At 44.0% G+C, this 288358-nt stretch overlaps 1 protein-coding gene across 1 annotated transcript; it reads right to left on the reverse strand.

The window, feature by feature from the left end:
- Window positions 1–10676: 10676 nt before the first annotated feature.
- On the reverse strand, window positions 10677–117297 carry LOC144766745 (N-formyl peptide receptor 3-like). Its single transcript, XM_078650493.1, has 2 exons — window positions 117216–117297; window positions 10677–12653 (listed from the first exon to the last, which is right to left on the reverse strand). Exons 1-2 carry the CDS (start codon window positions 117231–117233, stop codon window positions 11271–11273), a joined length of 1401 nt encoding a protein of 466 aa, XP_078506619.1. The 5' UTR covers window positions 117234–117297; the 3' UTR covers window positions 10677–11270.
- Between the last annotated feature and the right edge of the window lie 171061 nt (window positions 117298–288358).

The following is a 288358-nucleotide window of genomic DNA, read 5'->3' on the forward strand; positions in this document are numbered from 1 at the left end:
CCAGTGACAGGACTTGTGTTGTTGCTTCAGTGGGATTCTCCGCCTGTGTCACCTCCGCCCGCTGCACTGCTGTTTTCAGAGCCCCTAGGTGCTCCCTGTGTTCTCGTGTGTGTTGGGTAATGGTTGAGATGGCGTGACCTCGGATCACAGACTTATAGGCCTCCCACAGAATGCTCGGAGAATCCACTGAATGTGTATTCTCTGCAAAGTATTGTTCAGTGGATTTCGTTAGGGCCTTAGCTATTTTAGGATTCTGGAGGTATCCCGGATAGAGCGGATACATCCTCCGCCTACCAGGCAACTGCGTTGTATAAGTGAGTTGTACAGGGGAGTGGTCAGAGATGCCTCGCGGCAGATGTTCTACCGCGCTCACACGCTCCGGGGTGATAGCTAGCATCAGCAAATAATTTATGCGGGAGAGACTATTGTGTGCCCCTGAGTGAAAGGTGTACTGGCGATCTGTAGGGTGCTTAAGCCGCCAGAGGTCAGTCAGTCCCAGCGCATCTAGAAATTCCCTTAGGGCCAGATTGTGTCTGTTTGTGTCCCTAGGCGGCTGTCGATCTATAGAAGCGTCTACCACTGCGTTGAAATCCCCTCCCGTAATCAGCTCTCCCTCTGGAGGGTCAAGTAGAAATGTACCCAGGTCCCTAAAGGCCGCCTGGTGAAGCGCCGGGGGGATGTATACCGAGACCATGTTGTATCTGCGCCCCTCCCATTAACAGGACATGGCGGTGAAGCGGCTCTGGTCGTCAGACCAGGTTTTCTGCACTCTCAGTGGGGAGTATTTGTGGTCCAGTATACCGACCCCACGGGATCCAGATGTAAACTCCGCATGGGCGACCATTCTGAACCTCCAGCGGTCCAGGGCTTTGCATGCCCTGCCCATTAAGTGTGTTTCTTGTAGTAAGTTTAAATTTGAATTTAAATTTTATTGTTCAGTTAATTAAAACCATAACAAAATTTCCATTGTCGGTCTCAAACATGAAATAAAATTTTGATCATTGAGTAAGGTCAACCGCAACAAAATTTCCATTATTTTCTTAACCTTAAATTAAAATTTGATCATTGAGTATAGTCATCTATTTAAAGACCTAATAATTATAGTGAACAACTGACTGAAATTAATAAAAGAGTAAAACAAAAACAAGTATTTAAATTGCCTTCACAAGTTTTTCGAAAGTCAGCAAGAACTTTACAATCTTACAGTTTGTTTGTGGTGACGTTGCGTCCAGGCATCCAATTACTGCAGTCCTGCAAGTGCGTAGTTTCCTTACCAGGAATTTATTCCTTAGAAAGAGCCTTCGCTCCATTGTCAACTGTTTGCAGTGACATATTATGTGAATAAGATCTTCTTTTGCATACCCACAAAGGCGGCAAGAGACGGATTCTGTATGTTTCCAGGCTGGCTCGTCGGCCAAGGTTGGAAATTTTCTGAACCTCAGGGCCATCAGCTTTCTTTTGATGAAGACAGAGTATGTTGCATCCAGGTAAGCCGCTGGGGTTAGAGTTCTATAACTATTGATCAGGGCCCAGGAATGTGAGCGGGGTGCAAAGATGTCTTTGTCCATGATCAGAGAATGAAATTTGGCGGCCTTGTTTAGTACCTGTTTGAATGATGAAATTGGCAAATTTTTGTCCCAAAGATTAACGGTGCATGTTATCTCCAATGCACTAGACAGGTATTTATTTGCTTCTGATTTCTTTTGAGTTTCTAGTTCCTGCCATAGGTATTTGTTCAGATTGTTATCCGCGGCTCTCTGTTTGATCCGATACCACTCCTTTAGGCATGAGTAAAGCCGTCCCAAGCTTTCATTCTTTAATCCAAATTCTAGACGAATTTGCGCTGGTGAAGCAGAGTTCGGCAGTTGTAATACCTTTTTATAAATTTTGGTGATTAAACTGTTTAGGAGAACAGAGTCCTTGCCGTTATTGCTACACTGGCATAGGCTAGGGTTGGAAGAGCTTTGTTGGCGATCACCGTAAGTAGAGGTTTTAAAGAAGGACCTTCCAGCTTTTTCGATAGAGTGATAAGTGCAAATGTTAATGCTTTTGATCTGTGAGTTAAATAAGTTTCTGGGCCTTTAAGGTGAGCTTGTCATTGATGTGGTATCCCAAGTATTTATAACTTGTCACCCTTTCCAGCTGTTGTCCTTCTAGCCAGACATTATGTGATGTTATGTGCCGATTGGTAATTAACATTGTTTTAGATTTTGAGAAGTTAAGAACCAAATTGTTTGCCGACAAAAAAGCTGATAGGACCGATAGCAGTCTTGACAGGCCAACCTTTGTCTGACTCATGAGGACGATATCGTCAGCGTATGCCAGATGTGTCAATTGTAAGTCGCCTAATTTTGGCAGGTGGGCGTTGCATCCCTTTAACTTTCCTGAGAGGTCCGAAATGAACAAATTAAACAGGTGAGGAGCCAGGACGCATCCCTGTTTTAAGCCAGATGTTGTGCAAACTTTTCTCGATAATCGCGACCCGTCCCCTAACTTTACTTGCGTCCAGGTGTCAGAGTAGAATAACAGCAGACCCCTTAGTATGCTCTCTGGAATCGCCCAAGCTCTCAATTTAGCCCATAATAGGTTCCGGTCCACGCTGTCAAATGCTGCTTGGAAGTCAATAAAGCACAAGTTCAGGTCCTGTTTGATGCGCTTGCATTTTTCCGCAATCATTGAGATGGATAAAATGTTTGATATGTTTCTTGTAGTAGTGCGACCGTGGGGCCTTTTCGTTTTAGATATTGTAGAACTAGCCCTCTTTTTATCTTGTGTCCTAACCCGTTTACATTCCAGGATATAACTGATAGTGACGGGCACGACAATCTCGGGGTTTGGGAGCCGGCGTCCCCATCTTCATGGTGTGACATTGTGTTCAGTATGTAACTCTATCAGGTGAGTAGTATTCCTCGTAGCGCCTGGGCTGAAACATGTGTCCCGTGTGCATATACATGTCCAAGTTACTAATGACAGGCCTGTTTGAGTGCTTGTGTTCCATCTAGTCAACAGTAAGCATACATGGAGAGATTGATAATTAGTCAACTTAGAACAGAACCAAAGTAAACTTACAACGTCTAAAACCCTTGCCCCCCACCCTGCCTCCCTGTCCGGCGGACCCTGAACCGTCCACCACCCCAACAGAGCAGAGTGCTTGCTACCCCAAACCAACTGCATTGTTCGTGAGGGTGAGACTGCTGTGACTTTTATAACCCCCCCCCCCCGAGAATGTCTATGCCGTGCTGCGTCAATGTAATAGGTCCTACCTGCGGGAGTCCCTGTTCCTTGTCTTAATATCTCGCCTCATATCATCCCTCCAAGACTGTGGTCAATGTGTCATCCCGCCCCCCGCTCTAACCGCCAAACTGTGGGCAGTGTCCAGAATATCAGCGTCCCAGTATGGTGGCGTGGAACGCGCGGCATGTTGTAGTCCTTGATCCGTAAATGTCCGTATTACAGTGTCTTGTCGCAGAGTCATTTTGCTGTGGACACCGCTTGCCTCTTCATCTGTTGTTCCGCTTCGCGTCCCGGTTCTTGGGTCCTCCCGCAGGTCTCCAGCCCTCCAGCCAGTTTTGCGCTTCCCTGGGGGATTAGAAAAACCACGTCTTCCCCTCCGATTCCATGCGCAGCTTCGCTGGGAAAATCATTGAATATTTCAATTCCCTGGCTCGGAGTTCCCGCTTTATCTCCGTGAAATTGCGCCTTTGCTGTGCCACCGCCGCTGTGTAGTCAGGATAGAAAGTGACTTCCGAGTTATTGATTTTTAGCGGCGGGACAACACGTGCGGCCTGCAGAATGGCATCACGGTCCCGGAAATTAAAGATCCTCACTAAAATTAGCCGCGGTGGCGCTCCCGGTCGTGGCTTCCCTCCAGGCACCCGGTGGGCCCGTTCCACCGAGAAGTAGTTGGACAGTCCTTTCGGTTGGAGCTGATTTTGGATGAGGTCACCTGCGGACTCCGGCACACCCACCAGGCGCATGTTATTACGCCTTGAGCGGCCTTCTTGTTCATCGAGTTTGGCCTTCAGAATGATGTTATCGTCTTCCAACTTCTGTACTTTTTGTTTTAGTTCAGCTGTGAGCCCTGTCGTCATCTTTTCAACCTCTATCAAGCGATCTGACAGCTTTGCGAAGTCCTTCCTTATTAGGGAGATATCCGTGGAGATTGTACCCATCGAGGATTGCATCATTTTCAATGCCGCCATGACATCCTGTAGGGTGACTTTTTCGGCGTCATCAGGTTGGCCGTTTGGTCGGGGCGGCGTGCGCGGTGTTTCCCTCCTTGGGTTGTCCGGGGGCTCTTTGGTGTACGCATATTTGTCCAGTCTCGGAGGCTGCTGTATTCTGGGCCCCCTGCCACTCATCTTGCCTTGTCCTGAGTTATGCCCCGTAGGTGCGCCGCATTTAGATAGGAGCTATATCACGTCTGCCGGTGGGCCCTCTCGAGTTCTTCGGACTCCCCTCTCGGTGAATGAGGTGGCGCTCTACTGCAATAGATCCGCGTGGGCAGGGCCCACGCTGTTGCTTCTGCGGCGGCGCCCACCAGAGCCCTTGTAGCACACGTCCTACTGGCTGGCCTGCCGTGTCACGGGTCCCGCACCGTCACTCATTAGTCCTGTTGTGCATGATGAATATCTTTGCCGCCCCTGAACGTTGGTAAGATACCCCGCCTTTACCGGGCGTCCGGTGTCACCTATGGCCCCCAGGGGCCCGCACTCCCTCCTCGGCACTGTCGCGCTACGCGGGTGCCGATAGCGCTATGCCTCCTTACTTGCGCCGAACGGGGTTCCAGTTGCTCAGCGAAGGCCGTCTCTAACGGTTTCAATGGCGCAAAAGTTCCCGCCGCCGGGCTCCAACCGCCACCCTATGTGCACTGGCCAGGGCTCTCCGTTGCTGCTTTGGGTGGGAGCCGTCTCCTTTCCGTCTCAGGCAACACCTCTCAGTGCAGGACCCGGAGCGCCGCCCCTCGGCCGCCGCCTCTCGCGGCCGGTAATTACACATCCGTTCAGGTCGCCTCGCCGCCGGGCCGCTTTTCTACTTTAGTCCCTGGCTCCGGCGCCGAGACTAGGCCGCAATCTTCCCCTCAGCAGTGCGTCGCGAGGCTTGAGAGGCCGGCAAAACGGAACAGTGGGGTGTGTACCGGAGTTCTTCCCGCTTCAGGTGATGCGTTGCAGCTCCGACTGTTTTCAGGAGAAGTGCACGGATTTTGTGGGGAAGGGCTCTTCAGTCACAGAGCGCTGCTATTCTGCAGCCATCTTGTTCGGTCACTAGCCACGCCCCCCGGAAGTTAACTTTTTGATGGCAACAATTGATGTCACATCTCTTTATACATCAATTCTCCATTCTGATGATGTAGCTGCTGTGAAACAATGTTTACAGACCAGATCGATCAGCTATCTTGAACATTCAAAAATGTTAATTGAAATGCTCAAATACTGCCTGACACATAGTATCTTTTTGTTTCAAGGTGACATCTGCCTACAAAAACAAGGGACTGCCATGGGTACATCTTTTGCACCGACTTATGCAAATTTACTGATGGCAGTCTGGGAGACACAAATATTGGAGAATCGGAAATTTCAGAACATCAAATTTTGTTCAAGATTCATCGATGACCTCTGCATAGTCTGGGAGGATGACCGCATTGATCTCCAAAACTTTTTTGAATCACTGGACACAAATAAGTACAACCTATCCTTCTCATCAACAATAAGCTCCACAAGCATCATCTTTTTAGATGTGGAAGTGTTCATTGAAAACCAGAGGATATGCACCAGAATGCACAAGAAACCAATTTCATGCAACAGTATTCTGCACGCCAACAGTGGGCATCCAAAGAATTTAAAACGGTCCATACCCTATAGGGAAATGTTGCGGGCAAAAAAGAACTGCTCCGAAACCACAGACATCAACTCCCAAATTAAAGAAATGAGTAACTGCTTCTCAGAACGAGGCTACCAACAAGATATAATTGAAACAGCGAAAGCAAGAGTTGCCCTTAAAGCAAGGACAGAACTGTTACAACCAAAACAAGGGATGGCAGGAAGATGCAAAGACGAAAACAACACCATTCGACTTACAATGGATCTCAATAACCAGAGCGGAGATCTTAAGAGAATTGCTTGATATATCTGGAGCATTCTGATTCTGGATTTATTTATTTATTTATTTATTTAAACTTATAAGGCGCACAGCTACCCGCAGTGGGTTTCCCGGCACCAAGGGATAGACTGGAGAAGAAAGAACTACAAGGCTTCAATGAGTGGAGCTACTAGAAAAACTGTTCTGAAAAATGATTGCTGGAAAAGCCAAGTTTTTAAACCCTTGCGAAACATAACAAGATCGGTTTCCAACTTCAGCCTCACAGGCAGAGCATTCCAAGATTTGGTATCTAAGTGGGAAAATGAGCGACCGCCCATCTTCACCAGCCTAAATCTAGTAACAACAAAATCTCCTTTTCCTGCAGATCTCAAAGTACGGCTAGGTATGTAAACATGGATGAGATTGTTAAGGTACCTAGGGGCAGAGCCCTGTTTTATCTTGAAGATATAACATAGAGCCTTAAATTTAATTCTGTTCTTAATTTCTAGCCAGTGCAAGTCGCGATGGGCTAGAGAGGCGGATGTTTTCCGGGGAACATTGCGTAACAACCGTGCGGCCGCATTTTGGACAACCTGAAGTTTTTTCACAGTTGTCAAATCGGCACCAAGATACAGGACATTCCCATAGTCCAGGCGAGAAGTTATCAAAGCCTGGACCACCGTCCTTTGTGTGGAGAAAGGAAGCATCCACAAGATTTTTTGGAGCCATTTTAATGTGGCAAAGCAAATGGCAGCCACCTTGACGGCCTGTTGTCGCATTGTGAGCTTTTCATCGATTAAAAATCCGAGATTGCGAACCTGGTTCACGGGCTTCGGGGTAGGACCCATACTCTCGGGCCAATGTTGGGGGCCCCAGAGATCTTTATCCTTACCCAGGATCACAATCTCGGTTTTGTCGCCATTTAACTTAAGGAAATTTACCCGCATCCATCTTGCCACTTGGGACAGACCCAATTTGAGAGCCGAAGTATTGTTGCCTTCCCTATTAGATAGGGAGAAAATAATTTGTGTGTCATCAGCGTACGAAAATAAAGTTAAGCCAGCTTCTTCCACAATGCTGGCCAGGGGTCTAACATAGATGTTAAAAAGTAATGGGCTAAGAATAGACCCCTGGGGAACGCTGTACGCCGATGCACAAATTTTGGAAGATGCTTTGGCCGAGAAAACCTGGAAGGTACGTCCACTCAAAAAAGAGGCTATCCAAGTCAGGGCAGAACCCCCAACTCTTGAAACATTGCAAAATACATTGTCCCCATATCCTAACATCACATAAAGAAAAACTGCATCTCTAGGGGACATTCTCACACAAATTCATCTTGAAACTCCGAAACCAACAACGTCATCCAAGCTGAATTCTGCAGGATTCTGAAAATGCTCTAAATGTAAAGCGTGCAAATATGATAATAATGTTTCATCATATCAACTGCACGATGGCCAAATTGAAAATATAAGGGACCACATAACATGCGAATCAAAATTTGTGGTATGCCTACTGGAATGCTCCTGCAAAAAACAATATGTAGGAAGCACTATCAACAAGTTAAAACTGAGAGTTTTACAGCACTTACCTGTCACCAGGAATAAAGATTTCACGTATCCCATGGCTAAACATTCTCATGCGTTCCATTCACTTTAAATACTGTGGGATTAAAATTGTGAAAGCTAAAGAAAGAGTTGGCGATAGAACTTTGGACTTGCGAAAAGCAGAATCTAGATTCATTCTAGCAATTTGCACTGAGAAACCATTTAGCCACAATCTGGATTCAGAACTACACATCCATCTGCAACAACACCACATGGATTAAGACATGCAAATTGATCAAGAAAACTGCACAAGCATTAAAACTGTAATATCCACACTCTCCGTCAAGGAATTTACAGACCTGATTGTACACTTTTCTCAAATTTGCAGAACTCTCTAAAATTGATCATGGGTCTCCTTTGAAAAACCAATAAAAAAAATATAATAGCTTAAATGTAATGGTAGTTGCATCATCAAGGCAGTCAAGAAGAGACAAGAAGTGAATAATTGGGATATTGCCATATCCCAATGGAACATTGTGTCATTATTGTGTTCTTCAAAATTGAGTGCAGAAACTGTGTTGCCTTTTTTATCATGGAAAACATAGTAAGAAATGAACTAAAGAAACGAGGTAGCATGGAGACTATCATATCAGAATTACTTCCAGTAAAAATTATCACCATATGATATGCACTAGTTACTTTAAAATTTGAAAATTGAGAATTAGTTGTTCTTCCTCTCCCCTTTTTCTTCTAAAATTGATATTTAGGGTAGAGGAATGTATTTATAGAAAAACTTGACCTCATCGTTCTTACTTCTCATCTCTTATACTTTTTAGTATTGACAATAGGAATTCTGCACTTTAAATTCTATGATACCAAGAGTAATTTATTAAACATGAACTGAGCAGGTACAGCGATCAGAATGGAGAAAGAAGAATGTACTTTACAAATCACTGTTTGCATTAATCAACAACAGAATATATGCACTAGTCACTTTATTAATTGGACCTCTTGGCTATTGTTTTAAGCACATAAAAACAATAATGTACTTTACGCTCCATGACATGTGTTCTTATAATGATAATGACAACTATAACTTTTGATGTTTTACAAAGTATCTAAAAATCTTGTACTCCCTTTTAAAAACTTCCGCATCACTTGCACATTGATATATGAACTTGTATGTAACCACTTCAGCCTGAATAGAAATTGTTTGTAAATATTTGTACTTTTTAATCAGGATTTATGTAAGCCTAGTCTTTCTTTTAATAGAAAGAAATTAAAGAAAATACACTGAGCACTTTAAAAGATTAAAAGAGACATTCTAGGCACCAGTACTCTATGGTCCAGTGGAAGGCTCGGAGCCGAAACGCCGTTTTGTAATTGCACTATAGTTGAATAAAATAGCACGTAAAGAAACCTTCTGAGCGTGGTGCTGTGATCCTTCACTGAATTTAACTATTTAACTGGAATGGATGAATTTGGAGTATATATATATATATATATATATATATATATATATATATATATATATATATATATATATATATATATATATATATATATTCATATATATATATATATATATACATAGATATATATATATATATCATCAAGGTAATTATATTTGCATTTAGATATGGAAGATCTAGTCTCACTTTTCAATATAATATTTTGGTAGGTACCAGGATAATTTCTATTCAACATTCAGGATCAAAACCATACAGTTAAAATTGCTGATTATGTATGAAGCGAGTGGTAAAAAACGGTCATATTCAAGATACCACTGATTTTTACAACAAGGTCTCTACCATGTCCACCACATCCTCCTTCTTAAAGTGAGTTTTGTGTGATGGACATGGAGCAAGCAGAAATGGAGCAGGCAAAGCAGTGGGGAGGGAGGCGGGCAGATCGTCATCATACACAGCATCCTGCATTGTTAATCAAGCTAGATGGTGGTTTGTTTCAAAATATGAAGCTCTCTAAAAAGGTGTGTACTCCATGCATAATAAAAACATAATTATTCCAAAACAATTTTCAAACATGAATGCAAATTCAAACACTGCTCATCATAAAGGGCATACAAATCTTGCATGCTACATGTGATTACAGAACATGCAGGAGTGTGGTCAGAGGATACACATGGTCTAATTTAGAGTTTGGCAGACAGGGTACTCCATCACATATGTGATGGAGTACCCATTCCACCAAACTCTTGGTCTGTCTCATCTCATTTATAGATGGGTGAACCCTTAGATTTCTGTCAACAAGTCCCTCTTAGGTTCACTATTGGAAAGCTTCTGTCAACAGTTCGACAGAGTATGGGCTGTCGGTGAAAGAGTATTACAGTGCTGGTCCTATTTTGGGTAGAAGGTCAGATGTCCTTTTTATTCTGTCTGACAGACAAAAAATAATAATGACCCTCTCATACACTCGAAGAAAACTCACAGGGTGCAGGATCAATAGTTCTTTCTTTTTCAGACATAAACTCTCATTTTGGGAGTTTGTTTTTTCAATAAACTGTTAAAAGTTTGGTTGAAGTCCATCAAAATCAAGAGCGGTGATCCACCAAACTTTCAGGACCTTGAAGAGAACTGCCATAATGGCAGTTCTATTTAGCAAACTAAGATCACCATTTTGCTGACAGTCACCTCTAAATAAGGCAGAAAGTAGTCCATCAGGGTGGCAGAGTTAATGCAATCCACCACCCTGACAGATGGTACTTCATCCACCAAGGTCTTAGTCAGGCCCACAGTTCTCAAAACACCGCTGAGCACGTGAACTATATCTTTCTATGTGCATGCACTTCCTCAAGTCCTAAGAGGAAAACATGTTTCTCTGAGGATGAAGCATTTCACATCCCCACGAACCCTGGGCATGATCCAGTCCCCTGCCCATCCTAAAATAAGTTGCAGACCATTTCAAGAGTAGGTAGGGGTGTTATAGGGGGTTGTGAATGTCCACAAAGGAAAGCTTTGTGGGCATTCTTAAATTTACAAGGCATACCAAACTTTGAAAAGCCCACTTTCCACCTAATTCACAGATTTAGACCAGCAAATATCTAAGAAATAGTGGTGGAGATCTCTGCAGTAGTAAATCCATATACACCTGCCAGGAATCTATGTGTGAACCGCTGGCAGACATAGATAGAGTTTTAAGTTTATAACTGAAATGACTTTGCAATTTGAGCTCTCATTCTTTATTACATGTAGGATGGAAAAAATACTAAACAAGTAGGGTGCAAATATCATTGTAATTCTTATGTTAGCATGACATGATAAATTGAAAGAATGAAAGACATGCATTCATGATTTTCAGTTTAAGACTTCTATTGGGCAATCGGAAGCCATTGCTGTTGATAACTTTATCTTAGAAATAGTTTATAATAACCATTAGAGAGAAAGCATTTTAACTCTATATCAAGAACACTAAAAATCAACCTATCCTACTTTTCCCATTTTCCACAAACATATCTGAAGATATTAAATAATGTCAGCTCGTCTCAAATAAAGTGTATAGATTGGCTGGTAATACATCCTCCTCTACTGGCCCTTTACAATATGTTTTGACACTCCACTTTTGGAAATCAGGCGTTAGCTGCTATTCTTTAAGTTTGACACTGATAAAAAAGGATCAACTTTTAAAATACTAATTTGCCTGATCCCGCTGTAATTGGGACTGAGAATTATCTGTAATACTTTGCCACATGCTAGTAAGTGACTCCTTCAACTTATCCTTCACCTTCTGGCCAATCAACACATAAAGAATGGGGTTTAGGCAGCTGTTGAAGGATGCTATGCAAGAGACCAGAGGCATAACGGAAATCAGGCTGTGCATCTGCTGAAGATCCATTTGTTGTGCAGCTTTCATTATCATAATCTGGGCCACCGTCATGGGCATCCATGAGAGAAAGTATGCCGCCACCATTGTTAGAATGACCACATAAAGTCTAGTGAATCTCCCTGCCTTCCCTGATTGAGACTCTTGAACTTTGAAGATGACAAGGATGTTAGAAGAGACAATAATGGCCAATGGGACGAAGATGCCAATAACAAGCAATGGAATAAGAATTATCTCCATTGATGAAAGCATCTGATGCCACTTGACTGCCTCGCTGGCATTGGTGCAGTTCTGCAGGGACTTTTGCCAGTCGTCATTCTGGCAGTCTTGTTGGTTAAAAGGAAGCTCCGGAAAGATCAACTCAGCATTACTTGAAACCAGTGAAGTAAAAACTGTCTGAACAATGGAAAATATATCCTCAACAACTAGGATACCATCACTTTTGTTGCCATGGATCTTCCCCTCAAATGCACTGTAATTTCTGTCCTCTGTTGTGACTTCTAAGTAAAAAGAGCTTAGGTGATCTTTATTAGATTCTGAAAGGTTTGACATGTCAAGAGTACTTGATATAGTTATCTCTGTTCTACACTTTGAAGAATTTATTAAGAGATTGTTAGCATTAAACATCTCCTCTCCATAGAAGGCCAGGTCACACTGCTGCCCATCAGGGTGTTGTGTCACCTTGCTATGCAGCAGTATAGGCACACTCAGCACCACAGTGATTATCCAGAGGGCTGTACAGATGTAGAAGTAAAGGTGCCTAGAAGCGTGCTCACGATGCCAGAGAGGCAATACCACAGAGATGCACCGGTCAATACTGAGAGCTGTCAGAATGAAAATGCTGGCATACATGTTCACAGTGGATACAAAGTGATGGGTCTTGCACAGGAAGGTACCGAAAGGCCATTTCTCCAAGAACAGGGAGGTCAGCCAAAGGGGTAAACAGAGGAGAAAGCCAAAATCAGCCACTGCCAAGTTTAAGAACCATAAGTTGCTTTTCACGTTCTTCATTCTGAATGCAGTCAACCAAATCACAAGTCCATTACCAAACAGGCCAATAGCGCAGGTGACAGTGGAAAGGATGACGCTGGTGAACCATATTCCTTCATGGATGCCAGTCCTTTGTTTCAGAATATCACTTTTGGAAAAGTTCCTTAAATTCCATAAATATCTGCAGAGTAGTTCTAGCACCTGTAACAAAACCGTAAATCAATAGAAAAGTGCATGAGATAAAACCTGAGTGAAGTTTAAATCTCCAGTCTCTTATAACTGTTAACCACACATTGGTAAAGATTTGCCAATTATCTTAAGCTCTTATACAAATTTATTTTTGGCACCACACATTTTTCGTCATAGAGATATTCAATGTATCATTGTGCGCATAGAAATATCACAATTTATATTCCTGATCACTCTTAACAAATGCAGGGGCATATTAAAGCCCCAATCGCCACAGGAATGTCACTTTTAACAACGTTCCTCTGGTAATAGCAGCTTCGCCTTATTTAGTAGGCAGCGTTAAGCCACATAACATGGCTTAATGCTGCCTTGTAAATAAGGCATCCTTTCTTGCTATAATTAGTGTTAAAAGAGTGGGCAATGGGTGTTGCGGTGGGCGTTCTGCCACAACACCCATTGATTTTGATGCTGCTACCTATTTACAAGGGTGGCGTAAATAGGAGCCAGCATCAAAATTAAGATCAGGGAATACCTGGTCTTAAAATGACGAAATGAGGAGAAATACTCCTAATTGTTGCTGTTTCTATGTGTGCTGCATTGTACAGCACCCATAGAAATAGCAAAACGCAATTAATTATTGTTTATGTGTAAAACAATGTCCCTTCCTACACATAAACAATAATTAAAAAAATTGACGATTTGCAATATCTAGTGTGCTGCACAATACAGCACACATAGAAATTTCAAATCGACATTTGTGATTGTTTATGTGCAGTAAGGGACACCTTCCAGCACATAAACAATCATTCCTGTAACATCGGCACCCTTGCACAAGGGTGCCTGCACTGGCATTAGTTAGCTTAATTTAGCACCAAAGCTAGGGAAAATGCAGGGATGTGCCGTACCTTTGCAACATTTTCGGAATTTCAGTGCGTGGCGTTATAATTTTGTGCTATGCGCCACGCTCCGCCATTCCCTTGTAAATATGTCCCGCAGTATCTCCACAGCCCGCTATGATTCCATGTGGGTTTGTGGCTTCTTGATAATATTTCAAGCTGTTCCAGAAAGAATATTGTGCTTTTGAACAAAACTAAACATATCTAACTAACACTGTGCTAATTACACGAGTGTTAAACAAATAGTTCTCTCCAAAACGTATATAGATGAGAAAAAGCCAAAACACTGATCATGTAATTCTCGTCAGCAATTACAAAAACAACTCTTAGGGTTTTAAATAGAAGCTTTAGGTAACATCTGTCTCAAATAAATTCAGCTTTAGTGCAGTATTCCTTGTGTACTGATGAATTATCTATACACATTAGCGATTTGAAAGTAAAGAAATTGAGCTGAGGTCCATGTGGGTTTTCATCAATTGAAGGATACAGTGCATCTAAGGCAAACATGTTACATGCCAAATTCTATACGCCATAAACTTCCATGTGCATAAGAATATTGTCTTGCACAGCGTAGTTTTCATGATATCTACAGGTACATGACGGGGTGGGAATATCTTTGGGCAGTTATGACTCAATTTGGCCTGAAGGGACGATATCTGAGAAGTATACAGGCTCTGTATAGGGATCCAACGCAAAAATAGGCTATGCAGGTATGATGTCTCCTAATTTCCCAATTTTAAGAGGTACACGGCAAGGGTGTCCGTTATCACCTTTATTGTTTGCTCTCTCAATGGAGCCATTTATAAATGCTCTCCAGACACAATCTAATATTATTCCCTTCAAATATGGGGCAAATGTCCTTAAAATCACAGCATACGCTGATGATCTAGCGGTGTTTACAACAAATGTGGCAGATTCCATAGAAGGGATTACTGAGGAAGCTGAACATTTTGGAGCCATCTCTGGCTATAAATTAAACTTAAATAAAACTCAAGTCATAATGAACTATAAATCTCCTTCTCCAGTGCATGGAATGTGTCAGGCCGCCACGTATCTAGGGGTGAAAATATCGTCTAAAATAGGGGACATAAACTCACTTAATTATGATATTCTATTAAAGGAGGTGGCAGTCCTTCTGAAGAAGTGGCACAAGATCCCACTTAATCTTTAAGGGCGGATTAACCTAATCAAGATGAAGATCTTACCGAAATTTCTATATCTTTTCAGATCCATTCCCTTATGTGTTTATAATTCTTTCTTTAAAAAACTGGATGGCATTCTCAGCAGTTTTATATGGGGATATAGAAAGTCTCGAAGGTAGATTTCTATATTAAAACTCCCACTTGATAAAGGCGGCCTTAACTTCCCAGACTTTAGAACATATTTTTTTGCCACCTTCTTGGGACGTCTTCGTAGTCTTTTTGTTACCAATAACCAATGTTATTATCACCAGTTTATGTTAGGTAGCAATGTGAATCAATTTTTGGCAAGAGTGCATGACCCGAATTATTTTAAACGGGTAAAATTTAAGACTGCTAAGGATGCGGTACGAATTTGGAACCTAATGTTGACTATTTGCAGAACTTCTTTTTTCCACTCTAAATTGCCACTATGGGACAATCCAGGGTTTCCGGGAATTTTTCGTGATAAAATAGGGCGTGTTTGGGCCAATTTTGGAATAAATTCTTTAGGAGATCTATATGGTAAAGTGGGTTTGTTAGATTTTGAAACACTTAAACTTTTGTATAAACTGCCAGAATTGATCCGTTTTAAATATATGCAAATAAGAGATTTTTTCATACGTAAGATGAATTAGAGAGAAGTAAGTGATTCCGACATTTGGTCATGCTTATACCCGGAAAACAAGAAATCGTTAATTAGTGCAGGGTATAGGTGCCTCAGTCATTGCAAAGTTAATGATTGTCCTAAATTGGCTTTAAAATGGACTATTAGATTAGGTTTAAATGTAACCGCTCAGAACATATCTTCTTCATGCTGTAACATAAATAGAGTGGTACAATCTTCAAGCTTAAGGCTTCAATTATATAAAACCGTATGTCTCTTATACTACACTCCAAGAAGAATTTCCAAATGGTCGCAAAATAATATAGCTAGTGATCGTACTAAATGCCCTAAATGCGGTCTGGTGGCAGCAGACCTTGAACCTATGCTCTACTCATGCCCATCATTAACTGAGTATTGGTTGGGAATTGAAAATATGTTATCTCAAAACAAGTGATCGGTGCTGCCTTGTCAGCAGCTTCTGTTTTACTGGGCATACACTCACCTAATACTCTAAACAAAGATCTGTTAAATATTTTATTGTCCTGTGCAAGATTGGTTATAGCTAGAGCATCGATATCTGTAAATCCACCTCATATGATGGAATGGTGGGCTCTTGTCAATGAAATCCATACTATGGAATTGTCATTAGCCAAGATTAGAGGAACTAGATCAAGGGGAAAAGTTGGCAAAATTTGGGGCAACTTTCTTTAAGACTTATTATTGGTCTAGGTTATTGATGGTCTGGGGGTACTCAGATGTGACGCTTATTTATGTGTTATTATTTTTGGATATGATCTTGGTCAAACATAGACTTCAGGAAATGTGCTGGGTCATTTTCATTGTATAATTTTCTGTTCTGCTTTTCTGTTTGGTTTTGTATTTAAGAGAGAAAATTTACATTGTATACTGCCCTGGCTTGTTTGTCAATAAAAAACGTTTAAAAAAAAGATATCTACAGGTACATAAAAGCAGTGAGGAATTCAGCAAAACATGTCATGTAAACAGAGAGCAGTATGGTTATTATTAAACTGTAAACTGACACGGAGTCACCAGTAAAATGCTTAGATTGCATTTTAAGAACAAATTACTGTTTATTTCACATGCGTACTATTTATCAAGTCTATCTATTGTTGTAGTAGAACTTTAATATCCATGAAATGATGTTACAGACATTGTGATAGATCCTCACACCCCTTTCTGTATAAGTCTCACCCGTTCTGATAAATGCTCACCCTTCCTGATTTCACACCCTTACACTGAGGCCAGCATGCTAGAGGGAATTAGCACTCTTCCCCAACATTGCCATTTTTAGAAGAGTGTCTACTCACCCGCAACTAGCATTTTGTCCAAGATTTACTAAGATTTTGCATTGTCCTTGCATCATGCAAGGAAGCCAAGACAATACAAAGACTTAAGTAAGGCACTTTTCGCTGCCTTGCATGTCTTGTAAATGCTGTGGTTTGTGCTGCATTACATTTGATAGAGCTAGTCATTCCATGGGTAGATCATGGCCATTTCCCGGGCATCCACCCATGGAATTGAGCTCAATCCAAAAGTTACTAAAATCAGTAAACCTGGGATTGAGGCACAAGGGTATGTCACTGCAACCATGGCATACACAGAGAAAAATGTTAATTTATCCTTATTTCCTCCTTCTATGGATTCTGCATCACACATTGAGAGGAAAACGCCTCTTAGGATTGTTTTTAGTGCAGGAAGGTCTCCTCTTCTGCACTACAACAAGGCTGCCTGTAACTCGGGCAAACGTGCTGAATGGTGCAAGGGTGTCTGCAATGAAACTGGGCAGCCTGAAGAGAGCTGAAAATCATCATATCTTAGCAGATATGGCACTGTTTAGCTCTTCGAATCACACAATGTAGGGCAGCAACTTTGCTTGCTACCCACCACTGCATGAACTTTTAGGAAATATGTCCCTTTGTTTCTAGATTACAACAAATTACTGTATACAAGTAAGAGTTTTTATCGGAGGCCAAGCTCTACCTGACAATCTGCCTCTCTATGGAAAATATTTGTGAGTTAAGCCTATGTTGCTGAGGGAAACAAATATAATTGAAGTCACTGGGTTTTCTAGGGTCCTGAGGTCGAGCAGCTTATGTGCCTTTAGCCCAGCACTGTATCTTGCAAAAAGGGCACTGGGGGACCACTCAAAGGGTTCAGCCTTCCCCAATACAGCACTTCATTACACAATTGAGGTAGCACCAGGGACAAAGGGTGCTCTCCAATCCCCCACTTTCCTGTAGATCAACCCACAATGTACTGCTGATGATGGAATACCATCTTCCATAGGGGGGCCATAAAGAATTAAACTTTTTGTAGAGAAAAAGCTCATATGTTGTTCCTACCTACCTTCCATGGGCTCTTAAGAGAAAAGGGCCAGATGTAAGTAGAACTGGTTGCAAAATACTGTTCGTAATTTGTGACCAGAATCTTTGTGACCATTTTTTGATTTTGCTAATCAACCTATATATTTATAGGTCGGTTCACAAAAATAGATTCCTAGTTCGTCTAAATTTGACCTACATCAACTAACATTTTTTAAGCGTAGGCAGTCGTCCTTGGGATGACTGCCTGCTATTAAAATATATTTTTTTCAACATTCTAAAAGGGGAAGTAGTCCCTTATGGAACCATTCCCATTTGTGAATGTCTTACCACTGCCTTTGAGTAGTCTGTAAAAAATGAATGTTTTGTGATCAGAATTTGAATGCAAAAAAACATTAATGCATACAAATGCAAATCGCTATTCTGAAAGGATGCCCTAAATAAGCCCCTTCCAAATACCTATTCTGCACATTGTTGCAACCTCAAATTGTGATTTGGTAATGTGTTGCAGAATCACAGTTTTAGTTTCATACATAGTAAAGCAGTGGCGGCTGGTCTTCTTAGCAGGAAGGGGAGCAGGAAGTCCACACATGCACACATATATACTAAGCATGAGCAGTAATTCCCGTGACAGAATCAGTTATTAAACTACATCAAATAATGCTTTAATAAACCAATTTTACATGCTTAAAATCATATAACCAATTCACAAAAATTAACTATGGTAATGATAAACATCAGACAATGAGAGAGGTGATGATTTTGGGGTCCCCTCTAACCTAGGGGGAGGACAGAGCAGATGCCATGGGCACATAGAGCATATCATTCTGAACAATTCAGTGGTGGTCCCATTCTCGTAGAACCACCCCAAGCACAGTTATGGGCAAAAATACAACTAAAAGCATAATGGCATAATGCAAAGCATTATGGGATAAGATTAGCATCATTATTAGCATTCATGAAAGGGTTTCAATGTTTTTGAATTTTACTCATCAGGGACATCTTGGGACGACGAGGTGAACTGCAGCTTGATGTATAATATTTTAAATGCTATTGCATTTGCCTCATCGGGGACATCTAGGGACGACGAGGTGAACTGCATCTTGATGTATAATATTTTAAATGCTATTGCATTTGCCTTATCAGGGACATCTAGGGACGATGAGGTGAACTGCAGCTTGATGTATAATATTTTAAATGCTCTGGGCCCGATTCACAAAATGAACTTAAGACTCAATCCTAAACTACCTACTATTTTGGTATTCACAGAATGCACTTACAACTTTTGGCATTCACAGAATGCACTTACTACTTTTGGTATTCACAGAATGAACTTACTACTTTTGGTATTCACAGAAGTTAGGATTTTGTCTTAAGTTTGTCTTAAGACAAACTTAAGACAGACTTAAGACAGACTTAAGACAGACTTAAGTTAGGATTTTGTCTTAAGTCTGTCTTAAGTCTGTCTCAAGTCTGTCTTAAGTGTGTCTTAAGTCGGTCTTAAGACAAACTTAAAACAAAATCCTAACTTCTGTGAATACCAAAAGTAGTAAGTTCATTCTGTGAATGCCAAAAGTAGTAAGTGCATTCTGTGAATACCAAAATAGTAGTATGTTTAGGATTGAGTCTTAAGTTCATTCTGTGAATCGGGCCCTCTTGCATTTGCCTCATCAGGGACATCTAGGGACGACGAGGTGAACTGCAGCTTGATGTATAATATTTTTAATGCTATTGCATTTGCCTCATCAGGGACATCTAGGGATGACAAGGTGAACTGCAGCTTGATGTATAATATTTTAAATTTTATTGCATTTGCCTCATCAGGTACATCTGGGGATGATGAGGTGAACTGCAGCTCTTTGTAGAATTATTTGGATACTATAATATTCACTTCCCACTGCTAATCTCGTCCCATAATGCTTTGCAGGGGCTTTTAATTGGGACTGTATTTGTGCCCATAACTGTGCTTGTGGTAGTCCTAAGAGGATGGGACCACCACCGATTCGAATCGTTCAGCAAGATGTGCTCTTTGTTTTGAAGGCATCTTCTTGGTTCTCCCCCTAGGTTAGGGAGGATCTCAAAATCATCACCTCTCTTACTGCTTGCTAGAAGATTAATTTCACTTTTGTGAAATGACTATATGCATTCTAGCATGTAGAAATACTTGTTATTTTATCTTGAATATATGAGGTTTCTGTTTTAATAATTGGAAATCTGACGGAATCGTGAAATCCGCCCACCCTTAATATATACACACTCACTCACTCACACCCATGCATTCACATATCAGGGATACACCCACACCCCCATTCATAACACTCACAACAAATGTGTACTTTTATACATACATGTATGCATGCAACAAACATTGAAAAACATAAAACTTACCTATACTGCAGCTCCCAGAGCAGAAAGCCTCGAAGGTCCCAGGAGGGCTTGGACTGCTGCCTTCCTTCACTGGATAACCTTAGGCAGCAGTCCTTCACTCATCACAGAGTGAGATAGGGTCAGTGAGACTGCTGACCCCACCCCACTCTGTGATGAAGTGTCACTGATTGACACTAGGCCCTGGGGACTTCAGGGCTTAAAACTGAAGCACCCATGTCTGAGGCAATCAGTGATAGTCCCCCTTGTCATGAGGGGGAGGGCTTTGAGCACATTTGCCAGGTTGAGGAGGTCACACCCACAGGGCTGTGAAATCCTTAGCCTGCCAAAGTTCAGGTCAGGCAGCCAGGAGCCGGCGCATCTAGTGTATGTCTAGCTCAGGGATGTTCCAACGCTAGTCTCAGGAAAAGTCAGCTTCAGAAATAGACAAACAGAGAGGGCGACATGAGCATTAAGCTAGGAACAGCCAGGTTTTCAGGGCTTTCCTGAATGGCCGATGGTTCTGAATGATCCTAAAAGATAGAGGAAGTGTGTTCCAGAGAGCAGGTGCTTTGGCGTGGAAAGTGCATCCTCCAGCTCTTACTCTTTTAACATGTGGGACACAGGCCATCTTAAGGTTAGCTGAGCGCAGGGCCCGAGGGGGTAGGTATGGAAGAAGCAAATTGGACAGAATGGGATCCCTGGGAAACTAGGATTTTATAGGCTGTGCAAGGAACCCTAAAGTGGACACGCTTGTCCACAGGGAGTCAATGCAATCTGCGGATGAGGATAGAGACCGGGCAAAACTATGGAATAGAGAATAGCAGCCTTATGGCAGCATGTTGGGCCTGTTGGAGTCTTCTGATCACAGTCTTCTTAGACCCAAGATATAGGATAATACAGCCTGGGCTTCGAAAGTCAAAGCATTATCTACTCAGACATCTAGATTTTTTACCACCAACTTGGGCTGCGGAAGGAGCCCAGAAGAAGGAGGCCACCAATGGTCAATGATAGAGATACAACTAGTAGTGCTACAGTGCTAAAGCCCCTGTCAAGCCGAGTATAATTCCGATTAAGAGACCATTTCCAGCACTTCAAATTGCACCTCCACCTGTTGAAGTGGCTCATACTGTAATAACTCCATGTGTTACTGCTTTGATTTAGACTGTTTGGTACCAGTATCACAAGTTGTGACAGTACAGACATAGGCAATGCCAGTTGCGACTGCCCCATTAAATATTGTTCTAAATCTTGCAGCTCAAGGAGTTGTGAGGGAGTGGCTGCAATAGGGTTCATCCCGACATCGCAGAATTCACAAATTGTTGTCTGGATGCCACTGCAAAATGTTCAATCATTGAGAGAAGGAAGGGGGATTGTCTTTACGACACCCATTGCACAGGGAGAGATGGGACAAGATAAGGATGGGACTTTTCCCACTGAGAGTGAGTGGAGAGATCAGCTAGACTCCTTGCTAGTCAAGAATGGGCAAGACTTTTAGATGTGCTGAAATTAAAAGTTAGAATTAGAAGAGATTCTTAGAGTTTGTCCAGATAATTTGTATTTGGATCATTATCAGGAAAACAAACTGATATATTTGAGTCAAGAAATCACGAGATGTGCAGTTGCCACACATGACAGGTTAGCTGAATTGGCAGGGAAATATGAAGCCAATCTTTCAAAGAGTGTCCCACTACCAAGAAGCTTTAGAGCAAAATTAGATGATGAAGCTATTGTGACAATGCGATCTTTAGGGATGAGGTAAATATTGTGGAATTGGTCAAATGCATCTGCAAATTGAATCATTTTGACAGATTAGAGAGCAAATGGGAAAAGAAGCAGAAAAATAAACCATCAGACGTAGCAGCGGCAAGTAGGAAGCCACCACCAGCACCTCCAGATACTTTTCCAATGAGGGAAATACCAGGTAGAAGTTATGTTCATGTGCCATGGAGTAGAGGTGATCTTGCAACATTTAGGAATAATTTTTTGAAAACGAGAGAGAATCCGGTACAATGGTATACACAAGTCAACAGATTTGTTAGAATTTGAAATGTTTTGTAGACAGATTTGAATACGTACTTTGACATTGTAGTGCCACATTCTGAAACATCGAGAGAAGCGAGCACACGTGCACACTTACCTGTGGTAATCATAAGATACAATGAGGTGATTACATTTTTGAAAGGGAAAGTTCTGGCAAGAGACATTGATTGGCTGGAAATTAATATAAATATACAAGAGACACAAGAGTATGTGCATGCTTACTAAGAATGATTGTTACAGGAGTTTAAACAACACAGTGGACCAGAAAATCCAGAGAAACGTGACATGGGGAGATTCATGTCACAGTTTGTTCTTGGGTTCATCCAGTGATCATTATGCACATACAGAAAAACGTGATTTTTTGGTAGACAAACCAATTAGATGAGACCCTGAGGTATGCAAAAACTGTATTAATGAGGAAGAATTTAAGCAGAAAAGATTGAAGGAGACATTTATGCTAGCAAGGACGGCGCTCCTGGAAGTCTCGGAGATCGTTAAGGAGGTGCTGGACACGGAAGGCAGGGTGATGTTAGTCATGTTAGACCTGTCGGCGGCGTTTGACACCGTCCCCCATGAGGATCTCCTCACTAGACTTCATGACATCGGACTAGGGGGGACGGTGCTCAACTGGTTCTGTTCCTTTCTGGCCAACCGCCGGCAGACGGTCTGGGTCCCACCTGGGTCCGCCGAGATGCCGCCATTGGGAGTCGGAGTGCCTCAGGGCTCTGTATTGAGCCCTACTCTATTTAACATCTTTATGACCCCTCTGGCGACATTGGCGGAGTCCTACGGGGCCCGGATCGTCTCTTATGCTGACGACACCCAGCTCCTTTTCACCTGTTGTAAGAGCGAAGAGTTCGATGGAGAAAGGATCCGTGAGTGCCTTGGGGCTGTTTTTAGCTGGTTTTCACACAACAGCCTTAAGTGCAACTCGGACAAATCCGAAATACTATTCTTCGGATGCCCATCGGAACCAGATTGGCAGGGATGGTGGCCTGTTGACATGTTCCCTCCCGCTCAGTCCTCTAAGTGGGCTAAGAACCTGGGAGTTAAAATTGACAACGAGCTTTCGCTCAAATCCCAGGTTTCTACTCTTACGGGAACATGCTTTGGGATCCTTAAAATGCTACGCAAGTTCTTTCCCCTTCTCTCGGTGGAACATCGGAGGATCACTGTCCAGGCACTCATAGGGTCCAGATTGGACTATGTAAATGTCCTATATCTGGGTCTGCCTGAATACCTCCTCCAGCGCTTGCAGGTCACCCAGAACGCTGCTGCGCGTGCAATTTTTGGCCTACACCGTCGCACCAGTGCCTCTAATCTCCTTGTATCCCTTCACTGGCTTCCGGTGCGGAAGAGGATACTGTTCAAGGCCATGACGCTTGCCCATAAGGCCTTGCATGGCAATGGTGCCAAATATCTTCAGAGGAGGCTGGACTTCTATCGACCTGCACGATCCCTCAGGTCAGAAGCCTTGGCTCTTGCTCGGGTGCCACGCGTCAAAAGGGCTCGGCTAGGCGGCCGGTCCTTCAGATTCCTTGCCCCTCAGCTATGGAATACTCTACCGGTGTCTTTGCGAAACACCGCAAACCTGCTTGCCTTCAGGAAAGACTTAAAAACGTGGCTATTCGCTGGATAATCTGTCCCATCTTCTAGGCCCCTGCTCTTTCACTTTTATTGTTATGTTTTTTCAGCTCTTTTTCTTTGGTCAGGAGCTCAAAGCGCCGGGACACTCCTTTGGAGTAGCCGTTGCGCTATAAAAGTTCCATTTTAACATAACATAACATTAACATAACATAACAATATCAACAAGGCGACGATAAAAAATGTATCGCCGCTTTTGCGGCCGTTTGCGTCCGAAAAGCAGAAATTGAGTCAACAAGAGGCGTTACTAATCATGAAATTTAATACAGCAACACATGGATTGAATGAAATATCAGACATTTTTAAACAGTGATTTGCCCTTATTTGGGGTGAATGCAGTGTTGCCAGGGCATCTCCATGGTGTTTGACCCTGATTAGTTTTCTCGCCCAGATGCAAAATATTCTCGTCCAGATGCCGGCCCAAAGAATGCACATGCCAGTACAGTCGCAAGTTCCTATAATGCAGGTTCCACAAGTTCCATTGGCCCCACAGAACATGGGAAATCTTAGATTTAATGTGAATCAGGTACCAAGGGCAAATCCAAAGCCATTTCAAAATCAAAACCCATTCCAACAGATACCTACTTTGGAAAATGAAGATTTTGACTCTGACAATTCCCAATGAAGGTGTCTGAGGGGGGAGGAAGTCTGCGTACTTGGCGCAGTCATGGAGGTAGACAAAAGTGGACCATCCGCAGAAGGAGAAGTTAATGGCCTCCTAATGTAATTTCTTATTGACACCGAAGCTACCTGATCCACTGTTAGGACAAGGGACATCCCAAAACTACCCCTCTTGGAAAAGAAGATCCTAGCTGTAGGAGTTACAAATAAACAAATAGCAAACCCAGTTTTTAGAGAAAGTGTCTGTAAAAAATAGGTTAATTTGAAGAAAACCATACGTTTGTAATATGTGATTCTAGTCCTGTAAATCAATTAGGAAGAGATCTTTTGTGCAAATTAAATTGCACAATTTACTGCACAATGGAGGGTGTGGAGTTCAACCTCACGATGAAGATGTTGAATTTAAAATGTCCTGACAAGGAACAGCTGTAGGATTGCACCCTGTAAGAAGAGTTGAAGATTTACCTCCAGATTTAAAAGATACAGGGGCATATTACCAACGTTAAGCGATATTTATCGCTAACGATGCTTAACAACGAATTTTTTAACGCTAAGCATCGTCAGAAATTATCGCAGATAAACCTTGCTATTATCAAGGTTTATCGCAAATGCGATAAAAAACGGCCCCAATGCATGAATATCGCTGAAAAGTCAGCGATATTCATGCATTACCGAGCTAATGCTCTTAGCCATATTATCCACCTCCCATTGGATAACATGGCTAAGAACTGCTCAGGGCAGGTGTTAGTTTTTGGAGATATTCGCGCTTAGCGCGAATATCTCCAAAAGTTGGTAATAGGAGATAGCGATGTTAGCGACTGTTTCCAGTCGCTAACATCTTGGCACGCCCACTTTGCATGTCATTAGTGATAAATATCACTGACATGCAAAGTGGGGCCCAAGATGGTCGCTATCTCCTACTAGCGGTCGCTAACTGGTGTTAGCGACAGCTAGGTAATAGGGAGATAATTTTATCTCCGCTTTCTTGGCTTTTTTTCCAGTTTCTCCAGAGTCAGACCGAGGGACTCATTATAATAATGAAGTCCTTAGAATGGTGTGTGTGGCTCTTCAAGTAGAACAGAGATTACACTGTAGCTATCGTCCTGAGGCTTCAGGAATAGTGGAACAAGTAAACGGAACCTTGAGGTCCCACTTGGCTAAAGTTTGTGCTTCCACCTGTTTGAAATGGGCAAATGCATCGCCACTGGTACTGATGAGTATTCAAAGTACTCATGTCAGGAGAACAGGATTATCGCCTCATGAAATCCTAATGGGGCGCACAATGAGATTGCCTGGTATATCTGCAAGCGCACTTGTGAACATCACAGGTGACATGATTCTCGATTACTGCACAGGACTAGCTGACGTGATGCATTCTGTTTCTCACCAGGTTTGAGTTGCCACTGCCAATCCACATCAGGAGAAGTGACATGACCTTAATGGTGGTGACTTGATGTTGGTGAAGAAACATGTGCAGAAGTCCTGTTTGGAGCCAAGGTAGAAAGCCCCCTACCAAGGTATTCTGATCACAAGCACTGCTGTCAAATGTGCTGGGATACCTTTACACAATCAGACAGTATGGTGTCCACAGGAAGAATTCCTTTTCTTGAACCAGGTTAGAAAGCACCGGCAAAAGCACAATCAGAAGAACAAGAAAGGAGAGAAGAGATACAAAACCTCACATCAGTGCAAGTTCCTGAAATATCGCAGAGTGGTGTGGAAGTACACTTTGAAGAAGCTGTTGGAGTTTCACAAAGGCAGATGAATAAACAAGTGTGAAACAAGAAGGACGAATCTGGAGATTCGAATGGCCATGTAGTTAAAATCAATTGACATCAAGTGTATCAATCAAACACACACCGCCTACAATAACCATAGAAACAGAATCTATTGGTATAAGTAACTTTGTCGAAGGTATTCAAGACCTGAATGGACCTACTACTTGAGAAATGTGTTTTTGGAGCAAGGAGGATGGCGGAACCTTGAAACTGATGCACCTGATACAAAAATTTAACCAATTATGTAAAAGAATTCCCCTTATCTGTACCCTTGGGTGGGGATCATGTGCACACTGATACGACACCCGCCAACACAATGCCAGTTCAGATAGAACTATAACATGAGTTAATAAAAGCACAGGTGCACCATGAAATAAACAGTTTTGCAACAATCACTTGATAAGTATAAATGTCCAGAAAGTCCGTTTTGTTTAGATGATTTATTTTTCACAAATTGCAAAATAGGACAGCCGACGCGTTTCGTCCCTGCCGGGACTTCTTCAGGGCTGTATTTACAAAAACAAGAAATATAAACATACAATTAAAAGATGGTCCACTGCAACATCCAGCCGAGTATACAATGGTCCCATACATTAAAAAAGTGAGTCTACACTAAACAGTGAATCCACACTTACAAGCCAGATAACCCAACATTGCTACATTCCTGGAGTTTAACCAGTAATCGATACCCCAAGTTGACATAGTATAAATAAGACATACATTGTTTTATATATTTTTACAAAAATCATTTAGGCAATCTTAGTTGCAGGTTGGAAATATACAATTATAACCTATGATGGTATGCAGTATGTTTACAGGTGAGGCCTCGACCTCTCCTCACTTATCAGAAGAGAATACAGCTTCTGGTGATCTAAGTACCTCTAGGCACCTAAGGTCAATGGGGCCCAGGGTCAAAGATGTACACCTACCATAGGAAAAAATTCAAAATCCAGATAAAGGTGCTGAAACCAGATAGGTGGCAGTCCGCTCTGTCAATCTCTACTTCCACAACTGTAAGCTAAATGAATAAAAAAATAAAAAAATAATAATAAATGAATATAGTGGGAAAGTCCATAAAGTATGTTAAAAACCAATTTATGCAAGAAGAACAAAAATGAACGCAGGAAATGGCAATCAAGGATGGAAAGAGCTGGGCATGCATATGAGCTATTCTATCATCCCAATGGTATCCATAACCACTGAGTTGCATCAACAAAAACCAATATGCCACTTACAACAAGGTAAGTATCCACGTGGATGTTCGAGCGATAGTCCAGTCACGAAGTATCATGTATACAAGGGTTCTTGGTAACAAGTACTGTGATAAAGAACAGAGATTAGGCGAAACTTATTATATTGTATACTTGTTATTATTAAGGATCATCAGATTGGTGGTGTCCTTACCAACATTCATTTATAGATAATACATGGTCAATACACCAGTATATAATTTAAACTGGGTTGAGAGTGCTAGGCACAGGCAAGGAAACACAAGCTAGTACCCTATTTCCTTTCAAATAACTAAGTTATTTTGAATCCGTGTATGTCATGGAATAGTTCCTGCTACTAATGTTGCCATTACACCAAGATCCTTTGACTAGGTCAAGATGGCGGCCATACAATGCCGACATTCTTTAGTCTGCTTGTCCCGACTTTCACGCAGGTGATTCTTGTTACACAATTAAGGCTGGTATATATACCGGTGCAGTTATGGCTGGTCACCATCAGGCGTTATACAAACTGAGGGACCTTTCGTTGGGGCGGCTATCTCCCGCTTTTTTCATCTACTCCGAGGTAAGTGCTGTCCATTCCGTTTCCCTAGTGGCTTAGGATAAGTTTAATTTTTATTTTTGAAGTACATAGTGCCTAGAGGGTTTTCCCTTACTTCCCCCTTTGTTTCTTGGTTATTTATTGTTTGACATAAGGATCTTTTGTAATGAACAATGGTGGGGCTATGATTGGGGTCACTAAGTTTGACCAGAGGGATAGAGGGTAGCTAATATTACTCCCCATTTATCAAGCACAACTTTGACTGTTTAGATATACACTGTTGTGAGTATACATTATTGCTCACATAATGGATAGCTTTTATCCATCTTTTTTCTTTTTTTTTCCGGTTTCGCCCTGTTTTTCTAGGACTACGGAGGTGGAACCATGACTATATTTCTTTGATGGCAGGATATCCGCTATAAGGGGCACTTGGTCAAATCATAGGTACATGTCGTTATTTAAAGTTATCTTCTATTGTCGAACGCATCACATACAACAGGACCCACAATAAAAAGTGTCTTGTTCTTTTTGTTTGTAGATTATAGTGCACATCGCATTGTTGGTGCACAATATATTTATTCTCGCGTGGAAAACTTGGATCTCTAAGCATTTCATCTACGATCCTTGGAAATTATATTTATAGGCAAGTTGGGTCGACTCTTCTCTGTACCTTAGCTTGTGTTTCCTTGCCTGTGCCTAGCACTCTCAACCCAGTTTAAATTATATACTGGTGTATTGACCATGTATTATCTATAAATGAATGTTGGTAAGGACACCACCAATCTGATGATCCTTAATAATAACAAGTATACAATATAATAAGTTTCGCCTAATCTCTGTTCTTTATCACAGTACTTGTTACCAAGAACCCTTGTATACATGATACTTCGTGACTGGACTATCGCTCGAACATCCACGTGGATACTTACCTTGTTGTAAGTGGCATATTGGTTTTTGTTGATGCAACTCAGTGGTTATGGATACCATTGGGATGATAGAATAGCTCATATGCATGCCCAGCTCTTTCCATCCTTGATTGCCATTTCCTGCGTTCATTTTTGTTCTTCTTGCATAAATTGGTTTTTAACATACTTTATGGACTTTCCCACTATATTCATTTATTATTATTTTTTTATTTTTTTATTCATTTAGCTTACAGTTGTGGAAGTAGAGATTGACAGAGCGGACTGCCACCTATCTGGTTTCAGCACCTTTATCTGGATTTTGAATTTTTTCCTATGGTAGGTGTACATCTTTGACCCTGGGCCCCATTGACCTTAGGTGCCTAGAGGTACTTAGATCACCAGAAGCTGTATTCTCTTCTGATAAGTGAGGAGAGGTCGAGGCCTCACCTGTAAACATACTGCATACCATCATAGGTTATAATTGTATATTTCCAACCTGCAACTAAGATTGCCTAAATGATTTTTGTAAAAATATATAAAACAATGTATGTCTTATTTATACTATGTCAACTTGGGGTATCGATTACTGGTTAAACTCCAGGAATGTAGCAATGTTGGGTTATCTGGCTTGTAAGTGTGGATTCACTGTTTAGTGTAGACTCACTTTTTTAATGTATGGGACCATTGTATACTCGGCTGGATGTTGCAGTGGACCATCTTTTAATTGTATGTTTATATTTCTTGTTTTTGTAAATACAGCCCTGAAGAAGTCCCGGCAGGGACGAAACGCGTCGGCTGTCCTATTTTGCAATTTGTGAAAAATAAATCATCTAAACAAAACGGACTTTCTGGACATTTATACTTATCAAGTGATTGTTGCAAAACTGTTTATTTCATGGTGCACCTGTGCTTTTATTAACTACTTGAGAAATGTGCTAAGTGGGACACAACACACTTCAGATTAACTAATTTCTGAGTTACTTAAGCCTCCATGATATGCCACACTGACAAGCAACATTAATTAAAACAAATATCTGAAGCAATTATTGCAATGAAGAACTTGATTAACATTATCTTAACTTAAGACTGAAAACAGCTTCAATGGAGAGTGATTAACTATATTTAAAGTCAGGAAGCAAAAAGAGACTGAAATAATAAAAAAAAAAACGAATACAAAATAAATTAATTAAATAAATAAAAACAAAACAAATTCCCTACTTCCAAGGTTGCAGTAGAAGCGTAGGGATAACATAATTAGTAAAAGACGGAGTATTGTTAGGGATGACTCACTAAGATTATTGAATATAAGCTGAAAGAAATAACCGTTAGTCAACTTTCGAAAGAAAGAAAAGTTCTGCTTTTTGAAAGAAAAGTTCTGCTTTTTGAAGAACAAGTTCTGCTTAGAAGTTAAGGCAGAGAATTGAATCTGCTTGCTGTTATATTCTACTCAAAGGTTTGACTGTAGACAAACATATGTTTCCTTACCAAAGCTAGATATAGGATCATTTTAGGGGTTGTATTATTTGTGATCATAACATTTTCAGTGGGATAAAATGTTACCCAAGAGATAGAGATGCCTGTATCTATGCCTGCAACTACAATACCTGCACACACAATAGATGAAACAAACTTAATGGTTTTCAAAAGATGAATTTTCTACTAACGTTTATTCTAGAATAGTTCAAGAATATACACAAGCTTTTGATGCCAAAGATTGTTATGTCATGTCTGTGCTCATTTACCTTCTTCAGCCTCAGACGAGGTGACATCACCACATCCCGCTGTCATATGCAATCACATGCAGCATATTGCTTAGCTTTTTTAATAGACAGGAACGTTTTGAATATTATTTCGCCAATTCCAACCTGATTCTTACAAAAGAACCTCTTCAGAAAAGCATGAATTTACATCCAGAGGCAAAAGATCAAGACACTGCATGGTATTTCTTTAAACCACCGACAGTTACAGACACTATTAAGGCATACAAAACAATTTGACCTATCTGATGAGACCATTTGAACAAACATACATTATGCCATTAGAAAAAAGAGATCTCATATCTTCTATATTAAAGACAAAGATGACATTCATAAAAATGTTTGGAAGAAAGAAGATGAATGCAAAAAGAAAATTCTCTATCCAAAATTAAAATTGGACAGACAAAAAAAAAGTAATTATGATTTTACAAAAGAGGAAATCAGTTTAGAAAGAGACACATTGGGATTAGTAGTTGTGAACACACATTTGAAGTTTTGGAGGACCTGTTCAAATTCTTGCTGGGGAAGAAACAGTTATCCCAGTGGTTTATTTTGTTTGTAGACAAGATACTTATTTCCATTTGCCAGCTGATTGGCAGGGTATTTACTATTTAGCTTTGCTGTTTCCTAAAATGTACCATGTAAATTGTATAGATGCTGTAACCATGACTACATCTCAGACATAAATGTAGTGTTTATGAGACGGGGAATATCCATGACAACGCGGTCAAAACACCGCGCTGCCATTACCACGCGTCTTTTACAATGCGAGTCGTTACCACGACTTGCGCTGGAGGGCGCTCTAGACTAAGGAATATTAGATTTACTATTACAACACCTTCACTACTGTACGTAGGCTGGTGTTGGAATAGTAAATCTAACTATTCCTAAGTCCAGCACCCTACAGCGCAAGTCGTGGTAACAACTTGCATTGTAAAACCTGCGTTGTGATGTACCGCGATCTAAAAGATCGCGTTGTAACATCATACACCCTTATGAGACACAGTTAGTAGAAGACATTTTTGCAGCAATCATACCATGTTTAGAAGTTGTTTTAAATTACAAAAAGATTACAAAGCTGTCAACACTAGTGGATAAATTAGCAACTAGTACATCTGGTGCTTTACTGGCTGTTAATACAGAATTAGCGGCTATCAGAACAAGCATTTGCAATGCAATAGGTCTCGCATTTACGACAGTTTGAGCTATTGGCATTGTAAATGACAATGCCTTTTTTTATGTGTTGATTTTTAAAACATAAATAAAAGGCATTGCCTTTTACTATGCCAATAGCTTAAACTCCCGCAAACGCGAGACCTATTGCATTGCTGGCTGGCACACCAGAGCAGAAGCATTCCAAGACCACAGCTTTCTATATGTTGGGGCAAAGGAAACCACCAGCAGCTCTGCTCGCTTTAGAGCAGTCAAAAGGGGGAAGGCACAAATAAAACAACTATAGCTATCAAATAACAAAATTAAAGTACAGGTTGTGCAGTCAAACACCAAAGGAGGACAAGACTGAAGAACAGAAGCCGTGGGGTGGGAGTGCCTGGTACGGATAAGGATTAGAATGAGGCAACCTGTTCGCATCAGCCCGGCAACACCACAAGGTTACAAAACAATGACAGCACAAACGTTAAAAGGGTGACTGACAGCAGCATGACGGAGTGACTGAGAAAGCAACTTGTCCGCTCTCGTAAATGTGGGCTTACAAGGCCCCAGGGTCTGCTGTGCACCAGCGAGGTGGGGGGGATACATTGGTTTGGAATTACTAATAGGGGAAGCGCAAATTAGGCAGCAGAGATGACAAAATTATGCCGTGTAAGGCGCTGAAAGGGGTTGTAAAACAAGGTTTGTAGAGATAGACAAATTGTTCCTCAAAGATTCCTTATTACAGCTTAGCACACTAGCTTAACTCACACTAATCTTGCTTACAGTCTGGCCGCTTTGACTTTAGTCAGTTCGTGCAGACTGCTCATGTCTGTCCAGAAAGTCCAGACACCGTAAATCATGAGATCCAGCCAGGTGTGCTGCTGCCTCAAAGGAGGCCGCCGAGCCCCTGTGTCCCAGCAGCGGAAGCACATAGCTCACCGCCACACTGACCTGTAAGGCGCTGTACCGCGAGGAGCCAGGCACTGCATTTTTAATGACACATTCACATGTGTACTGTTAACTGCTTATGGAACACTGGGGCTGCTTCTCGGAGTTAGGAAGAGCCAGAGAAAGGACCAGGGCAGAGGAAGTTACATGCCTTCATGGGCATTTCCGGGCATCACATTCACGCGCCCACGCTGTGCCTGTCTATATTAATGTGTTTTGTTCTTCCTATATCTGATGTCGAAAACCTACTAAAATAATCAGGAACATAATGGATGCTCTTCTTTGTGTGTTTGGATCCGATTTCGAGTAGTCACGTGGATTTTGGAGAAGTTTAAGCTATAAGAGCGCCGAGCTTGGCATAGGTGGCACAAACGGGTGCATTGTGAGTGAACTCCGGGTCACAGCTTTGCATCAATGTACAGATGGAGTCAGGCGGATCATGAATAGGGCACTCTATTCCCAATAAAAACATTAATAAAATATGAATGCGTAGTAGCGGTAGGGTATGTCATCTCTATTTACACACCGCGGATACGTCCACTATTTTGAGAAACGTGCCCTGAATATTCAACTGTGTGTAGGTACTTTACTGAATCCATGTGGGTAAAGGTATACTGCACAATTATTGCCTCAGCCTTAGAAACTTTGTGGGCGATCAAATAGGATAGTGAAGTTCCACGGGTTGCTAAAAGTGCCCATAAAATAAGTGGTTACATAGAAGTACGTATGCTAATTTAGAACATCGAGAATATTTGAATAGCGCCCTGGATGACCTCTATAGGAGCTATACATATATAAGGATAACTTAAAATGCAAGCATAAAGGTGCTATAAAAACACACAAAGAACGGTTCAGCAACATGCAAACTCATAGGGGCGGATTTATGAAGGCCTTGCGCCGCCGGTGCTTCATTTTTAACATGGGAAAAAGTGACGCACCGGCGGCGCAAGGCCTTCATAAATCTGCCCCATAGTGTCTTTGCATTGCCTGCTAATATCGGACACTTATAGTGCTACCTGTGTGTGCTTTCCGAACCTGTTAGGTGTTTTGAACCCACCAACATACTTGGAAGAAAGCTGTAAAGGGGGCTTTTTATGTCATTATTAGAAGTCCCAGAGGGCATTATCAATAGATAACTGCCCAGACATTTTATGTACAGGCCCAAAGGCACTAGCGCTTAACGATGATGACAGGCGATTGTGAAAGTCATTGCCCGTTAGAACGTTTGCTGTTATAATATGTTACAATGGTAGGAGCAGCACGGGTTCGGAACCATCCTTATGTATTGTATTGTATTGTATTGTATTTGCATTTATATGGCTATTAGTACCCCTGTGCAATTTTATAGGACTTGTTACCCCTGATTTGTACGTAGTTTAAAAACAATTCTGTGAGTTTGTGTCAAATGCACTTTTGTAATGCGATTAGCAGCAGCAACTAGTGGAATGGAATCACACTCTGACTGGGTAATGGAGTAATGGTCCATGATTCAACGTTGTGCAAAGCGGGCTTTTACTGGTTATTTATGCCCTTTTAATAACAAACGGCTGGTCGGCGCAGCCTGCACATTTCATTGCAATTTCTAATGAAAAACAGCATCTCCTCTTCAGCAGATATGACATTATCACATGCCCACGTGCCATTCAGAAAGCTCCTCGCCTCCCTGCGAGCCCACTGACAATGCAGCATTTTTGCATTAAACGCCACGTGTGTTTTGACAGCAATCGGTGGGTTGTGGACTTCCCTCATTATATCCTGTCTGATCCGCTCACCCACCGGCAGATGTACTGTTCCTTGCCATTCCCCACTCCACTAGCCCCTCACCTGTTTTGAACCTCAGCTGCTTGTCGTCCTGGGAGCATAGCGGCAGTCTGTCTCTTGGGAAAATGCACGTTTGTAACTCGGACACGTTTTTCACAAAGTAAAATGTCGAAGATGAGGAAGTGGTACGGGTTCTGCAAACTAAGAATACACACTGAATTCATCATTATTTTTCGGTTATCTAGGGAACTATAACTCTGTAATGTAACAGGTACGAACTAAATAATAACCGGCGGCTTCCTCCTGTGGGCGAAAACCGGAAGTTCGGGAGCGTCACGCCTGACGAGGGGCGGGACTTCCGCCTGCTGCGGAAAGCCCGCGCCCACGGAATGGCTGCCCCAGAGGAGCATTGGTGACTCTTGGCTCGCATGCCTGAGGGAGAGCCCCGCGTGTGCCAGTAGACATAAGAAACAGAAGTGGTGGCTGAGGCCGCCGATGCAAGTACGGGGCTCCCTTGAGTGAGGGAAGCCCCGCGTGTGCCAGGCGATGCGGTGGAGATAACATCAGGGAGGTCCTGAGCGTGATGGAGCCTGTAGCAGCGCAGCGAGAAAAGAGCCTGGTGAGTGGGGTGGGGTGGGTGGGTGTGTTTGTGTTTGTGTGTGTGTGTGTGTGTGTGTGTGCGCGCGCGCTCTCTCTCTCTCTCTCTATTGCAGGAGGCTGACTTGCCTCAGAAGCTGGACAAAAGATGAGTACAGCGCGTGGGTGTACGTGCATGTACACATGCTCAAATCGCAATGCGCGTGCCCATCTCCTGTCCCACTTCCAAAGCAAGTCCCTAACAATAGAGCTTGCTGGAGACAGCAGCGCTTCACGCTGCTTACACCAGCTCGACCTAAAAATGGGTTTACAAGATCGATTAGCTTTAGATATTTTACTGGCAATGAAAGGTAGTGTTTTCAACATGCTGATAGCTCAGCATTGCTGTTCATATATACCAGATGAGAGTAAAAAGATAGAAGAATTTGCAAAGAACCAATCTGATTTACAACCTGAACTAGAACCATTAGAAACTGTTAGTATATTAGACACTTTTGGTAAAGGAGCTTCTACTATTGAAAATTGGTTTGCAACAGTAGGAGGAGGAGTTTTTATGGTTGTATTGAACCTGTACTTATTATAGGTGCTTGCTTGATAACCTTATATCCTGTATATAAAACGTTAGATGTTGCTTAAACAGAAGGAAGAATAGATTAAGAAACAGAGAATTGAGGAGAGAATTGACAATTGAAGAAAACAAGAATAGAGAATACCAAAAACTGTGATTTATTTGTGAAGAAATTGTGATGTTTTTTCAACCACCAGATGGAGGACACTGATAATGCGAAATTAATATTTAAAAAAATGCTTTATTAAAAATACAATATGCGTAAAAAATGCTTTATTAAAAATACAATATGCGTAATTTACATTTGATAATGAAGTATGTTTAATGCAGCAATTGTAGTAGGCACCCATATGTAGGGACCTATAGGCCTGTAACTTAGTAATAAGGCCTGGATTCATCTTAAGTTGACATATGTATTGACCCCATGTTTTAAAATGATGGCCCATTAATACTGAAATGCTTATTTTCCACTTGCTCACTTTCAGTTTTGCAAGTTGCTTTTCTTCTCTTAGCTGCAGACGTTGCAACTTTCAAAGCTACTGTTTATTAATGAATGAATAGACATTTGTTGTATTAGATGATGTATAGTGAGGTTCATACTACAGAACATGTACAAGACAGGAAGGATGATTCATGCTGAAGATGATATGACAAACAAGAAAAGATGTGCCTGCAACATTCAAGGACACATGGTTGAAAGACGATTGCACTCTAGTGAGAAGATGGGGAGTAGACCTGTTTTCAGGCGCGTGCTGAAATCCGATTGGTCAACATAAAGAACATTTATGTTACAAACAGAGAAAACGACCGCTTTTTAATCAAGCTCTTACTTGTTGGGGGCTTTCTGGCTGGAGGAGGACTTGCCCGTTTCTGCACCGGATCCCGGACCTTGCCGCACCCGCTTCGCGGGTGCCGCATCGCCAGGAGTGAGAGGGGCTGCACGCTAGACTTTGAGGGAGCAGTTCTGGTACTGGGCTGAGGCAGACAGCGGGGCTGCGAGCGTTGCGGGGACTCCATATCCCAGGAGTCCCTGCGTGACCGAGTGACACCTTCCGGTCCGCTCTCCCCGTTGTCCCGCCCCCCGCCCATTACGTTCCCTTTATCTAAGATCTATCCTCCCGCAGCGCGGGACGCAGCTCGGGGCGAAGACCGGGCAAAGAGCGGGCCGTTTGAGGCCGTTCGAGTACGGAGAGGACTTGACTGGGCTAGCGCCCTTGCCTTTTTATATTGTATTATTTTCCTTTTTTTTTTGTTTGTTTTTAAAAAAAAAGGTAAATTATGTGCACACGGAGTAGTCGTAGTAAAACTGCAAAGGGAGGGCAAAAACTCAATGGGACCCTTGATGACTTCATCATTAAGACCAATACGGCTATTGACCTTGAAATCAGTAAAATGCAACATAGAGTATCAATAGAGTTAGAAGCAGCACGTAGATTATCCCAGGACTTAGCCCTCTCTAAAAAATCATCCTTAGGTAATATTGCCTCCGCAAAAACGCCCGAGCGTTTGTCTGGTCCCCGTTCATTGATTATTAATGTGGATATTCATCACCTCCCATTAATTCCCCCCTCTGAGCAGCCTATTTTCCCGATATTGGCATCCCCAAAGCCCACCCAGATGTTGTTGTCAAATACCCCTGGAGTGGCCGTAGGTATACCCAAACAGTTTGAGATGTCCAAACCATCTGTAAGTGGCAATAAAAGAGATGTTATACACAAAAGGAAACGTCTTACTAAATTAGCTTTTGCCCGCAAAAAGGCTAAAATGCTAGGGCACATTTTTTTAATAACCGTCGACACCCAGCGTTAAATAGGGTAGGTATTGAGGTTCCCCAAGTAAGCATCTGCTTGAAGGGAGAGGACACTGCTACCAGTATGGACAGTGTAGAATTAGACCCAACCGTAGGGGACTCTGTTCCAGAATTAGTCGAGGGGGCTATAGAGGGTCCATTAGGTGAGCCCGGTGAGCAACAGGAGGGTGATGAAAATGTCCTTAAAATTGTATGGGAGTCATTGAAAAAGCTTTTATCCCCATTGGAACTCAGACTCTCACGTATAGAAAATAACCTGTTAGAAATGGACAAGACAATTGTTACTTTAGCTAGTCTTAGTCTAAAACAAATGAAACCAAACATATTACAGGGCGATGAGAGCACACCACAGGCCCTAGTTGCAGCCACACTGGTTCAGCCCCCCCCTAATCCTAAACCCATACCCAAACCCCGGACAAAGGACTGCAACCCTACAGTTCCCACCCCACAAATTACCGCCCCAATCCAACGCCCTGCACTAGGCACACTATCTACAAAACCTGGGTCACGGGTCGTGGGCCAGCAACCAAATAAGTCAGCAAACCCACGTACACACTCCCAGGGACCTAGAAATGGTAATATACATAACTTTCGGGGGGGGGTTTTATTGATCTACCACCTGATGCTAGGCCATATGTTGTAGTGTTAGCCGGTGTACCTGTTTTGGAGTCACAATCTCAATAGAACCACTGGTCGTTAAAAAATAAGGTTTTCATTGGCTTAACGCTAATAGACAGTTACCTGGTCATCTACGAAGTAACATTCTAATGGTACGTTGGGTTCCATGGGTTGGTCCTACTGTAAAGTCCATCCCAGGTGACTGCATTGTTGTCTCCTTTGCAAATGCATGTACAGCACAACATCTATGTTCATGGGACGCACGAGGAGACAATTCTACTATTGTTGTTAGGCCACTTACCTTTTTTTACCCTCCTCGGCACAATGTAAACATAGAGGGGAACTGGTCAACAGTCCAAAATACTATGCGAGGTGGGCAAAGGGTAGGTTGGCAAGGTCAAAATGGTTGGTGGGAAGGGGCTCCTACTTCTAATATGTTCGGATGCTTGGATGAGGTTGATTGACTTCGGGGGGGAAATGATCCAACTTACGATCCTGAACTTTCTTCTATTGATTCTGTCTCAAGCCCGCTAGAAGTAGACATGGATAGTGCTGCTTCTGCAGAATGTCCATGTCCGGACCTAACCCTTGTAATTAGGCCTGATGAAGACGTAAGATCACCAGACATTATTCCTACCTGTAGTCAAGTGGGATTGCTCAAAGTGATTTCTTGGAATATAGCAGGGTTAAGGGGTCGTTTGGATAATGACGATTGGGCAGATTTTATCGACACCTATGACATCGTTGTATTCCAGGAAAGCTGGGCAACTGTCCCTTTATTTAGAGCAGGGTATTTGAACCATTATAAACCTGCTATCCAGGGCCTAAAGGGAAGAGCTTCCGGAGGTTTGGTAGTGTGGATCAGAGATTCCTGGGGTATCAATCATCGGAAATCATGGTAGACAATACTGATCTCCTATGTATTAACCTCAGGAAGGGTACTCATGAGAGCATAGTATTAATTAATATCTATGCCCGAGGCAGTCAAGGTGGCCGCACGCATCCGAATTTGAATTATCTAAACTTCCTGTTGAGGAAATTAAGTCGTGATTGTTGTATCCTACTGGCAGGGGACCTGAACTGCTCATTTGAACCCATCCTTAGTCTACCTGAGGATGTGGGTGCAGATGAGGACACTGTTTGGAATATCCCTCCACTAACCATAGGTAGGGGTGTTAGGGGAACTGAGGCAGCCCTGCATTGGTTAGGATTTTGTATGGATTGGGGGTTGCGGGCAGTTAATGGCCGAACACCCTCAGATAAGTACGGCCAACCAACTTTCGACAATGGAATCAGCAGGAGTCGAATCGACTATATATTAGTCAAAGTTGATTTTTGGTCATTCGTGATAGACATGGAGGTAGAGGTAAGGCCAGAGAGTGACCATAATCCCCTCTCATCGGGCCTCAGGGTACCCGGTCTGGGTGAAGGTCCCCCTGTTACAACTTGCCCGACGTCTGATATTATTTTGTGCAACGATAGAAGACGGGTAAAATGGCCTAGGGTCATAGCGGAGCCTCTGCTTATCAAAGATATAGAGGAGGTGGTCTTGAGAACTATGGTTAAAATGGTGGATCTACCTCCGTCTAGTGGGGTTGATACTCCAATCATTAATCTACATGAGAAGTGCTTCATGGAACTGAAAAATCTGCTCACAAAGCCATCAAGGCCCAAGAAAGTTAATGGTCGTAAAAGGTGGTACAATAAGAGTTGCAGGGAAGCACATAGTAAACTAATAGCTGCAGTTAAATCAAGGATTTCTAATGACATCAAGAATGATAGGCTAATCTATAAACAGGTCTTATGGATTGCCAAGAGGGAATGGGATGACCTTTATTGGTCAGAACTACTCTTGGCTTGTAATTCATCTAATCAAATGAAGTTCTGGAAGACAGTCAAGTGGGGGAGGGACCCGGACTCCCAAACACCTGTTAACTATGTCTCTGCATCGGACTGGGTGGGCTTTTTTACCGCTCAATTTGAAGACTCAAGTGTGGTGCCTGATATACAAAATAAGCCAGCATCGGACATAATTCTCCACAATGTTGGGGCTGTCCCCATCTTCTCTTTCATTGAAACGGAGCATGCCCTTGGTTCTGTCCAGTCAGGAAAAGCCCCGGGATTGGGTGCAATCCCTGCAGATCTCTTCAAATCAAACCTCGAAGTATGGGTCCCGTATATAACCATGTTGGCCAATGCAATCGCTGCAGGGGCCAGGATCCCCCAATCATGGAAAGGGGCTGAGATTCTGCCAATTTTTAAAAAAGGCGATCGCTCATCGCCAAGTAATTATCGCCCCATAAGTCTGATAGACTCACTCCAAAAAATAGTCTCCAGAATGGTTCTTGTAAGAATACAGGGCTGGATAGAGCAGGAAAATATATTATCCCCCATGCAAGCCGGGTTTAGACCGGGCACAAGTACTTTAGACCAGGTGTTTAGACTCACTATGCTCTATTGGAAGGTGGGTTTTTTGGGTGGAGGGGTTATTTATGCCGCATTTGTTGACCTTAAGTCGGCTTTTGATTTGGTCCTTAGAGCTAAACTATGGGATTCACTGAGACTCATGGGCCTACCCGACGAACTCTTGGAAATAGTCATGAGACTACACGAGGACAACTTTGCTCGAGTGAGGAGGGGTAAGCAGGGACAGGTGACCGACAGCTTCCCGGTAAAATGTGGGGTGCGTCAGGGATGCGTGCTGGCCCCCACCCTGTTTCTCCTCTTCATCAACCAGGTTGTCAAATTCTTCACTAATTCTCAGACTGATGCACCATCTTTGGGTGGGTCTAAATACCCGATGTTAATCTTTGCTGACGACACCCTGCTTCTCTCTAAAACCCGTAGTGGGTTGCAAACATCCCTGAATAGGTTTGCAGAGTTTTGCAGGGTAAATGATCTACAGATTAATGTAGACAAAACCAAATTTATGGTCTTCAGCAAAAAAAAAACGATTTCATGTTCTGTTAGTTTGAATGGTGCTCTAATCGAACAGGTGAAGGCGATGACTTATCTGGGTGTGACCCTGGATTACCAACTAACATGGAAACCCCAGATTGAGGCATTAAACCTTAAATTTGTTCGTCTTACGGGTTGTCTATTGCAGGAACAGAAGAAATCCTTGACAAAACGTATTGCCCCAGTTTTAAAGATATATGAGGCTAAGATCAATACAGCTACCTTGTATGGTGCTGATATTTGGGGTTACAAGGATTTTTCTACCTTGGTTACAGCCCAGAATAGGTTCTTGCGAAATCTGGTAGGGCTTCCCCAGTCTACACCCACCAAACCTTTGCTGCTAGACTTAGGCTGCAAACCCCTAAATGAGATGGCCCGGTATCGCCTGGTGGCACTATGGCGACGGCTTTGGACGACTCCAGAGCTTAGCCTTTTTTCCAATGAATTAGAGGAGGTAAAATCGTTGTGGGGTGCTCATAGAATCCCCTGGCTTAGGGAAGTTAAACACATCTTGTTTACAATGGGTCTTCCCGAGCTGTGGTCCAACCCGGGGGGTTCTCTCTTCCCCTCTAAACAAGATTTTAAAGACCAATTCTGGGCATCTGTTAAATCAAAAGTAGTCATTCAATCATCAGATACCAATATTACAGGGCTATTTTTAACCCACAAACTGACACCTTTTTTAGAGCCTTATTGGGACTTGATATGTAAAACCCTCGACCGGAAATTGTATCACCAATTCCGAGTCGGGACACTTCCCATTAATTCCTTTACTGTAAAGTGGGCGGGGAATGTAAACAATAAATGTCCCTGTTGCCCGGATCATGTGGAAAGTATTGGTCATTTGTTTTTCGAATGTCCAGCTTATCGAGCCCCACGCCTAAAATGGCTGAAACCCCTATGTAGTAGATTGGATTGTAGGGGCCACCTCGAAGCCCTACGGAAGTTTCGAAATATTAGATCTGAGTCTGTTGTGGTTTGTGTGGCCAAGTTTCTAGGAGGGGCCTGGTTGATTCGTATTAGGAATTTGAACACTTTCTTATAATGATAATGTATGTAGGTCCTTTTTCTTGTTAAGTCTTTTTGTAAAGATGCTTCGAATGTTTAATAACTTTAAAAAAAAAACTTTTATATAAACATGGTGGGATTTATGAATGTTGTTCTTATTAATATTTGATGTATTGTATGCTGTCTTTTATGAATTTTATTTCGAAATAATGTATGTATGTATGTATAGGCATTTATATAGCGCACTACTTACCCGTAGGGTCCCAAGGCGCTTCGACCGCTGCGAAACCCTTCCTGGCTTCCCTGAGAGACGGTCCCTTAATGGGAATCTCCAGGGTGAGACCAGGCATCCCCGGCGGTCTGGTGGGGCCGTTAGTGAAGATGAGGCAAGCTAATGCCCAGAGTTGCCGAGTGTGAACGCTGATCAGAGTGGGCACCAAGGCGAGAGAATTATCGAGTCCGCTGACCCTGGTCCAGAAACCTGCCGCGCCGGGAATCGAACCCTGGTCCCGGGCCGTCCTCTGCTCTCGGGTCTGCCGCCTCTAACCAGTGAGCCACACTACTTCAATAAAGACTTAATGACCTGAGAGAAAACGTGTTTATATTAGTGCATGATCCTAGACTAGTTTGACGGATTCGAACAGATTTGATGAGACTTTCATGGCTTCCTTTTGCACAGCACACTAGTTTGTGGGGTTCTTGGTGAGGAGTGAGTGACGGCGGACCCCATTCTACAGTAGCAGTCAAGAAAACAGAGGAGCTGTGAAGCCTTTTGTTTTGAGAAATGTTTGTAATTTCTGGATTGACACAATGATCAAACAAAATCAAAGAACTGAAATTTGGTTGACAGGAATTACCAGTAGTGGAGACTAATTTAAGCATTCCATTGATGATTTTTCCCTACCATGTTTTGGCATAAAGCACGTGCACTGGGAAATAACAAGCAGCTCATAGGGTGCATAGGTTCATAGTTGGACTGTAATTTAGTCAAATGTTAGCAAAACATTCTGGGAGGCCAATCAAAAAGCTTAATTTGTCTACAATTAGATGGCTTTTTTTCCTAGTTCATGTGCGATCCTTGAACAAAACAGTTCATGAACTGATTTTGAATCCAGGTGTGAAATTATACGAAACATTAATCCAAGCCAACACAACACATCTGTGTAACACAATTATCACAAACACTACAACTTGGTCCCACCTTGACTGATCTGCCCACAATGTAATATGAAGAATACGAGTTAACTACATAAACTCTCTTCTAGATACTGAACAAATCCTACAAACAGCAACAAAGCTATAACAAATAAAGAAATAAATGAATTTCCTATGGAAATTACTTCTCAGCTGCAACTACAAATTTGTTTAAGCAATTTCATCTGCCACTATAGCAAAAATGCCCTGTTGGATTTGCTAGTAACTTAAGTGCTAGATTTGGCAACTACATAACGTGTCCAGATTAGCTTCTTCATTTCAAACGTCATACAGATTGGTCAAATAAAGTAGTATTTTCCATTTCAAATTGCCTAAGATTTTTTTTTACACAATAGCAAAGACTGATGATTAGAATTATACCAATTTAGGATGAAGGTAAAATGTAACACGGAATACGTAATTTTGTGGTTCAGTTTATATCTGTTCAGTTGCTTTTAAACTATTTTATTTACAAATATGTTTAGGGTAGAACTGATTTTGAATTTTGAATTTAAATCTACGTACGATCATTGTTGGTGGTCATCGCTGATGGCAGTCTTGGAGCAAACTGGCCTGTTTGTAGTCACTAGGAGCCAAACTTCAGGATGTTCGCCTTTTCTTTCGTTTGGAGCTTCCACTGATGAAAGCCAAGGGTCCATGACCTGGAAGGCACCCCTTGGAGATCATGACTCACTCCTGCAGAGGCCAGCAACAGGGGTCAAGCAGGCCTAGCTGCAGGACTTGGCAGGTCCAGTTTCAACATGTGATCTGGTCAGTTGCAGGGAGGCCTCTGAAGCTTGTTTTGTCCCTGCAGCTCACAGAGGTCTGCCAACGGACTCTTGGTAACTGTGATGTAGGAAAGCAAGTCCATTCTTCCTTTCTCAGTCAGCAATAATGTCCCTCGAGCAGCAGGGCAGGCCTCTGGCAGCAGGGCAGTCTTTCCTCTGAATCTTCCACAGTGGTTCTGGTCCAATATTTATACCTGGTGTCAGCCTTTGTGTGGGGGACTCCAGACAACTGAGTCTATAAAGTTCTTACCCTTCTCCTGGTCAAGGCTCCAAACAGTCTGGGGGTGGGAAAAGGCAAGACAGGCCTTAAGTTAGGTTCCATTGTGTGTGCAGGAAGAAACACACTTTAAAATCTAAGTGGGGTTGGGTAGAGTCCCTCCCCAGTCATCCTACCAGTATGGCCTGTGCTGTCCACTCCTAAGTATCCTTTGTGTTACTGTCTAGAAGCACTACACAAACACCAACAGCAGAGCCACTCATAGTCAGGTGATCCAGGAAACTGGCAGAAGGCACTGGTGATTGGGACAAGAAAATGCCAACTTTCTTAAAGTGTCTTTTGCAGAATTGTAATTTTAAACCTGACTTCACCAACAAAGAGGATTTTAAATTACAATTCACTTGATTGCAAATAGGATGTCTGTATCTGCTCCCAATCCATAGTTAGCACTTTAACCTTTAAGCCTTGCAAAATGTATTTTACCAGGTAGAAATGGTAGTTTAAAACCTGTTCTAGAGGCTGCAGTGGCAGGCTTGAGATATGTTTTAAAAGACTAGTAGGCGGCACAGTGAGTGCTGCTGCCTTCTAGCATCATTCAATTTACTTGCCCCGGGTACATGTAGCACCATTCACGAGGGATGTATTTGTAAATGAAATTGTCAATTGTACCATATTTCAGGGAGAGTGCAAAATCACTTTACCACCGGTTAGCAGGGTCCTTAGAGTCCTAATGGCAACAGAAATAGGTTTAGTTACAGAAGGCAAAAAGCTGGGCATGAACATGCTATGGTCAGGTTCAATGAGAGGCCTTTATGTATTAGTCGTGAAGCATTTACTGTGCTTCCAGTACAAACTGTCTCTTGACAGGCATCACAGGTTGACAAAGTGCTGCTGATTCTTTTAACATGGACAGTTGTGTTTACTATTCCTTTGTCTGACTGCATGTTTCCGGTATTTTGAAATTTGTAATAGTGGTACTTTCACTGAGGAATATGTGGAAGAAGAAGGCTGCAGAATACCAAAGGCTTTCTAGCAAATATATAAAGAAGACACATGCTTGATTTTGAAATGAAAACACAAATATCTCAAAATATATACCACCAGCATTGAAAGAGCAATCAGGGCACTTAAGTCAGGTGATGTATCTGGCCAGCATCCCTCTTATGAAAATTGTTCGGGCACCATTGCAGTCACATTGCTGTTGGTATATATAGAGCCCTGCCTGCAACCGTAACAATCAGTATATCAGGAATGCAGGTCCTGAGAAACAGAAAACAAAATGATCGCTCTTGATAGAATTTAGGTATAAAGTCAGACAGTGTATGACATTGCAGTTTAAAGGGGATGAGATATGTAGTGGAGGAATGATGCTATGAATAAAGGACTTAAGATATGTGGCAAGAGACAACTAAGACCCAATTCGGAGCCAGGTAGAGCTAAATTAAGGCACAGAATTTTGCTCCAGCTAATTTTCAGTTGGTTGGTTTTTCCATACCTATTTCGTCTGGGTATTGAGAACCAGACCAGATTTTTCAGCTAGAAAAAACAGCAGGAGCATACAGTGCATACAATGCTCCCCATGCCAGAAATCTTCTCACCTTCCCCTTTCACACTCCCCACAGTCTACTCCCACATGGCTACCTCACCTCAGAGCAGGTGGTAAATGTGTAGCAATTCTGTGAGGTTTCAAGACCAGACAAATCGGTCCCACATGGCTACGTGGAACACGATTTTTCAGCAAAAATGATTTTGCTATAATGTTTCAGTCTGGGTCTGACAATCTAAAACCTGATACTTTAATCAGACAGGAACCATCAGTCAAGAAACATGAGGTTATTAGACCTAGCATTGAACCACATCATAACATTAATGTCTTAGATTCCAGCATTTTTCCTGAAACTATTTGTTGGTCCTGTTCACCAACCTAAATGTTAAAACTGGATATGCTCATGAGAAGATTGTCTGCTGAAACAAGAACTTCCTGTGCACTGATCCCGCCTGTTTCTTCCAACAAATGCATTGCATCGAACGACAATTCATCGGTGTCATGGCACAGCTACTGCAGACCATTTTGGAACTGAAAAAACTATAGACGCGGTCTTGAGGAAATTTTGATGACCTTCACTAACAAAAGATATGGAAAAGGCTGTTAAAGATTGTAGTATCTGTTTTTGGGCCAAAACAGATGAAACCTTGTGTACACATATCCATTGATTATACTGTAGCTTTACCCACTGGCAAAGGAATTAATTCCATGTTGTTATAGTAGGCAGTTTTATTGGATGACTCATTTTATTGGCTGAAAAAATATTCCCTCAACTTTTAAATTAGCCCCTATGCCATTGATACATGCAGTTCAACATTATGAAATACCCCATGTCATGATTTCAAACAGAGGCCTGCCAAGTAAGTCTTGATTCTGGCTAGAATGATGTGTAGCATTGCAAATATCAACCGCCATTTTACTAGTCATCATTCCCAGTCTGAAGGCCAGACTGAAGGGGCTAATCAGACTTTGAAACAACATTTACTATGCTTCATGAAAGACACCAGCAGTTTTACCTCCCCTTTATACTGTGGTGTGTAGCACAGTTGCGTGTTTCAGCATGGCACGGGTAGATTTTTTTTTGTTTTAAATTTTTTTTTATTGAGTTTTTGTCTTCATAGTACAACATAGTGCATATGCAAGTTAGCCGTTATGTCAGGTACATACAGACAAGCAAATGATATAGACACATTATATACCCGCCATCCAATTATACATCGCCCACATCGACTGAGAGTTATCCCATTGGTCAACTATATTTCTCTGTTAGAAAGACTGCGTGGGATGTAGTGGGGTGGCTGCCACTGTGTGCCTGGCTGAGTGGGTTCCGCGGTGGTGCGGGTTGGTATGTAGTCCCCTACTCCATATTAGTGTCCCTCCTTGTTTAATGACCAGTTGTGTGCTTTCAGTGTGTTAGTTTCCACTCTGCAGTGTCAAAAACGTGAACACGAAACTGTGAACAAATAATGGGAATTGGGGGGGGTTTCGGGGTCTGGGGGGAATCCGGGGAATTTGCTGCATAAAGGGGACGAGAAGCACAAAGAAAAGGGGGGGATATGATGTGCCCGTGTTTATTCTGCGGTAGGTACCAGTACATCGGTGAGATGGTTACAGTGCCAGAATCGGGACGGGGGGATATCTACAGTGAGGCTATGTTTCCCTGCAGTAGCCTGTGAGCCTATCGTGCGGGCTCCCGATACATGAGCGGCTTTTAATATGGATCACCTATTACGCTGTGGCATGTGCTATTTCTATCGGGTGCAGGGGTGGGGTTTGGGACTGGGCTGGCGTGTCACTGGGTGAATTGATTTGTGTGGTCTCTTGTGTGAACTGGAACAGGAGTTGCGCCCACTCCATCGAGATGGGGTGTTTGCGAATCCCCCTCACCTCCTCCTTTCTCAATATAGCTTCTTCTGCTGACCCCCATTTTTTAACCCCTCCAATCCAGGCTGCCTCTGGGGGACCTGCTGGTGCCCTCCAGTACATGGCTATCCCTCGCTTTGCCAGGAGTAGGGCTAGGGACGCAAAGCGACACTGCACTTTTTCCGTCTTCCGCCTGCAGAAGATCCCCAGAGCACAGGCCTCCCATGAGGTGATATGCATCAGATGGACCGTCGCCTCTAGAACCCGGTGTATACAGCCCCAGTATGATTGAAGCACGGGACAATCCCAGAACATGTGCTTGAAGTTTGCAGCAGGCGTTTGGCACCTGGGAAATTCAAAATGTGTGTCTGGGTAAAAACGGTGAAGCTTAGGTAGGCTCGGTGTAAAATGTTAAATTGTATGTTTTTGAATTGCGCATTCGGCAACACTTTCTTTGGGTATTCTAGGGCCTTTTCCCATTCCTTATCATTAAGTACTCGACCTATCTCATCTTCCCATTTCTGACGTAGGGCCTGTAATGGGGCCACTATCATTTCCCTTATTGCTTTATAGTGCCAGGTGACTAAGTGTCTGACTCTGCCCATTCAGAGGATGGTGTGCAGCACTGGGTGTGTCGGTGGTTCCCCCTCAGTAAAGTCCCAATATTGCTGCGCACTACCTACTATCCGTCTGTGTAGCAGAAATTGTCCCGGGGAAGATCATAGCTGTGGCACATTTGAGCATAAGTTTTCAGTTGCCCGTCCTCAAACAAAGCCCCTATCTCCGTCACCTCTCGTTCCGTCCACACCCGAAGGGCACCAGATGTGTAGTAGTTATCATTTTGTGGGAATCCCATTAATCTGGTTCCCGGCATCAGCAGTCTCTGGATGGCCGGGAGAGGTATCCGGCCGTCATTAGTAAATGTTTCCTCTATGTGGCGTTCTGCCGTCCAATGGGACAGCCACTGGATCTGAGCCGCCAGAAAATAGGCCTCGAAGGATGGAGCTCCCAGGCCCCCCTGTGTTGTGGGCAGGTAGAGGGTTCGTAAGGCCACTCTAGGTCTGCTGCCCCCGATATCAATGTCGTGAGTAATGTGTCTAGTTAGTGGAAAAAGGCTCGGGCGGTATCACCGAGATATTGGTAAAGACGTAGAGTAGCCTGGGAACCATTATCATCTTCGCCAATGCTACTCGACCTATAGGGGCCAAGGCAAGGGTCTTCCAGAAGGCTACTGCCGCTCGAAGTCCTGCCAACGTCTTACGGTGGTTCCCCTCGTAGAGGTCTTCCGGCGAGTGATACAGTCTCACCCCGAGGTATCTGGGTGCCGCAGCGCTCCACTCAAGTGTCTGTGGTCCTATCATGATCTCCGAGGGGGCAAGGTGAGCGCTGAGCGGAAAGACCGTCGATTTCCCCCAATTAACTTTAAGGCCGGAGACCTCCGCAAAGGTATGTAGTATTGTCCAGATTGATGTGAGATCACTTGTGATATCTCGCACATAAATCAACAGGTCATCAGCATATAACGATACGCAAAGTATCATATCTGCAATTGCGATACCCCAGTCTTAACCCTCCTGACGCAAACGAATGGCCAAGGGTTCCACTGCCAAGGTGAAAAGCAGGTGGGATAAGGGGCACCCCTGTCTCGTACCCCTCTCCACCGCAAGCCGGGTCGAAATGTACTTTCCCACTTTCACCCTAGTGATGAGGTTCTTATAGAGAAGTTGTGTATATGCCATTAGAGTCGGGCCAACACCTGTCTTGCGAAGGGTCACAAATAAATAGGGCCACGTGAGCGTATCGAAGGCTTTTTCGAGGTCTTAAATAAGGCATGCGGCTCGCGGGAAGTGGTCCCTTGCCCTGTCCTGTATATGGAAGAGCCTACGTATGTTCTGGGATACATTACGCCTGGGAAGAAAGCCATTTTGGTTTGGGTGGATCAGCTACGGGAGGACCTGGATGTAGCGGTCTACTAGTGGCGGGGCACTGTAAATGTCTATGTAATAGTCGTGGAAGATGCAAAGTATATCTGCTTGTGATTGTTTAAGAGTACCAGTCCCGTCCCGTAGTGCTGTGATAGGTGGCATGTCCGTGTTTTGTCTCGCAAGCCAGGCTCTATTCCCCTCTCTATGTGTCCTGGCAGCATATTCTCTGAAATCGTATTTGCGAAGGTCACCTACGGTTTCCGCATATGTAGTTTTCGCAGTCACCACCTGTCCAGGGGTAGCCACCCCGGCATCTAGCTTTTTGGTAGAATCCGCTAATCGTAGTTCTGCGGTCCGTAGTGCCTGCTCTAATACCTGCTGAACCTCTACTATGTGTTGAATACAGTGTCTCCTTGCCTCGACTTTGAATGCGTCCCATTCCACCGACCTAGATGAGGCCGTGTTCGCGTTCAGTAAGAAATATTCCTGAATATGTTCACCGTGTGTGTGACTGAAAGCCTGATCTGTGAGGCATTCCCGGGGCAGTTGCCACGTGGGCACCGGGGGATGTAGTGGCCTCCATCTAAGGACCACGGTGTGTGCATCTTGATCTGACAAAATTCTGCCTAGGTATTCAGTGTGTCGTATTTAATTGAGTAATGCCTCCAAGCAGAGGAATCTGTCAAGTCGTACCCTAAGGTTGTGTGGGACGGAGTGGAATGAGTATATCTTAGCGTTCGGATTCCTGGCTCGCCAGGCATCTACTAGTGACCACTGGGTAACACAAGTTTTAAAAAGCTCTGTCTGTTTCCATGCAGGGGAGTGTGTCGGAGGGGGATGCGATCTGTCCAGCCCAATGTCTAGGGTGCAATTATAGTCTCCACCCAGTAACCACGGTACTGTAGTATATTGTGCTAATACCTCAGTGAGGCGGGCCCAGTACAGCTCCTGCTCCACATTGGGAGCGGATATGCTTCCTATCAGTATCTCTTTGCCCTCGAGGTGCCCTGCTATTAGGGAGTATTAGCCTTCCTTGTCGACTACCCTGGATTGTTCTTTAAAGGGGATCCTAGGCCTAATCCAAATTAGGGTTCCTCTTGCAAACGCCAAGTATGTTGTGGCGCATATTATACCACGCCATTTTTTGCATAGGCGGTCCACCTCCGTTTTTGTAAGGTGTGTCTCCTGGAGGAGTACTATCTGGGCCTGCTGTCTTTTCATATATGCATAAATTGCATATCACTTTTTTGCTGTATGCATGCCCCTGAAATTTAACGTTACCACTTTCAGGTCTGTGTTAGGGAGCCTAGCTGTCATAGTACCTGATGTCTATGTGAAGTTTTATATAGTGGGGCACCCCCTTCTGCGCTCGTGTCCTCCTCCCTCCCATGTGACGACCTCTATGACTCCTACCGGTATCTTGCGTGTCGTGTATTTGGTTCCCCGGGGACATGTATGGGTAATGAACCAGGGAGAAAGTAACATAAACAAACGGGAGACTATCCCAACTAAAAGGGCCTATCACTCGGGCCGATACGTCCAAACTGCACAACATGTGCTAACTTTAGTTCGCAGCACAGGGTGCATGGTCTTTAGCCTCCTCCAGCTGCTGTCGCTACAGCAGCCCGATCGGTGTCAATGTTGTCCTGGTGCCCAACTGAGTCTACCACAATCAGGGTTGTGTGGTGTAGTCTGCTGCTGCTGTGGATTGTCCAGCCGTCCCAATGCGGGACCACCTGCCATAGTCCTGATGTGGTGACCCTACAGGAGTGGCTAGTTCATGGATCTCGAACGGTTCCCTACATTTTCTTCAGAGTAGGCACTGGCGGCCCTGAAAGTTCAAATCAAAGTGTCTGCCATTTGGGGGGTCACTATTGGCGGAGTCATGGAACCATCCCCCTGTGTTTCACTTTGCTCCCCTCTTATTCTGACGGTAATATATGTGGGCACCTTTCGCCATCCGAGCTGTCCCCCGGGAGCCTTACCTCTGCAGCCGCTTGGAGTGCTTTCCGGCGTTCTGCGATGATCTGGGCAAGATCTGGAGAGTTTTTATTGGAGGAATCTGAGTTTGAGTTGAGTTGGGTGAGTGTGACTCTTTTATGCTGGCGCCGTTGGCGGCCCGGAGGGCGATTGGTTTGTGATGGTCTGGGCCTCCTCACATTTGACAGGTGTTGTTCAATCCAGTCATTGGCCAACACGGGATCTGTGAAGAAATGCATGGTTCCGTCGTGGATGACCTTAAGTCTGGCCGGGAACAGGAGCGCATATTGGATGTTAGGACACGTTTGACCGCTAGGAAGGTGGACCTTTGTTGTTGTACTGCCCTTGAGTAGTCCGGGAACAGCATGACCTGTTTGTCCTCCACTCTGATCATGCCTTGTTTCCTAGCCGCCCGGAGGATGGTATCTCTATCCTGATAATGGAGCAGTTTCAGGAGGAACGGTCTTGGTGATGACCCCGGTGGCGGTTTTCGGGCCGGAACCCTTTGTGCTCGCTCAATAGAGAAGAAAGGGGTCAATTCCCCTGCTGGGGTGAATGTCGTAATCCACTTCGGGATGTAGCGGAGAGGATTGTTTCTCTCCACTCCTTCCGGTAAATTGATAATACTGATATTGCTTCTCCGGTAACGTCCTTACAAATCATCCGTTCTTCCTTCCAGAGTCTTCATCCGTGCTTGCAGGTTTTTCAGGACATCTTGTTGTTGTTGCACTTGCGGTTCTAGGGTTTTCAGTGTTGATTCCCCTTGTTTTACCTTGTCCGCCAGTTTTCTGTGGTCGTCCCTGAGCAGGTTGAGATCCGTGGCCAGCTCCTCGAACTTGTGCTCCATGGACTCCCTTGATTGTTCAATCACCGCCAGGACTTTGTCTAATTTAGACGACATCAAGTCTGAACTAGTCAAGTCCCCTCCTTGTCGTGAGGTTTGCAGCGTCGGGGATGGCCCTCTTGGGGGTCTTGTGACCTGTGCAGTGGTCGTCGCCTGTTGGCGTCCCATTCTGGTTGTGTCCTCCTTGGATCACCGCCGGTGAACCCCCTCTGCACGCCAGACCCGTTGGCGCTGTCCGGGTGCCTGTCACCACCACCACGATGTGCCAGGGGGGTCCCCCTCCCAAGGCTCAGCCGCTGCCTGCCCCTCCAACCCGGATCCCTCGCAGTCCCACCCGGGGTGGCCCTAGAGCCTCGCCTCTGGGTCTCTCGAGGACGGCCGCTTGTGGATATAGCAGCTATATCGCGCCCCATGGGCCATGCACTGAGGCTACTTACAGATGGGGTGTCACTGTGGTCCAGGAGATGTTATAGGTTGTTGAGGGGGGTTGAAACCACCAGCTCCTGTTGTTACCTGTATGTAAGCCTTCCCCCAAATGGGTTATTTCCTCGCGTGTCACAGGGAGGGGGCCCCCCACCTCCCCACAGAGAAGGGTGTTACTGCAGCGGTCCATAAGACTGGTGTGACATCAGCACTGTGGCCCTGGGTGGCGCAGCAACGGTACGCAGAGTTGTATAAGCTCTGAATGGCTCGGGGTTCCATAGATAGGCACTGGGACACTCTCAGGTCGGCTGCTGGCACCGCTCCCATCCAGAGTGCCTCCAATAGTGTGTCGCAGGGCTCTTCTGGGCAGATCACCGGCAGGACTTGTGATTAAATTATTTCCCCCAGTCTACCAGGAGCATCCACTTCACCTAGGAGGACCCGCTACATCTATATGCCCCCTCGGATGTTCCAGAGAGTCCCGGCACATCTGTAGTGTAGTTCCTATTATCTCAATAGGCTCTGCGCATTGGAATAATACCTTCAATAGTATAGGCCTAGACCAGACGTTAACTAGGTCTACTACTGTCGATATTAGACTTAAAGTTTTGGGTTTGCCAGCTAGTTCAGAGTTCACTAGAAACTTTCTCGAGTAGGCAAGGAGGAGTTGAACCTCCCTGGATAGACAAGAAGGGATTTAGTTTCTGACAACCATAGAACATGACAACTTTGCTCTCCCCTAATCAAGAGTGTATCTCGAGAGTCGTGTGAAAACAAAAGGCAATTTATTTTACTCAGTCAGTACGTGCATTCTTAGTCTCATCAGATTGTAGAGAAAAGGAAGAGACAGGCGTGTTCAATAAAAGATGTTATTTATTGATCAGTCTCTTTTCTCATACAAAAGAAATGGATCGATATTATTGCAATACTTATGGTTAAGTAAAGTGCATACATTAAAAGCAGAAGTATAAAATAATACTGTAAAAACATTGATATGGTTTCTAGGCCATATGAAGGTTTAAAATGAATAAGATATATTACATACACATATACATTTGACTAATCGTACTCAACTGGTGTTTCTAACTACGCCTACCCCGTGTACCTGACCTAAGTCTAATGCGTGGGCGGGAATAGAAAGTTACAGTTTAAGTTAAGTTTGTTTTGCCAAGTGACTGACTAAAGAATTCTCTGCGAGGGGTTATTCAGTTCTGTACCTGGAATCTAGGATGGATGAGGGATGGTATCTCTCGTCTCTGGTCTCGATATTCCAGGCTGCCTGCGAGGGCTACCCGGAAGCGCCGGAGCTGGATTTCTCGGCAGGAGAAAAACGGCTTCTCGTTCTCAGCGCGTCAGGAAGGCGGGGCTGCGCCAGCGGGGTCTGCTCTGCTCTGGGCTTCGGCAAGTCTGGCTGCTCCGTCCTCGTCACCACCGCGTGTGTTTGCATAGGGCAATATCGGTAATATTTATACCTTTAAGGTGCCGAGATTGACGTAAGGATGGACATAGATACGTCAATAAGGATGTCATACGACCAGGTCGTTAGCACATTCTTTTGCTGAAGTTCTCGGTGAAATCAAAACAATGGCCGCAGGGTTTTTCCCAAGGTGTCATAGGTTTGATTTGTTTTGAGAACTCCGTATGCCTTATCAGGGGCTGGAGGAATATCGCTTGTCTAATTAGATGGCAAGCGTTATGACCTAATCAGATAACACGCTCCTGTGCCGTAGTGTGGCTTTATCAGATAACGGTTCCTGCATCATGGGGGTTTTCTGCCTCATGGGATGGCTGCTAGTTAACTTGTTAGTTTGTTAACCAGAATAGGGTCAGGAATAGGGGGATCGATACAGAACCTATAGGAATACATCACACCCACTCCACGCTAACTATGGACATATTTACTAATCTATGCATAGTAAAACATACTGTAGAGTATCGTGTATACCTTACCACCTCAAAATACATAAATGCATTTTGAAATTATCAAATATACGGGAAAAAAAGCATTTACATGTATTGTATGCACTCAAGCTGTGAAATAATGCTAAAGTAATCACGCATTTGTATACATTATTGCTAAATGGTATATGAGAATTTACACATGAAATGGCTCTTAATACAGAAAAAAGTTTCGAGACCATTCCATCACATAATAAAATAATTATGAACATACCAGCGGGCAGCTAATGTCTATAAGCTATCTAAAAGTAGAAATCTTAGTTCTCTAAGAATAGTTCTTACTTTAAGCAGAAGATAGTGTCCCGAAAAATATGCAAAAATATTTTGGGGCTGCTGAAAAAAATTGCTGTCCGTGAACTGGAGGGAAAATTGTTCATGGTATTTTGCTTTTCTTGTTGAAGGTCAAATTCAGGGAACGCCGTGTACGAGCTTGCTCAAAAGTCTCTATTTCTGCTCTGGTGAGAACATCATATCATTTAGACTCTCGAAAAAGTTGTCAACAGCTTCCTGGGAGAGTTCCACTAACTCGGAAATAGGTGTAACCATGCATTCGTGCGCATGATTGTCTCCATTGACATTTCGATTTGGATTGCTGACAGAAGGTCGTACCTGATCGATGCTGCTTTCATTTTAAACCTCACTACCCCTTAATCGTAGTGGTGAAGCTTCCACGAATGCCGTCATCAGGATTGGTAGCCGTTGAGGGCAGCACAAAGCATGAGCCTTTGTTGGACTCAACAATGTTTCTGCATCCATTGGCGCATCCGATTGTAGCGTCAGACAGGTGTCTAACACGCATTCTTCTCCGCATAGCAGGCACCTTAATACAGGTAAAACACATCGTTGCCACATTGGTCGAAATGATAGAAACCAAGTCATGTTCAGGTCTCTAAGCCGGGATAGTCCCAGGATTTTTGATATCCGGTCCCGGTATCCAATGGCTAGGATTGTTTCTTCCCTTGTCGCAGGTGTTTTGTCTGTGACATGGTTTGCCATAACGAAATATAAGGACTAAGAATAGGATTCCTGCAATTAGTCCTAAAATGAGGGGAAGTCCGCCAAAAATCGAATGGACGAAATCTGGAAAAATACCCAGTATGGCTTTGAATGGTGTTAATGCCATCGAAAATACTGTCTTAAATACTTTTGAGACTCCACTGGTATCAGAAATATTTAAGGTTTCATTCAGGATTTCTGCGAAATGTATGGGGGAATTAGTCGATAACAATGAATGTATCTCTGCAGTCGTCCTTGCGACTAGGAGATCATACGTTTCTTTTGATGACGTGAGCCTTGTCGGCGTCTGAAGAAGCACTGTTTTCATTCTGCTTAAAGTATCTATTCGAATAGAAGTAATTTTCAAGTTGGGCCATGCCCTTGCCTCCCTGTCTGGAAAGGAGCTGGGGAACAATAAGCATCCACAGCACTTGACCTTCGCAGTCGTAGTTACTAGATAAGGAGTCCCGGGCATAAGACTACAGCATCTGCGGTCTACAATTAGAATGTAACTCCCATTATAGAGTCTTTGAAAGAATGGTTCTATCTCTGTAGCAGGTGTGCCTAGCTGGTGACATGAAAGGTTATTTGAGTTCCCTTCACAGGCTCCATGCAAACTAATTCCGTTACACATAAGTGTACCGCTTAGTGACATCGCACAATTATTGCCACTAAGAAACACTTTCTGTCCTTTATTACTGACACATGCATGTGAATAGGGCAGGTTCCATGTTGTTTTAATGTACCCTTTTCCCAATTTTTCGTACATGCCAGCCTGTATATATTTTTGGCAGTATTGAAACCTGAAGGTTGAGATTGGAATATTAATTATCCCATGTATTATCCATTCACTGACAGGTCGTTCTGACATTGTCACTGGTAATCTTTCGAGTTTCTCAATGCTCAGGATTGTATAATCAGCACCCTTCTGGGCCATACTGATTTGTTTATCAGTAAGGTTAAAGATATTGAAAAGTGACGTTGTGTTAATTAAACGCCAAGGCACATAGCCTGAACGCAGATTTTGTAACGTCCAGCCAAGCTGTACAATAGAACGCAATTGAGACTGACCGTGTTGTAACAACAGTAAGTCTTGCGATATTATGTTGATTGCTGAAGACACAATGCTGTCCAGAGAAAAAATTCTGGAGGACAGAGTCATTAACCCATTGTCCACTACAGAAAGTGATTTTTCCAAATTAATACGGTCAATTTCCCGTATTCTTTCTGCTGTCTCAATTTGAGTAACCTTCCAGGCCTCGTTGTATGCTGCATATACAGAGGCTGCTATGAAACGTTTCTGACGCTGTTTGCGCGGTCCCATAATGAAATCACGCAAGTCAGCACCATCAGTAAATAAAGTTAGGTGTTGCTTAATTTCTACCAGTGTGGAAGTCTGTAGCCATTGAAGGCATAATTTGCCCACACTGTAGGTGGTTATTATTCCTGGGTGTTGTCTTTGGGAATATCTAGGGTCTGGCCTGGTCATTTTGAACCCCTGTGTTTTGTTCAGGATTCTGTCTTGACAGTTATTAGTATCTGTGGGCCAGATCAACCACTGTTTCCAATCAGGATGTGTTCTGTTTTGGTTTAATACATAATTTACGTCTATCTCTTCATCTGTGGAGCTATTGCTGTTCAATGTTGGTTTTGGAATAGACGGTTTGTTTAAATCTTTGATTTTGGCTAAGCCAAGACAGGTAGTTTGTTGAACAGTGTCATTTAAAAATATAATTTGTTCTGGGATCATGCAGGCTCTAAACAAAGATTCTATACCCTGTACTTGCCATTCTTTTGTGCCCCAAACACTTTTCAATTCAACATTTTTGTCCCAATAATCAAAACCAAAAGTATTCATTTGTTCAAAGAAAGAGTCTGAATATATCAATTTTGTGTTGGTTATCATGGTCTTTGTCCCTGTCTTATTTGACAATTTGAAATAAAATGTTTCAGCATTACTTATGTTAAAACCTGAAAAGTATGAATATTTGTCGTAAACGGTTCTTGAGCTTCCTTTTGGAGGGGTTGCACAATGTTCCCATTGATTATAATTTAAAACATTTCTAGGTTGTGCAGATCTATGTAGAAAAATGGTTACCATAGTGGTTATAACAGTACATACTATCCTAATTTGTCGAACCCTGCAAATAATCATGTTTGGTAAATTTAGCAGACATCACTAAGTCAGACATCATATTGTTTATACTTTCAAAGTCCCAATCATCAGCAAATGTGCTTGGTTTTACGAAGTCACTCAATGAGATTTTAATTTGGTGTGGATATTTCAGGATTTCAACCGGACCATAGATTTCGTAGTCAGTGTTGTCCCATGCTACCCCACCCGGTATAGGATTGGCTGTGAAGTTGACTGAAGAAAGTTCTCTTTTCTCGACGTGTGAAGATGTGTGTGGTTTGAGGATCAAGTTGATTTTCTGACTTGCTGTGTCCATTTTAGCATATTTTCCCTCAATGAAGCGTCCCAATGTTAGTATCATGATGAGCCAAAGTATGAGGATAAATGCACCAAAACCCACCCAAAATTCAATCCATGGAGAAATTAGATATGTTTCTTTCAGTTGTTTCAAAAGTACTTTAACTTTATCTTTAAAGGTTTTTGTTGATGGCTGTGTCTTTGATTCAGTGAAGCCTTCAGAGGAATCATCGAAGTTTATGAAGTAGCCGGATGCAGTTCTGTCTATTGTTCCAATTGTTTCAGGATTACTGTTTCTTACATAGTCGTTTGTTACTTCATTATAGGTTGGTGTGTCTCTGCTAAATGTTTTTATTTGGGTGTTCAGAGGTCTAAGTTCCATTGCATTGTTGCATAGTCCTTGTTGTTCTTCTGTAGGCGTTTCGAATGTGATTAGCCTCTTTGTTAGGACCTCTGTACTGGTAGCAAACCTTGGTGTTCTGCTACTCATGGGGAGTCCACTTGGCCTACTGTTTGTTATCGGCCACATGATTGTGGTTTTACCAGGTCGATGGATACAACTCGGTTCTCCTTTTTACCAGCAAGCGGCGGTAGTACAACTGATCTTGTCCCGTTGATAGACAAGACAGGAACTGCTTTTCTGTAAGAAGGCCCAAATTCCTTCTTTACCGCGATCTTTTCTCTGACTAGATCCCCGACTTTTGGAATCCAGACAGGTCTTGCTGGGACAGGTGGTGGTTCTTCAGTGGTTGTTGGCTGTTGTTTCAACTTTATGTTGCTCAGGTCTTTTCTTGTTTCGTTTAAGTCCTGTAAAATAGCCAAACGATCTTTGATATCAAAGTTTTTTTCCTTTACCACTGAAGTCTGACTGTCAAGGTCAGAGATTAGCATCCTAGTTCCAAATAATAATTCGTACGGACTGAATCCCTTCAGAGAATTTCTTGGCAGGTTATTTAGACTACGTTGGACACTTATTAGATGTTTGACCCACCCAGCTCCCAACCTAATATCCTTTCCGTGATAGATTGCTTTATGTCACGGTTTTTTCTTTCAACAATTCCGTTCCCCTCAGGGTGAAATGGACAAGAGTACCGCAATGTCACGCCCATGCTGACCATGGCCTCCTTATAAGCTCTGGAGCTAAAAGCAGGACCGTGGTCCGAATGCAGCATGCCAATTGCGTATGTGCCGATAAAGACTCGCAAATCTTTTATAACAGTTCTGGCGTCAGCCGTTCGCTGGGGCCACATCCATATGAATCTCGTGCATGAGTCCACTGCAACCAAGATATATTTATAGTTACCATCCCTTTGTAAGGGACCACAGTGGTCTAGGTAAACACAGGCTAATGGTTTATCCGAGATTAGAAGGGGCGTCTGTGCTGGACGTCTCACCGTTGATACTTTCATTTTTTGACATATTTCACATTCTAAAACATAGTTCCTTGTTTGTCTTCTCATTTGTGGCCACCAGTATCTCTGTTTTAATAATGATACTGTGGCTGAGACGCCAGCATGTATAGAAGCAAGCCCTTCGTGTGCCGCTATTATTAGTCCTAACCTATGTTCCATGTTTGGAATTGCCCTATCCCCCACTCCAGGGATTCGAGCAAAAGGAACATTGTTTGCATCAGTTATGTATGAGTATTTTACTGGAAAGCCTTTCGGGAGTGTTTCTATCGAATCCTTTTCTGTAGCGCTGACAGCCTGTAATATTTCGCTGTCTATTTTTGTTTTTGACCGAGTGATGGCAGCTACGGAAGCCGTTTGCACAGCAGCCTTCGCGGCCTCATCAGCCAATGAATTCCCTGCAACGTGAACGCCATCACGTTGATGACTCAGTGTATGTATCACGTGAGTCTTTGGTAGTTCTTTCTGTAAAAGAACTACTTGTTCCCAGAGCATTTTATGCTTGATTGTGCCACCTTTCGGAACCTTGAAACCATTCTGAAAGCCAGATCTGCAAGTACTCATTGTAAGATTGAACGCAATAATACGAATCGCACACTATGAGTGTGAGGAATTCTCGATCGGTATTTTCAAGCGCCATCTTGAACGCCAGTAATTCAGCTCGCTGAGCTGTACAATCTCCTAGAGATTGTGTTTTAGTGATAGCTGGCTTAAATTTCCCTTCGTGCCAGCGACCTTTAACGATCGCGCACGCAGCACTGTAGGCTTGCTTACCCCCTACTGCGGGTTGTGCTGATCCGTCTGTGCATATTATACAGCCGTAATGGTCTAGAGGCAGAATTTCGGTCGGCGGAGGACATTCAAATTCATATTGGAGAAATTCTTGTGTTTTTAAGTTAGGATCAAATTCGTATGCCACGTCTGTTGCAGCAAGAGAATTAGCCCATTGTATCCATCTCGGATGGAGCGCTTTAGCATTTGGAATGCTTGCCTTTGTTACCGCCTCTAGGGCTGGTATCGGTGTCACGATTATTATTCGTTTACCTTGTGCCAGGGCTCGTTCTTTTGCTATAGCTGTCTGTGTTGCAGTTAGAATTTTTTCCATTGGGCTGAATTTCATTTCAGCCTTAGTGTACAAGTGTGATTTGAATGCAATTGGTACCTTTTCTCCCTCATTAGAGGTCAGGTATGTGAATCCGCATCTTCCTGGGATGACTCGAATCACAAGATTGCGTGTGTTATCACGTGTTTCTAATTTTGTTTTAATTAACATGTCTGTTTGTAAGGATCTCAGAATTTCTGTGTGTGTTTGAGTCCAATTGGTTCTTTTAAAATCTGGTTTATTAGATCATAAAGGGGTTTGACCCTTTCTGCGTAATTTGCAATGTATGTTCTTCCGAAATTTAGGAAGCCTAGAATTGAATGTAGGTTTTTTAGTGTTCTAGGTGCTTGGAGTACGGCACATTTCTCTAGGAAATTGTCAGCCAGGCTTTTGCCTTCACTTGATAATTCATATCCTAAGAACAGGACTGTCTGGATTTTTTAAAGTTGAATTTGTAACCCTCTGCTGCGAACCCAAGTATTATGGTGTTCACTCTCTTCAAGTGAGTCTCCAAGTCATCATCTGTTAAGTATATGTCGTCGACATATGATAATGCTTCGTCGTCATATGTTTGTAGTAATTCTGTTACTCTCGCTGAGAATACTCCCGGGCTGTTCTTGTACCCCTGGGCTAACCGACAGAATTGTTTTTGAGTGCCATTTATTGAGAATGCAGACAAATATCTGCTCTCTGGTGCTATGTTTTGACAAAAGAATCCATTAGAGATATCTAATGTTGTTTTGTAATTTTTGCGCACTATGTTATTCATTAATGCAGCACTATGCGAGTTTTGCACTGCAAAAGTTTTGCAACATGAGTTACGGTGTCGGTAATCCAAAACTAGACGATATGAATTGTCTGGTTTGGAGACCGGAAACAAAGGGTTGTTCATTTGTGAGGTGCAAGTTTCAATCACCCCCTGGTATTCTAGCTGATCTAGGATTTCTTTTACCTGTTTTTTAGCTTCTTGCTTAATTGGGTACTGCCTCTGTGCAGTAGGTTGTGATTTTAACTGGATTTTGTGAGGAGGAGAGTCCTCATCCCATCCTACGTGATTTTTATATAAAGCAGGAGCTAGGGCTACTGCCCACTTTCTAGCAAGTGTGTATTTTTTATGAATTGGGATGTGATTTGAGAAGGCAGGCATAATTATTTCTTCGCCATGAGGGCACTCCCTGACAAACTCTGGTGGCCAGTCTTTTTCAGCTAGAAGGATGTCATAACCCTTGGAGAGATTATCCCAAAATAGTCCCCTTATTTTTCTAGTCTTATCCCCCTCTATACGTAAAGTTATTTCATATATTTTGCGAGGTTTGCTAACTCTGGTGTCTGCAGTTTCCACTTGAAGATATTCATTCGTGTCCACTGTCTCCAGATGATTCATAAGGACTTTGCGAGCTATGCTCACTTCTGCTACGCTGTCTAGCATTGTCTGAGCCCATTCTCCGTTTTTCAGTTGTGTCCTCAGTATTCTCGGCATTGTTAACTACCTTGATACTGGCTACCTTCTTTTTTGGAAATTGTAATTTCTTTTTTAGCTGAGCAGGTTCCTTGTCTTTGGACTTGGTGTGCTCTTCTCTTCGTTCTGATCGTCCTCTTCTTTCCGATTTCTGCGAGGAAGTCTGAAAAGATTGAGAGGGACGTGTATCAATGTCTTGATATCTATCAGGCTTCTTTATATTATCCCTATTTCTAAGGTTATATCTTTTCCCAGATGGGTCACTTTGGGGTGACCTGTGTCTTTGGTTCGGAGATTTTTCTCTCCGCCGAGGAGACCTTCCTCTGGACTGGAATTTCTTTTCTTTAGGATTTGATTGTTTGTTTCCATCCCAGCTCTTTTTTTGTGATGTTGAATTATTATTAAAAAATATTTTTTCAGGACTTTCAATCAGTTGTGGTTTTACTGGTATTCCACCTAAACTATCTCTACCTAGTTCCTCATAGGATTTTTCTATGATTCTGGCAATTTCAGCTGGTTGGTCTGCTATATCTGTCTCCTTTAACCTCTGGCGGATCGCCACGTTTGCTGCTTCTCCCTTTATGTTGGCTAATAATATAGCCGAGACCTGCTTGAAGTCTTTTAGTAATTTCATACCAAGAGTTAAAGCGGGCTCTGGACCATATTCGTCTTGAATTTGTTTTAGCACATCTGGTATTACCGAAATGGATGGAACACCGTGCGTTTTTGTGTAGATGGAAGCAAAGACTGTACCCCAAGTGTCACAGTCCTCAATGTGTGGTGCGATTCCCATTGGAAGACAGATAGTCAGAATCCTGTGTTTTTCTAACGGGGTGGTGTCTGGAAACACCGCCTCTATTTGGGTGATTTTTTGTGCTAACCAGAATGGTATTTGTTCCCGTTTAGCTGGTACTTTACCTAGGTAGGATTGTATGTTCTGTGGTGTAATTTTATTTGTGTTCCCCTGGTGAGGGGTCAGCTGTGGAATTTTAATTGCTGGTTGAATTGTTGAAGTCCGCATCACATATTGGACTAATTGTCTATGTAATTTTATTAATTGTATTAGCTGTGTTAACAGCTCTGCTGCAGACATCCCATTGATGTCTGGATGTGGTGTGTATCCGGCTAGGACCGGCCACGTTGCTCCTGGGCTACCTAAAGGACCGAGCCTGGTGATGTGATTATTGTGTTTTAGGGCGCCATTAAATAAGAGCAAATGCTCTTGAAATTTAAGTGGTACTTCCACCTCCTCGAAAGGAGTGTACTCTCCAGGAGGTTCCTCTACTTTGTAATAGTGGAAGTACTTTGTTACAGCATTTGCTGCTGGAAAATGTATCCATGAATAGTATACCTCTGTCTGCCGATATTCGTGTGCCTCAATTACGAATATGACTGTACCACCTCTAGGTGTCAGTCCATTTTCTATAAGTTTTAAAGTTATAGATTTCCTCTTAATGACCGGGATGAGTAGTATATCCTGGTCTGCGTCTAGCAGTGCAGAGCATCAGCTGCTGCGAGTTCAGTTGCTAATCTAACTGCCTCTCTTTCTCCTTCACTGTCTGACATTGTACTGTCCAGAAGGTTATTTTGTTTGTTTGCAGATCAGGTTTCTTGTGGAAACAAAGATTAGATGCACAATATTTTGGAACGGTTTATCCTTCAACGTTGACTAGACCAAGTACCATACATAGGAGTTTCCTCCTGCGAGGTTTGGCGGATATTACCTTTCGCCCACTCCAGACGTCTTTGGAGTATTATGGGAAAAGGGGTCTGAGTGAGAAAGCACGACTGAGTTACTCTAAATGTCTTACGTTAGTTTTATCGCCCTTCCAAACGCGTTGGGCGCCATGTAGTGTAGTTCCTATTATCCCAATAGGCTCTGCGCATTGGAATAATACCTTCAATAGTATAGGCCTAGACCAGACGTTAACTAGGTCTACTACTGTCGATATTAGACTTAAAGTTTTGGGTTTGCCAGCTAGCTCAGAGTTCACTAGAAACTTTCTCGAGTAGGCAAGGAGGAGTTGAACCTCCCTGGATAGACAAGAAGGGATTTAGTTTCTGACAACCATAGAACATGACAACTTTGCTCTCCCCTAATCAAGAGTGTATCTCGAGAGTCGTGTGAAAACAAAAGGCAATTTATTTTACTCAGTCAGTACGTGCATTCTTAGTCTCATCAGATTGTAGAGAAAAGGAAGAGACGGGCGTGTTCAATAAAAGATGTTATTTATTGATCAGTCTCTTTTCTCATACAAGAGAAATGGATCGATATTATTGCAATACTTATGGTTAAGTAAAGTGCATACATTAAAAGCAGAAGTATAAAATAATACTGTAAAAACATTGATATGGTTTCTAGGCCATATGAAGGTTTAAAATGAATAAGATATATTACATACACATATACATTTGACTAATCGTACTCAACTGGTGTTTCTAACTACGTCTACCCCGTGTACCTGACCTAAGTCTAATGCGTGGGCGGGAATAGAAAGTTACAGTTTAAGTTAAGTTTGTTTTGCCAAGTGACTGACTAAAGAATTCTCTGCGAGGGGTTATTCAGTTCTGTACCTGGAATCTAGGATGGATGAGGGATGGTATCTCTCGTCTCTGGTCTCGATATTCCAGGCTGCCTGCGAGGGCTACCCGGAAGCGCCGAGCTGGATTTCTCGGCAGGAGAAAAACGGCTTCTCGTTCTCAGCGCGTCAGGAAGGCGGGGCTGCGCCAGCGGGGTCTGCTCTGCTCTGGGCTCCGGCAAGTCTGGCTGCTCCGTCCTCGTCACCACCGCGTGTGTTTGCATAGGGCAATATCGGTAATATTTATACCTTTAAGGTGCCGAGATTGACGTAAGGATGGACATAGATACGTCAATAAGGATGTCATACGACCAGGTCGTTAGCACATTCTTTTGCTGAAGTTCTCGGTGAAATCAAAACAATGGCCGCAGGGTTTTCCCCAAGGTGTCATAGGTTTGATTTGTTTTGAGAACTCCGTATGCCTTATCAGGGGCTGGAGGAATATCGCTTGTCTAATTAGATGGCAAGCGTTATGACCTAATCAGATAACACGCTCCTGTGCCGTAGTGTGGCTTTATCAGATAACGGTTCCTGCATCATGGGGGTTTTCTGCCTCATGGGGTGGCTGCTAGTTAACTTGTTAGTTTGTTAACCAGAATAGGGTCAGGAATAGGGGGATCGATACAGAACCTATAGGAATACATCACACATCGTCCCGTATGGGCATGCCTGCAGGGCCGGCCTGTTGTGCCCGTCACCTCCCACGCGCGCCTCGAGGCCCGGAGCCGTTGCGGGGGAGGGGTGCCGCTAGTACTTGGAAATTAGCACCCTTCAGGTGCGCCTGCCAGCCACCCGCCACTGCTACTCTCCCCGCTGTGCTGCTTGCTGCATTATGGGGGCTCCTGCCGCGCCGATCAGCGCAAGCGGGTCTCTCCCGCCTGGCAGGGCGGCTATCCGCACTGGAGATCTGGCGGCTCAGGGGCTCGTTGTCCACCGCAGCAGCGCTCTCAGCTGCCCTCCTCAGCTGGGTGGCTCCTCTCGGAAGGTCTTCGGATCCCCCATAGGGGTCCCCAGTAGATTTGGGGAGGAACCGCAGCCGGTGGGCCGCTCCCCCGCCCCTGTTCCGATCTCAGGAGCGCTCAGGCAATAACGGACGCTGCCATTTTGCAAGCTGGACTCCGAGCCACTCCGCGGGCTCCCACACGGTCATCCGAGGTTTCCCGGGCACCCCGATGGGACCGGCAGACTCTTCCTGTCATCATTTGAGATGTGCTGGGGCTTACTGTGCTGTATGGTAATTTTAGTTTACAACAAGGGGTGGTGATGGACAGAGTCTCTAAATTAAGCAGAAAACTCTCACCCAGTCAAGAGATCAGGGCTAGATCCAACACCGTTTTTTAGCTCACTGCATCATCCCAGTTTCAGAACCTGGCTGTATGCAAATTAGTCTGTTCCTGTCCCAGTGCATGATGGGAACAGGGCAAACCAAACTACAAAGCCAATTCTTACACTGGAAAGGAAACAAGCTACCGGGGACCGGTTTCTGCCATTTCAGGCGTCTTCGGCCCGGCTTGCTTGAATCCTGATGGTGCAGTGAGCAAGGGACTCATGTCTGAGCATACCCTTCCACGCTTAGGGTGGACAAAATAATTTACAACAAGGGGTGGTGATGGACAGAGTCTCTAAATTAAGCAGAAAACTCTCACCCAGTCAAGAGATCAGGGCTAGATCCAACACCGTTTTTTAGCTCACTGCATCATCCCAGTTTCAGAACCTGGCTGTATGCAAATTAGTCTGTTCCTGTCCCAGTGCATGATGGGAACAGGGCAAACCAAACTACAAAGCCAATTCTTACACTGGAAAGGAAACAAGCTACCGGGGACCGGTTTCTGCCATTTCAGGCGTCTTCGGCCCGGCTTGCTTGAATCCTGATGGTGCAGTGAGCAAGGGACTCATGTCGGAGCACTAAAGGAATGCTGCTGCCATCTTGGCCTGCTTTGCCACGCCCCCCGCATGGCACGGGTAGATATGTGTAGGCTTAAAATCTGCTCCAAATGAACTGTGCGGCAGGCGCTGGTAAACTCTTCTCCACAGGCAAATGGCGGAGATTTGTTGCTGAACTCCGTGCTCCAAGCAGACAGAGGATCAGAAAACCGCCTGTGGAGTGGAGTTCTCCACCAACCCCTAAAAAGGTAGGCACTATTCTAAATCAAGCTAACATAGCTTACAAATAACATGTGAATAAATATCATAATGATGGTCCAATATATCAACTTGAAACTAAATTTGGCTGACCACCAAAACCTTCAAGTTTGAACATCACCATACATTCCAACCATGTTTTGTTGGTCCCAGTAGATTAATGAAATGGATCAATCTTATTGCATTCAAGATTCCAGACTTAATTTAATTTTGGGTGGATGGCCTACCCCTTTCGCCAGGGAAGCAGCAGGTTATTACCTACACCAGACTAGGATCACCCTATTACAGATCACCCCTGGTCCAGCAGTGATCTCCATGCATTAGGAGGAACGGCTGTTATGGTGGTTCTTTTGAAGGCACTGCAAACTTGGTGTGCAGGTGCTATCTTTCAGGCCTCACACCAAACTTTGCTTGTTTTTCAAAAACAAACTCCTAAAGCGGGAGTTTGTTATTCATACACAAATAAACTAATGACCTCCACACCCCTTCCTTCTCTTATGTTGTGGGGAGTCATTTTTAGTTTTCTTCCATCGAGTAATGCCAGGTTTTTCCTTTCAGCAATGGACATGGGCCATATGATCTGATGTTCTTATAGAGTCAGTGGATGGCAAGTGGAGTTAGAAGTCCTTGTGTGAGCCCTTTTTTTCCAGCAAGAGTCAGGGGTCTTCTTCCGGAAGGGTATTCTTCCTCTGATGGAGTCATCCCAGGCCAAGGAATATTCTGAGTATGTGGTGGTGGAGGTGCCATATTTACCCTGTGCACAGCCAGTGATTTGAAAAATTCTACCACCAATTCCTAACTATTTTCTTACAGCCCCCTACCTCCTTTTGCAGTGATTCCCCGTTTACCTTGCTGTAAAATTACCCAGGAGCCGCAGTTTCAACATGGCTAAACAGAGCTGAGAACAGGCAGGCATGACTTAATATTATTATTATTAAAAAAGTCTTATAGAGCGTCCAGCTACTCACACAGAGTTTCTGGGTGGTACAGTGGCAGGTTGAGACTAACCAAGACCCACAGACCGAAAACACCCTGATCTTCAGCTAGTTTCAAAAGATGGTCAACGAGGTGCAGCTTCTCAAGGGTTCCAGTAAGGTATTCCACAGTTTAGGGCCCTGGTATGCAAAGGATTGGCTTCCCATGCATGTCCGTTTGATTCTAGGGACTGAGTTCAGGGATTGGTCACTCGAACATAGGGGATGAGCCGGCTGGTATGGCCTCACTATTCCATGAATGTAATAAGGTCTGACTCCTGATCTCTGTTAAAATGGTAGAAGGCTTTAAATTGAATCTGTTTCTCTACCGCGAGCCAATGAAGCTCCTAGAGGAGGGATAAGGACAAGGCACTTTTAGGGAGTTGACGGAGGATCTATTTTTTATCACAGGGTACTCCAGTCCAGGCCCGTTCGGCCCACACCTGCAGTATGAACCCCTACACAGGCCCTGCTAGCCTAATTTGTATGCCTTTTGTTAAATTGACCGGAGCTCTGCACCCATTTTTTCTGAACAGCAGGCTCTAGGCTTGTCTGACCAAGAATCACAGCCTGCCTCTCTCAGTGAGGCCTCTGCTCCAAACTAAAGAACCCCCACCCTACCCGTGCGCGAAGTTCACTTGCGCAGAGTTCACTGTCTCACTTTTCTGTTGAAATATGGCACATCACATCCTGGGTCTGTACATGAAAATAGGGAAGTTTCCCACCGCAGCCGCGTCAAGTTGGGGTGATGGATGTGGCAACTAGAACATATATCTATCTATATATATATATATATATATATATATATATATATATTCACTGAAAAAACCATAGGTTATAGACCATATATAGTTAGGAATTAGCATTTACAAAACCTTGAAAATTCACTGAAAAAACCATAGGTTATAGACCATATATAGTTAGGAATTAGCATTTAAAAAACCTTATTTTACTCACACAAAACCATTGAAATTCCATATATAGTTAGTTGTACTAACTATATATCGCGCACCCGCAATCCACTGCTGATCATGTCACATATTACATCATTCATGACATGGTCAGTGACATCACTGATGACATCACTGATGACATCTCAAATGACATCACTGATTACATCACTGATGACATCTCAAATGACATCACTGATGACATCACTGATGACATCTCAAATGACATCACTGATAACATCTCAAATGACATCACTGATGACATCTCAAATGACATCACTGATGACATCACTGATGACATCTCATTTGACATCAATGGTCACATCACTGATGATATCATTCATGTGACAATACAATGCATCTCCTCACAGTTTAATATAACCTCTGTTACACCCAGTGTTAAATACAGAATATAATTTTTTAAACCATTGACACACCAATACTAGTTACTACATACGCACTCACTGATTCCTACGTCTACACCCACATTCACTCATTCACCCATACAATCATTCATATATACAATCACTCATCTTTACAACACTATCATATGCACTCATACACCTATACAGACACTCACACTCTGCCACTCATCCATGGAGTTACTCACACACCTAGTCAGTCCTGTAAAGAATCAATCACACTTCCATTTTCTAATCTATACAGTTAAACATAGAGTACCTTACATTTTCAAACATATACTAACACATACTTACTCTCTTATACAATCATTGATACAAGAACACATTGATCTGCACAGAGTCACACATCTCCCAGCCAGCCACACACACACTCAGTCTCCCATACAAATACTTGGGCAACCAATCAATAACCCATATAGTTACTCATATAGCTACTGATCAACACATGCAGCAGTTTACAGAACAACAGACATAATGATGCACAAATTAAGACAGTTTAGTCACTAACCCATGCACTCAGTGACACACATTTATTCACTCACTCATACAGTCAGTCATGCACCTACTAAATCCTTCATCCAGACACTTCTACATCCACTCATTCTTCAATATGTAAGACATATTTTAACTTTACAGAAACATACAGTCACTGGATGTTGTCATCAGTGATGTCATTTGAGATGTCATCAGTGATGTCATCAGTGATGTCATTTGAGATGTCATCAGTGATGTCATCAGTGATGTCACTGACCATGTCATGAATGATGTAATATGTGACATGATCAGCAGTGGATTGCGGGTGCGCGATATATAGTTAGTACAACTAACTATATATGGAATTTCAATGGTTTTGTGTGAGTAAAATAAGGTTTTTTAAATGCTAATTCCTAACTATATATGGTCTATAACCTATGGTTTTTTCAGTGAATTTTCAAGGTTTTGTAAATGCTAATTCCTAACTATATATGGTCTATAACCTATGGTTTTTTCAGTGAATTTCATTGGTTTTTTAAAAGCTAATATCTGTAGCTGTAAAATGTATTCTTCTTTAAATCCAAAAATATATTTTATATGTTTATTAATAATTTTTTTTTAAATATTTTTTTTTGTTCGCTCCCGGTTCGCGAACCGGGAAGCTTCCCGTTAGCTCAATTTGATGCCGCGACCCGGTCCGCGAACCGGTAAACGTTCCGTTTGCGCAACTGCCGCTTTAGAAATCAACATCGTGACGCGTCGCGGAAGCGCGACGTATCACGTTGTCGCGTAATGCGTCTTATGACGCGCCGCGTTAGCGCACCCGGAAGTGCTCCGGTACGCGAACTGAGACGCGAAGCGCAGCTCCCCGGAAGCGATCCGGGGCGCGTCACGAAAGCGCGATGTATCGCGTTGCCGCGTAATGCGTCTTATGACGCGCCGCGTTAGCGCACCCGGAAGTGCTCCGGAGCGCGAACCGAGGCGCGAAGCGCAGCGACCCGGAAGCGATCCGGGGCGCGTTCCGCAGCGCGTAACATAAGCGTAACAGGTCATGTGACTTGTTAATAAAACTTTTCATTGGTTCATTTCACTTTTGGTTTCATAATGATGTAAGGCTAGGTCAGGTGACCTAAAAATAACTCTTTTCATTGGTTTAGAACTATTGTTTTTCCCAAATGATGAAAACCCCTCCTTCTTTCCTCACTCTGACTTTCATCTTTGTGAGAGGAAGACCTTTTTTGATATTTGAGCAATGGCTTCATTGGTAGCTTCAGCTGGTGGACCCCCACCACCACCACCACCTCCTCATGGGAAGAGAGGACCACCTCCACAGTTCATCAGCAACACAGAGGAGGAAGAGGATGAACAAGAGGAAGAGGAGACAGAAGGACAACAGTTTTTACAAGAGGAGCCCCGGGTTTCTCATCGTAAAACCAGTTTTATTTGGCAGTTTTTTTCAATCCCTGAAGGGCAGAAGAAAGTTAATGCTAGATATGTGACGTGCCTCATATGTAAAGAGGCCTTATCTAGAGGCACCTTAAAAAAGTATAGCTTCGGCAACTACACCATGCATCGTCACATGAGCAGGTGGCATCCATTAAACTACAGCCGGGCAGAGATGCGTGACCTGCAGGACAACCCAACAACTCCTGTGGCCACGACATCAACACAGGTATATTTGACAGGACCAGAGGCACGGGAAACCATGCCAAACATTCAGGACAACTTTGTCCATATGAAGTTTACCTGTTTGTATTGCGGTGCATTACTCTCATGTGGCAATATGAGCATTACCTTAATCAACCGAGCTTATGAAAATCACAAGTGCTCTAAACGCCCCAGAAAGTAAATTTTTTTTTTTGCTCCTGTTGAGCCCTTTCCAATGCCTGTTTTTTGTTGTTTCCCCTCCCAAAAAAACAAAAAAAACATAAAACTGTTCAAAAAATACAAAAAAAACAAAAAAAATTCAGAAAAATAAAAAAAATATAAAACAACAAAAACATTTTAAAAAAAGTTCTTTTCAGAACTACCTCCCCTTTCAAAAAAAATTGCTAGAATGTTTAGCACTCTGGCAAGCTGTATTTCTTTTGGTTCGCTTCCTGGTTCGCTCACCGGTACGCGAACCGGGAGCGAACCAAAAAATTTTTTTTTTTTAAAAAGAAGAGTAAGTATAAGGGAAGTAAACAGAGAGTAATGTTAAAACAAAGACAGCTATAGGGTCTAAACCAGAGATACTGTTTAATAGATTTATTTACCGAAGAAAAGAGGGAAGAGGATATAATTGTGAAAAACAAAATAGATAAGGAAGTGAAAGAAAAAAAAGAGAGTAGAACAATAACAAAGAAGAGTTTCTTAGAGAATATGAGTGAATGTTCAAAATAAGATTAAAACATGTGGAATAACAGAGAGAAAAAACAGAAAGCAGAAAAGAAGAAGTAACAGAAAAAGAATAATTGAAACAGCAGAGAAATGTAAATAACATAGGGCCATATTATCAACATAGGCAATAAAAGTTTTGCAGCTTTTATCGGCAGAAATGTGTCGCTTAAGCCGCTTTTGCGGCAGAAAACTGCCGCTAAAACCACTTTTGCAGCAGTTTTCTGCCGATAAAAACAGCAATAATTTTATTGGCTGTGTTCATAATATGCCCCTTAGTGTGCTTCAACTACACAGAAAAAGCATAATGAAAAAGTAGTGAAAGAGTGATCAGTCAAAGACACTAAGAGTAATAGAGACGGAGTGAGTGAACAAGAGTGAGGAACTATGAGAAGAGAGGGACTGAGAAAAGGAGTGGAAGGAGTAGAGTAAGTAGGTAATAGAGAAAGGAATGAGGGAAGTAGCAAAGGCAGCAAACTGAGGGTTAAAGAAATGAAGCTGTGGAACTAATAGTAGGTGAATGTGATAGAAATGTAACGAAAAGAGTACAAAACATTTACCTTATAATTGTCGTTAACTTACTCACTTGTAATTTTTATACTTTCAATCTGTGAAAGAGATAACAAACATTTGAAAAATATTAAAACATGTATTTAAAAATTAGAAAAGACAAGGGAAAAGATTGAAGGACAAACAGTTTTTCAACAACTTTGACACTTACAGAAGCTTCTGCTTCTCCAGGCCCCCTACACAGTCCTAAAGATATACATTTTAAACTAACAGTATCTTGATGCAGATGAAGTGAGGCCTATCTTGGAACATGGTGCATCTTTTGCACTGCTGTTGTCTCACAAAAGTGACGCAATGGCAGCGCAAAAGAGGTGCACAATCATCATAAAACTGTTCCTAACATTTTAAATGATTGTTTCAGGATGGCAATAAGGTGTGTCCTATCCAGACGTTTGTTTCAGGTGAGGCCTACTCAGGGTTGCAGATCAAATTTAGACTTGTTCAAGAGTACAGAGGAGATAATACATGTGCAGGCCAACCAATAAAGTTCAGACTTCCTCTGTTTCCCTGGACAGGCCTAAACTTCATCTGCACAATGTGATTCGTAATGTTAGGAAACACAGGTAATGTATTTGAAAAACGTGCAATTTCTTTTGCTCATTTCACAATCGCATCACTTGTGTTTCCTTTGGTTAGGTATCTCATTGTACAGATGTAGTCCAGCATATGAAAGAGTACGCACTGCATGCAACAACTTTGACACTTACTGAAGCCTCAGCTTCTCCATACCCCCTACACAGTCCTAATTATATACATTTTAAACTGACGGTATCTTGCTGGAAATGAACTGAGGCCTATCTTGCAACATGGTGCATCTTTTACACAAAAGTGACAAAAGAGGCACACAGCCTTCATAAAACTGCCCTTAACATTTTAATTAATTGTTTCTAGATGCTGATAAGGTGTAACCTATCCACAGATTTGTTTCAGGTAAGTCCTACTCAGGGTTGCAGATGAAATTTAGGATTGTTGAAGAGTATAGAGGAGATAATACATGTGAAGGCCTACCAATGAAGTAAGTCATGTCCACTTCACTCTTGAACAAAGGCCAGACCTCTTCTGTGTCCGTGGACAGACCTAAACTTCATCTGCACAATGTCATTCGTAAACTTAGGAAACACAGGTGATCTAATTGAAAAATGTGGAGTTTCTTTTCCTCATTTCACAATCACATCACCTGTGTTGCCTTTGCTTAGGTATCTCATAGTGCAGATGTAGTCCAGCATATGAAACAGTACCCAGAAATGCACACTGCATGCAACAACTTTGACACTTACAAAAGCTTCAGCTTCTGCATGCCCCCTACACAGTGCTAATTATATACATTTCAAACTGATGGTATCTTGCTGGAGATGAACTGAAACCTATCTTGCAACATGGTGCATCTTTTACACAAAACTGACCCACAGCGGCGCAAAAGAGGCGCACGGCCATCATAAATCTGATCCTAACATTTTAAATGATTGTTTCAAGATGCCGATAAGGTGTAACATATCCACAGATTTGTTTCAGGTAAGTCCTACTCAGGGTTGCAGATGAAATTTAGGTTTGTTGAAGAATACAGAGGAGATAATACATGTGCAGACCTACCAACGAAGTGAGTCATGTCCACTGCACTGTTGAACAAATGTCAGACCTCCTCTGTCTCCTGGAACAGGCCTAAACCTCATCTACACAATGTGATGCGTAATGTTAGGAAACACAGGTAATATAATTGAAAAACGTGCAATTTTTTTTGCTCATTCCACAATCATATCACCTGTGTTTCCTTTGCTTAAGTATCTCATTGTGGGAATGTAGTCTATCATATGAAAGACTACGTAGAATGTGAGCACTGTATGCAACAACTTTGACACTTACAGAAGCCTCTCCTTGTCCATGCCTCCTACACAGTTCTAAATGTACATCATAAATGCAAACAGTACAGAATTAATTATACATGTTAAATGGTTTATGTTTGCTGTTCTCAGAATGTATCAAATTTCACTAAAAACAGTGACTTGAAGGTATTCATCATATAACAGCGGGGAAAAAAAACCACAATCAAAATGATTGTGTTTAAAAAACCCATACAACATAACAAATCAGAATTCAGAACTCCTTAAAGTTAACTTACTTTCCATGACGTCGAAGGATGTCCTATGAACAGCTTACACTCTGTTGTGCTGTTATTACTTTCAGCCCGCCACTTTCTGAAAGAAAACCTCCATCGTTTTGAAAAATATGTTACATACAATAAATGACTTCTCGCTCTCTACCACACGTTTCCACAAGGCCAAATCATGTAAGAGCCATTTATAACTCTTGGAATTCTTGTAAGCCAATCCCGTCAATTTATATTTCCGCAACTTTCAGAATTAAAATGTTGAAGATCATTTTCACAATCCTGGACTACTAATATCTTACCCTTCTTGCTCACTCATGTTCTACATTTCCTATGACACTGATACTGCTTACTATGAAGCAGACTTACACTACCTCTATGACTACTACAATTATTTAATTCTCTACATCACTTTTAATCACAAAGCAATATAAAACAGTAGACAGCATTGCAGACTTACATTCCCTCGACTCCATGTTTTGATTGGCTGCTTGAATTAGCTTATAAAAAGAAATAGTTTTTCTGAACTCATTCAAAGTGCAGTTATTTTTCCATGACGTCCAGTGTTATGGTAAGAAGTTATGTCTCTGTACTACACTTATCCTCAAGGCCAAATTGTGTAGGAGCCATTAGAACTTCTTGAAATTCCTCAGAGCACATCCCGAGATTCTTTCCCTAAAATTTTGGTTTTAAAAACACCAGGTAAGAATTTTTAAGGTCATACGGCAATTTTTTTGTGAAAATTAAAACAGAATCGTTGCAGAATGACCAGACATTTCTAGACTTTAAATAAGCTGGGTAATGTCCTGATGTTATTGAAGGACCGTCATGATATATAATTGCTGCAGTTACAAAAGTCCTTCCTGATATTGACAACTGTGAAGCCACAAAATTTTTAATTAAAGTTGTCAATTTTGTTCCATCAGGCCTACATCGTTGGAACATTAAAATGACATACTGGCCATATGTTCGTATAAATAATGTTGACATCATTTCAGATTTACATTGGCTACACTCCATGTTGTGATCATCTGCTTTTACTAGCTTATTAAAAGAGACTGATTTACTGTCTGGCAAAGTTAAATATATAAATCTTTCTGAGTCTACACTAGTAGTACTTGATACCCTACAGTTCTCGCAGTCATGCTGCCATTGATAAGAAAGCCCAAACAGGTGATCTACATCTACACCTTCAGCATGCAATACATCAAGTATATACATAAAAAACTCCTGACAATCTTGCTGAATATTTTGAGAGAATTGTGTTTGACCTGAACATCTGTCTAACAGATTTCGAATTTCAGACACACTTTCTATTTTTGTTCTATCAGTGCTACATTTCTCTAACACAGAATTTAACAAACTGCAAAATCTTTGATCAGAATTGACCACAATCTCTTCTTTTACATTTTCTAGAGAAAACAAAACATTAACCACTACATTAGCATAGCAGTTGACACCAGAACTGTTTTCAAATTGAAAACCAACAACATCTTCAACAGAATCCTTTTTGTTTCTGCTTATAATTTCAGGTTCATCGACTTTTCGTCTTTTTGCTACAACCTCCCTAGTATTGGTCACATTTCTTCGTTTCCGGCCTACCACACGTTTCTCAAACAAAGGATATTGAGGTAAATGTGGCGCATACTCTCTTCTTAACCTATTGTATTCCTTAACACAATCTAGATCCGCACAAATGTTTGTGACATCACACTCAATCAAGTACAATCCCGATAAAGTTCTAACTCGTGACAATGCCACATATGCCATACCCTCCTTGAACACAGAACTGCCAATATTCACCAATGCACTGTCTACACTTAAACCTTGCGATTTATGGATTGTCACCGCATATGCCAAGCAAACAGGAAACTGCTTACGGCGAACATATAAGTCTTTTACAAGCAAAAATCTAGCAGAACAACGATCAATTAGCTGTACTTCCTCAATGCCATCAAATTTAATTTTTAAAAATTCAATTCCATCTCTATTTCTGTATTTCACAAAATCAACAACATTACCCATTGATCCATTTACCAGACCTCTTTCAACATGTAAATTCCTTCTTAAAATTATACGGCAGTTTAAGCACACATTCAGAGTCTTTTCAAAACCTGCAGTTTTAGATATAGTCTTCTCTAATGAATCCAATTTTGTTTTAAATTCTCAGACAAAATAATTGTTGATCCCATATGCTCTACTCTGTCAATAGCTTCCAGTTTCACAATCTCTTGCATTTCTAAATGTAACATTTTGTTGTTGAAGATGGCACATTCTGCAAGAGTTGGCATCAAACATATTCCAGATTTCTTCTCAGTAATTTTCTGAAAAATATTCTCAGGCACAACATCTTGTTCTGGATATAAATTTGACAGTAATCGTGCATGTAAAGCTTCTTTCCCATGCTCGGTCACTTTTCCAATTCTAACATCTTGTAGAATATTCTTGTAAACTTCATCCTTCGCCTGACGCATATTTTCATGCAGTTCAGCATAATTGAAGTTTAACCATATATTGACGTTGCCAATGCTCCCTAGGCACTTCCTGGTATCTTCATGCGTGAGCATTTTGAACACAGGTTGTCCTTTCACTGGTGTCAGCTGCAGAAGATCTCCGAAAACAATGATGTGTTTGCCACCAAATAACACATCATACTCTGTTTTGAGAACTTCTTGCATTCTCAAATGTACAAAGGCAAGCATGACATTGGAAACCATGCTTACTTCGTCAATGATAAGAAGTTTCATTTTCCTCAAGATTCTTGAAACTTCACAACAAGCATCTCCAGATAGCTTGTGATATTGTAATTTGTTGTCATGCTCCACTGGCAGCATCAGTAAACGATGTAAAGTAATCCCTTTAATGTTATGTGCTGCCAGTCCAGTTGGAGCGGTGACAGCACAAGACAGCGATGACTCAGTCCTTTCCTGCAAATAACATGAAATTGCTTTAATGAGGAAACTTTTTCCAGTTCCCGCTTCTCCACTCACGTACAGTCGGACAGGCTTCAACGACGTACATGAGCACTCTTTCTTCTCATGACTTAATCCATGATCAATTTGCTTGTTAACTTCGTCATATATTTTCCTCTGCTCAATGTTGAGTTGTCTTTCCAAGTCTTCTAAGTTAACTGCATCCTCCTGAGCATGTGCCATGGCTCTTTCCACTTCATTCATGGCAGTGGCAGCTTCATTTTCGATAAGAGGTCCTCCTAGTGGATCCTGACTCAATGAAGCAGAACTCTGACTGTCCTGAGAACTGTCTCTGGCAATCTCGGCTGCAATCGTTGCTTCCTGCTCGATTTCCGCATTCAACATTTCTACATATTTAGGAAAAGCAGGACATTCTATGGTCTCCTTGGTGGCAGTGAAAGAGTCTTCGTAACAGAGGAAATCTCCAAGCAGTTCCTCTTCTGCACGCCAAGGCTTGAAAAGTTGCAAAAGTGCTAAATAGAAAAACTCCTTTTTTTCAGGAGATTCGCCACTCAATTTTCGATGGTTTACCAAGTGGCATTTTCTTTGCTTGACCAGACATCCCTCACTTCCAATTACAGCATACACTCCTTTCTCAGTATCTTCTTTGATGTTCCTCTTGAATATGTAATTTTGTAGAACCTCATACAGACAAACATTCTCGAGGTGACTGCTTCGATTTGGATAATATGTATCCAACATGTTGGTCTTCAAAATGTCGGTACTGTTTGGCTCCTTTTCCGCCAAATACTCAATTTCCCGCACAGGTTTCAGAACTCGATTACGTGTTGCAGCAAGACCAAGACTCGCCCAAACGATACTCCTAGATTTGGCATAGAGACTTGCTGAAGACAACCGGTCAGAACATTCGTAAGCTCCGATTTCTCGATGCGACAACATCTTCAGACTGAAACTGTACAACTTCTTACTGAGGCTCTTTTCATGGGAAATGTCCTCCCACATATCCTTCAATTCTGTCTTTTCTTTTTTGGTGATGTAAGATGTCACATACCGAGCCACAGCCATACAGTTATCAGCCACAAACTGTATATCCATGTTAGCATTCCACATGGACAAAATCACTGGGTTGTAGTCGTTGATGTACTTGGACTCTTCGTTCCTCTTCAAATTGTATGTGTTTTTAGGTGATTTCTTCATCACATTATGTCGCAGCGAAGACATCAAACTGTTTACTCTTCCTTTAGAAATCACCGGTCGTGGAAAGCCGAAACGACATTTGGTGTAGAACTTGTCCTTGTTTCGGAATTTACGACAACAGTACTTTCCACAACGATGGCTTTGGAAACGTAGAACTTTTTCTCTTAGGCTTTTCTTCTCCTTTGCGTTTGGAACAGCACACGTAGAATACTGTTATATGAAACTCATCACTGAGTCTTCTGGATCTGTTCCAAATTTAGGTGCATCCTTGATCCACAACAGCATATGTATGTGAGGAGCACCTCTTGCTTGGTACTCCTTTCTCCAGAAGAAATCCAACACCTCTCTAAGAGGTGGATTCTTCTTATTCATGATGAAAGACATCATAGCTTCAAATCTATGATTGAAGTACCGGCACACATTGACTGGATCCAAAGAGCACAGTTCTCCGGGTGTCTTGAATTCGATGTTTTCGATGTTTCCATTTGCCTCTCGTAGAAATTCAAGTAAGTCTTCCCAGCCATACTCGGCACAGCTCAGAGTGAGGAACCATGTGGGAGTTCCTAAGTTCCTCAGCATACATTTTAAATCACCATGACGACGGTACCAGTACTCATTAGTACCACGCTGACACGCCATGAGATTAATCAGGTGAGAATCCAAAATACTGTCTTGGACATTGACTTTATCCATAAAGTCACTTGCCGAGATGTTTTGCATGTGTATACCACTTTTCAAGATGTGGTTCACTGCATATGACAGTCCAGACAGATCGCTTTCAAACAGGAGATGAAACAAATAGGGAATACATTGTCGAAACCTAGCATCTCCTGCATACAATCGCAAAGTCCGGTATTCAGAAGCAGGAATTTGATGAGGTCGCTCATCATATCTTCCTCCCTGACCTGTTGGAAAAAGCTGTGGGAAACACCGAGCTTCCAAACTTTCCTCCCAAACACTAATGGGACTCCCTTTGGCTTGTTTCATTTGAAACAACTCAATAGCATTCCCCATGACTTCCTTGGAATGCAAAGGATAAACACTATAATGTTCATATATTTCTTCACTAGTAGAGGGTTCTACTTTCTCAATTTGATCAGCACACAAATCGCTATCCTCTTCCTCACTTACTTCCTCTTCTGCAACATATATATTCTTATAGTACTTATTATTTTTTTCAAATACAATGTTGCCTTTTTGACTTTCCTAACATCCACTAAATCTTGCCATATTTTCTTATTCTTTGTCGGAACCCCATTAACTAAGATAACCAGAGGGTCCTCTTCCACTTTTTCTACTCCAATTGTGTTAATGTTTTTCTTCAAATCTAGAGGCAAATAAACAACTCTTCCCTTTAATCCCCTCTGTAAATCTGATGGAGGCAATTTCCCTGTCTTTGGCTCCATTCTTACAATAGCCTGAAAGGGATGGATACTTTGAATCAAAATAGATTCATAAGTATTTAAATCCTTCAATTCAGAAGGAATCTCAACCAATTCCAGATTATTATGAACTGCTCTAGCAGGCATCTGGTTTTGATTTAATTTGCTACAACAATAAGTACACACACGTTGATCCGATCCCAAATCAAAACAATTTTCTACCATCAAGTATGTTGTGAAATCCTTCCATTCACTATTATTTTCCCTTTCACTTTTTGCATATAAATCCACTAACTTAGTCTGATTCTTATAATAAGTGCGTCGACAACACACACAAGTGAAATTAGGCCTCTCACTTGATTTCACCTGAAACGTCGCAATTTCCCTCTGAAAATTATCTGTACTGGAAACCTGTACACTATCTTCCACATTACCCTCTTCTTCTTGGTCAATTTCAACATTCTCCTCTTTACTTCCAAAGTAACAAAACTCAATTTCTTCACAAATATTCTTCACATCTATTTCAGAACCATGCAAAAGAGCAGCGCATAATTGTTTAAGCATAATTGCTGGACTCTTAGCATAATACAACATTCTAACTAATTTCCTCACTTTATTATGATGCACTGCTAGCATCCTGAAATGATGAAAAACACCCTGGCATACTCTCCTGGAAAGACAAGCCAGTGAATGACCATGCAAACCTGTCACTTCTCTCACTCTGCAAGGATCTAATTCTTGCAACAACTTCATTTTCTGCTTCAAACTTTTCTTATTAAATGTCCGTACAAAATCACAAAGCAAATTGATGGAATCCTGTCGCACACTGCAAATACTACTACACTTCCAGGTGTACACAGGACCCTTAGGACGTCTTCCTAAAACCTCATTACCTAACACCTCTTCTGTCTCTGTTGTCACAAGTTTTTCTTTTTCAACTGGACAACCATCTTTCACTTCATAAGATCGACCACTGGTGTCAACTGCATGCACCAAATCATTATCCTGGAAATAACTCTCCTCATTAAAAAATGCCTCACAACTTGAACTATGCATCCATTCTCCGGAAAAAACTTCACAAAAATTACTACGATTAACTATTCTCTTCCATCTACTATTTCTTTTGAAATCATAAATTGCCTTGTTTAGCTTCCTAATTCTATTGTTTATCAAAATAAATAACTTACGTTTAATTTCAAATGCCTGATCAATAACTTTCACAACTTTTTTTTTCTCTTATAATAAACCACTTTCTGTTGACCTTTCTTAATATTTTTTAACAAATTGCCAATTATCCTGTTGCGGAACATTCGTTTACGAATGTCCCTAAACTGTTGTTTCCTTCTACTATCATGCACGGAGTTATCTCTTGCTCTAGCAGTAACATTTTTGATTGGCCTTTCCTTTCCGTTTAAATTGCTTCTCTTTTTCTGGACTGAAACATTTTCTGTAGTAATACTTTTTTTACTAAAAATATTTCTTATGAATGTTTTTGTGGTCTTACCCGGTGCTTTCTTGGTGACTTGACAAGTTTTTTTGGTAGAGGACTGCTGCATTATTTCATGGACCTGCTGTCTTTGACGTTTTGCAGCCTTTCTAAGTCTATCCTTGGTTGGCATGCTGAAATCTTGAAATGATCTGCAGTTGAATCTGTGGTAAAATATAATAAAAAATGTTATTAACCACTATTACCAAACAGTAAATCAATAACAGTCATCAAAAACTTAACACACTACTTCACATTTTTACATAGAATATTTTTTAGTGCTTGGCAAATGTAGAATACAGAAATAGCAGAAAAGAAATGGAATTCATATTCATTTTACCTGTGCTGTTTTATATGTGAATCTGATCTAATTTTATGAGCATATTTTAATATTTTATTGAAGACACTACACATAACCTGTTTTTGAAGGTGTGTTTAATTTAAAATTAAACAGTTTACATTTTTACTTTTCATTTATTGTAAATTTTAAAAATAAATGTTTATAGTTCCATAGGCTCAAGCAGGTCAGCTTCCCACCCTATGTCATACAATTCTGACAAATCTGCATCCTCATCATGTTCTTCTTCATCCTCAGGATTTAAATCATCCAAGGGATCTACTTCCACTGACGTTTCAATTACGAGTTCAATGATGAGGTCAAGATCAACTGATTGCTGATTGTCGCTCATGTTGATGTTGTCGTTATCTTTAAAGAAAGATAGCAACAATGAGATGTTGCAGAGTAAGAGACAAATCTCAGAGATTATAATAGTAAAATTGTTTAACAAGAGTAACATTTTGCAGCTATTATTTAGCCATGTCCAGCGATGCTGAGGAGGTGAGGCCTATATCCAAGTTTTCAGTGAACAGGACTCATCTCTTCTTAACATTGGATAAGCCTCACCGACTCTGTGTCCCCTGCTCATACTTAAATGTACAGGGGCAGATTTATGCTAAGTGGCGCATCCCCACGGATGCACCAGTTAATGTGCACCGCTGCTCTGCCACCCATAGTGTGCCGCATTTACAATGTGGAGCACCATTGAGCAAAAACAGCACAGATGCGTCACGCATCTGTGCCGCAAAAGCAGCACATTGCAGGAGTCACGTCATAAGCGCGACATGTCTACTGCAATGCACAGGAGGAACCCTCACATTGCATGGTGCATCACTTCTTATGCCTGTTTGAAACAGGCGTAAGGATTTGATTCAGCAATGCTATAAAGCTGACTCAGTGAAATCTTCTAAATTTCACTGTGTTAGTTTTACAGGGCTTTCTTGCAAATTAATGCATACCTTGCAACAAAACACCTATATGAAAACTGACGCAGGTTTCATGTGGCACAGGACTTTACAGCATGACACATCTGCCTAGATGCATCAATTTTTAAATATGTCGCCACATAGCAAATCTTTTGCACCACCGCTGCGTCACAAAAGTGACGCACAGCAGCGCAAAAGAGGCACACGGCTATCATAAATCTGTCCCTAACATGTTAAATGATTGATTCAGGATGACGATAAGGTGTGGCCTATCCAGAGGTTTGTTTAAGGTGAGGCCTACTCAGGGTTGCAGATCAAATTTACGCTTGTTGAAGAATACAGAGGAGATAATACATGTGAAGGCCTACTAATGAAGTAAGTCATGTGCACTTCACTCTTGAACAAAGGCCAGACCTCTTTTGTGTCCGTGGACAGACCTTAACTTCATCTGCACAATGTCATTCGTAAACTTAAGAAACACAAGTGATGTAATTGAAAAATGTGGAGTTTCTTTTCCTCATTTCACAATCACATCACCTATGTTTCCTTTGCTTAGGTATCTCATAGTGCAGATGGAGTCTAGCATATCAAAGACTACGCAGAAGGTTAGAACTGTATGGAACATGGCTATGTAAGTCAAATAATCAAAATCTAAATTTGCCAAGCACAGGTGGGAGCATATTTACAAGGAACTTGCCCCACGGAGAAAGGTCTTAAATTAAAATGGGAAAAATAACATCAGAGACACTCAAATGCCTTATAAAGAAGCAGACACCATTATGTCCTTGTCATAAATTTTAAAAGCATTCCTTTTCCTCAAAAACGATTTTCAAGTCATAATTTGAAAACACTGCACATGGGGAAATGACTGAAAATGTCCTTAAGACACATGAAAGCATTTTTTGATTGCCTTTGCAGCATTTTTGGGTCACTTTTAACATGGCTATGTAACTCAAAGACTCAAAATCTAAATTTGCCAAGCACAGGTGGGAGCATATTTCCAAGGAACTTGCCCCACGGAGAAAGGTCTTAAATTAAAATAGGAAAAATAACATCAGAGACACTCAAATGCCTTATAAAGAAGCAGACACCATTATGTCCTTGTCATAAATTTTAAAAGCATTCCTTTTCCTCAAAAACGATTTTCAAGTCATAATTTGAAAACACTGCACATGGGGAAATGACTGAAAATGTCCTTAAGATACATGAAAGCGTTTTTTGATTGCCTTTGCAGCATTTTTGGGTCACTTTTAACATGGCTATGTAACTCAAAGACTCAAAATCTAAATTTGCCAAGCACAGGTGGGAGCATATTTACAAGGAACTTGCCCCACGGAGAAAGGTCTTAAATTAAAATGGGAAAAATAACATCAGAGACACTCAAATGCCTTATAAAGAAGCAGACACCATTATGTCCTTGTCATAAATTTTAAAAGCATTCCTTTTCCTCAAAAACGATTTTCAAGTCATAATTTGAAAACACTGCACATGGGGAAATGACTTAAAATGTCCTTAAGACACATGAAAGCGTTTTTTGATTGCCTTTGCAGCATTTTTGGGTCACTTTTAACATGGCTATGTAACTCAAAGACTCAAAATCTAAATTTGCCAAGCACAGGTGCGAGCATATTTACAAGGAACTTGCTCCACGGAGAAAGGTCTTAAATTAAAATGGGAAAAATAACATCAGAGACACTCAAATGCCTTATAAAGAAGCAGACACCATTATGTCCTTGTCATAAATTTTAAAAGCATTCCTTTTCCTCAAAAACGATTTTCAAGTCATAATTTGAAAACACTGCACATGGGGAAATGACTTAAAATGTCCTTAAGACACATGAAAGCGTTTTTTGATTGTCTTTGCAGCATTTTTGGGTCACTTTTAACATGGCTATGTAACTCAAAGACTCAAAATCTAAATTTGCCAAGCACAGGTGCGAGCATATTTACAAGGAATTTGCCCCACGGAGAAAGGTCTTAAATTAAAATGGGAAAAATAACATCAGAGACACTCAAATGCCTTATAAAGAAGCAGACACCATTATTTCCTTGTCATAAATTTTAAAAGCATTCCTTTTCCTCAAAAACGATTTTCAAGTCATAATTTGAAAACACTGCACATGGGGAAATGACTTAAAATGTCCTTAAGACACATGAAAGCGTTTTTTGATTGCCTTTGCAGCATTTTTGGGTCACTTTTAACATGGCTATGTAACTCAAAGACTCAAAATCTAAATTTGCCAAGCACAGGTGCGAGCATATTTACAAGGAATTTGCACCACGGGGAAAGGTCTTAAATTAAAATGGGAAAAATAACATCAGAGACACTCAAATGCCTTATAAAGAAGCAGACACCATTATTTCCTTGTCATAAATTTTAAAAGCATTCCTTTTCCTCAAAAACGATTTTCAAGTCATAATTTGAAAACACTGCACATGGGGAAATGACTGAAAATGTCCTTAAGACACATGAAAGCGTTTTTTGATTGCCTTTGCAGCATTTTTGGGTCACTTTTAACATGGCTATGTAACTCAAAGACTCAAAATCTAAATTTGCCAAGCACAGGTGGGAGCATATTTCCAAGGAACTTGCCCCACGGAGAAAGGTCTTAAATTAAAATAGGAAAAATAACATCAGAGACACTCAAATGCCTTATAAAGAAGCAGACACCATTATGTCCTTGTCATAAATTTTAAAAGCATTCCTTTTCCTCAAAAACGATTTTCAAGTCATAATTTGAAAACACTGCACATGGGGAAATGACTGAAAATGTCCTTAAGACACATGAAAGCGTTTTTTGATTGCCTTTGCAGCATTTTTGGGTCACTTTTAACATGGCTATGTAACTCAAAGACTCAAAATCTAAATTTGCCAAGCACAGGTGGGAGCATATTTCCAAGGAACTTGCCCCACGGAGAAAGGTCTTAAATTAAAATAGGAAAAATAACATCAGAGACACTCAAATGCCTTATAAAGAAGCAGACACCATTATGTCCTTGTCATAAATTTTAAAAGCATTCCTTTTCCTCAAAAACGATTTTCAAGTCATAATTTGAAAACACTGCACATGGGGAAATGACTGAAAATGTCCTTAAGATACATGAAAGCGTTTTTTGATTGCCTTTGCAGCATTTTTGGGTCACTTTTAACATGGCTATGTAACTCAAAGACTCAAAATCTAAATTTGCCAAGCACAGGTGGGAGCATATTTACAAGGAACTTGCCCCACGGAGAAAGGTCTTAAATTAAAATGGGAAAAATAACATCAGAGACACTCAAATGCCTTATAAAGAAGCAGACACCATTATGTCCTAGTCATAAATTTTAAAAGCATTCCTTTTCCTCAAAAACGATTTTCAAGTCATAATTTGAAAACACTGCACATGGGGAAATGACTTAAAATGTCCTTAAGACACATGAAAGCGTTTTTTGATTGCCTTTGCAGCATTTTTGGGTCACTTTTAACATGGCTATGTAACTCAAAGACTCAAAATCTAAATTTGCCAAGCACAGGTGCGAGCATATTTACAAGGAATTTGCCCCACGGAGAAAGGTCTTAAATTAAAATGGGAAAAATAACATCAGAGACACTCAAATGCCTTATAAAGAAGCAGACACCATTATTTCCTTGTCATAAATTTTAAAAGCATTCCTTTTCCTCAAAAACGATTTTCAAGTCATAATTTGAAAACACTGCACATGGGGAAATGACTTAAAATGTCCTTAAGACACATGAAAGCGTTTTTTGATTGCCTTTGCAGCATTTTTGGGTCACTTTTAACATGGCTATGTAACTCAAAGACTCAAAATCTAAATTTGCCAAGCACAGGTGCGAGCATATTTACAAGGAATTTGCACCACGGGGAAAGGTCTTAAATTAAAATGGGAAAAATAACATCAGAGACACTCAAATGCCTTATAAAGAAGCAGACACCATTATTTCCTTGTCATAAATTTTAAAAGCATTCCTTTTCCTCAAAAACGATTTTCAAGTCATAATTTGAAAACACTGCACATGGGGAAATGACTGACAATGTCCTTAAGACACATGAAAGCGTTTTTTGATTGCCTTTGCAGCATTTTTGGGTCACTTTTAACATGGCTATGTAACTTAAAGACTCAAAATCTAAATTTGCCAAGCACAGGTGGGAGCATATTTCCAAGGAACTTGCCCCACGGAGAAAGGTCTTAAATTAAAATGGGAAAAATAACATCAGAGACACTCAAATGCCTTATAAAGAAGCAGACACCATTATTTCCTTGTCATAAATTTTAAAAGCATTCCTTTTCCTCAAAAACGATTTTCAAGTCATAATTCGAAAACACTGCACATGGGGAAATGACTGAAAATGTCCTTAAGACACATGAAAGCGTTTTTTGATTGCCTTTGCAGCATTTTTGGGTCACTTTTAACATGGCTATGTAACTTAAAGACTCAAAATCTAAATTTGCCAAGCACAGGTGGGAGCATATTTCCAAGGAACTTGCCCCACGGAGAAAGGTCCTAAATTAAAATGGGAAAAATAACATCAGAGACACTCAAATGCCTTATAAAGAAGCAGACACCATTATTTCCTTGTCATACATTTTAAAAGCATTCCTTTTCCTCAAAAACGATTTTCAAGTCATAATTTGAAAACACTGCACAGCTCCTATGCACAAAAACACCCTGTCAGTACTAATACTTCACATTTTCTCCAATTACAATTTCTCAAAGAAACATAATCTATTTGTAAAACACTTGAGACAAAGCAACATTTTAAAACCACAACTTTCTTCATAATTTTCTCCTTAAAACACACTATTCTCTATCTAAATTAAATAAATCTTTTCTCACCTTAGCAAATACTTTATGAGTTTCAAAACAGTCTCAGAAATACACCAATTTGTCTTCAGCAGAACAAAGGGTATGCACTCCAGAGGCTGCAGCTATAGAAAGCACAGAAATACTGTAATTCATCACACATATCTCTCATGTCACCCAATCAAAACTCTTCCCTCACTTTTTTCAAATCAAAACCCTTCCCCCCTCTGCCCTCCCAGCCTTTTTTACATAGCAACCACCTCCTGGAAGACCTCTGGTGTTTGCAAGTTCACACAACAATGTTTCAATTGAACTCTGAACTCTCAGTGCACCTGCGTATCCAGTGCAATCTTTCATTAAATGATTTTTTTTGACCATTCAAATTACATCTTTCAAAGAACTCATCCATGCACCCTAACTTTCTGTTTTCAGCAATCAAAATCCACCAATCACTGTTACTGCTTCATTAACACAGAAACTCCACAGTTTTTTTTCATTTTAAACTCTTATTTTTTCAACTGCCATTTCATTACCACACTTCATCTGACTGCAGCAGAACCTTCTCTCACCATGTTTTCTGTCTGGATTGTTGGACATAGTTACATCTATTGGGCTCAGAGGTATGCTGAGAACAGAAATTTACCTAACCTCAATTTACAAGATGTGGAAATTAAGTGGTTTGGCCACAGAGGATTAAAATGTCACCAATTGATACCATTGGTGAAAACCTTTATGCATTTGCCAAAACCTGACCTGTTAATTGTGCACTGTGGAGGTAATGATTTGGGCACTTTGACTGGAGTAGGTCTGGAAATGCTTTTAAAGGACACCTTTGAGCAATTAATGGCACTTTTTCCTCAAACTGCCTTGGTATATTCAAATATATGCCAAAGACAGAAATGGAGGTGGTCGAACCAATTTTGTCCACAAATTGAGAAGTCGAGGAAGCATGTAAACAAATCTGTTTCAGCTTACATGAGAGACCATGGAATGGGCTCCGTGTACAACAATAACTTGCGTTACTACATGCAAGATATCTACAGAGGAGATGGAGTTCACTTCTCAGATGAAGGGAACAGAGTTTTCATTCTGAATTTAAAAATGTGCATTGGTACCTACTTATAAGTACCTAAATGTACCATAAACCCAAAAGCTCTTCTCAGAGCTACCCTACATCTGATCACTCACAATTATTATTTTACTCTAACTTTTTTTACTAATTTTCAACAAAGTACGCTCCCCGGAGCGCTACCCGGTACGCTACCCGGTACGCGAACCGGAAGCTAACCGCGCGAAATTTTTAACAAAATTGTATTTTTTTCGCACATATGGGCCTCCTCAGCCATCCTCAGAAAACCTAGAGGGTCAAAATACGTCTACCGTGTCCCCTTCTACCCATTCTGAACATTATGTGCCCTCCATCTTGTATCTTAATTCGACCGAAACACAAAATGGTGGACTCCCATAACGCTTAAGGTTCGCGTACCGGGGCGCTCGCCAGTTCGCGTACCGGGGCGCTCCCCGGGAAGCGCTCCATTAAAAAAGGTGGGAAAGTAATTTACAGAAGAAACCCTTGAGACACTTTCACCAAATATAGATTTGCTCATACTACATACCAATCCCTACCATTTTCACAAATTTGGTTGAAATTCCATTTAGCCATTTAGCCTGTAGACCTCTCTAAATACCCTGAGGTAAATTACTTCACAAAACACATCTGAAGTGTTGGAATTGACAACCAATTAAAATGTTACTTTAATTTTCTATTTTTTTTTTACCTGACATTTGATTGGTTATGTACCTGAATATATATAAAGGAAGAGAAGGAAACACAGCCATTTTGACTACTACTTCCTGGTGTACATTTCAATTGGATTTTCACTAATCACTTCAACTTCTTTGTAAAGGTAAGTTGTTATTTTAAAAACTGAAGTATATTGTGCACTATAAGTTAATATGGTAAACTTTTTCTGATAGTTATATACTATCCCTCTGTAGTAGTTATAGATTTAGATAGACTTCTCTGTTATAGTTATGGATGGAGTTAGGTTTCTCTTGTATAATTATGAATTTACTTACGTTAAATCACATACACTTTTTTATATTCCTACTTCCACTTTGATACTATACACTGCCCAAAGATAAATTCACTGTTAAAAACTGCCTATCTAAAATTAATCCCAACAGTGCCCTATCTGTACTAATATATTTTTTTTTATCCAAATTTCAGGCAAAATGGAAGGCGAACAGAAAGTTTCATTTCAAATTGTCCTGCAAGAGAGCAACCAAGAAATAATTGATCCAAATTATATAGAATTTATGGATGAAACTTGGGACCAAGAACTACTGCAATGTGTGCAAGCAGTAGATGTCCTCCTTCAAAATGAGGACATTTTACACACTCAAACATTACAAGCTATGTTCAATGAAAATAACGACATTTCAGACAGTGAAATGTTAGACATTTTATTAAATTTTGAAACACAATCACAATAATAAATAATTGCTTAAAAAATAAAGAAATTAAAAAATAATCAACAAAACAAACAATCAATTAACATACAATATTAGAAAAGTCTATCATTCTTTTTTCCTTTTAGTACGCTTCCCAGAACGCTTCCCGGTTCGCGGACCGGGCGCTCCCCACGCAAAAAAACAAAAAAACATTTTTTTGCCCTGCGGGGCCCTTTTAAAGCCTCTACATCAAACCTAGGGCGTCAGGGAGGATCTACTATGCCCCCTTATGGTCATTTGCCCCTTCGCTTTGGCCTCCTCTTGTCTCTCGATCCTACCGAGAGACAAGATGGCGGCCGCTATGGACTGTTTGGAATGTTTACAGACACCGGAGAGCCAATCAGCTTCGCTACGCGAAGTTCCGTTACGCGTCAAGTACGCGAACCGGAGCGCTGCCCAGAGCGCGCTTACAGATATATATCTTTTTTTGAACGTTAATTTCTCAAAATCCACTGGAGCACATATATTGAGACCTAGAAAAGGCACATCGGGCTACCAATCCCTACAATTTTGCCAAGTTTCGTGCAAATCCATTCAGCCGTTCGGGCTAAAAGTGAGGCCAACCGCCCTATGGAAATTAACATGGGAAAAACGTGTTTTGGGACCCCCCTTTTTTCTCGGCCCCCCCTTGACGAACCCCCCCCAAATATCCAGGGGCTGCTCAGAAACAAAATGTTCCATTTTCCTGAAAATTTCAGCCAATTCCGTCCACAAACGCCAAAGTTATTAGACATAGAATTCTCAAAAATCCCATAGAGAAAAAATCATAACTATATATACCTACTGGCGACCGCCAGTAGGTAATATATATATATATATATATATATGTATATCTTATTTCTTTCCATTACATACTTTCTGCTTGCCCAATGTCATTTACGACCACCGCTTGGCCTGAGAATATAACCTTTGCCCTAGTCTACGTGCCACATTTAGTGGAAAAAGCACAACAATGTCTGATAAATGTGCAAACCATGCTATAAGTGATGAAGGTACAAGTGGCGTGAGATGACGTTACTGTAGGCGCCACTCATAGCCCTAGAGAGTATAAAAGGGGAGCCCCCATAGTTATCGTCGGATTACCCCACCCGTCTGTTGGTAGAAGGCAGGCTGGTGTGGGTGCTCCCCAAGAGCTCTTGTTTTTTGTTTTAAGATACAATTTAACTGGCCAATTTATTTGCTGTATATGCTATGTATGCTATTTTGTCTCCAAATTGGTGTGTTATTATTGAGAATTGTGGGGCATATTATCAAGGGGGTTTATCTCCGCTTTTTTGGCTTTAAAAGCCAAGAAAGCGGAGATAAAATTATCTCCCTATTACCTAGCTGTCGCTAACACCAGTTAGCGACAGCTAGTAGGAGATAGCGACCATCTTGGGCCCCACTTTGCATGTCAGTGATATTTATCACTAATGACATGCAAAGTGGGAGTGCCAAGATGTTAGCGACTGGAAACAGTCGCTAACATCGCTATCTCCTATTACCAACTTTTGGAGATATTCGCGCTAAGCGCGAATATCTCCAAAAGCTAACACCTGCCCTGAGCAGTTCTTAGCCATGTTATCCAATGGGAGGTGGATAACATGGCTAAGAGCATTAGCTCGGTAATGCATGAATATCACTGACATTTCAGCGATATTCATGCATTGCGGCCGTTTTTTTATCGCATTTGCGATAAACCTTTGTAATACCAAGGTTTATCTGCGATAAAAATCGCCGCAGCTCAGCGGTAAATTTTTGTCTCTAACCAAGGTAATATGCCCCTTAATGCTTATATTACACTTGCAAGGCTGATTTCTTTTAGGTTCAAACGTGAGTATGCTCAGCATTTTAGATCAAATGTATTTTGCATTCTGAGAACATTTTCCTTGATTTAAATCATGTTTCTTATGTTGCATTTATAAATGTGTCCTCAAGGTTTTTAATCTGCACATGTTATATTGCAATATCTGAGGCGTCTCTTTCTTCAATGGTTTCAATGCTTTGGTTTCAATGCTTCCATTTAAAAGTGCCTTCTGATCTGAGTCTGAGTCTGATCTCTGGGAATGCGAGGTCATTATATTTTATATTTTGAATTTTAAATGCCTTATTCTTGAAGTTGCACCTTCTAAATAAATCTGCTGAACCTTTTGACTTGGTTTCCATGACTCACACATCTGTTTCCTTAATTTTAGAATGAGCGTTCCTGTGCACCCCGCCTCAAATTAAGGTTCCCCTTTTGCCCTAAATTACTCCCTCGATAATTTGGTGAAGATCCCAAGTTCCCCCGTGCCCCCTAAAAAACGCTCCCTCGAACAGAGTATGTAAAGCATCCTAGCAGCCAAATTCTGGATCACTTGTAACCATTTAATGGAAGCTTTGTCCACTCCCAGATAGAGTATGTTACCATAATCCAATCTTGACAAAATGAGTGCCTAGATAACTGTCCTATGAGCTGGCAATGGGAGTAACCAGATGATTTTCTGCAGCCATTTCAGGATGGCGAAGAAGGTAGCAGTCACCTTCACCACCTGAAGCTTCATGGACAGCTTTTTGTCTACCAGAAAACCAAGGTTCTTAACCTTGGGTGCTGGATCCAGAAGAGCACCCACGGTTTCTGGCCAATGCTGTGAGACCCAGAAGGACGTGTTATTTCCAAGCACCAGTACCTCGGTCTTGTCTCTGTTGACTTTGATTGAATTATTGTTCCTCCACGTGGTAACCATACTCAAGCAGGAGTTCAAGGCCTCATGGTTGTGGTCCTGGCCAGATGACAGAGAGAAGATGATTTGTGTGTCATCTGCGCACAAGAATATTGTCAGGCCATAACTTTCCATGAAGTCAGCCAATGGGCGGACATAGATGTTAAATAGCACTGGGCTTAACAAGGCTGACCCTTGGGGTACTCCTGAGGTAACGGCATGCGCTTAGATGAGGTACTGACTGAGGAAACCTGGAAAATGTGATCCTTTAAGAAGGATTCCATCCAGGATAGGGCTGTTCCTTGGAGACCCAGATTAGCCAGCCTTTAAAAGAGTAGCATGAGACACAGTGTTGAAGGCAGTGCTGAGATTGAGTTAAATCAGTGCAGCCGTCTCGCCCTCATCCAGAAGCCACTTGACATGTTCTGAATAGGCTGTGTCAACAGGGTGCGGGGGAACATGGCGGCCTCTAGTTGAGCTGGCAGTTGCTGCCGGAGGCACTTACGTCCCGTGATTGGTGTGAGGAGAGGCTGAGACCCACAATGCTTTTCTTCATGTCCCTTGCTAGTGGACTTTAGAGGTTTTTTCTTCACTTGCCTTCTTTTTTGGCATCCTTGGGCTGAGGATCGCTTTCTTCCGCCTTCTCTCCTCCGGGGGATGTGTGTTGGCGTACTTGCCGACTTGCCACGCTGGGCGGCTGCCGCCCTTGAGCTGAGGAGGGGCCAAGAGCAGCGGTTCACAGGCTCCTCCGGGCTGATACTGGCAGAGGCAGCACAGGACAACTTTCTCCTGCATTACAGAGGGCTGCTCCTTCGAAGCGGTCGAGTCTGCTTTTGCCACCTGAAGACAGAGGATCCTGGCCATTCCTGTCACAGCCGCTGCTGCAATGACAACCACTGCAGCAAGAACAGGTGCAAGGGGGGCATGTAGGGGGGCTCACCCCACTGTAGTTTCAGCTAGCACTATGCTGACCACGGAGGGTGTTAAACTTGTGCGTATTCCCACACAGCCACAGTTGCAACCAAACCAATTGAAACAGGTACAGAAGGTGCAGGGGGAGGGAGTAAGCACTAGTAGAAATTTCAGTAACAACACTGCAACCATAGTGACAGTAGGATAGGTAAGAGACGTGGTGGTGGGACGCGGGGGCTGCAAAGGTAAAGTCTGATGGCAAAAATTATAAACATCTCCAGGTCGGAAAAGTTGGCATAAGCGACAGAACAATTTAGGGGAAGGAGAGGAAGGGTAACGTGACCCCAGACACAGTCGCTGATAGCAGCTATTCTACTTTTCAGCATTGCGAGGTTAAGGGTAGGAGTTTTAAATCAGGTAGAGCCAAAAGTTATTCTATGGTCTCAAGAACCAAGATTACACCTTCTCTCCGGTCTTACTTTAAAGTTCAACCATTAGTGTTGGACGTGGTTAAACAAGTGGAGGCTCTAAGGAGGCGCTCAAAGGGGCAATTGGAGTTAACCCCTTTTCTGGATAGGTAGAAGGCATCGGGCAGCCCCTCTGTGGCTTTACAGTCTTCTCCTGAAACTGTATTGGCAATTTCTGGACCGGACCAAATTACGGCTTCGGACACAAACAGTGTCTCCTTGCGAGAGGTAATCCGAGGCTGATTAACCACAGTGGACAACGACAGGATAGAGCGGGATAAAGTTCCTGAGTAGCAGGGAATTTCAAGGTCCACAGCAGCTTCTCTGGAGGCTCTCTTCTCCTCCCGATCCGTGGATTTTAGGACGGGTTTTTATGTCTCTGAGGCAAACCAAGGGGAGATCCTTTTTTTTGCGAGTCGTTGGAGAAGAAAATAGATCTCCTAAACTCCAGGACAATGGCTTTGGAAAATTCAGTGGGAGAAATCAGGGACAACTTGGGAGATGCTAGAACAGATTTCGCACTGCTCAAGAAAGAGGCGGTAATGCTCCAGGACAGGCTTGAGATGTTAGAAAATAATTCTCTGAGATATAATGTATGTCTTCTGAATGTCCCTGAAGGGAGAAAAGGGGAATATATCAAGTCCTTCATTGTTACTCTTATAAAAGAATCAATTTAGATCGAAGAATCAGAGGAGGACTTGAAGAAAGATATACAGAGGATCCACAGGGACCCCTTCAGGAAACATCCAAATTGGTCAAAGCCTTGAAACCAAGAGATTTTGCCTATGAAATTCGTTCTGACCTGACTCGTGCCACTCTAGACAGACAATGGGAGTTGGGCAGTAAAATGGACGATTTCAAGAAACTTGGGGGCATATTACCAAGCAATAGCGATAATTATCGCTATTGCTTGGTTAGCGGGAAAAAAATATCGCCGAGCACCGAGGATTTTTACCGCTGAGATACCTTGATATTATCAAGGTTTATCTCAAAAGCGGTAAAAATCCTGCGAAATGCATGAATATCGCTGAAAAATCTGCGATATTCATGCATTATCGTGACAATGCTCTTAGCCATGTTATCCATCTTCCATTAGATAACATGGCTAAGAACTGCTTTTAGCAGGCGTTAGCTTTTGGAGATATTCGCGCTTAGCGAGAATATTTCCAAAAGTTGTTCATAGGAGTTAGAGATGTTAGCGACTGTTTTCAGTCGCTAACATCTTGGCACGCCCACTTTGGTGTTAACGACAGCTTGGTAATAGGGCGATAAAATTATCGCCGCATTAGCGGGAAAAAGTCCCGCTAATGCGGCGATAATGCCCTTGGTAATATGCCCCTTGGTGCGGTTGCCCAGTTAACATTTCCTGCACTTATGAAAGTCATGCACAATAATAAGATGTACAACCTAAAATCAGTGCAAGAGGCAGATGAGCTTCTGGAAAGTCTCGGCAAAGCAGCAAAATAGCTTAGTTATGGTGCTACACACATGTCATTGTATTATTTTTATTTTATTTAAGCAATTTGTAGAGCACGCAAATACCTGAGCGCTGAGGACTGCAAAGAGGATGTAGTCATATTATATGGTGCTTATTGGTTGAAAAGCCAGGTTTTTATTAGTTACCTGAAAGCAGCTAGAGTTGGGCAGGATTTGATTTGCTGAGGGAGGGTGTTCCATAGTTTGGCGGTGGCGACAGTGAATCTTTTGTCACCCCAGGAGACCTTTTTTGTGCGGGGGAGCGTCAGGAGGTTGGCCGTTGAGGAACGTATGGCTTTCTTCAGAAAGTCAGGTCCAGTATTGTGAATGGCCTTGAAGGCAATACAGAGGGCTTTGAATTAGATGCGACATGTTATAGGTAGCCTGTGCAAATTCCGAACCACCAATGAGATTGATTTATACTTGGGGGTATCTGTTATTAATCTAGCGGCAGCATTCTGCACCATCTGTAGTTTGTTGGTAATCTTTTTCTGGGCGTTAATGAACAGGCCATTGCAGTAGTCAACTTTACACATTACAAGGATGCTGACCAGGGTTTTTCCTGCACTTGACGGGAGAAAGGGTAGGAGATTTTTAATCATTCTAAGAGTGTAGAAGGATGACGGGACGATGGTGTTGGTGTGTCTGTGAATGCCAGTTTGTCATAGAGCATGACCCCTAGATTTCATACTTTCTATACTGGGGGGGCAGTGGTCCCAGAGTGGTTGGCCACCAAGCAGGGGATCATACTGGGTTTAATTTGCCAAAAATCAGTACCTCCGTTTTGTTGGAGTTTAACTTTAAGCAGTTATTAGCCATCCATGAGCTGATGGCAAGCATTCCATCTTGGAAGCTGGCTGCAATTGCTCCTCCCTTGTTGTTTATTGCGAGCATCAGCTGTGTGTCATCGACGTATGATGTCAGTCCCATCCCATGGGCCTTGATGACCTTGGCCAGGTCCGACACATAGAAATGAAACAATGTCGGACTCAAGGATGATCCTTGTGGCACACCACACGGGAGGGTGAATGGAGAGGACTTTGTGTGCGGTTGGACAGAAACAAGACTAATAGTTCTTTGGCCTTTAGTTTGATGCCCCTGTTTGAGACACTATCGATTAGTGTGGCATGGTCGACCGTGTCAAAAGCCGCTGATAGGTCCAACAGTACTAAAACTGTGGCTCCACCTTGGTCTAGAATGGTTCTGATTTTGTCTGCTGCTTTGATGAGGGCCGTTTCTGTGCCATGGCCTTTCCTAAAACTGAATTGTGTCTCATCCAGGAGGTTGTTAGGCTCCTTAGGGGTCCTCAGGGGGAAGGTTCAATCTTATCTCAGGCCTTAAGATCCTGGTGATATTAGACATCAGATATATGCATGATATACTGACTGCCAGTTAATTTCAGCTAATTTTAAGTTCATGGGGTTGCACCTAGAGAAGTAGACGTTTAGGAAATTGGAGAAAGGATCTCTTGGGCCTCAGTTTCTCACCTTTCTGCAGCATTTTGAGTATAGAGGGACAGGGTAAGTTGCCCCGGTGGGCAGAATCTGGACTATTAGTCCAGTTAAATGGGGGCAGGGTTCTCCAGGGGGCAGTATGGGTAGAGGGGTTGGGGGAGCACGGGGTGGGGAACATTGGGGTTAAAAAGAAAAAAAATCCTCATTTGCCTTTTAGTTTGGTTTGCTCATGTCTGTTATGTTTGGTCTGGGATTGGTACTCCTGGAGACTCGGCACACTAAATTTTCTGGTGTTTTAACCGCATTGAGCATTATTCAGTTTCTTTCCTGGAATGTCAATGGCCTGCAAGTGAAAACCAGGAGGGCCAAAATCCTGCAGTATCTTAAAGATTCTTCTGAGCAGATCATTATTCTGCAGGAAACCTATCATTTAAAGGAGGAAATGTCTATAATTTGCCGAAAAGTAAAATGGGTGGAACATCTCATCAGCTCTAATCAGAGTGTTAATATCAGGGGTGTAGCTATTTTGATCAAAAAGCAGGCCAACGCTCGTTTATAAAATTCAATGGTAGACCCAGGTGGCAGGTGGGCCATTGCTAAATTGTCTATTAAAGATCTCTTGCTGACAGTAGTGGGTTATTATGGCCCTAACCAAGATGGACCCCTCTTCTCTGAAAACTATCTTTTCAAACCTTTTGGAATTCCCAGAACCAATTATTATGGCTGGTGACTTCAATATAGTTTATAATCCTTTGCTCGATAAGTCTCCAAGCAGTAGAGCAAATGTATTCTCTAAGTCCCGAATGTATCTTCAAATGATGATGGCACCGTTTGGACTATGCAACGTTAAGAGAGAAAGATTGGTTAGCCAACTAGGTGTTTCCTTTTAGAACAGAAAGTATGGCCACAAGTCAAGGATTGACTATATACTGGTTAGCCATGACTTTAGGGGTAAAATCAAGGATATGGGCTATTTGACTACCCATTTCTCAGACCATGCGGCTGTATGGGTGGACTTAGTTTTGGTAGTGAAAGAACATTCAAGGGTGTGGACGTTCAAGCGTTTTCTACTTCTTGATGAACTTGAAGCTAAGTATTTATCTCATGAAACACGAACGTTGGTTCGGCGGAGATTTCAGTGGTGTGGGATGCCTGGAAGGCTTTTCTAAGAGGTATGGTCACAAGTAGGGTATTCTATAAGAATAGGCAGTACAAGGAGGAGGTGGCGCATATGGAATCCGAGATGAAGGCAGTGGAGTTGAGTTTGAATAGGGAGACAGTCCCCTCAAAGCATCTAGAATATCTGGTGAAATTAGGTAGTCTGAAGGATCAGCTGGATATTATCATCCAGTCAAGGATCACAAAAAGATGGGAGGCTAGCAAGCTTGCCCATTTCGAATATGGAGAGGGGGCCAGTAAACTTTTGGCATGGAATGGCAAGTTTGATAGGACGCGAAATGTGATAAAGCAAATTGATAGTGAGGGCAATACTACCTCGGTATCCACCGATGAAGAGATTGGGGATGCCTTTTTCACTTTTCAGGGGCTATATGAAGAAGACAATGTAGTGGATAGAACCCTTGTCAGGGAATGGCTGGGTGGAAGTAAGCTTGCCTCCCTAAACTCCTCCCAGCGAGAAAATCTGGAGCAGCATATATCCCAGCAGGAGTTCAGCAAGTGCTATCTCTGCCTGCAAGGGAGGGAAGGCTGCAGGGCCCGATGGGCTCCCAGCGGAACTGTAGAGATCTCAGGGGGAGGCAATAATTCCGACTATGACAGAACTTTTTAATAAGATACTATCTGAAAGTGCTAGGCTTCCCGCTTCATGGGGAGAAGCCACTATCGCATTGATCCTGAAATCAGGGAAGAATCTGACACACTGTGGGTCTTACAGACCCATCTCCCTCTTAAATACGGATTACAAAGTCTTTGCAAGGATCCTGGCAGACAGGCTGGGAGCAGTGGCGGGCGGACTGCTGCATCCCGAGCAGAAGGGTTTGTGAGGGGCAGGAACCTATCTGATCTTACTTATGATTTTATTGGTGCTATCGATCTGGCTTCAACCTTCTCACTACCTCTCGCAGCTATGACACTAGATACTACCAAGGCGTTCAATAGGGTTAATTGGGTATATCTCTCTGCAGTAATGAAGAAGTTTAATTTTGGTGAGAAATTTTGTTGAGCTATTCAGCTTATATACTGTGATCCCTCGGCGAGTCTCTTAGTTAATAGCAAACTGACCAACCCTTTTAAGATCACCAGGGGAACCAGACAGGGCTGCGCCTCTACCCACTTCTCTTTGACCTGTACATTGAGCCTTTTGCTCAGCGTTTGAGAGATGAATCAGGTATTTCATCTTTCAAGTTTGGAGCGTGGGAGAGGAAGGTAGCTCTGTATGCAGATGACTTTCTGATCCTTTCATCTGACTTGGAGACGTCCTTTCCTCAGGTCATTAGGTTGGCACAAGACTTTGGGTAGGTTTTCGGCTATGAGGGTAATTCTGGAAAAACGGAAATCATGTTGTGGAACCTGCTGGAGTGCCGGCACCAGACCAAGAGTGAGATAAGGTATCTGGGGGTCAGGATTCTCCAGAATATAGATAAGATCTCAGGGACTAACCTTGCAAATGTTTCCAGGGAATGTCAAAAACTTATGAGGTCTTGGGCCCATCTCCCATTGACCATTCTGGGCAGGATTAATTTGATCAAAATGGTCATATTACCGAAAATCACTTTTCTTTTTAACACAATTCCACTACACTTTGATAAACAGGTGATTGACAAACTTCAGCAAGCAATCAACTCATTTGTATGGGCTTACAGGACCACAAGGATAGCCTAGAAGAAGCTTAAGCGCAGGAGGGAGAAAGGGGGTCTCACACTTCCTGATCTGCATTAGTACGCCTGGGCTTTTCAGTTATCGCACTCAAGAATGCTGTTAAAATCCCCATATCATACAGGGATGGGGGCCATGTTCTCAGCTACACTAAAAAGAGTGGGGCTGTCGCAGGAGGGTTTTCTTTTCAAATATAGTGACCAGAAGTTTTAAAGATAAGGGTGAAAGTTCTGCTGGGTTGGCTCGTACATGGCCTAGAATTAAACAGTGCACTGGCCTAAATTGCTTTTCCAGCTTGGCCCCCCTGTGGGATTCTCCAGGGCTTCCAGACTGTCTGAAAGACAAATTAGCTACACCGCTTAGAACAGCAAGACTGAAAGTATGGAGAGATTTGGCTTCTGATGGTTCACTTATATCATGGCCGTGGTAAACAACCTTTACAACGAAACTTTTACCACGCAGTGCCTTTACAACGCGGTATTTACAACGCAAACCATTACAACGCATTGCGCTGGGGGGCGCTCTAGGATAGGGAATAAGTTTAATTTACTATCCAACACCTTCCCTAGTGTCCACGGGGACTGGTGTTGGAATAGTAAATTAAACTTTTCACTATCCAGCACCCCAAAGCGCTATGCGTTGTAATGGATTGCGATGTAAAAACCGCGTTGTAAAGGCATGCGTGGTAAAAGCATGCGTTGTAATGTCATACATCCCATGGCCGTCACTGCACAACAGGCTGGAGGGGGGTATGTCTAGCTTTAAGTATCTACAGCTGCAGAGTTGGTCCCAGAATCTAAAAAAAACAATAGGAATACTCTGGAGGAACAACTAGTGTTGGGGCCAGTGGTGAGGAAAGAGGTCTCATTCTTTTACTGGTCCATAGAGGAAGCTATAGATGGAGATGTTAAATTAGCCGAAGAATTGTGCAGAGCTTTTATGTCAGACGAACATTGGCAAGACTTGTGGCAAACTTCCCTTAACACCTTGTTCATTACTGTAAAACCAGCCTGGCTTAGGAGGAATCATTACTTCACTACCCACAGGGCTTATTTATCTCCATCAAGACTGTCCAAAATAGCGAAGGGCCCCCGTCAGCTGCAATAAGTGTGATTTAGTAAATGCCTCAGATATCTACATGTTTAAAGATTGCCCTGTGGTGACTGAATACTTGGGGAAAGTAGGGGCAACTATAGCTGATATTCTGGGATTCGCAGTTCAATTCTCTCTCCTCTTGATCATCATTGGTATGGCTAGCGAAGTAACAGGCCCTGCTAGGGGGTTTCTCATCTATGCAATCCTGCTGGCTAGGAGAGAAAGATGTTAGAGATGATTAGAGGCTACACCCCCCACACACTCAGAATGGCTGCCTTCCTTGTATAAGACCTCTAAGACTGATGTGGGTAGATTGCAGCACAGTAAGAAGAAAGCACTATGAGATTGTTTATTAAATTTGGCTCAGTGCTAGTTTTCGAGGAAGTTTAACTGAGGGGTTTAAGTTATTATGTTAGCACGTTCAAAAATAATTTTTGGATCCTATGATTAAGCCTCTATGGAAACTCTCTGACTGTGTTAGGTCCCTTTCCTAGTTTCTGCACTCAGTTGGCCAACATAAATAGTCACCAGAAGAGAGTGAGACCACCCCTTCTCAAAAAGGGGCCAGCGACATTCTGTGGGATTGTTGCATACCGGTAGGCGGGCTTTGTCTCCTGGTTCCGTTTCGATGCTAACGTTTCCTTAAAATCGAGTAACGGTAATTGACATCCTGCTTTCTGTTAACTGGGGTCTGAGATGAATGAGGATATCATTTTTTCAAAAATATAATTTAAAAACTGAAAAGAAAAAAAGACATGTGCTGTGACTCCTAGAATGGCAGATTTGGTGCTGTGCCTTGCTCTGAACCCTGACTGAAAGGGAGGTAAGGAGGTATGGGACTCTACAAAGGTGGAGCGTTCTTTATTGACATGTTTCTCCATCATTTTGGACAGGATGGGAATCATAGAAATTGGTCTATAATTAGACCAGTGGGAGAGGTCCAAATTAGGCATCTTCAAGAGGGGCAGGATCATGCCATGCTTCCATGCCTGTGGAAACTGCCCCTCCTGTAAGGAAGAATTGAGGAGTCCTACCAGAAGCTGCATGATATCCGAGTCCAAGGTGCAGAGCTTGGCTCAGGTGAGAGGATCTCGGGGGGAGCCAGCCCCTTATTTATGGAAGCAACAACAGAAACAGAGGCAGATCCAAAGTGGCCCACAAATCTGATTTATGGTGAGCTGGTTTAGTTTGTACGATTTTCAGATCCTGTCAGACAGCCAACTGATTCTAGTCTGGAAGGCGTCCCTTCAGTTCGCCTTCAGTGACAGTTGGCTGTCCCACACCTTTTTAACAGAACAAATTGCCAATTCCTTGCACTGAGACTAGGATAATGCCAGTGCTGTGAGACTTTATTAGGGTTGAAGAGTTCCTTAACTACTCTAAAACGAGTTTTGGGAAAAGTTTGGGATGAAATAATTTGATCTGAGTAATAAGTGGCCTGGGTCCTCTATACAGACCATGACAATTACTTAGTACTGTTTTATCTTTGTGCTTACTGTCCTCATCATAAGAGAGCCTCCAGGAGCTCTCCAGGCCCATGCCTCTTGATTTCTCCACCCATAGCGCCTTGGTGAACCATGGGACAGGAGGTTGGGACCTGACTGGGCAACTAAGTTTGGTTGGCAGGAGTAAATCCAATGAGTCCCACAGCCAGTCCTAGGCTGATCTAGCACAGCACTTGTGCTCCTCAGCTGGTGGTTGAGGGCCAGGATGTCTAGTCTCAACCAGGCCCTGGTCTTAAACTGTGGTCCATGCCTCACTTTGGGGGAAGCAAGACAGACCCAGACAGAGAAAGGTAATGCATAGTGATCCAATCACAGTAACAGCGGGGGGGGGAGGGGGCAGTATCGAAATGTTTTATGTTGCAGAAGATCGGGCCTGCTTTGTAAGTTATTGCGGAATTGATTGGATCCAAATTCAGTGCCCTGAGATCCTCAATTAGAATCTGGCCAGGACTGCATAGACTATCCCCGAGATGGATATTCATATCCCCAAATCATATCAAATTGGCAGATCTGAGGATGTGAGGGGGGAGTAGGTCGGAAGCATGTATACCAGTTGCCAGCATGTCTCGGTGGTCATTATATTAATGCACCAGATACTATAAATGTGTATTTGAGTTCCAACGAAAAGGACGCAGCTTCGCAGCCTGATATAGATAGTTGGAGTATGTTGCATTTGTAATTTTCTGTAAACACAATGGCAATCCCACCGCCTGGTTTGTTAGACTTATCCGAATATATGATTATACCACGATTTCAATTACCACGCATGGCTTTACCACGCGAATTTTACATCGCAAGTGGCTTTACCACGCTGGTATTTACAACGTAGGATTTTACTACGCCTAGAAACGTCTTACCTGCACGTCTTTCTCTACGAGCCCTTACTTCCATCCTCCATTGAAACAAGCGTCAAAACACGTATACCAAAATAAAAAAAGGACTGTTTTTTTGACGTACACGGCACGTCTTTGGGGGAGGCTCTTTCCTTTTTCTTTTAAAATTATGTTCGTTTTTTTTTTTAAAGTAAACTGCTTGTTATTTTTTGGGGGGGAGACCCCCCCCAGCCCCCCTCTGCCCCCGCTTGTTATTTTTGGGGGGGGAGACCCCCCCCAGCCCCCCTCTGCCCCCCAAGCCCACGCAGAACGACTCGAAGGAATACCACATCTCCCCCCCAGCCCGTGGTAAAGACGTCGTGGAAGGCACCCTGCGTGGAAGGCACCCTGCGTGGTAAGTGTCACGTGGTAAATGTTAGTAGTGGTAATGCCTTCGTGGTAAATGATGTTTCCCGACTTATCCCTCCTCACCATAGAATACTTTTGTGGCAAGCCGCAATGACACCACGCATGGAGGCCTCATGAATCATGTTTCCATTAGAAGTATAGTATTGGGGCGTCGTCCACAAATAAATTGTAAAAGTGCTATTGATGGCTAAGTAAAGAACGAACATTATTGCTGTAGATGCAAAACATGCTTTCTAGCGCATTACATGGGGTGGAAGCCTCACTGCTCCCTGAAGTCGCTGCAAAGGTTGCATTGACCGTAGCAACTTGGGTTATCATATGGACTAAGTGAGAAATTGCAAGAAGTGGAGGTTTGTGGGCTCTTAAGTGGGTCAAATGAAGCTTGGCAAGCTTCTAAACAGGTAGGGTGGAGTGCTCTAATTTGCTCTGTGGAATAAATCTTTGAGTCTGACCCAAAAGGTGCAGGGTTCTTGGCCCCTAGATCCACTCAGGTGCAGACGGGTGAAGATGAGCTTGCTATTAGGAGCACCTTTGGAAAACCAGCCGCATGTCTGCTACATGTCCACGACAGGGTCATTCCTAAATAGTGGTGTGCAACCAAAGACTAGTCCACTAAACGAGCGGTGCACACGTCCCCACAATTGCCGCTTTCACAAAAGTACGAGCGGGCCCCTAAACCTTTGCACCCTGTGCCTAATGACTTCAGCTCCTACACCACTCCCCTATTCAAATGAGCTCTTCTCCTCCCTGAAAGGGTCAAAACAAAATTTCCCCTATACTGTTAGTGAAGCTTGGCTCCCTGGAGGTCCTCAGAGAAACCCTCTTTGGCATCTTTAGGTTAAAACAGGAACTGTTAAAGTGCCCTTTGTTCTGCCAACTGTTTCGATCCACTCCTAAAAAGATAATCCCTGCGGTGTGACAGCTACAGTTACCACAGATTAGTCCTATCTGGCCTCAGAGGCAGGCCTTTCTCCTCTAAGTCAAGGTTGTTACCTCTACCAGTCAAGGATGTTTATTCAAGCTCTGAATTAGTGGCAGAACTGTTCTAACCCAGTTATTGCTCAACAGCCAAAAGAACGTATATATGAACTTATTTTCCTGCCTAATTTTATCAGAAATGTGATTTCACCATTAAATATGATTTTAAAACCTAAGCAAGAAATTGCTCTGAAGCATTCTTTAAGCCTTTGCTTAAGTGCAAATAGGGAATTAAACGTACTCAGGGAAAATGTAGCAAAGCCTACACAGTGAAATAGCTTTTGTAGTCTATGTTTATATATTAGCACATTGCACTGTGGGCTTACAGGGCACTCATTAGGGTGATTTAGTAATACATTAGACTATGGTTTTCCTATATGGCAAAGGCATTTTTCCCTGTCACATCCCACTGCTGTAAACTGCAGGCTGATCAAAGCATAGTAAGTCTCCCAACATGCAAGTTGTCACATATGTGAGTGTGGTAAATACAGAGGGGCAGATTTATGATGACTGGCGCATCCCCAGGGATGCGCCAGTCATATTGCGCCGCTGCTCCGCCACCCATGGTGCGCCGCATTTACAATGCGGCGCACCATGGGGCAAAAACAGCACAGATGCGTGACGCATCTGTGCCGTAAAGGTGGCGCATTGCTGGAGTTGCATCGCAAGCGCGACGCAGCTCCAGCAAGGCTCGGGGGTGCCCTATCTGACCAATGCTGCGTCAAGACCTACGCCTGCTTCAAGCAGGCGCAGGGTTTTGACGCAGCATTGGCCTGAAAGTGACTGAGTGAAATCTTTTAGATTTCACTCAGCCACTTTTGCAAGGCGCACCTGCCCCAGAACGCCCACCCTGGGCCGGAACGCCCACAAGTGGCGCAGGGCTTTACAACGTGACGCATCTGCCTAGATGCGTCACGTTGTAAATGGGTCGTAGGGATGCGCCACGTTTACGCCGCAGTTGCGTGACGTAAACGTGTCGCATTACCATCATAAATCTGCCCCAATGTGCACCCACATATTAAATTAAGCTTTCCATGTCATAGGAGCATTATAGAGAAATAGGGAGTTTCAAATGACAGTGTGTGTTTGAGAGGGACAACAGGCACTTTCCTACTCTATAGCAGTGATAAAATGTAAAAAGTCCAAACGCCAACAAAAAGAGTGTCTAGAAAAAGGTGAAAAGCTTGATATGACTTTCGGAAATAGCTGATTTGTTAAAGAAGTCTGTTTACTGTTTTTACTTAATACTGTCCCTATATAGTCTCTACAAATGATGGCCTAAGTGTTGTACGCAATCTTGTGGAATGTATCAAGGCAGTACCAGTGCAGAAGCTTCTCAAACTCAGAGTATGATGGGGCTTGTCACACCATACTTATTTTACCAGGTGGAACCAGAAAGCAAATCTCCATACTGGGGTGCAGGTTAAAAGATCTGCCATCAAGAGTTACTACTTTTATGGCTTGTATCTACAGTAATCTATATTTAAAGGATATACTTTGTAGGTGTACTTGTACAGTCCAGTGGAGTTTAAAGCTCTGCTGGGGTGATTAAAATCAGTAATGGGACTGAATAGGTGAATCACCACAAGTAAGGCCTGGCGTAGAATTATACTGGTCGCAATTTACTAGCAGTCGAGAATTATGCGATCTGACCTATGCACTGGTAATTCACTTTTGATATTCTGAATCGGAAAAAGTGGAAATGAGACCTACCTAATTATTATTCATCAGGTAGGTTGCAAATTGTAACTCACACCCATTGGTTACAAGAACTGGGATGGTGGCCTGGAATAGTCAGGACATCACTATGTCTGTGATTGCTTTTAATTAAAGAAACCTTCTTTTAAAAAAATCAGCCAGAGTTCCTTAAAGTAAACAGGCCGGCTTTAAAAAAAAATTGGTTTATTTTTAAAAGTTTCTTTGAGAATAAGCAGTTGTCCCCTGGTCCACTGCCTACTCTCCTCGAAACCTTCTCCGTAATTACCAAAGAGGAAGTGGTGTAAATGAGAACCCTTCCCATTTGCAAATGTGTTACCATCCTAACTTGGTAGACGTTAACTTTTCAATGGTTTGCAAATGGAATTCCAGTCGCATATAATTGATAGACATGGTAGTAATTTGCAAATTGTAAAGGACACCTACAACACACCCCTTTCAAATCGCTTTTCAGTAACGATTTGGGATCCTATTTCAGCAATCGGTAAAAGTTTACTGACTCATAATTCTATTAGTACATGAAGAAAACCCTATCTTGAAAACCAGAGCATTTTTGACAGCACAATAGGCAATTAATAAGGCTAAGGCGAAACATTTTTCCACTCTGATCCTCAATGCTCCCAATAGCTCTAGAAGCATTTTTAACATCTTGAACAGTTTGACTAACCCTGAATGTGCCAAAAATGTGACACCCCGCTCCCAAGAACTATGCGAGAACCTGGCAAGGTTCTTCAATGATAACATCAAAAATATCATTGATGATTTGAGTGGGGTCCTTCCTCAACCTGAGACGGAAGACGTCATGAAGGTGGGCACTGTGGGAACTGTTGTGGAGGCGGCGCGGGGGTTAATTTAAGGGTTGGTCCGGATCACCACTTATCTGAATTTCCGCCCCTTGAAGCAGAAGACTTTTATGGACTAGCGTGTGGGATTCCCTCTGGATCTCCCTTAGATTCGCTGCCCTATACAATCTGGAAAGAGTTTAAGGCCGAGCTATTTCCTACACTCCACCAGATTTGTAATCAGTCGCTTACTGATGGAGTGGTTCCATCTCAATGGAACCAAGCTGTAGTGACACCCTTGCTAAAAAAGCCTTCCCTTGACCCGGACTGCCCTAAAAATTATAGGAACACGAAAAACCTTACAGGCGTAAGGTGTGGCTCTTAAGCACGCCAAAGGCAAACTTAACAAAGGTGTCAACAAATCTTTACTCCATATAGTGATGAGAGTTTATGTTGCCATACATTTATTCTGAATTTTCATTTATCAAAACAGAAGAAATAGGTAATTCCAATTTAATTCTTATCTAGGGAAACAAACAAACAGCAAAAAGCTGTATGTACATACAGCTTTTTCCTGTTTGTTTGTTTCCCTAGATATTTAACCCCTGAAGAAGAGCCAAGCTAGGCTCGAAATGCATTGGGGTCAATATGCACTGTATTGAAAGAGGATATCTTCAATTGATATGCTATGATTTCACGGCACATTAGTGCAACCAATAAATAGATTGGAATTACCTATTTCTTCTGTTTGGATAAATGAAAATTCAGAATAAATGTATGGCAACATAAACTCTCATCACTATATGGAGTAAAGATTTGTTGACACCTTTGTTAAGTTTGCATTTGGCGTGCTTAAGAGCCACACCTTACGCCTATAAGGTTTTTCGTGTTTCTATGTTTAGCACCTCTTGGACGGGAGGTGAACCTCTTGAGCACCCTTACCTTAATCACTTTGGAATATATACTTTTTGCTAACCTTCCTTGAACTTGTGAGTGCAGCGGACCCCCATTCTTGTGACTAAAAATTATAGGCCCATCTCTCTCTTGCCCTTTCCCGCTAAAATTGTGGAACGTGTAGTTAGCAGCACTCTCTCCAAATTTTTGGAACAACACAACTTATTGGAGGAGGTCCAGTTTGGTTTTCGGCCGTCCCATGGTAATGAAACGGCCTTGGTTACCATGATGGACAAACTTAGAAGTCGGTCAGACAGGGGTCAGCCAGCAGTACTTATTCTGCTTGACCCGTCGGCCGCCTTCGACACGGTCAACCATTGAATCTTGCTGAGAAGGTTGAGAGAGGTGGGGTAACAGGGTGTGCTATGAAATGGTTCCAGTCTTTTTTACTGGACAGACAGCAAGCAGTATCTCTCCCCCCTTTTCAATCTGCTTTTACCAAAATCACGCATGGTGTACCGCAGGGCTCGGCCATCAGTCCCATTTTATTTAATATCTACATGAAACCACTAATGACGTTCATCAAAAAGCATAATATCAACATCATAAACTATGCTGATGACACGCAGCTGATTTTCTCTCTTGAGGGAGATCAGTCAACTTCATTGGAAGTGTTACATAGTTGTTTGCGTGACACGGCGTTGTGGTTGAGGGACAATTTGCTGCAATGTAATGCTGATAAAACGGAGGTGCTTTACTGTACTACGGAAAGGCTTCCCTCCAGGCTGCCCAGTAACTTCTGGCCCATGGACACCCCAACTCCCATTCAGCCTGTACAGACGGTTCGTAACCTGGGCGTGACTTTTGACAGTAAACTAACTCTGAAAGTGCAGGTGACGAAAACAGTGGGCTGCTGTTTGGCCATTATTAGATCATTGAGGAAGGTTTTCCCTCTGCTTCCCCCTTTGGCTCGCACATTATTAGCACGCAGTACTATTCTCAGTAGATTAGAATACTGCAATGCCTTGTTGCTTGAGTCTTCTAACTTTTTATTTGATAGGCTGCAGAGGATCCATACAACGGCAGCCAAATTAGTGCTTGGCTGGCCTAGAAGGTCTTCTTCCTCCTTGGCTTTGACTGAATTGCATTGGCTCCCATTAAGACAAAGAGTCCAGTTCAAATCTCTCTGCCTAGTGTTCAAAGCCCTGAATGGGATAGGGCCTGTGTCCTTTCAAAATAAATTGGAATGGTATGTCCACATGAGAACTTTGCACTCGTCGGGGGCAAAGTTAGTAAAGGTACCCAGATCATTTGAGGTGTCAGCTGCGAAGCTCTGGAATGCCTTGCCTCTGGAATTCAGACAAGTAAGTGACCTCCTCCTTTTTAGAAAGAGGCTAAAAACTTGGCTGTTTCCGAAGATTTAGATGGTTGTCTGTAGTGCGTCCCTATACTTGCTATGTCTCTGAAAGTGTTAGCGCCAGGATGCCTGTCAGGTGACAGTGCGCTTAAGAAATACAATAAATAAATATAAATCTGTCCTATAGTCCTAAAACCTGAATGGAGCTCTTCTCACTTTCCCCTTAAAAATCCTCCTAGGACACTTTTTCCCAATCCTCTTTTGACTCTGGGTACCACTCTTGCATTTCTCCTATACTCAACATTACTCCACTACACTCGTTTCTTTCTGCCACCAGTTTTATCCTCACATTCTTACCATCACCACCAGTGCTTAATTTGAGCAGGTGATTACCAGTGGGGGTCACTGGAACATATTTTTGGGGGACAGCCACTTATTTTCTTGCATCAGACATTTACTAAGAGCAAGAGAGGGAAAACAGAAAAAGTAGAAAGACAGAGGAAGAGAAAGACATACAAAGGGAGAAAGCAGAAATATGCAAGAGTTAGATGAAAGGACAAGGAGTCCCTAGTATTGCGTTATAGAGGCATGAGGTATATTTAGAACTACCAATCTTGGTATTTGATGCTTCGATGTTAATTGAACTGGCCCGGGGTTTCTGAGCAGAGCTACGGACACCGACACTTTACAAATTAAGCACTGATGACCATCCTTCTTGTGCATCGGCACCCTGCTCCTTTTCCACTTTTGACCATCTTCTACAGAATTCAACCGTGCTGTCATCAGTTTGTATGGGCCCTTGAACTTTGACAAACCTTGTCCCATTCATCCTGATATTATTACCTTTACCCAGGATACTTCCTCAACTGAACCTTCAAAGCCTATCATGTTTCTTTCCCACTTGCTGCCCTTCTCTTCCCCTTTAAACATGTTTTTAAATGAACTATGGGGCATATTATCAACAAATAGCGATATTTATCGATATCTAGGCTTAGCGGCTATTTTTTTATCTCCGCGCATCACTCGAATTTATCGCTGAGATAAAGTGCTATTAGCAACGTTTATCTCAAAAGCGATAACATTCCAGGCGATAGCGTCAAAATCCGTGAATATCGCTGAGAATACAGCGATATTCAAGCATTATCGCTAACAGGGTCTTAGCCATTATATCCACCTCCCATTGGATATAATGGCTAAGAACTGGTCTGAGCAGGTGTTCGTTTTTGGAGATATTCGCGCTTAGCGCGAATATTTCCAACGCTACGCCTGTGTTGGTAATAGGCGATAGCGAGGTTAGCGACTGCTTTCAGTCGCTAACAGTTTGGGAACGCCCGCTTTGCATGTCATTAGCGATAAATATCGCTAACATGCAAAGCAGGCCCCAAACCGCTCGATATCGCCTACAAGCTGTCGCTAAAAGCAGTTAACGACAACTTGAAATTGGGCGATAGAATTATCGTCGCTTAGCAGCCGAAAACGGCCGCTAAAGCGGCGATAATTCCCTATCGCAATCCTTGATAATATGCCCCATAGAGTCAATCTTTTATTTGCCCCTCTAACCCTCATCAATTAGAAAGGTGAATGTGGCACCATTCACATAAATATGGTACAACAACACCAACTCTTTCACCGCTCTCTCTACTTGCAACCTACGCTTCCAAGCCATCTGAGCCACCATTTTAATCATGTGATTTGCAGTCTCTACAAAGTCATTAGATTGTTTTTATACACTATTGCCCTGCAGAGTTTTTCTTCCATTGTCATTGTAATTTCCTATGAACAAACTGTTTCCCTCTGTAGTTCGATAGCCCCATCTTACCTTCACCCTAACCTTTCATTTCTGTTATGGTTTATTTGTATTCTTTTATGGCCAGATTTCTGTAATTAGGTTGAAATTATTAAATTATCCTGAACTACTTATCGGTATAACATTGCTTAAGATAAACACCATCAAAAACGTCTTTATAGGAACTATGTGACACCAAACATATTAGACAAGACAGAACTCACTAAAGATCTGAATTGCATTGCATTATTGTGGTACTAGAATATTGTCTGAAATACATATTGTGCCCAAAGTAACTTCCATAAAAATATCACCCTATTGTAGGTATTAAAAAAATCTGAACTCAATAGGCCGATAATGTGAAAATAATATTTAGAACATGCTATTTATGTCAAACGATTTCTTGGTAAATGATATTGTGACGTACAAACCACTGAAACGCACAGAAGGTGATAGGAGGTATGCTTGCAAATTGTCCAACCACTGGCAATCACTCGGGTTAGCATACCGACCTATCTTCCTTTTGCTTACCATGCCACCTCAGCTTGCATTTAGCCATACGCAGATCAGTATTGACCATACACCTCATGGGAACAGTCCAGCCCGACCTGCTTGGTTCCTGTGACATAGTGAGCATGGGACTCACATCTGGGCATACCCATACCACTTAGGGCAGTGCATGAAACACACAACACGTAATGGGACAAATGCATGCAATTTGTTTAACCACTGGAAATCGCTCAGGGTAGCATCCGAAAACTGCCCTTAGTGGTATATGTATGCCCAGAAGTCAGTCCCATGCTCTCTGTGTCACTGGAACCAAGCTGCACCTGGCTGATAAACTGATAACTAGGACAAAACCAGTTCTGGGTCGCTTGTGTTGCCGTTCAAGGAGCACCTGGATTGGCAGTTCGGGCAGGACTGTTCCCATATGGTGCAGGGTCAAGACTGATTTGCATATGGCTGGATGTAAACTGAGGTGGAATGGTGAGCAAAAGAACGATGGGTTGGGATGCTACCCGAGCGATTACCAGTGGTTAGACAAATTGCAAATGTTTGTCCTATTACCTTTTGTGTATTCCATATTGCCACCCTAGAGGGTAAGGGTATGCGCAAACATCAGTCCCATGCTTACTGTGTCACTGGAACAAAGCTGTACCTGGCTTATGAGCCCACAACTGCGGCGAAACCAGTCCTGGGTTGATTGTATTCTGCTTCAGGAAGGACTTGGCTTGACAGTTTGGGCTGGACTGTTTCCATGAGGAGCAGTGTCAAGACTGATTTGCATATGGCTGTGTCCAAACTAAAGTGGCATGGTGAGCACAATAACATTGGGTTAGAGTGTTACCCTGAGTGATTACCAGTGGTTAGATGTATTGCAATCAGCCACCCATCACCTTTTTTGTGTTTCATGTACCACCTTATGCAGCATCGGTATGCCCAGATTTGGGTCCCATGCTTAGCATGTCACTAAACCGAGCTGTACCTGGCTGATGAACGCATAACTAGGGCAAAACTGGTCCTGGGTTCCTTGTATTCCAGTTCAGGGAGGGCCTGTCTTGACAGTTTGGGCTGGACTGTTCCTGTGAGGAGCAGGGTCAAGACTGATTGTGCAAGGGTGCCTGAGTTGCATGAAGGATTGATTTTGTGCAGGAAGGGGCAGTGTCCTGCACAAAAACAAACTTAAGAGGAGTTTTCCTCTTTCTATGTGTGTTGCAGAATGCTGCACACATAGAATAATGAAAAATCGAGGAGAAAAAGACATTATTCCTTGTTACACCTCACCTCACAGGGAATAAGAATTTGGTGCTCCCCAAGTTTACATAATTTTGTAAATCTGGGGCAGCATCAACGTTATTGGGTGTTGTGTGCAAAAACCCACCACAACGCCCATGGAATGCCTCCCAGGCACAGAGTAAGTTGACAAAGCCTTACTCAAGATTTATGAGGCCACTCCAAGCCTCAGAGGGTGGCTTTGCATTGCTTCATAAATCTGATTCAGAGCCCTGCATCATGCATGTACCACTTTATGTGGTGCAGAAGAGATGCAGGGCTCTGATTATAAAGCCTCCCCTTCCCCTTTTGTGTGCTTCATACAACCCATTGAACAAGGGTGGGTAGATGTTACTATGTGGCAACTCATCTTGGGTTGGCCATCTGGAAAAAGTATGAAGGATGTTTGGTATTTCAACTGTTCATCACTATGAAAATGTTGGTAAAGTGGGTGAGAAACTTTATCTCAAGCCATGATTGCTTTTGCCTAAGGGGCTTTGGATGATGGGAGAGTAACTAGATGCTATAGGGATTTTAATACAATGGTACATAGAAGTCCTTTTGCTTTATGTTTGTGTTCCTGGGAAAGACCTAAAGGCAACCTTGATGGTGTACATGGATTTGTGAAGGAACCTAGGATTAGAATTAGCTGGCAAACATGTGCTTGAAAACCGACACAGGGTTGCCAACAACACTAAATTAATCTCCAGATGTCAACACATATTCTGGGGTGCTTAGATCAAAAGGAAGCAATATTAAGAATTAAGGGCTTCATTTGTGGGGTTTTGGCGTAGGGCAGCACAGCAAGTCACCTTGCTGCGCTGCCCTAGATGAATGTGAACGTGCAGAAATGCACCGTATTTATCTAATAAGGGGCCTTCCTGCCCTATCCCCCCGTGTTGATGCCATTTCAGCAGCATAGCGCCAATGCAGGCACACTTGCACCATGGTGCAAGGGTGACTGTGTTGTCGGAAGGATTGTTTTTGGGCAGGAAGGGGCACTTTTCTGCACAAAAACAATCCTGGGAGGCGTTTTCCTCTTTCTATGTGTGCTGCAAAACGCAACACACATGGAAAACAGAAAAAACAAGAAGAAAGTTCTTTCTCCTCATTACTCCTGTCATGAGCAGGGGTATGGTTTTGGGTCATCCCCAGGTTTATATGATTTTGTAAATCTGGGGAAGCATCAAAATCCATGAGTGTTGCATGGGAACACCCACTGCAACGTCCATTTAATGCCTCCCTAGCGCTGATTAAGGCAACACAGCGATTTGCTCTGCCTTACCTTACCCCATATCTATGAGTCCATTCAAAGCCATACAAAGTGATTTTGCATGGCCTCATAGATATGATTTCAAGGTTTGCCCAACTTGAGCATCAGAAAAGAGATACTCTGGCGGCACAAGGGGGTCATGAATATGCCCCAAATGTTCCACACTTTTCTAAACAAACACAACTAGATGGAGATGTGCCCTCTGGTTTTGGTCTAATCCGTGAACAACCATGATAATTGTTGCAATGAGTTTCCGGAACAAACAAGAGAAAACAACCACTGGCAAAAGATATGGTCTTTGCAGGCTTACTTTTATATTTTGGCTAGCATATTCAATATGTAAAAAACATACAGTTATAAACAAATTGAAAGTAAAGGAATTGTCTTATAGCCCAGGCACCCGTGCCCTGGCACTGAGGTGAGCTCAAAATTAAAATCACTTGCAGTGAAAGACTGCCAATGGCTGACGTGATCTGACCCATTACCATATATTGTATGCGGGTGGGGGTAATGCTAAGCAAACTATGACTGACACTTGAGCAGACCAATGGATATAAAGGGTGACCAAAAGCCCCTGTATCAATGCATTTATTTTCTATTGTGATTGTTTTAATAAACATTAGGCTGGGGAGAGAGCTCTCTCTGCCTAGGTCAGACTTAAAACCTTGCTCAATGGCAGGTGACGTCTCTGGACTTTTCACTTCCTAACTGCGAAGAGAAATGCGAATTAGATACGGGGCTAATATGGTGAGAATGTATTGGTGTTTGTGCAGATAAAGAGTCATCTGATTGTCCTTGGAGTGAGATAGAGAATAGCTCCCTGTCTAGTGAATGTGAATAATTTCAAATGGAGCTGTGCTTTCTTGAGGACGTATGAAGTGTACTGTATATGTCCATGTCGAATTCCTATCTATATCATATAATATTAATTACATTATAAAACTTAGGAAAAATAGGCCTTTGCAAATGCTTTTAGTTCTCTACACATGTATTATAAAAAACAATGCTGATATGTCAAAGTCTGTTCCACCAGGCTCAGCTGCACGTTAACCGGCCATGGAATTCGCAGCCATTATGCTTTGCAAGTGCCACACATTAGAGAATTGCATCTAATCTGTTGGTAGGTTGTTAGGGCACTGATAAAGAGTTGGGAGAAGCAGGGTTGGATTGGGATCAAAAATCAGCCCGGGCACAACAAAAAAAAGTGCCCACATTTGCATATTGCCTTTCCGCAAAACACTGCTTCAGCGAAGTTTTATGAAAAGAAAGTGGGTGGGGGAATGTTTTATTAACTTCACTTTGTTAAAAAAAAATGCACAGATTAGTTCACACTGCTGAGCCACATATGAATGTAAGTGAGACCACTTCTGCTCAGTCCCCCTACCCCCGCTCAATCAGCATTACATTAATGGGCTGGCCCAGCAAGAGAAAGGGAGTGAAACCTCCGCCCATCTGCCTCTAGAAAGGCCACTCAGGCACGCACTGGGCCGCTGGCGGCATCTGAACAGCACAGGCAGCACCCAGGCTTCCCAAAAAAAACAGCCCACAGCTAGAGCTCGGCCCCTGGCCCTCCAGCCATTGCCCGAGTGCCCGCGTTACCAATCCGACCCTGGGGAGAAGTGGCATCCCCGGATGGAATACTGCTTTCCTTGATCCCAAGTGGCTGGTGTTCCTGCACCTGGATTTTGGGGGTACTGAAGCAGAAAGCCTTATTTTGCTGCTTAGTAAATTTGAATTAAGACCAGATAGGAACTGCGCACTCAAGCGCAGGGCCCATTCCCACCCTACCTAAAGGCATGGGCGGAGTAGACACCGCTCAGCCGGAAATTTTTAATTTCAGCCCCTTATATGCCGTCGCCTAAACCTGACTACTTTTTAGTCAGCCCCTATGTGTCACCACCAGGAAACCACGTTTAGAATTATTTCATTAGCTACACAAACAAACCATGAAGAATTGTTTTTGTTTTACTTCACAAAGTCCATAACAACAAACCTGTGCGGAAATCTTTGGTTTCTGGTAGTGGCAGAACCAACTTGCCTCAGAGGCGTCTTCACAATGCCCAGTGTAATTTGCCCTATTTATTTCACGCAATGGACGAAACAGCAGATTTGTCACTGCTGTCGATGAGATAACAACAGGAAAAGAAACTCCTCGCTACCGAAAAAGGCGGGGCAGTCGGTATGCCTAATTTTTTTAAAGAAAGTTACAAGTTTGTTTTTGCTTTCATTGTAGAGAAAGGGTCATATGCGGTTTTATTTGTAAAATATTTCACAGTGACAATGCCTCTTCCAGAGAATCTGCTTGGTATTGTTCAGGGCTATCAAAATTCTGACTAACAATGACTCTGACACGGGTAAAAATGTTTTTTTGTGCAAAACAGAAATTAATTATATTATAAGCGTGCAGAAAGAAACTGTAATTAACTGGGGAATGCAAAAATTACTTTAATTGGAGATGTGCATTTCGCTCTTTGGAGGATGGAAGATGCGACAGGACAAACGGAGTAGTGACCGCAAATCATCAAATGGAATTATCATTTAATTCAGGCACAATAAGAGACAAAATGAGTGATGCACGATGTTAGCTGCCCCAAAGGAAATGCCAACTCGGAGCAGTCGCAACAAGTTAGGTTCCTGAGGTAAGCCCGGAATTCCAGGTGCGTCTTTGGAGCGCCCCCCGCTCGTGGAACACACCCTGCCCATAAAGCTGGACTCACCTCAGGAGAGCTCTCCATCGTCGTCCTCGAAAAGCAGATATTCTGATGGTGCTGCTGCTTATCAGTTCTTCATCTGTGGCTGGTTTCAGGAAGGTTTTAAATAAAACCTCCCAGCACGTCTGTCTTCGGGGACTAATTCTTCTCATCTCTACGCCCTCCTTTAAGTGGGTTTTGCCATTAGGTCTCGCTGAAGACCGCATGTGCTCTCTGCCAGCGTGATCTGTGTACTCATGCAAATACCCCTGCAAATGGATGCTAGAGAGAATTATTCGGGGGTTTCTACTATATGTTTATTATTGAATTGCTAACATTGTGGCTCAGATAGTTGCCTTGGACGCCCATCATTAGAGCTTCATTTTAGAGATATCAGTAGTGCTGAGACTTATGAATGGGAATTTTATTTTTGTAACTGATAACACAGGGCTGCAGTTTCAGATGACATCATTCTAAAGACATAAACCCAGCGCCCGACCCGAGACAGCTAACCCACAATATTGCACCTTTTAGACACTAATGCAAACATCTGCATGGCATGGACTCAAACTACACTTTACTGTACCATGTGAAAATAACCACTACACAGTACTAGATCATATGGATTTAATATACCATCACTACCTGTCTGATGAATGAAACAAAAGTGAGTTGCTAACCAGTCGAAAATTAGTTAGCTACCACTAAATAAGTGGTTTTGATTTGCAAAGAATCGCTCATGGTGTATTTCCTACAGTAGCACACTGCAATGAATATTTAGTGATTCCTTATTTTTGTGATACAACATACTGAGGGGCAGATCTACAAGAAACTGCTGCAGGGTGGCACTGTAAGCCCTTTGGCTGCGCCAAGCTGCGCCACTTTCAGAGCACAGGAATGCAACATATTTACAAGAATATGTCGCATTCCTGTGCTCTCCCCTGCGCTGGTGCACAAAAAGCTGCCAAGTGCTAGTGCAGGCATCCTTGCACCATTGTGCAAGGATGCCTGCGCCATGGGGAGATTGTTTTTGTGCGGGAAGGGGCACCATCCTGAACAAAAGCAATCACTAAAGGCTTTTTCCTCTTTCAACACGTGCTGTAGAATGCAGCACGCATTGAAAGAGGAAAAAACGAGGAGAAATAAAAAAATTTCTCCTTGTTGCGCCTCGCTACTCCACCTCTAGGGTGGAGTAGCATTCAGACACATCTCCAGATTTAGGATGTCTCATAAATCTGGAGATGTGTCTTGTTCCATGAGTGTTGCGTGGGAACACCCACAGCAACACCCATGGAATGCCCCTTCCACGCACAGTGCTGCGTGTGAAGGGGCCTTATTTACAAGGAGAGGAAAAGTCACGCAGGGTGGCTTTTCCTCGCCTTGTAAATATGGAGGAGCCCCTGCGCCACCAGTACGTCACGAAAAGTGATGTACTGGTGGCGCAGGATGCTTGTAAATCTGCCCCTGAATTGCTAAATGCAATTACCTAGGAGATCTCTGTTTGCTTTATGCCCCAGATTTTTTTCCTACTCTCACAATGATGGACTGTGACTTGCTTCTTAACAATGATCTTGACCATATCTGTACCCTTTTCTGGATGTTCACTTATGGCTTTGAGCTGCTGTGCTCCCTAGTCCCAGGCACTACACACCACTGGAATCAAGCTAGCCGGGCTGAAGAGAGGTGCTACCTCGAAACCGGCCCGGTCCTCGGATGCTTGTTTCCGTTCTGGGAAGGACATGGCTTTTGTAGTTCGGACTGGACTGTTCCCATGGGGCACAGGGTCAGCGCTGATTTGCATATCGCCATTGTCTAACCCAGGGTGGTGTGGAGTGGAAAAATGATGGATTTGGGCCCAGATCTTTGGACTGGGGTGAATGTGTGACATTGATCCACATTCTGTCCATCATTGTTGTGTTTGCAGTTACCGCTCTAAGTGTACTGCGGATGCTCAGACGTGAGTCCCAGGCACTCCATACCACTGGAATCAAGCTAGCCGGGCTGAAGAGAGGTGTTACCTCGAAACCGGGCCGGTCCTCGAATGCTTGTTTCCGTTCTGGGAAGGACATGGCTTTTGTAGTTCGGACTGGACTGTTCCCATGGGGCACAGGGTCAGCGCTGATTTGCATATCGCCATTGTCTAACCCAGGGTGGTGTGGAGTGGAAAAACGATGGATTTGGGCCCAGATGTTTGGACTGGGGTGAATGTGTGACATTGATCCACATTCTGTCCATCATTGTTGTGTTTGCAGTTACCGCTCTAAGTGTACTGGGGATGCTCAGACGAGAGTCCCAGGCACTCCACACCACTGGAATCAAGCTAGCCGGGCTGAAGAGAGGTGTTACCTCGAAACCGGGCCGGTCCTCGGATGCTTGTTTCCGTTCTGGGAAGGACATGGCTTTTGTAGTTCGGACTGGACTGTTCCCATGGGGCACAGGGTCAGCGCTGATTTGCATATTGCCATTGTCTAACCCAGGGTGGTGTGGAGTGGAAAAACGATGGATTTGGGCCCAGATCTTTGGACTGGGGTGAATGTGTGACATTGATCCACATTCTGTCCATCATTGTTGTGTTTGCAGTTACCGCTCTAAGTGTACTGGGGATGCTCAGACGTGAGTCCCAGGCACTCCACACCACTGGAATCAAGCTAGCCGGGCTGAAGAGAGGTGTTACCTCGAAACCGGGCCGGTCCTCGGATGCTTGTTTCCGTTCTGGGAAGGACATGGCTTTTGTAGTTCGGACTGGACTGTTCCCATGGGGCACAGGGTCAGCGCTGATTTGCATATCGCCATTGTCTAACCCAGGGTGGTATGGAGTGGAAAAACGATGGATTTGGGCCCAGATCTTTGGACTGGGGTGAATGTGTGACATTGATCCACATTCTGTCCATCATTGTTGTGTTTGCTGTTACCGCTCTAAGTGTACTGGGGATGCTCAGACGTGAGTCCCAGGCACTCCACACCACTGGAATCAAGCTAGCCGGGCTGAAGAGAGGTGTTACCTCGAAACCGGGCCGGTCCTCGGATGCTTGTTTCCGTTCTGGGAAGGACATGGCTTTTGTAGTTCGGACTGGACTGTTCCCATGGGGCACAGGGTCAGCGCTGATTTGCATATCGCCATTGTCTAACCCAGGGTGGTGTGGAGTGGAAAAACGATGGATTTGGGCCCAGATCTTTGGACTGGGGTGAATGTGTGACATTGATCCACATTCTGTCCATCATTGTTGTGTTTGCAGTTACCGCTCTAAGTGTACTGGGGATGCTCAGACGTGAGTCCCAGGCACTCCACACCACTGGAATCAAGCTAGCCGGGCTGAAGAGAGGTGTTACCTCGAAACCGGGCTGGTCCTCGGATGCTTGTTTCCGTTCTGGGAAGGACATGGCTTTTGTAGTTCGGACTGGACTGTTCCCATGGGGCACAGGGTCAGCGCTGATTTGCATATTGCCATTGTCTAACCCAGGGTGGTGTGGAGTGGAAAAACGATGGATTTGGGCCCAGATCTTTGGACTGGGGTGAATGTGTGACATTGATCCACATTCTCTCCATCATTGTTGTGTTTGCAGTTACCGCTCTAAGTGTACTGGGGATGCTCAGACGTGAGTCCCAGGCACTCCACACCACTGGAATCAAGCTAGCCGGGCTGAAGAGAGGTGTTACCTCGAAACCGGGCCGGTCCTCGGATGCTTGTTTCCGTTCTGGGAAGGACATGGCTTTTGTAGTTCGGACTGGACTGTTCCCATGGGGCACAGGGTCAGCGCTGATTTGCATATCGCCATTGTCTAACCCAGGGTGGTGTGGAGTGGAAAAACGATGGATTTGGGCCCAGATCTTTGGACTGGGGTGAATGTGTGACATTGATCCACATTCTATCCATCATTGTTGTGTTTGCAGTTACCGCTCTAAGTGTACTGGGGATGCTCAGACGTGAGTCCCAGGCACTTCACACCACTGGAATCAAGCTAGCCGGGCTGAAGAGAGGTGTTACCTCGAAACCGGTCCGGTCCTCGGATGCTTGTTTCGGTTCTGGGAAGGACATGGCTTTTGTAGTTCGGACTGGACTGTTCCCATGGGGCACAGGGTCAGCGCTGATTTGCATATCGCCATTGTCTAACCCAGGGTGGTGTGGAGTGGAAAAACGATGGATTTGGGCCCAGATCTTTGGACTGGGGTGAATGTGTGACATTGATCCACATTCTGTCCATCATTGTTGTGTTTGCAGTTACCGCTCTAAGTGTACTGGGGATGCTCAGACGTGAGTCCCAGGCACTCCACACCACTGGAATCAAGCTAGCCGGGCTGAAGAGAGGTGTTACCTCGAAACCGGGCCGGTCCTCGGATGCTTGTTTCCGTTCTGGGAAGGACATGGCTTTTGTAGTTCGGACTGGACTGTTCCCATGGGGCACAGGGTCAGCGCTGATTTGCATATCGCCATTGTCTAACCCAGGGTGGTGTGGAGTGGAAAAACGATGGATTTGGGCCCAGATCTTTGGACTGGGGTGAATGTGTGACATTGATCCACATTCTGTCCATCATTGTTGTGTTTGCAGTTACCGCTCTAAGTGTACTGGGGATGCTCAGACGTGAGTCCCAGGCACTCCACACCACTGGAATCAAGCTAGCCGGGCTGAAGAGAGGTGTTACCTCGAAACCGGGCCGGTCCTCGGATGCTTGTTTCCGTTTTGGGAAGGACATGGCTTTTGTAGTTCGGACTGGACTGTTCCCATGGGGCACAGGGTCAGCGCTGATTTGCATATCGCCATTGTCTAACCCAGGGTGGTGTGGAGTGGAAAAACGATGGATTTGGGCCCAGATCTTTGGACTGGGGTGAATGTGTGACATTGATCCACATTCTGTCCATCATTGTTGTGTTTGCAGTTACCTATCTTAATAACAACAATAAGAAGGTCACAGTGCTCTCTAATATTCAGCTTATCCAGCTTATCAATGTTCTCATTGGTATGTTTTAATGCAGTCATTTATTTTATTAATTTAAACATTAAATGAGCTTTTAGGTCAAACTCGCTGGCAGTTTCTGGCACACCTTTAGAAATCTGTACTTCATGTAGACTACAAAGTACCAATTGTTGCTCGTGTTTCACATTAGAATTATAAGCTGCCTAATATGTAATCATTTCTTTAAGATAAACATTTCAGTAAATATTTCTTTTGATTTCAACATACCAAATCCATATTTCTTTGTGAAGTTTTGTGATATGTAAGAATTATTTTTTACATGTTTTTACTGTAAAAAATGAATGTTTCATTGAGGCAATGTGTTGCTTAGGAAGAATCAAGCAAATCAACCAACCTAATGCATTTCAAGTATAATGAGTGTTATATTTGGACAAAATATTGAGTTGTAAATATCAGGAAACAGAAATATTGGAAGAATATAGTTTGATACAAAAATATCGTAGTGCAAACATTTTGTTGTCGAGAATATTGTTTTTTCTGCAAAGTAATATCGTTGTTAAGAATATCATTGTTGTTAGTATCTTGTTGTAAAAAATAATTTCTTCATGTTTTTAGTTCATATATAAATGTTATTTATTATTATTGTTTGTATAATTGTTAATACTATTTTTAAATTTAGCTTGTAATTTAAATGATATATCATTTTTAATTTATTTGCTAATAAAAATGTATAGTGTTGAATCAGGCTGCTGTGTTTGTAAGGGTATAGGGTGGGAAGTTAATTGAAGTAATAATTATTTTACAGTTAATTATTATTGTTATGTTATGTTATGTTAGGTGCCATTTATAAAGCGCACTAACGCCGAAGCTTCCTGGCGCTGCTAGACAGGGTAGAAGAAAACGGAGTACAGAGCAACCTAACATAGGGGTGGGAAAAGATGGGTCTTTAAGTGTTTTCTGAATGAGAGGAGAGAGAGGGAAGATTTAATAGACAGAGGGAGGGAGTTCCAAAGAGTGGGGGCTAAGTGAGAGAAGCGGCGACCACCAAATTTCTTGGTTTTATTTTTTGGGGTAATTAGTAAGTCATTGCGGGCAGAACGAAGATTGCGTGTGGGGCGGTAGGGTCGGATGAGGGAGTTGAGAAACCCTGGACTGTAGCAGTGAAGACATTTAAAGGTGAGGCATGCCACCTTAAAGGCGACCCTTTGGTTCATTGGAAGCCAATGAAGGCTGTGAAGCAGGGGTTTAGCAGATTGCCATCTAGGTAATCCATGAATCAGGCGGGCTGCCTGATTTTGGACGACCTGAAGGCGGTTTAACAGATAGAGTGGGAGACCGTGATAAATGGAATTGGAAAAATCAAGACGAGAGAGTACAAGTGAGGTGACAGATTGAGTGAGTGCCGCGGGGGGGAGAAGGTGACGGACTTTACAAATCCTCCGAAGTTGGAACATGCATGATGAAATTACCGCTCCAACTTGGGCTTTGAGGGAAAGTTCAACGTCAATAATTACACCCAGACTTTTTATTGTTTTAGCTGGGGTAGGGGGGGAGCCAAGCTCCGGAGGCCAGAACTGAGGGCCCCAATGAGTGTGGCTTAGGCCGGGGAGAAGGAGCTCAGTTTTTCCTGGGTTCAGTTTTAGTTGGTTCTGGTCCATCCAGAGTTGTATGTGGATCATTACTGCGTGGAAGGTATTGATAGCTAGTTGGGAATTAAGTGAAAAAACGAGCTGCAAATCATCAGCATAATTGAAGATTGTGATGTCCCACTTGAGGAGGGATTGGATCAGTGGCCGGAGATACAAATTAAATAGAAGCGGAGAGAGGGAGGAGCCCTGGGGGACTCCACAGGACGTCGGAGATTTTTTCGCCGTATAAGGGCCCAGGCGAACTGCCTGTGTTCTTCCAGTAAGAAAGGATCTGACCCATTCAAGAGCAGGGCCCCGAATGCCAGCCTGCTCGACACGGTGGAGAAGGATGTTATGGTCCACCGTGTCGAACGCGGCGGACAGATCCAAAAGGACAAGGGCTTGGGGACTCCCGACGTCAGCATTGCTCCTGAGCGTGTCAAGAACCGCCAGAATGACTGCCTCGGTAGAGTGTTATTCAAAGACAATGGTCTCAGACAATTATTTCTACTCAGAGATTTTTATGAACACCTTCACTTAGTCATGGGGCATGTCCAATTACTCCGCCCAAACACATTCAATGATGATATGTATACAATCAAAATCAAGAGAAGCAACAGCAATAATTATAAATCCAGGGCAATTTTAATTCATTGCAATTATAGCTATCTCAGTGTACAAAAAGAGAAATTTGGTTGCCCAAACTAGGGTATGTGCAAAGAAACTGAATGTAGCGTGTTAGGATAGAAAGATATAAAGGAGCATAGAATGAAGAGTGCTTCAAATTCAGATACACAAACGATCAATTTATAAAAAAAACAATTTACAAATAGCCTGGCGTGTGATATTTTCAAAACAATTTCTTATGGAGACAATGCTTCCAAAATCATATTGCACACGAGAGAGTGTATAGCAACATCCAGGACAAAGATTCAAATGGCGTCGACGTTTCGACTCGTCTTTGAGGCCTTATGGAAAATTAAACCTTGGCCAGCGAGTCTTCATCAGGACTAATAGTGTGGGCAGCCAGAAGAGTAGCATTTTAGAAAATTGATGAAGCAGAGACTTATTGCCTGCAGGATTAGACCAAAACTTACAACCTAAATCCACCTTGTGAATAAGGCAGTAATTCCCTATCTCTGGGTATGAGATTGAAAACATCACTCTTCCCCTGCCACTTACACTGATTAGGGCCTTGCTACTCTTCTGGCTGCCCACACTATTAGTCCTGATGAAGACTCGCTGGCCAAGGTTTAATTTTCCATAAGGCCTCAAAGACGAGTCGAAACGTCGACGCCATTTGAATCTTTGTCCTGGATGTTGCTATACACTCTCTCGTGTGCAATATAATTTTGGAAGCATTGTCTCCATAAGAAATTGTTTTGAAAATATCACACGCCAGGCTATTTGTAAATTGTTTTTTGTATAAATTGATCGTTTGTGTATCTGAATTTGAAGCACTCTTCATTCTATGCTCCTTTATATCTTTCTATCCTAACACGCTACATTCAGTTTCTTTGCACATACCCTAGTTTGGGCAACCAAATTTCTCTTTTTGTACACTGAGATAGCTATAATTGCAATGAATTAAAATTGCTCTGGATTTATAATTATTGCTGTTGCTTCTCTTGATTTTGATTGTATACATATCATCATTGAATGTGCTTGGGCGGAGTAATTGGACATGCCCCATGACTAAGTGAAGGTGTTCATAAAAATCTCTGAGTAGAAATAATTGTCTGAGACCATTGTCTTTGAATAACATTTATTACCCAGGTCTCCTTGACGTTCTGGGTCACCCCATTGTCTTAATGGTTGCCTCGGTAGAGTGGGCAGGTCGGAAGCCAGCCTGGTTAGGTTCAAGGTACTGGGAAGATTCGATAAAATTTGATAGGCAGCGGGTGACATGGGCCTCCAAGATTTTAGAGAAATAGGGAAGGAGGGAGATGGGACGATAGTTCGATGGCTCAGCAGGGTCAGCACCCGGCTTCTTAAGAAGGGGCACCAGGATGGCCTCCTTAAAAGAGGTGGGGACGCTGCCACCGCTGAGCGATCTATTGAGTAAGTATAAAACGCTATCTGGCAGATTGAGGCAGATGCTACGCAGAACAGAGGAGGGGCAGCAATCATTAGGGGAGCCCGATTTCACACGGGTGGCCAGTTCCGCTGAAGAAGTCGAGTCTAAGACGGGAAAAGTAGTGAAGGTCAGGGTGTTATTGAGGGAAGGGTCCAGAAGAGGAAGCTGGGCGGGGGGAGGGATAGATTTTTTGATTTTGATGACTTTTTCCAAGAAAAAGGAGTTCAAAGTATCACAGGTGGCCTGAGTGGGAGTCTGAGCTGGAAGGGATCTTTCATCAGTAGTTAGCTCGTTTAGAACTCTGAACACTTCCTTGGATTTATTTGTAGCTGAAGCAATCCTATTGGAGAAGTGTTCCATTTTAGCTGACCTAATAGCAGATTTATAATTATTACGTGTGGCCAAGTAGGCCTGTCTGGCTGAGTCAGAATAGTCACGTCTCCAAGTGTGTTCTGACTGACGTGTTTTTAATTTCAGAGTCTTGAGGTCGTCGGAGAACCACCTGTGAGAGTACCGATGCCTAGTACGAGGGAAAGTGACAAGGGGGGCAAACTGGGGTCGCTAGTCAAATAACTTTATTTGGTTCGAATGGACCATAAAAGTATGACATACAAACAAAATACTTAAAGTTATTGTGTCCAATTTATACAATAATATAACTCATGACTCTAGTACTCCACAATTAAAAAACAAATTTAAAAAGGATTTGTTTTCAAAAACCACTTAAAAGACACCATTTTCATTTACATTTCATACCGTTTCCTTATTAAAAGTGCAGTTCTGATCAAATTTAGCACAGCAGTACAGATAACATCATTGGACAAAGAGCGTAAGAAGTTAAAGTCCTCCTAATGGTTACAGGGGAAAATTTCTCTTAGGATTGGGGTAAGAAAGTGTGCAAAATAGCATAAAGTGCAAGGTACTTTGCTGAACTGAATTATTACAGGGACAGGGAATAAGGTTCTCGCACCATCCAGCCTGTTAGGGAAAGGCCACATGAAAGTGTGACGTGCAAAGATAGAACTTAGTCATGAGAAATCGGAACTGTGCATTTGTGGTAAAAGACACATAAAATTGTTGATATGAAGGGGAACGATCTAAGTGAGATTGCAGTCCTGATTGCCAATGGCAATTATCCGACTCAGCCAAATATGCTTCTTTTATAATCAATTTCATATTTGTGTGCATACTAGCAGACTTTTTGTAATAATGCCCAGACCTATTTCATAAAATTTTCCTTTGACAAAACGGAGCCATGGAATAGCCAGGGCATTATCCAGGGTCATGCAGGGTCATGCAATCCTTAATAATTTCGCTTTTGAACTTTGGGTCTTCTGACAGCCAAATTTGAGCCCAAAGGATCAATGGGGCGATGTTAATTCGGTTCTCTATAAAATCCAGCCCTACCTCAGAATGACAGGAAGCTGTGGGAGCACTTTTTGGGGGCATCAGCAATCTTTTTATGAACTTGTTTTCTAGAGTTTGTAATTGAGTGCTTTTATGGTGACCCCATACTCCTGCCCCGTAGGTTGCAACAGTCAAGCATTTTGATTGGTATAAAGTGACTAATTCCGCTACCGGCTTGTGGCCCAGCTTACAAGCGAAGCGGAAAAGACCTTCTACCACCCAGCTAGTATGAAGAACTCTTGCTGGAATAAGATGGTCCCAATTCAATATATTGTTAAAAATGTTCCCCAAGAATGTAAAATTGAATTAGACACCTTGTCAATGGTCTTGCCCTCTACGGTAATCTTTCTTGTTTTAGTTTGACTTAGGCCACATACCATGGTGTAAGATTCGGTAAAATTTACTTTTAGGTCCAATGCTAACATAAAATCAGTAAAAACATTCAAGGACTTCTGTAAGTTATATGCAGTTAAGACTGTGTCATCTGCATATGACAACAAAGGGACCGGGTTGCCTCCAATTCTATGGAAGTCTAATGCCTACTCTATTAGAGATGACTCTAGGCCATTTGTGTACAAAAGGAAAAGGAAAGGGTCCAATTTGCACCCCTGGCGAACTCCCTCTGTAGAGACAATGGGCCCAGTCCTCTCTCCCGTGGGACCAAATCGTATGGCGACAGTGGTGGACGCGTGCAGCCTGTGTGGACGGGTGATGAGAGATTCCTCAAAACCCATTTTCCCCATCTGGGACCATAATTTCTCTCTATTGACCGTATCAAAAGCACTGGACAAGTCCATGAAGACAAGGTGGATTGACCCCTTCCTTGCCTTCATGTACTTGCCCATGATCAATGACAAGTTGAGGCACTGTTCATTCGTCCCCATACCCCTCCTGAAGTCATATTGTGTTTGGGAAATGGGCCCACAGGAATCTGCCCAGGTCTTGCGGCACGCTGCAATGACCCTCCCCAATACCTTGACGGTAGCGTCAACTAGGGTAATAGGCCCATGACAGGCTGGTTCATCCTTATTTCCTTTTTTGTACACAGGTACCACTATGGCCTATTTCCAAGATAGTGGGATGGGGCCAGTTATTGCTGCTCTGAAGACACTTGTCAGGAGGGGCTCCCAGAGTTGAGGATTGCTTTAAAACATATCAAGGGGTACCCCATCAGGCCCTGGGGCTTTCAGTCTATCGCCTTCGCAAGGGCGTCCTCAAACTCGCTCAAAGACAAAGAAGAGCTCAATTGATATGCAGTAATTGGGTCTAGTGGGACATATAGGCATGTCTCCTGATTAGTAATTTAATTTGGGTTAAATATGTTTTGGAAGTGGGAATCCCAGGCTTTCCCTGGTATCATTGAGTCCAATTCCCTTGCGTCCTTCAAAAATAGGGGGTGGTTCATTGCCTCCCAAAAACTCTTAGAGTGTTTAATTGCACTTGCTCTCTCTAAATCTGCCCAGGCTAACCTTCTCAGTTCTTCCTTCCTCTGATTGATTGTGCTTTTATAAGCCTGCCTCACATTTTTTATTTGAGTTTTATCTTGAGGGATTAAATGCAGTGCCTTCTTAAGATCCTTTTGGGCCCTTGTACACTCGGCGTAAACCATTTTGTCTCCTGGCCTTGGCGTCATCATATTGAATTAGTCAGGCTTTTGGATACGTACCTACAAATTAACTGGAAGCCCTGTATGACCATATCTGGGGGGGAGTTTGGATCTAAAAAATTCAGAATGGAGCTTAAAATAACAATATTCTCCTCAAATTAGGAGGGATTTCTTTTGCTCCATTTCAGTCTCACTGCTTGATTTGAACTGGCATCTTTTCTGTACAGGGAGCCAGTGGAGTTCCCTGAGGTAGGGGATGATGTGGGTTTATCCAGGGAGATCCAGGATAAGTCTGGTTGCGGCGTTCTGTATTGTGTTCAGTCATTGGAGGTAGTGAGCTGCGAACCCTGCGTAGAGAGCTTTGCCAGGCCAGTCTGCTGGAGATGAGGGCCTGGTTGATGGTGTGTCTTGAGGTTTGGGATAGCCATATGAATATCTCACGAAGCATGCATAGGATTAGAAGCAGGGGCAGGAGACACGGTTGACCTGATTCGTCATGGTTAGCTGGTTATCCAGAATGATGCCTAGGTTCCGAGATTGTTATCAACAACAGAGGCAGCCCTGAAAACCTGAACCAGGGGCAAACAATACTAGAATCCTAACAAGGGTTAAAGTTAACCCAATATGGGGCATATTTATGAGTTCTGTCGCATCTCTGCAAATCAGCAGGGATGCGCCAGAACAAATGCGTCACGCAAAACTACCCTTGCGTCATGGCAGATGCGCCACATTTACAATGCGGAGCACCGTGGCGCAAGGGTTAAAGTTAACCCAATATGGGGCATATTTATGAGTTCTGTCGCATCTCTGCAAATCAGCAGGGATGCGCCAGAACAAATGCGTCACGCAAAACTACCCTTGCGTCACGGCAGATGCGCCACATTTACAATGCGGAGCACCGTGGCGCAAGGGTAGGCAGATGCGTGACGCAGCTCGTAACGTAAGGGCGGCGCATCGCTGGAGTCGCGTCGAAAGCGCGACGCAACACCAGCAAAGCTCGGGTGTGCCCTATACTTAACGTGCTGCGTCAGTCCTTACTCCTGCTTCAAGCAGGCGTAAGGAATTGACGTAGCAGCGTCGCAGAAGTGCCCTGTGTGAAATCTTGTAGATTTCACGCAGGCACTTTTGCGAGGCGCACCTGCCCCGGAACGCCCACCCTGCGTGGGAACGCCCACATCTGGCGCAGGGCTTTACAACATGACGCATCTGCCTAGATGCGTCACGTTGTAAATGGGTCGCAGGGATGCGCCACGTTTACACCGCCATTGCGTCACGCAACGGTGCGTAAACGTGGCGCAAGTCCGACATAAATCTACCCCTATGTGTATCAAATTTTAAACAAAAAATCTAAAAACCTTCAGAAAACATTATAATATGAAAAATATGGAAAATGATACCAATGGAGACACAGAAAATGAAAAAGAAAAGAGAAAAAGGAGAAAAAATAGAAAACTTATGTATCAATATATACAATTCATAGATTTATTTTTATCAACAATGATAAATAATTAAATCTTAAAACATATAAGACAAAAGGCACTCAACACAATGCACAAAAATAAGACCAATAAACAGTGCAATGTGTAGACAGACAAGTGGCTGAGGAAAAAGGTTTTAAAAAATCAGAAGGTCAAGACAAAACTGAAACAACACAAAGCAAAAAATGCATTCTCTTCAATTTCGGCCACATATGTGCATCGACAGTGTTTCGACCATAGTAAATCTAAATGGTCCTCATCAGGACAACAGTAACTATATGAGCGTCTGTACCAGTTTCCATAAAACATCTATTGTTAAAAAAATGACTCTGTAGAATGAAGATCAAGAGGAAATGCTGGATTATAATCGCAGGAGCTTATGCATAAATTCAAAGGTTCCAAGATTAGGTGAAATAATGGAACGGCCTATTCCTTTAAATCATTTTAAGAAGCCACGGTCTTCAGTGTACCAGCTAGCCTGCTTGTTGGACCCTCTGTTGATGTTACTGCCAATGGGACTGACACAGTTGGCACAGTTGGTGATCCAATTGTTGTAGTTTCTGATGTTCTGGTCTAGGTTGCTGGAGGAGATGGGGTGGGTGGTGTTGAGGGTATTGATCCGTGTGTCCGTTGAAACTTTGCTCCAGCTGTGGTGGCGGGCTTTGGGCAGTTTCGGGCGGAGGTCTGTGAGCTGATGATGTTGATGTGAATTGTGGAGAGGTCAGTCTAGGTGAGTGTCAGGTCTCACACGAGAAAACACTGACGAGGCATAAACGTTCAGCAAAACGCCTCGGACGTTATCCGAACTACATTTTCCATGGTTCAATGTGGGACTGCGTTGATGACATCATTCCGTACCCGGAAGGAAGTATTTCACCTCCTCCGAGGAAGCAGAGGGTGCCAGTTACTCTTGCCGCTGAAACGCCGGAGTTCTTAGAGGTCTGGTAAGGGTGCATCTTGTACCGCTTTTCCTTCATTAATTTGTCCTTGTTGTGCTCAGCGGATGTGGCAAACTCTTGAGGATATTATTGGTACTTTAACCTGCCCCGTTGGCTGAACCCAGGTCCGGGTTCTTGCGGGAGCAAACGATCACCGCTTGTTGCAAGTTTGTGAACAAGCGGGTTGTTGTGTTTCCTGATTGTGTTCTTGTGACAGTATAGGGAGGCGGCTGCCTTCCCTACTTCCTTCTGCGTTCTCTCATGTTGGCGAGTTATAACTCATGCAGGGAGAATGCGTGGGCATGAGAAAACAAGCAGCATTCTGAAAGGCATGTTCTCATTGTTGCAAATACTTACGAGTGTACTATTGTGGATCTTCCTTTGAAACCCTTGCAAGAAGGAATTTAAGAGTGCGATATTATTGCTACTGTTGTGGGAAGTTCCATTCCAAACAATAGGAACTTATGACATGCCAACCTATCTAAATATACATGTTCTGAGACGTATCAGATACTGTGAGTACATTCTCCACTCCATAAAAGTTGGTTACAGTGGAGTAGTGTGATGAACCATTTCTGATTTAAAGGATCTTCATATTTACCACTGTTTATTTAAGTACCTATGCTTTTGGCCCTTCTTTTGTGTTATTTCACTACAGGGGAACCTGAACCTACCCAAGTCAGCACTGCACCCCTGTTCAGCCACGCACTGCATATCCTTGGGTAGGTGTTATCATGGGAGCAAAGGGAGGGGTTGGTTAGTCAGTGTGCACTTTAGTGTTAACGTGTTGTTTCATCCGTAGATATGTATGGAGCCCTGATAACTACTATATGCTGCCTAGAATACGGAGAAATTGTGCTTTACAGGTACCAAGAAAGAGCCATATGTATCTGTAGTCTTTGCAGTGTATTACCGTCTGCGTCTAATTATTTTGCATTACCTGGTTGTTATTCTTGTTACAGGTCTCCCTCCTCACTGTCCCCATCCTTCCCTTTACCCGCTTCATCACTCCATTGAGTCTGTACTACTAAAGCAGCCCGTGGTGGTACCAAGAGGTGGGCTATAAAGAGCAACATACGATTCTAAGGATTCAAGACTACGACAGTGAGTTCCGCGGTGTGGCTGTACCTGATGAGGTCCCTAGAGGTGAAGATGGGGTCTAGCGTGTTGCCTGAGGTGTGCACGGGGTTGTTAATGAGTTGGGTGAGCCCGATGTTGTTAATGCTGTTGAGTAGGTTGGTAGTGTGGTGTAATTGTGGTTGCCGAGATGGAAGTTGAGGTCGCAAAGTAAAATATAGTAGTTGGAGTTTATGGTGAGGTGTCTTGGCCTCTCCTAAATACAGGTGTAAATGCTCATATGCTTTCTTATAACTGCAATGAAAATACTCATCCTTTGCCAAAAATATCTTGTAATATTATGTTATGTGTATTTGTAATTCAGAAAAGGGGGTGGTGATGAACAGAGTGTCTGAATTAGGCAGACCACTCTTACCCAGTCCAAAGATCAGGGCTTGATCCATCACCGTTATTTAGCTCACTGCCCCATCCCAGCTCAGAGCCTGGCTATATGCTTGTTTCCTTTCCAGTAAAGAATTGGCTTGGTAGTTTGGTCTGCCCTGTTCCCATGATGCACTGGGCCAGGGACAGACTAATTTGCATGTAGCCAGGTTCTGAACTGGGATGGTGCAGTGAGCTAAAAAACGGTGATGGATCAAGCCCTGATCTGTTGACTGGGTAGGAGTGTTCTGATTAACTCAGATACTCTGTCCATCACCACCCCCTTTTTGAAATTATTTTGGCCACCATAAGTGTGGAAGGGTATGCTCAGATGTGAGTCCCTTGCTCACTGCACCATCAGGATTCAAGCAAGCCGGGCCGAAGACGGCTGTAATGCCAGAAACCGGTCCCCGGAAGCTTGTTTCCTTTCCAGTAAAGAATTGGCTTGGTAGTTTGGTCTGCCCTGTTCCCATGATGCACTGGGCCAGGGACAGACTAATTTGCATGTAGCCAGGTTCTGAACTGGGATGGTGCAGTGAGCTAAAAAACGGTGATGGATCAAGCCCTGATCTGTTGACTGGGTAGGAGTGTTCTGATTAACTCAGATACTCTGTCCATCACCACCCCCTTTTTGAAACTATTTTGGCCACCATAAGTGTGGAAGGGTATGCTCAGATGTGAGTCCCTTGCTCACTGCACCATCAGGATTCAAGCAAGCCGGGCCGAAGACGGCTGTAATGCCAGAAACCGGTCCCCGGAAGCTTGTTTCCTTTCCAGTAAAGAATTGGCTTGGTAGTTTGGTCTGCCCTGTTCCCATGATGCACTGGGCCAGGGACAGACTAATTTGCATGTAGCCAGGTTCTGAACTGGGATGGTGCAGTGAGCTAAAAAATGGTGATGGATCAAGCCCTGATCTGTTGACTGGGTAGGAGTGTTCTGATTAACTCAGATACTCTGTCCATCACCACCCCCTTTTTGAAACTATTTTGGCCACCATAAGTGTGGAAGGGTATGCTCAGATGTGAGTCCCTTGCTCACTGCACCATCAGGATTCAAGCAAGCCGGGCCGAAGACGGCTGTAATGCCAGAAACCGGTCCCCGGAAGCTTGTTTCCTTTCCAGTAAAGAATTGGCTTGGTAGTTTGGTCTCCCCTGTTCCCATGATGCACTGGGCCAGGGACAGACTAATTTGCATGTAGCCAGGTTCTGAACTGGGATGGTGCAGTGAGCTAAAAAACGGTGATGGATCAAGCCCTGATCTGTTGACTGGGTAGGAGTGTTCTGATTAACTCAGATACTCTGTCCATCACCACCCCCTTTTTGAAATTATGTGTATTTGTAAAGCACACTGTGACCTGCAATGGTACTTTGGCACTGAGCACTTGTGTGTGCCTAGCCTTGACTATTGTAAGTTGATTAATTGAAAAGCCAGGTCTTGAGCTTCTTTTGGATAACTGACAGAGTGTGGGAAGCACAAATATCATGTGGACAGAATATTGTGTCAAAAATATTGAGACTCAAAATATCGAGAAGGTAAGTGCAAATAAGTAAGTACTGATGTACTATTCATAACTCTTCTTCTGCGTATATATACATATGGAGTTTTATATAGTAAAACTTTGTTAACTTATAGAAACTTACCTTCACAATATTTTTGCCCTCGATATTTTTGACTCATAATTTTGTCCCTCGACATTTGTGTTTCTGATATGCTGCCTAAATTCTCCTTCTTGCGGAAATTCAAAAAGAGACAAGGAGGCTCTGAGGTGGAGTGGGAGGTTGTTCAACATTTTCGGAGCAATGTAAGAGAATGCTTGCCCTTTTGATCTGGCTCTGTGTATGTGTGGTAGGAGTCCTACAGAGCAGAGGTGTCTTTGTGGTTAGTTGAAGTAGATGCAACTGTTCAGGTAGATGGGGCTTGAGGTGTGTAGTGCCTTGAATGTGTGTGTGAAGAGTTTGAATTGACCATATCTGTCTATGAGGAGCCAGTGCAGTTCCCTGACATGTGGTGTGATGGGAGCTCTGCGTGGTAGGTTGAGGATGAGTCTTGCTGCCGAGTTCTAGATGGTCTATAGTCTTTTAGTGAGTTGCTTAGTGATCCTGGCATAGAGGATGTTCCGGAAGTCCAACTACCTGGTGTCTAGAGTGTGAGTGATAGTTTTTCTAGTGTCACCTGGGCACCGTTTGAAGACCTACCACAGCATCTTCAGGGCGTGAAAGCAGTATGATGATTATCCCGATATCTACCACACAATGTTATGCTGTGTAGACTTTTTAAGTTCATCACTTAGAATGCAAAGTTAATCTTTTGGCAACATTTAACACTGTTCTTTGAGGAAACAGCAGAACACTGCTAATACACTACGTCCTGCAAAGAGACCCTATGTCCAGTTTCCATATTGTAGCCCAATATTTTGCTTCATCATGGAATTTGTTTTCTAGGACCATCGGGGTGAAACACAAAGGGCCATATATCAAGAATGGCGATAACCTTATCGCCGCTTTAGTGGCAGGAAATTGCCACTAAAGCGGCGATGAGGGCCTTGATAACATGCCCTTGTGAATTCCCATAGAAACCCAGGTTCACACCAGAACCTGGGCTTCTATGGGAATTCACAAGGGTATATTATCAAGCCCATTTTCACCGCTTTAGCGGCAGTTACCTCCCGCTAAAACGGAGATAATGTTATCGGCGTTCTTGATAATATGGCCCAAAGTCACCCAAATACTACCAAAAACTTTGTCTAACAAAATGCCAGACGGATTGACTTTCGCAGTACTTGCCTTACATTATCTCCAAAAGTATTTAAAATATTACTGCCCTTCACAGTATTCATAAAGTTAAACCTATGCAGCATACAGGTGAGCTTATTTCTCAGACTGGGGATCAGCTCCAACCCGAGGACAGACTGCCACCCATTTTTTAAGCCTGAGCCAATTAGCCAGTATAAGAGTATTAGGGCCATATGTATCAAGCTAATTAGCATTCGCAAAGGCCGAAATTCTGCGAATTTCGGCCTTTGCGAATGCTAATTAGATAAATGGTATGTATCAAACATGTTTGATGCAAAATAAGGAATTGCAAAATTTGCTATTCCTTATTTTGCGATTGCACTTAAGGAATCGCAAATTTTGCGATTCCTTAAATGCAATGTATCAAACAAAAAATATTCAAAAATTGCCATTAAGGATTCGCAAATTACCACCAACTTCTAGTTGGTGGTAAGTTGCGAATTCCTTTCAAAAAACTTTTTTACAAAAAAACGAAGGTGCCATATGACGCCCATACATGCGCTCTAGTGCTCCCTCACCCCTACTATTTAATGGCAGTATGGAGGAAGCGCAGCGGACGAGCGCAGCGGGAGCGCTGACTTCGCGCCGAAGTCGCGCACAAGTCAAGCCCGTCTGCGCCCGTCCGCGGCCGACCAGGCCCAGGGCCCTGTCGTAATGCCCAATTATATTTTTACTCCTCCGCCGATCTCATGAGCCTTAACTTACCAGGACCTATTCCCGCTCGTGCAGTTAAAGCGGCCCTGTCATGAGGCATTCTCGTTCCATCAGACTTCCCGGCACTGGCTTCTGTCCCTGACCCCTCCCCTTCAGCTCCACTTTTCTCCACTTCCTTATTGATTTATTATCTTAACACCCGCTCTCTTATACGTCATCAGCTTGAGGTGTTCCAATTACTGATCCAAAGTTCTATCGATATTCTTCTCCTAGCAGAAACCTGGATCACTGAAGACTCAGCCCCTGACATCCTCGCTGCTATCCCTCCGGGATAATACATTTTGCATACTAACCGGCCTGCTGGGAAGATGGGTGGCGGAGTGGCGGCTATTATCCGCTCCGAACATGTCTTTTCTGAGATCACGGCCATTCCCATCCCTAAAACTGAATACCTGTCACTAAAATTCACCTCTCCTAAATCGTCCTTTGTCTGCGTCCTCGTATATAGACCCCCTGACTCTATGCCTCTCTTTCCTCAACTCTTCAGTGATGCAATCGCTCAACTTGCTATTAACCACGCTAATATCATGGTAATTGGTGACTTCAATTACTGGCCATCTGATGTTCATGAAAGTCAATCATCGGTAGAATTCACAGACCTTTTAAAAGGCATGAATCTCATTCAACACATCCACATCCCCACCCACCTGAAAGGTCATATTCTTGACCAAGTTTGGACATCAAATCTCGATATTTCACCTCCCTCAGTTGTCCCTTGTTCCTGGTCTGATCATTATTTCATTTCCTTTCACTTACATCTGCACACTCTGTGTCCTCCCCCCCGTACCATAAATATCATGGCCCGTAACTGGAAAAGGGCCAACCTTCCTGAATTTTTTGACTCACTGGCCTCTACTGCACCTCCGTCGACGACCTTATTAGAAAATCAGGCTGACAATCTTGAGGAATGGCTGCGTCAGGCTAGTGATAAAGCTGCCCCTTTTAAGAAAATTAAAACTAAGCGCCCCCACGACGCACAATGTTGGTTTTCTGACCAACTTAAAGAGGAGAAACTTACACTCCGGCAAACTGAACGCCGCTGGCGCCGCCATTATGACCCTCAGCTTAAACTTGCCTACATTGAGTCCTTGAAATCTTATAAACGCTCAATCCTGGCAGCCAAGACGGCATACTTCTCACAAAAAATTCTGAACTCCAATAACAAAACTAAAGATATTTTTTCAATTGTAAATGAGCTCTCCCTGCTAGATAGAGTCACCCCTCAACCCCAGCCGACCCAAACTCTTTGTGACTCGCTCAACTCTTACTTTACAGAAAAAATAACTACAATAAAAAATAATATTCCGTCGCCGGCATCCCCTACTTCTCCTCCTCTTCCCCCGACAAATACTACTATTTTGACAGAGTTCCCACCTATATCGCCAGAAGAGTTCATTACTCTCCTTCATAAAGTCAGTTTGGGATCCCCCAATGACTGCTGCCCCCTGCAGGTTCTGAAAGAAGCCTTTCTTGCTTGCCCAGGCCCCCCTTTAGCACTACTTAATAACTCCCTTGCTATCGGGGAGGTCCCATCTTCTTTCAAGCAAGCTGCAGTTCTACCTATATTAAAGAAACCTAATGCAGACCCCACAATCCTCAGTAATTACAGACCGATCTCCCTCTTGCCATACCTAGGAAAGATTATGGAGACCTATGTCACCCGCTCTCTGAGCTCTTTTATAGAGAAATCATCCTTCTTAGACCCCCAACAAGCGGGTTTCAGACCCCTCCACTCCACCGAGGCGGTCATAGTAGCTGTCATGGACACCCTTAGGAAAGGAGCAGACAAAAACATCTCTCAAGCCCTTGTCCTATTAGATCTTTCGGCGGCATTCGACACGGTCGATCACACCATCTTGATCGACCGTGTCCAAAACGCCGGCATTCAGGGAGTGGCCCTTGACTGGCTCAGATCTTTCCTCTACCAGCGTTCACAGTCTGTTCACCTTTCCACTTTCTCCGCCCCTTACACTTCCCTTCCCTGCGGTGTTCCACAGGGTTCAGCACTATCTCCTCTCCTTTTTAATTTGTACCTCCAACCACTTTTAGCTTCCCTCCGCAACTCCCCTGTCACAATTTATAATTATGCGGACGATCTTCAGTTAATTTTTCCCATAGATCCCCTCCCTTCCTCCCGGACCAATTTCCAGACCATCATGCTGACCATAGCGGAGTGGATGCACCACAGCCATTTAAAGCTGAACCCTACCAAAACTGAGCTTGTTTTGGTAGGAGGCCCCAATCATCCTTGGAATCCCACCTTTTGGCCAACATCCTTGGGGCTTGCACCCTCCCCCGTGAGTTCAGTCAAAAGCCTGGGGGTGATCATCTCTGAAGACCTATCTATGAGACCGCATATTAATGCGGTCACTTCTGCCTGTTTCTTCCACCTCAGGCGGATCCGTAAGATCAGCAGGTATCTTAGCAAAGAAGCCCTGACCCAAGTGGTTATTGCGCTCATCACCTCCAGGCTCGATTATGCGAACATTTTATATGTAGGTATTCCTGCATATCATCTCCAACGACTGCAGCTGGTGCAGAATCAGGCTGCCCGCCTGATTTTCCACCAGCCCAAACATCAGCACGTCACTCCCATCCTCCGTAGTCTGCACTGGCTTCCAGTTTCTAAACGCTGCACGTTTAAAATGGCATGTACTACCTTCAAGGCCCTGTCGGATGCAGCTCCTGCCTTCATTACTTCGGCCCTGTCCCGTCATATCCCGATCAGAACTCTTCGCTCAGCCTCATTAAACTTTCTCGAGATCCCTAGATTCAAAAGAAAAAAGCATGGCGGCCTGAGCTTCTCCTTTCTGGCCCCCTCCACTTGGAACTCCCTTCCACTCTCACTTCGTCTTTGCCCAAAGTACGATTGTTTCCGTAGACTTTTAAAAACCCTGCTCTTCCAAGCCGCATATGACTAACCCTTCAGCCTCTGGTCCACGCTACCTGTCAATGAGCGCCAAGAAACCGATGGTGATAGTGCGCGTTATAAATATTTTTAATAATAATAATAATAATAATATGCCCCCAAATGTCTTTTTCAGGGGTGCAGCAGGGTGTTCTTGAGACACCCCTGCACCCTTGAAAAAATTCCTAATTTGCGATTAGCAAATTGCTAATCGCAAATTGCACTTTCATTCCTATGGGCCTCCTGGCCCATGGAAATGAATGGGTAATTTGCGATTAGCAATTTGCTAATCGCAAATTAGGAATGCTAAGGAATCGCTATTGAAAAGCGATTTGTACATACATACCGTTTTGCTAATTCCAAATAGCGATTCCTTAAAATTCGCTATTTGGAATTCGCTAAACGGAAGTATGATACATATGGCCCTTTAGACAGGACTGTACTCAAAGAGAGGTCTCAGCCATGCTGAACCCAGACCACAGGTTGATTATTAAGGAAACATCTGCAGCCTCACACCATTAGTCAGAAATGTTCATTGACTGAGCGAGTCTTAACATTTTTCTTCAGTGACACAGTGTAGTATTGGGTAATCACACACAGATGAGACACCCTCAGTAAGATGGATCACAGAGGGTTTATTAAGTAATATTAATTACAATAAAGAACCACAGCCACCTCTGCCTGCCTGGATGAGTAGCCAGCTGACAACTGACCCTCACCCTAGCAACCAGAGATGGACATTCTACAAGACATAGAATGACCACATCACAGTATACCAATGCCATGACATGGTCACAGACACTATAATAGGTCTATGAATAAATATAGAAGAAATACAAAAACAGAGAGAGAAAACTAAATAGTAAACACTACCAGTACACTACACATAGTGGCCTCAGGTACTAGAATCAAGCCAGGTTGTCAAGGATAGCAGAATAACTGTTTAACAACCACATGCTATGTCCGACGCCTTCAGCCAGCTCTAGCATTTTAGCCAACAGCTGGTTGCATCCTGGGACTTGTAGTTTTGCTTTAAAGAGTACATGTATGAAAAGCGTTGCTGGCTAAAAATGCAGGACCAGCTTCAGGTGTCAAATATAGCTTATATCCATTGCTATGTAGTTTGTTGGGTAATGCAATAATCGCAGTGGAGTGATTGTTGGGTGATGGTCAGTTCTATCCTGTGTGATAGGCACATGTGCATTAGTTACTGGGTCGAAAACTATGAATCAAAGAGAGATTTTTGTAGCTCAATAGTTATATTATTAGGGTGGCCTTTCAACCTCACAGAGGAATTAGCGAAGGGCAAAAATCATCCAAGTTTTAGGCAGTAGACAGCAAAGAATGTAACATTTCCGAGAAAGAATCAAGAAAAGGAGGGCGTTCCAATGTTGTACGCTCATAATAAAGAAAAAAAGGACCTGCCACCAACTAGATCGTTAAATATGATGGGGAGGACAAGTAGGCCTGCCGCCAAATAATGCAAAGAACAAGCATGAATATAATGGAAGAAGCTCCGTTGAAGAAAGGAGGGGCAACTGCGGCCCCTGACTTGCACCTTACAACACTTGGCACTGTATTTGACAATGCGCTTCAGAGGTGGCAACATCACAGCAAAGGGCATTTCTCCCTTATGGACTTCGGTTGGGGCCCCACTTTTCTTCTTTTATCTCAATGTGTTTTATTACAGTAATAGTAATAGCGAATAGGAATAAAAAATGTAGTACAATTAGCTGGAATATGACCCTCCCCGACAACAGAGGTAAGTAAAACATTCTTTTAAATGTATGTTGTGTGAATGCTTGCAGTTGAGTGTGTGTTTACGTGAGAGAGAGTGTGCATATGTGTAATTGTGTGTGTATGTGTAAGCATGTGTGTACGAGTGAACGTAGATATCAAATGGAGTGTGATGTCACTTCCGCTACACTTAGCCTTTTGATGAATTGAGGTTCAAAGTTGTGGCATATACACAGAAATTTGAAAATACAGAGCTTGGCCATAGGAAGCCATATGTAAAGGGAACAGAAAGGCCTGTATGACATTTCGCCCCCCCCCCCTTCTATATGCTTGGAGCCCAGGCAGCAGCCAAGCACAGTACTGTCTTCTAAGCCCAAGGACAATTGAATTTTGCATAGTATTTTCCTCAGGGCCTAAAGACTACTCTCCAGGACACGCCAACTAATATTTACAATGCAAAACTGAAACATTTTCATATCAAACCTCACTGTGGCATTCGGCAGCCAAGCCATATTCAATGATGTGGGCAAATAATTTGAAAATGGAAATTAGCAGAACTCGTAGGCCCTCATTAGTCCCCTTGCATTTCCTTTTTAGAGAAGAGCTGGACCCACATAGAGCCTCCTTTTGAGATTGATAGAAAAGGGATATGTATTTCAAGCTTCTACACTTACTAGGCCACTACGTTAACTTCTGGAGCTGGTAAAAACACGTCATTCTGTGTTGGACTCTGAGGGTCAACTATGTAATAAAGAATAAACAGAATAATAGAAATTACCACATGAAATTCCTCTGGTTATTCCTTATTGCCAGCGGCATTTTTACACGGAGAATTTGCCTACTTTGAGCAGTCAGAGTCCCAGCAGTACTGCGAGGGACTCTGGTGTTCCCGCATTACTCATAATACTAATAGACCTGTAATTCCTCCTACCGGGCCCTTTGGGTATTAAAAGCAACTCATTATGAGGTCCTAAAAGATTTCAGCTCGGTGCAGGAAGGGAAGATCCTGACTTCCAGACTGGACAAAAAGTATATGGCTTTTAAGGGACATTTAAGAAGGCGTAAAACAATAAGGGGCAGATTTATGTTGGGAATGCGCCACGTTTGCGTCACGCAACTGCGGCGTGAACGTGGCGCATCCCTATGACCCATTTACAACGTGACGCATCTAGGCAGATGCGTCACGTTGTAAAGCCCTGCGCCACTTGTGGGCGTTCAGGCGCAGGGTGGCCGTTCCGGGGCAGATGCGCCTCGCAAAAGTGGCTGAGTGAAATCTATAAGATTTCACTCAGTCACTTTCAGGCCAATGCTGCGTCAAAACCCTGCGCCTGCTTGAAGCAAGCGTAGGTCTTGACGCAGCATTGTAAAGATGGGGCACCCCCGAGCCTTGCTGGAGCTGCGTCGCGCTTGCGACGCAACTCCAGCAATGCGCCACCTTTACGGCACAGATGCGTCACGCATCTGTGCCGTTTTTGCCCCATGGTGCGCCGCATTGTAAATGCGGCGCACCATGGGTGGCGGAACAGCGGCGCAAAATAACTGGCGCATCACTGGGGATGCGCCAGTTATCATAAATCTGCCCCTAAGAGTTGAAATCACAATAGTTCCATTATTTATCCAGCCTTGCAATTTAAAAAGCACCAATTGTGTGCAATGAAATGTGCTAGACAAGCCCCACTATGTTAATGGGCATATGGGAATAGAAAATAAATTGTTGTTCAGAAAATCAGGCGGAGTGCCTGGTGTAGACCTGGACACACAGCTTTACTACTTAGAGTACTAATTTCTTCCTTTTGAGAAAAACACTGCAGGATCAGTAAGCCCTCGAAGGCTTGGGACCTTTGAATTCGCTCAATGTAACACAAAAATGGAGTACTATTGTGGTGAAAAGGGAATCAAGCTGCGGAAACATCATCCTACTCCCCAATTTCACCAATCGAGTTTGAAAAACACATCTACGTAAAATAATTGTTTCACCCTTATGGTTACATTTGCCTACTTGTAACTGCATTAACTAGACAAGGCAGACATTGGATCGAAAATTCATCCCTGCTGGTCGCCTAAAGCTTGTGGAATGTGGAGCCCAACTGGAAAACCTCTACCTTGCAGCAATTGTAGGCCCTATACTTGTGCTAGCAGTCTAGGAGTAGTAGCACCGACCGACTACACCGCCAATTTTCTTTTTCCCTGAAAAAAGTCATAGTTTTCTTTTGGGGCTAAAGAAATCTTCCATAATTTGTGAGTAATTTGCCTTGACACCCAGGGTGTGTGACCTGGCCCCTGAGCGCCCTTGAAGGTCCAGAATCTCAAATATAAGTCACACATACAAATTTGCCTGAAGACATACGATGTATTTAATGCTCCTCCTCATAATAAAAAAGGAGACCCCTTGCCCAACTGAGATTTGTCAAGTTCTTAACAGTTACAAAAGATCTGCCCAAATTGCTAGTAATATTTTTGAGTCTTCGTATATACAAGCTACTTGCATTAATCCACAGACTGTAGCTGCTACAGTGGGGCGTCGTCCAGCTAAATGAAAAGAAAACATGCTCTAGGTAGAAAGATCTGTCAACTACAGGTGGTTAATCCCCACTCAACGCCAGACGATTCACACCTTAAAAAGAATATGCGCGCCTACAAAGGGGATGACTTTGTCTCCATATCAATTCCAGGCATGGGGAAGTATATTTGCAACCATATAAAAAGCAAAACATGGCGTTCCTTCGATAGCTGTTTTACCTAAGTATCTAAAAACAATTACAGAAAGAGCATGGTGCCTCCTCTGAAGTAGATCTAAGTATGAATATTGGTGCTGTAAGTGAAATAGGGCCATATTATCAAGAAAGGGCGATACATTATCGCCGCTTTTATCGGCAGGAAACTGCTGCTAAAGCGGCGATAATGGGCTTGATAATATGCCCTTGTGAATTCCCGTAGAAGCCCAGGTTAACCTGGGCTTCTATGGCTGGGCTTCTACGGGAAGCTATGCCCTTGTGAATTCCCGTAGAAGCCCTGGTTAACCTGGGCTTCTACGGGAAAGTCACAAGGGCATATTATCAATCACATTATCGCCGCTTTAGCGGCAGTTTCCTGCCGATAAAAGAGGCGATAATGTATCGCCCTTTCTTGATAATATGGCCCATAGTTCTTGGTAATGATAACAGCAAAGCAGCTCCATTGGCCATACACAAAGCTATGCTGTGCCTCCACAAGATCATAAATAAGTGGAGTTGCCAAGCGTATTGTCTCAAGTTTACGTCTATATAATGAGAGACACGCTGGATACAAAACCCCGATAAAAACTTAAATCTGAGAATGAAATGGGCCTAAAAGAGAAAAATAAATAAAAATTCATAGCAATCCCAAGAGAATGATGTGAATTTAGGATGACAAAATTCAATACTGTTAAAACGATGCGTACACCGTGAGAGATATCAAAGTAATAAGGCTCTATGGACATATCAGTTATTCTCGTTCTTTTTGCTATCATAGCACCGCAGTCAAGACACCAAGGGTCTTATTTATGAAAAGTGACGCATCGCTGCGTGAAAACAGCGATGCGTCACTTTTCACTGCGCACTCCTTGCGACACCAATGATGCGTCATATTTAATGTATGACGCATCATGTCGCAAGGAGTTACAGATACGTCAGTATTTCTGACGTATCTGTAAGCGCAAAAGTGACGCATTGCTGGAGTGTGTCACAAAAGTGACGCAACTCCAGCAATGCGTCCTTTCACATGGGGAAAGCCCCATGTGAAAGGGCTTGCGTCAGTCTTACGCCTGCTGTGAGGCAGGCGCAAGATTTTGACGCAACAGCGTCCTAAAAGTGACGCAGTGAAATCTCATAGATTTCACTGCGTCACTATTACGAGGCTTTTTGCGGGGGAACGCCCCCTCTGCATACATTATACCTGATGCAGGTAGAATGTGGCGCAGGGGTTTAAAAAGTGACGCATCTACCTAGATGCGTCACTTTTTAAATATGGCGCAACAAGGCGCATGTTTTACGCCGCCGATGCGTCACAAAAAGTGACGCATCAGCAGCGCAAAACTGACGCAAGGCCTCATAAATGAGGCCCCAACTCTATACAACGATGCGCTCTCGTCCCATGGACCTGAGATTGGACAGTCCTGTCAGCAGAGAGGAAGGTATCAGAATCGAAACAGCACTTTCAAAAGAACGAACTAGTTGCAACAATAACAAAGGATACGTCAACACACATGCTATGTCCGACGCATTCAGCCAGCTCTAGCATTTTATCCAACAGCTGGTTGCATACTGGGACTTGTAGTTTTGCTTTAACGAGTACATGTATAAAAAGCGTTGCTGGCTAAAAATGCAGGACCAGCTTCAGGTGTCAAATATAGCTTATATCCATTGTTATGTAGTTTGTTGGGTAATGCAATAATCACAGTGGAGTGATTGTTGGGTGAATGTCAGTTCTATGCTGTGTGATAGGCACATGTGCATTAGTTACTGGGACGAAAACTATGAATCAAAGAGAGATTTTTGTAGCTCAATAGTTATATTAATAGGGTGGCCTTGCAACCTCACAAAGGAATTAGCTAAGGGCAAACATCAGCCAAGTTTTAGGCAGTAGACAGCAAAGAATGTAACATTTCCGAGAAAGAATCAAGAAAGGGAGGGCGTTCCAATGGTGTACGCCCATAAAGAAGAAGGACCTGCCACCAACAAGATCTTTAAGTATGATGAGGAGAACAAGTAGGCCTGCCGCCAAATAATGCAAAGAACAAGCATTAATATAATGGAAGAAGCTCCGTTGAAGAAAGGAGGGGCAACTGCGGCCCTCCTTTGTGAGTATTTTAGTGTATTATATTGTATGACTGTGAGTCCTTACCATGGAATATACTCGCAAAGACTGTCTTGGGTCCAGTCAGTCAGACTCCTGACATCCTGGGAAGGTCTTGTCATCTTGAGATGGGACAGAATAGGGCACTCTGCGATTTCCTGATGCCAAACATCCAGAAAGTTGTCACCAATATGGGCTACTTCAGTTGTTCTGACCCAAGTGTGGGTTCCATGGGGTCGTGTCCACTGTTCTCTTGAACCATTTCTTTGGTCTGGGGCACACACCTTTCTTCAAGCCAGGAGCACAGGGACAGTCCACTCTTCGCTAGCCCTAAATGCAGCTGCTGCAGTCCAACAGATGGTGCAGACTCTCTTGTGCAGTCCATGGGGCAGCAGGGCAGTCCTTCTTCGAGTCCCAATGTGATTTGAGGGCCAGGGGTGCCATAGTTATTCTCAGAAAGTGCCCTGGGTGGATGATGTGGTCACTAGCCAATGGGATACCAGATCTCCTACTACTTGATGATGATTTTCCTACTATGTTTGGCATCTAGAAATACCAGAGTGCAATATTCTGCCCCCTCTCAATATGGCGGGATCTGTCCTTGGATGTCAGGAGCTTGGTAGCGAACCCTAGAGAGTGGCTAACTGGGAGCTACACGCTCACGGGAAAACCGGTTTGGGCACTGGTCTGCCCTCCCTGTGCTTGTCCCAAGGCCTGTCTTCCTGATCAAAGGGCACCACTTCAGAAGAGTGAATGCCATTGCCCACCAAATGCGGCTTCGTCTTTGACAGTCATCTTTTTGGCTAACAGCTTTAGTGGCTTCCTGCCAGGTAACACCTAGCCTTTCAGCAGGCTACTTTGTTCCTAAACCTATGATTCATTCACACAATTCTCCAGGTTTGCAGAATGCTGTCTGTTGGCCAGTGACCATGTAAGGCCTCTGGACATACTGGCTCACAGAGTGGCAACTTTCTAAAAGTTGCATTTCTTTAATAGTGACATTAATTTGACCTGGGTATCAATTCTGTTTAAAGCCATGATTAATTTGATACCTCACAGTACTCAGCTAGATAGTCCAATTTAGAAGTTAGCTGGGCTGAGGGGTCAGGGGAGCGACCCTTGACCGTTTTAAGCAGGCCGCTCCCCACGCCGCACATCGCCACCTGTGTGTCCGTGTCCCCCACTGCTGCAGCTTGCTGAAGTGCTGAAGGTCGAGGCCCTCCTCCACCCACAGGTTACCACCTGTGCCTCATCGCTGGTGGCCAGTAGTAGGCGGTAAGCTCTTGCGCTTGCTCTGCCCTTTTTCCTTATCAGCCCTGCTGTGATTGTGCGTCTGCTCCCCTAGTGTAATTAATTGTATTTCGCCTTATTCCTTTTTTGTACTGTTGTAGTGTTATTGTGCCTGCTTTTTGCCTTCTGTATCCCCCGCCCGCTCTACCCTCTCGTTTCCCAGCGCTGCGCCCCCTGCGGCCCCGCTTCCCTGTTCGCCCATTCGCTGCCCCGCTCCCACCTCCCAGCTGCTCCTGCCTCCCACCTCCCCTCATATGCCGGCCGTGCGCAGAGGGCACGCCGCTGGTGTGCCGTAGGTGCACCTGAAGCAAGCCCGTCTGCGACTGTCTGCGCCGGTCCGCGCCTGGACTGCGCCCAGCGCCAGACCCCTGGTCCCCGCGGACACCACACTGAACGCCGCCACAACACCGCCAGCACCCTCCACGCACTCAACACCGGAGGACAGCACACCTGCTTCCTAACCACCCGAAGCACACCAAAGGACCCTTCTCCTACTGGAGATGCAGCTTCACGAGCCTCCGAGCTGCCAAACTGCCCACTATGTCAGGACGCAACCACCTCAGATGCATACTACTGAACACCCGCTCCACACACAAACACGCCGTCAAGCTCTGGGACCTGCTCGACACATCCTCCCCAGTCATCGCCTTCCTGACCTAGACGTGGATGAATGCCTCCTCGGCACCCGACATCGCCATACCCATCCCGGACGGCTACAAGATCACCCGCAGGGACCACACCAACGGAGTAGGAGGTGGAATCGCCATCATCCACAAGAACACCCTCAGGGTCTCAACCAGCACCGGCGACACCCTCAGCAATGCTGAACACCTGCACTTCCAAATCCATACTGATCCCAACACCACCCTCAGAGGAACTCTCGTCTACAGACTCCGGCCTTAGTTCAGCGACTCCATCCCTGACTTCGTCAGCACGCATGCCATTGCCTCCACAGACTACATCCTCCTTGGAGACCTGAACTTCCACCTTGAGAACAACAACAACACCAACTCCACCACCCTGATTGACAACCTCGCCAACCTCGGTCTCCGACAGCTCGTCACAACACCCACCCACTCCGACAGCCACACACTTGACCCCTTCTTCTCCGCAAGCCCCCACGTCTCCTTCAGCCACACCACCAAACTCCACTGGACCGACCATCGATGCATCCACTTCACCTTCCAGAAACCCACCACGCACCACCGCACACAACAGATCCCCCGCTGCAGCTGGAGCAAAATCACAGAAGACCAGCTAAACACCAACCTTGTCCAAAGCCCACCCGCCGACCCCACCGACAATGACACCGCCACCCGCAACTTCAGGCGCTGGATTGACGACTCAGGAGACAGGTTGCAGTTGGCACACACAGCCGGTTTGCCAGCTGGAGCTGGAGGGAAGCAGGAAGAAGTGGGTGAAAGTAAGAGAAAGGGACTTCTGAGGCCAATGTGGGGACAGACGCCTGGTGCAGTGCAATGCTCGAGAAAAAACGCTGGAGAAAAGCGCAGCACAGGACAGGAGTGTAGCAGCATTGCACAAGGGGAGTGGAAAGGGAGAGTGAAAGGGGGGCTCGTGGTGCAACAGAGACTGCTTGTTGCCCCCCTCCCCATTGTCTGCCCCTTGCTCTCTTTGTCTGCACAGTTGGCAATACCTATAGAGAAGCAGACTAAAATTAGAGTCTCAACTGAAAGATAGAGATAAGGTAACTGTAACTGAACTCTAGTTGAACTAATTGGATTAGTCTAAAGGCACCTAAAAGGAATGAAAGGAACTCAAAGACAACAAGGAAGACAAGGGCAACAAGGTCACAGCTGTATTGCTACAAACTGCGGGAGGCAGTAATAACACATAAATACTATATCCATCTGGCCCCTTCTGACTAACACTTTGAAAAGTAAGAGCCCCACGTGTCAAACAAATTCTGAGAGAGGGGCTCCCAGCTAACTGATGTTGAAAAACCCACGATGAGTACCAGAAGTGCAGGAAACCCCACAAACCATCAGATGACAGGGAAGGATGCGAATACCCTGGACTCTTTCTTGGCAAGAGCGACAAATATCTTGAAGAATGAGGTAGCGATGACTGAGCGCCATCTTTCAGCTGAATTTTTATCCCAGAAAAGATCTTTGTTAGGAGTGCTTTTAAATAGCACTGGCGCAGATGGCCATGAGATTGTCGAAGTGGCCTCAGAGGCAGCAATAGCGGTGGCCCTGGAGGATGCGACATCGCAATTTCCGGAACTAGTAGCATCCAGTGAGAACACACAGAAGACCTCCACAAGGGCCCCAACCAGGAAAAAATCAGAGGACAGCAAACGGAACATGGGGGCAAAAAGAAAGCGGGGTGGGGAACCGCAAAGGGCTAATGCAGCAAAGGTTTCAAAACTAAATAAGAACAAAAGTATGTGTGAGGTAGAGGGAGATGTTGGAGGTGGGGAGTAGCCAGGGTGAGTTAAATATTTCAAACAGTGTAAACCCAGCTACAAATCTTGGACTTGACGAAACATCATGGCTCAGAATTGAAACCCTGGTTTCCTCATTGTTAAATCCTATTATAGAAAGACTGACCCAGATGGAGCAAAAATCAGTGGTCTCGGGTGCACGCATTGGAATTACACAATACAATGGGGTCACTGAGGAAAAACATACAGAGGCAGGATACCTCCACTTCGGCCCCGGAAGTGAGGCCAACCAATTCTAGATTAAGTAGATTAAGAGGATCTAACCTAGACTCAAATAACCTTGAAGACCCGAATGAAAGGACTCCAGGAGGCCTGCTAGACAAGGACCTAGCTAATAATAAAAATAGAGCCTCCAGTCTACTGGGAATGCGTGAAGCCTTGACGATAGCGGGTCAACGTGGGGAAACAGGTTTGACTAAGGGCCGGGAGGTGAGGATGGACCAAACTTTACATCTCCTAGCAGCAGCTGCACCTCTGGTCCTAGTGCTGGGAAACGTTCCTCAGTTAAGGAGGGATCAAGCTGAATCCACCCCTCAGTTGATATCGAAAGCCCTTCATTGGCTAAATCAAACCCAAAGTAAAATAGGAGCACCAGGAGGGATGGGAGCGAATCAAATATTTATGGCAAGAAGGGTTTCATGGGTGGGGCCCACAAGTAAGCACTGGGTGGGGGATTGTGTGTTTGTGAATTTTAGTAGTAGGCACGTAGCAGGTTCTATTTTAACACATTTAGGCCAGATGTCCCCAGGTATCTCTAATTTTGTTCCGTTACCCCTGGGTAACTTTTACAGGCCTCCCAGAACACAAAGAATGCAGCACCAGAGTCTGCATACTTCTGAACAGGGTATGAACCTGCACCGGGGAGATAGTACTAGGGGTATATTAGATATGAACCACCAGAATCGTTTTGCACCTCTATCTGACCTAGAGGAAGGTGATTGACTTCAAGCCAACCCCCCATATGCTGAAGATAAACTAGAGGGCCAGGCACTCCTAAGTGATAACAACTTTAACGATATCTTGTCTCAATCCCCACTGGGACTGAGGGCACAGAGGGACAATTTAAAAATTGCCTCATGGAATGCTACAGGATTATTACTTACACTGAGTGACAATGGGTGGTTGAAGGAGTGGCAGGATCATCAGGTAGTCTGCTTTCAAGAAACTTGGGCTACGGATTTTTGTAAATGGCTACAGATCCTTTCAAACCAAAGCAATTCCATCTTTCTCAGGGAGGGCAAAAGGGGGCTTATTAACCTTAATCCAAAATGACCTAGAAGTCAATGTGACAATGTGGAGTAATCATAACCCAAACTTTCATATATTACTGTTGGAAATACCGCAAGATGGGATATGGCTGCTAGTCTACTACTACAATAATAGATTTAGACCATTGAAGCATCAGCTGGTGGGGGAGGTTGAGAAAGAGATCTCTGAAATACTGCACAAGACCAAAAGGTTTATCAACAACATAATATGGCAGGGGGATTTTAATATACACCCCTGTAAAAATAAAGTACTCTCTACATGCGGCATGTTGGATGCAAGGGGTAACCCAACCCATCATTTTGCACATGACGAGTATGGGGATAGATTAAACCAGGCGGTCACAGAGCTAAACATGTACATGGCATGTCAGGATAGTGAAGGGACAGGAAGTATCACAAAAACATTTAGGAGGAACGGAGTGGAGACAACACTTGATTATATTCTGTTAACCCCTTCGTTAAGTCATAGGGGGTATAAGGTCAGCTATGCTTTCAACATCTATAGCGACCATGCCTTAGTTTCTTTAGAGCTGAACTCGGTCCGCAAAGTGAGACAGCATATTAGAAATGCTGGTAACCCCGCAGAGGTAAGAATAAACGGGGTCCAGTTAAAATGGGGGAAGATAAATAAATTCAAGGTTACCCATGAGATAATCTCTAACTCACAGGATGAAATTAACACGTGCTTGAAATCTGAAGCGACTCCTTCCGATGTAGCTCAGGCTTTTAGTGGAATCTTGTAAAACATCAAAAGAGCATTATCAGTAAGGTAAAGAAATTGCGCTGAAAATGGAAAGAAAGGGTGGTTTGAAGCTGCCTGTATAAAGGCAAGGGTTGCTCTCCATAGAGAGCTTAAGGTTAAACCTAAAAACCCGGTCCAAATAAATAGTCTGCGCGCCTCGTATAAAGAAGCTAGGAAAACCAGAGAAAGGGAGATCAGGCTAGAAGTATGGGCAGACCTAGGCAGAGCCGCCCAACTAGGGACAGCTTTGAGTTTTGGAGACTGATAAATGCCCCGTATTTTAAAACTGCAACTGACCCGTCGCTAGATATTAATGTGGGAAAGGATGATTGGGTCTGCCACTTTGAACACATTTTTTGTGGTTCAGATATTCAACCGGGTCATAAAAGGAAAGTAATGGAAACTCAAATTCAACCCCTAATGTTTTCCTTTGGAGTATGATGCAGTCAATGGGGGTGGACCTGGCTATATTAAACTTCATAAGGCAGCTTTATGTCAATGCAACAGCTTCAGTTCGCTACACAAAAAATGAAGACTACACACGCCCATTTAAAATTGGTAGGGGGCTGCAGCAGGGATGCTTGTTGGCTCCTTTACTCTTCTCTTTGAATACTAATGGAGTAGAGCAAGCACTTTTAGTGGTCACTGATGACTTCTCCAGATTTAAGAATCGTAGCACGCCCATACTTGCGTATGCAGATAACGCTGTTTTGATCACTAGAACGCGGTTGGGGCTACAGAGGCTGATTACGAAATATGTCTCTTTTATGGGCGCCCTCCAGATGAGAGTAAATCACACAAAGACGTTTGTAATTGTGGCAGGGGCGGGAAAAAGAGATAAAACCCCAAGTTTTCATGCAGAGGGGAATAAAATCGAAGTGGTAGAATCTTTCCCGTACATGGGTATCCTCTTTGATAAAGACCTCTCTTGGAAAAAACTAGTGGAAGGCAGAAAGCGGGTCATGGAGAGGGGCATCACCGCACTAAAATCCTTTGCTAAAAAATTAGGGGCCAAACCGCTCCCCAAGATTAAGAATATCTATCAGGCCTGTGTAAAAGCATCCGTATCTTATGTAGCAGGAGTAGGGGGAGTGGTAAACCCTACTGCATTGCAGACAGTTGAGAATAAATATTTTAAATCCGTAGTAGGTCTCCCCTCATCCTTCGCAAATTGTATACTACACATGGAGCTAGATATTTCTTAAATCGCTGAACAGATTAAAGTGGCTCTATTACTTTTGTGGTACTCAATATGGAGGAGGGAATCTGTACCACTCATGCAGGTAATAATTAAGAGCTGCCTAGACATGGACCACTGGAGGAGATCTAGGTGGTTGAGTTATGTGGAGCACATTTTCAAAGAAATTGGTCTCCCGGAACATTTTCATGATCGGCTTGCATGTAAGGGGTTATCCAAACAGAAGGTAATCAATGGGTTTTCCCAAATGGCCGAATGGCGGAATATAAGAGGTCTAAATCTGAGGTGGGGTAACACGCTCTGCAGTCATATCAAGGCAATACACCTGTGATAGAGGGAGGGTTCTCGTACCTAGCAATAGTAAATATCCCACAGCATAGATACATTTTGTTAAGGTTCAGAATTAAACTGATAGTGTGTATGCTAGGCTATCCGGAAAATTATTTTAGCATAAATGATTTTAACTTTTGCCTGTGTGACAATGTATCAACTCAATCTGAGATACACTTAGTCCTTTTCTGTACACTATTTAAAATGGAAAGGAAAGCCTACCTGATGCCGATTTTAAATAGGACGAGGTTTACACAATGTCGCGTGGCCTTTTACTTTTTTAAATCTTTACCAGACCAGTTTGTCTGTTTCTCAATGGCCTCTTTCTTATGGGCTTGTTTGAAGAAGAGAAAGGGGTTGATTACGTGGTCTGTGAGTTGTATTCTGAATAGTAATTGATCTTGTGTCCTTTCCATTTTTTATGTGTTAATATGATCCGATTGGATTTTAATGATGGTATTTTATGGAATTTTGATGTGTATGTATTTATTCTTTTATGATCATTTAAAATTTTGATCGAATAAACAGTTTTGATGATGATGATTGACGACTGCGCCAACACTCCCACCCGATCAAGAAATCCTCCAACAGACGCACTAACCAGAAAGCCAGCTGGTTCACCGTGGACCTCCAGGCCTCCAAGCAAAACTGACGAAAACTAGAGGAGAAGTGGTCCCGCGAACAGACACCCGACAGCTACGCAGCCACAAGAACACCATCCGCAGACACCATTGCCTCATCAGATCCGCCAAGAGGCCCTCCTTCAAGGACCGCCTCGACAACAAGGCACACAACAGCAATGAGCTCTTCAACATCGTGAAGGAACACTCCAGCGCTCCAACACCAACAACATCCCACCGTTCTTAAGACCTGTGCGACTCCCTTGCCACCTTCTTCCATTGCAAGATGGCAGACATACATGACTAAGCATAGGCTGAAAATCCGTTCCGCTCGCGGAATTTGCCAAATTTTGGCAATTTTGCGGTCCGCAAATCGCGCAAAATTGTCAAAGAATTCGCAATTCGCGAGTTGGCGGATTTTTTTCCTTGGTCGCGGTTCAAAAATACAATCTCACGCGTGCGGCGTTGACTTACCGTTGCTTTCCTCCCGGTTTGCGCGCGCTGCGCCATTTTTGATCTTGCTGCGTGATTGCGCAAGACTTTTCGACCACGAGTACTTCATGGCATGATCGGGCAAGACTTTTCGACCGCGAGTACGTCATAGCGTCCCGCCATCTTGCACTACAAGACTTTCAGAATGCGAATACGTCATAAGGGCCCGCGATCGCGCATCGCAAGAGTAAACAATTGCGAACACGTAGATGTGCCGCGCAGCTGACATCCGGCGGGAGATTTGAACATCTTGCTTTCCCGAAATAGCAAAAATTGCAATTCTGCACAAGAAATCTATCGCTGGAAGCATAAACCTTCTGAAATTGATGATTTGGATCAGAATAACTCCTCAGATTGACATTTGGCTGCACTTTTTTGTGCAAGGAGTGCATTTTTGGGGGGTTGGGAGGAAAGAAGTGCCCCAGAGTCTCCAACTTCCTGTTCCTGTCCAGCAGGCTCCTCCTACTGCTTTGTCCATGTCCTGGTCACTTTTCAGTTGGCTCTGGAGCTGGAATGATTACTCTTTGTGGCTGCTGCTGGATATTTGTATTAGAGGAGTTTTTGTTTGGATCACTTTTGGAGTTGAGATTTTACAAGTAAGTTGGTGTTGTTTGTTTGGGGCATTGCAGTTGCTGCAACTACAATTTATAAACTTTTTCACAACTTTTTAAAAAATAATTAAAATATATTGTGGGTAGCAACAGTATCTAGTAGGCCCAGGGTAAGTCATGGGTGCATGATACAACTGTTTCTGTGAGTTTTGTTGCACTTAAATATCATTTACGGCATGGATGGCATGGAATTGAATAGCTCACTGTTATTACATCTATGTGGATGTTTTTTGTAATTTTGGGGTGCATGTTAAAGCCACACTAGCCAGTAGGCCCAGGGGTAGTCAGTGGTGCATGGGCCAAGTCTTTCTGTGTGTTCTCTTGATTTTAAACATCATTTAGGGTTTGGATGCCATTTGATTGGGGTGAGTTTTATGTGTATTTCGATTTTTTGGGTGTTGTTGGGGCCTGGTCCAGGGCTTGGCCATGTGGGTGGGGGCCATTTTGATGTCTGGTCCAGGGCCTGGCCATGTGGGTGGGGGTGTAGGGGCCATTTTGAAGCCAGGCAGTGTGCTTTGTGCCATAGGCCTGCACCCAGTCTGCCTTGCTTTCATCCATTATGCCCAGGGGTACTCAGTGGTGCATGGACCAAGTCTTTTTGTGGGGCCTCTTGAATTTAAACATCATTTAGGGCATGGTTGGCATTGGATTAGGGTGATTTTTGTGTGTATTTCGATTTTTTGGGTGTTGTTGGGGCCTGGTCCAGGGCCTGGCCATGTGCGTGGGGGCCATTTTGAGGCCTGGTCCAGGGCCTGGCCATGTGGGTGGGGTCTAGGAGCCATTTTGAAGCCAGGCAGTGTGCTTTGTGCCATAGGCCTGCACCCAGTCTGCCTTGCTTTCATCCATTATGCCCAGGCGTACTCAGTGGTGCATGAAACAACTCTCTCTGTGTGGTCTCTCTTCTATTAATTTAAACATCCATTTTGGATTAGAATTGCAATTTCTATTTTGTGTCTTTCCATTTTTGGGTGTGTTGTGTTAATAATAATAAATGCCTAGTTGCAAATATTAATTGAAGCACGACATATGCAACATTTATTTAACTGATGTTCCTCTGGCTTCCTTTGCTTTAGGTGCACAAAGACTGACAACCAGGAATCATCCTCATCATCATCACTTGTTGTAGTGCCAGGAAGAAGTCCTGCTGCGGTGTGTGCACAACGTCACGTGTGGTGGCCACAGACAACTCTGTAACTCGTGCAACTACGTCCTGCTGTTCTGACACCTGAAGAAGATGGGCCCAAAGAAAGGTGGCCGTAGCTCCTCTACCAAGAAAGTTGCCAGTGCCACTGCTGTGTGCCGACAGACACTTTGTTTGGAGAAAGAAAAACTACACCTGCAGCAGCGGTGTCCGCCGGGGACCAAGCAGGGAGCAGCACCTCCGCTTCATTGGTCTCAGTGCCACCATGCCAAGTTAGGCCCAAGTCCATGAGTGCTGCAGAGGCAGCCTCTTTAATTGCTCTTTCACCATCGACCAGTGATGTTGACGTTGACTCATCACAAAGTAGCATCCAATCAACGCAGGGTGTAACTCATCTGACGAGTGTTCAACCGCAGCCGCAATGACAACCACAGGTGCAACAAGGAGAGGTGCAAGGAGAGGCGCAAGGAGTGGCGCAAGGGGAGGCGCAAGGAGTGGCACAAGGAGAGGTGCAAATAGTGGCGCAAGGAGTGGCACAAGTAGAGGCGCAAGTGGAGGCATACGGAGAGGCACATGGAGAGGCGCATGGAGATGCACAACCCCCACAATGCTTGTTCCTCCAGAAGTAGGGTCACATCAGGAAATCGAGATTCATGCGGAGTTATCAGCCGAGCAAGCCACTCCTCCTGATGATCCATTGTCTTCCAGATAACCAGCAAGGAAAAGGTCAAGGAGGGCTAGTACAAGTTCTTCTTCAAGCCCCCTTCCTTCTGATGATCTAGATCTTGATTGGCAGCCACCAATGCATTCTGAGAGGGAGGCACGCCATGAGCCGTCAAAGCTAGGTAAAAGGAAGGTTCCTGCAAGGCTTTCAGTTATGGGTGATGACGAAGAAGTAGAAGTGGTGTATTCTGCTGCTGATGAACAGTCTCACAATGACGACCCAGTCATCACAGTCGTCACTCCAGCCCCAGCGGGCATGCAGCAGACAGACATTTTTACCCTATCCAAAAATGCTGCTGTGCAGGATGTGTGCAGCGTGGCACCACTGGTACCACCACCAACACAGGTAACACTAACTACTACACCAACGAACTACAGCTTCCATATTTTCTCGTCAGAAGGGCAGGCAGGGACCTCCATCCAGCTCGACCTCCATTACCTCAAGTAGTGGTGCTGTAAGTGCACAACAGAGTCAAATTCCGCCATGCCCATCCTCCACTTCATCTGGCATTGAAACTGAAAGTAGCACCTCCACCACCACCAGAAATCTCCAGTCCCCAGTTTGGGACTTCTTTAGTATTAGCAAAAAGGCGGAAAACCTAGTCATTTGTTCGATTTGTAAACAAGTAGTTAGTCGGGGTAAGCTTGGTACCAACTATGGTATCGGAGGCCAGAGAGGTCATCTAAAAAAACACCACATTATCCAGTGGGAGATGCACCTAAGTAACATCTGGAAAGCCAAAAGTACAAATCCAAATGTATCCATTGATATTGCATCTGATGATGAGGAGCTGATCTTGCAGGGGGGAGGTGAAGAACCAAGAGACATTTTTTCTGGTACACACAGTACCCCTGGCAGCAGCACTGCAGTGGTAGCGCCCACACTCTCCTCTACCCCAGCAACATCTAGGAGGCACAGTAGTCTGGTAGAGACACCAATGCGAAAAAGTACATCAATGAGCCTAACTGGGTTGAAGAAGTCTGGATCGTCATCACATATGAAAACGGTCCAGACCACCATTAAAAGCATGTTTTCGTCGGATGCGCCATTTGAACGCAACCATCCAACAGCACTGTATAATGCAATGCTGGCTAAAATATTAGCGCTGGATCTTCTCTCTTTTTCTTTCGTGGAAGTGGTGGGTTTTCTAGAATTTGTGGCAACAGTCTGCCCTAAATGGAAGGTTCCTAGCCGGTCCTATTTTGCCAGAGCTGCGGTTCCAGCACTACATCACGATGTGCTGGAGGTGATTGGGGCAGCTTTGCAGAAGAGTGCTGTTCACACTATCCACCTGACAACAGACATGTGAACCAGTTGCCAAGCCGTTTGATTACATGTGCATCACTGCACACTGGGTCTCTTATGCGGGGGTTAGAGAGAAGATAGCTGTAGGTGTTGACAGTGTCACAATTTTTCAAGCTACTCGGAAACATGCAACAGTAGCCATGTTTGCCATGGAGAAATCTCATACTGCAGTAAACATTTTGGAGGCGTTTAACAGTAAGGTCTTTGAATGGCTGCAGCCAAGAAAGCGCATGATTGGTTATGTTTCCACGGATAATGGGAGTAATATAGTTAAGGCCATGTCTGATGGTGGCTATTTCAGAGTGCCGTGTTTGGCGGACAGTATTAACATTGTTGTTCAAGATTTCTTGAAAAAAGAAAACACAGTCAGCATGTTACTGACCACCTGCCAAAGAATCTGCACACATTTCAGCCATTCTTTTAAGGCCCGGAAGCAGCTGAGAATCATTCTACGTAACCGTAGAGTGCCAGTCAGAGGACTCATCCAGGAGGTGGCAAAACGTTGGAACTCAACCTTCTACATGCTTGAGCGTCTGTTTGATCAGTACTTGGTAATCAATGAGTATGTCTTTAACGCACAGGGTACTTCTATGAAAGACATGAGGCTAGAGGTGGATGAATGGGACCTAGTTAAAAGCCTGACAGACATGCTTCGTCCTTTTGAGGTGTTCACGCGTGACGTCAGCAGGGAGGACTGTACTTTGGGCAAAGCTATCCCATTGTTGGCAGCGTCTTCAACGATCCGAGTTGATGCTGAAAAACAAGACACATATCAGTTGGCTGAGAGGTTATTAAGCCGCCTAGTTGACATTGAAAGGCTTAAAGCAATACATTCAGAACAACATTACATTTGTGCTACTATTCCGGATCCACGGTACAAAAAGGCACTGGTCAGCAATACATTCATTCCTTTTTATGAAGCAGCTGTTTCCAAGTACAAACATTGGCTAGCTCTGTCAGCCACTCGGTTAAAAAAAGAGCGGCAGGAAATTGAAGGAACCACCACAAGTACTACTGAAGCAGCAGGCCATCCGGCGTCAAGGTCCTCTTCTGTGGCCGAAGGCAGTCACCTTCACTCATAGCCGTTACCGACAGCAGCAACCGTATCATCATCACCTGCACCAGGCCCAGCCATAATATTGTCGGAAGCGGATTGGATAACTCATCATGGGTTTGCTCGTTCCAGTGTTGATGCAAAGGGAACAGATGGTACGCAAAGTGGAGCATCCATGGAGGACCTTGAGTGGATGGTGCAGGCCTATTTGGATGACCCATTGGTGTATTGGTATGGGAAAAGGCCTCAATGGCCACTGATCACCAAGCTGGCTCTAAATTATTTGGCTTGCTCCTTTGGAAGCGTGTCTTCTGAACGTGTTTTCAGTGCTGCTGGTGCCATTGTAACTTCAAAAAGAACCCGCCTCTCGCCCAAAAATGTGGAGAGAATAACACTTATCAAGATGAATTAGCACTTCATACCACCAGATTACAAAATACGTGAATATACGCAGGAAGAGGAGCACATCGACTTAGGTGACGGAAGTTCTTCTCTGTTAGCTGACCTACTCCAGGTTCAATTCACAGAGTTTGAGGACAAGCTCGACTTCCCAGACACCTATGCCTGAAATACTGACTTTCTATTTTTTCGTCTTCATTCACTTTTATTCCTGTGTGTCTTTCTTTGTTTTGCAACTTTTACCACAACAAAACTCTAATCACAACAAATCCATCAGCAGCACTTTCTTCGTCTTATTTCCTTATTGAAGGTGCCGCTGTCTGCATTCCTGAAGTTCACAAGTTCACAACTCAGTCATGCTCCTCTATCCTCCTCCTGTGGTAAATATTTTAGTAATTTACCTTGATCGGAATTTCTATAATATCAATAAGGTCAAGCATGAAGAGCAGAGTCCGTGGTGGTTCGAATTCAGGGTCTTTATTCAGTAACTCGAGTTAAGGGAGAGCTCCGTCACCTAAGGAGGCTCGGGAATAGTCTCTACTGTAATCAATGAAAACATGGTATTATACATTCTTGACATAGAAAAGAGGAAGGAGCTTCCCTTTAATGAATGTACGTTTCTTATGTTGCAATTAAACAGAAGTCATGGCAGATGAGATGAAACTGTGTCACAATAAAGAGGAAGTCACCGTAGAAGCAGAGTGTTGAGAAATAACCCTAGGCTGGTTCCTTAGATAAGAGAGAGAGATGGTTGTGACAGGAGGTCTGTTGCCATGTTTCAGCAATCGGGGGCTTTGCTTCTCGGAATTGGCTGTTGTGTCTGAGCAAACGGGGCTTATTTCTCGGAATCGGCCCGACCATAAGTGTGTGTGGTTGTAAATGGGGGGCTTGTTCGCGGAATCGGCCTGACCATAGGAATGTACGGTTGTAATTAGAGGAAGGAGTGCGTTGCGTGCAACCTTACGTTTATGTGCCCGGGTTTTCTAGTTACCGACATGATGGGCTCGGGACGTGAAAGAGAGGGTGTATAATGGGACATAAACAACGAAAAAATAACAATTTTCCACACTCCTCCAGACTCCCCCTATCCACTTCCCTCAAGGCAGATGGCTGGATTACGCAGAATCAAGAAACTGTTGCTTCGTAGATTATTCCCCTCAAAAGAAGTGGGACTGGAATTAATGACTATATGCTGACTGTTACTTCTGAAATTGACATTAGAGGCTGCCCTGTGGGCCTTCACTTTAAGAACAAGATGCAGATAAAAAGTGGAACAGGTAATGAATGATGAGATGGCATGCAGTGGACAACACTGGCTGTCTGACTCTGATGAAAGCAATTGCTGTTTGTTTGTTGTGAATGAAATGAATCATATGTGTTCTGTTATTATTTAATCTTTTACACACTAAATGTAACTCAAGTCTACTCTGTTTTTACCTTGTTTAATGCAAATTGTACTTCTACTACAGGGGCCACTACTTTGCATTTTTTAATATGGAAAATGTCCTTGGACTCACTGTGTGTAGACTGTGACTGCATGAACAACATTGAGTTTGCCAATACCATGATGATTATGAGTCTTGATTATCAAAGTTACATTATATCTTTACAGTCACTCCCTGGGATGGATGGATCATCATCTTCGGTTTACGGAAGAACTATGGTCATTTCGTGAGTGGCAAACAGGTAAACAAGTCAACAACAACCACAGCAGAACTACATGTCTGTCTAGTCGTGGTACAGAGTGGTCGAGCCAGTGTAGTAGTGTTGTTATGCCAGAGTCCAGACCACAGTTCATGTAACATTGCGGCTATGTGGCTTGCTGCATAAAATTAGATCTGCTTTGTCTGTCTGTGTGAAAGAGGTATGCTACATAGAGGTTGGTTCACTCAGTGGTGCCTGCCTTGACCGTCTGCATGGCCCTGGCCTGCTGTGTGCTAATTACTATCCTTGAAAAGGAGACTCAGAGTACGCACTTTAGAAATGATGCTTGTATGTAATACTGTTGCCTCTGAAAGTGAAAGTGTTATTTTTGCACAACACACCGTACCTCATATTTTTTCTCTGTGGTGTTTTAATATCCCTTCCTGTTTTTCCATCGACAATTACAGGCCGGCTTTTACCCTGTGCGATGGGAAAAACATTAACTCAGGTTTACCATAGCAATCCGCAATTCCGCAATTCCGCATCCGCCAGGCAGGCAGTGGACAGTGTGTCTGGTCAACAAGATTGATCGACGGAGCGTCAGATGGAATGGAGGAGTACCGCGAATAAGAGGAATGGCTGGATGCATACAACTTCCCAAATTGAACAGGACAACTACAACATACAGTTACAGTATCCTCTTCACTTCTCCTTATCTTTTAAATAATGTTATTGTTGTGAACTTCTATGAGTGCGACTCTGCGCATTTGCTCTCTGCTTCAAATTCATCTCTACAGCTATTTGATAAGTTTCTTTGCTATTTTTAAAACTAATTTAATGTACTAATAAGTGTTTATTCTCTCTGAGGGCAGATAGGCAAGTGAAATTGCGTAATTACTGCAGCCCTGTACTGTCAAATTGTTTCTTCATAGTTGGTAAGTTGTAGTAAGTACTACTTTTCAGTAACCTAACCATCCATTTAGCAAACAACTTCATGCATGCAGTGCACTTCCTTTATGTCCCTTAAAAGATTTATGGATATCTTCGTATCCAAAGACTTGTTTTTCTTCATTTGTTGTTGGTCCATGCTGTGTTTTTTTTTCCTCTCTCCACAAACCTTTCCCAAAAACCCCAATTCCCATCCAATTTTCAAACCGTAATCCTCTTCCACCGGGCTGTGTGGTTTTCATTGAGGTGTGACTAAATGACAACAACAATTCCACACACTTGCTGGGGAGGATAAGGTCAAAGCAACAGAAAATCAATTTCAAGGCTGGTGAAGGAATCCGAGGATATATTCTTATTCTTATTCTGCTTGACACACACCCATGAGTATTTGCAAATCAAATCAGAATTTCATGTGCGCCATCGAGTGGATTCATCATCAACATCATCCTCCTCCTACACGTGACGAATGCTTACGCTGCTGTGTCCTTCACCTTCAGTACTATTTCTTATAGTAGCCATACTCCACACAACTAGTAGTTATATTTTGAATACTTTAGCATTACTTAGGCTACAATTTACGGCACTGTTCGTGTGTACTGTACTATCTATCGTACTGTTCTAATGCTCCGCTCTGGCCACTCAATGTTTCATTTCCTTTTTTTTCATATGCTGCTACTGCCAGTGTTTACCACTACTACTACTACCACAACGACGACATTTCATCCGTCCAGGATTCCATAGCCAACCTTAATCGCCATTTGCCATGCAGCCAGCCCTGTGCCTAGCCCTATTCTCAAACACAAATCACAGGTAAGATAAGCATTTTGGGGGAGGAAGAATAATGGAGTAGGAGGAGTGGAGAGACTGACGGTAGTACTAGTAAAGTAGTAGGACAATTGAATTCTCTAACTCTGTCAGTGGCTCTTTTGTACAAATTTGGGCGATTAGACTATTTGAATCTACCAGCCAGTTAAGTTTCAGGAAAACACACATAAAGTTAAGTTAACCCCCCCCTGCCTCCCCCGAAAAACAGTAACAAAACGCGTATGCTGTGTTTAAGTTGAAATAAATAATTATTTGACCATAAAAAAAATAAACTATCCCACAAGAAGACCCGACCCACCCCCCTCCCTAACCCCAACCAATGTCCATGAAATCAAATGTCCCCAAAAGTCCAAAAACCCCAACGCCCAATTCCCACCCCCCCAAAAGTCTTTAAAAAAGGGGCAAGGGACAGTCCCTCTACTTTCGCCGGCGGTGGCCTCCTGTGGCCAGGTGGTCACGCAGCACTCTCCAGAGGTCCTTGAGCAGGGCTTTCTGCCTCGCCACCTCCTGCTCAGGGTAGCCTACTCGCAGGGTCAATCAGTGCATATGAGCCCTGCACTTGCAGGTACTGTGGGGGGCAGCTGTTGTTTTTGCTGCTCGGCGGCGGCGGGTGGCTGCCGGACCACGGCTCTGTACCGCTGGAGTTTTGCGCTGACTGTATGACCCAGGGGCAGCGGAGGAGGATGTAGCTGTCGTGGATGTTGCTGACTGCGACTGCGAGTCAACCTCCTCCTCCTGGGCCACCAGCCGCTGATATTCAGCGACATTTGCCTCCAGCTTCCATTGCCGGACCCGTATAGCCAACTCCTTCCTTGTTAGTTTAGAAGGAGTATCTATATGAAGAAAGAAACACATACTGTAACCAATGCTCTTTAAGATTAACACAAAATAATTCATCAGAAAGTTGTGTCAGACTTGCGTTACTGTTACCAGTCCAGTACATGCAGGTGGTGAAGCTCTTACTTTTCTATTACGGGTGGCACTGGCTATACTCTGTTACAAGGGCTACTGCTTAATTAATTTAACTTTTACCCTGCCCTGCACGCACAAAAGGAAAATGAAGAATATAAATAATATGATCATCTATCCCTTCACAGGATATTTGCTTACATATGGGATGACTTTAGGTGCTTTGTTTTTGATTGAGTGAACACCGATAGGCCACACATGTGAGTTGTGACTTACTTGACTTGATAAAGTGATCTATACAATATAGAAACACAATATATGCTGTGCTTGCAAACTACTGTTAGTCATGGTAGTATTCTGAAGAATTAAATTACAACTTCTACTTTCCTCAGCTTTGCTACTCTGGCACGGAGGTGCAGTGTTACATGCTCTTCAAAGTAACACTCTTCATCCAGTGACCGTCTACTCTGTCTACATACACCTATGCTATCTATGAGGAAGATGCCATCCAGGCATCCATCCATTCAAAGTAAATGTCAATCATTCTTCTTAATGTCTCAACTGGACAAACCTTACATTTTCTCACCGAAAAACAACCTTTTTATTTTATTTTGTAAACCGCCAGCCATGCAATAGTGCTTGACTTGCATTTGAATTGGAACCAAAGCATATATTAAGCACACATACAGTTTCTGTTTCATCCACCCAGGCAGTCCTCTTTTCTTTCTCCTTCCACCCATCCTTGCTTCAGCCCTCAACCGGCCATGCATCAGATTCCCAGCCACCTCGGGCAGCATTCAAAAACACATATCATTCCTTGCCAGTCATTAATTTTAGCTCGCTCGTCCTTCCTTACACCCTTCTTTCCCTTTTCGTTGATACCATCCATCAAGTTCATCTCTGATCTGACTTGGCTTCTCGATAAAACTTTCACAGCTGAGTTGAAGTCAAATTTAGAGGAGGCCATTGGTTACTCGTCAACTCCCGCCGCTAATGCTATTGCTAATGCGAAGTCAAGGGTGACTGTCTTCTACCTGGTTGACAAAAACTTAGTTCTAAATTTGTAAGTCTTCTTAACAGTAAAGTGTACTTGTACTGTACAACATATACACCCCTGCAGCGAGCCTACTCTGCAATCTCAATAAGTAAAGAATATAATAGCTTACCACTGCCCGCCACTACCGTGGCATCGCCCACAGCAGTTCCTGCTGGCTGTGGCACCGCATCCGTCCCTGGAGTGACCACCTCCGCGCCATATACACCACTCCCTATTTTGTCTAGGAATGGAAAAATATGTTACTAGTACTACATAAACAAATGTAATAATTTTTGACTCTCTAGTCTAAACTAAAAAAATTCATAATGGAAGTGTGTTTTTTATTTATGCTTAGCCATAACATGTGATGCTACACGTTTTGACACAACTGTAAATGTAAATGTATGTATACTTGTAAAGCGCACTATCACCTTTCAGGCATCCTGGCGCTGTATTCCGCTGTGGAACCCTTCCTGGCTTTCCCTGTGAGATGCCCCTTACTGGGCACCCCCAAGGTGAAGCCAGGAATCCTAGCGTTTTCGGGGCCGTTGTGGAGATTAAGCAAGCTATTGCCCAGAGTTGCAGAGTGGGACCCATGATTAGAGTAGGCACCGAGGCGAGAATTATCGAGTCCGTGGACATTTGAGCCCAAGACCCTGCCGCATCGGGAATTGAACCCTGGACCCGGGCTAGACCTCTGCCTCTGGGTCTGCCGCTCTAATCGGTGATAAAATTATGACTTTGCTTATGCAGTGTTGTATTGTAAACTAATGTTTGTTTAATTAATTTCACAGTTACCCCTGACGAAGGGCCCATGGAGGCCCGAAATGCATTGGGTTTTTTAATAAACTGCTTATGATGAAAAATGCGCTTATACGTATTCTTGATTGACGAGGTTCGGATGGCCCATCTTGAATATGAGAAACAGTAGAAAATTGGCATTCCCTTGCTCGTGAAGTGAATATGGTATTGAGACAATGATTGAAATGATAAATGAATTGAATACACTGGACTAAAAACGATTAAAATGAGTCAAGACGTTGGCAACAAGCAGTAGCGACAGTGCCATGGTTTGGGGCACTTCAACAGTGTCCCAGTGTAGTGGCTCTAATCGGTGAGCCACACTTCTCCACTATGAATGCTTGCTTTTTAACACGCACCATTTTTCTCATAACAGACAGAAGCTTCCCTTCTACGAACAAGACCAATATCATATGTTAGTCGGAGTCGTCATCATCACCACCAAGACTTTAAGTTCCAACCAGGTGAGGGCTCTCCCACAATTAATTTTATTTATTTATTTTATTTAGAAAGTTTTATAGAGCGCAAACAAGATCCTCGCGGATAACAGAGCGCTGTACAAACAGTAAATGTTACTAATACCGAAAATAAGAGAAACATGTGTACAAGGCATATAGTATAAACAGCATAAATAGGTGTAACATCAAAAACGAAAGTGTCTTGGGGGTGGTGGCGCATGAGTGTTTCGACACCGGGTTTCAGTAGATTATAATCATGTGAACTTGGCCATGAGGATGGCTTTAACTTCCTTTTTAAACAAGGTAGGGGAAGGGTTGAGTCTGGTTTCTGGGGGTAGGGCGTTCCAAATTCTGGGTGCCGTCCCCGAAAAGGATCTGTTATAAAATGTTTTCTTATGGAAATTTTGTGGTTTCAGAAGTAGTTTTGCCACACTTCTTGAGGATCTGGACCCACCCAAGATCGTCAATTTCTGTGCCAGATAGCTGGGTGACTTGTGATGCATAGCTCTGTGTGTCATGCAGGCAATTTTCAGCTGGATTCTCGCCTCCACTTTTCAGTTTTCAAGCGTTCACCGTTAATGAAGTTAATTTTAATAAATGTTTTTATATTATGCCCAATTGAAATGTAATATACAGAGTATTTTATCAAAACAACTTATTCAACACATCCCCAAAAAAACTCCGATCATGTAAGTACAGTCAAACGTGTGATTATTGATAAAAATAGTATGGTCAAACATGTGATTATTGATAAAAATAGATCGATCGCACAGGATGTAATCCAACCAGAATTTTTTCTGTCTGTATTTCACCTACCTACCATAAATGTAGAAAATATTTACCTGAAAAAACGAGCTAAATATTGTCTCTAATTCTTAGAGAACACACAATGGGCATCCCCCCTGAATCCCCATACAATTATATAATAAGTGCACCTGTCTTCTTTAGGTATCTGTCACCTCCACTCAAAGGTTATCGTACCTTTAGAGAAATATGACAATGGCAAGTGTCGCAAGGAAATGAAAATGCTAATATGATTGTACCATGACATGTGAAATATCTATTAATCTGACAAGGTTTTAGGCTACAAAAGAAACTGTAAAATGTGTATTGCATAAATTGTTTTTAATTAGTTTTGTTAGTAATTCTTTTTTTCTGTATATTAAATTTTACTTTATAGAATAATTCGTGGCTGCTCCAGAAGAAGGCGCTGGTCGCCGAAACGCGCGTAGAGCACCAACTTGCCACTCATTTTCCCCTTAATTGTTGTTTACCAAAATATATGTTTAATACATAAAATGTTTTTATTATTATGTCAATTCTCTAAATGTAGAATTTTTTAATTAGAACCTTTTCTCAAGTCTTGAAATGTGATTCTTTGCTTAATTCCCAATAAAATACTGAATTTTACTTTACTGTTGTAGCTTAATTTCCTTGTTTAATATTGACATTGATCTATGTTCTCTATGATTGCCTAGATTGTTATTTCTCAAGCATATACAGAGTACGCACAGAGCTAGTTGTTTTACTTTTAATAAAGCTTTAAAACTTACATGGACTCTGTGGTTTTTGGTCATGAGTGAGTGAGCGAAAGGGTTTGCAATTTGCAAGCATGAGTCCGTGACTCTAAGAGGTCTGGACTCTGACTCCGTAGTCTTATGTTCTGGGTTGTATAATCATTGGGGATCATCGCTGCATTCAGGAGCTAAATATGACTCTGACACACTAGCTAGTCAGTAAGGAGATTGGGGGTTCAACTTCTGTTATGACTGAGGTATGTGGAAAGTCTAACTGCGCCTATTATCACCAATGCCCTATTTATTTATTTATTTATTATTTATTTTATAGCATTTATAAGGCGCACAGCTACCCACAAAGGGTTTCCCGGCGCCGAAATCAGCAAAGACACAGAGCACAACTGGAGAGAGATCAGATCTGAAAGCAAAGATTATAGATCAAACAACCAGGTTTTCACGCTTTTTCTGAAACTCCTGTAGTTTTCTTCTTTGCGTATTTGGGTAGGCAGTGTGTTCCAAAGAGTTGGTCCCAAAAATGAAAAGGATCTTCCGCCTAGTCTAGCCCGTTTGTACCTTGGTATCGCAAATTTCGCAGATGTGATTGAGCGAAGATTGCGATTTGGAAGGTAAGGCTTGGCAAGGTCTTGAAGATATTTGGGAGCAGTCCCGGCTTTAATTTGGAACAAATAGCTTAAGGCTTTAAAGCGGATCCGATTTTCGACCCTAAGCCAGTGTAGGTCTCTGAGATGTTTAGTGACTCTGGCATATCTGGGAATTCTACAAAGCAGTCTGGCCGCAGCATTTTGTACCAGCTGTAGGCGTCTTATGACTGCTTTATTTGCACCCAGGTACAGGATGTTGCCGTAGTCAAGCCGAGATGTCACTAAGGCATTGACTACGGTCTTCTGGGTGGTTGATGGTAACATCCAGACGATTTTACGTAGCCATCTGAGAATAGTAAAACAGATACCAGCCACTTTATTAGCTTGCTGAACCATAGATAAGCTGTCATCGATGATGACCCCAAGATTTCTGACTTGGGTGGCAGGGATCGGAAGCTTGCCCAATGAGGTCGGCCAATGGGAATCGCTCCAGAGATTTTTGCTGTTTCCTAAAAGGAGGATCTCTGTTTTCTCCCCATTTAATTTGAGTTGGTTGGCCGACATCCAGCAGAAAATTTCATGGAGGCCTGTTTTGAGTGCAGACGAATCAGACGAATCGGATTTAGATAATGAAAAAAGGATCTGAGAATCGTCTGCATAGGTCATCAAAACAAGACCAAAATTCTCTGCAAGGGTAGCTAGTGGGCGTAGGTATAAGTTAAACAAAAGGGGACTTAGAATAGATCCCTGTGGTACACCGTGCGGGGAGTAGAAAACATCCGAACAGGCCTCAGAGGAGGTGATCTGGAAGGTCCGGGAGGATAAATAGGATTTGATCCATTCTAGCACCTTGCCTTCGACACCACTCTCCCCCAGCCTGCAGAGCAGTCTGGAGTGAGAGATGGTGTCGAAGGCCGCGCTTAGGTCCAATAGAACCAGTGCCACCGTTTGGCCATCATCCCTGAGCTCTTTAATTTTTTCCGTGATTCCAAGCAGGGCAGTTTCAGTGGAATACCCGCTCCTGAATCCGGACTGAGAAGGGTGGAGTAGTTCATTATTTTCCACGTATGTGGAGAGAGCTTCATGAATGTGCTTTTCCAGCATTTTGGAAAAGGCAGGAAGTAACGATATTGGTCGATAATTGGCCAATACCGTAGGATCCGCAGCTGGCTTTTTCAGCAAAGGACTGACTATGGCGTGTTTCCATATAGCAGGAACTGAAGCCTGTTCCATGGACGCATTGAGTATGTCCGTAATGGGCGTCAAGGTAGAATCCTCCAGTTGGCTGATAATACTGATGGGTATGGGATCACGAGGAGAGCCCGATTTGATAGCTTTATCCGATGTTAAGGGGGGCCAGACTTCAAGATGACAGTTTCCTTTAGAGCTTTGGAAGGTATCCTCTTGATTATGAGAGATAAAGCTGTTGTTATTAATATTAGAGACGATTTTTTCGATCTTTTCTTTCCCATAGTTCTGTATGTGCAGAATAGTCCCTGTAACAGTAGTAGTATGTCCTCCTATGCAATCAAAAAGTAAACTAGTACCTTATTCTTGGTGGCCATTGACATTTTATTGTTGGGAATTGTCAAAGCATAAACATTAAGAAGACTTCAATAGACATTATGGACAACCCAGAGGACTGCACTCAGTGCCTAGAGCTATTGCTGAATAGGAGTTTTGTTTAACACCTTTCGCCAACTCTGCAAGCTTAGCTAGCTATACAGGCAGACTAATAAAATAGTAGTAGCACTGAGAGTCATAGTAGAGGCAGGATAAGAATTTAGAAACAGTCTACAAGAAGATCAAAGACGATTTAGGAAAAAATAGAATATGATGAACGTTTGGAACAAATAGGTGCTGTAAGAAGTTAGGGAAGTATAATTATTAATATTAACAGGAAAACTTACTGGGGCCAGCAGAGGAGCCCTCGGCGGACCGATCCAGGCCTTCCTGCTCCGCCGGCACCGCCACTGCCACCTCTGTCCTCTTGCCCCTGGGGGGGGCTGATGTACATGAAAGAAAGACACAAACATGGAGGATTGTTGTCAACCAAATCAAACATTTCAAAACAACAATAACAAAATATTTCGGGGAAATAGACAACAATTGCACTAAATTTATTGACCTATCTGATGTGTCTACTAGGATATTAGGTAGGTACATTTCTTTATTCGGCATTATACAAAACACCATAAAAGTACAGCTAAAAATGCTAATAATACACATATGTCATTGTCATCTATACATAAGATTAAAAAGAAAAAAAAGGGCACAGAAGTGTTCATTATAATTCATTATAATTCCTATAATGTCTAACCCCCACTCCTTTCCACAGATCCTCTTGTCTCTCTTAATTTAAGTGCTAGCCTTAAAAAACTTGTGATGGAGAGGAGGGTCAGGGGATCTTGCGCCATTTGTAAGTGTAGAAGGGCAACCTTAGCATGCCTAAAGTTCATTTTCTTCAACAAGTTAATCAGATACAGGCGCCTGGGCAATGAATAAAAAGGGCATAACAATACAAAATGGAGGGTGTCCTGCAGAGATCGTTGATCGCAGCCGCAGGAACCTTTTGACTCTACGTAATTAGTAAAACCTGCCGGATCAGCTAATAAATAATGTAAAAGGTTGAGCCTAAAACGTGTTATTAAAAATCTGTCCTGAGCATTGTATGTAAGGGCAAGGTATGGTTCCATCCCTTTGCTAGACCTCACTAAGCCATAGGCTCTGACTGACTGTTTGCCCCATTCCTTCTCCTCTCCAGTGGCAGTTTTATAGATGGTAAACCTCTTCTTCACACAAGCCTTATCCCGGCCTCTACACCTCCGGTCGGGTTTGAGAAGATATACTTACAGCCAATTTTTAAAAAAACGATCTTAAGAGACTTCAGCCATGGAATGTTCATTCCCCTATCCCTGCCAAGGCAATCCGTAATTATTTGCCTGGTCAATTCTGCCTCCGGGTTGTCCCTGATCTTTAGCCATGCTAACAGGGGTCTGACCTAAATGCTTAGAGTACACAATTTCGTTATAACGTAGAACTCCAAGTGCAAACTGAGCCGGTGAGAATCCTATTTCTGAATACTATAAGATAGTTCTCATTACGAGAACCATGACATGACTAGGGATACTTAATGTTGTATTCTTTCTTTTCTTTACCTTATAGAGGAACGCGTACTTGTGTTTCCGAGTTTGACCTGATTTTGCTACTACGATATTCAGCTTTACTTCCGCCAGTGAGATGACTGTGGATTATTATTATTATACCGTGACGGAAATCTAGGACACAGGAGGTGAGATACGATTGTGGCTTTGTGTGTACATACATTAGGGGATTTACTTAGGGTGTAGGTAGTTTAAAGTATGGTCATTGTTCATATTCTTACAGATAACGATACCTATGGAATTGTGACTTATGGAATTGACCTTTTGAGGACTTTCAAACAAATAAATAAGAAAATTACGAATATCTGACCGTGAAACACATTACATTGAGTGAGTATCTAATCGAGATATTGATTACTGGATGACACAGTTTTAAGACAATCGTGATGATTTATGACGGGATATGACACTGAAAACGGCATTCTTCTATTCCAGACTCAGGTTTTCTTTATTTTACCAGTGACCATATGTGTTAGTATGGCACATGGACTAATTCTAGGGGTAACTTATATCATTATCTATTATATGGCTATTTCGGGCTTTCTATAGCACTGTGGGCTGTACCACATTTATGGTGATTTTTAAAAAATGTTTTAGCACGTCTCGGGACTATGCTGAATAACTTCACGTAGGGTGTGTACAATTCTTTTACTTTCTCATTATCTCAAACTTTGAGGGTGATTGTGAGTTTTGTAGTAGATTGTAAATTACGTGAGATCATAGAATCCTTTTTAATTACATCTTCTTGGGTTGCAGCCCTGAAGAAGTCAGTGATGCATGTAAATAATGCTTGACGAAACATGTGTTGGCTGCGAAGAATAAATTTCATTTGGAGAATAATGAATAAATACCTTTTGGACAGATTACCAGAACTGAACATTTGAGCCCCAGTGTCTTTTACTTCAGGAAATTGATCGAGTGGATATTACCTCGATAAGGACAATACGAATTATTGGGATGACCTTAACGTTTGCACTTGGAATTCTACGTTATAAAGAAATTGTGTACTCTAAAGATTACCTCTTGTGGAGTGCTCAGGGAGAATCTTGTGATCTCTGTTGTACCCAGAGTGTTCTTTGGGTCTTGTGGGATAGATTGGTAATCTATCCCTCTTGCTTGGAAGCACCTATCTATAACTGAATTATTTATGGGATTACTTTGCCTTTACTAATGCTGTGCACCTGAATCTATACCTGGTTGCCTTTGTTTTGCACTGACCTAAATCCTGTCCTCTATAAAGGCCCCACTCAGCTCTTCATGGGCAATGTAAGCAGGGACCCCCTTTGGGTCCTTAAGGAGCCTTCTCATATATTTATTCTCCTCTACCTGCAATTTATCAGAATTGGCGAACCCCCAGAGTTCCACACCATACACCACCTTAGAATAGCAGATAGAGTTATATAAGTTCATAATTTGCTCCGGGGACCACCGTCCCAGTCTATGACCAAAATTCATTATTGCCCCTGTGCTTGACAATAACCTTTTACAACGCTCCTCAAGTAATACTTTAAAATGTAAGTGCCAATCAAATAAAATGCTTAAGTAAGAGAAGGAATGCACCTTCTCTAGTTTGTGTTTGCCTATTCTATAATTAAAACATTTCCTTGGTCTTAACCCTTCTTCCATTACATACGACTTGGTTAGGTTGGCAGATAGATCTAAATTACTCATAAAGTCCACGAAGCCATCTATCAATGTCTGTAGTCCCTGTGGAGTACGTGCCAACAGTACCGCATCGTCAGTGTAGAGTAAGACTGGGATTGCTCTGCTACCTACTCTTGGTGAGTCCACGTTTAGGCTTAGTAGGGCTTTTTCTAAACCATTAATATACAAAAAAAACTAAAATGGTGCCAAAATACACCCTTGTCGCACACCACTAGTGCAAGTAAAGGGGTCAGTGCATCCACCCTCCAAATTATACCTCACATTGGCCGTCGTGTTCCAATGCAGGGCTTTTAAGATCTTTATAAGGTCCTGATCTGCCCCTAAATTGCTCAGTTGGTCCCACAACTTCTCCCTATTTACACAGTCGAATGCTGCGGTGAGATCCATAAAGGCTAAATAGACCGCTTCGGTACCAGCGATGGTGTATTTGGCCACCAAAAGGTATAAGTTTAGGCCTTGATCTGTGGTTGATCTATTAGCCCTAAATCCATACTGGGCGTCAGTGATAATGTGTTGGTCCTCGGCCCAATTCATCAGGCGATTTAGGACGAAACGTCCCAGGACTTTGGCTGTAACGTCTATAAGGGAGATTGGGCGGTAACACTGAGGATTATCTCTATTCCCCTTTTTAAAGATAGGCACTATTGTGGCAGACAACCAGGAGCGGGGAAGCCCTGTAGCTATAGCAGCGTTTAATATTCTTGTTAAAATTGGAGCCCACAGATCCACTTTACTTAGATAGAGGTCCGGCGGAATCCCATCCGGTCCAGGTGCCTTATTTTTAGTGAGACCCTGGATACCTGCAGTGACCTCCTCTAGGGAGAATTCAAGTGTTACGTTTCACCTCCCCGGCCCCTCACCATTATCCGGTGGCCTCTTATACCTCCGGTTATAAAGCCCTCTAAAGTGCTCCACCCACTGTTCCGGGAGAACATTAGACGCTATCCGTGGGCTATTTGCATCTTGGAAACAGGGATTATTGATTATCTTCCAAAAGGTGGTTCTATCCTTCCTTTCAGCAGGTCCTCCCAGGTTTGGATTTGGAAGTCCTTCTTCCATCGATTTAATTCCTGCTTGTAATTTAGCCTACATTGCGTCACCCTTTGTTTGTCCCTTGGGTTACATCTCAAAGAGGCATGTCAACTTGCTCTGTGCGAGAGAGCAGGCTTTATCAAACCACCTAGGATCCTTTTTAGGCTTACTCTGGCCAGTTGTTTTTAAAAGGGCATCTATCAGTTGACCCATTTCCTCGAAAAGGCCCTTTAAACGTGACCCTTCCACTGATAGGTCTAAACATTTCTCTAAAAGCAGTCCGCCCTCTTTTGCTAAAGATCTATAAAAGTCTTCCCCATTAATTCTCTACTAGGATATTAGTATTGCTGGATTCGTGGACCGTATACTTGGAAAGTTATGTAACTCACTAAACCAGCTACAAAAGGTTCTACTAGGACTGGCAGGCAGCACTCCGCAGCACGCGAAGTGACAGACACAGTCCGCCATGATTGCAGACCACTAAAAAGTTTCCTACTAAATAACCAGTCATAATATACTCAAACTGTCAATCCACCACCACTATCTCTTCTTAGTGGCAGGAGTATAAGGAAGGACTGGCCTTGAGTCTCGAGTGTCTAGCATTATGCAGTTCTGTAAAGTACACTCATATATAATCACTCAGGCCAAATGAGCACAAAATTGAAAACAAGTAAGCATAGTAGCACCGCCAGTGAGCAGGTGAGTACCTGCAATCACAGAAGCTTTTGAAACATAATTTACCTGCAATGTAATCAACAGCATTCTTGCTCTTCGGAAAAAAAATATATTTGCAATATCATAACAGAGAGCAGAAGACAACAAAGTAGTGATTAAATAGCTACTAGTACTCACCAAGCCCAGGGATCTCCACGCCAAGCCGGTCGAGCAGGTCGTGTTCCCCGTCCAGTATGTCTGACCACTGGTGCGTCACCTGGTTGTAGGTGCACCAGACCCCAGACTCCCGATACATGGCCCGGCACACCTTACCCCATAGTTGGCGACGCTCCCGAAGGTCGCACCCGGTACCGGGCCTGCCACCTGCCGCGACGGTCTTGGGGAGGTGGTGCTGCACGAAGAAGACCAGTGCCACCACCTGTACTGCGCTGAAGATCTCCCAGGCATTTACTGCCTCCCCCCTTAAGCGCCCGCAAGGGAGCCGGCTACGGGGTGCGGGACCCTTCCCCTTCAGGTTTTTGCCGGCTCCCTTTGCCATGGTCCTGGACAGTTAAAGGAAAATAAAATAGGAAATAATAGGGAAAAAGTAAATAAAAAAAGAGAGTTTAAAAAGTAGTTTTAAAGTAACGAAAAGTAGAAAAAAACACAAAATATAGATGTACAAAAATAGATTGATAGATAATGAGTAAAAACAATGTTAAAAAAAGTTCAAAGAAACAATGGATTACAAAGATTGAAGGAGGATTGAAAAAGCATGCCCAGAGCCATAGCAATGAATGAAAAACAAGATGGCCGTGCCCATTGCGACCACGTGGGTAAGATCGCGCGATATTTCCACCGCGAGCAGGCAAAAACGGACGCGAACACGCAATTGCGCCCCGCCGTAGGAAATGCACAACGCGAGCATGCAACTAGCGCCCGGAAACGGAAATTCGCAACGCAAACACTGAAAACAAGATGGCCTCGCCCATGTACGACCGCATGGGTAACTTCGCGGTCGCCACGCTGAAAAAAAAACCCCGAACACGCAAAAATAAAAAAATCCGCAAAATTTCGCGGATTTTGCGGACCGCGAGTACGCTTTCCTGCGAATCCGTGGTACGCGCATTCGCAAAATTCGCCCATACTTATCCCTGACAGCTTCAATAACCTTTTTAGTGATGAGGGAATGCACACCTTTCTTTTTCAACTCCAATTTTTCATGTCCACATGCGTGTTATCCATCCTTAAACTGGTTGCGTGCAGGTCGACTGATTGGCATGCCCTACTGCCACATAGTTACAAGAACATAAGTGATGAGGGACTAACTAGCCCCTAGGTCAAATGCACAGCTTTGTGCCGCTATTTGAGCGTGCACTTTTTATTCCAAATCCTTTACCCTTGATCCTTATTAATCCAAATTTAATCATCAATTTCTCCATTAGTATTCACATATTATTTTTCTTCAGTAATACCACAATCCAACATTCCGAGTTTTATGCCAATTTTCAAATCTCTAATATTCAAACAGGGCCCATCCGGTGCCTTTCAGAAAGAATATAAATGATGCAAAAAGTTCATCGCAAGCAGTGTTTTTTTTATTCCATAAAAAAGAACCCAATGCATTTCGGGCCATCGTGTGCCCTTCGTCAGGGGTCACTACAAGTAAATCAAAAAATACATGGATAAGTATCATTCATTTCATAACATGAACTACATTACAGTTTCAATGCGCCAAAGTTGTCTCCCTTCGTAATTATTTCATTAAAACAAACATGACTCCGGAGTGCGTCATCCCACCCCGTTTCTCTCTGAGTTAATTGGGTTATTGCCCGCCGTGTCTTTACCTAGAAAATGTAAACCCAGCTTTCCCTGCTGTTAGCTAATATGAATACTCTCCGTTATTCCCCATTGTTTCACCCATTCTACTCCTAAAGATGCTTACAAAATTTAAAAGGGGATCCCTCTAGTTATCAGGTACATGAGTTGTGTCAATTGCTCAATTTATATTGCACTGCGTTTTAAAAAAAAAAGATTTTATCCACGGACATTCTTAGACTCCAAATCACTAGTTTACACATTCTGCCAGTATGTTTGTCTAAACTTTCCCTCCCGTCCACGTACCTGCATTGCTAACCAAAGTTTAGACAAACATACTGGCAGAATGTGTAAACTAGTGATTTGGAGTCTAAGAATGTCCGTGGATAAAATCTTTTTTTTAAAAACGCAGTGCAATATAAATTGAGCAATTGACACAACTCATGTACCTGATAACTAAAGGGATCCCCTTTTAAATTTTGTAAGCATCTTTAGGAGTAGAATGGGTGAAACAATGGGGAATAACGGAGAGTATTCATATTAGCTAACAGCAGGGAAAGCTGGGTTTACATTTTCTAGGTAAAGACACGGCGGGCAATAACCCAATTAACTCAGAGAGAAACGGAGTGGGATGACGCACTCCGGAGTCATGTTTGTTTTAATGAAATAATTACGAAGGGAGACAACTTTGGCGCATTGAAACTGTAATGTAGTTCATGTTATGAAATGAATGATACTTATCCATGTATTTTTTGATTTACTTGTAGTGACCCCCGACGAAGGGCACACGATGGCCCGAAATGCATTGGGTTCTTTTTTATGGAATAAAAAAAACACTGCTTGCGATGAACTTTTTGCATCATTTATATTCTTTCTGAAAGGCACCGGATGGGCCCTGTTTGAATATTAGAGATTTGAAAATTGGCATAAAACTCGGAATGTTGGATTGTGGTATTACTGAAGAAAAATAATATGTGAATACTAATGGAGAAATTGATGATTACATTTGGATTAATAAGGATCAAGGGTAAAGGATTTGGAATAAAAAGTGCACGCTCAAATAGCGGCACAAAGCTGTGCATTTGACCTAGGGGCTAGTTAGTCCCTCATCACTTATGTTCTTGTAACTATGTGGCAGTAGGGCATGCCAATCAGTCGACCTGCACGCAACCAGTTTAAGGATGGATAACACGCATGTGGACATGAAAAATTGGAGTTGAAAAAGAAAGGTGTGCATTCCCTCATCACTAAAAAACTTCGTAACTAAAGCCCTACCCAGGGTCTGCACCCACGATGAAGATGGATACCAGGAAAGGAGATAAAGTTTAATATTTAACCAACATCCGGACTAACAACCTAAGTTCATCGCATTGGTTTTAACACAACAAACTATATGGATAGTAATAACATGCAAGGATATTTAACAACAACATTCACATGTGCATATTTTTCACGGACTACATCATTTATAGTAGAAATGCATTCTGGGTACAGAAGTTCCCGTACTGAATTGGGTAAATAGCAACAGGAAGTCGTAGACTCAGGGCCAATGAGAAGGGAGAATACTAGGGAGATGTTACATAAAGCAACGGGTGGAAAGGAATACTCTTCAATGTGGTTGGAGCTACAACGAGGAGAGAGGGAGATGTCATTTGGTTAGCAATGCAGGTACGTGGACGGGAGGGAAAGTTTAGACAAACATACTGGCAGAATGTGTAAACTAGTGATTTGGAGTCTAAGAATGTCCGTGGATAAAATCTTTTTTTTTTAAACGCAGTGCAATATAAATTGAGCAATTGACACAACTCATGTACCTGATAACTAGAGGGATCCCCTTTTAAATTTTGTAAGCATCTTTAGGAGTAGAATGGGTGAAACAATGGGGAATAACGGAGAGTATTCATATTAGCTAACAGCAGGGAAAGCTGGGTTTACATTTTCTAGGTAAAGACACGGCGGGCAATAACCCAATTAACTCAGAGAGAAACGGGGTGGGATGACGCACTCCGGAGTCATGTTTGTTTTAATGAAATAATTACGAAGGGAGACAACTTTGGCGCATTGAAACTGTAATGTAGTTCATGTTATGAAATGAATGATACTTATCCATGTATTTTTTGATTTACTTGTAGTGACCCCCGACGAAGGGCACACGATGGCCCGAAATGCATTGGGTTCTTTTTTATGGAATAAAAAAAACACTGCTTGCGATGAACTTTTTACATCATTTATATTCTTTCTGAAAGGCACCGGATGGGCCCTGTTTGAATATTAGAGATTTGAAAATTGGCATAAAACTCGGAATGTTGGATTGTGGTATTACTGAAGAAAAATAATATGTGCATACTAATGGAGAAATTGATGATTACATTTGGATTAATAAGGATCAAGGGTAAAGGATTTGGAATAAAAAGTGCACGCTCAAATAGCGGCACAAAGCTGTGCATTTGACCTAGGGGCTAGTTAGTCCCTCATCACTTAGCTTCAATAACCTGACATCCCCGACAGCCACCGACACCTCAGACCCCATAGCTACCACCCACATCAACCCCCTGCTCACCTGGACCAACATAAAGGACACCATCAAAATCATGAACAGCATCCACTCCGGCTCTCCATCAGACCCATGCCTGCACCACATCTTCAACAAGGCTAGCGCCACCATCGCACCCAATCTCCACAAGGCCATAAACATCTCCTTTGAGACCACAACCTTTCCGGAGAGCTGGAAGCACGCCAAAATCAACGCCTTACTAAAGAAACCCAAGGCGGATCCGAGCTACCTCAAGAACTTCTGGCCCATCTCCCTGCACTCGTTCCCGGCAAAAGTCATCGAGAAAACCGTCAACAGACAGCTGACCCGCTACCTCGAGGAGAACAACATCCTGGACTCATCCCAGTCTGGGTTCCACAGCAACCACAGCACCGAAACTGCCCTCTTTGCCGCCACTGATGATGTCAGGGACCTGATGGACAACGGCAAAACCCCGGCCCTCATCCCCCTGGACCTAACAGCCTCCTTCAACACTGTTTGCCACCGCAGCCTATGCACACGCCTTCACAACACAGGGATCCGAGACAAGGCCCTGGAATCGACCACCTCCTTCCTCTCCGGCAGAACCCAGAGCATCGGTCTCCCCCCTTTCCGGTCCAAAGCCTCCGGAACTGCGGTGTACCACAAGGATCATCCCTCAGCCCAACATTGTTCGACGTTTACCTAGCTCCGCTTGCCCACGTCGCCCGACTGCACGACCTCAACATCATCTTTTACGCCGATAACACCCAGCTGATCCTCTGCCTCACCAAGGACCCCGTCACTGCCAAAACCAACCTCCACAAAGAAATGAAAACCGGAGCAGCATACCTCAGCAGAAGACTCACCTTCTACACCCCAAACCGCCAGCTCTGCTCCGCCGACCTTGCCCTCCCCACAGTCCCCCGCATCCAAAGAGCAACTACCAGCGGCAGATCGTTCTCCTATCTCGCCGCCAAGACCTGAAACACCCTCCCCATCCTCCTACTGTAGACCCAGGACCTGCTAACCTTCAGGAGGCTACTCAAGACCTGGCTTTTTAAGCAGTAGCAGCACCCTCCTCAGCGCCTTGAGACCCTCACAGGTGAGTAGTGCGCTCTACAACTTTCTTGATTGATTGATTGAGCCAGAGTTCCCAGGCATCCACTCATGCATTCTGACACATTTTCAGATTTACCAACACTGGTAGACCTGGGAATGCATCAGAATTGTATTCCCCCCCACCAGAGGCGCAACAAGGAGAAACATCTCTATTTCTCCTTGCTGTTTCCTCTTTCTAAGTATGATGCATTCTGTAGCACACTTAGAAAGAGGAACTTGCCTCTGATGATGGCATTTTTGTTGCCTACAATGCGGTGCCTGCGATGGCACTAGGAAGCACTATGTGCACCAGTGCAGGCAGAGAGCAGAATGCACTGTACAAAGTTAAATACAATGAATTTCTGCCTTCTCATTTTCATGCAACACAGTGCAGCAAGGTGGCTTGCTGCGTTGTGTGAAATAATGAAATATTGGTAAATATGGGCCTCAGTCTTTTTCGGAGCTCAGAATCCTCCAGTGAGGCAAGACTGCAGGCTGTATCCGAAGAAGTCTCCACAACGCCAGATGCCTTCTCGGCAAGGTCCAAATGAGTGTGATTTGCTGCTGTGGAGAAGTTCTGAGCAGGGAAAACCTGTTTCTGCAGCCCAGTGGCACCACATCTTGGGCTGATCTGAATTGCAAGCGTAAGATTTTTCTGGGATGAGATTTTCTGGAATGCCAGGAGGAGTACACTTTGACACAGCCATGGTTCCCAGCACATTAGGAACAACACTTGGGGTCAAGACTCACTCCAGCAGAGGCCCCCAGCAGGGTTCTCTCTTTGTAGAGAGCCTGTGTGCCTACCCAGCGGTGTGGCCAGAGCAATGAGCAGTCCTCTCCTCCCTGGTCACTCTAAACCAGTTCTAGGGACAGCTCTACCCCCACTGGGTTTGGTGTTTGCCTGACTGGGAGAGCAAAGGAAGTAGCTTGTGCAGGTATCAGCTACATCTGTGTATATTATGTTATGTTAATATTACTTATATAGCACACAAATACTCCTGGTCTCTTGGCACTTACCTAAGGACTATCATAACCTGTTACTGCCAAGCTTGTTTAAAAAGAAAAAGTCTTAAGCCGTTTCCGAAAGGGAATGATAGCTACTTCTTTCCTCAATCTCTCCAGCAATCCATTCCAAATCTGAGGTATCAAGACTGAGAATGCCTGACTGCCCAAGGTAGTTTAACTAAATCGTGGGCAGCTCAACAAGTTTGCCTCAGAGTATTGTAAATAGCGACCGGGCTGATAGTGCCTCAGGCGCTCCTTGATGTAGACCGGTATGGTACCATACAGTGTCTTATGTTCAATTTCAATAAGCTTTATTCAATTTTCACAGTATTAAAAATCATAAAAGCAGGTGCATACAAAAATACATCTATACAATACAACAATAATAAATAGCAATTAGGTTAAAAGATATTAAATCATTGCAGTGAATCTATCGAATATTTAACTATTCAAAATGAATTCCTTGATCTTAAAACACTTTTTAAAAACACTGTCACAGTCATTATACATACAGGGTTCCCCAACTGCTGCACATTTGAGTACGCTGGCCTACATTGCCGCCAAGCACCACATCTCAAATATTGTTTAATCCATCTACAGCGTTCTTTTTTATACAGTTTACAAAACAAAACCAGATGGAAAGTGGTTTGTGATGACATGTTGTCACATGGACATACGGCCAGAGTTCTATTCCAGTCATTTTTAGCTGGGAACGTCACTAGGCGGTGGAATAGGTTAAACCTAAATCTGGTCAAGATGAAACGTTCAAACCCCAAAGTCACAAGATTTAAATATGGTTGTATTCTATGGGTGGTCAGTAACAGTTGATGTTCAGTCACAGTTTTCTTGATGACCTCCCCTCCAAGCCTTTTCAGGCTAAAGTGCTCCATACATAGTTGTTTCAAGAGTTTCTTGGGGATTTCCCAAATTAGTTTAGGGTTACTATACCATTCTGACCTTTGTATGTCGGTTAGGACCTTCCTGATGTACTCAAGCCATTTAATGCGCATTACATTATCAAGGGCCATAACGTCTCTGATTATGCCCTGGTTTAGGCCAAGTTCTTGTGTCGCCCAAACTCTGCGCCACAGCAAGATTGGTTGGATTCTAATCAGGTCAGTTAGATGGTCCATACCTAGTTCGGCGTGGCAATTATAAACGGATGTGCCCTTAGGAAGTGCCAGGAGGTATCTAAAAAAATTATTTTCAGCAATTTGCAGTGATGTTACGTCCTGGTACCCCCAAATCCCTGCACCGTACAGAGCAATACTTCTGCATTTTGCCACATAGATACTGAGCATAATTTCAGGCTGCTTTTTACCTAATTTGCTTAAAAAGTTTATTAAGGCCGCAATCGATCGCTTGAAGGCTAGAGTCCTATTCTTCACCTCCGCGCCCCAAGCGCCTGATCTTTCAATTACAACCCCCAAATATGGGAATGTTTTAGTGTGTTCTACTTGGAGGCCTGCCACTTTTAGATGTTTACACCTGGCACCACCTTTACCACAGCACATCACAAAAGACTTCTTGGCGTTAACTCTAAGACCTCTAGCCTCCATGAATTCTACGTACTTAGATAAGGCCCTTTGTGCGCCCACCCTCGTCCTGGCCATTAATACCGCGTCGTCCGCATAAAGAAGGGAAACAATCTGCCTATTACCATACCTCGGTGAATCGATGTTACTGGCCCCCAGTTCCTTCTCTAGGCTGTTCGTATATAATGAGATAAGGAGTGGGGCCAGCACACAGCCTTGTCTCACCCCCTTCTGTATGTGGAAAGACCCCGTGCATTCCCCCCCCAGCCCATACCTTAATTTGGCAGTTGCACCTGCATATAATTGTCTCAGAAAGAGAACTATAGCAGGGTCGACATTCATCTCCTCTAATTTCCCATCATTTTGAGTGCACTACGCAGTCAAAAGCAGAGGAGAGGTCGACAAATATTGCTTACAAGCAACCATCTTTGGCCCTGGTGTACTTCCCTTGTAGTAATACAAAATTCAAGACCTGCTCCACCGTACCCATCCCTTGCCGGAACCCATATTGTACAGGGGTTAGAATATCATGTTCCTCAGCCCATGTTTGTATTTTAGTCAAGACCACTCTCCCTGCGATTTTCGTTAATGAATCTAGGAGAGATATAGGTCTGTAGTTTGATGGGCTCTTCCTGTCACCTTTTGTATATATGGGAATTATCACTGATTCCGCCCATGTTTTGATAAAACCTTTGGCACAACAAACACCTAAGACCCGCATGCAGAGTGGGGCCCATAGATCAATATTCATCTTATAAAGATCACTGGGGATCCAATCTGGTCCCGGGTCTTTGTTATTCTGGGTTGAGCTTATGGCCATTTGTACCTCTTCAAGGGTAAACTCAATTGGGATGGGGAGAAAGTCACTCACTATTTGCGGTTCCTCTTGGGTGCTACTATAGACATTGGAAAAAAATTCTATCCAGGATTTTTCGTCAATGGCTATTTCCATCCTGGCCATCTCTTTATTGTTGAGGAACGGTGTGTTAACTACCTGCCAAAATAATTTCGCATCTTTACTCTGTGCGGCCTTCAGTAGATCCTGCCATGCTTTTTCTTTAATTGTTTTCTTGCGTTGGCGCCTAACTAGATTATATGCCTTCCTATGTACCCTTACTGCCTCATGATCCCTATGTGTGTTACTTAACGCTAACTTGAGGGCCATGTGCGCCTTGGTGCATTGAGAATCAAACCAGCACTTAGCTTTATTACTTTTGCCAGAACCGGTCCTGATTAGCGCCCTCTGGATAATAGTAGTAATATTGCTAAATGCCTTCAGGATTTCGCCATTTGAGGACTTCTCCTCTAAGCATACCATAATGGAAGGTAAGGCATTTTCCAGTATTTCCTTAAAAGTTGTTATTGGGTCTACCGAGCTCCATTTCAGAGCGAGACCATTTTGGTGTGCTACTACAAGGTCTTGCGTCCATGCCAGGGACTCAATAGTGGGGGTAGTTTTACTTCCTGGGGCACTAACAAACATTTTTAATGGTAAATGGTCACTCAGTCCGATGGTAGGGGTCTCATACTTAACCACCCGGCTGGCGAACCTATTAGGCATAATGATAAAATCAATGACAGAATGAAGCCCCCTTGTTAAAAAGGTAGAGGTGAATTCCATCTTGGGGGAGCATAACCTATTAGCAAAGCCAAGATCAAAATTGGCCATGATACTATTTATTATTTCCCCTTTCTCATTGTGTTGAAAGTGGCTCCTACCAGCAGTTTCCCCTCCCCATATTCCTGAAACCCACATGTTTCACTATCACATAAATTTAAGTTAAAATCACCTACCCAGACCCATATTAAATCTTTCCCTTTCACATTTTTTATGCCCCTTAACTCTCGTGTCAAATTTGTTAATACTTCCACGAAATCAGAGTTCTTAATATTATTGTAGAAGTTAACCACAACCAGCACATCAAAGGGATTTAATGAGATAGTGACCAATTGAAAATAATGTGAACACGTTCTTCCAGGGGTGATACTAGCGTTCAGAAGGTTGGAAACATAAACACACAGCCCCCCCTTGTGCCTGCCATGGTTAGAACGTACCGCTGGGACATGGAAAGTCCTAAATCCATCTAAGTGTGTTTCAGTTAAAACCCAGGTTTCCTGTACACATAGGATATCAATATTGTTTACAAACTCTCCCCACGCTGTTTCATGTACTTTATTCGCCAACCCGCACACATTCCAGGACACAACACTTACTTGACGACCTGGTGCGCAAGTGCATTTAAATTTAGATGGATTTTTGTCTTTATTTATTTTACACAGCTTCCTTCTTTTTACATTATGGTCCGACTTAACCTCTGTGATTACATTTCCCTTTCCTAAAGTATCAATTCTTAACTTTTCATTAGTCTTGGTCCTAGGTGTTTTATCCCTGGTTATATTTGCTTTAATTTTAGAGAACAACTGGCAGCAACCATACGGGGCGTTTTGTTCCTCCGTGGGGGCATTACCATCTAAAATGGGCTGTTTGTTTTTGTGTTGATTTAAGTTCTTCCTGGGACTGTAGCATTGTACCTGAAATCCCTCATAATTAGTGGATTTAGATGGATCATTGTTGTTTACTTTGATTATGCCATCTCCAAGTCAGTCACAGTCATTAAGGCCAGACAGGGCTGCAAACCTGTTTGAACCCTCGAAAGTTAGAAATAAGTCCGTGGGCCTCTGGCTCGCTGGATATATATACCTCTTCCCAATATATCCCCATCCCTGTCGTTCTACAGGTTGTAATGGCCTGTTGTACGTCCATACACTCCCTCTTATAGGTCTCATAGGTCCCATTTTGTTTAGGTCCCTGTAGAAATATTCTAATGGCAGGATCTCGATACCTTGGGATCGTGGCACTCCTTTAAACATGACCTCACTCAGTATCCTCCTTACTGGTTCCGATGTGTTAAAGTTTATTACAATGCAGTCCCCTATTTTTCTTTTACGTGTCCTACCTAGCCATGCTACTCTCCTAACCATTATGATGTTATGCCATACCTTGTGTCCTTCCTGTGTATTGGACGCTATCCAATGTGCCACCTTATTTTTAAGTTGGATATAGTTTTCACTGGATTCCTTATTTAATTCAGGGACATTTCCCAGTACTAAAACCAATGGTGACGCCTCTGGTGGAAGATTAATGGTAGGTAGAGACATCCTATCCGCTGCTTGTTTTGGTGGGTTCCGGGGGCATTGCTCCATAGTATTACCTCCTGTTTGGGCACAGTTCTTATCTACTGTGCTCTTAGGTTGTGGCTTCCTGTTAGTGACTGAGGGTTTAGGCTTTTGGGTCACATTCTGTGATAAAGTTTTAGCTACACTTTTATCCTGCTGCTTCGGTGAATCTCTATTTCTCACTGGGAGTATTTCGGTTTGAGTGTATTATCATGACTTGTTTTGCTTAGGGCGTCCAATTTTGCATCAATGACCCTTAGTCTTTCGATTAGGGGAAGTATGAAAGACCTCAGAAGATTTGTCACATTACTAAGGGACATCTCAAACTCATTACTTAGAATTTTTTCCTTGGCAGCCTGTTGATTGGGTATTAACCGGCTAGTTGATTGTTTTTTGGGTTTAGTAGGGGAAATTTTAGTCCCGGCAACAGGTGAGGAGCTAGACAAACATGAAACTTTTAACATTTTAGGTTTCCTGCCCCCATTTACCCCCCTACCCCTCTTTCTTTTCCCCACCTGTGTGTCACACCTAGGTATCCCTGTTTCTAGGTCAGCTGCCTGGACACTCTTTCTTGCCAGGATGGGCTGGAAATCTTCAGAAGATATGCTGTTACATGATGATACGCTTGATGACAATATGTCCTTACCTCATTCTAACGAGTGATCCCTATTCTCCTCTCCTTCCTGGATGCTTATAATGGGTTGGACTAGTGTTTTGGGCTCAACAGACTCAGGGCTAACAGCATTTTTCAGTGCTCCCAGTGATGATCGTTTGGCTTCCATTAATTCTAGGGATAAGTGTGTTTCAGTTAGGGTGATCTCTCTCTCAACGACTCCAGCCGCTCTTATGAAAAAATCATCCAAAGTCCCGGTTAGGCCTCCCCCCGTTGCACTTGACCCACATTTCCCCTTCACTCCAGTATTTCGTACCATTTTCCCTCGCTATTTCGATCTTGCATCCACAAGAGGAGCTGTGGGCATTCAAGTATGTCTCACCCTGAAAAAATGCAAAGAGGGTGGCCCAGTCCAGTCTCGTCTGGCCTTGGACGGCCGTAGACGGCCCGCCCTTTGCCCGGGCTTCGCCCGGCGTCCCGGGAGGCGGGGTTTACAGGTTTTTTAAGCGCCTCCTGGCACGGTTAGGTGATGCGTGGGGCCGCATGGGCTGCTGGGAAATTTAGTCCCCAGCCCGCTCTCCACTTGGCGGTCGCGCTAGCGTGATGGGAAAGCTAGCGAGGCAGCGGGAGGCAGACTGGAGGCTCCGGCGGCAAGACAGCGCTCACAGAAGGTGCGCTGACAACAGGAGACAGGCAGCGATCCCACCGGCAGTCCGTGGGCAGGTCAGCAGGTCAGCAAAGGTTCCCCACTCAGCAGGGGTTTACATGTTTTTTAAGCGCCTTCTGGCGCGGTTAGGTGATGCGTGGGGCCGCATGGGCTGCTGGGAAATGTAGTCCCCAGCCCGCTCTCCACTCGGCGGTCGCGCTAGCGTGATGGGAAAGCTAGCGAGGCAGCGGGAGGCAGACTGGAGGCTCCGGCGGCAAGACAGCGCTCACAGAAGGTGCGCTGACAACAGGAGACAGGCAGTGATCCCACCAGCAGTCCGTGGGCAGGTCAGCAGGTCAGCAAAGGTTCCCCACTCAGCAGGGGTTTACACGTTTTTTAAGCGCCTCCTGGCGCTGTTAGGTGATGCATGGGGACGCATGGGCTGCTGGGAAATGTAGTCCCCAGCCCGCTCTCCACTCGGTGGTCGCGCTAGCGTGATGGGAAAGCTAGCGAGGCAGCTGGAGGCAGACTGGAGGCTTCGGCGGCAAGACAGCGCTCACAGAAAGTGCACTGACAACAGGAGACAGGCAGCGATCCCACCGGCAGTCCGTGGGCAAGTCAGCAGGTCAGCAAAGGTTCCCCACTCAGCAGGGGTTTACACGTTTTTTAAGCGCCACCTGGCGCGGTTAGGTGATGCGTGGGGCCGCATGGGCTTGTGGGAAATGTAGTCTCCAGCCCGCTCTCCACTCGGCGGTCGCACTAGCATGATGGGAAAGCTAGAGGCAGACTGGAGGCTCCGGCGGCAAGACAGCGCTCACAGAAGGTGCGCTGACAACAGGAGACAGGCAGCGATCCCACGGCAGTCTGTGGGCAGGTCAGCAGGTCAGCAAAGGTTCCCCACTCAGCAGGGGTTTACATGTTTTTTAAGTGCCTCCTGGCGCGGTTAGGTGATGCGTGGGGCCGCATGGGCTGCTGGGAAATGTAGTCCCCAGCCCGCTCTCCACTCGGCGGTCGCGCTAGCGTGATGGGAAAGCTAGCGAGGCAGCGGGAGGCAGACTGGAGGCTCCAGCGGCAAGACAGCGCTCACAGAAGGTGCGCTGACAACAGGAGACAGGCAGCGATCCCACCGGCAGTCCGTGGGCAGGTCAGCAGGTCAGCAAAGGTTCCCCACTCAGCAGGGGTTTACACGTTTTTTAGGCGCCTCCTGGCGCGGTCAGGTGATGCATGGGGCCGCATGGGCTGCTGGGAAATGTAGTCCCCAGCCCGCTCTCCTCTCGGCGGTCGCGCTAGCATGATGGGAAAGCTAGCGAGGCAGACTGGAGGCTCCGGCGGCAAGACAGTGCTCATAGAAAGTGCGCTGACAACAGGAGACAGGCAGCGATCCCACCGGCAGTCCGTGGGCAGGTCAGCAGGTCAGCAAAGGTTCCCCACTCAGCAGGGGTTTACACGTTTTTTAAGCGCCTCCTGGCGCGGTTAGGTGATGCGTGGGGCCGCATGGGCTGATGGGAAATGTAGTCCCCAGCCCGCTCTCCACTCGGCGGTCGCACTAGCATGATGGGAAAGCTAGAGAGGCAGCGGGAGGCAGACTGGAGGCTCCGGCGGCAAGACAGCGCTCACAGTAGGTGCGCTGACAACAGGAGACAGGCAGCGATCCCACTGGCAGTCCGTGGGCAGGTCAGCAGGTCAGCAAAGGTTCTGCAGTGTCTTATGTGCATACAGAAGCCTTATGTTGAGTCTCTGGACATATCCGCCAATGACTGGACTGGACATATATGCTGATGACTTGACCGGAGATCTAGGAAGAAGTCCCCTTGCGAGCTCGAACCCCATAAACCACTAAGCCTGAGGTTGGGTGATTATTTGCCTTATCTCTGCCTCCAGGGATTTGGCGAGAAGTGTTCTAAAGTTTAACATGTAAGACATCAGATTTCATTATATGTCTATTTCCATGCCCAATTCCATGTACTTGTCCAGGGATTAGTTCCAGAATCTCTGATTCAGCCCGACACTGCTAAGCTCCCCGCATACCCGCTGCATTTCCTTGCACACGCATATCACTTTGAGGCAGCTTCACAAGGTCATCCTTCACTTGGTGCCTCTTGGTCCAGATAATATTTTATTGTGCTTTCCTGATGAAGGCGGGATGCTTGACAAAATGCATGTTGATCACTCCAAGAACATTCGCCACATTTTCTGCTTTTGATTGTTTATCATTGATATAATTGTTTTTGTTCCAGTGTGGCTAAAAACTTGTATATATTGTCTCTATGTCATGTGATACCCAATTGTTTGTGATGAATGTTTTTCTCTACATTAATTGTAATCCAGATTTGTAAATCAATTTTGAAAGCTGGAAAATTACCCATAGGCATCAAATCCTTGGTAATAACCATTGATAGAAATCACTGTTACTGTCTTATTGTTTATTGTACTGTATGATACATTTTTAGCCACTTTATAATTATTAAAAAAAAAAAAGTAAATGTTTTCTATATCTGTTTGGCACATTAAGTTGTTCAGTGATTAGTTCTTTGATTAAGGTCTGTTTTTATTCCTATTTGACAATATTGTTGCCTAGTGATCTTGATTCACAATCATACATAAGCCTTTAAACATGGCTGTTTGTTTAATCAACAACCAATTAAGTTGTTGCAACTATGGAGTGGCATGCGCCCGTCTTGGCAGTTTGAGCAGCAATCTTGCTGCATCATATATCGTCACCTGGAGTTCGTCTACCAGCTTATTATGGAGGCTGATTTGCAAGTCATGCCTGTAGTCCAGACATGGCAATATCAATGCTGCTACCACTGTCCGCATTATTGAAAAGGAAAGAACTGGGGCCAGTCTCCATAGTTATCTGAGAAGAGCTGTGCAGCTCCCACATACTGTTGCCACATGTTTGGACATTGATAGACTACTGACTAGCTTAATGCCAATACTTTTTACTACTGGTATAGAACACGGGCGAGGGCAAAACTCCAGTGGTCCACACTGGTTAACCAGGGAATCCCCTTCAAAGTGATCGTCAGCACTTCAGTCTTTTCTGAAATGATCTTCAGCGAGTTTGCAGTCATCCAGTGAACAGTGCACCCCAAGATATTCTGCACATTCAACTGTGACTGCGTAGTGCTCTCAATCCGCTGTACCAGCTGAGTGTCATCTACATAATTAAACAGTTGGTTGACAACTTAGGGGATGTTTGGAGAGGACAAACAATTGTTGAATTTGCAGACTTACAGGCAGAGTACCAGATGCCCGAATTGGAACAGTTCAATTGAAACATGATTTGCTAACCCACATCCAGATTTTTGAACAACTACCAGAATACACATCACTTGAAGACAGGGTATTATTAGATCCTATACCAGATAAGGCCATTTCCCTTATCTATAAAAAGATCATGAATAATACCTCAGGCCCCCTCAGAGCTCTCATAGAGGCATGGGATACCGAGTTAGGCACATGGAGAATCTCATCAATATATCTCTTCCAAAGACCTATGGAGGAGATGAAGGGATTACTGGCATCTTGAATGAATTTACATTCGAAATCATGAACATAAAGCCCAGCTACACTGGGGGCAAAAGTACTGCCTATGGAAGTCCCAGTCGACTGGAGGAACAAGGTCCCTTTGAATTCACAGAAATGTCTTTTGAGTGCAAGTGTAGCGCACTTCAGAACAAATTCCTTGGGTGTGTTGTATTCCCAAATGATCTTTTGACTGGGTGTGAGTGTTTGACTGGTTCAGATGCTCCCTCCATCACCACCCCCTTTTGTACCACTTTGTTCGCCATAAGTTGGCAGGGTATGCTCAGACATGAGTCCCATGGCATCGAGGGCTTCATGCCAGATGCCAGTAATCCCTTCATCTCCTCCATAGGTCTTTGGTAGAGATATATCGATGATATTCTCATGATTTGGCAAGGAACGATGGAGTCATTACAAGACTTCCTACTATGGATCAATACCCTTGACCTAAATCTAAAATTCACACACACAGTAGACAAACAAGTTGTTGTCTTCTTGGATGTGGTAATATCAAAACAGAATGGGCATTTTTCCACAAAGACGCACCACTAAAAATCAGCGAAGAACAACCTTTTATAGTTCACAAGCTTCCACCCAAGGAATCCAAGCTGTGGGCTTTGCAAACAAACAAAAGACCAATCCTGCAACTGGGGATGTGCCTGTAAAAATAGGGCATTTTGAGGATCATCACCAGTTTGTGGTTTGTAGTTCAAGCCCTGTGAGCTTTTAGGGAAGTGATTTGTTGTGCAAGCTGAATTTCACCCTTTAATGCACGCCGAGATGCATGAAGTTTCAAACCTATGAAGAATAGTTTGCCTTTAAAAGGGTTAATCAAATCCCAGAGTTGTTCCCTATAATGACAAGTGAGGAGTTGCCTTTGGACCTCAGAAATGTAGTAAAGTCATCAGTGTGGAATTTCTCAGGGAAGGACATTGGACTCATCAATGGAATTGAGCCTCTCCGTATACAGATAAACCAAATGCCGAGTATCTAAGAACACACAATATAACATGACTACCTGAAACCATTGTTGGAAAAACTCCAGTAATCGAGGCAATGATCCAACAAGGTATTCTTAAGATTATGGGGAGTCCATGTAACTCGCCCATAATGGGCTTAAAGAAGCCTAGCTATATGTACTGCATACTGCAGGAACTTCAAAAGATAAACAATAATGTGGTTCTTTGCTCTCCTGTGATACCAAATCCTGCTGGGATTTTATTTCAGATTCCATGTGAGGCTGAATGCTTCTATTTCTTTTATTTGTATCAAGCCTTCTTCTTCATACTCTTACATAAGGATAGTCATGTCCTCTTTGTGTTTCAGTTTGGCAGCCGTGTTTTGCCATGGTGCCAAGTCCCACAAGTCTATACGGAGAGCCGGTTAAGCTTTACTCAGATCCTTACAAAACAATTGGAGTCTTTGGTTATGCCCTGTTACTCTATCCTTGTACAGAATGTTGACGACTGGCTGAATGCATCAAATACTCAGGAAGCTTGGAAGATGGATACCTTTGCTCTGTTGAACCACTTGGCTGAGAATGGACATAAGTATTTCCTTATAATTTGCAATACTGTTTGGAAGAAGTCCTGTACATTGAACATCACATTGAGAAAGGTGTCACAAAGGTGTCACAGGAAATAATTTTGGAGATTCTGCAAATGAAGCCACCACTGACACAGAAAGAATTCAGAATGTTCTTGGGAATGGTGGGCTACTGTCGGCAGTGGATTACCAACTTTTTCTTAGTGGCTAAGCCTTTACAGAGGCTGAGACACAAGGATGTGTCGGACCAAGTACCTTGGGATAATGACTGCTTGGTTGCCTTCCTAGAGCTGAGAGAAATCCTCTGCCACTCCCCGGCACTAGTAATGCCTGACTACAACAAAGTGTTTTTGCTTTTCTGAAGTGGGAGGGAGTGCTACACTCTCTTAGTACTTACACAGACTCATTGAAGCGTCCGTAGACCTATAGCTTATTTCTATGTTGCGCTTGATTCAGTAGTTGCAGCATTGCCCAGATTTCTGTGGCGGTGGCTACATCTTGAAATGTGCACTACCTGGTTGCTGGGCAGTTCGGATTACCGTTTGCTTTATATTATTGTTTGCACTTTGAGTTAGTTTTTTCGGCCACCCTTAAGCTCCCTTCAACCCTTCGGGTTTCATTCTTTTCGTACTACCGGATCTTGTCTTTCTGCCTTTACTCTCGGTTCACCCGCATGTATCACACTATGTTTTTTCTGTTTTATGCACCTCACACCGATATTCTATCGGACTTTGGTTCCCCTGATACATGTCCCTCACTGACGCTTATGGCACATTTTCACTTGTACCTTTATTATTTGATATTCTCCAGAGGTTGGAGTGTTTTGCCACCCCCTGATACAGTGTTTGGTCTTCCACAGATCATCAACATATCCCCTGACGAAGGGACATCGTCCCGAAATGCATTGGGATTTGGGACCATGTTAAATCACGTTTGTGGAAATTAATATTGTGATGAATCACTGCTGATTAACATTGAAGTCTATATGATTGGAATATACGACTATGGAATAAATACTTCATTTTGAATTACAATCCTTTGTTAATAAGACTGAGTGCCCTCAGACACCTTATCCTAGATGTAGCTGAATGTCCTTTTCTGGATGCAAGTGAATTTACTCTGCTAGTAGATGAACTGAAAACATATAATTTTGGAACTAACTGTCACTTAATTTAAACCTTTTATTATCAGAGACAATTAAATAGAATTGTTGGGTAGGGCAGAAGAGTATCGAAGGCCTGAGTCTGTTGAAAGAGTATAAGATTGACCTTTTGAAGAATATTGAGTAGGGCTAAGGAAGTCCCACAAAGATTTGCACATAATAAAGTTACTTCATACTTTATGATCTTTGATTTTGCCATTTGCACAGATGGACATTGTTGGAATTGGCCCTTTTTGGAGGGTCATCCCTGAACTTTTTGCCTTCCTCCTAGTTTTTCTTCTGACCTGGTAATGGTGGATTTAGGACTCTGGGCACTTTAGCACTGCTGTACAGTGTAAAGTGTGTGTGCGCTCTGTGTTAAACATGGTAAGATTGGTCTACACATGTTTGGCATAGTGGATTTACCTGTCAGACCCTTGTAAAGTGGTATCTCAGATAACCAGGGCCAGTAAATTAAATGCTACTGGGGGGCTTGCAGCGCTGATTGCACCACCCAGCAAAGTAGCCTTTCAAACCTGTCTCAGGCCTCTGCCATTGCAGGGCCTGAGCGTGCAGTTTACTGCCGCTGTGACGTGGCACCTAAAGTGTGTGCCACATCTGTGACCCCCATTTTACTGCATGTTAGTCACCCCTAAGGTAGACTGTAGCTAGCCTATGGGCAGGGTGCATTGTAGGTAAAAGGTAGGACATGTACCTTATCGCTATAGACCCAAGTGACTGCTTTGACCGCCGCACTATCACTTTCCTATTACCTGGCACCCACAAGACAAGGACACCACAACCGGTGATTCCTAAACATTGGGTTAGAGACACCAAGAACCGTGATCATGCAGAATTGGTGGCTCGCTGCAAGTCGGACCTCCCCCACCCGCATATCACAATGGTCAATGACCTCAATAATCACTACTTCACGACAATAAATAAGATTCTTGATGATCTTGCCCCGTTCAAAGTAAAAAGAACCCAAATCAAAGACAGAATCCCCTGATTTAACGGGTCCCACAACAGTGAGAGGAGATCCCTCCGGCAGACAGGAAGAAACTGGAGGCAGACCCCATAGCTGTACACTTAAAACTTCTCTGCCAGTACAGAAGTGCCTATAATAGGAACACCCTCAACTCAAAAAAACAATTCTTCAGATCTGAACTGGGGAACGTCAAGAACAGACCTCGCAAGCTGTTCGAAATGGTCAAACACCAATCAAACAAACTGGCCAAAACCTCTAAAGAAATCCCTAAATCCCTAATTTCATCGGACAAATTCTCCACCTTTTTCTCCGACAAAATCAGTACCCTAGGAAACAAACTCAGATACACCACCGACTCCCAACCCCTTACGGATCTGCCCTTTCCCTCCGCGATGCACCCACAGGCATCACTCAAAAACCAAGCGCACTGGACCAACTTCAAAGTGTTTGATGAACACTCTGTCTCGAAAATTGTCTACTCCCTAAACCCGAAGAACCACTTTAATGACCCACTCCCCTCCAGCTGCCTAGCTGCCGCCGCTCAATCCATCATTCCTAGTTGGACTGCAATAATTAACGCCACCCTTCTACAGGGGTCGATTCCTGATTCTCTGAAAGCCGGCCAAGTCCTCCACATCCTAAAAAAAACGTAGCTGGATCCTGCATCCCCAGACAATTTCAGACCTATATCTAATATCCCACTCCTAGCTAAAGTTCTGAAAAAATGTGTGCAACAGCAGCTGAGTCAACACATCACCAACCTCCATCTACTAGATGACTTCTAATCCGGATTCAGGCCTGGGCACAGCACTGGAACCACCATTCTCCACATCATGGATGATGCCCTCCAAGCCCTTGACCAAGGCAAAACTTGTCTCCTAATTTTCCTAGATCTATCCTCGGCTTTCGATGCAGTAAACCACAAAAAACTACTTGAATTTCTCAAAATCAGGATAGGACTGGATGGGCCTGTTCTTAATAGGGGTGGGCGTAGTACGCGTAGTTGTGCTACGCAAAGCTACACAAAGACGTTCTCGCACTACGCGAGCTTCGCAAGAGTGCGTAGTAGCTAGTCGGACCCGTTCGCAAGGCGTTTTTCTTGCTCAGGAGTACGTTGTGCGTGTTCAGGGCACTGTCTGCGTGCTCGGGGGATTGTAGCTCGTGAACTTACCCGTGCGGTGGGCTTTGGACGCGGCCATCTTGTTTTTTCAATTGTCCCGCCCACTCGCGTTGCCTTATTTCTTGTTCCGGGTCATGTATAACGTGTTCGCGGTGTGCATGTCATGTTCAGGAACGCTATCTACTTGTTCGCGACGACAAGTGCGTGTTAGCGAGAAATATCGCGCAAACTTACCCCCTTGGCGCGACGGGCGCGTTCATCTTGTTTTTCACTCTATGCTATGGTTCTGGGCCTAGTTTTCTATCCAGATTTAATCTTTGCAATCTTTACTTATTTTCACTGTTTTTCTCACTTTTTTTATTTATCATCTTTGTCTCTTTGTGCTTAAGTTTATATTTTGTGATTTATTTCTACTTTCACTGTGTTTTTGTCACTTTTCTACTGTTTTATTTGACTTCTTTATTCAAACTCCTACTTCTTCCCCCTAACTTTATTTGTTACTTCTTTTCTTTTCTGCCTCCACCCCAGAACCATGGCCAAGGGCAGCAGTACCGGCTCCAAGAGCAAGGCGCCTGTGCCCAAGAGCCGGCTGCCTTGCCGCAGAATGCGCCCTGCAAGGGTGCAGGCCCGACAACTTTTCAGGAAGGCGGAGGTGGCCACCCTGGTTTTCTTCATCCTGCGCCACCTCCCCTTGACCTTAGCAGCAGGCGGCAGGCCAGGCTCCGAGTACCTTACCCAGGAGCGTCACCGCCGGTGGGCGAAGGTGCACCGGGCAGTGTTTCACTGATCGGGGATCCGGCGCACCCACCAGCAGCTGGCCCACCGATGGTCCGACATCCTGTACCGGGAGCAGGACCTGTTGGATCTGCTAGGTGTCGAGGTTGTGGGGCTTGGTGAGTAGCTAGTAATCTATAGTAGTATAAGTATTGTGTATAATTCTTGGACAAATAACATAATTACTGGTGCGCTTAGTTGCATTGCAGATCAATTTCGTTTCAAAATCTTCTGTGATTGTTTGACACAGGTGCTGCTCGGCACTTCACTTACTTGTTTGTAACTTTGCGCTAGCTTGGACTGATTATTGATGTTAGAGTTTACTTTAGAGAACTGAAGTTAGTTATTGCTAGAGTCTAGTCCTTCCATTGTCCTTCAGTGAAATAGTGGTGGATGGATAATAGGTTTACTTCGTTTTAGTTCATATTTTTTTTACGGTCTGCGTGACACCTCCTCTGTCACTGAATGCTTCTTACCACAGTCCTCCATAGAACCTTTTTGTAGTTTGTTTAGTGAGTGGTAGGCTTAGCAATAGCATTGTCAGTCAGTAGCAGAACAACATATGACGCAACCAACCAACAATTTGGTGTCTGCACAAATGTATGCATGTGTCCTCCATCGCATCTATGCATTTTTGCTGGCAAAAATAAAATGAAAATGTCGACTTACTGAACAATTAGCCCATCTGGAATAGGTGGTGTCGGTCAGGTGGTACTGGCTTTGTTAGTATTCTGCAATCAGAATGATTATGGAACATTTGATTAGTGTTCATATAAGTAGACGGTCCGTGAATCCTGCAAGTCAGTAGTCATTTAGATAGGTCAATTTTATTGCAATTGTTGTTTCCTAAAATGTTTGAGCATTTCTTTTAAATATTTTTTTGTTTCACAGCACTCAATGTTTCTCTCTTTCTTTCTTTTTTCTTACATGATCAGCACCCAGGGGCTAGAAGACGGGGTCCGAGTTGGCGCAACAACAACCACCAGAGGAGCGCTCCTCTACCGATGGTCCTGCTGCTGTCCCCAGTAAGTCCTATAGTGCTTATATTATTAACAATTATATTTCCCTAACTTTTAACACACCTTATTTTTTCCAAACTATTAATTAAGCTTACTCCTAATTCAATTTTTAACAAAAGCTTCTTTGATCTTCATTATCTGTTTTCCAAATTTTGGGTATCCCTGCCTTTTAGTTCCTTCAAACTGCCTCTGCTATGACTCTCTGTACTACTACTATTAGACTGTTTGTAGCTAAGCTTGCCCTGTTGGCCACTCTTTAGTTAAGGTTTTCATTTGAATAAAGCTGTGATAGAACAATAGCTGTAGCCACTGGGTCCACTCCTGTCCTTTGCGTTGTCCTCTTTAATCTCTAGGCTTTGACAATTCCCACCAACAAAATGGTTTCCTGGCTAAGGCTAACTTTCCAAAGTCTAGAGTAGGAGTAGAGATGAGATGAACCTAGGGACCATATAATAATACTACTAATGTCTGTCTACTGACTCTACTGTAATACGCAATTTGGACTAGTGATGATTTATGTTGTATTATATGGTCCCTAAGCAGAATTGTTTTTTCAATCTTCCTTCCTGGTGAAAAAACAAGTAAAATAGGGGGAGATGTAGAGGCATCTAAAAAGGTGTACTTGTTTTTATCGATGCACTACCAGTACCAACCACCAGTGCCGACGGGGCTTGCGGCGATGCCAATGCTGCCATTCAGGAGAGGGCAGGAGATGCGGCACCTGCAGGAGCACCAGTGGGGGAGGAAACAGCAGTGGTGAGCGGTGGTAAGTTATATTCATTACTTATTGGCATTACTAGCTGGAAGAGGAACACTTCCCTCATTGTACTGTAAGACTTATTAGGTAAGTATGAACTTGAAGTTGTACTGAACAATATACAACGGTTGAAGAAGACACCCTTTACTTAGCATTACCAATGCATTAGCAATAGCATTACCAGCGTGAGTTGAGTAAACAAAGGCCTCTTCTATCGGACTCCAACTCAACTGTGAAAGTTATGGAGAAAACTAAAAGGCAGATCAGATGACCTTGATGGATGTGTTGCACAAAAAGGGAAAGAACTAGGGTGGAAGGAGGAAGGACGAAAGAGATGTAATACGACTAGCAGAGAAGGATACTTTGAAAGCAGCATGCAGGTGGCTGATAGGAATCAGATGCATGGTTTGTTGAAGGATTGGTAGAAGGTGAAAGAAGATGCCTGCCTGGTTGGGCGACACAATATGGGGGGACAGTGTATAGCAAGAATCATCAGCGGTGTTTGTGTCAAACCCAAAGCCAAGGCAAGGAAGGAAGGAGTGGACACATGGGTGGTTGTTAGTGAACGTGAAACCAGCTAAGGTATGTTAAGAGATACCTAATAACAAAAGAATGATATAAATTTACTTATAATGGATGGATGCCCCCTGGATGGATTGTATTCATCATAGGTGGAGACTGTCACTGGATGCAGAGTCTTACTTTGAAGATAATGTAAAAGAAACTGCGCCAGAGTAGCAAAGCAGAGGGTGATCATATATTATATAAAAGTAGGATTTCATTTCAGAATACAGTTAATGACTCAGTAGTTTGCAAGCACATCATATATATTATCAAGCGCCTTCCTTTGAATCCAAGGACCACTTCCTACCTATGTTAAGTTTTTTTTATTTTTATTTATATGTTTACTTTCCAGTAATTGTCCACAATCCATAGTTTGCTCCCCCCCACCATGCCCCTCTCCACATCACCGCCCGCCAGCACTCCCACCTCTGACCGCTACTGGACTGATATGTTGTTCCATATAAGTAATGATCATTGGATCATAAGTATATTATATTATTATTAATCTTCCTTTTTGTAGTCGCCAGACGCCAGGACACAGTGAAAGTGAAATTGAGCAATTGCCCTTCATGTAACAGAGAGAGTATGGCCAGTGCCACCGGAAATCGAAAAATATACGAGCTTCCCACCTGCAGCTTAGTTAATAAAAGTAACAGGCGTCTGCGTATTGACTCGTATGTTGGTGTTGGACGCAAGCTTAGCTGACTGAGCTGGCTTGCCGGCTACAGCCTACAACAAGGTTATCTAATTTATGTAAATTAGAGATAAGAAAAAGACTGGTGTTCTCCTGTGAACTGGAGTCCATCCATGTTACTAGGGCAAGTATAATGGCGGAAAAAAACTCCAACAAATGTTAGAGGCCGGGGAAGCAGGAGGATAGATACTTAAAGTTACCACAAATGTTACGTACTGCGCTTGCTAGTGCTACTGTGCCACTATGTGTTGAATTCATTTTGTGTAACAGTTTTGCTAAGAGTTTTGGTTACAATTCTGTTTCTTTCTTTATAGATCCTCCTTCCCAAAAACCAACACGGAAGGAGTTGGCAGCCAGAGCCCGGCAACGGAAACTACAGTCCATCGTGGAGGAATTCTGCCGGCTGGTGGCTCGGGCCGAGGAGGAGGAGGTGGAGCCGGCGGCAGCAGCTGCTGCTGCCTCTTCCAATGTCCTGGGCCTCAGCCAGGCCCCGCCTGCAGGAGTACGGCACCGCGGTCAGGCAGCCGCCCACTGCCACCAGTTGTCAACATCTGCTGCCCCCCCACATGGATGCAAATGTAGGTGCCATGCATTTTGCCAACAACTTCTCCTCCGGATGGCACAGCTGGAGGACCAATTAGAGGACCGCATCAAAATCCTGGTGGACAAACACCTTAAAGCCCGCCGATTATAGATTGACCCTGTTGATTTGCCCCTTTTTTAATACTTTTGTTGGTGGGTGGGAATTGAGTGTTGGGGTTTCTGTTGGACATTCGTTGGACTTGAAGATTGGTTGGGGTTAGGGAGAGGGGTGGGTGAGGTGTGGGATAGTTTTTTTTAAGTGAAAATAAATGTTATTTATTTATACTTACACATACGATGTTAATGTTTTGTGGTGGGGTTACTGTTTCACGAATTAATGTTCTTCACAAGGTTTACTTGCAGATGCAGGGCAGCAGCCAGTGTTTGATTTAAATAATCTGAGAATTTTGTAACATGCAAACAGATAGATGCGGTACCCCTCACTGAGTTATATTTGTCCTACTAGTACGACCAGTACTACCAGTCCCTCCTCCTACTCCATTATACCTCCCAGCAAACTTATCTTACCTGTGATAGATGATGATTAAGTTTGGCACAGCAATGGTTGCATGGTTTCCCAAGACAATGGAAAAGATGCCGTGGTTGTGGTGGTAGTAGTAGACACTGGCACTAACATTTGCAAAAAAAAAAAAAAGAGACAGTCCTTTGCCTGAGGGAGACTGTGCGAGTAGTAGAAAAGTACAGTACATAGGGAGACTGACAAACAAACAATATAGTAACTGCTAAACTAAAAGAAAACAATGGTGTTGGGGACAGCCTAGTACAAGAAGATAAGAAGTTAAACTGTAGTTGTGTTGAAGGAGTCACTTAAACACAGTCCTAATTCGTAAACTTTAATGCTGTAAATCAAATCAATGCCAGCAATTAATTAAGATGTATTTGGTTGGTCCCTTTGGAAAATTAATTGACTTGTACATACACTGAGCATGGGTGGCAAGCAGAAGAAGATCCTCGCCCTGCCTTGTTGACATTTAATTAGTGTTGCTTTCACCACATCTGCCCCAGCAAGCGTGTGATCAATTGTTGGTGTAGATTTAATGTAGTCACATCACACCTCAATATAAAACCACACAGCCCAGGGGAAGAGGGTTAGGGTTTGATGAATGAATGGGAAGTGGGGTTTGGGGAAAGGTTTGATAAAGAAAAACAGTACGCATGGAGACAACAAAAGCAAAACAATGAAGACGATGATTGATATTCCACTATCCAATAAATCTATAAACTAAAGGTAGACAAAGGAAATGCATGCATGATGAAGATAACTTGATGGTTAATGAGTAGTACTTGACTACTACTACACAATTCGACAGTACAAGGAAGCCCTAATTACCTGCTGTACCGGGCTGAAAGCTAGCAAAGAAAATTGAACAATAGTTGTAGGGAGCAATTAGCAAACAAAGTCACACAGTCATAAAATGAATGAAGAGAAAAAAGGAATCAAATTATTAAAAATACGAAAATTATTCTAAAGTTACTGTATTATCCAGGTCCAAATGTGTAGTTGTATCTCGTCATTCATCTTGGTCCTCCCTTCCATGGACACTCAGAACATCATTCTTGGGTGCCACTGGCTGGCTGATGGGGATTGGTAAGGTAAGTGTGAGTTGCTGCTCCAGGTATAATAGCACTGGGTATAAGGCCGGCCTGTGAGTGTTGATGTAAAAATAAAAGGGGTATTGAAAAATAAATGAATGAAAAAAAACACATCAATTACGGTGTAGTGCAAAAAGACAAGACTCTTGAGCGAGAAGACTTTCAGACTGAGGCGGCTTGGATACATTGTGTCTACTCTACTAGTTGCACAGCATTAATATACAAGAACAACAAGATAGAAGCCAGCACAGAACAGGCCCACGGCACCGGGCCGTGAGTTTGTGACCCAAACTCCATTTACCTTAATTTTTGACAGAGCCAGACAAAAGGCATATACAGCAACCTAGCATTTTCCAAATCAAATGAATAAATCAATGCGCCACTGTCAGTCATCATACCACTATTCAACTCCACCACTGCACAGGCATGTAGCCTAGGTCTGCTGTGGTTCTTGTTGATTGGTTGTGTTTACCTTTTATTCCACTTCCTGAAACGTATTCCATCAATCATCTCAGATCCAACAGACTGACTGCGTGCAAAGATAGTGTTGTAACGTATCTAGGGCTCTAGTGTAATTTTCCCGATTCATGCCCTTATATAGGTATAACTTATCATATCCTTGTATAGGCATAAGAATCATAACCATATTTAGACACAGCCAATGCAGTCCAAATACGGCATGGCTACTTTCACTAAGCTCCTAGAGTACAACGAGTTCTTGAAGACAACCAGCCTTCAGCAGCCAGGGAATTCCCCCTGCTTCAGTATTGATTTGTCCCAGAACTCCTGGAGTGTGTAAAGAACTGCGAGTTCTTAGTGACGTTATTCTGTCCACCCTTACATCAAACTCGGCACCTTCCAGGTATAAATATGCCAGCATCTGCCCTAGCAAACACACGGTGGTTTTGGAGCAGATCGACTAACTACTTGCCCGACGCCCTGCTGTATGCGAGTGCTGAAGGAAGCCGACCCTCCCTGCTGACGCACAGAGAGAGACGCTGTCTTTTTTCCTGCCGAGAAATCCAGCTCCAGTGTTTCCCTGCTACCCTTGCGGGTTACTGGGAGATCGAGTCCTAAGAGAGAGATACAAGACCTTCTTCATTCTATAACCAAGGTACGGAGCTGATTAGAAACATCAGAAATGGAACGGAACTACACTCCAAATCCAGGCGCACTGCTATTATAGTGAATATTACACATTCTTCTCAAATAACTTCATTTCACCTTCAATTTCAACCATAATTAATCCATGTACTCCAAGACTTTAACATGATTCCATTTTCTTTTCTTTGGTCTTTTCACACGTGGTTTGCTTTATATTTTCACAGCTTCTCATGCCACGGATATGCCTATCCAAGCCTTTTTCCGCACACGCCCAAAACATAAACATCCAAGTTGCAAGTCTTTATGTTACCCAATGCATTTCGGGCTCTTATGGGCCCTTCCTCAGGGGTTCACTACAAAATAAAAGAACACTACTATTAAACTCTGACTTCAATTTACTATACTTGACACTATACATATCCGTACTATGTTTTAAAATGACCCATATACAACGCTTTCCCTCTAAACCAGAAGCCCAGTGCTCCCGAAAAATCATCTGCCCAGCCTCTTTACCCCGTGATGTTAACCTTCCTTGTCTTTAAAAAACCACTCTTCTCTTCGCTCTTATTTAGTGCATTACTCCTCCTTCCCTCTCCCTAGTAATCACTCCCCAGTATGTATTCACTCGATCTCATACCTTCCCAACTTCATTCCGTGTACTTCCTTTCAACCACGATTCCCTCTGTGGCGGCGTTAAACGACACACCATCCTCTCCCCACTAATTAAACACATTTGAAGTTGCCCCGCCTCTTGGTGTTAACCTATCACACCTCTCAATTACCGCTATTGTAAACACTCCTGCCTACATCTCCCATAATTCCCCTCCTTGTAAGACGTAAAGACCCGGTGCCTGTGTTGAACCCTTAATGTGTCATTTCTCTAGATTCATGATTCCCCAGACAGTTCAAAACTTTCCTCCGCCCTCCCTCTCGATGTTATCTATTGCGCTGTGACTCCGATGTCAAAATAGTCCCGATCACTTCATTCCATTTGTTAAACATGTACTGATACATAAGCAGAATTTTAAAGTTGTCACAAAATAATCGTGTCCATAGTTAAATAAAACCAAAAGTTCACTCGCAGGTTTCCTCTATATCTTAGATGTGCATCCCACGTGTGTTCTCAAATCCATTAAAGTCAATTGTCCGCTCTTTATTTCTCTGGGTGCTACTTGCAGGTAGGGCAGTCATATCATATTACACTGTCAGAAGTTGCCGTGCACACCTACTTTTAGCATTAAAGTCCTTTTTACATCGTTTTTTTCATCATTTTCCAATTTTAAAGCTCCATGCGTGCAAATTACAACGTGAAAAAGGGCAGATCACTTAATCCAGGCAGCACGCATGGAGCTTTAAAATTGGAAAATGATGAAAAAAACGATGTAAAAAGGACTTTAATGCTAAAAGTAGGTGTGCACGGCAACTTCTGACGGAGCTGATTAGACCCTTAGAGAATTCTTGGATAGATTCTTGGCAGAAACTATTTAACTCAAGCAACACCTCACTTACTTCTTCCCTTGTACTAGGCTTAGGTTAGGTACACCGGTGTCGGCGTATTTTAGATGCACCAGTTGGGTACTTTTAGTCATTATTTATCATTGTATGTATCTTATCCATTTTATGTATCTTATGGCTTAGAAACCACATTATGCTTTTACAGTATTATTTCATAATACTCCTTGTACTGTACACACTTTACTTCATAGCAAGTATTACGATTGTAGCAATTCACTTCTCTTGCACGAGAAAGCAGACTGCTCAATAAATAACCTTTTTATTGAAAACGCACGTCTCTCTAGTTCTCTGCACTTCTGGTGAAACGAAGCATGCACGATTGACTGAGTGAAATACCCATCTATTGCTTCTGCGACTCTGGAGATATTCCTTATTTCAGGGGGAACAAAGTTGTCATGTTATATGGTTGTTAGAGACTAATCCCTTTTTGTGTACTCGAGAAAGTTTCTAATGACCTCTGAGCTAGCTGGCACACACAATTAAGTCTAACATATTCAATAGAGACCTAGTCGACCTAAGTCCTATGTCTAAACTATTGTTTATGTTATTCCAATGCGCAGAGCCTATTGGGAATATAGGAACTACACTACAATAGTATGGTCATCATCATCATCATCATCATCAGGTGTGTTACGTGTACGTGTTGTCCAACAGACCAACAGCAACTCAGTCTGTAGTGAGGGACTCGGATTAAGTAAGTCCAGACTGCACCTGCAGTAGTAGGAGTACAATTGGTTATTAATATTAAACATCATGGAAACATTGACTATCACCTGAGTCACAAGTACTTTGTTATTATTTAAACTACTAGTATAGTTCTACTTCATGCACATTTGCTCAGAGTCAGCAAGCATCCAATGCAATGCAAGGCATCATTCATTTCATATACCTGTCTTGCTCTTCTCTTTGGCTGTCAGATCAGAGATGCCGAGCCTTCTGAAAGTGATGACGAGTTTACTTTAGTTTTGGATGCCTGCTCAAGATCTGACAGTAAAGAGTTGTGTATGCCTGCAAACAGAGGTGGTAGCCTTAAGACAGTGATGAGTTTAGGATTGGAAACAAAACAGAAGGTGGCTATAGTCTCGTACGTTTCACTTGTTATGGAGAGACTGTTAGATGCTACATTATTGTACTATTCTCCATCTCCATCCAATGTCTGGCAAGATGGAAATGTATTTAGGGCGAGTCCAGGAAGATGGAGCAGGACTCTGAGGAGTGGAGTGGATAGTTAAATGCACAGACGTGCAACACCAATAGGTAAATAAAAATAAGAGACGGTGGTGATGGATTTGTTGTGGTTTGATTTGAACCAGAAAAACAGATATGCACACAAATAAAGGAAGGGAGAAAGTAACAATTTGAAAGCCTAGTTGTCAGGGAAGAGGAGCTCGTCCTCAAACCTGAGTGATTCGGACAGAAGTAGGTCATGTAACCCACGTATTTTGTAGTCCGGTGGTATGAAGTGCTGATTCATTTTGATCATGGTCAACCTCTCCACGCTTTTGGGCGAGAGACTGGTCCTTTTCACAGTTACAATGGCACCAGCAGCACTGAAAACACGCTCAGAAGAGACACTTGCAACAGGGCAAACTAGATAATTTATCCCCAGCCTGCTGAGGACTGGCCATTGGCTTCTTTTCCCATACCAATACACCAATGGGCTTTGCTCCATGAACACCTCTGTTGTGTCATCCAGATAGGCCTGGACCATCTGCTCAATGTTCACTGGTGCTCCGATTTGCTTGGCCTCTTTTGACTTTGCACCAGCAACGGACATACCCATCCCTTTCTGTAGAAACCAAGCAGCTATTTTTTTGCTGTGTCTGATGAATCAGATCCTGTTGCTACTGTTGTTGATGTTATTGGTAGTGTTGGTGACTGCTGGGAAGCAAACACACTGCTCTCATGCTCTGATGAACAACTTGACTCTGGATGCCCTGTAGTACTTGCACTGTCCTGGGCTGGCACTGGCAGGCCTCTAATTGAGAGCCATTTGTTTTCGAAATCAGTGGCTTACTCAGCTATTAAAGTTTTGTACTTGGCAACATCCCCTTCTGAAAAAGGAATTACTGCATTACTGTTCAGAAATATTTCGCACCGTGGATCCAAAATTGTGGCAGTAGTGTAATGTCGATGTGACACAATCTTATTTTGAATCCTTGTATTGTCAGATAAGCCGGCGGCTAAGGCGTCCGCCAAATAACATGCGTCTACTCTTTCTTCCACACCTTCATATGTTTCAGACACCTCCTTCAGCTCTTGCTCTAGCATGTACAACAATGGGATAGCTTGGCCCATAGTACAGTCCTCCTTGCTGACTGCACGTGTGAAGACCTCAAAAGGAAATACCATCTCTGTCAGGCATTTAATGAGGTCCTACTGCCACATCTCAATGGTCATGGCATTCAGAGTAGGATCCCCTAATCTTCTCGTCATGACATAAGCATTAAGTGGTATGTACTGCTCAAACAGACGATCAAGCATGTAATAAGTTGAGTTCCAACATGTTGGCACCTCCTGGATGAGTGCTTTGACTGGAATTTTATGCTTACTTTAAATGACCATTAGCTGCTTCTGGGCTTTAAAAGAATGGTTGAAATGTGTGCACATTCTTCTGCAGGTGGTCAGTAAGTTCCTGACTTTGCTTTCATTTTTCAGAAAGTCTTGAACAACAATGTTAATGCAGTGTGCTAAACACGGGACCCTGAAATAGCTACCATCTTTCATGGCCTTAACTACATTACTGCCATTGTTTGTGGCAACAAAAACAATATTAAGCCCTCTTGGTCGCAGCCATTCAAAGACCTTGCTGTTAAACTCAGCCAAAATGTTTGCAGCAGTATGAGATTTCTCCATAGCAAACATGGCTACAGTTGCATGTCTGCGAGTCTCATTAAAAATCTCAACAGTGTCAACGCCTGCAGATAGCTTGTCTCTAACACCTGAAAAAGAGATTCAGTGTGCAGTGATGCACATGTAATCAGTGGACTGGCAACTGGTCCACATGTCTGTTGTCAGGTGGATACTATGAACAGCACTCTGATGTAAGGCTTTTCCAAGCAATTCCAACATGTCGTGATGTAGTGCTGGAACAGCAACTCTTGCAAAATAGTAGCGGCTGGGAACATTCCATTTTGGGCAGATGGTTGTCACAAATTCCAGAAAACCCACAACTTCAACAAAAGAAAAAGGGAGAAGGTCCAGTGCTAAAATGTTTGCAAGTTTAGCATTGTACAAATGTGCTATTGGGTGGTTGCGTTCATGCTTTCCCTCCTGCCTAAACATGCTAAGAATTGTATGCTATGTGGTATTTCTTTCAGTTGAGCTCGACGCAGCACTTTGCATCACAGACTTCGCAGTACTCCTTGGTGTCTCCAGCTGACTCTTACTCTTGTGTCACTTAGATGTTGCTGATGCGGAGAATGTGGGATGTACCACTGCAGTGCTGGGGACAGGGCTACTTTGTGTACCACTACTAGATAGAATGTCTCACTCTTCTTCTTCTTCCTGTTCGATCGTGAGTGGACCTTGTATTAGTTTATCCCCACCAACATCAATGTTTCCAGTTTTTATGCTACAAAGGTGGTCCTCCCTATTGATTGCGTGGTGTTTTTTCAAATGGTTAATTTGGCCTCCGGTACCATAGTTTGTACCAAGCTTACCACGACTAACAGAGGAATGACAAATGGAGTATATAGCAATGTTCTCCTCCTTTACACTAACTGTAAAGAAGTCCCACACTGGGGAGCTTAACTTTTGTCTCCTGCTAGAGGTGCCACTTCCAATGCCAGATGAACTAGAGGATGTGTGTTGAATTTGACTAAGTGGTTGCGCAGTAGTACCACTACCTACTTCTGCTGAGGTGGCGCTTGTGCTGGATGTAAGACGCTGTCGGCCCTTTGCTAATGTAAATATGGAAGCTGGAGGTCGTATTGGTATTGCCTGTGTTGGAGGTATGCGTGCTACATCCCTACTAGTCGCAGCCATTCTGGATAGGGTAGAAATGTTGATCTCTATGTCCTCGGGCCAGGAGTGATGCTAGTGATGACTAGGTCAGACTCATCATCATCATTATACTGCTGTTCTACATAAGTGTAAGGCTTTCTGGAACCTTCCTTTTCCCTAGCCTGGTCTTGGGATGTGTCTCCCTCTCATGCTCAGGTTGTTGTGGCTCCCAGGTGAGATCTAGATCATCAGAAGGGATGCTTGGCGAAGAACTCGATGGAATAACCCTCCTTTTCCTTGGTGGGGATTTGGAAGACAATAGATCTCCTGCATGAGTGGCTTCCTCTTCTTCTTGCTCTGCATGAGGCTCAATTTCCTGAACTGCCCCTAGTTTGGGAGGCACAACAACTACTATTGTGGGTGGTGTTTGTGGTTGTTGTTTACCACTTATCTGCTGTGTTCCCTCATGCGTTGATTGTGTACTACTTTGTGATAGCGATAATTTTAGGTCAGGCTCAGCATCTCTGCTTTCCACCATTAGTTTGGCTACCTCTTCCACACTCATCTGCTTGGGCCTGGGTTGGTGGGTTGTGCCCACTGATGCAGAGGTGCTGGCCCCAGCTTGCACCCCGGACACCGCTGCTGCAGGTGTACTTTTTGGTTTTCCAAAAAAGGTTTTGGGGTCAACACTAGACTTCAGTGTCACTTCCTTCTTCTGTTCTTCCTTCTTCTTCTCAGCAACTTTCATGGTCTTGGAGGACCTGGTACCTGCTTTCTTTGGGCCCTTCTTCTTCAGATGTCAGCAGCACCCAGTTGCGCAAGTTGTAGAGATGTTTGGTCAGGTCACACCACACGTCACGTACAACAGAAGGACGTCCGTCTGGCAGTACAACGGGCGACGAATGATGACAGACACCTCCTCCTCGGTCTTTTGTGCACCTACAAGCAAATATGGCAGAAGAACATCAGTCAAATGTGGAATTTGTTGAGCTTGAATTTTAATTACTAGTAGAGTAGGTACACTCAGTAAGAGTAAGAATAGCAAAGAACTATAATACAAATGTAGTGGAAGTGGAACTTTTTTATCCTTAATTTGTACACCATGTTGGATGGATGCAGCATCAGTGACCTGCAGCAGATAGCAATGGGGATGAAAACAGTAAGCCAACAGGAACAAGTGAAAGACACACAGGCCTATGTGACAAAAACAAAACAGCACACTACTACTACCACCACCACGGCACCCAGCCACATGGTCACTCATCACAAGGACATGGGTAAAGCCCAGAAAACAATAAACTCAAGCAGGCCTATATCCCTATATGGCTAGACAAAGGAGGATGCCTGTTACACACAACAGCTTAATGCAAAAAAGAAAATCCCCATGGCTAAAAAGGTTGGAAAGTTACACAACAACACATACGACAAAAGGCATTTATTAACACACATCCAAAAAGTTAACTACACCCCAAACACCACATTTGGGAATTCAATCCAATGCCATCCATGCCCTAAATTATGTTAAATTCAACAGACAACAAAGAAACAGCTACATCAAGCACCCCCACTGATTACCTCTGGGACTCTAGGCCTACTGGCAGAATAGGCTACAAGTTTGGAGGCCTGTGGCAAAAGCACAGTGGAAGGTCACACAAAATGGCCGCCACCACATGGTCAGCCCACTCTCAAACAACAAAGTACATACAAAGGACAGTAACAGGAAGTTGAGGTCTCTGGGGAACTTCCTTCCTCTTTTTAAAAAAAAAAATGAACTGAAAAATGACTCCATGCTCCAAAAACTACAACCAAATGACAACCTGAGGAGTTTTTTAAGCAAAATGAATAAAATCATCATTTTGGTGAAGGGTTTATGCAACTCGAGACATATTGCTCGTGAAATTTCAAATTCAGCGTGTTCGGCAGCGCAAACTGTACACAATGTCGTTATCGCGTGGCCGAGCACGCAGATTGAGTGCGCGAAGAAGACAATAACTGTAAGGTCGAGTTGTCGCACTGTGCAAAGTTACCAAAACTATGCAAGCTGAATTCCTAGGGTTACCTACCGGCAGAAAAAGCCATATTATTTACACACACCCAAAACCTGAAATTCTACACCAAAAACCACATTTTGCAAATCAATCCAAGGCCATCCATGCCTTACATGTTGTTACAACTTAAACAAGCACCACAAAAACAGTTGATTAAAGTACATACAATAAACTCAAGCAGGCCTATATCCCTATATGGCCAGACAAAGGATGATGCCTGTTGTTTACACATCACAGCTTAATGCAAAAAATAAAATCCGCATGGCTAAAAAGGTCGGAAAGTTACACAACAACAACACATTCAACAAAGGCATTTATTAACACACATCCAAAAAGTTAACTACACCCCAAACACTACATTTGGGAATTCAATCCAATGACATCCATGCCCTAAATGATGGTAAATTCAACAGACTACATAGAAACAGCTACATCAAGCACCCCCGCTGACTACCTCTGAGACTCTAGTCCTACTGGCAGAATAGGCCACAAGTTTGGAGGCCTATGGCAAAAGCGCCGTGGAAGGTCACACAAAATGGCTGCCACCACATGGCCTGGCCACCCACAATAACATGAAAAGAAAGAGAAGACAGACAATACATGCCTATGGCAAAAGGACAATGCTTGGCTTCACAAAATGGCCGCCACCCACATGGTCAGCCCACCCTCAAACAACAAAGTACATACAAAGGACAGTAACAGGAAGTTGAGGTCTCTGGGGAACTTCCTTTCTCTTTTTAAAAAAAAAATGAACAGAAAGATGACTCCATGCTCCAAAAACTACAATTAAATGACAACCTGAGGAGTTTTTTTAGCAAAATTAACAAAATCATCATTTTCGAGAAGGTTTTATGCAACTCGAGACATATTGCTCGCAAGATTGCCGATTCGGCATGTTCGGCAGCGCGAACTGTACAAAACGTCATTATTGCGTGCCCGAGCACGCAGATTGAGCAGGCGAAAAAGACAAAAACTGTAAGGTTGCGTTGTCGCACTGTGCAAAGTTACCAAAACTACGCGAGCTGAATTCCTAGGGTTACCTACTGACAGAAAAAGCCATATTATTTAACACACATCCAAAACCTGAAATTCCACACCAAAAACCACATTTTGCAAATCAATCCAAAGTCATCCATGCCATACATGATGTTACAAATTAAACAAACACCACAAAAACAGTTGATTAACTTTCATGCACCCATAATGACTCGAGTAGTACCTCTGGGCCTACTGGCAGAGGAGGCCACAAGCTTGGAGGCTTATGGAAAAAGCACAGTGGCTGGTCCCACAAAATGGCCGCCGCCACATGGCCAGGCCACCCACAGAAAGTACATACAATGAACTAAAGCAGGCCTACACTAACTATATGAACTCCTAGGGTGACCTATTGGCTGAAAAGCCAATATTTAATTAACACACACACAAAAACTGAAATTCCACTCCAAAAAACACAGTTTGCAATTGAATCCAATGCCATCCATGATGTTTAAAAACTTGAAATTCAACAGACACCACAGAAACATGCTTGGACCCATGGGTATCTCTAGGCCCACTGGATGAAATTTCAAAGAAATACAACTCGGCCCCTCATGAAAGTACAGGCCTCCCTCAACAATAATTTTTAAGAAGGATTGAAAAGCACAGAAAACTCCAGTTAAAAAAAAAAGCCCAAATCAAACAAACATGTACACCAATTCTCCAACTCACTTGTAAAAGAAAATTTCAAATCCAAAAGTCCTCAATAAATCCAATGAAATTATATGATGTAGCAGCCAGACACAAAAAGTGATCCTTCCAGCTCTAAATCCAAATGAAAGTGAACAACACATGGACAAAGCACTGGGAGGAGCCTGCTGGACAGGAACAGGAAGTTGGAGACTCAGGTGCACTTTCTTACTCTTGAAAAAAAGAGTAGAAAAAAAGAGGACTCATTGCACAAAAGACTACAGCCAAATCACAATCTGAGGGGCTTTTCTGAGCAAAATGATCATTTTCGAGAAGGTTTTATCATGCTCGAGAGAGATATTCTGTGCCAGATTGCAGTTTCTGCGTGTTCGGAAACGCGATCTTACCAACATTGCGCCGGAAGGAAGATCGCGCGTCCTAATGTTGTGATTGTGCGCCCAAATGACTTGATTGTGTTCGCACAGTCTCGCAGGATTGTGCGGCCGGATTCCAAACGTCGTTGTGCACGCAACCGGGAGAAAAAATCGAGAAGGCGAACGCAGAACCACGGTAAGTCGTTACCGCGCACATGAGAACACTATTGAGCACGCGAGGAAGAAAAACAACTACGCTACGCTGTACATTGCGAAGTATTCGACAACTTCGCGTTCACTGCGAAGCGCGAAGTTGCGGCTACTTCGCAAACTCCGCGAGTGGAGCGTAGTTCACTGCCCAGGGTTAGTTCTTAAATGGTTTAGGTCCTTCCTCCAAAACAAGCCACAGAGATTCCTAATCAACGGTAACCTGTCCGCTCCCTCTCCGATCACAGTTGGAGTCCCCCAAGGATCAATCCTGTCCCCCACCCTCTTCAACCTTTACCTCGAGCCGCTAGCCAAAGTAATGCGCACCGAAAAAATCTCCTACCACATTTATGCCGACGACACCCAGATCTACATAAAAATCTTTTCTCCAGAGGAGATTCTCTACCTGGATGAGGTCTTGAAATTGACTGTCCAATGGCTCACCTCTAACAAGCTCAACCTTAACGCAAAAAAAACAGAAATTCTCCTAATCTCCCCACCTAATACCAACAGTGATATTCAGGAATGGATCAAGGCGATCACAGCTTTAAACTGCCCACCAACCATAGTGGACTCAGCCAAATTCCTTGAAATAACCATTGACTGCAGTTTGAACATATGTGACCACATCAACTCGATGGCCAAATCAGCCAGATTTCACCTGATCTACCTAAGGAAACTGAAACCTTTCCTCAACACTCCCAACCTAAAAATGGCAGTCCGGCTCTTTCCTTTCTAGACTGGAATATGGCTGCTCTACCCTCTCAGGTTTACCCAAGACCTCTCTGGCCCCTCTGAAAGCCTGCCTCATTGCGGCCGCCAGACTACTAACAGGCTCAAGAAAATATGACCACGTTTCTCCATACCTGAAAGCTCTGAACTAGGCTTCCTCTTGAGGCCAGAATCCAACTTAATTTGGCATGCATCACGCACAAGGCCCTTTACTCAAACTCCCTGGCATTTATTGCTCTGTAACTTGTGATTTCCGGAGGTACCAGAAACTCCTGTTCAGCCAGATACCTTTTGCTCCAACCAGCACGCTTGAGGAAAAAAAATGTACATTCGGGCCTTCTCTGGGGCTGCACCAAGTATATGGAACTCACTCCTGCCCACCATTAGAAGAACTCCATCTCTGGCTTGCTTTGAAAAGGATGCCAAAACCTTCCTAATGGGCACATTTCTCCCCTAAATACTGACTTGAAATCACCTCGGCGTTCTTGCCCCACTTCCATTTACTCTCGACCACTACCTCTCATCTGGTCTATCCTGTTGCCATCCACCAGGCACCTCCGGGCACCCCACCTTGGAATCTGGGACTTTCTTTTCTCGTAAAATATATTTTTCTGTGTTTATCCCAAATGTTCCCACAGCGCCCACAAATCCTCTTGTTTACAATTTGCGAATTCTGTAAAGCACCCTGATACCCTTTGGGCCTAGTCCACTTGTGGTTATCCCAAATGCATCCCCCACCCCCTACAAGTCTCTTGTATACATCTTATGAATCCTGTAAAGTGCTCTGATACCCTAGTTCGTGCTCAATAAAACCCAAATAAATAAATTATAAAAAACTTAATAAATTAAGTGTGTGACATGTCCAGGTAGTAGCAAACAGCCATTTTTGTTTCTCACTGCTGTGAGGCTGCCCTCTCATAGGAATGCATTGGGGATTCCCTGATAAGTGTTTCAGTGGAAATTCCTGATATGAGAGGAGCAGCGTGGTCAAGTTTGGTATGTTTGGAATAGTGATAATAAATGCTGTGCAATGGTGGGCGTAGATTTATGATCACTATTTTAGAAATGCCACTTTTAGAAGTTGGCATTTCTGTGTGCTATGTGTCTCTGCCTGCCTGATGTGTATTGCATGTCTGGCTCTGGAATGACAGGGGCTGGTGAGGTGTGTGGCTCCAGAGGGGCAGGATGAGTCAGCGCTAGGCTGAATAGGAGATTTGCATTTGGAGTAGTGGGAGGAGTAGGCCACCGACCCTGAATAGGTCTGAGCCAGCCTGGGTAAATGCTGGCTCCGCCCCCTGTTGTGTGTCCGAGGACTGAGCCTCCACCTGACAAACGGGAGTAGAAGCACTGTAAACAAAGTGCTTCAGTGCCCCCCAGAACCAGTTGGGACTGGTTCTCCAAGCCCTGTGCCAGGGCAGAACAAAAGGAAATGTGCTATATATACTGTGGCTGGGACCCAATGTAAGGTGTGCTGCTTGGGGCTTACTGGGACTGGACTGATGCCACCAGGAGGAACCGCCACTGGAGCTGGACCTCCTGCAGCTGAGGGGTCTGTTGCCTGTTTTTAAACCCCAGTGCGCTGGCCTGCGTGTGCACTGTCAGAGTGATTTGATTTGATTTGATTTGAATAAAATTTATATCGCGCAAACAATAACCCGAAGGCATCAAGGCGCCTAACAAAGCATATCATCATCATCATCATTTTAACTTTATTTCGGTTTGTTAATGAACCATAAAAGTACATTGAAATTAGAAAAAATACATTTACAACTCAGCCAATACATGGTTACATCATATTTGCAATAAATCAGTAAGCGTGCGGTTTATAATATGACGATAAAAGCACTAAGACAATTAAATACAGAAGCTAAAAAGTTTTAAGACACAATAAAAAAACAAGTTATTACTGAGACAGAGCAGTCTACCTATAATAGTGGGTTACTACATATGAATCAGTCTTCGTCTAGTTAACCACATCGAAAACAAAAATTTAGCAATAGCAGTAACTATCAATGTATTAGTATCAGTTTTTAAAATTCTAAAATAGTCTATGTAGTTCCTGTCTCCTAGATTCACACATAACTGTATGATCCATTTTTTCCTGCTAGCAGAATAGGCAGGACAAAACAAGATCCCATGGATTAAAGATTCATTTGGATCATTGCAACCTGGACAAGGACGAGCTAAACCCAATTTCCATTTATCAGAATAGGAATAAAGGGGTAATGTACCATATCTGAACTGTAGGAACAATTTTTTTGCTAAGCCAGGTTCTATAGCATCCAATTCTTTCTCAAAACTATAGACATTCTTAAAATCCAGAAAACTGTCAGTGAGACTAGAGGGCCTGGCTGATCGAAGAACCTCTTCTAGGTTGTAGTATTTTATAGACTCAGCCAGGGTTCTCTTTGAGATGGATTTGCATGTGTCCTCCGGGTTGGACCAGAGATTCTCCATGCCAATCTTAGACGCCTGCCCCCTTATAAAAGATAATCACTTTATCCTCCCTACACCCGGGCGAGCCATCACAATCTTTAATTCTTCTCTATAGCACTCGAGCTCCGGGACACTCCACAATCTACGCCAGTAGAGGAGCGGGCGTGAGGCGATTACTTCTGCAATAGGCCTCAGATTTGTATCGAGCCTTAGTGGAACTAGAGGGGTGTTAGTAGGTAAGGAGAGCAGCTGTCTAATAAATTTGTTCTCTGTTATACTAATCTCATTCGCTGGACAATGGCCCCAGAGTTCCGCCCCATATAGGGTGGAGGATCTGGTTTGTACCTTGTATATTTCCAGCGGTACACTGACTAGCTTGTGGACACAGGATTTCTGTACTTTAAGAATACCCCCCATAGACAAAGCATATCATAGACATCAGCACGACACCATTACATATAAGCCTGCACAAAGAGATGCGTCTTCAGAGCACTTCTGAATGCCTGAAGAGTGGGTAGGGATCTTAGTTCCAGTGGAAGGGCATTCCACCACTTGGGCGCCAAGGTGGAAAAAAGCCCTGCCACCCCATTTAGCTCTCCTGAATCGAGGGGATGACAGAAGAAGTCTACTAGAGGAACGCAGATCCCTAGAGGGAATATAGCGGGACAGGATGGATCCTACACCAGTGGGACTATTTTTAGCTAGGGCCCCATAGGTCATACATAGTGTCTTAAAGTGGATACGGTCCTCAACAGGAAGCCAATGTAACAACTTTCTGGCCGCTGTAGCTGAGGCACGTTTGGGGAGATCCAGGACAAACCTGGCAGCAGCATTCTGGACTACCTGCAAGCGCTGCAGTAGACTTTTATTCATTCCCGCATACAGCGCATTGCAGTAGTCCAGCCGGGAGCCAATGAGGGCAACTGCAAGCTGTTTCCTTGCCTGCAGTTATAAGTAGTGCCTGATCCTCCTCAGGATATGGATAATGCCCCAACAGGTGGAGATAGTTCTACTGACCTGTTTACCCAGATTGAGGGCAGGATCAATCATGACCCCAAGATTTTTTGCAGAGGAGGTAGGGGTAGGGCAAACTCCTAATGAGTCTGGCCACCAACAGGATGACCATACATCATCTTTCCCTCCAAACACCATCACCTCCGTCTTCTCTCCATTCAGTTTCAGTGAGTTATGGATCATCCATTGACCGACTGCCTCCATACAAGATCTAAAATTGGAGGCAGTCGGGGCACCTGACTGGGAGAGAGAGACAAGGATCTGGGTGTCATCCGCATAGGATACTATCTCCATCCCGTAAGATCTAATGAGCCTGTCAAGTGGGGTCACATTGATGTTGAATAGGGTCGGACTAAGAGCCGACCCCTGAGGGACCCCACATTGCACAGGTAGGGATGGAGATAGGTACTCCCCCAACTTCACTCTTTGCACTCGATGATTGAGGAAAGAAGTGAGTAGATCTAGAGCTGCCCCCTGAACCCCAACCTCCCTCAGCCGAGCTGTTAACACTGAGGGAGAAAGGGTATCGAAGGCCGCCGTCAGATCCAGGAGGATCAGAAGGGTGGTCTGGCCCCCATCAACACGCGTGCGGATATTGTCCAGCACTATAGTGAGGGCCGACTCGGTACTATGTTCCCTCCTGAAGCCATGTTGGGAAGAGTCAAGACAGCCCGAGCTCTCTACAAAAGCGGCAATATGCTTGTTAAGATGTGCTTCTAACATCTTTGCTGGAGCTGGGAGCAGTGATATGGGCCGCAGGATCCAGAGAGGCCTATTTAAGTAAAGGTTTTACCACCGCGTTTTTCCATTGGGTGGGGAAGAGGCCATCCCTCATGGCTCCATTTGTAATATCAACCAGAGGGGGCAGGAGAGGGAAGTGCTACCTGCTTCCTACTGGTGCCTGCTGGTGAGTCCATGAACACTGCCTAAGCTTCAGATGAGGGTTTGGGCCTACGGCGCGTGGTGAGCGTTTTTTCCTTTACCCAAGAAGGGGGAGCTCCTGTTGGCCGGCGCCTCATGTGCGCTTTACCTTCATTGTCCCCCCTGTACGCCAGTATCGAGATGCTTTCTGAGGACAAGAGCAGGTGGCGGGCCCTTTGCTGCTCAGAGGACCAAGGTGGAGTAGTAGTACAGGAAGAGTGCGGTGTCTGCACCCCTGAAGCGGGTTTATGGTATATTCTCCCATTCCTGCCTGACCGGAGGAAGCAGACGGAAGTAGGTGGGAGTCAGGCAGGACAAGCCTGTCGGTGGGTGGGACATCGCGCCCTCCAGGAAGAAAGCTGTGTCCAGGACCAGAAGTCAGGCATAAGTTGCCTGTGGTGGGCGTGGCCGAGGAGCCACACGTGGAGACCAGGCAGAAGGTTTCTGGTTCACTGTGCTGGCTTTGAGAAGTTTGGAGCCTCGTGGACTCCTTTGGTCCAGCTTTGCACCTTTTCCCCCATGGCCGGACGTGCAGCACTGCAACAAGAAGCCCCAGTGAGTGGGGCTTGCAGAGGAGCACGTGCGCGGGGTCCCTGTGAAAGGAATCCGAAAAAGGAGAGGCTCCACAGATCTGAGGCGGCGGGACCTGTAAGAGGTCCGGCAAGGGGCTGTACCGACATTCCCTCTAAGTGCAAAGCAGTTGCCCTGGGTTGCAGTGGGCAGCTGCACCTAAACAAGTCATAGAATCTGGGGCATTCCTTTGAGGAGACCAGGGTGGGTGGCACCCCCCGGCCCCTCACACTACGGGCATTTGTTCTTGCTGCAACTGCAACCAGGATGCTAGCGGAAGCCTCATGAAGGGGCCCAGAGTTGGGAAAGCCCTCATTGAGAACGGGGCATTACGGGGTGAGCCCAGGCAGGACCCCCATTTGAGAATGTCCTGGCAAAAGGGTCAATGGCACTGAGTGGGGATACACCTGTTGAGGGGCTGTGGTTCCGAATAGGTTGCACAGTACTGATGAGACCTACTGATGATGTGCAGTGATGGTGCATTGGTATCCAGCTGTATTGGCATAAGATGTTACACAGTGCCATGTTGTGTTGTTGATACCTTAATGTGGTTTCATAATATGGTTCATACCTGATGTGATGGATGCATAATGTATTTATGCCAATTTTACCTTTACCAGTAGTTACTGTTAACTTTTGCTCTTACTACTTGTGCTTTCTAATGGTTCTGACAGTGGCCCGATTGGCCCTGTCATGTATATAATCCCCAGTGAAGTATTGCCTAGTGCCAGGTGGCACAGTGTATATTTGTGATTACGATTTTAATGTGTTTATGAGTAATACAAAGGCTATCTTGTTTGGAGTTTCTTTTGTGGTATGCCTAGTGTGTCGCTGCTGTGTGCGTGTTGCGCAATCGCTTTACACATTCCCTCTGGGCTAATCCTCACTGCTCGTGCCAAGCTACCAAGAGGGTGAGCAGGGGTTATCTTCAGCATGTAACTCCCTAGCCCTGACTATAGTGGTGGTTTCTGCCTGGCTTTGGCGTATGCCCTAGCCAGCCAGAAATCCCATTTCTAACAGACATCGACAGAAAGGACTCTGCTGCAGCTAAGTTCCTCCCAACAGTCCGCTTGTAGGGAAGAAATGGAAGCCAATCCTAATATTAGTAAACATAGATACATAATAGCATTCACACTAATAGTTGTAGTTGTAGTACTGATTGTTTTGATTGTAGGATATTACCCATCTAAATCTAATTCAGTAGAGCCAAAGTCTGCAATTAATCCCAAACTTCTCACCTTAGAGGTCATAGCTTGTATGTATCCATTAGATGAGTCAGATTTGCATTACAGTTAGATTCCTTTAAGTCTCAGAGGGGTATAGACTTCACTGCGATATTCCTGTTATGTGGGTTTAGGCCATGCAATACTCTTTATTATGGAGACGCTCAACAGAGGTTCCTCTATGCTTGCTCTTTCCTACTTTACTGTATCTGATTAGGGTTTACCCAATCAGTGCTTTTAGTTCAGGCTTAGTTTTGGAGACTTAGATTTTCTCATGCACAATAGACAAGAGGACCGCAAAGTTTATACCAATCATCAGACTTTATTTCTGATTTTCTGCATTGATAGCAATGAATTCATTGTATGTTTCATGTTATTGAGGCTAAATTTTGTGAGATGATTTTGCCTACCAGTAGTGTTTTTTTATGTTTACAATATATTCTTAAGACTTGAGTACATCAGGCTGGCTTTAGATTTGTAATGTACCTATACTTAATCTCATGTAACGACTTTGGGCCATCACCATGTGGCCGAATTGGTTACAAGGTAAATTGCATTCATTGATGACATTAACTCCCTTTTATTCATTAGGCAACAAAAAAGGTCTATTGTAGGGAAATTTGGACAGAGGGATTCGGTGTTCTAGCAGCAGTGAAGAGATAACATATGGCAGAGAGACAATAAAGGGGTGTGGAGAAAGGAGGTGATGCAGCAGAGCTGCAGCAGTTGAGTAGAGATGGGGATGTGAAGAGATGCAAAAGCTGTTGAGCGATGAGGCAATGCAGAGAGGTAGGGGCATCGGAGAAACGCGCTGAAGACAGGTCACTCGCACTAACCTCTACTGATCAGGAGCACCTGGTAAAGGGCTCTTGAAATCTTAATCGCGCCGCAGCTAGTTAGAAAGCGCTACCGACAAACATTGTTTTAACTTAGTATTTCACTGCTCTGAAACACTGCTTTTTAAAATTCATTGTGATTACTGTGTGTGTTAGACCTGGCACCATTGGCTTGGGTCTCACTTCCATATTTGCTGTTGCCTCATGTGTTTTTGCTGGTGTTAGATGCTTTGGGCACTGTGCCACTGCTGTCCAGTGCCACAGTGCTAATGCTCCCTACTGTAAATGAATGTATTAATTGGTGATTCCATGATTGACTATTTGGTTTACTTGTCAGACCCTTGTACAGTGCACTGAGTGTGCCCAGGGCGTGTAATTCCAAATGCTGCTAGTGGGCTTGCAGCACTGGTTGTGCCACCCACAGAAGCGGCCTTTTAAACGTGTCTAAGTCTGCCATTGCAGAGCCTGCATGCAGTCTGGGACTGCCATGCTGACTGGGCAAGTACACCCACTTGCCAGTCCCTGAACCTTCTCTTTTCTTCATATTAGTCACCCCTCTGGTAGGCCCAAGGGCAGGGTGCATTGTAAGTATAAGGTAGGACAAGCCCTGATGTGTGTGGCATGTCCTAATAGTGAATTACAGCCATTTTCGTTTTTCACTATTGCAAGGCTACCTGTTCTCCATAGGCCAGAATGGGCTGCTAGATTATTGCATGTTTATAATCCTAACAGACTCAGAGAACATGGTAGAAATTCGAGTTTAGTATGCCTGGACTCAGAATAATAAAATACATCTTTTAGTGAAGTTTATTTTAATATTTAGTGTTTGCAAATACCACTTTTAGAAAGTAGGTATTTGCTTGCCTAACCATTTGAGCCTGGCTCTGCCAGTTTGTGTATTCCTTTGTCTGGTTTTGTGAGGGACAGGGCTGTGGGATTCCAAAAGACAGGCTGGGGCAGCCCGGTGGTGAATCAGGAGATCTGCATCTAGATGGGAGAGAGGAGTTGCACCTGGGACATGAATAGGGCTGGGCCTTCCCTCTACAATGCTGGCTCCACCTCCTGTGGTGCGTCTGATGTCTCTGCCCTGAACACTGAAAGAAGAGAAGGAAGACTGTCAACAAAGTGCTGCAGGACTGTACTTGCATTCCACAATGCTGGCTCCACCTCCTGTGGGGCGTCTGATGTGCCTGCCATGCTCTGTGAAAGGAAAGGAGAAGTCTGGTAAACAGAGTGCTTCAGAACTGGTTTTGACTGGGCACAGGCCCCTCTCCTGTCAGAAAACAAAGGATTTTGGGGTATAAGTATTGGGACACTGATCCCAAGAAATTAGATCACTTCTGGACTTACAAGATGAAACCTCTGCTGAGGAGAGGAACCTGAAGAAACTGAGTAGAGACTATTCCCAAGCTGAAGTGCTGCTTGGGGGATTGGCCTGCAGTGGTTGCCTGACTGCCAAAGAGAGGAAAAAGAACTTTGTGTACTTTACTTTCAACTTGTGAAAAGATGTCCAAGGGCTTGGAAGAGAGCTTGCCCCCTGACCGAAGTCTCAGGACCAGTAGACTTCACCAGCCTTTGTGAATTGCTGCTGGAAACACTGTTTCAGTGGCTACAGAGGCAGGGAGCTGTGACCGACTCTAACAACTGGCCCGGTGTCTTGTAGGCACCGCATCGAGCAATGTCCGCCTTGAACAATGCAAGCTCTGAGCTCACTGACTCCATCATAACGCCATCACCGAGCCGTTGCCTGCACCGTTACTGGTGGACACCGCGACGTGCAACGCTTCGCTACACCGACTCGAACTGGTCTGACCGGCACGGTTACTGCTGCTGACTTAGAGTCCTGTGAACACATCGGAGTTGGGCACTGCCTCGCACACTTCGCGATGTACCGCCCCTCTCACACTGCTGTCCGGACTGATCGACGCCAGCTCCCGAACTCCGGCTCTGTCACCGCACCACAAGCTTCAAGCACCACATTGAAGCACCGTCTCACCCTGCAATGCACGCCTTGGATCCACCGACTCAACGGGCCGCTGCCTGCACCGTATCGAGGGACAACGCGTCCTGCAACGCTTCCTTTCTGCACTGCGACGAACACAGGAACCGGCTCGGACATCCGTGCTGGCCACCTCAAAAAAAATGTACTGTGACTGAGTCTGTCGACATTTGAGTGGGCCCGTACCGACGCGGTCCGCTGGATTTGCTAGACTCTTCGTTATTTCAACAACGCTGTAGTCTGACTGCGCTACCGAATTGCACAGAACCTTGAATTAAGCCTTTTAACCAGAACTCTTGAAATCTAATAGCACTGTGGATTCTGTTTGTCGTTTATTGGTCTTGTGGTAACTCTAAATATAATACACAATTTTTTTATATAAAACCTTGAATGGTGTCCATTTGTAATGTTGTCACTGGGTTACTGTATGTGGTCACAAAAGCTTAACTTACAACGCCTCTGAGATAAGGCATTGCTGCTCGTGCCAAGCTACGAAGAGGGTGAGCAGGGGTTATTTTACAAGAGTAATCCCCTTATCCTGACTGGAGGAGAGGGTCCCTATTTGTCACATGTACCTACCTGTGCCAACTAGAGACCCCCAATTCTAACATTGGTGGTCAGCGAAAGGGATTCTGGATTTGCATTTATGACTCATGTACAGTGATTGGTGAACACTACGTAGTGAGTGCAGACCATAACGCAACCACGTACTTCTGATACTTGTTTTTGCCAGGGATCTCCATTTTTTGCACAGTAATACCTAGTTCAGTCAGAATGGATAAGTCAGCATCCATTGCATCTGTTGACTGTAATTGGGAGGAAGAGAAACTAGAAAGCTACACCAACGCCCAGCTCAAGAGCTTCTGCAAAAAGTTTAAAATTCCCATGACCGGAATCTCCAAGAAGGAGCCGTACCACAAAGGGCTGAGGGCCTGGATGGCGGCGAGGAATGCCCCTGGAGATTTGGTGGATTATGAGGATGCAGAGCAGCAGCTTGGTGGACCACTGGGTCCTGAGAGGAGGTGTGCGCCCTCCCCAGTGGGTAGTAGTGTTTCTGCCTGAGGTCTGTCCCCAGAAGAGTTGGCAAACAGTAAAGAAAACAGGATGCATGAAATGGAGATGGCCAAGCTCAAATTGAATGGGCAACTGGAGCTAGAAAGCAAGAATATGGCTCTAGAGGGAAAGAGATTGCAGTTGGAGCATGCCAAAGTTTTGAGGGAGTTGGATCTGAAAGCCAGGAGCCTACAGATTACTCCCTCTGGTGGCAGCACACTGTCAGCGCCTGTGGAAGGTAGAGTGTACTTCCCCAAAAATGTGGTAAAGGAGTTTTTTTTAAATGATGATATTGGGCAGTGGTTCAGAACCTATGACATAGCTATGTCTTCCCACCGGGTCCCTGAGAGATAGATTGGGGAGCAGGGTTGTGGGGAAGGTTCCTTAGTGAGGGGTGGGACACACTGTTGGACTTGCCTTCTGAAGTCCATAATTCCTATAGTCACATGAAAGATGCATTCATGACTAGGTATGGTTTGACCCCTGAACTCTATAGGCAGAGGTTCAGGAAGTGAAAGAAGATAAAAAACAGTACCTGGGTAGAATATTTCACTTTCTTTTGCAGAGCGTTGGATGGTTGGGTGAAGGGCAGCAAAGTTAATGATTTTCAAGGTCTCTTGGATTTGATTGCATGGGAGCACTTGTCTGATAATTGTTTTCCAGAGCTGCGCCAGTTCCTGATTGATAGCAAGCTGACTAACCCGAGGAAGCTTGCTGAGGAGGTGGACCGCTGGGTCAGTACCAGGGTCCACAAGGGTCATGTGGGAGACTCAGCCAAAGGTGGGCACGGTCCCCAGCAGAAGAGTGGGTGGACAGGGGTAAACAGAGGGAGTTCCGCAGAGGGCCCCAAAGTAATTCCCAAGGGGAACCAAGGGAAAGGTTCCCAGCCTCTGCCTGAGAGAAAGCCAGTGGTCCCGACAGGTAATCCTGTTCCACAGAGACCCCTGTTATGTTACAAATATGGGGACCTGGGTCACAAGGCGAGTTATCCCAGGTGCCGCCTATTTGTAAAAGCAGCACCCACTAGTGCTCTGCCCCGGCAGATGGCTACTGTAGCCTTTGGGGAGGAGAATGAAGTCCAAGGTGGGTGGGGTCCAGCAGAGATGTCCCTTATCTCTTTGGGACACTGTGAGGTGGTCCAAGAGAACCAACTGTCGGGGAAAACTAAGAAATATGGGCAGTTGGTGACCATCAATTGCCAAAATGTGGAGGCTCTTAGAGACACAGGAGCCAGTGTGACAGCTATCAGATGTCAACCGGTGTCTCAAGAGCAGGTTGTCCCTCATGCATTTTGTTAATGCCGATAACACAGAGAGCCATTGTCCAATGGCTCAGGTTACCTATGAGTGTGGGGGGGTCTCTGGTACTCTTCAGGTAGCTGTGAGGCCCGCCATGCCTGTTGACTGTTTGTTGGGGAACGATTTGGAGAGCTCACCTTGGGAGAAGGTGGAGAAGAGTACTCACCTGAGGATGGTGGGTCTGCCTGACTGGGCGTGCGTGACCACCCAGGCAATGGCAGTCAGTAGGGGGGCTCAAGAGGACCTGGAGCCTGAGAGGGAGGCCCAGAAGCCTGCTTTAGAGAGAAGAGACAGGGGGCGTGGGAAACTGGCCCCCGAAGTGTCCATGGCCCAGGAGGAGGTAGACCGTAAGGGGATGCCCTGGAGTCTACCGGGGAACAGGTAGCTGAACTGTGGGACCTGCCTGAGCTGACCCATTGGCAGCAAGAAGGAGGCCCCTCCAGGGATGAATTCTGCAGGGAGCAGAGAGAATGCCCTTCTCTTGAGGGTTTGCAGCAACAGGCAGAAAGCCAGGCAGCAGGTGATCAGTCTGGGCCACATTGGATCTACTGGGAGAATGGTCTCTTGTATAGTGAGCCTAAGGTTGCTGAGCCTGGGTCAGCCCGTGTTCTGGTGGTACCCCAGAGCTTCAGAGCCTTCCTACTAGGGCTGGCTCATGATGTGCCATTGGCAGGACATTTGGGGCAGGACAAGACCTTTGAGAGGCTTGTCACCCACTTTCATTGGCCCCAAATGCGCAAGAGTTAAGACACTCATTGCAGGACCTGTCAGACTTGCCAGGCAAGTGGAAAGAGTGGGAGGAAGCAGAAGGCTCCTCCCCAGCCATTCCCTATGGTCAGTACCCCGTTTGAGCGGGTGGGGATTGACATTGTGGGGCCACTGGACACCAAGACACCCATGGGCAACAGGTTCATACTGGTCTTGGTGGACCATGCCACCCGGTACCCGGAAGCCATACCTCTGAGGACAGTGACGGCCCCTGTGATGGGACGAGCACTGATGGGAATATTCTCACGAGTAGGATTCCCTCGAGAGGTTGTGTCTGACCGGGGCACCAACTTAATTTCCAAATATATGAAGTCCCTGTTGCAGGAGTGTGGGGTAACTTACAAGTTCACCACTCCCTTACCAACCTCAAGAAAATGGGTTGGTTGAAAGGTTCAACTGAACCCTAAAGGGCATGATTATGGGTCTTGAGGAACCCATGAGGCGTAAGTGGGACGTCCTCTTACCATGCCTGTTGTTTGCATACCAGCAGGTGCCACAGAAATCTCTAGGGTTCAGTCCCTTTGAGCTTCTCTATGGGCACCCAGTCAGAGGATCTCTGAGTCTGGTCAAGTAAGGCTGGAAGCAATCACAGAGGAACCCTTCCCAGGATGTATATAGCTACATGCTGGCTTTCAGGAACCAGACTAGTCCTTTCAGGCAACTCGCTGAGGCGAATCTGGAAGCCAGCCAGGAGGAGATGAAGCGGTGGTACGACCAGAATGCCACTCTGGTAGAGATTCAACCTGGTCAGAAAGTGTGGGTCATGGCCCCAGTGGAGATCTTCGCACTCCAGGATAAGTGGACCGGACCATTTGAGGTTGTGGAGCGCAAGAGTCCAGTTACCTACTTGGTGGACTTGCGGTCTCCCAGGAACCCCTTGAGAGTCCTGCATGTCCCACTTAGAGTGGTCTGAAGTGTGCATTCTCTTGGTGACAGATGCTGGAATGGAAGAGGAGACTGAGCCTCTTCCTGACCTCCTGTTGGCCACAGAGCAAGATGGGTCAGTGGATGGTGTTAACCTCTCTTCCACCCTGACCCATGAGCAACAGAATGACTGCCGCCAGTTGCTGGAACAGTTTTCTGATCTGTTCTCCCTGGTTCCTAGTATCACAGATTGGTGTGTCCATGATGTGGATACAGGAGACAGCTTACCTCTGAAGCACAAGTCTTACGGGGTAACTAACGGGGTAAGGGCTTGCATCAAAGAGGAGGTCTCAAAGATGCTTGCTCTAGGGGTGATTGAGTCATCCAGCAGTCCTTGGGCCAGCCCAGTGGTCTTGGTCCCAAAGGCTGCAGCGCCAGGGGCCACACCCGAACTCCGGTTCTGTGTTGACTACCAAGGGCTCAATTTGGTCACGAAGACCGACGGGCACCCCATCCCCAGAGCTGATGAGCTCATTGATCGGTTAGGGGCTGCACAGTACCTCAGCATGTCTGACTAGATGGCTGGGTACTGGCAGATTGCCTTGACTGATGGGGCAAAGGAGAGGTCAGCATTCTCCACACCAGATGGGCATTTCCAGTTCCGTGTATGCCCTTTGGGATGAAGAATGCCCCTGCCACCTTTCAGAGGTTGGTAAACCAGGTGTTGGTTGGAGTGGATGAGTTCAGTGCCGCCTACCTGGATGACATCGCAGTGTTCAGTGTCACTGGGAGGAACATCTGCACCACCTCTGGGAAGTGTTGTTGGCGCTGCAGAAGGCAGGCCTCACGATCAAGGCGAGTAAGTGCCAGATCGGGCAGGGTTCTGTGGTGTACTTGGGACAGCAAGTTGGGAGCGGCCAGGTGACACCCCTACAACCCAAGATTGAAACCATCCTGGCTTGGGAACCCCCCAAAACCCAGACAGAGGTGAGGGCCTTTTTAGGACTCACAGGGTACTACAGGAGGTTTGTCAAGGGGTATGGCAACATTTTTGCCCCCTTGACAGAGCTGACTTCCAGGAAGCAGCCCAAGAAAGTGATTTGGACTGACATCTGTCAGAAAGCTTTTGACTCCCTGAAAGCTGCCATGTGCACGGCGCCAGTGCTCCTGGCACCCAACTTCTCCAAAGAGTTCATCATTCAAACAGACGCTTCAGAGCATAGTGTGGGGGCTGTTTTGTCACAGATGAATGAAGAGGGCCTAGATCAACCCGTAGCCTTCCTCAGTAGGAGGTTACTTCCACTGGATCAGAGGTGGAGTACTATTAAGCGTGAGGCATTTGCTCTGGTCTGGGCACTGAAGAAGCTGAGACCATACCTGTTTGGTTCTCACTTCCGGGTTCAGACAGACCACATGACCCTCAGAAGGTTGATGCACATGAGGGGTGAGAATCCAAAGCTGTTGGGGTGGTCCATTTCCCTAGACCGCTCTGGTACAGAACACGCCAACGCTGATGGTCTGTCCAGATTTTTCTGCCTTAGTGTTGAGAACTCCCAGGAGGTAGGGTAGTTCTCCCCACATTTCAGCTGGAGGGGACACGTGTTAGACCTGGCACCATTGGCGTGGGTCTCTCTTCCATTTTTGCTGTTGCCTCATGTGTTTTTGCTGGTGTTAGATGCTTTGGGCACTGTGCCACTGCTGTCCAGTGCCACAGTGTGAGTGCTCCCCACTGTATATGAATGTATTAATTGGTGATTCCATAATTGACTATTTGGTTTACTTGTCGGACCCTAGTACAGTGCACTGAGTGTGCCCAGAGCGTGTAATTCCAAAGGCTGCTAGTGGACTTGCAGCACTGGTTGTGCCACCCACAGAAGCGGCCTTGTAAAACGTGTCTAAGGTCTGCCATTGCAGAGCCTGCGTGCAGTCTGGTACTGTCATGCTGACTGGGCAAGTGCACCCACTTGCCAGTCCATGAACATTCCCTTTTCTTCATATTAGTCACCCCTATGATAGGCCCAAGGGCAGGGTGCATTGTAAGTATAAGGAATGACAAGCCCTAATGTGTGTGGCATGTCCTAATAGTGAATTACAGCCATTTTTGTTTTTCACTATTGCAAGGTTATCTGTTCTCCATAGGCCAGAATGGGCTGCTAGATTATTACATGTTTATAATCCTAACAGACACAGGGAACATGGTAGAAATTCGAGTTTAGTATGCCTGGTCCCAGCATAATAAAATACATCTTTTAGTGAAGTTTATTTAAATATTCTGTGTTTGCAAATACCGCTTTTAGAAAGTAGGTATTTGCTTGCCTAACCATTTGAGCCTGCCTCTGCGAGGTTGTGTATTCCTTCGTCTGGTTTTGTGAGTGACAGGGCTGGGGAATTCCAAGAGACAGGCTGGGGCAGCCCAGTGGTGAATAGGGAGATCTGCATCTAGATAGGAGGGAGGAGTTGCACCTGGGACCTGAATAGGGCTGGGCCTTCCCTCTACAATGTTGGCTCCACCCCCTGTGGTGCATCTGATGTCTCTGCCCTGCACACTGAAAGAAGAGAAGGAAGACTGTCAACAAAGTGCCACAGGACTGTACTTGCCTTCCACAATGCTGGCTCCACCTCCTGTGGGGCGTCTGATTTGCCTACCCTGCGCTGTGAAAGGAAAGGAGAAGTCTGGTAAACAGAGTGCTTCAGAACTGGTTTTGACTGGGCACAGGCCCCTCTCCCCTCAGAGAACAGAGTATTTGGGGTATAAGTATTGGGACCCTGATCCCAAGAAATTAGATCACTTCTGGACTTACAAAACGAAACCTCTGCTGAGGTGAGGAACCCGAAGAAACTGAGGAGAGACTCTTCCCAAGCTTAAGTGATGCTTGGGGGATTGGCCTGCAGTGGTTGCCTGACTGCCAAAGAGAGGAGAAAGAACTTTGTGTACTTTACTTTCAACTTTTAAAAAGATCTTCAAGGGCTTGGAAGAGAGCTTGCCCCCTGAACAAAGTCTCAGGACCAGTAGACTTCACCAGCCTTTGTGAATTGCTGCTGGAAAAGCTGTTTCAGTGGCTACAGAGGCAGGGAGCTGTGACAGACTCTCACCACCTGCCAGGTGTCCTGTAGGCACCGTATCGAGCAACCTCCGCCTCGAACAACGCAAGCTCTGAGCTCGCTTACTCCGTCCTAACGCCGTCACCGAGCCGTTGCCTGCTCCACGATTGGTGGACATGCGAAGAGCAAAGCCTTGTTACACCGACTCGTACTAGTCTGACCGACGTGGTCACTGCTGCTGACTTCGAGTCCTGTAAATGCACCGGAGTTGGGCACCACCTCGAACACTTCGTGACACACTGCCCGACAAGCACCGCTGTCCAGACTGATGGACGCTAGCTCCCAAACTCCGGCTTTGTCGCCGCACCGCAAGCTGCAAGCACCGCATTGAAGCACCGTCTCGCCCTGTAACTCACGCCTTGGAGCCACCGACTCTTTCAACGGGCCGCTGCCTGCACCGCATCGAGGGACAACGCGTCTTGCAGCGCTTCCTTTCTGCACCGCAACGAACACCAGAACCGTCTCGCACATCCGTGCCGGCCGCCTCAAGTAAAAGGTACTGTGACTGAGTCTGTCAAAATTTGAGTGGGCCCATACTGACGCGGTCCGCTGGGTTTGCTAGACTGTTATTTCAACAACGCTGTAGCCAGACCGCGCTACCGACTCGCACAGAACCTTGAATTAAGCCTTTTAACCAGAACTCTTGAAATCTAATAGTACTGTGGATTCTTTTTGTCGTTTATTGGTCCTGTGGTATCTCTATATAAAATATACCTATTTTTTATATAAAACCTTGTGTGGTGTCCATTTGTAGTGTTGTCACTGGGTTACTGTATGTGGTCACAAATGCTTAACTTACAACGCCTCTGAGATAAGGCCTTGCTGCTCGTGCCAAGCTACCAAGTTGGTGAGCAGGGGTTATTTTAGGAGTGTAATCCCCTTATCCTGACTGGAGGAGAGGGTCCCTCTTTGTCACAAATACCTACCTTTGCCAACTAGAGACCCCCAATTCTAACAGTGTTTTTAAAAATTGTCCTACCTTAAAGCTTGCTGTTGCACTTCCACGGTCCACCACTGACTAACCTCAGCTTGAGCGGATGGAAGCCTGGACGCCCCCACCGGAAGTGATTACTTTCCGGTCGGAAATTCCGCACTAGGGTTAGCAGCCCAGTTGTTCATTTCTCCCTCTCTATAAATACTCCTGCCAGGTGCTGCGTGCAGTGGACGGGCTGAAGACAGTTCACTTGCACTAACCTCTACTGATCAGGAGCACCTGGAAAAGTGCTCTTGAAATCTTAATCGCGCCGCAGCTACTTAGAACGCGCTACCGCCAAACATTGTTTTAACTTGGTATTTCACTGCTCTGAAACACTGCTTTTTTAAATTCATTGTCATTACTGTGTGTTTTTAAAAATTGTCCTACCTTAAAGCTTGCTGGCGCACTTCCCCGGTCCACCACTGACTAACCTCAGCTTGAGTGGAGGGAAGCCTGGACGCCCCCACCGGAAGTGATTACTACTTCCGGTCGGCAATTCCACACTAGGGTTAGCTGGCCTGTTGTTCATTTCTCCCTCTCCTTAAAGACTCATGCTAGGTGCTACGCGCAGCAGATGCGCGAAGCGGGCATGCCGCTGGCGCACCGAAGTCTCACCTAAGGCAAGCCCGTCTGCGCCTGTCCGTGGCCGGCCGAGGCCAGGGGCCAGAACCCCTGCCCGTTTTTCCAGACAAATTAGTATTTATAGTTCCAACTACCTGCTCAAACTGAGAGGAACAACTCCCAGCAGCTGCCATTCGTCCTGGAATTTGGCAGATAATCACTCTACCTGCACACACTGTGGATTTCAGCTCAAACCTGCTTTACCCGCCATAAAACCCAGCGAAACCTGTTCCTTCTGAACTGCAGGTCACTTCCTAGGCACTCCACGGAAATATCCATGCACCTGGAAGAACTTAATCCAGATGTCTTATTCCTGACCAAGACCTGGCTCAATGCCGACTCAGAACCAGACCTTATCCAAACCCTTCCCCAATGACACCAAATACAACATGAAGACCGCAAAGAGGGTAGAGAAGGCGGCCTAGCAGTCATTTTTAAAGACCGTTACAGGTGTTGCAGCTCCCCCAACCTAGTGCCAGACTGTGAAAGTCTTTCTTTTTCCCTAGAGTTCTCCCCACAAGTACCTTCATGGGGCTACTCATCTATCGTCCACCCGGGGCCTTGGGACAATTACTCAGCACCCTTCCCCTATCATAGCTGACTTGGCTTAAAAACCATCCAACTTCACATTCTTAGGGGATCTTAACATCCATTTTGACGATGCTTTAGATCACACCGTCTTAGATCTAACTACTAGCCTCGCCGCACTACAACTAGTACTCAAACCCACCCACACTAAAGGCCACCTGCTTGATCCCGTTTTCAGTAACTGTGCAGATCTTATAGTAGGTAATCCTTCCCCCCCTTCCGTGGTCTGATCACTACCTAATCCCTCTCTCCTGGGCCACCCCCAACCACCACCTTCCCATCAGCACAATCACTCGCAGGGACAGTAACTGGTCCAAACTTCCCCTCGACCATTGATCGGCCGCCCTTGGAGCCTCCAGACCACCCAGCAACCCCAACCCCACCCAAGCCAATGAGGATTACAACAAATGGATCCATACCTCATTAGATTCTATGCTCCCCGTAAAGTGCTCCAAAACAATGTGCAGCACCGCCACTGCCCCCTGGTACTCCTCCAGTCTACGGGACAGGAAACGCTCTTGTAAAAAACTAGAAAGGAAATGGCAATTGGATTATTCTCCGTCCAGCAAAACTGCATACAGAGAGGCTATAAAAACGTACAAAAATGAAATTTAAGCCGCAAAAGCAACTTTTTTTGTTGAGAAAATTAATGCAGCTGCCTCCAAACCCAAGGAAATATATCATATCGCGAAAACCCTCCTAAAGCTCCAAGAGAAGCCCCCTAGTACATCAATGCAAAAACCCGCTGTAACAAACTTGCAGAGTTTTTTCTCCCCCCCAAAAAAACATCTACACCTCCTTTTCCCCAACCAGATCCATACAATGTCCGCTAAATCTGCCCAATTCTCACCCTAACCTAAGTGGAGAAGTGTGGCTCAATGGTTAGAGCGGCAGACCCTGATGCAGAGGTCTGGCCTGGGACCACGGTTCAATTCCCCACCTCAGCGGGTCTTGGGCTCAATAATTCCACGGACCTGATAGTTCTCGCCTCGGTGCCTATTCCAATCATGGAGTCCCACTCTGCAACTCTGGGCAATAGCTTGCTTAATCTCCACAACGGCCCCCACAACGCTAAGGATGCCTGGCCTCCACCTTGGGGGTGCCCAGGAGCGGACACCTCACAGGGAAAGCCAGGATGGGTTCCACAATGGTATTCGTACAAGCGCCTTGCGGGTGAGTAGTGGGCTATACAAGTATCAATTTACAATTTTTTACCCCTAGCCACTTTGGACTCCTTCCCACCTCTTAACCTTGCTTTACTATAATTCATCATGCGCCAGGTGAAATCCGGTTCCCCCATCGACCCTACCTCCCCACACACCCTGGTATCAGTTGCTAGCAAAATCTCACCCACCATACCTGATCAACTCAACGCCTCCATTTCAGCTGGCGGTGTCCCCCCCCTTGGAAGTGCACCATGGCCAAGGCCCTCCTGAAAAAACCTAATCAGGACCAAGACAATCCCAGCAACTACAAGTTAATCTCCTTGCTACCCTGGCTGAGCAAGATCCTTGAGAAATACATCAACTCTGTACTGGTAGAGTACTTGGAGAACAACTACCTGCTCGATCTCTCCCAGACAGGTTTCCACCCCATGCACGGGACCGAAACTGCCCTTCTCGCAGTAACGGAAGAGGCAAGGAGGATCCAGTCTCAAGGAGGCTCTGCAGCGATCATCCTCCTTGACTTGAGTGGCGCGCTTGGCACTGTAAACTATGACATCCTACTACACCGACTCACCAACCTAGGAGTCCCAGGAAACTGCATCACCTGGTTTAAGTCCTTCCTGATAGACCGCTCTTCCAGGTTTTTGAGGGTGAAGTCACCTCGCTCAGCAAACCCTTGGATTGCGGTGTACCCCAGGGCTCTTCTCTGAGCCCCACACTATTTTATATAATATGAGCCCCCTAGCTGAGATTGTCCGTCCCTACGGGATAAAAATCATTACTTATGCCAACGACACTCAGCTAGTGGTGTCCTCAACCACCCAAACAACGCCCACAACAATCTGAGTGGCTGCCTGGAAAAAGTGGCCAATTGGATGACACTCTCCTGTCTCAAATTGAATAGAGACAAAACTGAGCTGATGCTCTTAGGCAATACCCCCAAGCTCACCATTGACCCACTGTGGCCCGCATGCCTCGGCCCTGCCACTCTACCAAAGGACACAATTAAAAGCCTGGGCATCTGGCTGGACACCTCCCTTAACTTCAACCACCAAGCAGCTAAACTCGCCGCCACATGCTTTGGCCTATTAAGGCTTCTCCTCAAAATCCTCCCCTTCCTGCCATTTTAAGCACAACAGATCATGGTCCAGGGCCTCATCCTATCACCCCTGGACTTCGGGGATGCCCTGTATTTAAGGGGCCCTCAGTCCACCTTGTGCAAGCCCTAGGTCATCCAAAACTGCACCGCCCGAACACTCCTCCAGACCCTCATCAACTTTCAATAAAACCTGGACTAAAGAATCTCCACTGGCTTCCAGTCAAGGAAAGATTTGAATTTAAGTCTCTGTGTATTGGCCACCGAGCCTTCTGGATGACAGGCTTCGCCATCAATCAATCACTGATCACCCCCTACCACCCTAACAGGAAACTCAGATCAGCATCTTCTTTCCTCGCTACATTACCTAGGATAAAAAGAGCCAGATCCGGGGGCCGCTCCTTTTCCTATAACTCGGCCAGACTCTGGAACTCCCTCCCCCTCCACCTGCGAACAGAACCCAACTTGCTCGCCTCCCGTAAACTCCTAAAAACTTTACTCTTCAACAAATCTGGATGATCCCTTTCTGTCTGTCTGCACGTGTTGTCTGTTGCGCCAGGTCGCCTAAGGGTAGCTACCACGCTCAACAAATTGTCTTTTCATTTAATTTAATTTCATTTCATTCAGAGAACGGCAGTGAAGAGACGAAGATGCTGTGGAGAGATGTTACCATAAAGAGATGAAGGGACTGTTATCAAGAGATTAGCTATGGAAAGATGTGAGAAATGTGACAGTAAAGAGGGTAGAGGCTATGGAGAAATGAATGTGTCCTGCGACAGATGGTCAGGCTGGGGAGAGATGTGATAGTGCAGAGATACAGGACCTGTGGAGAGATGTTACCACAAAGAGATGCATGGGCTGCTATCAAGATAGGGGCTATGAAACGTTGTGACAGATGTGACAGTAAAGAAGGCAGTAGCTGTGGAGAAATGACTGTGTCCTGATGAGAGATGATGAGACTGGGGAGAGATGTGACAGTGCAGATATGTGGGGACTGTGGAGAGGTGTTACTATGAAGAGATGCAGGGGCTACTATCGAGATAGGGTCTAAGAAAAGATGGGACATTAAAGAGGGCAGAGGCTGTGGAGAAATGAATGCATCCTATGGAGAGATGTTGAGGCTGGGGAGGGATGTGACAGTGCAGATTGGATGAATGAATGATCCAAATTTAATATAGCACACAGCTACTCAACAAGAGTGTCTGGCTGAGATGGAGCAAAATGGTAGGACTCTGAAGCTAAATAATTTTGGAAAAGCCATGTTTTAAGATGTTTCTTGAAGTTTACCAAGTCAGTGGTGGCTCTCAGCATAGAAGGAAGTCTGTTCCATGCCTAGGCGCCCAGAAACCCAAAAGACCTGCCCCCATGCAGGCCAAGCGTACTTTCGGAATGCAGACGCGATCGGAGGAGGAAGATCTTGTGGTTCGCACTGGAGTGCAGTGATTGATGTGCTTATTGAGGTACCTGGCTCCAGTGCAACAAAGGGCTTTGAAAAATATCCCTAGGGCTTTAAACTTGATTTTTTCCTTCATTCGCAGCCATTGTAGTGTCTTGAGGATTGGAGCCATATGGGATCTGGTTTGGGTCTAAAGATAACCATTGCCACTGCATTTTGCACCACTTGCAGACGCTGGACGAGATAGCCGGGTAGACCCAGGTACAAGCTATTTGCATTGTCCAGTCTAGACATTACCAGGGCCTGGACCACTGTCTTCTTAGTATCTAATGGTTAGAGTGGGAGAGATGTTTTAAGCATGCACAGTATCCCGAAAAAGAACCAATCAAAGCTTGGACCTGGGACCTCACGGAGAGGGCACCATCAATGCAGATGCCCAGATTTTTAACTGTAGATTATGCTGAAAGGTGGGGAGACAACTTCCCTGACCACCATATACTCCAGTCATTCACTTCTGGTAGGCTGAAGAAAACAATCTCAGATTTATCTGGATTACATTTCAACTGGTTCACTTTGAGTCAGTTGAACACCTTATAAAGGCAGGATCTAATATTGTCTCCATCACAGTTGGCTCCTCTTTCAAAGGTAAAAATTAGCTGTGTATCATCTGCGTAGGATATAATCCTAGCAACAAAGTTCTCCACTAAAGGTGCAAGAGGAGACATATATAAGTTGAAAAGGGTAGGACTGAGATAAGCGCCCTGGGCTACTTCTACCTTCATGCTAGGCATGGGGGAAGAAAAAGGAGGTGTCCATATTTATGAGACGTGACATTCAAGAAGGAGTCAACCAGGGCAACGCTGTACCCCCTATAACGAAATTCCTCAATCTGTCAAGGAGTCTTTAATGAGGGACCATGTCGAATGCCGCCAACAGATCAAGTAATATCAGGACGGCCCTGCCTCCCTGATCAGTTTTCACTTTATGTGCTCTGTCACTTCCAACAGGGCAGACTCTGTACTGTAATTTGCCATGAAGCCAGATTCGAACATATGCGGAAGATTTTTATTTTCTGCATGCTCAGTGATAATTCTTTTAACATGTTTCTCTAGCACTTTGGGTCATTCTGATCGGCGGCTGTTTTTTTAGGAGGGGTATGATGTTGGCCTGATTCCATATATGCAGTCACTTTGCCGGTGGAGCTGGACAGATTCAGCACCTTGTTCACTGTAGAATTAATGATGGGTGCTAGAGATGCTAATAGTTTCGCAGGGCAGGCATCTATTGGTGAGCCAGATTTTAAACCCTTGAAGTAACTGATTGACTCACTCAATTGTATATCAGTGAATTCCAATAAGGCAGGATGCTGCAAAGGACCGGACATTTTTTTCAGAGGATGGTATAAGACTTGATCCTCCTAGGTGACATTATCAAAGGACTGTTGGATTGCTGTAATCTTGTTATGGAGGGACAAAACCAATCTGCTGAGTGCAGGGATTCTTTCTTAACTGCCTTTGGGGTGGTGAAGGCCTTTACAATATTAAAAATGTGCTTTCTCTTATTGTGGGCAGTTTCTATCTTCACCTGAAAATAGATCTTCTTGGCCTCTTTCACCTGAGAGTAATAGGATGATTTTAAGGAGGCCTTATAAGTCTTCAAGTATGTGAGATTTTTGCTATTTCCTTTCCAGGACTCTACACGTGCTGTTACTTCTTCTTAGAAAATCGTTAAACCATGGAGTGGATGGGGCTTGTTCTCTTAGAAGTGTGGGAGATCATAGGGGGTCGTTGTCAATGTTTTACCTAAGCCAGGATTCAAGAGCGAGGACATCGCCTTCCAGGATCCCGGATAGCGTTGGGGCTGAGAGTTCAAGAGCCTCCGCCAGCACAGGAAGAGATATTTTGTGGAGCGCTCTGAATTAGTATTCTACGCTAATCTCAGAGATGCAGGGGCTGTGTAGAGATGTTACCATGAAGAGATGCAGGGGTTGCTATAGAAAGAGTGGCTATGAACAGATCTGAGAGATGTGTCAGTAAAGAGGACAAAAGCTGCAGAGAAGTTATTGTGTCCTAGCAACAGATGTTGAGGCTAGGAGAAGTGTAACAGTACAGAGAGTCAGGGTATGTGGAGAGATTTTCCTTAGTTTCCACGTGCATTCTGCTTTCCACAGCCCTAGTAAACAAATGGTTTAAACGAAATTCGTATTGCAATTTTTAACTTGCAGATTTTAGTGTAAATAAGGAGACAGAAAAAAACTTTTCTCTTTTGTTACTATTTAAAAATACCCTGCTATATGACCAAGCCAGCTCACAGAGGCAGAGGTAACAGAGTGGTAGCCCTGAGTCTCAGTGGTGTGAGGGGGCTATTGCCCCCCAGTTAGGTTACCCAGCTGAAGTTAGTAAAGCCTATTTCCTTTGCTTTCATCAGGGCCCATGGCAACATTGCTAGACCCTTGCATCACTGAGTGCCCCAAGAGGCTCTCTAATGGACGGGCTTTATGATATCAGGCATGGTCAGTGTCCTATTACTCGCAACTTCACAGTCTTCATTTCACTCCACATTGCACATTAACATCCATCTCTAATGGAGAACATAATTACAACCTCAGAGACGGCCTTTTCAATAACTGACACAGCCCTCTTGGTTTGAATCGAAGAGGGGGGTTGTAATTTGCCCAATTAACAATGCTTCTTTGAGTGAAAGATCTCATCAGTCTGCTGCTTTACTCCAGCCATTCTATTTAGTGGAAACAAATAGTGCAGTATGGGTGATATAGAAAACAGGTTTAAGATTGAGAACAATACAGAATCATGTAGTCTGACTAACATGGGTTATTTCTGCTAATATGTGCTGAATTGTAAACTTGCAGCCTGATTTATACGTTGGTGGTATGTATGCTCTGTGGCAACAGCAATGGAGTACAGATTCAGTCAACGTAATGGTCTGCCCGCCAAAATGTTTTTGTGGGTGGACCTTGGGTTTGGCTGCACTGGTGACCACAGCGAAGTCTCTCTAACGGCCTGACAGAGTAAGGACCATCAGAAAAGCAGATATATCCACCCCAAAAAGATGAGGAGACATATAGCCATTGTTTACTGTCCTTCACCGGCAGGCAAAAACTGGCGGTGAGGAACAGTAAAGTGAAAATAATTCCCCCCCCCATGGGAGATGACCCCATGGCACGTGAAGCATTGCTTTTTTTATTTTCGGAAAGAAAATCCCTGCACCAAACAGAGAAATGCATTGACAGGAACTGCTGAGATGGAGGTTCCTGGCTGCCCAATGCATTATGAATGACAGCCTGGAGGAGTTTATCATAACACACTCCATAGTTACTCCTCAATGAACGTTGGCGGGTGCCTCGCCCAGGGGACACACAGTAAATGAACTAAGGATGTATGACGTTACAACGCATACTTTTACAACGCCTACCTTTACAACGCGGTTTTTACCACGCATACCATTACAACGCATAGCGCTTTGGGGTGCTGGATAGTGAATAGTTTAATTTACTATTCCAACTCCAGTCCCCGTGGATAGTAGGGAAGGTTATTGGATAGTAAATTATTATTATTATTATTATTATTAGTGAGTTTTGTATCGCGCGTGGTTACCATTGGGCATCCCAGCGCTTACCAGAGAGAGCAAACATAACCGAGACAGCTCATTAAGCAGGAAACAGGTGAGTCTTTAGGAGTTTGCGGAATCGTAGTGTGCCAGTTTCCGAACGTAGGACAAACGGAAGAGAGTTCCACAAGACTGCCACATTGACGGAGAATCTTCTACCGCCAGTCCTGGCCTTTCTTACTCTCGCAACATGCAGGAGATGTTGATGGTCTGAGCGAAGGGCACGAGGGGCCTTGTAAGATTGAACCATACCCCGGAGGATGGGTGGCCCTTTCCCCTGCAAGATTTTGTGGGCTAGGCAGAGTGCCTTAAACTTCACCCTCTCTCTGACAGGGAGCCAGTGAAGCGCCTTCAGCGCCGGACGGGCTGATTGCCGCCTGGGGAGGTCTGTCAGAAGCCTGGCAGCAGCATTTTGTACTTGCTGCAATTTGCACAGGGTTGATTCTGGCGCCCCCAGAAACAGCGCATTGCTGTAATCCAGCCGGGAGATGACAAGGCCCTGTTCCCTATCCTAGAGCGCCCCCCAGAGCAATGCGTTGTAATAGTATGCGTTGTAAAAGTTGCGTTGTAAAGGTAGGTCGTTGTAAAAGTTTCGTTGTAAAGGTTACATACCATGAACTAACATTCAGTTCAAAGACAGGTCACGCTGTTTTGCGTTACTCTAGTTGATGTGGTTTTGCATGAAATCCTGGGGGTGATTTTACTCTTCCTACCTCTTTACGCCCAGTTTGCATAGATTATCAGGGATGTCGTGCTCCATAACACAATATTGTTTCAGTGCTGCATCCATGCCAACTTTCCTCACAATAATCCTTTTGCTTGCAAAGATCATGTAAGCTGTTTTTTCTGCCACATAGTGTGGCATAGCATGTCTTGCATTGAATAGATGCCAGGAGTTGGGCTTGCCTCTTGGACGGTCTACCTGTCTGGCACTGCCAGTTGGGCCAGGTTGAAAGGGCAAGTGTGTGGGCCTTTTTTTCTTTGGTTAGGTGGGCTACCATCTGGCAGTACCAGGGTGCCAAACAGGCCAGTGCAACACTGTTAGTGCCCATTCTAATGTTTAGCTGGGCCTCTACCTTGATGGAGGCCTTTAGAGAGTACCTGATTAAATACAACTGCCCTTGCATTTAACAGGCTCGGGCTGAACGAGGCATCCTGGGCCTTCAGTACTCTCACCTGTGCTGAACCCCTTTATTTCATTAGATATCTGTTCACATGCGTCACTGGTGCTGCCACTCTCGCCTAATAAAGACTAGAAACAGTTTCGATCACCCTGTTCACGAACATTCATAAATAGCCACCTCACCTTACAAAGAAGTCAGATTAGTGGAAACAGGAAGCATGAGTGTGCACAAATATATTGCATCCCATTCTGTGAGAGTGATACATCAGCCCTAAAGTTCATCATCCAAAAGTTGCCGGTTCAGGTTAAAATAGAGAAGGCTGCAGTGTAATTATGTCAGAACGCGATTGTGAAGAGAAAAAAAGAGACTCACCATTACATACAGTAAAACTGACATAGCAGACAAAGGTAAACTATTATTTACTTCAGATTAATAGTGAAGTGCCTCTAAAGCAGAAGTGGGTCACTTCTGTTGGAGAAAACATGCTATAAAGGGGGAGATCACGGAGTGAGGCACACTACACTGATCAAAAAACTAAAAGAAAAACAAAACTTCATCTGGTGCAGAGGTGAAAGTTTCAATACTGGAAAGATTGTGAGGGGTATATTTACAAGCTCCTACTGCCACAGGAACGTCACTTTTTTCGATGTTCCTGTGGCGATACAAGGCACTGTTAAACCACCTTAACGTGTCTTAATGCTGCTTTGTAAATAAGGCACCCTTTCATGCTATACTTAGCGTGAAAGGGGTGGGCAATGGGTGTTGCGGTGGGTGTTCCACGGCAACACCCATTGATTTTGACGCTGCCCCATATTAAAAAAAATATACAAAAGTAAGACCACAATAAACCTTGTCTTAACATGGCGCTATTAGGAGAAATTATTTTTTTCTCCTAGTTTGTGCTGTTGCTATGTGTGCTGCATTGTGCAGCCCTGTGTTTCAAAAGTGGCGGAGCGCGGCGTTAAGCCAGGAAGGCTAATGCCACGCTCCGTCACTTTTCTTGTAAATATGCCCCTGTCTCTGCCTTCCTTGTAATTAGATAAGGATCAATTTGACAGCTAATTAAATATTTAGAAAACATTGCCAAGGGAAACATTAGTGCAGCCTCCAGAAACTAGATTGCTGAGCACATCACCATGTAAATACTTCAGAAGGAACCTCTTGTTAGGATTATCTGGGCTTTGCCAAGGTAACACTTTTAATAACTGTCCAGGATAAAAATCCTTCTCATTGAAATGCATTTCTATCTGACAGCCACACCATTATAGGGGGATAAGAACAATCGTGACAAATACGAGTTTTGATCCTCCTTCAACATTCATTGATCATTTTAAAACAGGAAGGCTAGCAAGGTCGCAGAATGAAGAATTAGAAGATACTGGCCGAGCAACAGTATTATTAGTCACCCAAAACATGGCCTTATATGGCATCTGATTAAAGTCATATCATAGCAGGCTTTAGATGGAAAGTCTTAGAACCTTCATCCCAAAGTGATTGTGCTCCTTAACCTGGTAGAGCCGTGGAATTGTTGGTGAAGACCTGGAAGCAACCTAATATGTTAGGCTCATTGATGCCACTGGGACACAGCAAGTGGTGCAACTGCATAATTTGAGAATGATTTGAATAGCATCTTTCAATATTGTTTGGGGGCTTTGGAGCACCTATTCCTCCCACAAGTGTGTCAAGCAACTGGGGGCATCTTACCAAGGGCCTTATCGCCGCTTTAGCAGGATTTTTTTCCGCTAAAGCGGCGATTATTTCATTGCCCTATTACCTAGCTGTCGCTAACACCAGTTAGCGACAGCTAGTAGGAGATAGCGGGCATTTAGGTGCCCACTTTGCATGTCAGCGATAATTATCGCTAATGACATGCAAAGTGGGCGTGCCAAGATGTTAGCGACTGGACACAGTCGCTAACATCTCTATCTCCTATTACCAACTTTTGGAAATAATCGCGCTAAGCGCAATTATCTCCAAAAGCTAACACCTGCTCAGAGCTGTTCTTAGCCATGTAATCCAATGGTAGGTGGATAACATGGCTAAGAGCATTTGCTCAGTAGTGCATGAATATCGCTGACTTTACAGCGATATTCATGCATTTCAGCCGATTTTTATCGCTTAGGAGATAAACCTTGATAATATCAAGTCTCCTAAGCGATAAAAATCGACGATGCTCAGCGATATTATTTTGGCCGCTAACCAAGCTGAGCGATATTTTTCGCTCATGCTTTGTAATATGCCCCCTGGTGCTTCGGGAACAAAGAGGAGTTCCTTCTGTCTCCTCAGCTGGACAGGGCTACACTTCATCTCCAAACTCTACAGTTCATCAGGGGAAACAAAGATGCACCCAAGTACTTCTCACATTAGGCAAGAGAAAAATGTTGACAAGGTGAGGAGTATTTTTCTCAGTGTCCAATCATTTTGGAAGTTCTGGCTCTTCTCTTTTAGTGGTTGTCTGCCCCACGACGCCAAGCATTACTGATGAGTGGTTTTCGATATGAATACAAATCAGATAGTGTGTTGAAACAAGAGGAGTGGTGTGATGATGAGATGAGGATGATGATTATATGTGTAGAGTTTTAATGAGATGATGTGGTTTTTGAAAAAATGTGTTATTGTCTATGGTTCAAAATAAATTTTGATAAACTCAAATAGAAATTAAATTCCGGTGAAGACATTGTTTTCTTTCAATGTTCTGGTTCTAAAAGGTGAATAATGGATCAGTACTGGCATTTCTTTGTTTTCTGCTAAATTGGGACTCAGCCTTAATATTTCAAAAAGTGGGGCACACAAGCATAGTCTTCTCTTGCCCCTCCTCCGCTGCAGGTGGTGCAGCCCAGTCTTTGGGGCAGCCTCCCTTTCCTGGGTCAAGGGAGCAGTAGGGCAGTTCTTCTGCTGGTCTTTTTCTAAAACAGTAGTGATGTGAGTTCTGGGTGCCAGGGGTACCACTTTGATGCCCACTATGAGCTTAGGGTGTGGTGGCAACTAGCCAATGGGCTTCCAGGTCCTCACCCACCTGATGACTACTTTCTGTGAAGGCTGACTTCCAGTCAACTCAACATTCAGTAAAAAGTAAACTCATCAAACCCCATGCCCTTCTTTGTAAATGTAATGCACCCTGAGTATCGGGCTTGTTAGACCTACATTATGGGTGACTTATGAATATTAAAAAGGAAGGTTTGGACTTTGACAAGGGTTGAAATGGCAAAGTGAGTTAGCAGTTCATAAACCATTCTACCCGTTTGTAATGGCATCCTGAGTTTCAGTCTTTGCTTTGTCACACTGGTGGTGGCATAAGAAGTGCTTCAATCCATGAGGGACCTTAACTTAGTACACCAGGTGCCATATTCTAGGGACTTATAAATAAGTTAACTAATGCCAATTGGGTGTAAACCAATTAACCATATTTGTTTAGGCTTATAGCACTGGCATTGGGGTCTGGTTGGCATGTTCCAGTGCACTGTCGTAGTCAGAAAAGCAGTAACATCAGTTCAAAAGTTTGATATGATCATGCAAAAGAAACATTTCCTTAATAGCAGATAAGTGTCAGTTGCTATACTGACTTGTGCTGGTATTGGAGGGTTGCAAAGAGCAGCTGCTATGCTGAACAAGCATTCGCAATGCAATAGGCCTCCCATTTGCAAACGTTTGAGCAATTGGCATTGTAAATGACAAACCTTTTATCTATGTGTTGTTTTTGAAAACAGATAAATAAAAGGCATTGTTATTTACAATGCCAATAGCTTAAACTCTCAGCGAACACCAATTTACACATGTATATACCCTGATGTTACACAGAAACCAACAAACACCATTCTTAAGTTGTCACTAATACATACATTAATACACCCAAGAATTACACAGAAGCCAACATATACTGTTGCAAAGATCCCACATTTACCATCACATAGTCCGAATATGTAATTAAATGGCTATCAAGTCGTCCAACAACACTTGCTACCTTTAGCTACTTACTACATAAGTAGATTTGCAGGGAAATGACTGAACTCCTGTATCAATTGAAGAAACATGTAAGTGCTTTGGTACAGCCCACTGGTGAAACCCTCACAAAAAACTCAGAATTCACTAACTGTGACTATAGACATCAACAAAACCGATTCGAACTTCGGTCTTGTAAGGAAACATTTGGAAATTCATACCCTGCAACTATCTACTGGCTCTGCAATTAAATATTGTTAGCAGACTGTGCTCTATACCTGTTCTAATGAACAATTAAAGTATCAACAGTAACACATTGATCACTAGAAGGTGTCCAAGATCACACAACCATGACCGGTATCTGTACTTGTGTACCTTTGTATCTGTACTCAGAAACATACACTAAGCACCATTATATGTGCCCAAAATCACCTCGGCACCAGAGTTGGTCTGGCTTCTTGGTGGGCCTCAGGAATAATATTTATGAAGGGAGCCGGCTCTGGTCTCAATTGCAAAGTAACATCCTGTTCTGAGCTGAGCGACAAGCTAAAGGGCAGGCATTGAAACTGCACAACATCAGCTGGACCGAGGGCCTGCTTAGTCTCTGTTCTTGTTTCATTGCCCATCAGGCCAAGGGGAAGAAGAGCTGTGCAATGGGAGACAGGGCATACCGGGTACCAACATAGTCTAGAAGGAAGAGGAAATCCAGGGTTGGTACAAAGTTTAGATTACTGGATGTAGAAATGTTTTGGAAAAGCGAAGGTAGTCAGTAGGGCAGTCATGGGTCTTAATGCAAGAAAGGAAAGGGCCCTCGTCTTTTGTGTAGGTAATGAAAGACTGATGTGATAAGAGTACTGCTGGCAATTTACACCTCTCCGGGCCCTGTGCTATGCCACCCGCTGCACTCCCTAATGCTTTCCACCTGAGAATGAATTTAAGGGCAACTGATAGATGCAGCTAAAGTCTGTCAGTCACTTCTCTTATTTGGAGAGAAGAGTGCAAAGGAAGGCGACACTCTCCAGACATGTGTGACCCGCTGTGAGCCGGGGGGCAGCAGTAACTGCCCTTTGCGACCACGAATCGACATCCACAGACTGTCTGTGCTGGTGCTTAATTTGTGCATGTGGTTCAGGGGTGGCCATTTGCGATCATGTTTGGGGACCGGTATGCATTTTCCATCAGGAGATTTTGATCCCGAGCAAGAGAGAGAAAAGCGGGACCGGGAGCGAGAAAAAGGATCAACAGATAGTAAAAGAGAAAAGAGGGAGAGTGCAGAGCTGCTGAAAAAAAATCTCCCAATGAGCAGCACAGAGCAAGTGCGGGGTGGTGGAAGAAGGTGCTATGTTTAGGTGGGGGCGTGGGGCCAAGGCAGCCTCAGATCAGGCAGTGGCCTCCAATAAAATGAGGTGTATATCCGTGTGGGAAGTACAGGGTGTGTAGGTACACGTTGGATTTGATGTAATTAATTTTCTCAGTAGTGGCTTGTGTTTGGTGTCTAAATGTTATGTATTGTGGTGTTGATCAAGCTCCTCCTGTGTTGTGCAGCATGAAAAAGTTTGGAGTTGAGTGAAAGTGTACTCAGAAAAAAAATCAAACACCGTACACATGAGTAAAAATATTGTTGACACATTTGGAATTAGAATAGGAAACAATGTGTTCACCCAATCAAAATGTAGTATTTTCGCACCCCCAATGAAGAGTACGCCCTCTCCGCACATTACAAACGTTCTCTACAATCACTGCTATACCACGTGACACCCAGAACAGGCGGTGACAAATATACACATCGCGGTGACATGACAGCCCACCATTGCTGCTCCTAATTTAATCTGTAGAAATCTTTTCGCACGTTTGATACCAAAACAGAACTTTCCCTTCCGCACCACCACACTTTCAGAATGACCTTGGCGCTCCTACCTGACAACATCTGGCCACTGACCTGCACACCGCCTCCTCAGAAAACTTTACAAGTCAAAGGACGGGGACATGTCCACAGCTTGAGTTCCGCTCGAGCGCCGCTTTCTTCGCGAGTGGCTGCATCTGCAGACATGCTCCGACGCACAAGCAAAAGTTTGGAAATGGCAATCTTTCTTCCAGTTTCTCAGTAGGATAAACAGCACTGCATCGCACAGTGTTACCCTTTTCCGTCTTCCCCCTGAGAGCAGAATACTAAGGATGACTAATATTAGCAGAATTTTTCAAAGACCACCTGGGATTGATATCGCTGGCCGAACAGGCGTGTATTATCTGCACAAGAGAGGTGCATGCCTGGAGTGCAGTCTACAGCCTTGAGTGGTCTGTAGTCTCTGCTGTTTGCAAACACTGGAGGCAGCAGCGTCAGAGAAGCCCTGAAACGGACGCCGAGCCCACCAAATGGGAGCCAGTGCATGCACCAAAAGCATCTCAACGCGTCAGCAGCCTGGCTATCAGTTAGACAGGGCAGCTGGAAATACCTTTTGGCCCGCCTCTGCCGTCCTGTGGAGGCTGCTGGTTTTAACGTGCTCTGGTCTTCTCGTTGGAAAGCTTAAACTCACAATAACAATTTACAGGAGCAGTTGGAAAGGTTTGTAGAATAAAAAGAAAGATGGTGCAGGATATGAAATTGTGAGAGAGGGAACCAGTGGTGCACAGAGGAGCAGGAGAGGGAGCGCTGCTGCGCGTTCTAGCCACGTTGCAAAGGTGGGACATGCGCCCGCCTTTGCCCAATCGTGTGCCTTTTTAAAAAAAAAAAAACTTGCGAAAGCCAATGCCTGCTGGCGAAAGCCTGATCACACGCATAAGCATGTGGTCAGCTTTCAAATCCCCTTACAAGAGGTCTCGCACGGCACGGTCAGCGCTGCGCACTGCAACGCTAGGCGCGAGACCTAGGCTGGATTATGCCAATGCCCTGTACCTGGGTCTTCCGGAATATCTGACCCAGCAAGGCTACAAGTTATGCAGAACATGGCAGTCTGCCTATTGTAGGAAAATACCTAAATACTCATTGGTGTCTTTATTCAGGGTGAGACTTCATTGGCTGACAGTCCAACAACGCATAATGTACAAGGCTTCGACCTTAACACATCAAGTCCTGCATAACAAGGGGCCTATGTACCTTTTATTTATTTATTTGATGAGTTTTATATAGCTCTGGCTAGACCCAGAGGTATCAGAGCGCTTTACATGAGGTTACACATTATTACAAAGTTACATCAGTTACAAGTTTCACATTGTTGAAAAAGATAAATCAGTTACAAGTTACTTCAGATGACGAGATTAATGGAGCATAGAAGGGTAGGGGGGTAAGGTAAAAGGGGTAATGAGGAGGGAGATAAGGCGGAGAGACGAAGGAAAGTCTGCCCAATGTCCGGCTGGGTATGTGACGGCCGAGGGGGAGTCCACAGCCCATCTCCTCTATAGCTATCAAGGTAGCTCCACCGGGTGTCGGGCAGAATGCTAGGTCTCCACGGACGTGTGGCAGGTTCACAGATTCTATGTCCAGATGAGTGAGCCGAGTAAGGGAGAAGGGTGGGGAATATGAGCAAGTTCTGGTTGATGTCCCCTCCAGGCGCTGTCGTATTAATACCCTCAGTGCGGCATGGCTGTGGCCCACCGCTAATGATCTATCCTGCTGACCTGAAACTGACGATTTCCCACTCGGGGTATGGCCTCATCGAGTAACTCCAGTTTAATTTTGGTGTCCTGTTGTAAAAGGCAATGTATGGGGAGGCTCCTTCTTCTCTGTTAAGGCAACTGGAATTTGGAATCAACTTCCTGAACATTTGAGGGCCATTAACGGGAAAACCAAACTTAAAAAGGAACTGAAAACTCTTTTATTCAAACAATAGCGATGTCATGATACCAGTGGTTCTACGCTTCGCTCCATCTTAAGTTGCCTAAAAGCGCCGGAACACTCTTTTGTGAGTAACCGTTTGCTATATAAGCACTTTTTATTCATTCATTCATAGAAGACCCAATCAGATAATGAACCTAGGAGCTTGTCTATCATAATAAATTGTTGTCACTCAAGATAAGACTCTGCAGCTGAGGTTTGGGGGACTGTAACAGTAGGACAGCATGTAAAATGTGGAAAGAGGCGTATGAAGACTGGATTCTCTCATAGCCTGTAGTTATGTGTATGTATGCCCGAGAAGACCAGTTTGGTAGGTCACACACATTCTCCCTATTATTAGTGTGACATTAGGATGTTTAATGCTAGTTCAGTCTAACAATCTCTGTTGGTACTAAAAATCAACTGCATGACCTGTTAGAACAGACTGGCTGGAATCCTCAAATTCGACTGACATCAAACCGTCTATGATAAGAGTATATTTGGCATCGCATTTCATTTGAATCATTGCAGGGCGCCAATTATAAAATTCATTTTTTTATTAATGACAGAGACAATGCATATAAACACTCTCATACCCGCCTTCAAATATATGCCTGCGCACAAGGTAATGTAGTTTAAACACCACACATGTACTCAACCATCCCTCTCTGGAGCCCCCCCTTCGTATCCGGCCACGTGGTATTCAGAAGAAAGCAGCTGACTACTTTCCAGAAACTAAATCGGTCCTTAAGAGATTGTTTGTCCCAGAAGTGCGTCAGGGTTGTGGGTAATAAATCATAATTTCATTCGCAAATTGACGCTACATTATTTTCACAAGCTGTGACTCCGAAATGGAAGAGTAGGTCAAATGATCACAAAACTCTACACTCTGTGTGAAACCAGATAGTACTTGTTGTCAATCTACGTCTCTTCGTTTAAAAGTTCATCTCCATTATGCAAACGCTCTGCTTCTTGGGAGATGGGCGTGCGGCAAGGTTGGGAAATGGCGGTGGAATTCTGCATGTATGCGAGAGAAAAAATACATTAAGCCGATGTGGCCGTGGTAGTGCCTAATGGCTTCCCGGAAACCGTAGGGCTGGAAGCAAAACTGTGTATTCTGTGAAAAGCTACAGTATTCTGTGCGGCCAGAAGCAGACCAGCAGTACTGCTTGCTTTGTGAAGATGCGCCATGATTGTCCAACCTCAAGGACTGTCAGTCTGGGAATGAAGAGGAGTGTGTGGAAGACCAAGGCCGAATGCGGCTCCCTCAAGCAGGGCATGGCAACACCAAAGTGTACACAATGGAGACATGGAATCCTTTCACAAGGAAGCCTGCCAGGCAAAGGAAATGGGTAGTGGAATCTACACAAATGAGACACACTAGGGAGTTGCATCCTCAGGGTAAGACTGGAAGACAGGGGGAGCAGCAAAGAGAAACAAAACAATGCATGAATGTGCAGTATAGTTGCAGCATTAGTGAGCTCTGGCAACCCACCACACTGTCCTCCTTCAAGTAGATATGTGAAGGTTAATGAGGACAACTGAAGTCACTTTGGGTCTTATACACAGGCATAAAGTTAAACACAAACAGGCTACACCACTTGAGAGCGTGTCAACGCACAAGTTTACAACTATTCTGGAATATGGATGCCAACCCTCAGTCAGGATTCAATACAAACTATTTATAATTTGTAAGAATGCTCATTATATGCGCAGATCATTTTATGTCTCCGCTTGTGTTTAGGCTCTTTGAGGAAAGCCATACTCCTGCATGGGCCCAGCCTATGAATCCGCAGGGTTGGTCACCACTAACACATAAAGTACACAGAGCATAATAGAATGTTGACGTGTATTGCATACACATATACTCCTAACTCATGGATATGTTTCTAAATCAAGCATGAGTAATCTCCATCTTTTGAGTAGTTGGCATGTATCAGCGACATTTGTGAATGTTATCCTTTTTCTTGCACAGTGCTTTCAATGTAAAATGCTTGAGTACATGTCTGATTCCTACTCATGGTGAGAGAAAATTGGATATTGACGTGTGATTTTACTTGTCTTCAGCATAAGTATAAAAGTACCATTCAGGTGTAAGTTAGATGTGCACGGTTGAGTTATATGGGTATATAAATATGGGAAAGGTATTGCAAAATGTCTATGAATACACCCAAAGTGCATTATACACCTGCTCTTCTTATTTGCATAAGATTTCCCCCCCACACTTCCCTGGGAACAGCCACTAATTTAAAGAAGGTACCCCCATTTACAGGACTGGCTAATTCTAAGCACGTGGACACTACGTAGTTGTGGCCAGTGGTAATAGTTCCTTCACCTGCAATAGCCTTTGGTACCCCTGTCACTGTCTTATTTAGCCAGGATTTAATTATGACTTTTAAAGTGCAAACGGGGCTCTAAAACTCTATTTGCCACCTGTTTTATCCTTTCCATGTCATTTTCCTAGCCATTGGGAAACAAATAGTGAGCAGTTGGGGTCTAAGCGCGGGGCCTGGGATCAACAATTTTATGTCACCTCCTCTACCCCTGGCATTATTATGAGTTAATAGCCATGTGCAAGAGGTAATACCTAAATGTGGTACTAATAACCCCAGATATTGTGTTTTTCAGTAAACAAATGACTGTAAAACAGTATCACACAATTTAATAATTTTTTTTGCATCTGGCTTCCATTAGCCTTATGCTAATGTAATCCATTGTATATGGGGAACATCGTTTACAACAAAACTTTTACCCCGCACTACCATTACAACGCAGGAATTACAACGAAAGTCATTACAATGACTTTCGCTGGAGGGCGCTGTTGGATAGGAAATAGTTTAATTTTCTATCCAACACCTTCCCTACTATCCACGGGGACTGGAGTTGGAATAGAAAATTAAACTATTCCACTATCCAGCGCCCCCCAACACAAGTCGTTGTAACGACTTGCGTTGTAATCCCCGCGTTGTAAAGGCATGCGTGGTAAAAGCATGCGTTAAACCGACATACATCCATTGTATATATCCACTGTATACTGGTCATAGATTGTAATATTACTGCATGTTTCTAAATAAGGGTTCATTGCCTAAGTATATGGTAGCCTGATCACTGCTCATTTCCGTCAATACCTGGCTTCTCTTAGTAAACATATTAGTGTGCGTAGTGTACGTACCAGCAGCAATAGGGTATGTGCAAGAGACCCTGCTTACAACACTGTCTCAGGCCTGATCCAAGCAATGACATTTAGGCACGCAAGGATTTGAGCAGCACCTTCAGATTTCAAAAACCGAAGGGCCCAATTTAGAGCTGGATTTCAATGGAAAATCGTCTGAATTTTGGAGGAAAAGGTAAAATCCTCTGAGGTAGGAGTCGCCACTGATGAAGAATGCTCGGGTGGAGTTACTTCTTCTACAAAATCCCTAATGATGAGCAATACCGTCAGAGTCCAGAGAATTCCTCACAGAGAATATATTATTATGTGCAGAGGCGGCTCCTCTGCTATGGTGGAGTAGCCTCAACCCACTGCTTTCAGTTATTATCATGTTATGTTTCCTTTGCGGGCGGGAAGGTGGGTGGGGCTGCTCACGAAGCAGGGCAGGTGTAGTGTGGTTTGCCCACTCAAGTGCCCAATGACTGTTTGGTCAGCCCTCTGGGGCCGCTCAAAGCAGTCATGTGCACTTCTCTGTTCTCCATGCAGGCTGTATTACAGCCTGCATGGAGAACATACTCACCCCTACAGCCCCTGGCTGAGCGGGGTGTCACGGTGCTCAGACCAATCACAACGCTGCACTAGAGCAATATGATTGGCTTTTGGGAGTGAGCCTGTCTGCCTGCTTCCTGTTCCTGGAGACGGGCTCAGGAGAGCAGGAGCAAAGAAGACGCAGGACCCGGCCTCAAGGTAAGTTTTTTTTTCTAAACCCCGCTTCCCCCCACGCGACAACCCTGCGACACCCACCTCCGCACCCACCCTCCTACCCACGAGCCATGCCAGCCTCCTCTGATTATGTGTATGCATCACAAACCATCAAATTGTCGTTTACCCCCATCTCCCTCTTAACAAGGACCTAATGTTTAAGAATCCCTTCACATTAAATGGAAAATATTTTACATTTTTATGGAAGAGGGATTATTAACTAACATTAGTTACCAGATTAATAACTAGGGGCCAGATGTAGGTAATTCATATTTACCGACTCTTAAATACCGAATTTTACCGATTCGGTATTTAAGAGTCGGTAAATATGAAGGGGGGAGATGTAGGTATTTCCAGATGTTGAAATACCGAATCGTGAGAATTCGGTATTTACCCATTCGGTAAATACCGAATCGGTATTCCCTATTGATTCCTATGGGCTGTGAAGCCCATATGAATCAATGGGAAATACCGATTCGGTAATTACCGAATCGGTAAATACCAAATTTTGCAAAGGTGCAGGGGGTGTCACTTTGACACCCTCTGGCACCCCAAAAGTAGGAATGTGCGCCATGTGGCACACAGACATGCCCTAAGGGCATGTCTGTCTGTCACATGGCTAGGTGTGCATGCACACATGTGCATGCACACCTGAATTCAGTATTTTAACACCCAATTGGATTGGGTGTTAAAATACCGAATTCGTAGGGCCTTTGGGACTCAGAAGAGTCCCACCTACATCTGGGATTTACCGAATCGGTAAAAATACCGATTCGGTATTTTACAGAATCGGTAAATTTACAGATTCTGTGAAATAATGCCCCTACATACCAATTCTTAAATACCGCTCGGTAACGGCCGAAAATACCGATTTTCGGCCGTTAACGACCGACCTACATCTGGCCCTATAAGAGCAATCTTGAGCCATTGCATAATTGCTCCATGGGAGCAATGAAAATGACTGGAATGTCAGCGGATGTCATTAGTAGTACTTGTATTTTTGGTGCTATTTGTTAAGAACAAAATGCGTCCTCCCAATCAAAATGGACACTAAAATACATTGCTAAAAACAATGTTTGCATTCTGCATAATTATGAGAAAATTCATGTAAATTTCCTTAATTTTTGGGTAATTAGGCACATTTCTTACACCCCTAATCTTGGGCTGCTTCATGCATTGTATTAAATGAAGGAAAGAACTTCAAGGTTACTTTGCTAATAATTCAATGACACTAAGCTTTACATCACATATTATGCAGAACACTGCATTATTAATTCTGCACCGAAAATTACCAATAACACAGGGTTCGGTAATTCTGGGACTCAGTTATCACACTACAATAAGTTTTTCTCTTCACTGATTTCCGAAGGTAATTCAGAAACTAGGGCAGTTTTCCAAAGACTTATAATGCCAGAATTTTTCTGGCAAAATGTGTCTTAGGGAATCGCCAAGGTTGCGGTTTGACATTTCTAATCAAACCAATTTAAAAGATCACTGTACATTGGAAAGGGATAATTAGTGTGAACAGACTGGGCCACACAGAAGTAAAGTTTTACATGTAACGTGCACTGTGAGAAACCTTGAGAGCCTCATTTACAAGAAGTGACGCATCACTGCACGGCGCAGCAATGCATCAAAATCACTTACAAAATGCAACGTAATTTTTTTGCAACATGGATGTGTCATATTTACGGTATAGCACACAATGTCTCAAGCTTCGTGCTACATGAAAACAAAAATTACGCTGGCGCATTGCGCAAACAAAAAAGGCCACATCAGTTGCAAAAGTGTTGTAAGGCAGAATAACGTCACGTGAGCCAAACAACCTTTGCACCACTTTTCACTGTGTGTAACGTGAAAAATTGTTTAAAAATGGAGCCGGGAGAAGAGACCAGCAGTCAGGATAACAACCCCAACAACACCAGCCAGGATGTATAGACAGACGTCCTTGGGAAGAGGAAGAGGAAGAGGTAGAGGAAGTGAATTTTAGTGAGGAGGAGAATGAGATCCTTATCAATGAGGTGACAGATCACCAATACCAGCTGTTTGTGACCTCATAACTGCCATTATCAAAGAAAGAAGCTATTTGCTAGTTCATATTCACTAAGATCAATAGTGTGGGTCAAGCGAAGAACACAGTGACTGAATTGCAGAAACGTTGGCGTGACATAAAGCGCAGGACGAAGGACGCAGGACGAAGGAAAAAATGACAAACTACCTGAAGCCAAAAAGAACAATTGATGGACAGAATGCTGAACAATGTCATACATTCACCCCAGTACAGAGATGTGGTCCAAAATCCATCGATTTTTAGCTGTCAATGCCATTCCAGTTTAGACCCAGCCATATGCAAATCAGTCTTGACCCTGATCCCCTTGGGAACTGTCCGGCCCGAACTGCCAAGCCAGGTCCTCCCTGAACTGGAAACAAGCATCCTAGAACCGGTTTCGGGGTTTCACCCCTCAGCAGCCAAGTTAGCTTGACTCCAGTGGAATGGAGAGCACGGGATCCATGTCTGGGCATACCAATCCCACTCGGGTGACAAATTCAAAAAGAACAGTTGATGGATAGAATGCTGAACAATTTCATACATTCACCCCAGTGAAGAGATCTGGGCCTAAATTCATCGTTTTTTTTTATCCCTATGCATTCCAGGTTAGACCCAGCATATGCAAATCAGTCTTGACCCTGCTCCCAATGGGAACAGTCCAGCCTGAACTTCCAAGTCAGATCTTCCCTGGACTGTAAACAAGCATCCTAGGACCGGTTTCAGGGTTTCAACCCTAATCAGCCATGCTAGCTTGACTCCAGTGGCATGGAGAGCACAGCACCCATGTCTGGGCATAACCATCCCACACGACATGACAAATGCAAAGAGAAGAGTTGATGGACAGAATACTGAACAATGTCATACATTCACCCCAGTACAGAGATCTGAGCCACCATCCATGGTTCTTTTGTTTGCTCCCCATTCTATTTCAGTTTAGACACAGCCATATGCAAATCATTCTTGACCCTGTTCCCCATGGGAAGTCAAGCACGACCTGCAAGCCAGGTCCTCCCTGGACTGGAAACAAGCATCCTGGGACCAGTTTCAGGGTTTCACCCCTCATAAGCCAGGCTAGCTTGACTCCAGCGATTGTCCATCAAATCCTTGTGTTTGCTTTAAACAATCTGAAGCCAGCAATGCAAACAGGAGGGAACCCAGTGCACCAAGATGAGCTGGATTCTCTGGAGGAGTGGGTTGCAGCTGTCATTGTAGAGGAGTTGGTGACAGGACGTCCAGGACTAAACAGTGCAGACCATGAGAAACAGCAAGACCTACAGTGTAAGTCGCAACAAGAGATGATGTGTTTAAAAAGGTAACGTCATACTGTGCAGCTCGCTAAGTACTAGCGCTTCACTGCACCATGTGCAGGGCAAAAGACAGGTATGTGGGTCATGTACTGGTGAGCATCATATAAATGTCAGTCACACTGCCCAGTTGCATTTTTTACAGCTCACTCCAGCTCCATCATGTTTCTCACTTCCATGTGTGAAGTGCAGTACTAGTCCATGGTCACCTCAGTAAACTGCCTCTTGTAGTTCTATGTACAACTTATGTCACCAGAATTATAAGTGCCAAACATTCTGCAAAAACACGGGACCACAGTCACCAGAGGCCTGTGCTTTGGGAGCACTGCTTTAAATTACACTCTTGTGGTGCAGGCATCTCAATCATAATTGTGATGTGATGTGATGCTAAGCCACCCTGTGTGGTTTTGAATGGCCTCATAGGTAAGGATTAAGGCAAAGCGGTGCAAAGAGCTGGCTTGCCTTGCTCTACGTCTGTGTGGCTTAGACTGGCTTCCAAGAGATTCCTATGCATCCCAGGGAAGGCATATGGATGCACAACAAGAAGAAATATTTTCATTTCTTCTTGTTGCTGCACAAATGGGATTTTAGCTGTTTGGATTGTGCCCCGTCACCTGGAACTGCCGCTGGCTTCGTCTTTGCCTTTCCTTCATCTGGGCTTGCTGGGGGAGCGGGACTGCGAGTCCCAGAGGTGCTAGCGCTGTTTCAATCTCGCGCACCTGGTGACTCTTCCCTCCCCTCCTCTCTGCTAATCCCTGCTGGACTCTAAATACGACTTGCGGCCCCCGCTACGCCGGGAGCCGCTCGAAGTCGTGGACTTCTAAGAAAGTTCCTGCTGCTTTTTAAATACCCTGTCTGCTGCAAAAATGGGATTTTAGCTGTTTGGATTGTGCCCCGTCACCTGGCACTGCAGCTGGCTTCGTCTTTGCCTTTCCTTCATCTGGGCTTGCTGGGGAGCGGGACTGCGAGTCCCAGAGGTGCTACCGCTGTTTCAATTTCGCGCACCTGGTGACTCTTCCCGCCCCTCCTCCTCCTATTTAGGACCTCCCACAGCCGCAAACGCGGGACGTGCGCGGGCGCACGCGGGGGAAGCCCGGGCCAAGGGTGAGCCCGTTTTAGCCCGTTAGAGACCGTGTAAGACCGGACCAGGCCCCCTCCCTAAGTCTTCCTACTGAATGAACTATTCATGAACTGTATGTATGCTTTACTCCTCTTTTAACAGCTTTTAAACTATTATTTGAAACAAGTGTAAATTTGGGATTGTATATTGTGTTTCCCCTAGCACCATGACTACACGAGGAAGTAGGAGCAAAACAGCTGCAGAAGGGGCTCAGGTAGTTGGCCCCCTAGATAATTTTATTATAAGGGCGAACTCCTTTATAGACCAAGGTATCTCCGACCTGGAATGCAGAGTGTCCCAAGATCTAGCTTCGGCTTTGGCAAAAAGATCTTCCTTGGGCCTCCTTGCGACCGCTAGAACCCCTGAGCCAGTCAAGAAGCCCCCCTCGATAGAAGTCCGTGTAGATTTGCACAGCCTACCAAATGTGGTGGACCTATCAGCATCACAACCTCTGTCCGACTCCCAAATAAGTCTGGAACTAGAAAGGACCCCAGATTTATCTATGCTCACCACACCAGAGGTAACGAGACAATTGAGGGGAAGGAGGGAGGGCGCCGTACAAAAAAAGGGATAAACAAAAAATTACAAGGGTCAAGAAGACACGAGAGGTACCCAAAAACCAGGAGGAAAACTCAAACCAAACTACACAGAGAGGTGAAAAAAAACAGGCACACTGAACCACCAAATCTTGTAACAAATGCGATTTTGGGATGCGAAAGTACTGGGGCATTGATTAACAAGGTAGGGGGAGGCAATGATAAAGAGATTGCTAACCAACTTCTAACAAAAATGGGAGAGTTACTTACATTTAATCTTTCACCGATAGAAATCAGACTACAGCACGTTGAAAAACAGCTAGCTGAACTGATAACCCTCTCAAAAAAATCGCTAGTTCATGGGGCATCTAAGATAGGGGGAAGCAAACTAAATACTTATAAACCAGTGGGACCACAAATAACAAAAACTGCGGCTGCAGGGGTAAATGTAACACCGATAACCCCTGCAGTAGCAGAGAAGAAATCTGCAGATACTCCTAAAGTATCGACTGTGCAGGTTAGGATGGACAATAATACCTCCAAAGCCCCCGTTTTAAATGCTAATAGGGATTGTAACAGGAGAGCCTTTGATAGTAGACCTGCTGTTAACCTTCCTCCCGAGGCTAGCCCTTTTGTGGTGGTAATGACCGGTGTCCCGGAGTTGGTAAACACCACAGAGGAAACTAGCTGGTCATTAAACAACAAGGTCCAATACTGGCTCAATAAGAATCGACCTTTACCACCTTACTGGTCGAGTTAGATCTTAATGGTTCGCAGGGCTCCCCGGGTGGGGCACGGAAGGAAAACAATCCAGGGTGACTGCGTTTTGGTCAATTTTGAGGACCCGCGCACGGTGAATCATATCTGCTCATGGGGACCCCCAGGTAACAATGAAAGCATAGACACTAAACGACTTTCTTTTTTCTATCCCCCCAGGATTCGTAATGGCTCAGTATATGAAGGGAACTGGCACAGAGTGGGCCACCGAGACTTGGGAGGAGAGTGGGAGGAGTGGGGAGGCAATCCCATCAGATACCCTACCAGGGAGGCAGCCTATAGGGATAGTTGGAGAGGAATTCCGACCACAAACAGGTATAGCTGCCTCGAGATGGTTGATTGACCATCACCGTCAAAGGGGCTCTTGATTGGCTGTCGGGCGCAAGTCCACTGCACTCGCCCAGTGGCCATTCCCTCTGCCAACGAATCGAAATCCCTAAAGGTCATTTTATGGAACATAGCGGGTCTCCAAACTAAGGTTGAAGATGGTAGCGCCCTGAAATTTTTGGGGAAGCATGATGTAATCTGCCTCCAAGAGACATGGTCCACGACTGAATTACATCTGATAGGTTATAAAACCTACTTCTCTTCAGCAATAGCGGGAACTATGGGTAGACCGAAAGGAGGATTGACTATTTTCATAGCCAACACTATACAAGGACTTAAAATAACTATGGTAAAGTTGGATGTAAACTACCAACTTCTCTCCCTTTCCTTTGGCAATAAAGAGACTATCCTCCCCCTTAATTTTTATAATAATCTTGTGGAAGGACAGGTTCTGAAGGTTTTGCTCAATTTGCGAGAGAAGCTTTCCCAGTTGATGCAGGATCATGGAGATAGAGTAACACCAAGCATTATTTGGGGGGGGGGATTTTAACCTGCATCCCTGCTCACTTAGTAGTAGTAATCTCTGTGGGTTGGCGGATGAACATTATTGTCCCATAGTCCATTTTACTCACTCTAACATAGGGCTGTACATGAACAAAATTCTCTCAGCAATGGGGCTCATTATAGCTAACAAAGTAGATCCGATTTCACATCGGTTTGAACCTACATTCCTGGGGAGGGGCCACGAAACAACACTTGATTATGTTCTAACATCGAACATCTTGGCCAATAGAGTCGAGAATTGTGAACTCTTAATCAGCACACTAAGCGACCATTCTGCCCTCAGCTTTGAACTACATTTTACATACATTCAATCCCCCTCATTGACTATATTAAGTGCGCTAAGTCAGAACAATCTGCACCTAGATAGGATAAACGGATACTCCCTTATATGGGAGAAGGTAGATCCCGGGGAAACCACCGAAATGGTGATAAGAGCAGCCTTCCCATCATTTCTCAAATGCCTAGACTTAGCAGCTCCAGAGGAGGAAGTTCTAAGCAATTTTGCTGTAATTTTAGTAAAAATTAATGAACAACTGACAGTAAAAAAAAAACATAAAGATCAACCCAGGAAAGTAGGGTGGTTCAATCATAGCTGTACACTAGCCCACACAAAATTAAAAACAGCATTAAAAAAAACTAAGAGAGATGAACAGGAAATTAGTAAGCTCAGAACAGAGTATAACATGGTGCTAAAGAAGAGGAAGGGCGAATTAACACAAGCCCTGTGGGACCAACTTCAAAAAAGGTTCGTAGAGAAAAATAGTGAGGCCTTTTGGAGAGTGATAAAATCCCCCTTCCTAGCAGATGATAAAAACCTCCCAAAAATAGATGTTGCTATTGAGGAATCGGTCTGGGTGGCCCATTTCTCCGCAATATTCCAGAAAGATTCTACATCAACAGGGACTGAAGTATTTCCCATTGGTAGCCCCCCCCGAGGTGTCCTACCCTATTTAGTTACAATTTGACATGTCCGAGGTGCTCCAGGCATTAAATGCTAGTAAAAATGGGAAAGCCCCAGGACCTGACGGGGTCCCCGTGGACCTATTCAAATATAATACGGAACTGTGGGCCCCAATACTAACTAGGGTGTTTAAGGCAGTAATGGTAAAGGGCCTGTTGGATTCTTGGACCAGATCCATCATGGTTCCTATATTTAAAAAAGGAAATCGGCAGGAGGTATCATGCTACCGCCCGATCTCACTGCTGGATTCGCTGGGCAAAGTAGTGGGTAGAGTTGTGCTTGAGCATCTCCAGCAGTGGGCTGGCGATGGTGGGGTACTCTCCGACCTCCAATATGGGTTTCGGGAGGGCTTTGGTACTACTGAACAGGCCCTAAACCTATCAATGTTGCTGGGCAAATACGTTCACGCAAAGCGGGGCAAGTTATACATGGTTTATGTTGACTTGTCTGCTGCTTTTGATTGTGTCTCTCATGCAAAGCTTTGGTCTGTTCTGTCACAAAAGGGAGTCGATGCTCCTATTGTAGATTTTCTAAGGGAGCTATATTCGAGAGCCTCGGCGAGAGTGCGATTTGGGGTAAAGGGCGAATTATCTGCGTCGTTTGGGGTAGAGCGTGGAGTCCGTCAAGGTTGTGTCCTGGCCCCCTTTCTGTTTTCATTGTATACAAATGGTTTGGAGGTGGCCATGCTGAGGGGGGCCGGGATCTACCGCAAGTAAGAACACGTCGGTTTCCCGCTCTGCTCTATGCGGACAACGCTGTGATATTGGCCCGTACCCCACGCGAATTACAGAAGGCCCTGGACAGATACGCAGATTTCATGGGGAGCTTAGATTTACATATAAATATAAAAAGACTTATGTAATGGTAGCAGGCACAGGGAAAAAAGGGGTTAAAGATATTTTCCTCTGCAAACAAAAGCTTGAAACAACGGCCCAGTACCCCTATTTAGGCATCATGATTGATGACAAATTGAACTGGAAACCTGCAGTTGAGGCAAGAAATCATCTCTTTATGAGAGCCATTGTAGCCCTCATTAATTTTTCCCAAAAATTAGGCAAAAGGTCTCCGGTAGTACTGTTAAAAATGTATAATGCGAAATGCCAGGCAATAGCCCTTTATGGGGCGGGAGTGTGGGGGTATGCTAACATTAATGCCCTACAAGTGGCAGAGAATATATTTTTAAGATTTTTAGTAGCAGCACCTAAATCGGTATCTACGCTTGTATGCCACATGGAACTGGGGGTCCCGTACTTGGCGGATTTGGTAAAAATACAACCACTTCTACTTTGGCGAAGAATCTGGTTATCTGAAAAAAATTTACTTACTAAGCAAATTATGCTAGACTGTATGTCCCTAGACCACTCACTGAAGATCAGTTGGCTCTCTTATGTGAGAACATTTTTGACTGACTTAGGCCTAGGGACCTATTATACTTCACCTGAGACGATCCGTGAAATTTCAAGGAAGGATCTGAAAGCAACGGCGTTGGGTCATTTAGAAGAATTAAGAATTGCCAACGAAGCATTAAAAGCCTCTGTTCAGCATGCAATTGCGTTCCAGATTACCTTGTCAATTCAGCCTTATCTAACTTACGATCTTAAGGTTTTTAAACGACTTCTTTTGACAAGATTTAGGCTAAATATTTTCCACCGCTTAGTTGCCTTCCCAGTGAAAAACAGCTGGGATCCAATTCTTACACCCTGCCCCTGCGATGAAACCTCAGAGCAAACAACAATGCACACCATTTTGTTCTGTAAGTTTTACCATGGTCATCGTAAGCTTTGGCTGATACCTCTGTTAAAATCGTGGGGTATCAGACGATGTCGCCCAGCAATGCTGCGATTGCAGTTTTTAGACACTGATATCTGTAACCTAATCGTCAACTTTTTGAAATGTATTTTTAAACACAGAATAAACCTGTGACAAGTTTCTTCTATCTACGCAATGGTCGAATTCTAGAATGTTATTTATTGATAGTACAGTTTGACCCCCAAATAATCTTATGGTTAACTGTCTTCAAAATGATTTGATAATGAACTTCCCTTTTTTTTACTCTTTTAATAATCTGTAAAACTATGTTTTGTATTTGCGATGTCCCTTTTATGTTTTTCTATCTTGTAAAACCGAATAAAGAATACATTCATTCAATGTAGACACCCTTACACCATGGCACAAGGGTGCCTGCATTGGTGGATGGTAGACCATTGTCCACCAGCACAGGGGAAAAGGACAGTAATGCTCTGTATCTCATAGATGTGGCACATTCATGCCCTTTCCATTCGACGCATGGCAGATAGGCAATATTCCTTGTGGTGCTTTCCTGTGCTAAAACCTTGTAAATAATGTCAAGTGTAGTGCTGTGCATAGTAGATGAAGGTTGAGCACTTACAACTTCCAGTGTGAGACATTTCATAGGAAGGCTGTGAGAAGGCATGTGTACAGCAAAGTAGTCTCACAAACTCACTTGTAATGCTGTGTTATGACAGTCTTGCTCTTGCGTTGTACTTGGTAGGGCATGACAGAGAGGAGCCCATTAGGGCACTACACCATACAAGTGATGTGACCCTGGTTAAAAATGGAGCATGTGGCAGGAGGGAGTCTGGAGGCAAACTGTCTCACCATGCCACATATGTCAAAGTAGGAGTATTCGAAACATGGATCAGTCAAGGTCTATGAAGGAATAGTTTGTCATCACAAAACCCCAGAGTAAGGGATGGTAGGAGTCTGAGGTGAATGGCCCTAGTTGGGTGGCAAACCTGGCTACATACATGTTGTTAAGTATGAACACAGCCACACGAATGAAGTAAAAGGAGCTGGTTTTATTACGTCCTGGTCCCTGCACTGCCAGCCTCAAACACAACGTTCTAAGACGAGCGCCCAACCAACATTCCATGGGCGAGAAGAACAATGAACAGGGGAAGGGGTGATGGGACATACCATTAAGGTATAACATTACAAAAGAGATTACAACACATCTCTCTCTCTGTAAGAGAAATTACAATGGTTCTAACACAGACCCTTGGGTATGACAGATATACTTAAAGAACTCTAAGTTACATAGTCCTTATGCCAACTAGGTGGTTGGCACACCCTGGTTCCTCTGGCCGCTTGAACATCCGGAAGACTAAAATCCTGGTTTCCTTCGCATACAGCCATTGGAACGCACACATCGGGGCAGGCACTTACAATGTCTATGCTCCATGTGCTTCCATCCTCCAGCACCACTGTATTACTGTTCACCCTCTGTACTCTTGCTGGTTTGGAGAAAGAGGACACTTTTGCACGTGCAATAACGGGTCTTTTGACTACTACCCATTGTCCAACTTGAAACTTCCTATCAGTGGTGCCCCACTTCTGGTCGTACCTGGTTTTGTAATCCATCTGGTGTAGTTCCACTTTTTCTTTTACAGACTCCCTGTCCACCCACACCGGACTACCACCGTTCAACCAGTTGGGGCTGAGCTTAGATCCAGGATTCCTCCCTTTGAGGGATACAAACGGAGATACTCCTGTCACAGCATTTGGAGAAGAATGATATGACCATAGAGTTTTTCTAATAGCTTCCTCTACAGGTTCCTGCATAGTAACAGCCATTTGAATAGAGTACTTCAACATCCTATTTGCCCTTTCCACCATACTATTAGCTTTAGGACAATAAAAAGGTGTTCTAATATGTGTGATGGCTAACTCTGTCAAGAACTCTTTCATTGTATCCAACGTAAATTGAACACCATTATCTGTTACCAGGGTGCTTGGTATACCTTCTGTAGCAAACACTTCCTGTAAAAATTCCAACAAGTCTTTTGTGGTTATTGAAGCTACAAATTTGGTACAGATCCAATGAGAGTGGTAATCTACTATTACAAACATAAACCTCTGGTTGGTGTTAAGTAAGTTCATTGGACCAATTATATCAATTCCCAACTTGTCCCATGGTTTACTTGGTACCCCTATCGGAATGAGTGGTGCCTTGTGAATTACTTTGGATTTGTCACATTTTCCACATGCTTCGCAGTCTTTTACCATGCTCCCCACTAACCCATCCATCCTAGGGAACCAATAATGTTGTCTGACCTTACTCTTCGTCATGCTTCTTCCAGGATGACCTTCGTGTGCTAACGCTATGATCCTGTCTCTCATGCCACCTGGAGGAACAACTTTATTCCCTCTCCATACCTGACCATTCATGTTGGACAACTCATTTCTCACCGCCCAAAATGGTTTAAGATTTTCAGCCAACTCAATACTGTGCTCAGGCCACCCTTCCTCTATTAGCTTCCTCAATTCCTTTAACACCTGGTCATTTTTGGATTCATTCTCCCACTCCTCTTTACTGATTGCCGGGTGTCCTATTGCGAGAATAGATTCCTCTGGTGGACCACTTGCATTGTCCTCTCCCTGTATCGGCAACCTTGACATGCAATCTGCTATGGTGTTTTTCTCACCGGCCACATAACACATGGTGAAGTTGTACCCTTGCAATGCCAAAATCCATTTTGCAATGCGTGGAGTGGCTCTCTCAATGTTCTTTGTGGAGAATAAAGGAATTAGCGGCTTATGGTCAGTCCTCAGGGTAAAGGGAATCCCCCATAGAAAGAATTTAAAGTGATTTATTGCCCAATAACACGCTAGGGCTTCCCTTTCAATGGTAGAGTAATTAGACTCTGGGCCCTTCAGTGCCCTGGAAGCGAAAGCAATCACTCTCTCGCATCCACCAATCCTTTGAGTAAGGGACGCCCCCAGGCCCTTGCTACTTGCATCCGTAGTCAATGTAGTATTTCCATTGGGATCAAACATGCCTAAGGTAGGTGCTTTGGAAATGGCTGACTTTACATACATGAATTCCTTGTGGCACTCACTACTCCACACAAAACTACTACCTTTTTTCAAAAGTTCCCTCATTTTGCTTGTGTGACTGGAAAAGCTTTCAATGAACTTGGTCATGTACTCCACCAATCCCAGGAAGGATCTAAGCTCATCCTTATTTGAGGGAGCGGGTGCTAACATAACTGCATCCACCAGACTGGTTTTGGGTTTGATTCCTTCTCCTGAAATGGTGTGCCCTAGGTAAGTTACAGACTTTACCCCTATCTTGCACTTGTCCTTCTGGGTAGTAAAACCTGCTTTACTCAGCTTGTTCAAAACTTCTCTTAAGTTCATGTTGTGCTCACTCTCTGTGTCTCCATAGATTAGTATATCGTCCTGGAAGCACAGGACTTTACCAAGACCCTCTAGGATGTGCTGCATAATGCGTTGGAAAACCGCTGCCGCGGATGCCAATCCAAACGGCATACGGTTATATTGGTATGCCCCAAATGGCGTAATGAAGGAAGTAAGGCTTTTAGATTCTGGATGTAGGGCAACCTGGTGGTATGCTGCCGAGAGATCCAAAACACTGAAAAATTTCACCCCTTTTAGTACACTGAGCATCTCATTTATTCTGGGGAGAGGATGCCTCTCTACCCAGATGTTGGCATTGAGGTCCCTGAGATCTACACACAGGCGAATCCCTTTGTCACCTCCCTTTGAAGCTACCACAATGGGGGCGAGCCACTCAGAGCTCTCAATTTTTTCAATTACCCCAATTGATTCTAATTTCTCCAGTTCATTTTTTAATGAGTCTCTCACCACCAATGGCACTGATCTAGCTTTATGTACCGCAGGTTTGAAATGCTTCTTGAGTTTTATCTTATGGAGGAAACCTTTCAATAATCCTAACTCACTTGAAAATACCTCAGGGTAATCCTCACACACTTCAGCACCTATGCTTGGTTGCTCTACCAAATATACTGGTTCAAGGGCATTGGGATTTAACTTGATGCCTAGGTCTTTTTGATGTCTCCACCCCAGTAAGCATGACCCTTTCTTTGTTAAATACACTTTTCCTACAGTGACTCTATCCTTGAATCTGATGTGCATTATGACCATTCCTACTAGGGGTTTGGTGTCACGATTGTATCCTCCTGGGTTGATGTCTGGAGGTAACACATCATACTCTTTGTCAACCGACCTTGTTTTAAATATAGTTTCATCTATGAGTGTGTAAGGTGAGCAAGAATCTGCAAATACACTATAGGGCACATTGTCAAGCATAATCTCACACTCAGGGTAATCACAATCAGAACTCTCAAGAAGTTCATTGACCTGGAATACAATGTCGCCTCTGGGTTCCTCCTCATCCAATATAACATGGGTCACCTCTTTTTTCATGTCATGACATACTTTGGTAAAATGTCCCCTTTTGTTGCACTTCTTACACATTGCTCCCCTTGCTGGACACTTCACACTATTAGCTAGGTGATTGGGATTGCCACAACGGAAACATTTCAATTTTTGGGTTTCATCTCTTGAAAAGGAACTGCTTTTTTGTGCATATTTGCTTTTGTCATGCCTATTATACACTTTAAGTATTTCTTCCTCGCAAACTTGTTTCACTTCAACAGCATCCTTCATCTCATTCATGCAGAATGCCGTGTGCTCGATGCTTTTTGCTATATCTACAGCTTGTTTCAAATCTGGAGCATCTGCTAGTAATTTTTCTTGTATTTTTTTATTTGATGTGCACCTAACTAATTGGTCTCTGATAAGAGAATCAGTTATGTTTCCAAAATCACAAGTGGAAGACAATCCCCTAAGGACTGCAATATAATTCACCACTCTCTCATACTTCCCTTGAGATCTTGAAAAGAATTTGTGACGTTCCAGAACTACGTTAATTTTCTTTCCAAATTGTGCATCTAGTTTTCTCAAAGCAACCTGATATACATCAGGTGGGGCATCACCATCCACTCCACCACCACTGCTTTCGCTAACAATTTCGGGTAAATTATCATAAATCTCTCTAGCGTGCTTCCCCAAATTGTGTAACAAAATATGCAGTTTCCTTACAGATGAAAACCTGTTGCCCCCAATAGCTATTAGATAGGACTCAAAGATCCTTTCCCAATTTTTCCACGGAGTGAGAGGTTCACCATCCTCATTTAGGAATGGAGGTGGTTGTGACATCGACATTGCTGTCGCCATTTAATGAGCCTGGAATAAGTGCCAAATGTAAGTATATAAGCAGACACAGTGACTGTAAAAATACCAACCACAACGATTTGCATATAATACCCTAACTCAATTTGTATAACATTTGTGTAAACAAAAAGTATAGCACATTAATCCCTTTTTTTTCCCTTTTCCGGACTTGACTTCTCCAGGATAATACATCAGAATTAAAGAAAATGGTCAGGATTAATTTACACCTGATACAATACAAGCTCCCTGCAATACCATTCACTTGTAACCGAAACTTGAAAGTTTGAAAGTTTGAAAGTTTAAGAATGCTGTGTCTATCAGCGTGATATTACGAAAAAAAAATAATCCTGACAGGCTTCTTGGATTTAAGCTGTGCCTGTCAGCGTGGACGACAACATATTTCCTTCCTCAACTGGAACCAATAGGCTACAGCTGTGCCTATCAGCGTGCAGCCAACTTCAGCGCTAAAACGGTTTCATCTGTACTAACACCGCCTGAACAGGTGCTTTCTCTGCTCCCATGCGCCGCAATTTCCTCACAGAACGCCTTGTAAGGATCAAAAGGCAATCGCACTCTCCACAGCCTTGCTACGCAGATGAAAGATCAATGGGCGCCTCACACGGCTGACAGCAGCTGACAGGCTTCGGCTTTCACACAGACGTCTTCTAAGAATCAAAATGCGGTTGCGCCATCCTCAATTTTGTTACGCAGATGAAAGATCACTGGGCGCCTCACACGGCTGACAGCAGTTGACAGACTTCGCCTTCCATAGATCGGAAAGCGTTGGCGCCCTCCTCAGCCTTACTACGGAGATGACAGAACACCGTGCGCCTCACACATTTGACAGCAGCTGACGGACTTCGCACCGATATCATTCAATTACACTTCCATCAAGTCTACTTCACTGACTTGTGCACGAAGAAGTAGAGGTAAACTTTACTTGAATATGGCACAATATTACCTCTGAATAACACAATAAAAAAAATCTTCGTGATGAATTCGGCTAAGTCGCCGACCTCACAGTCACAAATATCGCCTTGCGGTCGATGCTCATTAATATTTCACAGCTGACAGCACATGAAGCGAGGCGCTGTCCCAGCACTTCAATAGAGCGCAGACTAAACTTATAATTACGCCTTCAAGAAAGTCTTTGAGTGGAATTCTCAGTTAAACCGCTTATCACAATGCGGTAAAATTAAATAACCGCACACTGTTTCACTAGCAGTCTATCACAATGCGCCAGTCGAGGAAATCATTGCGCTTCCCAACAGTGTCACTCACGGTTTTCTTCAAGGATCGGTGTCCTGGCTCACGGCAGTGCTGTATCAACGGGGGAAGACCAGACCTGCCCCCCGCGCAGCCCCGTCGCCAATTGTTAAGTATGAACAGAGCCATACGAATGAAGTAAAAGGAGCTGGTTTTATTACGTCCTGGTCCCTGCACTGCCAGCCTCAAACACAACGTTCTAAGACGAGCGCCCAACCAACATTCCATGGGCGAGAAGAACAATGAACAGGGGAAGGGGTGATGGGACATACCATTAAGGTGTAACATTACAAAAGAGATTACAACACATGTGACCAATTCCAGCACTACTACCATGTGGGATTCTGGTTGACCCGGAGCCCTGTCATACAGGCTGCCATGTCAGGCTATTAGAGATGGTCACACATCTTGTTTGTGTATTAGACACATGTGACTCAATGTAGGATCTGGGGCACATCAGTGTGTGACAGTAAGTTGTGGCCCCGTTCTAAAATAAGAAGTGCCAGGGGAGGCATGTACATATCAAAGTGAGGGGGCCTGAGTTAGCCAGTGTGTAATACTCTGAAGATAAACTACTCTTCCAAAGACAAAGTATGGTGAGTGTCCCTGTTAGCAATCAACATAGTTTCACTCTGCCCATCCCCTCAGAGTTGCTTTGCTGTGTTCAATGCACACTAAAATGGAGTCAAGTGTTTGTGTACTTAAATCACGTCAGTATACACCACTCAGAGAACTATCATAAGCACATGCCCTAATACATTCCTGCGGTGTATCAAGATTTTAAGCTGTGTAGAGGACATTGTGAAGTACAGACCCCCTGATACATAGTGTGCATGCAAGACACCACAACAAGGCAGAGTGCTGCAGTGTACTGTGAGAAAGGCAGACTGCAGGTGCATAACTAATTAAATTCCCTAGCCACATCACTTCCACAGGAGTGAAGGGCTGTGTACTAGTCACAGGGAATGTTGGCTTTATGTGGATTATTGGTGCAATGTGCATAGTGCATAGTAGTGGTTCCAATATGTCCAAATACGAGGGACATATTCACAAGCCCAGTGTGCCCCCGGAGCTTCTCTTATAAAAATGTTGCTGTTGTGCATTGGGCTTACACATATCTAAAAGGCCACATAAAGCCATCCTGTGTGGCTCTCCATGGTCTTGGAGACATGGAGGGAGGCAATGCAGCATACAATGCTGATTGCTCCACCTTACTATGGGGAGGCATGCCATGGGTCTCATGGTGGGTATTTCCAGATAACAGTCATGGCATTTCAGACATACCCAGATTTACAAACTGTAAACCCCGGAATGGGTCAATATCTGATGCTTCCCCAGGGGAGGTGTAGGGAAGGAACAAGAGAAATCACATAATTTCTCCACTAATTTTCCTATTCCTATGTATGCTGCATTCAGCAGCACAAACAGAAATAGGACATAGCCTCCATATCTTGCTTCTGGTCAGGAAGGTACCCCTTCAAGCACAAATACAACCATCATAACAACACATGCACTCTAGTACCATGGTGCAAGGGTGCCTGCATTGTTGCATGGCAGCCGTGTATGCACAAGCGCTGTGGAAGAAGACAGGAATTCACAGTATCTCATGGATATGGGGCAGATAAGTTCTTTTCTGTTTGATGTATTGTTGCACTGCAGGATGCTTGCAATGCTGACCTATGCCACAAATTTGTAAATGAGGCCATAATTATCAACCTTTTGACTATTGTGAGCAACTGACAAGGATCTCCAACAACATTAATCTTTTCCATTCGAGATGATGAAATACCTACTACTGACCTGCTGCATGTCCTGAATGTGGATCATGCGGAGAATGACAGTCTGCCAAGCCTCAATCAAGACACCCTCCACGAAATCCTTAACTCCATTCAAACACCCTCTCTGGTCACAAGGAGGACCAACCGCATTGTGATCTACCTCTCACACACACCAAACGCCACTTGCCAGCCCACCCGTAGCACAGGACTCTGAGGACCCTCAAATATTTTTCCGACATCATGTGGTAGGAGTGCAGCGTGAGCTGGTAGATGAGGTGCAGGCGGAGATGGTGATCCTGGCAGACACCCCTGAAGGAGTCCATAGGTGCTTTAGCCACAACAAGGACACCTCGGAGGCTGTAAAAAGCACTTACTCTCCCCCCCTACTCCATGCCTTGGACTGGTGTCTGGCTGACATCACTGGTGTCTCTAAGCAGAGACATGAGCAAATGTCCTGCCAAAGTGACACCAGTGATGTTGCCATCAATATGGGGCAATATGGAACATCCTGTAGTCCATGGAGAGGAAGCAACAACAACAATGGGTGCTTACCACCGCGACCTTACTGCTTTGCTGGCAAACCACAAAGTAATTTTCAGTGCTTTGCTGCCTTACTAGATGGCGCAGGGAAATGCTGCTGGGAACCAGGGGTCCACATCTTCAGCCATTGATGTGTGTGTATGCCTCCATTGACTCCAGAAGCTTTAACATCCACTCTCAAGTGAGGCACAACACACATCAGGTGACGGAGATGTGGACCTCAGTTCTTTGCAAAGAAAAGCAGTCCAGTAGCATTTCTTTGTGTCACATGGCCAGTTTCTCCTATGCCATGTGCTTATGCCCATGCCAGTGTACTTCTCACCAGTTACTGCCCTCCATTTGCATGCCCAACTGTTGATCTTATCCATGTGTGGATTGTCTATGTAGACTTTGTTTCTTAATGGCTATTGGATCTTCCTCCTCACTGTAGCATTCCTTTCCTCAACATGCCTCATGACATATATCCTCCATAGACTCTATCTGGACATCAATGGCTAACTAACTATGTTGGGGTTGTTGCCCCAAGGACTACCAGTTGCTCCTTGGTTGATATGTAAATAAATCTAGTTTCACTTATCATGATGTTAGATTTCTGATCAAGAGTGGCGTGCTGACTCTAAAGGCATTATCTAACATCTAAAGTATATTGTGGGTCTGATGATTTTATAATGAACTCGTCCCCTTCATTGAGTAATTCATTACTCATTTCTTGATGATTTGGCATTAGGGTTATACGTAGACCTTGTGGTACACGTTTAACTTCCAAGTATTTTTTTAGGGATGCGACCTCCCACCATTTATTAATTTCTTTTTTAGAGAGTTTCTCCCAAGTTCTCAACTTATTTTGTACATCTGTTCTTTGTAAATTGCTCGAAACTCCCGTTCCTTTACTGGTTGATGCTTCTTGTTCAAAGAATGTATCAATTAATGCGTTCCTCTTTGCTTCCCTTTTATCCATGGTTTACTGGCTTTCTTTGTTGTTTTATATCTGTCAATTAGCTGTCTCTTATGTCTTTCTTTATTCGCCTCCCAGCAGTTCCAGACTCTGATACATATGTTAGACAAGTTCTTGGAACTTTCCTTTGCTCACGTTATTGTTACAGGTTCAGTTCTACAACATTCGAGACCAACTGGCATTAATCTTCAATTAGATACAATGTATTCTTATTGACGCCTGCTCACCGTTTGAATTTTTCCGAGTCAGGCGCTCCCCTCTGGTTTCACTTTAGCCCTTCCTCTGCCTCGGTGCTTAGTGCGAGTTCATTCTTTATTGCAAGTTGTTGCCAGCGTTCACCCTTATCAACCACACTATCTCCTTTCAACAAGGCCCCATTTGCTGATAATCTGGGTGCTCATGGCGGTGCAGACGCGATACAGCAGAGCCATGCCATTACAACATTACCAATTAACCCCGAAGGGGCTATTTCTCTCAGTGGCGTAACGAAACTTGAGGGGGCCCCCCTGCAAAGTACATGGAGGGGCCCCCCTCCCAGCAGCCCAGCTCATCACCTAACTCTTTGCCCTACCACCCTAAAATCTGGTATATTTTGATTTGAAACCTACATTTAACTTTCACTTTCGAGGCAGTTCGGGACAATGGCGACAGCTTAAACTCTCCTATTGCAGTGCAAATATTTGTCTTTGGATGCCAGAGCCAAATTTGAATATCAAATCGGACATGTCTTCAGCATATTTGTATGGATGTATGACATTACAACGCATGCTTTTACATCGCATGCCTTTACAACGCAATGCGTTGTAATGGTTTGCGTTGTAAAAGTTGCGTCGTAAAGGCACTGCGTGGTAAAAGTTGCGTTGTAAAGGATGTTTCCCTATTTGTATTTATTTCTACCCTCTCTTCGCCACAGCCTCTTCGCCACAGCGCACGGAGCTGTTTAATTTGGTGATGACCCTGAGACTGCATCGCTCTTCACCACACAAAAAGCGTGGGCTTGCACACACACGCTATGTGCACGGAGGTGTTGGGCTCTCTACTACATAATCGTAGCTTGGCACAGCACAGTCTGTTATGGGAGTACCTAGTGAGTTAGAAAGTTTCTCCACTCACACACACACACACTCTCCACACTCACACATTCTTACACGTCTGTCCACCTGTGCTGTCCCTAACTCCTCATCACATATCAGAAAGTGTCAGTATAAATCTAAGCATTAAATAAATACACGTTTGCAAGCCTTAAGAAGAAAAACGCAAGATTTACATTTAACATAAGTTGAAACATCGCTTCGCACTTTAAAGTGATTATGAATGCATGACAAGAATTAAAATCAGCAACTTCTTCACTTACAAGTCGCTTGGCACTGCAGACCACTGCAAACCACAGAGAGGGGCTCAGCAGGTGAGCCTGGAGCGCACGTGCAGATTGCACCATATAATTAATGAATGAACAACAGCGACGGGCATAACTTTAAAACTAGGTCCCAGAGACGGACCCTTACAGTGAGTGTACTGTGCGCTGCGGGCCCCTGGTGCTCGCCACCAAGCCCGGACTGGCCATTGCGGGCACCGGGCAATTCCCCGGTCGGCCGCAAGGGTGGGGGCCGTTTTTGGCCCCCTGGGGGCCGTTTTTGTGACAGGGCCGTTTTTGCAGCAAAGCTGCAAAATCGGCCCTGTAACAAATTCGGCGGAAAAGCGGCCCTGGTAAAGAGCTTGGTGGCATCCCCCCTCTCCCCCAGGGGGAGGAGGGGGGCTGGCCAAGCACTTTGCCAGGGCCGGTTTTGGTTCCCAGTCCGGCCCTGCTCGCCACCCCTCCCCCGCACCACGGGGGCCTTTGTTACGCCCATTATGGGGTCTCAGGCCAAAGGAGTTGCCGAAAAATTCCTGAGCATCCGAAAATGAACTGTGCAGAGAGCCATAGAAGAAGGAGTAATGATTGAGAAAGCACTGTGCTAAATCCTGCCGCATTTCGATCCACCCAGCACTTGATGTCAGCAGAGAGCCCCGTCACTCTCATGTTTGAACAGGAGGTCAGGACCAAACTCTCACAATGAACCGCGACTAACACTGTAGACAACGCCAGGCTCAAGGCCACTGACAAAGCAAAGAAAGAGAAAATTAAAATGTAAGCAGACACCATGCGGGGGAGGCAGTAAACAACACCTAAGAGAGGAGAATGTGTGGGGTCAGGCAAAAATAACAAAGGTAGGCACACTCGGAGAAGCCACGTACGGAGCTCACGTCATGCTCCAAAGCTGAGACGCCTGATTGATCTCGAAGCATCTAAGCATCAGTAGCACTTCACTGCTCTGTGTCTGACTGCCCCCAGCAAAGAGAAGTCAATCGGCACAATGCTGTTCCCCGTCCCATTTCTTTTTAATGTGGAAAATTGCATCAGGACTTGCTACAATGTGCTGCTACATAGTGGTTTCCTTCCCCTGCTCTCCCCTCACAGTCTCAGTGGCTACACTGTCAAATTATTCCAGGATTACCGAATTATCATGCGATTTCGACAACGCTGCGGCAGAAACGACATTGCAATGCCCGGTGAGTGAAAACTGACAAATTGATGGTCACAGTACACTTACAGAGAATAGGTGGGTTGGGAAAGGAGATTTCACATTTGTTTTAGCGAACATTGAGGGGAGGGGGGAGTGAGAGCGCCCCCTGGGATATTAACATTACAGCATAGCTCGGACACAGACTCACCTGACAACTGACCTGAGGTCTGGGGCCTGGGCCTGGCCTGCAGGCTGCCGCTCAGAGTTCTGTTAGGCGCAAGGGAAGGCTGCAATCGGGACTGGCAGAGAGGCTGCGGCCAGCGCAAGGCTAGCCACTAGGCTAGCCAGGTAGGGGACCGGGCTGCAAATAATTTAAATTATGGCTAAAGGCCCGGCTGGTGACGCAGTAGACTTCGGACAGTCCTGACCTGCGTAGGAGCGTTGCTGCTGGGTCTTCTCTTGGATGCCACACCTTACTCATCTCTAACGCGCATTGCGTGTGTCATGACAAAAATAAATCAGGGGCCCCCACCCTGTACAATGCGCGCATACTCGTCCCGGGGCCCGAAGGCAGAAAGTGAAACCCACCCAGTAATGTATTCAATATAAAGAGAGCCTCGCACACCATGAATAAAAAGCCTTGGGCCCCCGGCCGGGGCGCCCCCTCTCTAGAGCCCGACTGATATTTTATGCTGACAGTCCGCTATTCAGGGTTTATTAATACCGCCTAACTGTACAATTCCCAGAGAGGCTCGGGTGCTTGAAAGACGCTCCGGGGGCCGTTCTCATTTCACTTCCGCCCTCCATCTAATGGGACTGTGGAGGGAAGAATGGAAAGAGGGGGGAGATGGAGCTCAGTTCGGCCGCACGAGGCGCAGGTGCTCGCGGCCAGCCTCCGAAACCCAGCGCTGCCAGGGGATTAGTGCCACGAACCCTGGCACCAGAGCAAAGGTGCCGAGAGGCCTGTGCAAAGTCAAAGCACCGCCAAGCAACAGCTGCGCCTGCTGAAGGGCTGTGTCTGCGGGACACACACGGGGCCCCCGCACCATTTGCAAGAGCCTCGCGGGCCCCGGCCGGGGCCCTGCACAATTTATTAAGAGCCTCACGGGGCCCCTGCTGGGGCCCACGCACCACTAACTAGCCTCAGGGGCCCCGGCCCCGCCCGCACCATTTGCAAGAGCCTCACGGGGCCCCGGCCGGGGCCCACCTGCACCATTCTAACTAGCCTCAGGGCAGGGCCCCGGCCGGGGCCCGCCCGCACCATTTGCAAGAGCCGGGGCCCGTGCTACAATCAGTTAAGAGCCTCAGTTGTGCGCAGAGCGCATCATTAAAATACATATTCATGATGTATTGAGGGGGCCGGTGTACCGTAGTTATGATCTTCCCCGTACAGTCTGCGCATGCGTATTTCACCACGCACGCGCATATGCTGCAAGACTACTTTTGCCTGTCTGTATGATCTCCCCGTAGCATCGGTAACATTGCAAACAAAAAACCTGTATGCGAGTATGCCCCACTTCTTAAATAACGTGTGCTTCTTTGAACCTCTTCAGAAACAAGTGGATAATTACAACGCATGCGATGTTAATGGCAAAATGCTGACTGTCACATGCCAATACAACGCACAGTTATTCTCTTCTAAAATATGAAGACTGCAAATAATCACGTCACGGAAACGGGCTTTTTCCAAAATGCAACTTCTATAAACTGAAGACTACACATAATCACGTCACGGAAACGGGCTTTTTCCAAAATGCAACAGTTGGTCCCTTGTAAGACTGCAAATATTCAAAGCCTATCACTAATGGCTCGCTCAGGTGTCAATATTTATCGGTGGTTGGGTGGATGGATGTGTGTGTGGTGAGTGGGTGGGTGGGTGGATGCATGGATGAATGGATGGCGGATGGATTAATGGATAGCTGTCTGGATGGATGGATGGATGGGTGGATGAATGGATGGCGGATGATGGGTCGGTGTATGGGTGGATGGATGCATGGATGTATTTATGGGTGTTGGGTGGACGGATGTGTGTCTGGTGAGTGGGTGGGTGGATGCATGGATGAATGGATGGTGGATGGATAAATGGATGGCTGTCTGGATGGATGGATGGATGGATGGATTCATGTATGGATGGATGCATCTATGGGTGCTGGGTGGACGGATGTGTGTGTGGTGAGTGGGTGGATGCATGGATGAATGAATGGATGGCGGATGATGGGTCGTTGTATGGGTGGATGGATGCATAGATGCATGTATGGGTGCTGGGTGGGCAGATGTGTGTGTGGTGAGTGGGTGGGTGGGTGGATGCATGGATGAAAGGATGGCAGATGGATAAATGGATGGCTGTCTGGATGGATGGATGGCTGGATGGATGGATGGATTGATGGATGGGTGCTTGGGTGGATGAATGGAAGGCGGATGATGGGTCGGTGTATGGGTGGATGGATGCATGGATGTATTTATGGGTGCTGGGTGGACAGATGTGTGTCTGGTGAGTGGGTGGGTGGATGCATGGATGGCGGATGGATAAATGGATGGCTGTCTGGATGTATGGATGGATGGATTCATGTATGGATGGATGCATGTATTGGTGATGGGTGGACGGATGTGTGTGTGGTGAGTGGGTGGGTGGATGCATGGATGAATGAATGGATGGCGGATGATGGGTCGGTGTATGGGTGGATGGATGCATGGATGCATGTATGGGTGCTGGGTGGGCGGATGTATGTGTGGTGAGTGAGTGGGTGGATGAATGGATGGCGGATGATGGGTCGGTGTATGGGTGGATGAATGCATGGATGCATGTTTGGGTGCTGGGTGGGTGGATGTCTGTGGTGAGTGGGTGGGTGGATGCATGGATGAATGGATGGCGGATGGATTAATGGATGGCTGTCTGGATGGCTGGATGGATGGATGGATGGATGGGTGCTTGGGTGGATGAATGGATGGCGGATGATGGGTCGGTGTATGGGTGGATGGATGCATGGATGTATTTATGGGTGCTGGGTGGACGGATGTGTGTCTGGTAAGTGGGTGGGTGGATGCATGGATGAATGGATGGCAGATGGATAAATGGATGGCTGTCTGGATGTATGGATGGATGGATTCATGTATGGATGGATGCATGGATGCATGTATGGGTGATGGGTGGACGGATGTGTGTGTGGTGAGGGGGTGGGTGGATGCATGGATGAATGAATGGATGGCGGATGATGGGTCGGTGTATGGGTGGATGGATGCATGGATGCATGTATGGGTGCTGGGTGGGCGGATGTGTGTGTGGTGAGTGGGTGGGTGGATGCATAGATGAATGGATGGCGGATGGATTAATGGATGGCTGTCTGGATGGATGGATGGATGGCTGGATGGATGAATGGATGGATGGATGAATGGATGAATGGATGGATGGATGAATGAATGCTCAGCCTCGCAGACGGGGACAGGGGAGGGGGAGCAGGCAAATGGGGTGTGAGCGTGCGCGCATGGCCATACAACATGCATTGTGAGAAATACAAGATAACTAGCATCAAGAACCATTACTGCTTGCTGCGCTTCCTTACTGGACCCTGTTTCTAGCCTCAAGGGCTAGTGTGTGTGAGGCACATCACCACGCATTGATTTTTCTATTAGTCAGCATTCTCAAGAGGTGTGAGCTAGTATTGTATTTTTGCACCAGCCCTTTTATTGTATCACAAGTCTCAGCTGACTCTTTGATGCAAAGCTGGGAAACAGAATTTAATGTCCACAAATACAACGAGGCATGCGCTTAGGAAGATATACTTCTTCAGTGAATACTTTACATAGGTTGCCACATGGATTACACCAACCTGTACTGCAGTATCATGAACTGCAGACTGACATGCTCTTTGACCTATGGAGGAATTGTGAAGCAGTTTGTCAATTCATGCTGCATACTACACTTTGTAGTATAGTAACAGTGTACCTGCTAATGCTACGATGCCTACAGCAATGATAATAGGACTTAACACCCTCTGAAACTTAGTTAAGTTTGGTGTAACTTAGGGATACATTGGAGCGTTAAAAAAACGAAAAGGAAAGAATCCCGTCGCTGGGACAAACAAGCTTTTTCATTATCCACAAAGCAGGCGCCCTTATAGGTGCAACAAACTTGGCATTTAGCAACATTTTTGCGTTGGAAAAAACGAAAGCAGGGTGGTGATCTCTTACACATGTTTTATGATTGTCAACTTGCTCACTCTATAAGGCTTGAGCTATCCCACTGCTATATGCTTACGAGTCCACATATTCACTCATTTGCATAAACTTGAGAAAAACTATATTGCATTCTTGGGCCATTTTGTAGTTTTGTTGTCAAACCCATTCTCCCAGAATGGAAATCAACTCATACCTTATCAGTTCATACTTAGTGGGCCTGGCTGTGTTTCATATGCACTCAGCACTTCATTAATCAAAGAAACAGGCCAACAAGGCTGGACTGGGTAACCAAATGCACCTCTGCCAAAAATACTCACCTTAAACACCCCTCCTCGTGGTATCTCTCTCTATCCTATCATCCACTCTCTCTCACTCTCCTTCACTTCTCTCACTCACTCCTCAAACCCTGATCGCTTTCTTTCTGCCTTCTTCCTCCCACCCACCCTCCCTTTCTCTCTCTGACTTGAAGCCTCCCTGTGCCAGCGACGGTTAACCTCGAAGAGCCGCAGAAAGTCCTAAACGTCTCAGGGGCGACCATGGGCCTTCAAATCAGACTCCAAAGCATGCAGCCCGATGACACTGGGGAAATGCCCCGTGGATTAAAAGGTCGGGGTGGCCCAGACAGACAAAACTAGTTAAATTTTGAACATATTAGATTACCTAAAAGAGATAAAACCTCAGTGAAATTCCAACACTGTCTTACTAAATTCACACCTCTAATTATAGTCCCAGCTGTACTTTTGGAACCCAAGAAAATAAAACATAACTTACTTTATAATGATTGACCAATATTTCAATTCAATCCATCTCGGTCCTTGCAACAAAAATTCCTCTTCATTTGTACAATCTTATCAAACACATCCGTGTCATAAATCTCACACTTTGATTGTAAGTAGTTATATGCAGATCTCCTCGTGATCTACTTGTCCCACGCAACACCTGGTTATTAAATAATTCCAGCAAATTCCCGTACTTTCTGCATACAGGCTATCATGGATGAAATGTAATAGGAAGGCATTAAACATCGCGTTGTTATGTCGTGCGATATAATGTCGGCGATGTAACACGCGATCCAATTAAAAGTCCGCATTAGCGGCGCAACAACGCGTGATGTTTAAATTGCCGATGTCATGGCCGTTGCGATTTAAAAGCCGCAATGTAAATGCGCGCGATATCTATGTCCGCGATATCGCGTCATACAACCCTTGTAATTAAAGCCATTGGCACTTAGGCCACAGTAGGTAACTGCCTTCCATCGCTAGGCTGTCAGGCGAGGTGACCAGCATCCCTGACGGTGAAAACTAAGAGGAAGGCCCAGGTGATTTAAGACCTGCCTGGCAAACACCTCAGTGAGATGAGACACACTTGATAAGGAGGATTTTGCAGCCCAGCCGGCCACTTTCGAACAGAAGGACATTCATGCATCCAGAAAGACATGGTGTGTAAGAGATACCCCATGACTTTGCATAAAGCGGGCATGGGACTACTACTCCTTGGAAACATCAAACACGTGCACTTCAAAAGACTCAACACAATAGTGACCAAACCAAAATGTGATGATGGATACAGACTGGAAACATAAATGTTAGAAATTTAGTTTTTGTTTGTTAGAGGTATGCACCCTGTCCAAGCAGGAACCACAATCCTAGTCAGGGAACGTCAGTAAAACACTTTAAATTAATCCGTGCTCACCTTCTGGTAGCTTGGCACAGAGAAGTCAGTCTTAACTTAAGAGGCAATGTGTAAAATATTTGCACTACACTTTAAACAGTAACACAGTGAAAACAACACAAAAAGACTCAACACCAGTTTAGAACAATAGTTTCTATTTTTATCAACAAAACAAGAGCAAAACAACATAAATTCAATAAGTAGAAGTCAAGGTATGAATTTTTAAAGAATAAATGTGTTTTTGTGCTTAGAAACAGATAGCCCCAACTGGGGCTAACTGGTTGCGCTTGACCGGGGCAGATCCAAAAGTTCAGGATGACTGCGGTGGAGTGCAGGTCGGATAAAGGGACCAGCCTTGGCCTGCTGAACAATACTTTGGATGTGTCTATGTCGTGGGCAATGCGTGTGGGCAAAGGAGGCAATCCGTCGCTGTCAAGCCTGCAGATGTAGGCGATGCGTCGGTTTCCAAGCTGCGCAAAATCAAAGATGTGTTTAGACTCAATGTGTGATGAACATCGGGGCGATGCATCACCGTCGAACTGCAGGGCTGTAGGCAATGTGAGTAGCACAAAGCAATGAGTTGACAGCGAGCCGCACACTTTTTTGGAGATGCATCATAAACAGGGGACGATGCATTGCACAATCAGCGATGGGGTGCCCGCGGTTGGTGCAGCAGCGGCGATGCGTCAGTGGCAAGGTAAATGCACCGATTCTGATCAGTGCAACGTTGTCAATGCATGGATTTTCTTGTGGCAACATTTGATACACACTTCCAAAGGCCCAGTACTTCATTGGCACCACTTGGCAGAGCAGGACTCACAGCAGAGAGTCCAGGTGCTGGTTGTATCACTGAGACCTCAAAAACAGGAGACAAGCCAACAAGCCATGGACATACTTTGGTTCTGGGATGTAGAGATGCAGGTCTAGTCCCTCTTACTCCCAGGCAAGAGGTTGCTGGCCAACCAGCAAAGCAGTTCAGTCAAGATGCAGTGTCTCCAGAAGCTCAGCAGTCCTTCTTCGTGGTAGAATGTCCTCAGTGCCAGAAGTGTTCTGATTTGGTGGTGTCAGAGGTCCAGTACTTATACAAAGATGGGCCTTCAAAGTGGGGGAGACTTTAAAGAGATGGTTTGACGTGCACAGAGTCCCTGTCTTTCCTGCCCTGGCTCCAGACTCACTACAGGGGGGTAGGCAACCCTTTGTGTTGGGACAAGACACAGCCATTTCAGGTGTTGGTGTCAGCTCCTACCTCCCACCCTGCTTAGGATAACCCATCAGCATGCATATGGCCACTCAGTCACACCTACCCTTACTTTGTGTTTAGGTTGTTTTTTTAAATTTGCCATTTCATATACACCAAATTTGGGGGTCCCATCTCTTCCCAATTGGAAATGACCCCTATAAGCTGTAATAAGGAAATCCCAATGTTACCCTATGGATTAGATAGGCCTTGCCGCAGTGAAACACAAATGTAAGAGTATTTCACTACAAGCAGTGCTTTAAATGGGGAAAAATAAGTGCAGGTACTCATTAAAATAGAGGTGTGGCAAGTGGGCGGGGCTAGGGGTGGGGCTAAGGTCAAAATCTCATCATGCTTACAGACTTCTGTACCAGTTGCAGCACAGAGTGCAACACACGAGAAATGTGTTCATGTCAAAAAACACAGATTAACTCATAACACAAAGTGAAAGTCATTATGGCACTTTCACCAGAATGGTCGCTGCGCATCTGATTGACAATGCAGGGTCTGTCTAAGGGCCCTGCCCTGTTATTCACAGCGAGACCCAAGCCCTCCCACCCCCCTACAGTTGGGGACATTCAAATGCGCGCTGCTGGAATCTTCACCAGCTACTCTAGAAAAGGATACTTCAGCCGAGTAAATTACAAGCTCATGGGAGCAGAGTGGCCTCTGCCCTGCACTGGAGCAGAAACCCAACCTGAGCCTGCCATGCCGAGGATCAGGGTACCTGTACTCTCCCTGGCTACAGAAAAGTGCCGGTACTGACGGCAAAAAAAATCGGAAGTGCCGGTACTCAGTACCGGTGAGTACCGGCCCATTTAAACACTGACTACAAGGACATCTAAAAACCTAAAGGTACATGTCCTAATATTTAAATATACTGCACCCTGCCCATGGGCTGTCCAGGGCCTATCTTAGGGGTGACCTATATGTATTAGGAAGAATGGTTTGGGCCTGGCAAGTAGGTTAACTTGCAAGGTTGACATGGCAGTTTAAAACACATCACTGTAAAGCACTGGCAGGCCAGAGTAAAGGGCTACATAAGTGTGTGGCACAATCAGTGCTGCAAGCCCACTAGTATCATGTGATTTACAGGCCCTGTGCAAATGTAGTGCACTTTACTAACAACGTATAAGTAAATGGAATATGCCAGTTGTGGATAAATCAATGTGAAATTTTTTTAAGTAAAGACCACATGCACTTTAGCACTGGTCAGCAGTGGTAAAGTGTCCAGGTTCCTAAAGACAGCAAAAACAAAGACAGCAGAAACAGTAAAAAACAGGAGGTTAGAAGGCAAAAAGTCAGGGAAAACTGTGTCAATGATACCAGATCTAACAATGGACATATGTTGTATTTTTCTAATGGATGCCTAAATTGTACCCACACCAGGATGTTATGTAACTTCTATCCTAGAAAAACCTCAAGGCGAACTAGCCATCATTTCAAGTCTAATTCCACATAAAACCCATTCCATAACGCACCTGATATGACCCTTTCTTCATGTTCTTACAAAAGAAATACAAAGTAGAGTGCAAGGATTATATTATTACTTTCCTTTCAGTGTAACTCCATGGGACAACTCTGGCTGACCACTGTGAATGTCTTTCATCAGATAGGGCTTGGCCAAAGTAAAATCACAATCTCTAGTACTTTAATCTCCGGTTTTCGCAGTGAAAGAATAAAATATGGTTCTCAGTATCTGAAGTCTTTTTTGGCTGCCTGACAACCATGATTTGTGTCTTAAGGGCATGGGAACTTGCAACCCTGTTGCTTTCTCAATCAATCAATTTTAGCGCTTGGCCTGGTGTACAAGTCCAACCATGACCCAATTTCACCATTAACTCCAAAGACAGTGCGATCAATGAAACATTGATGGCATCCCTAAGGCACTCAATCTGGTGTGTTCCTCCAAATTATTCACAAAGATGGTAAATATGTTTAAACCATTATTGTATTTTATTTTTTATTTTATTTTGAAAAAATGGTATTCAATTCATATCCATTTGTAAAGTTTTTCCAAGTTTCCAGACCTTCTTTTGATACGTCATTAACAGCGAGTGCACGGACCTATGTGTTTTATATTTAGCAATTTCCCCATTAGCCACCCAATACAACCCCCGCCTAACTTCCCAAGGTATTCGCTCCATGTCATCCATCCAGAGGCCAAATATCAGCCTTGTTCCTTTATCTTGCACTGCTCCAGTCTAAACTGAAACCGCTTGGGGAACTTGGCACCATTGAAACTTATCCCCAAGAACTCTCTCCCATTGCCTCTACACAACCACCCACCAACCACATATTTTCAAAAATATCCAAAAACCCACCTCTTACTCCCAGCATTTATCCCCTAATATCAAGCATCCTAAGGGGAGACATCCGGTACATTGCGGTCTTCACACCGCAATACGTTTATAACGGAGGCATTACAACGACTTGCGCTGGATAGCGCTATACACTGAGCAATAGTATGATATACTATTCCAACACCTTCCCTACTGTTACGTGGGCTGGAGTTTGAATAGTAAATCATACTATTTTTAAGTCCAGCGCCATCCAGCGCAAGTTGTTGTAACGACTTGCGTTGTAATGCCTGCGTTGTTAATGTATCGCGGTGTGAAGACCGCAATGTAACGTCACATATTCATCCTGAGACTACTGCTTTCCTTGAAACTCCTGTCACTTCGTCACACCCTCTTATTGCCTGAGCACATTAAGAAACCATTACATAAATAATTTAAAAAAACAGGCAATCTGGGCCAGGAGCCTTATCAGGGTTAAGAGTGTCACTAACGGCAACAATCTCCTGAAGAACTATTGGAAGGCCAAAGCTGTAGCTTCCACCTGATCCACTTACATGATCAGCGTCACTGAGGTTGTGTCTCAACACGCCTGAGATACAGAGTGGCTGACTGTAAAACACCTAATAGACATAGAATAACAACTCATTCATTGCCCATCTTCTATTCTACTCTGGTGTGCTATTTGCCCTTCACATATTTAAAACTGCTCTTGAATCACATTATTGCCTTGTCCGATCTATCTATCCTGTTCTTCTGGCTAAGACATTCTGTTCGATGATCTCTTGTTCTGACAATAATTGTGTGGTCCCCAGGGGCATCTTAAACTAATCCAAGTTGCACTCTGTCCTTCCCTATCACTCTAAGAATGCCATTTTCAAGGGTTCAGATAGATCTCTAATGTACACCTTACATTTTCCCCACACAATGACATGTCTAAGGATACAGTGTACATTTTTATAAAGCCTTATAATTTCATCCGGTAATTTAAATGAGTATATCAGGTCGAACAATGCGTCTAGCATGAATTTCTAGACTTTTCAGGTTTTATAAAGCCCTATATATGCTCATATTTAGAGAGCGTTGGTCTAGAGTCTGAAAGTTTGCAAAATAGGAAATAACAAACCTTTACATTTCTGTCCACACTACGCAACTACAAAAAATAGTTGCTCCAGGACACAGATGTTCAAAAAGTGGAATAATATGTGTACTCATGGACACTAGAATGAGCATGTCTGAAAGTATTAGCCACAGTGTGAAAACTTAATGTCTTCCACACCTGAACGAAGCAAAACCAAAGGGATGATGGACGGAGTGTTGAATATAGCAAAGACTCACCCCCAGTCAACTGATCTGGGTTTAATCCATTATCATTCTTTAGCTCACTCCACCACCCCAGTTCAGACATGGCCATATGCAAATCAGTCCGACCCTGTGCCTCTTGGTAACAGTCCAGCCCAAACTGCCAAGCCATGTCTTCCCTGGACTGGAAACAAGCATCCTGGGACTGCTTTCTGGCTAATCAGCCTTCATCAGCCAGGCTGGCTTGAATCCAGTGGCAAAGTGAGCAAGGGACCCACGTCTGGGCATACCCTGCCAACTTTGGGCAAACAAAGCAAAACCAAAGGGATGATGGACGGAGTGTTGAACATAGCAAGCACTCACCCCCCAGTCAACTGATCTGGGTTTAATCCATCATCATTCTTCAGCTCACTTCACCACCCCAGTTCAGACATGGCCATATGCACCTCCTGTTTCCCTCCCGCGGCTACCGACCTCTGGTCCTATGGTCTCTTCCGCTCTGCGTCCCACCCTATACTGTGCCGCCGCTGCTGTGAGTGGTTCCCTGGGCACGGGTATGGCTCTGTGACTCCCTGCCTTCTTGTAGGCCCTTTATCCACTTGCGATTTATTTTCTCTGCTCTGTGCCTCCGAATGCTGCTGCTGTGAAAGCTTCTGGGTGTGCAGACTGCGGACTGGTCTTGGACATGCCCCCACAAAGAGCTGTTTATTGGCACCAAGTGAACTGAACTACTCAATGCGCACACAGCAGCGTGTAGTGTTCGCAGCGCACCAGGAGAGGATTCAACACAGCAGCAGGAGTCTGTAAGCCCCGTCCTTTTGAGAATGGGGGCCTGTTGAGACATCACAGAGTGAAAGAACCTAAAAAAACACCCCCAAATCCGAAAAAGATGGGGCTTAATTGGAAAGACAAACCTCTTCTCCAATGGCTGGCCAGCATTTAGGAAGCCAGCCAATGGAGAAGAGTGGCGGGTACAAGCCCCACTACTAGAAAACATAAAATCTCGCCAGCGAGACTGCGCAAGCGCAGCCTATGCTAGCCGATACCTAAAAATAAGTACATGGTCCCCTGCCTCCCACCCTCACTGCCCTTTGCGCCATCCCACACCCTCCCAGCCCCTCCCAGCCCCATGTATTGCTCTTACATTGGCTGCACTTTCATGCTCGGTTTTTCCATACAAAGCAGTAAACTGGCATGCCAAAAATAAAAAAAATCTAATTTCTTGTTCCAGGTTCAGCAGGGATCACTGAAAAAATATCGAGAGACCGAATATCGACTACAAAAAATATCGACGTAATTATATCGAGTACAAAAATATCGACTACCATTACTTAAACATAAAAGTACACAAATATCGAGTTAAAAATATTGCAATAAAAAAACATCGAAAACAACATTATGGACCCTAAAAAATATCGCAAATAAAATATATCGACTTTCAATACACATAAAGACATAATCAAAAATATCAAGAACAAATATATAGACACTAAAATATCGATAAATCACATTATCGACTTCACAATACATATTAAACATACGAATATATCTGTAAAATAAAACATTAATCGTAACATAAATCAGCATACTTATATAAAATATAACATACTACAATTAAACAATAAATAAACAGCAACATTTATAACATATAAAACATTTTTATAATACAATAAGTTCACATAATATAATCATATAAAACATTATACAGCTCACATTACAAAACAATATTTAAAAAATAAAATGAAAAATAAACGCACCACAATATAAAACCATTACCTACCATCTACAAAAACAATCACTGAACTACCAAAAAAATTCAAAAAATCTCAAACAACCAACAAAAAACACCAAACAAATAAATCGACCAATCAAATCAACCAACACATAATTCAAACACTATATAAAGAAAGAAAATACACAATTAGATACCACTTGGTGCTACAAAACGACAAGAAGGGGAAACTCTGCCAATTTTCTACAGAAGAGAAAACTGCTAGCATCAAAAAAAGGATAAAGAAAACGAAAGTAACTACCTGACATTAACTACCAGGCTTAGCACTACAAAGTACAAATTATAAATTAAACAATAAACTAATCATTTTCTTTCATGTTTACCATTTATTGCAGATATACCATAATTAAAGAAAAAAAGACCAACATTTACAAACCTATCAACTCTAAAAACAAAGTAAGTATGCAAACTGAAATAACAGAGACAACTTATAAACTTAGAAAGAAAACGCCCAAAGGAAAAGGAATCCAATAATTGTAAACAAAACATATACAATAAATTATTTTTCTTTTACCAACAGACCATCAACAAAAGAAACAGAGAAGAAAACCATCGAAACACAGAGCACAGCCCTCCAAAACAACTTAAAAACTGGTAAATATACTGTGAAAATGTGATAAATGTAATGATAAAAGTAAAACAAATCTAAATTTCTCTGTCACATTTATTTACTATAGAAAGAAACCAGAACAATGACAGAAGAAGCTAAATTCGTAACTTCACAGAAAGGCAAAATGCTTCTTTGTTATATGGGCTATACATATACCCAAGAAAAACAACATCAATTGAAAGTGTTTTGGAAATGCAGCAAATATTACAGTAATAAATGTTATGGTCGTGCTATAACTCAGGAAACAACTGTAACTAACACAACAGAACATAACCACCCTCCCAACGTTACAGAAATAGAAATTAGACAAATGCTTGACTCCCTAAAAGAAGCAAGCACTAACACAGACCGTCCATCTACAACTATTCTTAAAGACCATCTAAGAACTCTCCCCCAACATGCATCAAGTCAAGTCCCTTCTATAGATTCTCTAAAAAGGACAATAGCTAGGCAAAAAAGGCTTACTACAGCTACACCACCTGCCCCAAAAACATTTGAGGAGTCCAAATACCCCTGAACTATCAATAACCCATAATAACGAACCTTTCATCATATATGACAATGCATGTAAAGAAAAAAGAATTATAATGTTTGCTACAGCTGACAATATGGTGAAATTACACCAATGCAAAACATGGATGATGGACGGCACATTCTCAGCGTGCCCAAAACCATTCTACCAATTATACACCATCCATGGACACTATCAAAACTGCAATATCCCCTTCATATATGCCCTACTACCCAACAAACAGCAAACTACCTATACTGAGGTACTAAATAAAATAAAAGACTTAACAAATAATTACTTCCCCCAAAAAATTATCATTGACTTTGAGAAAGCAATGATACATACAATTCTATAAACTTACGCTCACACAGCTATCCAAGGTTGCTACTACCACTCCAACAAATGTATATGGAAACATATACAAAAATCTGCCCTAAGCACCCAATACTGCACTGACAGTACTTTTGCCTACCAGGTAAAAAAATTAATAGCACTGGCCTACGTTCCAGTTACAGACGTAGCGGAACATTACAACCTATTAATAGACAGCCCCTATTAAAAAAAAAATGAAACTAACTAAGCCCTCTCTTAGATTATTTCGAAGATACATGGGTAGGGAGACTACACAGATCCGGACACAGAAGGCAATCAAAATTCCAAATCCCCTGGTCGAACGTCTACCTAAGTACACTATAAACAAGCTAAAAGCAACAACGCTGTCGAAGGATGGCACAATGCTTTCCAAGCAGGTACAGGCAGAGGTTCTCTAACCCTACATAAACTACTTCAAGCATTACAAAAGGAGCAAAGCTACCAAGAACTCCGAATGGAGCAACCTATAACACAAATAGGCCCTAAACCAACTAAAGAAATGAAAAAAATGCACAACACCTTACAAAGCCAAGTAACGCTATACCCAACTACCAGAGACTTACCATACCTATCTACCATAGCTAAAACAATACTTTAAAAATAAGTCACATACCTACAATATTCAAATAGTAAACATAAAATATACATATTAGACACATGTTAGAAACTGTAACAAAATTATTGAAATATACTTAACATATTTATTTAAATATATCTGAATAATTTCCTTCCAATTTCTAACATATACCATAAAATTACATAAAAAATAACATAACAATCCCACCCAAAAAAAAATGAAAAATACTTACTCACTTTGTTGCTGAAGAGAAACCTTTGTAACCAAATAAGTCATTCCTTCGAAGTAACCGACCCAAACAATCCAAACGAGATCATCCAAAAATAAGACGAAATCAAAAAAATCCTCCTCCAAAACAGTCCACTAGGAAACACTTAAAAACCCGAAAATAGTTCACAAAAACAGAAAAAACGCTCCATGAAAATGTAATATACATAAAATTTAAAAAAAAATCCATAACGATCCTTCTCTATAATGCATCCAACGATAAGCCATTAAAGACCCGAAAATAGTGTAAAACATAAAAAACGCTCCTGGAAAACCGAAAATGTTAGAAAATGTGTCTCTAATATATTAAAAAATAATAGAGACGCTTCTTACGAGAAAAAAACGCAATCTTCTCCCAAAAACGACATCCACATGAAGTACCTGTAACATCGAAAATATACATACCCACCCGCACACAATACACCCCAATATACAATATAAATCATTATTAAACATAATAGAAAACATTACGTTACATTTCTAACCCTATTCCTACCTCATCAACATACGAACCCAAAAGTAGTAAACCGGAACCAAAAGGATAACCGTAACTACCGCCTAAAACACACACATCCTACAACTACCAA

This window comes from Lissotriton helveticus, chromosome 7 (genome assembly GCF_964261635.1).
Source record: "Lissotriton helveticus chromosome 7, aLisHel1.1, whole genome shotgun sequence".
In the NCBI taxonomy this organism is placed as follows: domain Eukaryota; kingdom Metazoa; phylum Chordata; class Amphibia; order Caudata; family Salamandridae; genus Lissotriton; species Lissotriton helveticus.